General features: G+C 42.8%; 3 protein-coding genes and 2 pseudogenes across 10 annotated transcripts; 2 read left to right on the top strand and 3 right to left on the bottom strand.

The window, feature by feature from the left end:
- Positions 1-5,973: 5,973 nt before the first annotated feature.
- CUL1 (cullin 1) lies at positions 5,974-109,757 on the bottom strand. 4 transcript variants are annotated; one of them, XM_037990896.2, is made up of 22 exons: positions 109,254-109,757; positions 77,644-77,944; positions 52,916-53,090; positions 49,902-50,069; positions 47,727-47,777; positions 47,443-47,533; positions 46,587-46,750; positions 40,420-40,582; positions 39,415-39,545; positions 24,128-24,235; positions 23,941-24,047; positions 21,267-21,315; positions 20,754-20,885; positions 19,498-19,615; positions 18,343-18,419; positions 17,732-17,863; positions 15,363-15,455; positions 9,586-9,633; positions 9,424-9,506; positions 8,770-8,875; positions 8,065-8,178; positions 5,974-6,512 (listed from the first exon to the last, which is right to left on the bottom strand). In XM_037990896.2, the coding sequence occupies exons 2-22, from the start codon at positions 77,781-77,783 to the stop codon at positions 6,432-6,434; spliced, it is 2,331 nt and encodes a 776-aa protein (XP_037846824.1). In that variant the 5' UTR covers positions 77,784-77,944; positions 109,254-109,757; the 3' UTR covers positions 5,974-6,431. The 4 variants fall into 4 exon arrangements, with proteins under 4 accessions (XP_037846824.1, XP_037846822.1, XP_007981535.1 ...); XM_037990894.2 differs by lacking the exon at positions 109,254-109,757 and adding an exon at positions 108,754-108,858; XM_007983344.3 differs by lacking the exon at positions 109,254-109,757 and adding an exon at positions 108,487-108,594.
- Positions 13,026-13,887, top strand: LOC103227179 (signal recognition particle 14 kDa protein-like; annotated as a pseudogene).
- LOC103227175 (uncharacterized) lies at positions 107,741-208,244 on the top strand. Of its 5 annotated transcripts, none has more exons than XM_073009467.1 (8): positions 107,741-110,088; positions 152,795-152,948; positions 157,361-157,458; positions 158,060-158,190; positions 165,017-168,542; positions 170,129-170,331; positions 192,270-192,335; positions 199,020-199,123. In XM_073009467.1, exon 1 carries the CDS (start codon positions 108,201-108,203, stop codon positions 109,116-109,118), a length of 918 nt encoding a protein of 305 aa, XP_072865568.1. In that variant the 5' UTR covers positions 107,741-108,200; the 3' UTR covers positions 109,119-110,088; positions 152,795-152,948; positions 157,361-157,458; positions 158,060-158,190; positions 165,017-168,542; positions 170,129-170,331; positions 192,270-192,335; positions 199,020-199,123. The 5 variants fall into 5 exon arrangements, with proteins under 5 accessions (XP_072865568.1, XP_072865567.1, XP_072865566.1 ...); XM_073009466.1 differs by having other exon boundaries at positions 157,984-158,190; positions 168,429-168,542; XM_073009465.1 differs by having other exon boundaries at positions 157,984-158,190.
- C21H7orf33 (chromosome 21 C7orf33 homolog) lies at positions 199,391-223,760 on the bottom strand. The gene is given in 3 exon segments (XM_007983343.3): positions 199,391-199,465; positions 200,798-201,052; positions 223,511-223,760. Coding segments are annotated over 3 exon segments (534 nt in total). The 5' UTR covers positions 223,715-223,760.
- Positions 223,761-233,530: 9,770 nt separating this feature from the next.
- On the bottom strand, positions 233,531-234,750 carry LOC119621598 (large ribosomal subunit protein eL32-like; annotated as a pseudogene).
- Positions 234,751-239,121: the final 4,371 nt, after the last annotated feature.

Here is a 239,121-nt window from a genome sequence, read left to right as displayed (position 1 = left end):
AGATCAGGTCTCCATCACATCAGTGCACAGGCGCAGCAACTTGAGTCCTAAAGTTAATTTGCCACTTGATTTGGGATCGAGGAGACCCTCCCTGAGCCTCGTCCCATGGTTTCTTAATGACAGTGCTGATCTATTTTATGTCTAAATAACTATCTCCACTCTCACCCAGAAAATGGTACCATCCACTTAAGAGCTTGTTGCCCTCGATGCCCTCATGTTCCACTCTTGGCACTCAGCAGGACCCTGAGGCCAGTTACTTCATTATTTGGGTTAGGTCATTCTCTAGATGGCTCAATGGCCTTGTTTAGGCACAGGCGAAATGGAGCCCATCTGCTCATCATCACATGTAGGCCTGTTCATGAGACCCCAAAGATTACTTGGGCCCAAAAGTACCTGTTGACATGGCTCATTCCAGCCACAGCCCTCAACCCATCCTCAGAGGAACAGCTGGGAAATGGATCCTTGAGGCCTCCAGTGAGCACAATGTACCAGAGCCCCAAATGCATAGGAAAGACAAAGGGGCACGATGGAAAGCAGTAGTTTTTGAGCCCTGTCTGATGTATTCTTAATGCACAGCAAGCTTTTTGTACCATGATTTGAAATGTGCTTCTGTAAATGCCTCTTCAGTGACTTCCATGAACACAGATTTCTGAACAGAACTGCTTGACATAATAACCCATTTGATACAACCTAAGCTTGTCTGGCCTGTGGACGGCCGGTTGCATACAGCCCAACACAAATTCGTAAACTGTCTTAAAACATTGAGGTTTTTTGTGAATTTTTTTTTTTTTTTTTTTTAAAGACAGGGTATTTTGCTCTGTTACTACTGGAGTATAGTGGTGCAGTCTTGACTCACTGCAACCTCTGCCTCCCAGGTTCAAGCGATTCTCCTGCCTCAGCCTCCTGAATACCTGGGATTATAGGCACAGGCCACCCCACCCGTTTAATTTTTGTGTTTTTAGTAGAGGTGGGGTTTCGCCATGTTGGCCAGGCTGGTCTTGAACTCCCCCTAGTGATCTACCCACCTCGGCCTCCCAAAGTGCTGGGATTACAGGTGTGAGCTGCTCCGCCCAGCATGGCTTTTTTTTTTTTTTTTTTTTTTTTTTTTAAAGCTCATCAGCTACTTAATACAAGGCTTGACATATAGAATAGGCAGCATCTCACCCACAGACTAACTTCTGTTGGTTAGAGGCACCCAGAAGCTGTGCCAGGTTTTCATTAATGTCTGGTTCATCCCATCTCCAGTCTTCACTGTTTCATGCCGGGTCCTCACTTCCACTTCTACCCAGGGTGTTCAACTCTACCAAAGTCAAATCAAATGTCAACCCACACATTTAAGCTTGTAGATAGCTCATCAAGACTGGATCCAAGTGTAAACATTTTGAAAACCATATTCTGTTAAATAATTCTTAATGGAACTAGTTGAAATAATTGCCTATCTGCTCAGTCCCTTGATATAAACAATTCCAGTGAGGGCTACACATGGATACCTGGTATTAGAAGTGGTCCACACTCACCTGTTACGGCAAGGGCATTGTTGGGGCTGGGCCCTGGACAGGGTCATGAACTGGACAGATGAGCGATGAGGGTATAAAAAATGAACCTGGGCAGCCAAGTGACTGATTCCTACGAACAAGAAGTTGTCTTCATTAGAAGGGGGATTCAATTCAAATAGCTGAAGACCAGCAAGCATGTTTCCAGCTGGGCTGGTAATTCTAAATTTCAAAGGAAAATTAGGTACCAATATTCATCAAGGAGCGGCATCTTAAAATGCTGTCAGTAAAGATATGTTACATTACAGCAACTGTTGGTCCTGTAATCACTGTTTCTTACCCACTAGCTGGGGCCAATCTTCAGATTCCGGACTTGTGGTGTGCCTGGCCAGCAGTCTGAGTCTATACCCCATGCTTAACAGAGCCCAACCAGGAGACTTACCTTCCAGGCAGGCGCTGAGATCAAGGTCCTCCCGCGTTCCCTCAGGCTGCAGCAGCACATACTTAGCCTGTGCATCTGGTCTTAGTACACAGCCCAGCTCTGATTAAACCACAACGAATGTTTCTACAACCCAGGGGGTAAAATACTGATCTTATAAAATGAGTTAAAGTTGTCAGTAGATTAAACCTTTGTTGCTGTGATATTGTTTCCAACCTCTTTGGCCATGATTCCAAGATAATCAGCCTTGGTCTCAGGGGGTAACAACCACGCTGTGGAGACCCCCACTAGGATTTGGCAGCAAATAACAGCCCCAGGTTTTTGGTGTTCTAGAGAGAGGCTCCCCTATACTTCAAAAAAGGGTAAAAGAAAGAGTGACAATGTGAGCGCTCCGGGGCTAGATTAGTTCAGTGATACTGCGCTTGGTGGTTCTTTGTAAACCATTTTTCTTTTTTTGAGACGGAGTCTTGCTCTGTCACACAGGCTGGAGTGCAGTGGCACGATCTCAGCTCACTGCAACCTCTGCCTCTGAGGTTCAAGCGATCCCCCTGCCTCAGCCTCCCAAGTGGCTGGGACTACAGGCGCGCACTACCACAACTGGCTCATTTTTGTATTTGTAGTAGAGACAGGGTTTCACCACGTTGGCCAGGCTGGTCTCGAACTCCTGACCTCAAGTGATCCGCCTGCCCGGCCTCCCAAAGTGCTGGGATTACAGGCGTGAGCCACTGTGCCTGGCCACAATTTTCACAATTACAGCCAGTAACAAAAAGCCAATTGTGCACACACAAGTATTTTGTCCGAGAAGAGGGCTTGAGAACTGGGAGGAATGTGACCTTCCTCCTGGGTTCTAACCATGCTGCCCACGTGTAGGGACTGAACACCAGGGGGTTTCCAGAAGCCTGGGGCTCTGCCTCTGAGCGACTTATTAAGTTGTCCTGAAAAAGAATCCCTCAGAGAATGTCTCCCTTTCCATGTCTTACCAAGAGAAAAGGAGTCAACCTACACATAAGGGACATTTGGGCCTAAACACAGGTCTTGAATTGCCTTTTCTTTCACACCAGTCAACACGGTACACTTAGCCAGCGTGAAGGGGAGCAGGTAAAGGCCGGGAATCTGAAGGTGTGGGGTGAACTCCCGACTCGCCCATCTCTCAGCTCACCTTCACTTACCATGAGGAATTTCCACGGGACCAAGGTACTTACCCAAGTGCCTGCTTGATCCCGGAGGGACTGAAGAGACCAGCAAACTCATGACAATATTTCCTATCATTCACAGGACTGAAATGCACAAGCTCTTGAGGCAGGTCTGTGGTGTCCTTTGCAGCATGCTTTTCTCACAGGCACAACAATGGACTGGTCTGAGGAAAAGCAAGAGGTGAGCTTCACTCCCAGTGCGGCGCGACGGGGGCAGTTTCCGGGCTGTCCCGTGGAGGGAGGGGTGGAGTTCGGAACACCAGCTGCTTCCTGCCTGGCTTCTATACTGAGACTCTTCACTAGATTGTTTGAAAAAGGGGATATGCTAAAAAAAAAATAAATAAATAAAAAAAAGTGTGGAAACCATTAAGTGCTCAGTTGATTACCATTTTACTTTTTAACCTGTGTGACTTTTTCGTGACAGGGCTGCTTTGTTTTCCAGGCTGGAGTGCAGTGTTCTTGGCTCTCTGTAGCTTCAGCCTCCTGGGCTCAAGCGATCCTCCTGCCTCAGCCTTGTGAGTGGTTGGGACCACAAATGTGCGCCACCAAGCCTGGCTAATTTTTGTAGAGATGGAGGCTCCCTATGTTGCACAGGGCTGAGCTCTCTCCAAGTGCTGGGCTTACAGCCGTGAGCTATCTTGTGCCTTGCCCTCCGTAATACATATATATTGTTTCGAGACAGAGTCTCGCCCTGCTGCCCAGGCTGGAGTGCAGTGGCGCGATCTCAGCTCACTGCAACCTCCGCCTTCTGCGTTCAAGCGATTCTCCTGCTTCAGCCTCCCGAGTAGCTGGGATTACAGGCGCCCGCCACCACGCCCGGTTAATTTTTTGTATGTTTAGTAGAGACGGGGTTTCACCATGTTGGCAAGGCTGGTCCTGAACTCCTGACATTGTGATCCACCCACCTCAGCCTCCCAAATTGCTGGGATTACAGGCATAAGCCACCATGCCCAGCCCCTATGTAACTTTTTTAACTAACCCGTCAGGTGTCTGACTGTCGTGAGAAACCCGAGGAACTTGTACTTATTTTGTTAGCTATGTCTTCCCTCCACCTGGCTAACTTGCACTCGGGCACAGGTATGGTATACTAAGGATGTTCGAGATTTATCACTTGCAAAACCTGTGAGGTACCTGAAGCTTCTATGAGGAAAACAAAGTTACTGGGAGCAAAGCAGCATCCCTGACCCTGGCTGGGAAGTGACTGACCCGGCAAATGAGACAGAAGGAAGAAGCTACACTGAGGCGCAGGCAGGCGACATGTAGGGTTCCTGAAGGGACTGCTTCCAGGATGTGGTTACATCCGTGCCGGGAGGAGGGGTGGGGTGTGCATCCCCATGGCCCAGGACCTCCTCTCCTGGGGACACACTGGGGCAAACATTCCATTCTCAGGGAGGAGTAACTTCTTTTTCTTTGAGACAGAGTTTCGCTCTTGTTGCCCAGGCTGGAGTGCAGTGGCACGATCCTAGCTCACTACCACCTCCACCTCCTGGGTTCACACCATTTTCCTGCCTCAGCCTCCCGAGTAGCTGGGATTATAGGCACACACCACCATGCCCGGCTAATTTTTGTATTTTTAGTAGAGAGGGGGTTTCTCCATGTTGGTCAGGCTGGTCTCGAACTTCCGACCTCTGGTGATCTGCCTGCCTCGGCCTCCCAAAGTGGAATAACTCTTCTAACAGCTAAGAACATGGTCCAATTTGCCAGCATGTGCCTGAAAAGCAAGAGAACCTTGGCTCCCTGACGTAGTGCTGGCACAAGGGTGAGTCCAGGGAGCTTCACCAGTCAAAGCCAATGTTTTGATCTGTCAGCTACTCATAACCACCTGCTGCAACCAGAACAGAAGCGTGGACGAGCGCGCTCTGCCGTGTCCCGAGCCCACGACCGGAACAGAAGCGTGGACGAGCGCGCTCTGCCGTGTCCCGAGCCCACGACCGGAACAGAAGCGTGGACGAGCGCGCTCTGCCGTGTCCCGAGCCCACGACCGGAACAGAAGCGTGGACGAGCGCGCTCTGCCGTGTCCCGAGCCCACGACCGGAACAGAAGCGTGGACGAGCGCGCTCTGCCGTGTCCCGAGCCCACGACCGGAACAGAAGCGTGGACGAGCGGGCTCTGCCGTGTCCCGAGCCCACGACCGGAACAGAAGCGTGGACGAGCGCGCTCTGCCGTGTCCCGAGCCCACGACCGGAACAGAAGCGTGGACGAGCGGGCTCTGCCGTGTCCCGAGCCCACGACCGGAACAGAAGCCTGGATGAGTGGGCTCTGCCGTGTCCCGAGCCCACGACCGGAACAGAAGCCTGGATGAGTGGGCTCTGCCGTGTCCCGAGCCCACGACTGGAACAGAAGCGTGGACGAGCGGGCCCTGCCGTGTCCCGTGCCTGTGCTCTCCACGCCAACCCAAACTCAGGGAGGAGAGGCTGGTGGTGACCAGGGATCCTGGAGCCCGGCCACTCACCTTCAATCCTACCTCTTCTACTCACTAGAGGCATCTTCCCTCATCTGGCCTCAGTTTCCCCACCTGCAAAAAGGAGGATACTGTTTCACACATAGACTGTCAGGGTAACTCATTTAGTCCTTACAAATGTCAAAGCGAACCAATGTGTGGTCAGCGACTCTCACTGAATCCAGTGACACAGTGCATTCAAGTCGCCACAGAAGTCACAAAAATAAGCAGGATTTTTTTTTAAAGGATTACACCGGGGCTTAAAATTTTAAGATCTTAAAAAATTTTCAATCCAAAGAATACAGCCCTTTTAAACTACAGGAAGACACTAGGAATATAAATTTGCACAATCATTATATCTTTTATTTACATATAGAAATTAGTAAAACTTAAAACAAAACCAAATGCGACTTGTACAGAAATCCTTTAATTTTCTTTATTTTCACACATTAAAAAATGAAACACACTATACAAATGGTTTTCATAGCAGATTACATGTGGGTCCATTCACACTTGCTCTCAAAGTGCTGCCAACGTGACAAGTGCTGCCAAGGCGACAGCTGCGAATCGGGGAGCCCATGTATTGACGTAGATGCGGTAGCATGCAGCCCTCGGCATGGAGGGTCAGTCCCCGCTGTTCTTAAATTAGGGTAAATGGCGTTGGTGTCCGTATTTACAGACTTGAAATGTATCAATCCTGAGCAGTTCCGATGTAAATCCGAGACCAGCTGATGGGAGTCTTGGTCTCAGTTTTAAAAAGGGAGGTCCAATGGCGGCAGGCTGGCTGCTATGAACTTGAGTTGTTTTCATTCTTTCCAACATGAACTATTTGCCGCGGGTCACACAGTCAGACCCTTCCAGAAGGGTTAAGCCAAGTAACTGTAGGTGTCCTTTTCGCCATCAACTCGCTCCAAATATTCTTTCTCAATTAGAATGTCAATGCATTTCTGGGTGTTATTTTTAAAAAGGAAGAGGTAGTGAAAGAGAAGAAAAGCACGAATTATCATCAGAACAGAGAGAGGCTGCCCCCACCACAGATCTCCCCATGCGGAGCTCAGTGGGGAGCAGTGCCCCCTCCCCCCGGCCCCAGATCTCTTAGCATAGTTTCACTTCCTGGGCAGCTAAGCCGTTGTGCATAGAGTTCCTTTAATTTCCATTTCCTTGACACTTGCTGAGGGGGACTCCAAGTCCCTCCTACACCCGCCCTAGGAACTGGAGCCAGGTGCTCTGGGAGCCCCATGGGCCAGTCTCCCCTTTTCTACCACCAAAGTCTGCTTGCTTCTGAGGCAGGACTCAGTCTCACAAGAAGAGGCCATGAACAGGCAACAGGGGACGGTGGAGAACCCCCTGAACAGCCATGAACGAACTGGCACCTGTGCCAAATGTAACCCAGGAGGGACACTGGGCCTCCTGCCTGTTGGGGGAGTCACCTGTCAATGCCACCTGAGGCTCCCCACTGGCTATGCCTTGCCCAAGTGGTTTTGGAAAAGGAAAGTCCTGCTTCCCAATCAGAGATAAGCAAAATGTCAACAGTAGGCTACATAAAGGAAGGTATGTTCCCATAACAGAACACCCACAAGAGTCACAAAAACGATCCAGTGCTTCTCGATACCGCAACACAATGAATCTCCCAAAGATACCACTGAGAAAATTCTTACCAGGCACGGGAGTGTGTGTTCTAGAATCTGTCTATGTATCACACATAAGCAGGCAAAACTGCTTTATGGTGTCAGAAGACACGACAGTGATTTTCTATGGTGTCGGAAGACACGACAGTGATTTTCTGTGGTGTCGGGAGACAGGACAGTGATTTTCTGTGGTGTCGGGAGACAGGACAGTGATTTTCTGTGGTGTCGGGGAGACAGGACAGTGATTTTCTGTGGTGTCGGGAGACACGACAGTGATTTTCTGTGGTGTCGGGAGACAGGACAGTGATTTTCTGTGGTGTCGGGAGACAGGACAGTGATTTTCTGTGGTGTCGGGAGACAGGACAGTGATTTTCTGTGGTGTCGGGAGACAGGAGACAGTGATTTTCTGTGGTGTCGGGAGACAGGACAGTGCTTTTCTATGGTATCGGGAGACAGGACAGTGATTTTCTGTGGTGTCGGGAGACAGGACAGTGATTTTCTATGGTGTCGGAAGACAGGACAGTGATTTTCTATGGTGTCGGAAGACAGGACAGTGATTTTCTATGGCACCACAGGTATTCGCTGGGATGGGTGGGCTTCCGGGATGCTGGTCATGTTTTAATTCTTACCTGGGTGCTGGTTACACAGTGTATCGACTCTGAAAGTCATCAAGCTGCCACTTCATCATCTGTGCACTTCTTTGTATGTGTGTTTCAACAGCGTTACACTGAAGCTTGCTTTTATAGAAATCTACTACATACAAAGAAGCCAGCTCCCTCCTTCTTCATGCTACAGCAATCCATCCACTTTTTGCTACATCTTTTCTCTTCTAAATTAAGGAAGGAATGTGACTGCTATGTAAGTCCTGTACCTTGATCACAGGGACCCGAGGTTTGAACCTGGAGGACAGCTGAGTGAGGACCTCGCCAAGTAACTGCTGGTGTTTCAGAACCTTCCTCATCTTCATGATTCTCACGATGGCCGCCTATGCAACCAGATAAGGAAAAAGAGGTGCATTTAGAGCTGTAATAACTTAGTACTGACAGTTAAGGGCAAGCCGCACAGAGGCTGCCAATGCTGCGCACAGGATCACCATTTCCTAACAGGCAACAAGCGTCCTGCCGGTGAGACGGGAGAGGGAACCAATTCTACTCGCCTATGTTTCAACTCTAACGTGGCAAACATTACAATGTTTTGGTCTTTTGAGCAATGTTACCTCAATAATTTAACTCAACCACAAAGCATTAAAAAAAGGAGACAAAATTAAGTCTTCAAGGCCGCGGAAGCTGCCCATCCTCCCCACTGAAGCACTCGCCTTTCCCCTCGTTTCAGCTGGGCCTGCCACAATGTCTGCTTTCCAACATTTAGAGCAAGAGGACTGCCCTGTTTTGCCTGGTGACATAAAGGACTAATTCAGATAACAAGGCCCTGGCTCTCGGCCTTGCCACCTTCTGCCATCACAGAGCCATTCATCTGGCAATCACTCCTGAGTCACCCCTGCTCCCCGACGGCCCGTCCTTGCGAGCCATCCCTGCGTGAGGGACCGCACACCCGGCACAGGCATACAGGAAGTCACCTGAATCAGTAGTTTGCGGTCTTCCTCGATATTTTTGTGTGTGGTTTCTTGTTCCTGCTTCTGTTCGGTTTTCATTGGCACATTGATGTTAACCCTTAATTTCTTACTATCAAGAAAATGGAGGAAACCGATCACTATTATGTTAAAAGGTAGGCAATGAAAGCTGCTTTCTATTTGTCAACCTTTAAGAAGTGCCCTGCTTCCCCAGACACAGGGGAGTGTTGATTTCTGTGAGCTCTATGTGAAAACGCCTCTACCCAGCACTGGGCAGAGTCCGATCACAGCGTAGTTTCCTACTTGGCCATTAACAGGGACATCCACGTTACAGAAAATCCAGGTCCTTAATCTGCTCTCCCAAATTTTGTCAAGTGAAATAAAATCAAGCCACTTGGACATAAAGGTCCAAACTTTCCTGATGAACCATCTAAGGAGACTTATGTGCCAAATAAACAAAAAACCCAGCAGCTCAGAGTTGGAGAAACATCAGGCTTGCTGAATGGAATCGAAGGCCTACCTCACACTCCCAGCCTAGTGCCTGTCGCTTCATACTGAGTCCCCGTCTCCCTCGGTTCACAACAATACTGAGATCTGTGCTAGGGCTCCCGGGGGACGTGTCTATGGTCTAGGGCCATCTATTTATTAGATTTTTCTTACTTTTTATAACCAAGATATAATTTTATTAAGGTATCTGGCTTCAATTCCACTTCATCAACATTTGCATTTTCATCTTCCAAGACCTGTAAGAAAACAACTGTTACTACATAATCTCAGGAAAAGGCTTTCTTCTAGCATAAGACAGAAAGTGCACAAACCTACCAGTAACTTCGACTTTAATAAAATCTGTAGGACTTGCGCCAAAATGTCCTGCAATTAAAGAGAAAAAGAGGAAGTTAAAGGGACAATGCATTTTTCTTTGCAATAACCACCACAGGCAACCTCACGGTCCATTTTCCACTAAAAAAAAAAAAAAAAATCACCCAAAAAGAAGAATATGCTGGAAGGAAAAAAAGTTCGTACTTCTTAGAAGTTCGCTAAATTTACTGCTTCCTTCCACCCTGACTCCTAGAAGTGAAATCAACCCCTTTCTGGCCTTGACCACCCAATAATAAAAATGAACAATTCTGTTATACTTAAATCAGGTTGAGTAACCCTTATCTGAAATGCCTGGGACTAGAAATATTTGGATTTCGGGATACTGTACTGGATTTACGGATTCAGCAACCCTGATTGGAAAATCCGACATTTGAACTGCACCATGAGCACTTTTTTTTTTTTTTTGAGCATCATGTTGGTGCTCAAAAACGTTCGGATTCTGGAGCATTCTGGAATCTGGATTTTTGGATTAGGGATGTTGAACCTGTATTGGAAGCCACGCACAGTGAAATCTTGAGGAACCTCTTCACTTCTTAAGTGCCTGACAGCTCATCTTGGACACTGATCATCACAAAAGAAATATTAAAGAGCTGCTCAGCAGGACTGGAAATAATGTCCTGCTCATGAGAACGATGGGGCTCAGCGGCAGGCGACCTCGTCAGCTTGGCTTTGATGCACTCAAGCACGTTGTGTGGCCTCTCATCTGTGAACGCTGGGTGTGGTAAACGCTTCCCAGCCCTCCTTCAGCCTCACAGCTTTATGATCCCATGAAATCCAAGGGGACCAGCCTGAGGGCACTCACAGTCACACGGACTCTTACAACCCACGGAGAGTGGAGTCCTGGCATCATAATGGGTACCCATTCTGGTCTGAGGGTACGTGGTTAAAGCTGTCAAAGCGAGAGGCCTCTCTCTAGTCTAGTAACTGACCCAGAGCTGCACAGCAGCCATTCCAATACTGCCAGCTGCATCTAGAGTAGGGTGCGGGGGTGCCCACCTCCTGAGCCAGGTCTGATTGGACAACGTCTGCTGTAGGCAGAAAGGAGAGAGCAGCTGCAGCCTCCTGAAGGAGTTCTAACGCTGAGAACCAGTCCGGAGAGTGGCCGAGAATCCTGATCAGAAGAAGCCAAGCAAAGACTGGACAGTCACCCCTGTCAGCCCTGTCCTCAGGGCCCGTCTGCACAGCCCTCCCCACAGTCTAGGGGGCAACCCAGCCTCCAACCTACAAAGGCACAAACTCATTTTGTTATGAGAATTTGAAGATATATTTGGCAGTAATTTGAAGAATGACTACAAAATAGTCATTCAAAATGACTTTCCTAACTCAGTCCATAAGGCCAGTATTAGCCAGACACTAAAACCAAACGAACATCTTGAGAAAACAATAGAGCAATGTCCCTTATGAATATAAATGCAAAACTCAAGAAAACACTGGCAAGCTAAACCCAACAACATAGAAAAACGATTAGATACCATGACCAAGTGGGATTCACCCTAAAAACACCAGGGTAGTTCAACATCAGTGCAATACACCATGTTAACAGACAAAAAAAGCACAGTTACTTCGACAAAGTAGAAAAAGCATTTTGACAAACTACAACACTCTTTCATGATACAAAATTCAATAAACTAAGAATAAAAGGGAACCTCTTTAGTCTGATAACGGACATCTAGTAAAAACTCACAGCTAACACCGTCACTGTTTAACATCGCAGTTAAACAGTAAAAGACTAGAAGCTTTCCCAGTAAGGGCAGTAACAAGACAAGGATGCTTGTTCTTACCACGTCCATTCAACAGTGTACCACAAATTCCAGCCAGAAGAATCAGGCAAAAACAAAGACAAACAAACAAGAAATAAAAGGCAGCCAAATAGGAAAAGGAAGAAGCAAAACTGTATTTATAAGTATGGCTGTATATCAAAAAACTCTAAAGAATCCCCCCCAAAACTATTTGAGCTAATAAATTAGAGCCAATAAACCTTTAGCAATGTTATAGAATCAAAATATAATGAGTTGTATTTCTATACATTTGCAGTGAGCAATCAGAAAGTGCACCCGGCTGACATGGTAGCTCATGCCTGTGTAATCCCAGCACTTTGGAAGGCCAAGGTGAAAACGTCACGTGAGTCCAGGAGTTCAAGACCAATCTGGGCAACACAGTGAAACACCATCTCTACAAAAAATACAAAAATCAGCTGGGCATAGTGCCAGCTACTCCGGCAGCTGAGAAGAGAGGATCATTTGATACTGCAGTGAGCTGTGACTGCACTATTACACTCCATCCTGAGCAAGAGTGAGACCTGGTTTCAAAAAAAACCAGAAAAAAGTGAAATTAAGAAAACAATTCCACCAGGCGCGATAGCTCACGCCTGTAGTCCCAGCACTTTGGGAGACCGAGGCAGGCAGATCACCTGAGGTCAGGAGTTCGAGACCAGCCTGGCCAACATAGTGAAACCCTGTCTCTACTAAAAACACAAAAAATTAGCCAGGCATGGTGGCTTGTGCCTGTAATCCCAGCTACTTGGGAGGCTGAGGTGGGAGAATTGTTGGAACCCGGGAGGCGGAGGTTGCAGTGAGCCAAGATTGCACCACTGCACTCCAGCCTGGGAGACAGCGCAAGACTCTGTCTCAATTAAAAAACTAAAAACCAATTCCACTTACATTAGCATCAAAAATAATAAACTAGGAATAAATTGACAGTAATACAAGATGCATACACTGAAAACCATGAGACACAGTCGAAAGAAAAGACAACCTAAATAGATGAAAAGACATCCAATGTTCATGGAATGGGAGACTTAAAATACTGTTGAGATAGCAACACTTCCCAAAGCAATCTATAGATTCAGTGCAATCCTTATCCAAATCTCAACTGTACTTTTTGCAGAAATGGACAAGCTGATCTTGAAATTCATAAGGTAACATAAGGGACTCACAATAGCCAATATAATCTTGGGGTGAAAAAACAAAGTTAGGGGTCTCCATTTCAAGATTTACCACAAAACAATAGTAATCCAGATAGTGTGATACTGACATAGTATAGATATACAGATCACTGGAAAAGAATTGAGAACCCAGAAATGAAGCCATGTATACCTATGGCCAATTGACTTTTGACAAGTCTGTCAGCACCAAACAACGGGGAAAGAACAGTCCTTGGCCTCAGACTAGGCAATGATTCCTTAGAAATGACACCAAAATCACAAACAGCAAAAAGAAAAAATAGATAAAATAGGCTTCATTAAAATTAAAAATGTGGATATAAGAAAGAGAGTAAGAAGACAACCCACAGAACGGGAGAAAATGTTTACAAATTACGTATTTGATAAGGATCTAGTATACAGAATATTAAAAGAATTTTTAAGTCGAGCCAGCGTCGCCGTGATGGTGTTGTTGGACAGCGAGCAGTTCCTGACGGAGCTGACCAGACTTTTCCAGAAGTGCTGGACGCCGGGCAGCGTCTATATCACCTTGAAGAAGTATGACGGTCGAACCAAACCCATTCCAAAGAAAGGTACTGTGGAGGGCTTTGAGCCCGCAGACAACAAGTGTCTGTTAAGAGCTTCCGATGGGAAAAAGAAGATGAGCACTGTGGTGAGCTCCAGGGAAGTGAGTAAGTTTCAGATGGCTCATTCAAACCTACTGAGAGCTAACATGGATGGGCTGAAGAAGAGAGAAAAAAAGAACAAAACTAAGAAGACCCGAAGCAGCAGCAGCAGCAGCAGCAACAACAGCAGCAACAGCAGCAACAACAGCAGCAACAGCAGCACAGTAAAGGGCACAAATTTCCTGCTTTCACCAATTAACCACTGAATTGCTATTTTTTCCTTTTGGCCACATAGCTAAGTTTCTGGTTCCCCCACAGTAGGTGTTTTCACATAAGATTAGGGTCCTTTTGGAAAGAACAGTTGCAATGTTTATAGGGTAGTTGTGGTAAGAATCTAGTTTATTTTGCAGTTGGCTAATTGGTCTGTGTTGCATGGTTATATTCTCCTGGATTATAGATTAAAAGTCTCTGTAGACATCTCTGTGAAGAGCAAGCTATCATTAAACATGTCTATCAAAAAAAAAAAAAAAAGAATTTTTACAACTCAACAACAAAAAGACAAATAACCCAACTGAAAAACGGGCAAAGAATTTGATCAAACATTTCTCCAAAGAAGATATGCAAATGGCCAGTAAACACAAAAAAGATTCTAAACATCATTAGTCGTTAGAGAAATGCAAGTAAAAACCACAAGATACTACTTCATACCCCTGGGATGGCTATAATTTTTTTAAAAAAAGAAAATAACAAATGTCGGAGAGGATCTGGAGTAACTGAAAACTTCACACACTGTTGGTGAGAACATGAAATGGCACAGCCACTGTGGAACAGTCTGGCAGTTCCTAAAAAAATTCACAGTGATTACATGACTCAGCATTCTATACCTAGGCATACACCCAAGAAAACTGAACACATGTACTCACAGCGGCATTGTTCATCATTGGAAGCAATTCAAATGTACATCAACTGATGAACAAATAAAACGTGGTCCAGCCATACATTGGATTATTCGACCACAAAAAGAAATGAAGTACCAACACACGCTATAACATAGGCAAAACCCTGCAAACCGTATACACTAAGGGAAGGAAGACAGGCACAGAAAGTCATGTGTTATATGATTCCATTTATATGAAATGTCTGAAGCCCGCAAATTGATAGTAAATTAATGGTTGTCAGGGGCTGGGAGCTAGTCGGTAGTTACTGCTAATGGGTGCAGGCTTCTTTTCGGGATGATAAAACCTTCTGGAATTGGATAATGGTGGTAGTTCTATAAGCTTGTGAATATACTGAATACCACTGTGGACACTTTAAAATGACTTTTATGTTATGTGAAATTTTATCATCTGAAATATATCTCAATAAAAAATATGACTAGCAGGAAAAATAATACTAAGGTGGAAATTTAAGCTTAGTAAGAAAAGCCTAGCTGGAGAAACAGTTAAGAACTGGTTAAATGAACGAGGGAAATGCATGGATGAGGAGTATGTGTGTGTTACACCGAGTTTTATTTTTAAGAGACAGGGTCGGCCGGGCGCGGTGGCTCAAGCCTGTAATCCCAGCACTTTGGGAGGCCGAGACGGGTGGATCACGAGGTCAGGAGATCGAGACCATCCTGGCTAACACGGTGAAACCCCGTCTCTACTAAAAAATACAAAAAACTAGCCGGGCGACATGGCGGGCGCCTGTAGTCCCAGCTACTCGGGAGGCTGAGGCAGGAGAATGGCGTAAACCTGTGAGGTGGAGCCTGCAGTGAGCTGAGATCCCGCCACTGCACTCCAGCCTGGGCGACAGAGCAAGACTCCGTCTCAAAAAAAAAAAAAAAAAAAAAAAAAGAGAGACAGGGTCTCTGTCACCCAGGCTAGAGTACAGTGGCATGATCATAGCTCACTGCAGCCTCGACCTCCCAGGCTCAAGTGATCCTCCCACCTCAGCCTCCCAAGAAGCTGGGACTACAGGCATGTGCCACCATGCCTGGCTCAACACTGAGTTTTAAAATTAAGACTTTTATAATGCGCATTAAAATCCTGGAATAAGAACATATTCATATTCATGAGGCAAACATCTATTTCAAATTAAAGATGCCCATATCCTCTCCCTTATCTTTCCTAACAATATCCACGAGAACAAGGAAATGGCAACTCGATAGAACAAAGAGGCTGAGATGAGAATACCATTTTAATCTGAGTGCTGTCGGTCAGCTGCTGCACGGTATAGGCATCTTCCGTGTTGTACTGAAGCAGGATGGCCATCTGGAATGTAGATGCCTTTGAGGCCCCCCATAGAAAAGAAAAAGAAGGAAAACTTAAATGCATGGAAACACCTCCAAAAATATATAGCCTAAGTCTGAAGAACTTATTTATGAAACAAATTCTTTAAACAAGTACAAACAAAGTGCAGATCTATTTAAAAGGGAATATAAAACGTGGCAATGCCACCACAATGCAACATCTTCCCAAAGTCATTCATCTTCCATGTTTTCAAACATTAAAATAATTTGAAGTTTTTTCAAAAAATGTATTGTCTATGTGGATATATACTATAGATATGTATGTCCCCACTTGTTTATAGAGAAAATCACATATACACACACCTGGTATATGTGGACATGTTAAGCATCAATCTCCAAATCTGTTTTTGGCACATGAGCTAAGAAGTATTATCTTTTGGCACATTATTGATGTAAAACAACACAAATATCAAATTATATTTGGTTTTCTAATCTTAAGTACTTTACTATGAAAGTAGGAAAAAAGTAAGTAAAGTATGAAATGGCAAGTGCACTAAAGGTTTTCTTTTTTTGAGACAAAGTCTTGCTCTGTCACCCAGGCTGGAGTGCAGTGGCACAATCTCAGCTCACTGCAACCTCTGCCTCCCAGGTTCAAGGGATTCTCCTGCCTCGGCCTCCCGAGTAGCTGGGACTATAGGCGAGCACCACCACGCCCAGCTAATTTTTGTATTTTTAGTAGAGATGGGGTTTCACCATGCTGGCCAGACTAGTCTCGAATCCCTGACCTTGTGATCTGCCCGCCTCGGCCTCCCAAAGTGCTGGGATTACAGGCTGAGCCACCGTGCCCGGCCCTAAAGTATCCTCTAAAGACAGGTAGCACGCGTTGGTTCCTGATCGCTGAGCGTGTGCGAGCGAATGAATGCTCCCTGAAGACTCCTTCCTCTCTTCTCCCTCTTTTCTTGCATAATCGACAGCAACAAGTAATGACCCATGACTGTCAGCCACTGCTCGCCCAGGCAAGACCTCAGTCAATGAAAAGAGAAACAAACAAAAAAGGCCACAAGCCCGTTTCAGGGGGGCCCACAGACAACAGTGCTTCCAGGGCCTGGGACAGAGACACAAGGGAATGAGTGTGTTGCTAATGTCTTCTACTGGGCCCGCTCCTGGCTGCCTTAACATGGCAGACACACCCTAGGCAAAGCCTCCGCCTTGTCAAAAACTGGACACTGAAATTCCAGGTACTAGAGTCGAACACATGGATTCTTCTATGAATATTTGGGGATAAATGAAACAAAATTTCAATTATATAGTAAGAAACATTCAACTTGATAAAGACCTCTGGAGCCAGTGTAACAATACTATGCATTTGAACAATTTTAAGTTGGAGTAGATTTACGAAAAGTTTAAATTAATGAGCAGCTTGAGTCTGCAGAACAACCCATTCTGAAGTTTATTAATACTTAAACATAGACTTGCAGTTGTTCTCAGAAGTTTATTGGTGAAACCTTCTCAGAGACTAAAATATGCCATTACTTGTGAAGCCCACTCTGTACAAAAGTGGAAGTAGAAAGAGCCTGGACTTTTTTTTCTTTTTACTTTAAAAAATTTATAGAGATGGGATCTTGCCATGTTGTCCAGGCTTGTCTCAAACTCCTAGCCTCAAGCAATTCTCTGGCCTCAGCCTCCCAAAGTGTTAGGATTACCAGCATGAGCCACCACACCAGCTAAGCCTGAACTTTAAGAGAAAAGACTTTAACTGAAATTTTGGCTCAGCTACAGATAAGCTAGGATTCAGAGAAATTCACTTCAATTAACCCAAGCCTCAGTTTTCTCACCTGCAAAATGGAAATATTCTTAGTTACACAGTTATAAACTAGGTTGTACTCAATATCGTTGTAAGCACTGTTGTTAATGTGAAACTGCTTTGTCAAAGGTGGAGAGCTGTTATAATTAAATGCACGCAACTCCAGCGTTTTAAGCCACTACCTGAACACTTGATGTGTGTCCAGCAGGAGCCGTGCCAAACACTTACCAAATCCGTTAATTTTCACATCAATTCCCATGTATAAGCACTAACATCCCATTAATGGAGGAGAAAACTGAGGTTCACAATCATTAAATAACTTGTTCCCCAGCCAGAAAGAATTGGAGTTTGGCTCCTCTGATTCTTACAACTCCATGTTTTAAACCTGCCACTATTTCACCAGAAGCTGAATTCTAGATTCTGCTGCTGAGTCAGCTGCTAATGATCTCTATAATTTGCCTTACGTTCATTTAGAACAGAAGCATTTTAAGACACAAACGTGATCTTACCTGCAAAGTATATCTGTTTTTGAAGCAGTTAGTTACCAATTCTCCTTTAGACAACTGATATAACCACGTCAATTTTCGGCCACTGTGGCGGCTGGCGTAGAAAGCTGTGAATCGCTGATAACTACGTTCCAACTAGATAAAAGGACAGCATTATATGGAATACAGATCTCACCACGTCCTACAGGCAGTGTTTCTAAGCAAAGCACACTGTTCCAAGCTTACGGTACAAAGTCAGTGCTTATATAAAAGTAAAATACAAACGCCAGGTGTCTGCCTCTCTTGTAAAGCGCTTTAAGCACTGGAAGGTACGATCTTAAAAAAGGTTCATACTTCAAGACCAGCAGGTTTGTCAAGGTGTTCATTACACAACTAATTAGGTTCTAATTACAATAAAGAAACATGTCTGTAGAGTTGGCCAGCCAGCCCACCTTTAGACATCCAGACCTGCCCCACTGCACAGGGCTCTTCCCTGAGAGTTGCCCCCACGGTTCACTGTGACGCAGCCAGCCGGCAGGAAGGCCATCTGTAGGCCTATCCCCTTCCACAGTGAAGGCTGCCCCGCCCCACCCTCCACTTAGCACTAATGGGACGGCAGATAAACCCATCCTCACCTCTGACGGCAAGGCGAACGTACAAGACTGCTGGAAGGGCCAGGACCCGGAGCTCAGCACTTGAATGCTGAAGTCCACTGGGGGGCGGAAGAGAGGGGAGAGTGAACATTCTGGAATACATTAATTAGTTTATAAATTGAAAAATTCAATCATTTCAGATGAATGTGGATTGCTCTTTATTAAAAAGTACATTAAATAAAAATCCTGCTTGAATATAAAATTAAGAATTGAACATTTTATTCAATTAAAATTAGCAAAAAGTGCAAGAGCCAGATATTCTTTTCTTCCAAAGAGTGAGAGTCTTCATTTCGCTTCCACCTCGGAATTCTGCTGTCACATGCCTGCCCTGCTTCCCCTGCTTTCCTTTTCAGTCCTGAATCACTGAGTCCACTCAAGCCACGCCTGGGCTTGCCACGCCCGGCATCATCACAGCCCCAGACTCACGGAAACTCACAAGCAGGAGAAAACTGCTAACTTCAGTACAGTGTGTGTTTCAGTTATTACTGTGAAAAGACACACATGGTCTATAAATTATAACAGTCATTTCATCTTCACAGATAGTTAAAAAGCCCACTGGCAAAACTGTCCAGGTTTACAATGGAATTGTTATCCTGATTTGGGAAAAATAAAACACTCCATTTTTCACTTAAAAAGACAAAGATGATCAAAAGATGATATAAGCATAAATCTGCCATCCAACTACTATGCGAGGCCTTAAAATACCAGCCCAGCTGCCTCTCCTGGAGAACCGAATCACCTATATCTGCCTGTACTGATCCCTAATCCCAGTCTGAAGCCACAGGTCTTTAGCTTGACTGTTACCTATGCAGGCCAAGGGAACATTAAAATAAATGCTAGAATGGATTCAAGCTAAGGTTTACTACAAGTTAAAACCACGCCTGTGAGTCCCTCCCCAGATCCCAACAGGTGGTGACCTCGCCCCAGCACAGCTGACACCAGTTCAGGGGCTGTCATCTCCTAAGGTCACACGGGAGTTGGGGGAGGAGGGCTGGGCATTTGGGAAGAATCTCCTGATTCTTAGTTCTCGAATTTCTGACAAAGTCCCTCCCATCTTCACCCAATACTTTGTCATTTCTTCATTTGCTACAAAGAACTCTGCCCGTAAACACGACAGACAGACACGCGGATACTCACAGTCTAGGGGTTCAGAATTTGTCAAGTGCTTTTTGAACTGCTCGTTCAGATCTTTGCTCACGCCAATATCTTGAAACATGCGCTGAAGTTTAGAGGTGTACTCGAACCCGCAAGCTTGCTGAGAAGAACCCAGATGACTGTCTTATTAATTTGTACAAAAATATAAATGTATACAAGGGACTCTTAGAGAAATCAGAGTATACAATATATAATTATATGGAACTACTAGCAAAGCTAGTAACATTTTGCTATATTTTACAGTACAAATATGCATGGATTAATATTAATACACTGTCGAAAACCCCACAACTCTATGTTGCACAGTGAAGTCTTCGCACACACAATTCATACACAATTTATGAGCATCTAAGAGCAAGGTGTCCTGGCACTATGGTAGAATACAGTGATGAAATAATTGGTCTCTATCTCTTACCAGAAACTGAACTGTGTGCCCCCAAAATCCCTGTGTTGAAGCCCAAACCTCCAATGTGATGCTATGTGGAGGGATGAGGTCTTGAACGTGGGGCCTCACAACGGGACTGGTGTGCTTGTAAGAGACGCAGAGGAGCTCTGCACTGTCTCTGCCACGTGAGGCACCGCAAGAAGGTGGCTGCCTACACAGCAGGAAGAGGGCCCGCACCAGGAACCGAATCAGCAGGCACCCTGATCTCGGACTTGCAGCCTCCACAATTGTGAGAAACAATTTCTGCTGTTGAAACCACCTGGTCTATGGTATTCTCTCACGGCAGCCCACGCTGACAAAGATACCCACATAATTTCGGGTCACAGTAAAATATGCTCCAAGTCAGATAAGAGCAGTTGACAGTGCTGACACACAGGTGCGCAAAGGAGGTGGCGGAGGAAGAGCTGCTGACAGCAAAGTAACCAAGCCCAGAGCAAACAAAACCTCCACTCAGCTCCAGGCCAGCACAATGTGAATGCGCTCCAAGGCCAAAGGTGTGGGAGGCAGGAGAGGCCCCACAGATGGTGAGCTGAGCCCAGCCAGGCCTGGGTAGGATGGAAGCCCCACGGTCGGGGGGGGCGGGGGGGGCGGGGTTGGGGGGAAGGGGTCTGGAAGGCACTGGGGCCCAACAAGAGTAGAGCGATAGTCGTGGGAAGCTTTCAGAAGCGCAGCGGCAGAGCTTCTTGTACAAACCACTGCACAAACTCCTCTGCCTGCCTCATAACATGGACAGACTAAGAGCTGTTTTAATAATGACTCGGAAGCTGGGATTTTTCAGGAAGATGAAACTCACCTTTAACTTGGAGATCATGCTGGCTTCGGCATCGTCACTCGCGCTATTCTGATGGACGAGCCTCTTGGCGAGCATCTTCGCGTAGAACTTCTGAAATACGTCTTTGTCTTCTATGTACTTGAAGACAACCATCTGGCAAAGCCACCGAGACAACACACTTAACAAGCACACACACAAGCCCACAGTGCAGAGCCGACTGTCACCGGCCACAAGCCAGGAGCCAAGATGTGCCCTTGGCTTTGGGCAGGTCTGTACGCCAGCGTTTATGATGGCAACAACTCCACCCCAGAGTCCTGAAAGTTTTGTGAATCCCTTAATTCAGTGAGTTGGACTATTACTGAGAAAAGTCTGAATGCTAAAAGTAGTAACTCAATTTAGGAAGTAAAACCATAGATTCAAAATAAAATCAATGATTATTACTTTTTACATTTCACAGGCCCTCTATAAATAACATGACAAACAGCTTGTGAAATACACAGCTACTGGAAATGGATATGATCATGAAGCACTTACCACTTGATTGAGTGTGTCCTCTAGTTCTGCCTCCTCTGGGTTCTTGGAACTGAAAATTTAAAAAAGATACCATGTTTTAAAACATCAGTACATTTAAACAAGCACCACTCAGCCAGAAAGCAGGTTCAAGCATTCAAAAGCTCAGTTCTCATCAGATTAGTGCAGAGGAAGAGGGAAGGTTGACTTTCCTTACAAATTGGCAATCTCATACCATAACCTCATCATTGAAGAACAGATTATGAAATAGTCATTTAGAATATCCAATAGGAGGTGAAAACTCCTATAGGAGATATTTGTAATAGGTGAATAGATATATATAATATATATATATAATAGGTGATATTAGACCTATTAGATATTAGACCTAATAGAATATATATAATAGGTGAAAACCAATAGGAGATATTTATAAAACGTTTCCAAAAACATTCTGAAGAAGTTTGCCTTTAAGATAATCCACTTAAACTTCAGTAAAGGAAATTCACTTTACCAATTGCTTTCTAGTCCGCTGTAATTTAACTTTGGAGAAATAAAAAGGCACATAGATTCCCTTTCATGGCCCAGTCATTAAAGATAATGAAGGGGTTTAAATTCCTACTAAACTGCTGCCCTCTGTAGTTATATGTACAAGAGATGATTGTCCTTTGACAACTGATTCACTCTATGAACAAACAACAATTCAAAGGTGACTTAAAGGTAGATGAAGTTTTGTACAGGTCTTTTCTACAAGACCGCTTTAGAAACAACACCCCTGATTCATAGAAAATGAATTGGCCACCACAGAAACTCTGAAGACGTGTCTCCAACTGGAGAAGAGGTGTCTCCAACTTGAGAACAGTTGGTTCAGAAAACCCAGCCCTATTCTTGGCACTCTTGGGTCAGGGGTGTTCCTCTTCCCTTGGAGCAGTTTAACTTAGTGTCGTCTCCCTGACTCCACTCGCCGCACACACACTCGTTAAATAGATGCTGTGGAAATGTCTCTGCCATTCTGTCTGCATCAATGGCCTCACCCAGTAATCAGTAGACTTGACGAGGGACATTTATGAAAAGACAAGGGATAAAAAGGACACTAAGGCCAGGCACGGTGGCTCACACCTGTAATCCCAGCACTTTGGGAGGCTGAGGTGGGTGGATCACTTGAGGTCAGGAGTTGGAGACGAGCCTGGCCAACATGGTGAAACCCTGTCTCTACTGAAAAAAAAGAAAAAAAAAAATTTAGCTGGGTGTGGTGGCATGCCTATAGTCCCAGCTACTCAGGAGGCTAAGGCATGAGACTCGCTTGAACTCAGGAGGCAGAAGTTGCAGCGAGCCGAGATCATGCCACGGCATTCCAGCCTGGGTGACAGAGTGAGACGAAGTCTCAAAAAAAAAAAAAAAACACCAAAAACACCCATGATACTAAGTGTTCTGTCAAACAAACTGAAGACCCAGTAGAGTATCTCCATAGTCATAATATGCAGCCCCCCAGAATGAAACCAAGTCATAAGAGGCCTTCCAATTTAAAGCCCCTTCTCATTTCTGGAGAAGATCTGACTTGTTAAATTATACACTAAACCAGGAATAAATATTCCTGTTTATTGCAATAAACAGGAAAAAAAAAAAAAATCAAACACTCAGAGTTTCTCACTGGCCTTGGGTAAACTGGGTTAAGAGAAAGCTATTGACTTTCATCAAATGTTCTCCCATCATTTACCAGAAAGGCCACATAGTTTTTACACAGTTTTCTGTTAATGTAGTAAACTACATCAGACTTGGTACTGCTGGGTTATCCTGACGTTCCTAGAAAGCTATACTATGTTTTGAAGAATTATTATTTAGTTCACAGGTAAATTTGGCTTGTTAATATTTTACTTAAGATTTCTGCAACTCTACTCTCAAGTGACACTTGTTCGTAGTCTTTTCATTCTGGTATGTGCGGGTGTTCTCGGTCTTTTTTGTATTGGGGTTATGCTAGCCTTCAAGAGCTGTTTCAAATATAATTTATTAATATCAAAACCAGTATAATTTGGGAGTGGGGAAAACTATTGCAACAGAAAGTCAGAAGGAGATTGGCTTCCTTCATTAAAATCTTTAAAACGTACTGTTGTGATATTTGGAGTAGAGCATCTCTAAACTGAAAGAAACTTAAAGTGAAAGAGAAGCTGAGAGAAATCAGAACACACAAACAAAACAATCAGTGACAACTTCAAAACACAACGCAGAGAAAGCTATATATTATCTTGCTTCCAGATCTTAATACACATACACTGATTAGAAAACATATCAATTGAGAAATAAGATTCAAAAGTAAAGAATATGAAACAGCAACAGAAACTTATCTAACAAAAACAAATTTAAAACTACACAGAACAAAGGTAATCTTCGGCCATACCACCCTGAACTGAACATGCCCGATCTCGTCTGATCTCAGAAGCGAACAGGGTGGGGCCGGGTTAGTACTTGGATGGAGAATAACCAAAGTCCCACAATACACTGAGACACCTTCTGTTTTCAAAACAGCCAGTGGGAGGGAATGCGGATTTTCAACCGGAAAGACGATTACGTTCAAGCATTCTCTCATGAGGCACAAAATTTACAATTTAATGTATGTAAAACGTAATGTAAGTTTTAATTCCTCATATAAAAGCTGAGATTTTAAACAGGCAGACTAAGAAAACATAGGGTCATTTAATACCTTTTCTTCAACAAGGAGTCACAGTATCGAGCCAGCAACTCAGGGGATTTACTGGATGACTGGGCCATCTTGGTAACCGCATTGTTGTTTATGAAGCGACCACAAGCCTGTGTTACACAAAATACAGTTAGAGACAAACACCCCATCCACATATACTACAGGCAAGTCACAACCGTCACACACCTACCTTATCGAGAGCAGCCACAAAGCCAGCGTCATTGTTGAATGCAGACATTACCAGGGCATTGTATTTTTTATGAACATCAAGCACTGTTTGTACATACATTTTGGGGTCCTTAAATGGGGACAGAAATAGAAACAAAAGGTGGTTATTGGGGATTAAATTGTGTATTAATGTATACAATGCATGTACTAGTATATAAAATATTCTAAAAGCTATAGATACCTTTTCAAAGTTAAGAAATAAGATCAAGAAATACTTTTGGTGCCATCACTGAAACACATAGGACATTTTGTTTACATACATAAAAAACAATCTATTCTCCACACTCAAAACTAAATATTGATTTCGAGCTTGCATTAAAAACAGTGAAAACTCAAAGAGATCATGAAAACAGCATTTTCCAAGTGACAGTTCCGCTTTGCCAATTTCTCCTTGTTAAACAGTCTGGACTGTTTCAGCTGGAGAAGGCCTTTAGCTGCCGAGGTCGGTCATCAGCCCGGCTGGGCAGGCAACCGAGGGAAAGCGGGGCTCAGGGCCTCACCGCAGGACAGGAAGAGGGGCAGAGCACGGCGCAGGGGAGCAAAGGGGCCTCCCCGCAACAAGGAACAACATGGAAATGCAATGCGAAGGCTGGCCGCAGAGGCTGCTGTGGCCAAAGGAAGGCAGCGACAATGGAAGGCAAAGGAGACTGAGCTAAGTGCTAACAAGAAAAAGAGCGCTGCTGCTGGGCATGCAGTGGACGCCACCACCACCCTTTATGGGGCCGCGACAGCCCACGCTGGGAAGCAGGTGCTGTTTTCATCCCCATTCTACAGATGAGGAACTGTCTGTCACAGCTAAGCACACTGCCAGGAACTGGTGGCAGAGACAGGCTTGGCTCCGGGCTGTGCGGGAGCCAGGCTGGGAAGGTTGGTGGGAGGGAGCTCCGGACCACCCCTAGCCAAGCACAGACCCAGGAGCTGGGGCACCCCCGTGTTTCCACAACACCGATCTTTTAATCTGCAGGGCTCAGGTGCCAGAAATCAGCATTCCCAATTCTACCTAGTCTGCATTTTTTATAACATTTGATTAACTTGTTTTTAAAAAATAACGTCTAAAAGTAAGGATGAATGATTTTTCTGCAACAGGGTTACACTAGGAGTGTCCGAAGTTTTCTGTTAAAAAAAGCTCTATATAATAAATGCAAGGTTTTTATTATTATGAATATATTGTGATAAGTTCAATAAGATATAAATATGGTCTCCACCTGACATAAACATTTGATAAGAGAAAATATTAAAAGGGAACTTAATGCAAAATAATTGCCAAATAAAAATCACTTAATATTCAAAGGCAGTATTGCAGATATTTACTATTTTAAAATTACCATCTTAAAAGTGTTAAAACACACAGAGCGTTCACTGCACTTCCAGATAGCCTTGCTCTTTGTTTCATGGCTATCCCAGACGTAGGGAAACTTCTTCCACTTTGCCTGGATGGTCTTAATCTTCAGAGTGAACCAAAAGCACCTCCAAGTTGGGCCATATCTTATTTCATATAAGCTTGCTTCTTTTAAACAATGAAAATATTTTCTGCTTGACCTAATTGTGGTTTTGCCACTGAAACAGATATTGCTTCTGCCAATTCAGATTTTAGATCACTTTCAGATTTCACATCAAATTATTCCAGAACATTCAGATATACTTCTCTCTGCCTTCCTTCTGTTACAGTATTTACAAAGTGCTCCAGCCTACAGTGAGGATTCAAACACTGGAAAATGCTAGAAACGTTATTGGGTAGTTTTCGAATACGGTAACATGCAGGATCTCTTAACGAGTTAACAGCCCTACAAAGAACTGCATGTCAAAACTGCCAATTTAAGGACTCAGTTTGCTTCCAAAACTTGCTGTTTTTTTGGAAGACCACTCACAGGATTTATGTGTAGCACGTTATGTATATAAATATTAATACTTATTTTATTTGCAAGAATGACTTCACCCTTAGCAGCAGAGGGGCTACAGACCCACCTTACAAGGCCTTGCCCACCTGGCAGCCTGACCACTCAGCCTGCACGGCTTCCCTGCCACACGCCTTCACCCTCTTTCCCGAAAACGCCAGCCTCGACTTACTCCACGCTCTTGCTTGCGATCTGTCATTGGTGGACTCCTCTGAACCAGTGACATCTCTCTGTTGACTATAATGTTTCCAAATTATAATACTTTTCTGTATTTTCTCAAAACTTTTTGGCCATTTTTCGTCAGATTTGGAATTTGGAAAAATACCAATTTCCCAAGGAATGCCAGGAACAACTTCTCACATGGAAAGCCAAATCTCCAGGAGTAAAGAAGTCTTCAGACTCCAATTCCAAAATTCTTTCAACTACAGCAGTCTGGCTGGTGAGATGGGAGGACTTGCATGGAACCTACTAAGGGAAGTGTGTCAAAACACTGGCCTTGGCTGGGCTCAGTAGCTCATGCCTGTAATCCCAGCACTTTGGGAGGCCGAGGCGGGCAGATCATGAGGGTCAGGAGTTCTAGACCAGCCTGGCCAACATGGGGAAACCCCATCTCTACTAAAAATGCAAAAAAAATCAGCTGGGGGTGGTGGCGGGCACCTATAATGCCAGCTACTCGGGAGGCTGACGCAGGAGAATCGCTTGAACCCAGGAGACGGTGGTTGCAGTGAGCCGAGATTGCACCACTGCACTCCAGCCTGGGTGACAATGTGAGACTCTGTTTAAAAAAAAAAAAAAAAAAATCTGGCCTTGAAAATGTGAATTTAGCATTTGAGGTTCAGAGAAAAGCCATTTAGGAACTGGTCAAGGAGCAGACAAAGAACACACTAGAATAATATAAGGGAGAGAATTTTAAGGAAATAGAGAAAAGACGTCCAAAAGGTAAGTAGATTTAACATTCGGGAGGTAAACGATGAAGAGAGGTTACAAAACTGTAAGGAGAGAGATCAGCTGGATCAAATGGATGTTTTTTTTCAAGAAAACAAAGAACGAATGTTTGAGGTTTAAAAAAATAAGTAGTAATGGGTTTGACTCAGGACCCTCCATGTATTCACGGGAGCTTTTCACATGTAAGAAACAGGACATCTCCCAGGCTTGTCCCTCAGGGCTCATTCAACTGCTACATGATTGCAGTTGTTACACTGAGGACAGACACATTCACGTCTACACCAAACTTCCCCTAGGTGAGCCCACGTGGCCTGCCCTGGGTCATCATGGGATTCCCAAAGCCTTATGTTATCAATGGCCTGATCCGCTCCCCAGTCCTGCGTTCTCTGGAGCTCTTCTTGGCAAGTGCCACCACTCACCCAGCAGCTCAAGCCAGGGCCCCGGGACTCAGTTCCTGCTTTCCCATTCATGACTCCTGTGAATCAATCCACATAACCTGTCCATTTCTTTTCAACATTTTATTGCGGAAAAAATTCAAATATATTCACAATTAGAAAGAGCAGTAAAACTTACCCCATGTACTCATCATCCAGTTTTAACAACTGTCAAAACGCAAAACCTGTCAGTTACAAAGCCAGCATCTCTGCATCATTCTCTCCATTCCCCCCACGACCAGCCCAGTCTCCAGTGGGTCACTATCACTACCTGAACCATGACAACAAACCTAACTAACCTAACTGGCATACTTGTGTGTTAGTCAAGGTTCCCTAGAGGGACAGAACTAACAGGAGATAAATACATGGGAGTTTATTAAGTATTAACTTACACAATCACAAGGTCCTACAATAGGCTATCTGCAAGCTTAAGGAGAAAGGACAGCCAGTCCGAGTCCCAAAACTGAAGAACCTGGAGTCTGATGTTCAAGGGCAGGAAGCATCCAGCATAGGAGAAAGACGTAGGCTGGGAGGCTAGGCCAGTCTCACCTTTTCACGTTTTTCTGCCTGCCTTATATTCGCTGGCAGCTAATTAGATTGTACCCACGCAGACTGAGGGTAGGTCTGCCTTCCCCAGCCCACTGACTCAAATGTTAATGTCCTTTGGCAACACCCTCACAGACACGCCCAGGAACAACACTTTGCATCCTTCAATCCGATCAAGTTGACACTCAATATTAACCATCACAACTTGTAACAACTCTTCTTCCTTTTCACCCACTTTCTACATGGCAGCAAGCACATATATCCCGTCAATTCCATGACTGTATCACTCTCCACTGGTTTCCTTGAGACCTTAGGATTAAGCCAGTATCATCAACACGGCTTTCAAGGTCTCTCCTGGTCTGGCCAGCCCATGCTGCCTTCATGCTTACCTTCTACCTCAGGCCATACCTGGTTTCTTCGTTCTTAGAATGGGCTGTGTGTACGCCCACTGAGGGGCTTTGTTCTGTCTGGGATCCCCCTTTGCCCAGCTAGCTTTAATTCTTTTCTCCATCTCAAACACTTTTTTCAGGGACGCTTTCTCTGAATTTCCAAGATAGGCCGAGGCTGCCCTGTTAGATTACCCAAACCCCATCCCAACACTAATCACACCTGCCAATTCCTTGCTAATGGCCTTTCTTGCTGGGCACATCTCAGTGCTGCTCACTGGGGCCGTGTCTGCCTGCGACCACTGCCATACTTCTAAGTACCTAGTGAAGTGGCATTCATCAAATCATCTCCTAAATGGCTGAACCAGCAACATAATAATAATGATAACTGAATTACGAACTTTTATTCCATACATTTCCACTAAAAGGATAATTCTAAAAGCCAATTTCACGAAGAGAAAATACACGTTAAGAGTCTCACATAACTTTTTATCCTACTCTTTCTTAAAAAGGTAAACCAAATATGGCATACTGAGAGGTGTGAGGGCATCATCTCATGGAGAGTTGGTATATATTTACACACAATTTCTGGGGGTCAGTTGTGATCCTAAGTGATACTTTAACACTCAAAACACTTCCTAATAACCCAGCACCATTCAAGAATATTGCTAAAGAGGAATACTGGGGTGCTACAGGCTCGAGGGGAGCCTCCTTCACCATTTCGCGTACATAAACTGGTGCTCTCCAGGCTGAGGGGACAGATCTGACAGTCTGTGGAAAGCTGCTCTTGCCTACACTACCTCTGAGGGTACATTCAGCCTCCACATCTTTCATCCAGCAAAGGGCTAAAGAGAGCAGATCAATTACAAGAGCTTTAGGAGAGTTCCCTGAGGACAGGCAGTCGACAACAACGCTCAATCTCAGGACACCAGGACCTGGCTCGACACTGTCCAATCTTACCTCTAGATAATTTTTCCTTAAGAAGGGGAGAGAATTGAGGCCCCATTAAGTAACAAAAACATATCGTGCAGTTGTTTGGGGGCAGCGTCGTTTTTCCCATTAGCATCAGCACTTGGTCTTCAAGTAATATTATCTCCATGCAAAAACACAGAGAAGCAAAGGTTTCAGAAAAAAAACCACAGAGAGTTATGTGTGCAGATCATGTACTCAGACCATTATCTGGGAAGGTGCTCAGTGGTGTCCCCACCACCTGGCATGGTTCTGTGGTGTCCCCACCGCCTGGCATGTTTCTGTGGTGTCCACTGCCTGGCATGGTTCTGTAGTGTCCACCACCTGGCATGGTTCTGTGGTGTCCACCGCCTGGCATGGTTCTGTGGTCCCCACCGCCTGGCATGGTTCTGTGGTCCCCACCGCCTGGCATGGTTCTGTGGTGTTCAGCCCTGCCAGTCTGTGTGTGCTCAGGGGAAAACATTAATTTTGATATTAATAGGCAAAAAAATTTTAGATCTCAAAAATCATTTAGAAATAATCTTGCATTTTCTTAATAGGCCTTTTCTACTCTATCACCTAACCTCTTTCAATAAGCAGAAACCAACAGTTTTTCAGATGGAGCGTGGTCTAAAACTTAAAATACTGAGACAAAAACACTAACAATTTAGTAAGTACTCTTTTCTCATTCTTTTATTTATTTATTTATTTTTGGGACAGGGTCTCGTTCTGTCACCCAGGCTGGAGTGCAGTGGTGTGATCTTGGCTCACTGCAACCTCTGCCTCCCTGGTTCAAGCGACTCTTCTGCCTCAGCTTCCCAACTACCTGAGATTACAGGTGCATGCCATGACACCCAGCTAATTTTATTTTTAGTAGAGACAGGATTTCACCATGTTGGCCAGGCTGGTCTCAAACTCCTGACCTCAGGTGATCCACTCGACTGAGCCTCCCAAAATGTTGGGATTATAGGTGTCACCCACCGTGCCTGACCTTCATTATTTTCGTAGTGATGCCCTGGCAATGTTAAACAATGCCAGCAAGAAAATGCTCCTCCCCCAAAGCCTCTATTGGTCTAAATTCAAAAATGTTGCTGCAGTTGCTCCTGGATTTCAGTCATATACATGGAGCATTAGAATGAGCACATTTTAAGTCTTCCCTTTACTACACATCATATACTACATGAGAGTTAATTTGGAGAACTCCCCAACACATGCAGACTCAGCTAAAACATTATTTGAAGAGGGAGTTCCTCTGGGTTCCCCAGGACTCACAAGATTAATAACAAATCACTGGCTGACATCTACGGACTACTTCATCCAACAACAGCAGAATATACTTTCTTCTCAAATCCGTCCGCCTCAGCCTCCCAAAGTGCTGGGATTACAGGCGTGAGCCACCATGCCCAACCTTTTCTCATTATTTTAACTGGCCTACCTGCTGCTACTTTTTGCTTCAATCATTTGTATCTATCTTGGAATCATGGCTCTGCGCCTCAGACCATAATTTTTAAATTTTTAATGTCATTGTTGCCTTTGGATTCTGATCTACTATCTACACATTCCTGATCCCAGCACCGTCACTGTGTGGGTTTCATTTTGATTCTGGCCTTTGCTACGTCCCCTGGTTGTTCCCCTAGTCCTGGCTGACACTTACATTTTCCTTTAGTTCAAGGTGAGGCTGAAGTCCTTGTTTTCAGCCTTTTGGAATGTACTCTGTAAATGTGGAGGCTGTAAGTGGACCAGATTCAGGGGCTGAATGTTTACAGACGAAAATGTTAAACTTTGAAAGCAGAACTAAGACTTGCCAGGAAAGAGTGACTTCTCTGAAGAGAATGAAAAGATTCCCCAGGCAGAATGATGTTTCAGAAAGGAATAATTAAGTGAGTCCAGAAGCAGAAGTAGTGTATAGGAAGATGAGTAGCAGGGCTGCCTGACTCAGTGAGGATGGACAGGAAAGAGAAGTTCATGGGCAGGGTCTCTAATTGGCCTTGAACCAATCAAGGGTTACTTTAGTACTTATTTCAACTACAATTTAGTTGATGTGGGTATAAAGTCAAATTTGGGTAGGGACATGCATCCATAGTGGATTTGCTTGTGAAATGATTCAAGTCTTCCCTACAATTAAGAGAAAGGAGGGTGTATGTTGGATATAACAATGATAGCCTGGGCCAGGCGTGGTGGATCACACCTCTAATCCCGGCACTTTGGGAGGTCAAGGCGGGTGGATCAGCTGAGGTCGGGAGTTCGAGACCTGGCTGGCCAACATGGCGAAATCCTGTCTCTACTAAAAATACAAAAATTAGCCAGGCATGGTGGTATATGCCTATAATCCCAGCTACTCAGGAGACCGAGGCAGGAGAATCGCTTGAACCCGGGAGGCAGAGGTTGCAGTGAGCCGAGATCATGCCATTGCACTCCAGCCTGGGTGACGGAGTGAGATTCCATCTCAAAAAAAAAAAAAAAAAAAAAAAAAGCAAAGCCTGGTTATGTTAGACTCCAAAATGACAACTGTGTACATTTTCTTTTAGGGAAAATGATTATTCTCTTCATCCCATGGCAAGACAAAATAAATCCAAACCATCCTCATTTCTCTGAAGTTACGTACCTATGATTCACAAATTTAGCTACATGCCGTCTGAATCAGTGTATATGATCAGCATACATGCTATCTGAATCGATGTATATTATCAGCATATATCAGTTCTTTGTGTAATTAAATGTTCGACTTACTGTACAAAACTATGCTTCCTTTTGTCCCAAAGACACTTTCCCCTTTCCAACATCCACTGAATCAAAACCTGCACATTCCTTTTGTTTCTTAAAAAATGTTTTAATATAGAAAATTTTCAAACGTTCAAAATGAGAAAAGAATAGTAAAATCAACCCCCATAAACCCATTAGCCAGCTTTAAGGAATAGCTATGGCTCTAAGAGTCCAGGATTTTCTCATTTGACCCTCTTCCTACGAGTGTAAGCCAGTTTTATCGATGTGTATCCCATCTTCTTTGAGCAAACCAAGCCGGGATACACTCCAAATGTAAGGTTCTGTAGCTAATTTTATCAATGACTGGATAATTTTCTTCTCTTACCATCCACAGAATGTTTGCATCAAGACTCAGTTGTTTAATCATGCACTTAACTACAGAAGAGAAAGGGCATCTTGGATGTCCAACTAAACCCAAACTCAGATCTACCAGAAGTACCTGGTAGTACATTAGTCTGTTCACTGCGTCTACGTTCACAAATGACTGGGCTTTTATAATTCTAATTCGGCTTCCCAATCCAAATCACAGAACTTTTTCTGCTAAGGTGCTAGGATTTACCCCTTAGTCTTCCACTGAAAAATAACTTGCCAGAGCTACCTAATTTCTGCCTATCCAATTCTCTATCTGACGTGCTGCCTTTTCTAAGTGTTATACCATCAGCCCAATCCTGGAGCCAGCTACTGAGAGCAGCTTCTGAAAACTTCTCCTGTTTCAACACAGCAATTCTCTCAGAACGGCAAATAACTTTCACAACACTGCTCCTCAGTCAGTGTCTGCAGCTCAACACCCCAGTGTTAGAGCCAGCAGCCCTGCTGGGTGTTGAAGTATCTAACAGACCCATCTCTGTTGGGCCACACTGCAATACCTGTTAGGCTGAGGACACTAAATCAAGATATGGTTTCAAAGAGGTGCTTTTTTGTTGCTACTTCTGCCCTGAAGACCAAGAGTAAGGAAATATTCTCTTACAGCCTGATTTATGTTTATTTATAAAACTGTCTTTGTAGGGGAATACAGTAACATCCAGATTGCTGAGCAATTATGTGTTAAACATTCAAAATGGAATCAACTGTACAGTCAAGCATTAATTAACAAGAACTTACAAGCTTGCATTATTTGACCCTTCTCCTGAACTTTATTTTGGCATTATGCTATAAGTTGGTGGCATGGAAAATCATCAAATTACCCGAGGACTTGACATCCTATTTCCTTGTACGTGTACTGCTGATGCTGCTGTCCACGGCACTACCATGCTTTTTAGGATGAGCCACTGGAGAAAGTATCCTCAGCTCTGACCACCAAGAAAAATCATTCTGCGTTACTAGCTGATTGTACCCCACGGCGCTGGCTGTCTTTAGTGCCAAGCTCTCTGTACTGACTACATTGATTTCAGGGCAAATTATGACTAACTCTAACCAGAGTACTGGACTGCATTGCACACACTTTGAGAATTATATTAAGCTTTATTTTGTGTTTCATATCCTTATTTTGCTCCTCTCTGATTTATTTATCCTATTTTATTTCACGTATTGTGTAAGCGGCCCCAAGTCCTTTTCAGAGCAATGGGAAGTATAACTAAGATGTAAGTATACTGAAACCCTATTCTGGATACGGTGTCGTGCTAAGCTCTGAGGACACAAAACTGGATAGAGCCATCTCTGCTACAAGAGAGGGACATTCACACGGACATCTAAAGCATAAAGCAGTACACATGTCACATCAACAGTCCAATGTGCTATTATTTCGAGGGGGAGATGCTACCATTCCAATGTGATTGAGAAAACTTTTCAGCTGGGTGTTGAGAGATAAATAGGTATTTCACAGGTAGAAAAAAGGAGGACTGTGTCTAAGAAGAGAAGACAGAAAAACTAGGAAGGTAGAGTGAGGCAAATTTATGCAATGGTGAGCTCCAGCTGAGATGACACACGCAGCGGGGTCAAGAGTCGTGGAGCCGAGACGACAGCCCTGTAGCAGATGGCCTTCACCATTACCATCCACAGATCCTTGCTGGGTAAGAGGCTAGGCCCGAAACCGCAGAGCATAAAGCTGTAATGAGGCGTAAGCTTCGCTCTCAAGGGCTGTACAACCTATGGTGCAGTGACAGGAAGCACAGGAAGTTATAAACACATGTACACTTGTGATGAGAGTTTTACAAATAGGGTTTAGGATGGAAGAGCTAAGGTCAGCTCTTTCTAGAAGGGAGGATTTGAGCTGGCCTTAAAAGCAGGACTAAGACAAACAGAAGGTAAGAATGACTGTGTTACAAATAGAGACATTAGCCAGGGTTTCGGGGTGGGGGAATGATATTATAATAGTTTCACTGGAAGACGGGGTTCATGAAAATGTGGGCTAATTAGAGGATTTTGATTTAGTATAATATTATGATTTATATTATCACAAGGAAGGGCTTTATTCTGCTTTGTTTAAAACAGGATGAAAAGAACGCAGAGTAAAATTATAAACGTATTCAGTGGTATTTCTGAAAGAGGAAACTGCTAATTATCATGAGGGATGAATGGGAACGGGAGAGGTGTGGGGCCATTTGGGAAGAGAAGTGACAGACGAAGCCCAGATTAAGATGGTAGCCTTGGGACTGGAGAGAAAATGCACAGAACACAGTAAGAGCCAAGGGAGGAGGAATTCCCATGCTCCACTGACTCATCCCAGAAGACAGAGGAGGAGACAGCTCGCTATCGAGACAGGCCGGCTGCTTACTGCTTTGAGAAGGATTCTGAGGCCACATCCAGACCCTATGGGAAATTATACCCTATTAGATTACTAATGCTTACGATGAACAAAGCATGAGGGCGGAGTGACTCATGCATGCTACACAGCTGCCACCTCTGTGCTAAGGAATGGAGGAAGAGGTGAGTTTCAAATGGACATGCAAGGTAGGCACTAAACTAGGCAGATGAGGTCATGGAGATGTGACAAGGACAAAGGCAAGGCATTCTAATTCAGAATTCTTGACATCACGTCTACTACAGGAATGCCCTAAATGCTTGCTGAATAAATGAAACGATGATTTCAGTTTGATCTGCAAAATTTGTTTGCCCTTTGAGTTGAAACACCGACTACATCATGCAGCTAAAAATACTCCTCAATTTGGGATTATGTTTCAATAAACCCATCATATACTGAATGTGTGTGGTTTTTTTTTTTTTTTTTTGAGACAGAGTCTCACTCTGTTGCCCAGGCTGGAGTACAGCAGTGCAATCTTGGCTCACTGCAACCTCCGCTTCCCAGGTTCAAATGATTCTCCTGCCTCAGCCTCTGGAGTAGCTGGGATTACAGATGCCCACCACCACGCCCAGCTAATCTTTGTACTTTTAGCAGAGACGGGGTTTCGCCATGTTGGCCAGGCTGGTCTTGAACTCTTGACCTCAGGTGATCTGCCCGCCTTGGCCTCCCAAAATTCTGGGATTACAGGTGTGAGCCACTGCATCCGGACCTCAGTGTGTGACAATATTTTCAATGTATGATGAGTTTACTGAGAGTATCATAAATGCCTATTGCTTTTATGCCATTGTAAAGTCAAAAAACTCATTAAGGTGAGCCATTCTAAGTAGGAGACTGTAGTTGCTTTGGTCAACTAAGAAAAATTAAGAGCCTAGCACAGGGCCAGGCACACACAGTGGGCATTCAATTATTTGTAAAATGACCACAGGAAGGAATGGTCTCTGCTTTCAAGATGCTCCCCTTCAAGCCTCACTAAGTGGATGGGGGCCATCGCTTTCTATATTTTAATATAGATTATTTTTCGATACATTCCCAACCAGTTCCTGGGCCAGCAATCATGCATGGGGTCACCTGCCTATTAAACAAGCCATTTCTCCTATTCCTTGCTCAGCTTGAAACCAGTTTTAAATCCCATCCTTGAATATTTGTGTGCAAAGTTCCCAAAGTCCTCCTGGCGCCCCAGAGCAATGGGCTGATTGCCTCACATATCAGTTGAGCACAAATGCCCTTGATCATGAGGCTCTCTGAAGACTGGAGAGAACGCTTCCAAACAGAGCGGAATCCTGATGGACAGTCCCCACCCGCCGACGCCCAGGTTGGGAGGGCTCTCCCTTCAACTTCACTTCACTGAGGGCTGCCAGCTTTTAGGTGGCGAGAGGGAGATGCCATGAGGGAAACTCCCTGTGAGCTAGTTTTCCAGAAATAGCCTATAATTTTTAAATTGGTTGTAACATGGAAAAAAACAAAATGCCTTAAGAAAAATTCATAAGTAGGTTCTAAAACATCGAACACAAAAAATATTTGACTTACATGATAAACTGGAAACCTCTAAGAATTTCAGTCTAGGCCAGATATTAGCAGTAAAACCGGTTTTCTAACCAAATTAGTGGTATAAAAGGACCAGCCAGATAAGAAACTGTTTTTGGCCTCTCAAAGGAGTTTATTTCATCAATAACAGCTTCAGTGTAGCATATATAGGGTTCTAGTCCAGAGAAAGACACAGGACTGATATTACACTTTTTTGCACTTAAAAACATCAGTTACGTAGTGCCTTCTATGGCATTTAATATGCTAATTACAAATGATTCTCATACACTATGATTCAACTTAATTAGGCAAAAATTTTTAAACTTTAAAAATTGTGTTCTCAAGGTAATTAAATCCCACTTAAAATCATGTACAATAATTCTAACTTTTACTAACCTTCTTTTCTCCTGATTTTTCATAATCAGTGGGTTTTTGAAAATAATTATGGTTTGGGTTATAATCTGTCTTCTACATTTACCACATAAATGATAAAAATTAAAACCTATTTAAAAGTATTTGTTTTTTAGCAGCTGTGTTTCTTTCTTACAATAAGTAATCAAGCACCTACTGTGTGCCAGGCTATGGCCTAGGCACCCACGCTCTCTCTGAGCTTCAATTCTATGGGCTTTCCCAGAGATGGCGAATGGAGGTCGCAAGCGTGAGCCCAGAGCAGGGAAGGGCATGAGGAACCCACACACTAGTCAGACAACATTCCAACAGGAGGAGCCAATGGCAAGTTTACAAATAAGAATAAAAGTGGATTTTAGGAAACACTCCTTTTGCAGAAAATTGGAAAAGTATTTGCTTTCCTGAACATTTTACTTCATAAGCACAACGACTAAAAAACCCAGAGTTTCATGAGTTCAGTGTAGAAACAGTTCTTATGTAAACAATAAATAGAATCAGTAACTTACTAAAAAAACTAACATTTGACTTTTGCGAGTGAAGGTGGATGCAACATGGGTTTACTGAGCTATAACTCTTCTTCATGGGGGAAAACCTTGTTTTGGTTCTTAAATTCAGGTTAATAAGTGGCTTAGATTTAAGTAGTACAAGCATTGTTTAAAAGCTTGATTTCTCATAAAATGTAACTGCTGGTAAAGACAGTTTATTTGTGTTGTCATTGCTGACAGATGAAGCTTCCTCAAATAGAGAAATGATTTTACATAAAAGGTATATACTTTTGCTTTAACTGGTCAAGTTAGGTAAATGTCAGATTCAAGACTCCCACTGACAAAGTCAATTGGACAGCATTTATTCAGTGCCCAGAATATCAGGCAGCTGATTGTATCCAAGAAAGAAAACAATGGGACGTAAGAATCATAGTTGATTATTTCTCCAATTTAGAACCTTACTTTGGTTTGGAAAAGATGAACATTAGAATTAATATCCCATCTTTCCTATAAAATTGAAAACGTAATTTATAATGCCTTTTTTTTTTTTTTTTTCCTTTCTTCCTTTTAAAGGAGACAGGGTCTCACTACATTGCCTTGGCTGGTCCCGAACCCCTGGGCTCAAGTGACCCTCCTGCCTCAGGCTTCTGAGTAGCTGGGACTATAGGTACACACCACTACACCCAGCTATCATGTTTATTTTAAATCTAACTATATTTACATAGAACACGAGTTCCCTAAGGCCAATCTCATACCTAGTATATAGTAATTTACATGAAAAAAACAAAAACTGCTTCGTTAATCTTATCTGATGAAATAACAGACTTCCCACTTAATTCATTTCAAGGAAAGTCAAGTAATTTACTTGGCTCTGCTGCCCATATAGGTAAATTGAGTTCTGAATCAACAACTGAGAAGGCATCTTCTATTACTGAAAAAATGTCTTCACCAAATTGGCCCCTTCTGAATCACAGGGGGTGAGGGTGTGTGTGTGTGTGTGTGTGTGTGTGTGTGTGTGTGTGTGTGTGTGAGAGAATCAGGCCCTTAAAGGAACATTTAGCTTGGAAATAAAGTCATAAAAACTGAAGGGTAATTTTTAAATGAGTTTTTTAAATTAAAAAAAATTGTGTGTACTCAGAACATGCAGCAGTCATCACTGCTGAGCAATTAGTGCCCTGATTTAAGCACTTTACATGTTTTATTTATTCACAAATATCCTATGAGAGAGGCATTATCACTCTATTTTAAAAAAATAAAAATAAAATAAAATGACAGAGACAGAAGTAACTCGGCAAGGGTCAGCCAGCTGTCGATGGTGGAGCTGAGATGTGAGTGCAGGCAGCCTGGCCAGGCTCTGGAATCCCCACACGGTGAAGACACTGTATGTGCCGACACTGAGGCCTCCGTACGGAAGTTTTTACTAAAACCTAGAGATCTTTTTCACAAAATCCACGGCTAAGCCAGTTCCCTCCCATATTGTCAGCATAAAATTGTTTTTAAAAACCTAAAGGAAAGCTTTATTCTCAACCCTTTAATAATTCCTAGAGGCAACTGAGTGCCAGCAGCAACTCCAATATTAAACATGGAAAAGAAGCCTTCCAAAGATAACAGAAAAGGAAAGATTAAAAAAACACTATTTTTGATAATGCTATCAAAAATAATTAATCATTATGCACAATAAAGTCAGAACAAGAGAAGCCTTCTGCGTTCAGACGTAAGAACCAATGTGTTTTAGAAGCTTTTCTTCTCGGCCAGGTGTGATGACTCACGCCTGTAATCCCAGCACTTTGGGAGGCCAAGGCGGGCAAATCACCGGAGGTCTGCAGTTCGAGACCAGCCTGGCCAACATGGTGAAACCCCGTCTCTATTGAAAAAACAAAAAGTATCCAGGCAAGGTGGCGGCGCCTGTAGTCCCAGCTACTCGGGAGGCTGAGGCGGGAGAATGGTGTGAACCCAGGAGGTGGAGCTTGCAGTGAGCCGAGATGGTGCTTACTCCCGCCTGGGCGACAGAGCGAGACTCTGCCTCAAAGAAAAAAAATAAAGCCAAAGCAAGGTTCTCAGAGTTCTAATGAAAATGTTACCACTTAGATTTGGAAGTAGGGATGCATAACACATGCTTGCAGTTCATATGTGGAAATAATCAGCGTGACTGATTTTCAGTGAAATCTTACTTACATTTAAAGCGGCTTCTCCACACTTTTCAATGGCTGCAAGACCCTGATTATGAATGTGTGTCTCCAACAGTTTTTTCAATTCTCCTAGGCCATCCTGGATTCTAGATACAAGATTATACATGCGTCCCAAATCTGAAAGAGGAAGAAACCCCTTTTATGCACTGAAACAAACTTTGCGTACCCATTCTACTAATTATGTATTTATACTGAGATGAAAAATACTCTGCAATAACCATGTTTTTAGACTTTAATAACCAATAGCATTTAATTATAACCAAGTATTCTCTATTTGGTATATGTATATTTTGCTAAAAGTAACAATGAAATTATGCTAATGTAAGTTTATTTTTCTCCTTACTATGAGAAACCACTAACATAAGAATAAGCTATATATATATCAGAAACAACTCTAATGCTTCCTAAAATTCTCAAGATTGAAATAGTATTTATGCCTGACACATAACAGGCACTCAAATAGTTGTTTAAAAACAATGAATATATTTAAGGAGAATATGGATTTCTATCTCAACTATAAAAACAAATGAGTTAAGAAAAGGTCTCCCAAATTCTTCATTTAAGACATGTATATAGCATATGGTTACTTTGTGAGGACCACAGAAGAAAAACCCAAACTTCAACCTTTTATTGAGCTCCTAACATGCCCCAGGTAAAACATGGGAGTGGTTAAGGGAAATATAAGATGATGGTCTCCTCATTTTAGAGAATTTTCAAAGGAAGAACAGTCAAGAAAAAACTTAGGGTAGCATCATTTAATGCTAAAGTGTATGCAGCAAGTCATACTCTAAATACACTCTTCCCTCAAGTCAAACCAAAATGCTCTGCAGAAGTCTGAAATCGCTACATAACGACGTACAAACACATGCATCTTTTTAAAAATGACTGACATGGGCAAGTAACGCCATTGACTTGAGAGTCTAGAATCTCGAGCAGTATCAAAACAGCAGATAATAATAAATACCTACGTTTTATGAGTCTTGTGGCTCACCTTCATTTTTGTCAGCATCCAATAAATTCTGAAATTCTGTGTGGAAAATTTCCAAGTGTTTTTCAATGAGGACTTGTTCACATTTCCTTGCTAATTCATCTTGTGTGCTTTCATGAAGGTAAACCTGAACTCTTCGTTGTTCCTCAAGCAGACGAGCCTCTGCCTGCAGAAAATTAATTCAAGTGAATGGTTTTGATTCATTGGTAAAGAACTGTTACAATTCTTTAATATGTAAATTAAAGGAAATTAATAATGGCAAATTAAATTCACATGCCAGCTCTAATAAAATATGATTAAGAAAATAAGGGAGGGCTGGGCGTGATGGCTCACACCTGAAATCCCAGCATTTTGGGTAGCTGAGGCAGGAGGATTGCTTGAGGCCAGGTTTTTGAGACCAGCCTGGGCAACACAGTGCGACCCTGTCTCTAAAAAAAAAAAAAATTAGCCAGGTGTGGCATGCACCTGTAGTCCTTCCTAGCTACTCAGGAGGCTGAGGCAGGAGGATGGCTTGAGCCTAGGAGTTAAAGGATATAGTGAGCTCTGATTGTACTGCTGCATTTCAGCCTGGGCAACAAAGCAAGACTCTGTCTCTCAAAAAACAGAAAGAAAGAAAAAGGAAAAAGTTCTTTGATTTTACAGTAAACAACCATATTTAAACAGCCACTGATGTCTGCCATTTTCTCTGCAATATGTATTTCCATTTCAAACTTCCTTTTTTTTTTTTTTTTTTTTTTTTTTTTTGAGACGGAGTCTCGCTCTGTCGCCCAGGCTGGAGTGTAGTGGCCGGATCTCGGCTCACTGCAAGCTCCGCCTCCCGGGTTTACGCCATTCTCCTGCCTCAGCCTCCCGAGTAGCTGGGACTACAGACGCTCGCCACCTCGCCCGGCTAGTTTTTTTGTATTTTTTAGTAGAGACGGGGTTTCACCGGGTTAGCCAGGATGGTCTCGATCTCCTGACCTCGTGATCCGCCCGTCTCGGCCTCCCAAAGTGCTGGGATTACAGGCTTGAGCCACCGCGCCCGGCCCAAACTTCCTTTTTAAGTGCCCTAACAACATCATCATTATTAACAGTTCAAATGTCTTTACATCCATTTGAACCCTCAGACAGTGGTATTTTATCTTTTTGAGGTAATGTCTCTGCCACTCTAAGAAATGAATGCATCTTCTGTGCAGATATTAAGATGTGCTACTTTAGATTAAAAACTACTTGGAGCCAAGAGTCACACAAATATAAGCCCTGAAGTGATTACATGGAAATCATCATCAGAAATCAGACCTTTCAAAAATTTAAAGAGAAACTACTAAATTATCAAAGCAAGGAAGAAATTTCAATAAATTATTCAGGTGATCTGAATAAAGAGAATTATATTTTGAATTATAAAAATGCCAATACTCTCCAAAATGATTTTAAAAAATATATATATATTATTTTCAGAGACAGGATCTTGGCCCTGTCTCCCAGGCTGGAGTGTAGTGGCACAATGACAGCTCACTGCAGCTTCAAACTCCTGGGCTCAAGTGATCCTCCTGCCTCAGCCTCCTCTGTAGCTGGCACTACAGGTGCATGCTGCCACACCCGGCTAACTTTTTAATTTTTTCTAGAGACAAGGTCTCACTATGTTGCTCAGGCTGGTCTCAAACTCCTGGCTTCAAGCGATTCTCCTGCCTTGGCTTCCCAAAGTTCTGGGATTATAGGCTGTCCAGCTACTGTGCCTTGTCCAGATTTTCAAATTCAGTATAATTTTGGAGAAATCTGGAAAAATTCAACTGGTAATGAATCAATACTCAAGAGTCAAGAAAACATAAAATGAAAAAATGATTGGGTGGGACTTGTACTATCAAGAACTAATAATAATGGGACAATTGTTTAAACCACCTAAGTCAGAACCTTATTACACATTCTAAATAGCTAAATGTGAAAAATAAACTTGGAAAATATCTGTAGTATGTATCAAAAGGTCCATATTCTAAATATATAATGATCTCCAGCAAAGCAGTGAGTACCTCCAAACAAAAACATGAGGAAGACAACTCATAAGTGAAGAAATAGAAAAAAGCTTGAAGTTATTGCATTTCCAATAAGTTATTGTATGTTCAGTTAATGAAATATCATTACCCACTAAAACAAACACCAACTACTAATAACAAATCATTAGTGAACAAGATACAAAAAACCTATACCATGATTCCAATGTGGTTTATGTAATCAGCAACAGTGCCCCAGGCTTGTAGGTTTATGTTATTTATATTTTCCAAAAAGTCTACAGTTAATGTGTAATTTTGTTTTTCTGATTATAAAGCTATTTTAAAACAATAAACGCTGCTTCATATCTAATGTTCCACTAACACTGATAACTCAAGAACCTAAAGCTGGTGGAATATAGAACATGCAAACCAAACAGCACCACTTTTTCTGTTTTAAGTTAAAACTCTTTCTTGGAAGAACATAATCATCTCAGGCAGCAAAACATACTTTTACCCCTTCCCAGATGAAAGATTAGGCTTTGATGCCATTGCTGATTCATCCTCTGAGAGGCAAAGCTCTCCACCTCTTAGTCTACAGACCCTTCCTAAAGGGGCTGAGGGGTACGAAGAGTGAAGAGGTACCTAGGTGATTACAGAAACATTCATGGCCGAGAGGCCTCAACACTAGCTTATTTTATATATTGGCAAGGAAACCAAGGTTGTAGGTATTGTCATCAGGTTTCAGAAAGGACAGTCATTTAGGTTCTCTACTGATTCCAAGTCAAATAGGCTCCTGATCATCACTACACTTGGAAGACTATTGTATTAGAACACCAAGGTCAAATTCAAATGACTAAATAAAATATGCAATTAAAGATGGTCTTTATTAATTCAACTAGGATTTGTTCTCAGTAAAAATAAAAGGAAAATAAAAACCAAAAAAGACAAGCACATTAATGAAGTATGGTATTTTTGTTAAGTTTTAAAAAATTGACATTAGAAATCTAGTCATACAGAGATTCTGTAGCTCAGATCAGTCTCAATCGTATGAGACAGTCAAATCTTTCAGAAACACTAACATGGTTCACTCTTCAAAGCCATCCTTGGAAAGACAAGCCAAATATTCCAGATGTTTCCTCTAAAACACTCCTAATAGAGAAAAGTGAACACAAACCCGGGGAATCTGAACTGCTCTCAACAGGCCAGAATTTGCAGAGTACTTCTTGAAGGGTCATGTTTTATCTCAATGTTGTTCTATTTCCTGATAGAATGTTTGTTGTAATGTAAACATAATTGCTCCCTAAGTTATTAAGTAAGATTTGCCACCCTTTATCCTGTGGTTTTGCATCCTCCCAGGCATACACTGGAGGTTTTGTGGGATATATACTTGTAATACCAAATACATTAGCCTTGCTCTTTGCCACACACCATTCTAAGCACCTTTTAACAAATAAATACCTCATGTTAAAATTTGTAAATAATAAATTTCACTTAATCCTCACTATTACCTATGATTATTATTCACATTTTACAGATAAGGCAATTGAGGAACAGAAGCATTAAGGTCATCCCCCTGATAAATGGTAGGGTGGGGATTTAAAACTAGACTCCTAGCACAGTTTGAGATGCAAGGCTATGGGATGAAAACAGAATTACATGGTCAAATTCCAATCTTACGCTTATAGACTCCCTGCATTATCAACTTTCAGAATGTGATGGAAGTCGTGTTTGGTGTGACCCAGGTGCATTTGGGCCAAACCTTTAACTCCTCTAGAAATGAATCCCCTGTATGGGAACCAGGATGTAGGAAGCACACTGCTTCCCTGAAGGTAGGGCTCATGCTGGATTGGACGCATCCAGGCCATTGGAAATCCTTGCTCCTCAACTGTCTTTGGTGTCAGGCCTGGTTTTCAAAACAGATTTACCTGTTCTGGGAGTGCTTCCGTAGTTCTAGCCTGAAACACTGGTTTCCTTGCCCTACAGCACTACTACTTCATCAGTGTGGACAAAGGAGATGACCACAAACCTCTAATAAACCCATAAAAAGAACAGCCTCGCACCACTGTCATGGATGTGCATCTGGATAAGATGTCTTTAGGGACATCAAGTTTTGAAAGAATCACCACATACAGCAGAGTTTAATAAGAGAAGTGTTTAGGAAAACAACACTGTCATATTAAACAAGGAAATAACAAGCAATGCTAACATTCAAAATAGATTATGTTTCAAAAGTTCATTTGTTAGGCAGTTGTTTGAAACTCTGGGTGAGCTGGTTAGGTTCCAGATCAGCATACAGAAGTCAATTTGGCCCACCATTATACACAAGGAACCATTAATATTCGCAGTATAATACTCTGAATAGTTCCGTCTTTGTTAAATTTTGAGATAGCAGAAATTTGTCAAGGACTTTCAACTTCAAACTTCTAAGCCCATTTATAACCACTATCTCCTATAGGAAAACACATTCAGGTCACCACAAACAAACCAGACAGAACTTTCTCTATGAGGTTAGAGCGGAGCTGTAGCTTTTAATTGACTTTCTATCTCAGCTTATGGAAAAGAGATTCCGCAGTCCATTCATGCTCCAAGTGAACAGCGAATAAAGGGCAAGCAGGTGTCAGGCTTGCAAAGATCCAGACTCCTGGAGATCTCCTAGTATAAGGGTCCTCAAATGCTGGGCTGGGGGTCAGTATGGCTCTGTGGCCTGTTAGAAACTGGGCCGCACAACAGGTGACCAGCAGATGAGTGAGTATTACCACCTGAGCTCTGCCTCCTGTCAGATCAGGGGCAGCATTAGATTCTCATAGGAGCTCGAACCCTGTTGTGAACTGCGCATGTGAGGGATCTACGCTGCGCGCTCCTTTGATCTGAGGTGGAACAGTTTCATCCCCAAACCATCCCCCTTCTTCCCCCCACCGCCATCTATGATGCCAAAAGGGTTGGGGACCATTGTCCTAGTACAGCTAGGTCAAGGGTCAGCAAACCGTAGCCCATAGGCCAAATTCAGCCTGCCTGCCTTTTTCTGTAAATAAAGCTTTATTGGAACCTGGCCACATTCATTGGTGTACATATCCCACTGGCTGCTTTGTGCTGCAATGGCAGAGTTGAACAGCTGCAAAAGAGATCACATAGCTCACAAAGCCTAAAGTATTTCCTAGCTAGCCCTTTACAAGATAAGTTTGCTGACTCCAGACCTATGTCATTCCTTAGAGTCTAAATCCAGGATGTCTATATTTCTTTTTCTTTTCTTTTTTTTGAGACGGAGTCTCGCTCTGTCATCCAGGGCATTGGCACAATCTTGGCTCCTGAATAGCTGGGATTACAGGCATGCGCCACCACGCCCGGCTAAATTTTTTTGTATTTTTAGTAGAAACGGGGTTTTACCATGTTGGTCAGGCTGGTCTCAAACTCCTGACCTCAGGTGATCCACCTGCCTCAGCCTCCCAAAGTGCTGGGATTACAGGCGTGAGCCACCGCGCCCGGCCAGGATATCTATATTTCTAAGAAAGAGAACAAAGAGTAGTAATTCTACTAGATCTTTATTATCAGCGGGCCATGGTTACTCACATCTGTAATCCCAGTAATTTGGGAGGCCCAGGTGGCAGGATCACTTGAGCCCAAGAGTTTGAGACCAACCTGGGCAACCTAGCTCTACAAAAATAAAACAATTAGCTGAGTGTGGTGGCTCATGCCTCTAATCCCATTACTTCTGGAGGTTGAAGTGGGAGGATAGCCATCCTCTCATGTTAGAATTTAAATCCTGGTTTCAGAAGAACCTTTCCTCTAATATAATCCTGAAAGCTATGTAACAGATTCTTAGGGGTATTTTAGAAGCAAAAAAGGAGAAGCTTCAAGTTTGCAAATCTAAGAATATTTGTTTCTTAAAATTTTCTCATTGACGTGACTGTTATGCCCATTATATACAAATCCACATTCTAGGATAAACAGTTAAAAAAGTCATGTCATGTAGCTATTATGGTTATATCCTTAGAACAGCAAGGAGAACTCTTAGTCATGATTACCAAACTAATTTATAGAAGCTCCTTGGAGAATTCGGAGAAGCACTTGCACCTGACGAAGACACTATAGAAAAACAATGCCCAACAAATGACTTGTAAAGAAAGCTGTATATGCTAAAAAGAACTCACTTGAGTAGCAATGACTTTAACTTAAGTCTACTTAAAGTACTATATTTAAGCTTACCTTTTTCATATATTCAGTAACTGGGTTCTGCTGCAAGAATTCAGTACTCTCTCTGGTATAAAATCTCTCTGTGTCAGCCAAAAATTGAGATTCAAAGGATTCTTTATACACTGTTAACGTAGGGCCCTTTGCAAATGCATCATCTTCATTCAGCCCCAATTCCACTAGAAATGAATATGAGCTATATTTCAATTACCCTATTTTTTTGGTTATATTTCACAGAATATACTTAGGTGTAGCATTCAGTTTAAGTTATGTTTAAAAGGTAAATGTGAAATGGCAGGACATAAGTAACTCTTACTCACTAGTATTAAAGTACACTCTTTCAATAAAATAAAAAAGGAAAAAAATCCAAGATGTATAAATAGCAAGTAATTCTGACCCATGGCCAGGTATGCTTCAAAATTATGATGAAGTTCCTTTAGAGAACTTTTATATTTCCAAAAGCAATAAAAATAACTAATTTTAAATTTGCAAAGAAATACAATGCTACCCAAGTTTTTAAGACATTGTATTACTTTATCAGTTTCTCAATCTCAATTTTTCAAGCTGATATAGATTTCTGGTTATCATTGGGCTCACACTCTAACATGTCCAGTAATCCACTACGAGACCAGAAAAGAAAATAATTAAAATGTCTATTTCATCAAAATTTCCTTAAGGCACACGGATCAAACAGCTTTTAGGATGGATAAAAACAAAGTCACACTGACTTAAAAAGAAAGAGAAGTACCTTTGTAAATGCTAACAATGTCCTTTATAATATGAAAATATTTTAAAGTGAAATCTGTTAGAGCATTGTCATAATTGCCATTTGATGTGGAAACTTTGAATAAACTAAAGGGAAATTATTTACCGTAAGACTGTACAACTCCACTAATCAATCTTGTATTGATGGTTTCACCATTCCTTTCCTTTTCAATCAGCTTTAAAACAGCATTTGTTACCTTTAGAAAGGATGTAGAAAAATATTACACAGGTTATAGAATATGATATGTATTACTACATATCCCTTAAACATTCACAGTCATTAAAGAATGTAAGATGGGATAATCCAAAGGAGTGAGTAGACAAAAGCTAAGCAATGACACTGTGAAGGGATTTTAAAAGGAACACGCACACGCTCACACCAGTAGGTACCTGTTTATTCAGTGGCCTGAACAGACAGTCTCTCCAAGTCACCAATGCAAGCTGGAGAAAAAAAAGTACAAAATGTCTATACTTTTACTATGTTTTTCCAAGATTGAAGTCATAGGAAATAATCTAAATCTCAAATTACTTCATCAAAATTTCTAGATTACAAGTTGGTCAAAATCTGCCATCATGACGAAATCAGAAAGCCACTCTCTAGAGTCAACAACTTCAAGAGGTATCCAAGCACAGACATTCAGCTCAACTTCTTTATTTATATTTTCTTTAACTGTTGCTGAAAACAGTATAGGAAAAGTTTAAAAACTGTAATGATTTTTAGGAGTCTGTGATGTTACTGTAGGGTACACATTTAGGCCAAGCAGGTTTCCAAAAGGAAATGAACCAAGATCATCCTGATTCCTATACTAACAACTTTTGAGTCTCGAGAAAGCATTTATATGTGAAAAAGAAAAAAAATCCCATTAGCTATTCCACAATACACACATATTTCAAAAAGGCATGGTGTACACATTTTTGTCAGTTAAAAAAATAAACAAAATGTTAAAGGGGAAGCACAAAAGCCCCAAATCAAACAACTAAACCTAGAAAGTTTTGTTAGAACCAGATTAACTACATAGCAAAGTATCATTATGAAGCAATTAACAATTTTGGTATAGAAACTGGAGCTACACAAACAATAAAAACAAGTCATGCATCCGGGATACATTAAGCTTTTCTTTTTTTTTTTTTTTCCTTTAGACAGGATCTCACTCTGTCCAGTGGTACGATCATGGCTAACTGCACCCTCCACCTCCTGGGCCCAAGCGATCCTCCCACCTCAGCCTCATGTGTGGCTGGGACTATAGGTGCCTCACCATGCCTGGATACATTTTTTTGTAGGTCTCATTATGCTGCCCAGGCTGGTCTCCCGTCTCGGTCTCCTAACGTGCTAGGATTACAAGCATGAGCCACTGCAACCAGCATTATGTTTTTCTTTTAAATTTGTCAAAAGTGAAGCTACAAAGTATTGCTATTACAGCAACATTCTTGGATATGGTGATTAACTCCTTTATGTAGAATCTGACATTTTAACAAAACTAGTTTTAAAGGGCGTTGCCTGTGTTGATCTGACAGTCTATGAACAGACTGTTCTGGGTCCTCCCTTAATTGCTCTAGAACACTGGTCCTCAAACTGGAGCATGCATCAGAATTGTCTGGAGAGCTTGGTAAAACATTGCTGGGCCCCATCTCCAGAGTTTCTCTTTAAGTCTAGGATGAGGCCTGAGAATGTGCATTTCTAACAAGTCCCCAGGTGATGCTGACAGAGTAGGTTTGGGGACCTGATACGGTTTGGCTATGCCCCCACCCAAATCTCACCTTGAACTATAGCTCCCGTAATTCCCACATGTTGCGGGAGGCAGTCAGTGGGAGAGAACTGAATCATGGCGGTGGTTCCCCCACACTGTTGTCATGGTAGTGAATAAGTCTCACAAGATCTGATGGTTTTATAAGGGTTTCTGCTTTCGCTTGGCTCTCATTCTGTCTTGCCTGCCACCATGTAAGGTGTGCCTTCTGCCATGATTATGAGGCCTTCCCAGCCACATGGAACTGTTGAGCCCATTAAACTTTTCTTTATAAATTACCGAGTCTCAGGTAGTTTTTTTTTATCAGAAGTTATGAAAACAGACAAATATAGGACCATACTTTGAAAGCCAATGGACAAAAAAACCCCTTTTGTTGACTGAAGCAACATATATTAATGAGGGTGATTTAGTAATTAATTCAGGGTCCTCTCCCTGAAGCAGGGTTTCCCAGACTATAAAGCATGGGAGGGCTAATCCTCAGGGCTCGCCCTCAGGTATGGCACCTGATTTGCCTGGGACTGCCAGGACTCAGGACTTTCAGTGAGAAAACTCAGGCAGTTCCATGCAAATTGTGATGGTAGGGTCAGGTAATTAAAGAAGAAATTTTTAAAAAGCAAATGCAGAAATGGACAAATTGTATTTTAGAACTCCAATTTACCCATTCCTCTACTTTCTTGCTAAAAAATATTTAAGGGACATTTATTGATAAAACAATGAAAATTAGTTTACTACTCTGAAAAAAGCTTAATATTTGCCTAGATTCTCTTACTAAAAGACAATTTATCATTTAAAAAAAACACATTTAAAACAAAACTCTTACTGAATAGATTTCATATATTCCTTTTCGTCCTTCGTCACATTCACGGCGAACCCAATGTCTATTGAGGTAGGCACAAATTCCATTCAGTACTTTGCTTGAAAATCGATAATCTTCCCATTGTTGAGTGTAGAATTTCAGTACACTCTCATCCATCAAATCTTCTCCATCCTAAAAACAAGTTAACTAAAGCTTTAAGATGACTAATTTGTCAAATTATAAATTAAAAATAAAAGTGAATAACATCTACTGTATTAAAATACATTGATACACGTGATTTTAGATGGCTTCTTTAAATTATTCTGTATACAAAAACATGCTAATAAACTCACAAGAATATAGTAAAACAATTCTTTCATCTCAAATTAAACAGGAATATTTTTCATGGTATTAAATATCCACAAACACTCAAAAAAAGTACCCTGAACATTTGATATGCAGGTAATTCCTTTTTATTAAGAAATTTACCTCAAAATCATCTGTATTTTTAATATTTTGTTTAAAAAAAAAATTGGTCAGGTACAGCGGCTCACACCTGTAATCCCAGCACTTTGGGAGGCCGAGGTGGGCAGATCACTTGAGGTCAGGAGTTCAAGACCAGCCTGGCCAACATGGTGAAACCCTGTCTCTACTAAAAATACAAAAGGTAGCCGGCCGTGATGGTGCATGCCTGTAGTCCCAGCTATTCGGGAGGCTGAGGCAGGGGACTCGCTTGAACCCAGGAGACAGAAGCTGCAGTAAGCCAAGATGCTACCACTGCACTCTAGCCTGGGCAACAGAGCAAGACTCTGCCGCTCCCCCTCCCCCGCAAAAAAGAAATCAAGTCAACATGTCCTACTCAGCAATTCAGACAATGAGGCTAATACTATTCAATTTTTAAATGTATCTTCTTCCTTCTTAAAAACCATCAAAACACTTTTTTGTGGTAATCTGTAAAAATAATGTGAGTACGACAGTGTAACAATACTTCCTCTTTAACAAGCCCTCATAAAGAAAATGTGCATTTACCAAAATTATTTTTATCCAGATTTCCACAACTCGAGTCACGAATTTTTATTTGAAGGAGACTAACTTGAAATTTTTTCTTAGGGATTAACGGCATCTACAAAGTAAGCTTTACTCTTTAAAAACGTTAATGGCACTGTATGGCAGCACTGCCATTTAGGTGTGTGGAGCAGGGAAGCACGAAAGAGGAAGGTGGGGGCGGAAGGGCTGCAGGAAGGGCTGGGGCGAGCCCACTGGCTTCTCTGAGCCTCAGTGTCTTCAGTGAAAACTAAATGGCTACGACAGACTTGAAGCTCCACCTGTATAAGGTACACGAGTGACCGAACAAGCCATGTAAAAACCTGATCATCTCTTGACACACATAATTTTTTGTTCATTTAAATTTAAGTAATATGAAATGAACTTTAAAATGTAAAGCTAAGCTATTTTGGTTGATGGTACCTGACCTTTTTAAAATGCAAAAATATCACTGATGGCATGGTCATCAACATTACTACTTAGCACAATATGCTGTTTCTTACTTTAGTACTAAAGAATAATTAATTAGAACATTCACTTTACAATGTGTTATGAATAAAAAGAACAGTGGCTTCAGCAAGACCTTAGAAACACCATGTGAGGAAGATGAAAATAATACACTAGTCACAACTTGTGGCCAGCCAACTACATGCAGTCTGTTAGCATGATGTTTTAAAGTTTTCAATTAGCTTGTAAAAATAAATTAGGTAAAACAATTTTGCAGCATGCAGAAATTTCTGCACATTGTGTAAATCAAAAATATTTAAAATATTTAAAACAGAAGAGTTCCTGCAAATTTCCCTGGGTTAAGAGTATAGATGTCTTCACTCTGTGACGGTGTAGAACCAGATGAATGACCCACTTGCTCATCTTGTGGCTAGATACAAGGAGTCACACTGCCTTTGCTACAAAGGATGAAGACCAAGGAAGAAAAAGGCGGGAGATGAAAGGGAAAAGACTCCACCACTGCCCAATCAAAGGCTTGGAGTGGGAGGGACCTATGCTAGAAGGAAATGGATATTCACAGTGAAACTCATCCTAGTCACAAGCACAACTTCACAGCAGTTTTGAAATACACGTCATGGCCAGGCACTGTGGCTCACAGCTGTAATCCCAACACTTCGGGAGACGGAGGCAGGCGGACTGCTTGAGCCCACGAGTTGGAGACCAGCCTGGGCAACATAAAGAGACCCTGATTCTACAAAAGATTTAAAAATTAGCTGGGAGCTGGATATGGTGGTACATACCAGTAGTCCTAGCTACTCAGAAGGCTAAAGCGGGAGGACTGTTTAAGCCCAGGAGTTGGAGGCTGCAATGACCTATGATTGGACTACTGCACTCCAGCCTGGGTGACAGAACAAGACCCTGTCTTTAAAAAAAAAAAAAAAAAGGGAAAAGAAAAAAAAATACTTCACAACCATGTGTAAAGAACAAGATCACATTTGAAAAACACGGTTTCCAAGACTGAATAACCTTACAATTATTTATACACCTGACAGGGAACCCCACGTTGGGTTTACAGTAAATGCAGGTAATATGAATACGTATTTGCTTTAAATAAAAAAGTTCATCATTTCTAACAACCAAATCCAAAATGGTTGGTAACTTAAGGAAGGCACTATTACGCTAAAAGGTTATCAAAGCTTTCTAATTTTAAAAAACAGAATGAGCTGGACACAGTGGTAAGCATTTGCAGAGTCTCAGCTACTCAGGAAGCTGAAGTGGAAGGATCACTTGAGCCCAGGAGATCAAAAATCCAGCCTAGGCAACATAGTGAGATCTCAATCTCGAAAAAACAAAACCCAGAATATAGTTTATGATGATTTCATATTCACAGTAGGTAAAAGACTATGCAATAGCAAAACACTGTCACCCACATTAGTGTCTAAAACATAACAGATGACAGTGAAAGATTTAACAAGTTAGAACCACTATTTCACTCCTTTTTAAAATATCCTGTTATGAATACTCAGTATATATGTGAAACATCTTACCTTAAGAAGATTTGTCAAGTAATTCTTCAAAAATTCCTTAAGTCGTTTATATAATTCCAGGCCAACAAACTGAGCTCCTCCAGGTGTCTGCCCCTTTTTCGACTTAGAAGGAGGAACTCCAGCTCCTCGTGCTTGGTTTGACTGGTGAACACTAGTACAGTAGTTATAAACATGACTTGGAGAGAAGTTAAGGAAACCAACATATATCACAGACGTTAACAGTCATGTACATAAACATATTTTCTTATATTTCATTACCAATGCATTCCCAATATATCAACCAAAACCTGTTAAAAACTAGAGTGGAACAAAGATCCCATTCACACTATACATAAAGCTAAAAGGCAACAAGCCCCATTCACAAGGTTCTTGGTAGGCCTTGAGAGCAACACCGCCAAGGTGGAGAAGGGAACATTCCAGGAGGGAGGTTGCCAATAAAAAAATCTGGACCTTTTAGATTATCTAATGTGACTGACCTTGTGGAAAACTGTCCCAAAAGGAAAATGCAATCACTGACTCCTGGAAAAGCAAACAGCTAACAACAAGCACTGTCTATTATGATGCTCAGCTGTAACTTTTTCAAAGGGACACATTCTAAATACTGAAATAACATAAACTTTATTTTAAAATGACTTAGAGAGCCTAGTCCTTATATTACAATAGCCATAGACATCTAAAACTTATCAGTCAATGGCAGCAGTGTCCACACACTACTGAGAAATAAGAGATGTATAAACCACAGCAGACAGCTGATTGCGAAACAGCTGCACCTGCAGGGGGAGCGCAGAGAATGAGAAGATGGGGACAGGCAGGGCAGAGAACCACCATGTTCTGTTGTACCCTTTAAATACGACAAGCTTATCTGCACGTATTATTAATTGACTAAAATGAACGGAAAGATACTTATACTCAGATCAACAAAACAGAACAAAACAATATTCTGGTATAATTAAGAATTTACTATATAAAGATACTTCAAGACAGTGTGTAAAAGAGATCTAATAAATGGCATGAGGCAAGATATTTCTAAATATTCCATGTTATACTCCAAAATATACTACAAATGGATTAGAATTTTAAAAATATACAAGCTAAAACAGTAAAACCAAGGATATATATGTGAACACTTATCTGTTCTCAGATTGGAGTGGCCCTTTCTAAGTAAGGTCATACAAAAAAATGAATTCAGGCCAGGCGCGGTGGCTCATGTCTGTAATCCCAGCACTTTGGGAGGCCGAGATGGGGGGATCACGAGGTCGGGAGATCGAGACCATCCTGGCTAACATGGTGAAATCCTGTCCGTTTGGGGTCCCTGACTTCCCACAACATGTCTCTACTAAAAACACACACAAAAATTAGCCGGGCGTGGTGGCGGGCACCTGTAGTCCCAGCTACTCGGGAGGCTGAGGCAGGAGAATGGCGTGAACCCAGGAGGTGGAGGTTGCAGGAAGCCGAGATTGCGCCACTGCACTCCAGCCTGGGCGACAGAGCAACACTCTGTCTCAAAAAAACAAATAAACAAATTCAAAATTATAGATTAAGATGAAATACCTTAAACTAACTATCTTTAATAAATTAAGGTAATTTAAAGCAATAAAAAAAAAGAATCTCTAGGAACACATGAACAAAATATACCACAGAAAATCTAAAAGGTAAAATGAATACATACTAATGCCCCCAAACCTAATAAAATACTCAACCAATCTAGGCAGTAATCAAAGAACTGTATTTTAAAACAATGAAAAATTTTATTACCTATCTCAATTGTACAGAGAATCACAGATTACAATAAGCAACTACTGTATACTCATGACCCAGTTTTGACAGATCTTACTGCATTCCTATACTTGTCTCATATTCCACCTACAGGACCCCTCAACTTTTGAGAAAATAAAATATTACAGGTTATAAGTGAAGCACTATGTTCTCTTCTTTCATCCCACTCCTTCCTCTTACCCTAGCAACCACCACCATGTTTTGGTATATATCATTCCTATGTTTTTATATTTTGCTGGATAGATATATATCAAATATATTTCACATGTCCTACATTTTGTTTTGTTTTTCTGAGATGGAGTTTCACTCTTATTGCCCAGGCTGAAGTGCAATGGTGTGATCTTGGCTCACTACAACCTCCGCCTCCCGGGTTCAAGCGATTCTCCTGCCTCAGCCTCCCAAGTAGCTGGGATTACAGGCAGGCGCCACCGTGCCCGGCTAATTTTGTATGTTTAGTAGAGATGAGCTTTCTCCATGTAGGTCAGACTGGTCTCAAACTCCCAACCTCAGATGATCTGCACGCCTCAGCCTCCCAAAGTGCAGGCGTGAGCCACCGCGCCTGGCCATGTTCTACATTTTTAAATTACACAAATTATAACATGTACATTTGTTCTGTCATTTGTTTTTGATGGTATTTGACATAGCCACAGCTGTAATATACTGTGTAACACACATTTACAAAACTTTATCAACTCTCTTGGTGGTGGACCTTGATAATGGTCCCTTTGGCAGGTGCCTTTTTTGTGTGTATTTACAAAGCTGCAAAGAATAAAACTAGCAGGTCTCCTTGCATACATGTACAAGTTTCTTGGAGCACATAAATACTAAGTGACAAGAGACGTATATTCTTTCTTTCTTTTTCTTATTTTGAGACAGAGTCTCACTCTGTTGCCCAGGCTGGAGTGCAGTGATGCGATCTTGGCTCCCTGCAACCTCCTGGGTTCAAGCGATTCTCCTGCCTCAGCCTCCAGAGTAGCTGGGCCTACAGGCACCTGCCACCATTCCCAGCTAATTTTTGTATTTTTAGTAGAGACAGGGTTTCACTGTATTGGCCAGGCTGGTCTTGAACTCCTGACCTCAGGCAATCCACCTGCCTCAACCTCCCAAAGTTGCTAGGATTACAGATGTGAGCCACCTTGCCAGGCCCTTTTAAACAATTTTTGGTAGAGATGGGGTCTTGCTATTTTGCCCTGGTTGGTCCAAAACTCCTGAGCTCAAGCAATCCTCCTGCTTCGGCCTCCCAAAGTGGTAGGTTTAACTTTATTAAGAGTTGCCAACTTGGTGCTACAAAGCGGCTGTGCAGCACGCTGTAGTGCATGAGTTTTCATTGACTACAACCTTGGTCATGCATTCATACTGTGGTTTTTCATGGTTTTAATATCCATTTCCAGGGCACAGGCAGAGTTTTTTTTTTTTTTTTTTTTTTTTTTAAGAGACAGGACCTCACTATGTTGCCCAGGCTGGAGAGCAGTGGCTATTCACAGACATGATCATAGCATGCTACTGCCTCAAACTCTTGGTCTGAAGTGATATCCCACCTTAGCCTCTTGTGAAGCTGAAAATCCAGGCACATGCCACCACACTGGCTTGACTTAGCACAGTTCTTTTAAGGGCCTTAGGATTTTCAGAATGGTAAGTGAACACTCCTTTCAACAAAGTCACCGGCTACATTCACCCCTAAGAGAGTCAGCCTGTCCTCTGAAGCTTTGACACAAGCATTAACTTCTGTCTAGCTATGAAAGTACTAGGTGGCGTTGAATACTATGCAGCCATAAAAAAGGATGAGTTCAGGTCCTTCACAGGGACATGGATGAAGCTGGAAACCATCATTCTGAGCAAACTATCACAAGGAGAGAAAACCAAACACTGCATGTTCTCACTCATAGGTGGGAATTGAACAATGAGGACACTTGGACACAGGGCGGGGAACATCACACACCAGGGCCTGTCATGGGGTGGGGGGGCTGGGGGAGGGATAGCATTAGGAGAAATATCTAATGTAAATGGCGAGTTAATGGGTGCAGCAAACCAACATGGCACATGTATACCTATGTAACAAACCTGCACATTGTGCACATGTACCCTAGAACCTAAATTAAAACAACAACAACAACAAAAAAAGTCCTAGGTGGCATCTCCTTCCAATAGAAGGATGTGCAGTGGGAGTCGGGGCACCAGCAGGGCAGAAGGCCTTGGGGGTGCAGGCTGCGTGGGGACTGTGAGACTTACAGAGGGAACTGCTGCTGAATGTGTGACCCTCCTGGGGGCAAGAGGCCTCCAGAGTGTGCAGGATGTGAGAGGCTCTAGTTTCTGTGTCAAGAGGCCCAAGGAAAGCTTATCACCAGGCTGAGGCTACACAAAATTTTAAGACTCAAAATTTTAAGAATTGGCAGCATTTTGGGAGGCCGAGGCAGGCGGATCATGAGGCCAGGAGATCGAGACCATCCTGGCTAACATTGTGAAACCCCGTCTCTACTAAAAATACCAAAAAAAAAAAAAAAAAAAATTAGCCAGGCGTAGTGGCGGGTGCCTGTAGTCCCAGCTACTCGGGAGGCTGAGGCAGGAGAATGGCATGAACCTGGGAGACGGAGCTTGCAGTGAGGTGAGATTGCGTCACTGCACTCCAGCCTGGGCGACAGAGCGACACTCTGTCTCAAAATTAAATAAATAAATAAATAAATAAATAAATAAATAAATAATCTGTTACTTACTCAGCCACCTTCATCAGTGATCCTAGATTTCTGGCTAATTTGCTGTCCTCCATCGGCACTCGCTGCTTCACCTTGCACTACTGTTATAAAAGATGGCTTCTTTTCTTTAATCGCATGAACCAACCTCTGCTAGCTTCTAGCTTTCCTTCTGTAGCTTCCTCACTTCTCTCAGCCTTCACAGAATTGCAAAGAGTTAGGGCCTTGCTCTGAATTAGGCACTGGCTTAAGGGAACGCTGTGGCTGGTTTGATCTTCCATCCAGACCACTCCAACTTTCTCCTTATCAGCAATACGGCTGTTTCGCTTTCTTATCATTTGTGCTTTCACTGGAGCGGCGCTTTTAATTTCCTCCAAGAACTTTTCCTTTGCATGCACAATTTTGCTAACTGTTTAGCACAAGAGACCTAGCTTCTGGCCTGTCTCAGCTTTCAACATGCATTCCTCATTTAGCTTAATTGTTGCTAGCTTTTGATCTAAAGTAAGAGACATGCAACTCTTCCTTTTACTTGAACACTCCGAAGCCATTGTGGGGGTTATCAATTGGCCTCTATTCAATGTTGTTGTGTCTCAGGGAGTAGGGAGGCCAGAGAGAGAGGGGGAAACGGCCAGTCGGTGGAGCAGACACATGCATTTATGGATTAAGTTTGCTGTTTTAGATAGGTGCAGGGTGTGGCACTTCAAAGCCATTCTTTTTATCATTAATTTTGCCAGACACTTGTCTGTTAGTTTTTTTAAGAACTATTTTGGGTTTTAATAATTTTCATTACTGTATCTTTATTTCATTTCTATACCTTTTTACTTTCCTTTTTTTTTGAGATGGAGTCTTGCTCCATTGCCCAGGCTGCAGTGTGGTGGCGCAATCTCGGCTAATTGCAATATCTGTCTCCCGGGTTCAAGTGATTCTCCTGCCTTAGCCTCCTGAGTAATGGGGATTACAGGCATACACCACCACACTCGGCTAATTTTCATGTTTTCCATAGAGACGGGGCTTCTCTACATTGGTCAGGCTGGTCTCGAACTCCTGACCTCAGGTGATCTGCCCACCTGTGGCTCCCACAGTGTTGGGATTACAGGCATGAGCCACCACGCCTGGCCTACTTCTTTCCTTACATATGCTTTTTCTCTACAAATCCTTGTTTTGGTTAACCTTATAATTTTTTTAAAATAAGCATTTAAAATACTTATATAAAATGTTCATACTACATGGAAAGTATATGAAAAACTTATACTAGAGTTTCTTCTACATGCCACTTGGCTGCATCACATAAATCTTATGTGTATATATTTTCCTTGTCATTCAGTTATATTTTCTCTTTTCCACTGTTCTAAGAGTTAAACAGTTTAGATTTCCAAAATGTATTTTTTACCTTAAAAAAATTAATTTTATTTTAAAATTAAATTGCAGAAACATGAGAATGTTATCTTTTTGCTAGTTTCTTTAAAATGTGATGAGACTTGCTGCCAAGTATATAATTTCTGCTGGGCCAGAACAGCGTAGGCCATTATTTCACATGTGCCTAAAAAGAATGCCCACTTCTGTTGGATACAGGGACCCATTAGAGCTGGTCACTTCTATATTGTTTCTGATTTGTCTGTTTATTAATTACCAAGAAATTTTTAGTGAAATCTCCCAATAGTTTTATCAATTTATAATTCTCTAAAATATCTGTCATTTTTTGAGGCAGTGTTAACTAATATACATATTTGAAATTACATTCCTGGTAACCTGTATCTCTTGTCATTAGGAAGTAACCATGTCTATTCCTAACAATACTCCCTTAGAAACTTATGGTATCTGATATTATTATACCTATCTTTCAGTTAGAATTTTCCTTAAATGTCTTTGCTCTAGCCCTTTATTTTCAACCTTTGTTTCTGTGTTTTGGTGTGTCTACTGTAAACCACTGCAGCATAACTGACTTTTTTAAAAAACTGAGTCTAATATTATCTGATAGATGAGTTTGGTTTTAGGTAAACTGTTTTATACTGTTATTTGGATTAATTTCTACCATCCTATTTTGTATTATCTATTTTAACTCTTCTTCTACGTTTCTGGTTTTCCTTCCTTTCCCCTTCTACTGGAATGGTAGTTTACTTGTTCCCTTATAGCTCTTGTTTTATTTTGGAGTTACACATTCTCAAAATGGTTAATTACCTTAAAATATGACATGCCCACTTTGCCTTACAATAATTCTGAAAGATTCTATTACCTCTTCAAATATTTCTGGTCCCCTATTTTCTCCTAGCTCTTCTATTACGAGTATGTGAGATATTTTCATGTTACCTTCTATACCTCGGTTGAAAGTCTTCAATGATCTTCTATCACTTTATCTTTGTTCAAATTTTCTAATTTTTCCTGATCTGCCATCTAGTTAAGTGATTCTCTTTCAGTTGTGTCAGATTTACTGTTTAATTTTAATGGCTTCATTTTACGTTTACAGAATTTCTCTTTTAAAAACCTGTCTTGTTTTCCATAGTGTTTTGTTCCTTTATTCTAAAGACAGACTTTCCCCCACTCTCCTTACATCCAGAGCGCAGCTTAAATCCTTTACTAGTTGCTTTCCTGGGAGAGTACATCGATTATTATTTTTTTCAGTTCACCTATACACTAAAGGGTATTTAGGCTTCTGTCTTCCAGGTTTCCATGGAAACGTCAGCTCCCAGCCCCTCCCAGCCAGGCATAAGGCTTTGTTTCCTTTTCTGTGTGACCCTACGTGCCAGCCTACCTTGCTCAAATCCTTATGCTGCCACACAGAGGCTCACAATGGTTAGTGCCTTCATTTTGAGCTCTCTTCTCTTCTTCAGATGCCTGGGCATTCCCTCTGACTTCTGTGCAGAGCATGGCACTTTGCTGTATTTCACACAGCACCCAGTTTTGGGTACTTGGTGCCAGGATGTTTTAGGTTATTTAGTTCAGCGTGACTTCTGTTCCTTGGCAATCTATTGCTTTCCAGCTACTAAATTAACAAAGGTTTTTAAAAAAACAAACCCGACGACAGCTAAAGTGCAGGAAAATGGGAGCTTCCATGTGCTTGAGGTAAGAGTGTACACAATTACACCGTTTCTGAAGGAAAATCTGGAAATATTCAAAAGCCTTCAATAAGTGCATTCCTTTTGATACAGCAATTGTATTCATAAGCATTTATCACAGGCAAATCATCACGGAAGTGTACAAATACTTAGCTAGCAAACTATCACAGCATTGCTCCTAATAGCAAAAAACTTGTAACGAGGTATTTGTCAAATAAAGGGAATTAGTCAAACCCACTGCCAGATCCATCTGAAGACAGATAGAGTATGTAGTTTTTAACAATGTCGTGGAATAGATGGTGGTGAAAAAGACTGCAATATATTTATCAAATTTCAGCTAAGACATCAATCGTAACATGCATCATTAAGTATCACTAAGTAAAGAAAATGCTGCCAATTAGAATGCACTTTCATCACATGGAATTTTTACTTTTACTTACTAAAGAATCACCTGTTTTAGACTTAAACAGATTTATCCTAATATCCTTGCAAGTGGATAAAGAAAAGCTAAATAGATCGGCTAGGATATTGCCAAAATGTTTTTACACAGAATCCATTCTGAATCATTATGACTCTTACTAAGGGTGTCTGTGCTTTTCCAAATAACGTAGTCCTCTGAGCCACTAAGTGTGTTAGCACTTCTTAGTAGTAGTCCAAGACTAATTCCAGATTTTCTACTGATCTGCGCCCATCCACTTTCTAAGCCTGATCCTGAGCTTTCTTGACATCCAAAGGTTTGTTGTTTCAGGGCAGATTCTTGCAGGGGTCCTTAAATGATTTGCTGACGGAAACAACAAGGCTGCACTCAAGTGTGCACTGATGCAGTGATGATGACTAGGTCATCACTGATACCTGGCCAACTACTGTACTATGTGCACTGACTTTGCGATGCACTTGAATCAATGAATCAATGTAGCAGTTGCTTCTAGAGAGCAGGGCTACGGGTTTTAAGCTTGTGCCCACAGAATCCTTTCATTCTCACCAAGTGTTCTTTGTGGAGGAAAGCTCACTGCCCAGAACACTGCCCCTCCGCACCATTACTTCCTCCTCCAAGCCCACCCCTCAGAGACCTCACACACACACACAGGCAAGGGGCCTCACAAAACAGATTGAAAGGCACAATTTAAACAAAACCAACACCTCTTAAAAGCTGTTTTAAAGTTTCTACTCAGTTTAACACCACATTCATTTTCAAATTAGCCACTCCTCACCATTATCTAGTCAGGAATGGAAAGCATTAGATAATAGTGGTTAGGAGACTTCCTGCTTATGACAATTTAGGTTCAACTTATATCTAAATTGAAGAGATAAAACAAGCAAAATAGCTAAAGAACAAGCCAGAGCGTTATGATCCAACCCTCCCCACCCATAGTGGGAACCATCTTTTACTGTTTGTAGACTTAGCTCTTCATTTTTAGCTGGATATGTACATGTCTTTAAATCATATGCTTGTTTTGTTCTTTGACCAATCAACGTTTGCGTAAATTATGGATTTCCTGCAAATAGAGAACACATCTCCTTTCTACCCCCAACCTCCACTCCATCTTCATCCTAATAGCCACTGTAGAGCCTTTGGATCTTTCAATTACTTAAACCATGATTCCAATTTTAGTACCAAAGTACCTAACCACATTTCAGGCAAATAACGATAAACTCTGGAAAATATATTAAAACAATGGTCTTGAAGGCACCGGAGATCCACCAAAAGGAGGTGTATACTGAAAGGTGGCCTAGTGTCGGAAGAAGGGAACGGCATAGTCCAACATTGTTGATGTAAAAGAAACAGGAAAATGAGATCCACTCTCAAGACAAAAGACAATCAACAGACACCAGCTGGAGTAGGAGACAAAGACTCTAAAGCAACTATCATAGTTATAGTCAAAGATACAGAAAAATATGTTCATAATCAATGAAAATTGCAGCACAAAAACAGAAACCATGAAAAAGAACAAAATAAAAATTCTAGAACTGCAGTACCAGGAAATCTAGAATAAATTACTCATTGGATGGTCTTGATAACAAAATAAAGACAAGAGTCATGGGTTTGAAGACAGACCAACAAAAATGATCAACTCTTGAGAGGAAAAAAAAAAAAAAAGACTAAAACTGCTAGAAAACTAAAGGGGGAAAAATCTTGAAAGCAGACAGCGAAAAATAATGTAACACACAAAAAGAATTCAAATGACCAGTAACTTCTCATCAAAAACTACAAAGGTCAGGAGACAGGGCAATAACATCTTTAAGTGGTGAAAGAAAAAAAAAATGCTGAAAGAAAAAAAGAAATCAATGTAATTTGATAGCCAGTGAAAATATCCTTCAAAGATGAAGGCAAAATAATGCTATTTTCAGGTAAAATAAAACTAAGGGAATTCATAGTACAGACCTGTATTTTGGGTGGAAGCAAATTGACACTACAATAGACTCCTGCATCTTTAGGAAGGAATGAAGAGCAGTAGAAATAGTAAATATCTGGGTAAATATACTTTTCTTAATTCTTTAAAATACAAAGGATGGTTTAAAACAAAAATTTATAATATCGTCTTGTGGCTTTAAAAACATATGTAGAAGTAATATAAAGGAGAGGGATGGGCTAGTAAATGAAACTATACAACTACAATTCCTCTACATTTTGTATGATGTAATACAATCTTAACTCTAAGTAGAATGTTAAGAAAGAAAAATGTGTATTATATCCCTAGAGCAATCTCTTTATTCCTTCTTCCTTCTCTCTTATACACACACACACACACACACACACACACACACACACACACACACACACACTCTCTCTCTCTCTCTCTCTCTCTGCAGAGGTATAGCTAAACAACCAACAAATATATTAAAAAGGAACTATAAAAAAATTTCAAATAATCCTAAAGAAGGGTGAAAGCAAGAACAAAGAAAATTTTTAAGGGGAGAAAAAAACTAACAAAATGGTAGGCCTAAAATTAATCTATTAATAATTACAACAAATGTTAACGGGCTAAAACTACAATTAAAAGACAGAGACGGTCAGAAGGGGCAAAGCAGCAAGACCGTGCTATACGTTGACATGAGGGACACAATTTAAATATAAAAATACATGTAGGTTGAAAGCAAATGGATGGAAAAAGATTATCATGCAAACATTAAGCATAGGAAGAGGCTAAAGCAGCTATAACTATCAAGACAACAAATTACTACCAGCGATAAAAAGGGACACAATTCATAATAAACGTACTTAAAAGACATATTCGCAAATGTATTTTTGTCTAACAACAGAGTTGCAAAATACGTGAAAAAAAATTTGTTTTTTGAGATGGAGTTTTACTCTGTCACCTAGGCTGGAGTGCAGTGGTGCCATCTCGGGTCACTGCAACCTCCGCCTCCTGGGTTCAAGCAATTCTCCTGCCTCAGCCTCCAGAATAACTACAGCCACCCGCCACCATGACCAGCTAATTTTTGAATTTTTAGTAGAGCCAGGGTTTCATCATGTTGGCCAGGCTGGTCTTGAACTCCTGGCCTCAGGTGATCTGCCCGCCTTGGCCTTCCAAAGTGATGGGATTACAGGCGTGAGCCACCACACCCAGCCTAAAATATATGAAAATTTGACAGAATTAAAGGGTAAAGGAGACAATTTCACAATCACAGGATAAGATTCAACATTCCTGTCAGCAACCAGACCACAGGAAAAATATCAATCATGACTTGGATGATCTGTTAAGACTATCAATCACCTTAAGTCATAACTTAACGAGCAGGTGTAACATTCTACACCCAGTGGTATACTGGTAAATTGGCTCTCTGAGCGGGGAGAAAAAGAGAAAAGAAAAAACAAAAAGCCCTGATTCGTGGCCTTTGTAGATGTCTATTGTGTAAGGTTCCCCCCATGGCAGATGCAAACTACCAACAGGACAATATCACATACACAGGGAGCTGGGGAGAGATGGGCACAATCATCTCCTGCAAGCTGATCTGATCCAGCTCTAGCACATCACTGTCTACAGCCAACAGCTGCAGAACCCATATTCTTTAAGAGCACATGGTATGTTCACCAAGGTAGGATTTTTCTGGGCCATTAAACACGTTTCAATACATTTAAAAGGACTAAAATTATACAGCGTGTTCTCTGATCAAAATGGAATTATAATTAGGAAGTAGTAACAATAAGCTACCCGGGAAAATCCAGTACTTCTAAACAATATCTTTCTATATAATTCAAAGGTCAAAGAGTTTTGAACTAAATGATAATGAAGACATCAAAATTTGTGGAATGAGGCTAAAAATCCTTACAAGGAAATCTATACTTTCAAACACTTATATCAAAAAAGGTAGAAAGGGTTGGGCATGATGGCTGATGCCTGTAATCCCAGCACTTTGGGAGGCCGAGGCAGGTGGATCATTTGAGGTCAAGAATTTGAGACTAGCCTGGCCAACATGGTCAAACACCCAGTCTCTACTACAAAAATTAGCTGGGCGTGGTGGTGCATGTCTGTAATCCCAGCTACTCAGGAGGCTGAGGCAGGAGAATCACTTGAACCCGGGAGGCAGAGACTGCAGTGAGCCAAGAACGTGCCACTGCACCCCAGTCTGGGTGACAGACTCCATCTCAAAAAACAAACAAACAAACAAAAAACAGAAAAGGTAGAAAGATTTAAGAATTATTACAATGGCAATACTCCCTGACCTGGTTTGGCTGTGTCCCCACCCAAATAGCACCTTGAACTGTAATAATCCCCACGTGTCAAGGGCAAGGCAGAGATAACTGAATCATGAAAGCAGTTTCCCTGATAGTGTTCTCGTGGTAGTCAGTAAGTCTCACAGACTCTGACAGTTTTTATAAATGGGAGTTTCCCTGCATAAGAGCTCTTGCCTACCGCCATGTAAGACGTGCCTTTGCTTCTCCTTTGCCTTCTGCCATGATTGTGAAGCCTCCCCAGTCATGTGGAACTGTGAGTCCATTAAACCTCTTTCCTTTACAAACTACCCAGTCTCGGGTATGTCTTTATTAGCATCATGAGAACAGACAAATACACTGCCCAAATTGATCCACAGATTCAACGTAATCTCTATCAGAATCCCAGTTGGTTTCACTGTAGGAAGTAACAAGCTGATTCCAAAATTCATATGGAACTTCAAGAGACTCAGAAGAGCCAAAATAATCTTCAAAAAGAACAATGTTGGAGGACTCAAACATCACAATTTCAAAACTTACTACAAAATGACAGTAATAAACCCATGAGTCTGCGGACACCTGATTTTCAATAAGGGTGCACATTGAAACCACAATGAGATACTAATTCATTCCCTCTAGGATGACTAGAATCAAAAAGTCAGAAAATAATAAGTGTTGAGCTGGATGTGGTGGCTCATGCCTGCGATCCTAGAACTTTGGGAGGCCACGGTAGGAGAATCACTTGAGGCCAGGAGATTGAGATCAGCCTGGCCAACAATGATGAAACCCTGTCTCTATTACAAACACCAAAATTGCTGGGCATGGTGGTGCGCATCTGTGGTTCCAGCTACTTGGGAGGCTGAGGCAGGAGAATCGCTTGAACCTAAGAGGCAGAGGTTGCAGTGAGCTGAGATCTCGCCATGCACTCCAGCCTGAATGATAGCAAGACTCTGTCTCAAAATAAATAAATAAATAAATAAGTACAACACACAACAAGTGTTGGCCAGAATATGGAGAAACTGGAACCCTCATAACACTGCTGGTGGGAAAGTAAAATAATGCAGCCACTTTGGAAAATAATTTGGCAGTTCTGCAAATGGTTAAACACAGAGTTACCATCTGACCCAGAAATTACACTTGTAGGCATCTAAGAAAAATGAAAATATATGTCTACATAGAAACCTGTACACAAATATTTACAGCAGCACTATTCGTAATAGTAAGAGGTGGAAATAACCCAACTGTCCATCACCTGACGAATGAATAAACAAAATGTGGTATATCCACAGAATGGAATCTTATTTTATCATAAAAATGAAGTACTGACATATGCTACAACATGGATGAGTTTGAAAACATTATACTAAGTGGAAGAAAGCCAGTCACAAAAACCCCATGAATTAGTCTGCTTAGGCTGCCATAACAAAATACCACAGACTAGATGGCTTAAACAACAGGAATTTATTTTCTCACAGTTCTGGAGACTAGAGGTCCAAGCTCAAGGTACTGTCAGGGTTGGTTTCTGGTGAGGGCTCTCTTCCAGGGTTGCAGACGGTCGCCTTCTCACTGTGTCCTCACATGGCCTTTCCTCTGTGTATGTGGAGAGAGAGCTCTCTGGTGTCTCTTCCTCTTCTCATAAGGACACCAATCCTATCAGGGTACGGCCCCACCCTCATGATCTTATTTAACCTTAATTATTCCCCCAAAGAACCTTACCTCCAAATACCATCCAAATACACTGGGGGTTAGAGTTTCAAGATATGAATGGAGGAAGGGCACAATTAAGTCCATAACACCACATATCATATAGTTATATTTATACAAAATATTCAGAATAGGCGAATTTATAGAGGCAGAAAGTACATTAGCAGAAGGTTGGGGTAAGAAGGAAGCGACAACTAAAGGGCACAGCGTTTCTTTTTGAGATGATGAAAATCTTCTAAAATTGAATGTGACAGATGAACATTATCTGTGAATATACCAGAAACTAATGAAATGTACACTTTAAATGAGTGCATTGTATGCTATGTGAATTATATCTCAACAAAGCCATTAAGGCCAGGCACAGTGGCTCAGACCTGTAATTCCAGCACTTTGGGAGGCCAAGGTAGGTGGATTACTGGAGGTCAGGAGTTCAAGACCAGCCTGGCCAACATGGTGAAACCCCATCTCTACTAAAAATACAAAAAAATTTGCTGGGTGTGGTGGCATGCACCTGTAATCCCAGCTACTCAGGAGGCTGAGGCAGGAGAATCGCTTGAACCCGTGAGGTGGAGGTTGCAGTGAGCCAAGATCACGCCACTGCACTCCAGCCTGGGCAAACAGCAAAACTCTGTCTCAAAAAAAAAAAAAAAAAAGGCCATTAAAAAAATTCAATACCATTCAAATCAATCAACTTTTGGGGTAGAAATTGACAAGAAGTTGCCAGCCCATTGAGGAAAAGTCTTTTTCAACAAATGACACTGGAATAACTGGATATCCACACAGGGGAAATTTAACCTCAAGCCTTACTGCACACTATACAAAAGTTAACTCCAGGTGGATCACAGGTCTAACAGTAAATGCCCAAACCATAAAGTCTTATGAGGAAAACACAAAATATCTTTGAGATTGAGGCAAAGGTTTCTTATGTCACAGAGGCAATAACTGCAAAAAAAATAAAAAATAAAACCAATAAATTAGGTTTCCCCAAAATACACATTTGCTCACCCAAAGACACCATTAAGAAAATGATTAGCAAGCCTCAGACTTGAAGAAAATATTAGCAAAATATATCTGACAAAACACTGGTACCCTTGACGTATAAATAACTAAAACTAACAAAAAGCAAAATATCCCAAAAATGGAAAAAACAGGAGGCAAAAGACTTGGACACTTTACAAAAGATGACACATGAATGGTCAATGAGCATATAAAAAGGTGCTCAATGGACACGAAGTTTACATGGCAGCCCGAGAGGTGCCCCCAGTCTAGGGCACCTTCGCCTAAAGAACAGGATCAACTGTGCTTTGAATCCAGTCTGAGTCAGCAGAGGCAGGAGTGAAAGCAGATCTTATATAGCTCTGATGACACACAGTCTTAGCTTCATCGTATTTTTATCTCAGCTTTAAATCAACTGAACTATATGGAGGAATGTTATCAGAAATGGAACGAGCAGGCTCTTCATGTGATCAGAAGCTGCCTGAGGGAGACCTGTCCAGGGCACCAGCCCCTCCTCAGACGCCACTGGTATGAGACCTAAGGAAAAAGACCTCTTGGGATAATTCAAGTATATTATCTGGAAGGGGCGAATTCCCCATGTTCAAGGAGGGACTGTAAAACGGATGTATTCCTGAATTATCAGGTGTACCATTTTCCTGAAGAATGAGCCCTGAAGGGCGCCTGCGTGAAAGGACAGGGCCAGAGCCTCCCGGCTGCTCTCTATGGTGTGGGCTCCTGCTGCTCCCCCAACCCGCCGCCCCAACAATGCCACACTCACCACCTGTTGCCCCAACATGCACACAAATTAAGTGTTCATAAATCATTTACAAGAGTAGAAAAACAAACTATGACTAATCTTTAGGAGAAAAATGCTCAACTCTGAAGTTACTCTTAAAGGAAAAAAATTAAAACGGAGTATGAGGAAAAGTTAAATATAGGAATTAAGATGAAATAAGAAAAAGCAAAAACATCAGAGATAAAAAATTAAAAGTCTACAAGGCAATAAAAGTTTCATCCAGCAAACAACAGATTAGGTATTTTATACTAAGGCAGCCATAGACTCTAACAAACCCATACGTTTGACTTTTCAAACTCTGAGGTTCTTTGCTGAAGGTCCTCTGAGAGCTTCTTTGGCCAGAAAGCAAGTGAGAACGTAAGCAGGTATCTGGGGCCTCCTCCGCAGGCAGGTGGGGAAATGGTGTAACGTGGTACAGGGGTTTATGTCCAAGAGCCAAGCCTGGTTCAGCCTCCACATAGGTCCTACAACTCTTCTGTCGTCCGTGAAACGTTGTCTGCCAAGGTATGCTTCTGTACTGATGGGCAGCGGCAAGTCGCTGGGAAAGGGTCCTATTAGATGCAAAGCTTCACATCTCACCTTTCAGCAAGCAGACACCCTCTGGGCACCTGCCCAGTGCCAGGCACCATGTGGGTGACTTAGGCTTCACCAACAGACTGCCTTCCCGGAGTTCAGCATCTACTACTAATGTAATATAAAGTGAGCAGCAAGGTGACGGAGCCAGTGTTCTCAAATGTCTCTGCTACCCACAGCACCATGCCTTATTTCTGAAGTCAACACATCTGGGGAATCAATTCTTGACTTTTAGTTATTGCCAAACTCCAACCATTCTCCTTAGCTAAAAGAAAAGCGAATTCAATCAAAGAAGCAAAACTAAACAGAAGAGAACCATTTCCTACTACCACTTGTTTCCCAAATGCGACTTAAGAAGTGGAAATTTAAACAAGTAACTTCTATTAAAATCACATGGAAAGACTCTGCACTAAAAGTTTTATTAAAAATACAGTACTTCCTAGGCCGGGTGCGGTGGCTCACCCCTGTAATCCCAGCACTTTGGGAGGCCGAGGCGGATAGATCGTTTGAGGTCAGCAGCTCAAGACCAGCCTGGCTAGCATGAAACCCAGTCTCTACTACAAATACAAAAATTAGCCAGGCAAGGTGGTGCGCACCTGAGGCTGAGGTATGAGAACAGCTTGAACCCAGGAAGCGGAGGTTGCAGTCAGCCAAGATCACACCACTGCACTCCAGCCTGGGCAACAGAGTGAGACACCCTCTGAAAAATAAATAAATAAATACACACACACACACACACACACACACACACACACACACACACACACACACACACATAGTACTTCCTATCTTCACACATTAACGAGTTAACCTGTACCAAATGGCAAAACAGCAGGCTCACATACTATTTTGTATAATCCATCTGTAGTCATAAAAGAATAAAGTCCTGTCCAGTCTGTGGGTAGGTGCATTTCTGAAAAGAAATATCCCATACGAAGCAAATAAATGCACATCTAATAGCATACTTCAAAAGCAAAAACTAATTGCAATTGATTATAATGAACTAAAAACTGTGTTACATAATGTTCAAAGTACTCTGAGTATATATACCATGAATCAAACTTTGAAAAATAGCTGAAGAACATGCCACATTTATACTAACCCTGCCCTCAACCAAAAAAAAATATCACTTGTGACAAGTATGCAATCTCATAATTTCTACAGGGTCTTACTTTAAGACAGATACATAATTTCTCAATTCTAAGAGTAATTTTAATAGTACTAGGTCAGTAGTAAAAGGTAGTGAGAATTTTGCAAGCTAGGACTTAACATTTGCAAAAGGCAAACTAATAAACTGTACTTTAAAATGCATGCTCTATACTGAAAATCTAGAAGGCAAAGAAGAGCAATTGTTAAAAACTCACCTATAAGCCCACCATCTTATAAGGGACAGTTCCTTTCCATATGGTCTACATAAAGGTTTTCAAAAGCAGGAGTGTGTGCTGATGGTTCACAACTCACATACCACTTCACATCCTGCTTTCCCACAGCAACATATTACGAACATTACTCCATGTCAATAGTCTTCATTGCATTTTTAAATGCAGTTTATAGTTACATCAAATCCTTAATACTGAAGATTGAGGTTGTTTTCCATTGTTTCCTATTATTAAAATACGCTGAAGGGCCTTGCACATGCAATTCTGAATACAACTATTTCCTTAGGATAAAGGTTAAAAAAATAAACAAATTGCTGGGTCACAGTATATTTTTATGTCTCTAGAAATATATTTCCAGGCCAGGCTTGTGTGGTTCATGCTTGTAACCCCCCAACTTTGGGAGGCCAAGGTGGGAGGATTGCTTGAAGCCAGGAGTTCAAGACCAGCCTGGGCAATATAGCAAGACTCCATGTCTGCAAAAAATAAAAACTTAGGTGTGGGTGTGCGCCTGCAGTCCCAGCTACTCAGGAGGTTGAGACGGGGTGGGTGGTGGAATCACTTGAGTCCAGGAGTTGCAGGCTGCACTGAGCTATGATTGTGCCATTGTACTCCAGTCTAGGTGAAAGGGCAAGATGCTATCTCAAAACAAAAAAATGTATTTCTAAATTTCCCTCCAGAAAGATCATAGCAAACTAACATTTCTGCCTGCACTGTACAGCTTGGTCTCCTTGCCAACACTGGCTGTAATAGTCATTTCTTAACAATGTTTTTCAACATGATAGGTAAAAATAGGGTCTCACTCTGCTGCTCAGGCTGGAGTGCAGTGGTGTGATCATGACTCACTGCAGCCTCGACCTCCCAGGAGCAAGTGATTCTCCTGTCTCAGCATCCTAAGTAGTTGGGACTACAGGTATGCACCACCACACCTGGCTATTTGCTTTTTTTTTAGAGACAAGGTTTTGCTATGTTGCCCAGACTGGTCTCAAACTCCTGAGCTCAAGTGATCCACCTGCATTGGCCTCCCAAATTCTGGGAATTAAAGGTGTGAGCATGGCTGGCCTAATTCTTCATTTCTTTAACAGTTATAAGGTTGAACATTTTTCCATATGCTTACTATCTGCATTTTTTCTTTCTGTGAACCAGTATGTCCTTTTACAGACTTATGCTAAAACTATGGATAAACATGTATCTATACACACACAAGAGAAGGAAAGATTACATCTAAAAAATATGAAAACTTTCTATGTTTAGGTTCATTTGATGTAAGCCATGTTCATTAGGTGAGCAGAATCAGATTAATGTAAGACTCCTAAATGAAGAGTGCAAGATGAAAAGTGTCTAAACACATTTGTTGGGCTGGATGGTTATTCTAAAACAGACATGGATCATCATTAATCTACTTTGAAGACAATTTGTTACTCCTTCTGTTTGATCTGCTGTTCTTTGAAATTTTGGTTTTCTATAAAGGAGAGAATTTTGCAGTGAGCAGGTGAAGTAAGACGGCTGCCATCTGAGCCCTCCTCTGCAGCTGCAGCTCCTATGGAAGGGAAGGCGATGGTCAGAGTGTGGACCTGAAAAGAGTGATGGCGGCAGCCAAGACGGTACTGCTCAACTGGCAGGTGCAGAGCTGCAGCAGGGACCAGTGTGTCCTGGCACAGTGTCCCTGCAAAGCACAGCCGCAGGCTCCAAGGGCTCAGGAGATTGACTCGGGTGAAAAAGTGCCCCAACCCCCAGCAATCACGAATCTTATCATAAAACATCAAAATAGACGATTAAATGTGAATTCTGAAAGTGCTTATGTTATGACTTACTGAGAGCAACCAAGATCAATCTCATTCTCATTCTCAAATATGAATGAATGATTCTCAAATCAACCAATTTCATTCTTAAATATGAAAGAGATTCTTATGGTGCTAGTGGGGGAAAAGAAGACTGGAAAAAGTAGGCTAAGGAACAGAACAAACTGATTCAGGCCACAGCACTGTACAGGAAGACAAATAGAAACTTCAAAGTTTATGAGAATTTATTCAGGTAGAGAGAGAAAAAAAGAAAGACATCAACACGAAAGTTTAAACTGATGCCAAGAGAAGGTAAAATTATGAATCTGAGGTACGTGACCTGGAAACAAGACACAGGTAGGTCTGGGGCCCAGAACAATGAACAGAAACCTCCAACACATGACCTGACACCTGCACAAGCCAGGCCGGACCCTCATACTTCACCGCATCCCCTTAAATGCCTCTAGCCAGGACCCATGTTTGTCTTCCAACCTAAGCACAACACCTGAAATATAGTGGAGTCAATAAATTGAATAAGAAATGCCAATACCCATCTCAAATTCGAAAGGAAGGAAACCTGGTATTTACCCACCTGCATAGAATTTTATTCTGTGTATTTTATTGTAAAAGAAAAACAGGCCGGGTGCGGTGGCTCATACCTGTAATCTCAGCATTTTGGGAGGCCCAGGTGGGCGGATAGCTTGAGTCCAGGAGTTCGAGACCAGCCTGGGCAACATGGTGAGACAAAAAATTTTGTAGAGACGGGAAACCCTGTCTCTACAAAAAATACAAAAATTAGACAGATGTAGTGGTGTGCGCCTGTGGTCCCAGTTACTTGGAGGCTGAGGCGGGGTGATCACCTGACCCCAGCTTGAGGCTGTAATGAGCCATGAACTCATGAATGCACTCCAGCCTGGGTTGACAGAGTGAGACTCTGTCTCTGACACACACACACACACACACACACACACACACACACACAGTTGCTGCATGGTAACTATACACACGTAGGACATCACAGAAAACTAGAAGTGAATAGTTGGAAGCGCTTCACAGATAGACTCACAGTGGAGAGTGATGGCTCAAGGTTAAAACTTTAGGAGAAAAACCAAGTCTTTGAGAAACGGCTAAAAACCAAGTTAACTAAAGTAGATCTTTCTGTCTGCAGATGCTCTGGTCATTTTCTTTTCTGTCTTTTCTTATTTTTTTTATTTTTTTATTTTTTGGCTTTTCCAAAATTCCCTTCTTTCACCATTTTGAGTTGAAAAGTCAAGATAAATATTTATGCTGTAGAATAACCCACCTCCCTGCTACAGCAACCACAAATGTCACAGGTTCCTAAAGACTCCAAGAATATTTGTTTTACAGCAAGAAGCAGTTGCTTTTTCTAAAAAAACACTCAATTTTCTTCTCCAGGATACACAACGGGTAAAAATCTAGCTGTTAACTACCAACCAGTTAGGGGAAGGAAAAGAATCCCTCCTTTTTCTCTCAACCAGTTTTCCTTTCTAACCCACTTCCTTTGCCAACTGCTGATGAGGCATGTCGAATTTTGCAGAGTGATACTAGAACAGATGAGAGGCACTGCCAGCTCCTTCTTCCCCACTCCAAAGCACCTCCTGCCCTGAAATGCAACCTTTCACAACTGCATGTGTTACATGTCACAGTGAACAAGCCTTTAGGAGATTATTTTAAAATGACCAAATATACACCAGTAAGAGAAAACTTCTGAAAAACTGCTCTGTTATGCAACCTGGGGCTGGAATAATGGCAACATATACGCAATTCCAAAAAGTACTATGTGTAAATGGCTTAAAGTGAAGATGGCTCTACAAAAACATGACAGACAACTCAAAATTCTTTCAGTTCTCACAGTGATGCTGAAAAGATACGTGAAGAGTTAGGGGTAAAATCATATTTTACGATTTTCAGTAATTAATAAATGTAAGTATACACTCTATTGTTTCACTTCTATCCTAATATATTGAAGAGTTCATCAAAATACTTCACAACTTCTCAAAGAAAATATAGAAATGTAATACTCTGAGAAATGGGATCCATTCAAATATAGTAGCTGATGGCTACACAGAGGGTCTAAAGGCGATTCTAGATTCAGACTGCTGAGAATCTTAAGACTCGCCTCACCACCACTACCAGCTGCTATACAACTAGGTTCCTGAAGCTTATCCACAGAGGAAGGTGACTGCCACCAGCCCGCAGTGAGATAAGGCTTAATGAGGTGTGGATGGTTCGAAGCACAAAGCCTGACACACAGGACTCAAACTGTAGCCATTATTTCATAAAAATGTCCAGAGAATTAAAGAAAGATATTTTAGACTTGGTTTAGATTCTCCAATTTTTTGTAAATATATAGAGCTATTACTTTCTCAGACAAAACTGGAAAAAAAAAAACTACCCAATTTGAGTGGCAGTCCTGAAAAAAATTAAAGTTGCAGGTACCAGAACAACTACAAATTATACAAATTTAATAATTTATAGAATACAAGAATTCGGTAACTTCTGCTAGCATACAAAGTCTCACTGTCTTATGAGCAAAAATAACCCATCAGAAAAAGAACCAACCTGATTTAGTAAGAAAGAACACATTAAGAAATTCCCGGCTGGGCGCAGAGGCTCAAGCCTGTAATCTCAGCACTTTGGGAGGCCGAGATGGGCGGATCACGAGGTCAGAAGATCGAAACCATCCTGGCTAACACAGTGAAACCCCACCTCTACTAAAAAATACAAAAAAAAAAAAAACTAGCCGGGCGAGGTGGAGGGCGCCTGTAGTCCCAGCTACTCGGGAGGCTGAGGCAGGAGAATGGCAGGAACCCAAGAGGCGGAGCTTGCAGTGAGCTGAGATCGAGCCACTGCACTCCAGCCTGGGCAACAGAGCGAGACCCCGTCTCAAAAAAAAAAAAAAAAAAAAAAAGAGAAATTCCCAAGGCTGGGCGTGGTGGCTCATGCCTGTAATCCCAGCACTCTGGAAGGCCGAGGCAGGCGGAATGCTTGAGCACAGAAGTTCGAGACGAGCCTGGGTAACTTGGTGAGACAGTCTCTAGGGGGGAAAAAAAAAAATTTGCCGGGCATGGTGGTGTGTGCCTGTGGCCCCAAACACTTGAAGGCTGAGACGGGAGGATCGTTTGAGCCTGGGAGGCAGAGGGTGCAGTGAGCTGAGATCGTGCCACTGTACTTATAAGCCTGGGTGACAGAGCGAGACTCTGCCTCAAAAAAAAAAAAAAAAAAAAAGCATGACATAAGGCATATTAATTATATCTCAATAAGGTGGATTTTAAAAAGAAATTCTCCAGAGACAGATCAGCAGTGACACCTCCTTGGGCTCTGGAGCAGTGCTCTCCTGCTTTCTGTACATCAGAAATCCCACCCGTGTTTTGCCTCACCGGTGGAACCCCCACCCTTCAGCTTTCTTACAAGAATTAAGAAAATGCCATACCTAGCAAGCCAGATCGCTGCTGGGTGGCATAATAGCCTCTCAGTTGGCAAAGACTCTGTCTTCTTTAAAAGCACCCTACCCATCACAACACCCTAAAATCCCACTCCTGAGTATACACCCTGGAGACCAGAAGTCACAGAGCCACTCAAAAACTCTCACACAATGTTTACAGTGGTATTAGTAACAGTCAAAAGGTGGAAAAAACCCAAATGTCCATCACTGATCAAAGGGCAAACAAAATGTAGACTAGCTATACAATTGAGTCATAAAAAGGAACGACGTACACAGTGATACGTGCTACAAGGATGAAGCCTCCAAGCATGCTAGGTCAAAGAAGTCACATAGGCAGCCCACAGATCGTATGATTCCATTTATGCAAAATGTACAGAATGGGCAAATTCATAGAGACAAAGTAAATGATGGTTGCCAGCGCCTGGGGGGACGAGGGCATGAGGAGTGACTGCTATGGTACAAGGTATCGTTTTGGGGTGATTAAAATGTTCTAAAGTTAGATAGTGGTGATAGGTGCAAACCTATGTAAATATACTAAAAACCACTGCACTGTATACTTTTTAAAAGGTTGAATTTTATGGTACGTAATTACATCTCAATAAAGCTATTATTTTAAAAGTATTCTATATGTAAGTGTATATACATATATAAATATGCAAACACACAACACATTTTATGCTAATTCTGAGAGTGACATAGTTTTATATCTACTTAATTGTTTTTTAGGATTTTGAAGTATTAACATAGGTAAGAACATACTGGAATATCACAAAAACTAGTTTGATAGTAACTGATATATTCTAAAAATTTAAACCTGAAAGCTGTTGAGTCAGCAACTTTAAAGTCCTAGAAACAGTGGCAATCTGCTCTCTCCTGAGTAAGCTTAACTCTAATTTCAATGTCATATTGTACAGAATCAAGAAAACCTCCAAATTAGCTGGTGCACTTCCAACCACATGAATAGCGGCAGCTGCATCTCCTCCACCCTCATCACCTTTGTAGCACACAGCACAGTCCCCCATGCACATCATGGACCAAAAACAAAAGGAATAAAATTCTTTTTAGCTATTGTACTTTAAAAAATAGGGCCATAGCCTGGGCAACATAGCAAGACTCTGTCTCTATAAACGATAAAAAAAATTGGCCAGGTGCGGTGGCACGTGTCTGTGGTCCCAGCTACTCGGGAGGCTGAGATGGGAGGACTGGCTGAGCCCAGGCAGTTGAGGTTGCAGTGAGCTGTGATCACACCACTGCACTCCAGCCTCGGTGACAGAGCGAGACCTTGTCTCAAACACACACAAAAATAGGGCCATAACAGGAAAACTTGTGCTCGATGTTCTATCCCTATAGATCAGGTCAACGAAATTTTTCCTGTAAAAGGGCAGGTAGTAAATATTTTAGGCTTCATGGACAAAACTGTTCCTGACACAACTACTTAACTCTGTTCTCATAACACAAAGCCGTCATAGACAACATATAAACAAATGGACAGTAAAACGAACGATCTGCTGAGAACCTCAGGACCTTGCTTTGGACCAGAGTTGCCCAACGGAACCTTCTACAATGACAGAAATGTTTTATTTACTCAACACACAGCTAGTATGCCTAAGGAACTGAACCTTTAAAATATTTCAAATGTAAACAGCCACGTGTGCCCAGTGGTGACTGTACTGCCCAGCACTGCATTTGACTAAAAATGAACCAGTTCTACTCCGTTCAAAAACTTAAGGCTAAAAATGAACCCTGCGATTATTTTACATGATGAACTGGGAGGAGAAAACAACATGAAATTCTAATAATTCATAAGTCTTACTAGTAAATAATCAAAACTCTAAGCAAATCAACCTGCGCTAGGCAGGAGGATACGTGTAGAGCTCCATATATCTGGACTTGGCCATGCTCTGCCGCGTGTACACCTGCTGGATGCCGGCTCTGAGGTCGTCCCAGATCTGGTCCAGGCCAATCTGCTTCAGGCCGTGGGGGTTCTGGCTCCGGGTTGACGACATTGTGAGGGATGTTCTAAAGTCGTCCAGTGCAGCAATCCTTATTCAAAGTACAGCTAGTTCTCCATTAGATGAAAATATACAGTACCATTCCAAATTTATTCACAGCAGCTCAGAAAGGATGTCCTTTAAATGTAGAGAATGAAATCTCATTGCAGGCAAACCTGAGGAAGAAATAAAGAGAATGAGTGGATTGTCTCTGGGGTACTGTAACAGGGTAGGACACACTGACAGAAACACTCAGTCTGCAGGCGTTAGCAGGGCCCAGTCTAACCCAGAGACCATTTCTCTATGTGGAAACACATTCATGTTAATTATATGGTCTGTGTACAAAAATATGCTTATTTAGTTCAAAATCATTACGATATTAGCACTCAAGAGAAAAGCTGGATAAAAATTTGCACAAGCACAACTAACTCTGTTGCCTTTCTCTGCCTTCTAAAGTTATCAAAAAAATATATCATTTGACCTAGATGACAATTAGAAAGACAAACTCAAAGAAAAAAGGGCAAAGGATATGCTTAGGAAATTCCCAGGAACACAAACAGCTAATAAATAGGAAAAATCATTCAATCTCACGGGTTACCTAGGACTTTTAGTAACTTTTCTCTTCGAATTCAGCGAGAATGCAAATGTTGGTGAGGCTGAAAATGAAAGGAAATAAGCACTCCCTTTTTAAGGAGGGAATCTGGCAAGAATTATCAAGATTTAAAATGTACTCCGAATTCAGAGAGACCTGAGTTTGAAGCTCAGTGCCACACCTACTAGGTAGGTGCATGCAGTACTGGATGAATTTCTTAACCTCTCTAAGCTTTAATTTCCTAGTCTGCAAAATGGAGGCCAATTACTTTCCTCAAATGGATGTTGTAGAGTTTAAATAAGATAATATGTAGGAAAACACTTAACACAGAGTAAATGCTTAACACATGGTAGTGGCTACTATTTCTAAGTACACAAAGCTAATGCCAAATACAATATATAATGCTTCAGCATCTTAGACTCATAAGTAAAGTAACTTAGGTATTCAATATTGTATCAAACCACTACTTCTCAATGCATAACATCACAGACATAATTTAAGGACTACCTATGAGTATCACATCAAAACGTAAAGGTTTTAAACAGGTATTTCCAGTGCAAATGAAGAAACACTGAATTATTTTAACGGTTTCATAAAACAAATGTTATTGGGAAGTAAACGAGATCTGGAACAATGAGGCTAGGTTACTGAAGCCTGCGAACCTATGTCTGAGTTACCTTGTCAAGTAATTCAGCTCATCCTATATCCTCCATGGCATTGCAGAGCTCTGTGTGATCTAAGGCACATTTAGGGACCCTGTGAGGTCATGCTTAAGGAGTAAGTCTGAACCACTGAAACCTATTCTCTAACTAATTTATTTATATTCTGGGCTGTAATTATTTTATAAATCTACAACACCATTCCTGATCCTGAAAGTATTTTATGTCTTACATTCAAATTGGTATGTTCAAATGTGGAATATGAAAGTATCTAACACAAGGACTCCCTCAAGTTTTAAGAAACTGACAACTCAGCAACCACTCTGGAAATGTTTCCTGTGTGTAGTTTCCATGTGCTTTCCTTTCATCATCTACTTTGGGAGGGTCAATAGCACACTTAATAATAATAAGCATGTTTTGGACTGGTGGTGCCATCTGAGAGCATCAACTGTTTGGACCTACCCTACTTTCCCCATCACTTAATTTTTTCCTAAGGGGAAATAATCACTTAAATTCCCCAAACTCATAGTTCAGTTCATTCTATCTTGGATGATCTTTCTCATACCTCTCTAGATGCTCTTTTACTCCTTTTCCTTTTACTTGTCTTACAATTTCTATCAACAACTGAAAAAAAAAGTTCTACTCTGCCCCCCAAAATGCCTTTCTCCATCAGCCTTGTCCGTGTCAGTGAGTGGCAACACCACATGTATCCACAAGTCAGAAACCTGGGAATGAGTCTGATGCCACAGCCCTCACCTTTCACACTCAAGTGCTACGGACTTCACTTCAAATCCATTCGCTCATCTCCACTTCCTCCTCTAGTAATCATCGCCATCTCTTACCTGGGCCACTATTTTAATTGTCTAAACTAGATTGGAATACCTTGTGTCTGCTTGTATCATTCTTGACATGGCAGTCAGCTGTCTAAAATCCCTGTCATCCTAAGACGGTGTCATCCTAATTCTGAATAGGCTGTCACCCTAAGAGCAACAGGAAGCCAAGGCAGAGTTTGAAGAAGGGAAATCCTTAATATGGCACTATCAGATCCTTTTCTCTCTCTTTATTTGCCGCTTACAAAACCTCAACTCTCCCCCTCCCTCCCCTCAGGTTCAGCCGTACGGATGTCCCTTCCCTGGCCATGCCAGTCTCCTTTCCCCACCAGAGGATCTCTGCATCTGCTGCTGCTTCTGCCTAGACAGTTCTAGAAAGTTCCTCCCCTTCTTCAAGTTGACTTCCAGTCATACTTTCAAAGGAGCCTTACTAGGAAGTCCCAGAAGATGTTCAGGTTTGCCTTTAAATGGGATTTTCCCTTCTTAACACTTACTCCGGGCCATAATCCTGCACTGGTTTCTGTACTGTAACTCCCTCACTTCACTGGGGTGCAAGCCCCACAGGCTCGTGAGAACCTCATACGGAGCCTGGCATGCCACTCAATAAATATTTTACATAAATAAATGAAGGAATAAATTAGGGAATTGAAAAGCTATATGTCTTAAGAAGATTTAGGAATAAAATGCCAGTATCATCAAGCATCTGAACTTGCTCAAAATCCCTCTTTAGAATCTCTACAAAATTCTATCTCGTTTCTTCTAAACTTTTTCCTTCAAATATTGGATTTTAGGCTAAAATTTATGTCTTGTTTCATTTAGTCATGTTTTACATTATTTTGGTCATTGCAAATATATACATATCCCAACACAGTGTTTAAACAGGCTTATGAAAATTACAGAATTTTAGTGACTACTTAGTTTTAATGTTTAGTAGGAAGCTACCATATGTCAGGCACCGTCCTAGGCATTATTTACTCTTAACGGTAAACAGACATGGTCTACGCTCATAATGCTACACTGACGGAATAAAGCGTGCTTATTCATTTATTTATTTTTAAATAGGGGATCACTCTGTTGCTCAGTCTGGAGTGCAGTGGCGTGATCATGGCTCACTGCAGCCTCAACTCCCTGGGCTCAGGTGATCCTCCCACCTCAGCCTCTCAAATAGCTGGGACTACAGGTTAGGACAACCATGCCTGGCTAATTTTTATTATTTATTTTTAAAAATTTTTTTTGGTAGAGATGGGGTTTCGCCATGTTGCCCAGGCTGGTCTTGAACTCCTGAGCTCAAGCAATCCTCCTGCCTCAGCCTCCCAAAGTGCTGGGATTACAGGTGTGAGCCATGGGGCGCCCAGCCAAGTATACTTCTTTCTAAGATGCTGACACATAACTTTTGGTATATAACCTACTTGTAAATCAGAAACTTTATGTGCTATGCATTTGTGTACCAAAAGCATTTGTTCTTAAGAGCCAAATATAATCACTGGCAATTAGAGGTTAACCTTAATGATAGTTCTGACCCTTCCTCTTCAGTGGAAGAAACTAATTCAAAGAAGCAATCAAACTTGGCAAGCTCCTAATGCTACCAAGTAGCAGGACCACAAACTAATACACTGTAGTCTGAATTTTAGGTTCTTCCATTTTTAGGGTGTCGAAACAGTTAAACTACTGTAAGTCATAGGAAAAAACAACCAATTGCCTATTTGTTAAATGAGGAAACCTCAACATCTCCAATTAAAAGAGCTGATAGCTTTAAAGAGTTAGTAAGTCAGTCCTAATTGCATCAGCATTAAATCTACTCAAATATTTTGAAATTTAAGAAAGCCCACTTTTTTTTTTTTTTTTTTTTTAAAGCCTGACTTTTGAAAAACTAAGATAAACTCTGCAACGATCAGGACAATTTGAAAGATAAAGTCAAGATACCAGCAATCCTCTAGCAAAGTTAAAATATACCAAATAAAATGGTCAATGTGGATTTTTCATAACACCTCCATTCTGCTATCTCAGCATAAGCACATCAAATATGTTCTTTACATATTCTCTATCCTTTGTATACATTTCTGATTCCAATTATGAATCTTACTCTGTTAAAACTCTCTGATAATCTATGAGATCAAATACAACTTCTCATGTCACACTGTCAAGTTTACTTGCTGTACACTTTTTGTGTCCAGGTCTACGCACGGGAACTTTATGCCACATCACACCTCAGTTTATATTCCGAATATGCTGAAAAATTAGCAAAATCTTCTATTCCTGCCGCTATGTGATTTATTCTTCTCTATCCATTCCCTTTTCTCTAGTTGTTCCCACTGAGTATCTAAAATTCATGCATAGATGATGTGAGGTTTTCAAAAATTCATACTTAAGTGGGCAGGTTTAAAGAGGATGACCTAATCTTACATTTTTAATATCCCCCAAACAGCCTCACTTATGTACTTAAAATATTAATCACTAATACAGCAAAGAAACCTAAAACAAAGTCTACAAGGAAATGTTAGAAGTAAGCACATCACGAAAATGTCTAAAAGGACAGATAGGTCACACGCATGCTGGGAAGCAAGAGACCTGTGGGCAGGTCCCAGGCAGGGGTCTCTGGAGCAGATGCTGAGGCCTGGCTTGGGTGGAAGATGCTTCTTAGAGATGGGCACCCACGAGATGACAAGGAGGAAGCAGATGGGGCAGAGAAAAGATGAACTGTGATGTAGGCCCTACAAAGCCAGCATCAACCTGACAGAGAACTTTAACAACTGTTGTCAGAGGGTCGCACACGGGCTGCAGGTCAGGCCGTTAACCCCAACTGGGCTGAGAAGGGCGCAGCCCGGTCCAGGCAGCTCTGCAACTGAGACCCGATGGCGCTAACACCGGGAGTCAAGTCCTTCCTTGAAGGGGCATCTGGGTGAGTCACCTGTGTATCTACCAGCCTGCTCCAACGGATACAAGAGGCTCGGGTAATGAAGCTTTCCAGTTTAGAGGGGTAGGGGTGTGTGTGTGTGTGTGTGTGTGTGTGTATGTGTGTGTGTGTGTGTATGTGTGCGAGTGTGTGTGCGCGTGCATGTGCACGTGCTGAATGCCCATGCTTAATCTATTGATGCATCACTCAAGTGTCTGTCGAACTGAACTGATTGCTAAACTGCTGGGACAATAAAATAGAATACAGGAGCCCACAAAATACTTGCTTCTCTGTTAATGTTGAATTTTACTTTACAAACTATATATCCACCATCTTATAATCAGGCCATCAAAGAATATCACTCTTAAGCAGATTTCATAAAAGTCAGAGAGGTTCAAGTGATTTTTAGGTAAGGGGTAAAAATATTTTCCTCATAAATCACGTCTCATAGCTAGAAAACCTAGGAGGTCCCCAAACCTAAAGATAAGAAAAACAAACAAACAAAAAAAACCCAAAACATACTTAGGAAATCAGGTAGTTTTCAAAAGTACTCAGGTACAGGAGATCCTTGGCATCGCAGGAGTTACTAATTGTGATTATGAATGCCCACGAGTTTCGGGCATGTACCCTGCAGATGTGCCACCTCCTGACTTGGACACACAGGTGGCCGGTGAGTGAAGCAGGCCGACAGGGGGGACAGCCACAGGGCCCCTCACAGCTTCAGTGTTCTCTAGACGGCCAGCCCAAACCATGCTCACAAGCTCTCGCTAATCCCCAGAGAGGGATTATCATTTTCTTGACAGGAAACCAAGGCACAAGATGCAATTAGTCAAGGACAAGAAGCAATGGCAGAGCCAGCTGTGCCTCCACACACACTAGCTGCTGGCTCCCAGAGCCCGCATGAGCTTTTACCACAGACACACACGCGCGCAGACACACACGCACGCCACAGTTATACTTCACTTTCATCTAACCCTTGGAAAATAATGGAACACAACAGTCAAAATAAACAGGTCTAATAGGAGAAGGGCAGTCATATACTTAAGAACTTGTCTCACAGAAAAGACTGTTATTCCAAAGGAAGATGAAAGCCAACAGAATCAATATGAAACAAGCGCCCTAACAGTTCCAACTGTGAACTAATCAAACAGGCTGTTTCTCAAGATTAACGGTGCATAAGATTCCTTCATTGAGCAGAAGTGTGAACTAACTAAATGACCTGCAAAACTCCTGAAAAACATATCTTCTTTGATATTAGTAATTTCAGTTTCATCCATGCATACTGAAAGGGCTTTTGAAAAAGAGCACTTACAACAGTCTTCCACTAAACACTAATTGGAACATCAACTGAACTGAACATCAAGGGAATTGGGGAATTACTAGCTTTAGTGAAGCTAAATACTTTGTTTGCTGCAAGATTTCAGAGGTCTTGATAAGTGAACATGCCTTATGAATTTCCATCAGAAAAACAGTACAAAGCATCTTCCCTCAAACTTACTTGGCCATGAAATATTTTTTCCTGAACATATCTTGAGACCAGTAGTGTGTTTCAAGAAAACTCCAGTATTTCAAGGAACATGGCTTTAAAAAGAAAAAGAAAAAAAAAAAAAGATCTCTGCTGACCCCTACTGACTTCTAGCTCTTTGGGGATCAATCACACACTGGTTTGGCAACTTTTTTCACTTAAAACTGATATACCTCACTTCACTTAATGAAATATACCTCATTTTTTTGGTGGGTCATCTATTCTGTTATTCATCAATAATAATACCTAACAAAAAGCTTTCAAGTATTTGCTTTTTAACAAGTATAATACTGCAACAAGCAGCCTGATAAGTATTTACTTTTTGCTTGAGTGATTGATAAATACCTATATGTACCGATCTGACAAATATGATACTGACTATGATGCTGTCTACCAAGACAGGAAACATCAGAGAGGAACAGGTCGACAGGAGGGCAGTTGCCCTTGGACATGTGAACCTGAGGTCCTTGTCAATCACCCCAGGCAGCTGGACACACAGGGCCACAGCACAGAAGAGAAGGTGGCCCTAGACAGCTGATCTCTGGGGTCCACCACCTGATCCTGGGAACCACAGTTCCTCAGGGGAATACGGCAGAGAAACAGCCCAAACTGAGTCCCGAGTAACATTTAAAAACTGACTGGATGATGGAGAACCCATAGAGTTTGTAACTGCAAAGTCACAGCCAGAAACAAAGAGAAGAAACCCAAGCCTGGAAGCCAAGAGAAGAAAGCAGCGGTTACATAAAACTGTGACCTTCTAAATTCTTTCATCTCTCTTAACCCACCTCATGGGTTTGTGTAAGGATGAAATAAGCCAACACTGTTTCAAAAATGCTATTACTTTAGTAGAAATCTAACTGGAACGGGTGGGGAGGGACAAAAAGACAGAGGACCTTGAGCATGTGGGCTGTGAAGGAGTAAGAAAGCTGGAAAGGGCATGATGCCAACCAGGCTCACATGCCTCATCCTCTTCCTGTCTCTGGCTGGGAAGAGGGTTCTCACTCAAGGGGGACTGTGGGAGCGCCACAGTCCAGGTGAGAAGACTCACCAGGACCCCACCTGCAAATGACTGGAAGAAAACACAGCTCAAGGAAACGAGGCTGAAGCCTGGGGTGGCCTGCAACCACCTTTGATAATAGGTTTCAGGAGTGGAGAGGAAGGTTCTGGGCTGTGCCAAAGTGTCCAATTAATTTCTGAACTCTGGTGGTTAGCAGATGATCACTGCAGGGAGAGAAATGGCTAGTGCAGAGGAACTCCAGAGTCTTTCTCTGGGTCCACGGCTGTCAACCCACACAAGGAGGCGGCGGACCCCTGTCTGCAGCCTGCAGACCTGCAGGATGGCAGAGGACAGGAACAGCCACACCGGGAGAGGGCTTTAAGGAGTCTTGGTCTTTATGGAAGAGCAATGGGGTTGGAGCAGTGTGAGAAGCGGCTATGGAGGAATTTCGCATTCATGGATGAGGACTCGAGAGAGGTCCAGGAAGAACTGAGGTGGGTAAAGAAGTGAGGGGAGTGGAGTGGGGAGTCCCAATCAGAGGATGTAGCAGGCAGCTGAGGGTGTTCGTTAGTGCAGAAGACAGAAAGATGACTTGATGGCCTGTGTCAGTCTGTGACCACAGGGAGAGCCACTGGGGATTCAAACCTCCAGCATCAGGAGGCTTCTGCTTTGCAAGACTCAGCCATGGCCCCGAGGTTGGACAGGGCCAAGCGTTTCTTCAACACCTATCTAACCAATTACGCCTTATGTATCCTCCTAATCTATTACTCCTTTGACAACTCCTAAATACACAGTAGAGCAGAATATAACTTCTTAAAACTTTAAGAATTGTAAGCTTTTACTTGCAGCGTGGCACATAAGATATCAAACTGACAGTAAAACAATTTAGACTTAGAGACACTCGTATATGAATGCCAGAAAATACGCAAACACATGCCTTTGCTGCACTGTTTATAAGAGCAAACCAAACCAACCTGGAAACAACCCACATGTCCACCAACAGAATTCACAACTAGGCAGGACGGTCACACAACAGACCACACAAAATGAGCCAACTTCAGCTACAGGCTTCAACACAGGCGAATTTCAGGGGTCTTGAGTGAAAAAAAAAAAAAAAGTGACAAAGGAATATATATACAGTATATCATTTTTATATCTAAGATTAATTTTAAGAGAGTACTTCTATGAAAAGAGAGGTTAGCTCTCCCTGACACGAATGGAAGGCACCGTAGTGACCAACACACGCTTATCTGCTTAAAACAGTGGCTACTGTGGTTTCACTATACTTATGTTAAAAAAAATACTAGCTAGAGATATATATTTTTGAGATTGAAATGAGGCCGGGCGCGGTGGCTCAAGCCTGTAATCCCAGCACTTTGGGAGGCCGAGATGGGTGGATCACGAGGTCAGGAGATCGAGACCATCCTGGCTAACACGGTGAAACCCCATCTCTACTAAAAAATACAAAAAACTAGCCGGGCGAGGTGGTGGGCGCCTGTAGTCCCAGCTACTCGGGAGGCTGAGGCAGGAGAATGGTGTAAACCCGGGAGGCAGAGCTTGCAGTGAGCTGAGATCTGGCCACTGCACCCCAGCCTGGGCACAGAGCAAGACTCCGTCTCAAAAAAAAAAAAAAAAAAAAAAAGAAATGACATAATGGCTGGGATTTACTTTAAAATTTTGCAGAGAGAAAAAAAGCTGAGAGATAGGTACACTGCAGTTTCTACTTTCCATAATAAAAAAGTAACAAAAAACTCAGCAAACCTATATAACATAAGTAAAAATAGAAAAGCAAAAGCATTTAGGGTGAGGGGCAGGCAATTAAAACATTGTGGAACAATTTAGCAGGTGAAAGGATATTCTATGCCTCTCAGAACTGAGACTGGAAAGCTCAAGCTCAGAAATTTTTGAATTCCATAAGAAATTATTAAATTCTCTTTAAGTTTTAAATGAATGGAATGCCTGAAAAAGAAAGAGGCTAATACAGCCAACCTGAGTTTAAGTGTACAGCCAAGATTAGGTAAAACTGCCTAGGCAAGAAAACTGAAGCTTTAGGCTACATACACATGTTACAAAAAGCTCTGTTGAGGATTTTAATAATACACTTCTACAGTTTCAAGTTAATAATTTCAGGAGTAAAAAACCAGCAACAAGCCACCAGATCTGTGGTGGCACCTTCTACTTTGCCCAACCCTTGACGACAACTCCAACCTGTTCCTCACTCCAGCTCTTCCTCCTCCTTCCGCTGGATCTTCCAAAGGCCACAGACTCACATGTTCAACACTGAACTCCTCTCTCCCTGCCTTTCTTCCCAACTTAGTTGTCACAAGCCTCGGCTGCCCAGCTTGGAATCCTAGGAGTTTCTAAAGCACCACCCTCTCTTCTAACTGCCCAAGCATCTAATCCTATCTATTTTCCTCATGTTGCGTGCAATCTCACTTTTCCTCCCCATTCCTTCTACCAAGACTTTCAACTGAGGGTCATGCTTAGCCTCTCTGACTGGTCTCTCTCCCTTCAAACTCACTCCCCCTTCTGCATTTCCCATCAGCTTTGATTCCTCTCTATTCTTACCCCCGATGAAAAATCAGTTCTGTGAATTCTATCTCCTTCTTATCCTCCTTCTCTTTACACTCCCAACTGCCAGAGTCTAGGCATTATTACCTCCCATCTGGCTCACTAACTAAAGGGTCTTCACTGGTCTCATTCCCTCCGATCCATCCTCCATATTGCTGCCCCACAATTTCTAAAACACAAACAGGCACTCACTCTGTTAACTGAATGAACTGCAGGGACCTTTTTCTATACGCTACGTTTTATTTACCCACACCCATGGCACCTCCAGAATGTCCACTGAGTACAACTGTTCCATGTCAGCTTATTAACTATATAAAGAAAGAAAGAACTAATATTTACTGTGGGCTGCTATGCTAGACTCTGTGCAACAGCTTTAATGCTTTCACTGATTTACTCGTCACAGTAAATATATTCTCTGCATGCACAAGCTACATTTCACAAATGAGGAAGCCCAGGCTCAGAGGCGTTACCCATGCTGTTTCCTTAGAAGGCAGGAGTTTCTCATTCCACCTCCTTGAGAAGTGTGCTACCAAGAGTTACTCCTGCATCTGACATTACAACCTGGCCTCAAAAGGAAGCATGCAAAAAGACAGGTGAAAGCTTCATGATATGAATATGTAAAGACAGGTCCAAACTGCTGCCAACGAATAGGTCAGGGAAGAACTGGCAAATTCATGAGCTTGACTTTTACTTACATTTACACTCCCAAAGCTATTTAAAGCTCTACTTTGTTTGGATCTTCACTGGTTACTATTTTGAGTGTTATATTATTCTACATTTTTAAATCAAGACAAATTTTTAACTAAAGATGCCAGGACAGGGACTAATATCTCGTAAATACAGACCAAGAACTTGGGCATTCAGTGTTTGGACATCTACCAAGAAGGACATTTACTAATTAGATAAGACTACATGAGTTCGTTACTGAAATTCAAGGCTTGAAAAATTCGTACTTACTTAGAAGATTTATGCCATCCCTTTCTATATAAAACTATGGAAACTCTCAAATGATTAAAATTGACAAGCAGCATAAAAAAATTTCAATTAACAAACACCCTAATAGACAGCTTCCTAGAGACGGTAGCTAAATTTTATCTCTACTTACTTAAAGCCATTCTAAACCTTTAAGTTCACTGGCTCTAAAGTCAGAGAAATAAAATAAACACATACCCAAATAAGAAATGGGTTCTGCTTCTCAAACAACTAATTCCAAGTCAAATTCTCAAGACATGAATTTATCACATATGCTTGCATTGCCTTGTTCATGTTGTTACTCAAAGCTAATAATTAAACATCTGGGGCATTAAAAGTCCATGTTCACTCAACATAAATCTGTCACATGCTCCATTAATTCTACCAGATACCTACCCCCAAAAACAACAACAAAAAAAAATCAAACATCCACCCAAAGACTTGTACATGAATGTTCACAGCACTTTATAATAGCTCCAAAGTGGAACAACCCAAATGTCCACCAACAGGTAAAAGGATAAGCAAATTGTGAGGCAGCTACATAATAATGCCAAGCAGTCAGACTATTTGGCAAAAAAAAAGAAAAAATCAAGTACTGATGCAGCATGGATGAACCTCAAAAACATTAACACTAAGTGAATGCCAGATGCAAAAGACCACGTATCATATGACTCCATTTATTACATGAAATGTCCAGAATAGGCAAATCTATAGAGACGAAGTAGGTTAGTAGTTGCCCGGGGTTGGGAGGAGGGTAGGAATGGGGAATGCCGGCAAAGAGACACAAAGGATCTTTCCAGGGTGATGGAAATGTCCTAAACTTGCATTGTAGGGATGGCCACACAACTCTAACTTCACTAAATATCACTGAATTATACATTTTGAATGAGCAAATTTTATAGTATATGCATTCAACCTCAATAAAGCTGTTAAGAAAAGACAAAGAACAGACTTAAAGCACGCTAGCTGTAAATCTTATGGTTCAAATTCAGTTCCTTCACAGAAAGGAATGCATCTCTGCAAGACGACCAGGTTCTGTGTACACATGGGTCTTGGCATCAGCACTAAAAGCAGAATTACTGAGTATTCTACCAGAAAGTTAGCTTTAAGAAATGCTATGTAAGACATTACCAATAGAGGGATTTATACTCTCCTGCAATAATATATAAACAGGTGAAAACACAAACATCAAAGTTTTGCCTGCAGGTATTGGAAGAGATGTCATATGGCATGCATGATGTGCTGCCATATTAAAGATACAGACAAAAATGGCAATACGAGTTAATAAGGGAAAGAAGTCATTTGGAATCCTAGGAGTTTCTAAAGCACCACCCTCTCTTCTAACTGCCCAACCATCTAATCCTATCTATTTTCCTCATGTTGCGTGCAATCTCACTTTTCCTCCCCATTCCTTCTACCAAGACTTTCAACTGAGGGTCATGCTTAGCCTCTCTGACTGGTCTCTCTCCCTTCAAATTCAAAGAGAATCAGGAAGCCTTTACAGAATGTGTGCTTTGAGCGTTTCTCAGAGGATGAGCAGGATTTGAACAGCAGTAGAGGTACAGGGAAGCTGATATCCAAGGGAAGACAAGCATGAGGCAGAAAACCGATCACAGGAGCCCGGTGAAGGATTTGGGCAAGTCATGAGAGGTGGCGGCTGGGTCAGTGGGAAGAGGATGCAAGGCCTTTATTCCGTGAGGGTGACAGAGTTATGGAAGGTTTCGGAGAAGACAAGTGACACTGACAGAAAGACTCAACTTAGCCCAACAACAATGGAAAGAGAGAGGCCCAAGACACAGGCGACACAAAGCAGTCATCGTGGTGACTGGTCAGACCGGATGGGGTGACACAGGTAAGAAAGAATTCAGGACAACAAAGGCTCAAATTTATACTTTCAAACTTCCAACAATTTATTTCTGGATTCAAGAACTTGACAGACACCACTTTCAAAATTCAAAACAAGGCCAGGCATGGTGGCCTGCAATCCTAGCACTTTGGAAGGCTGAGTCAGGCAGATCACCTGAGGCAAGGAGTTCGAGACCAGCCTGGCCAACATGGTGAAACCCTCTCTCTACTAAAAATATAAAAATAAGTCAGGTGTGGTGGTGTGTGCCTGTAATTCCAGCTACCCGGGAGGCTGAGGCAGAATTGCTGGAACCCTGGAGGTGGAGGCTGCAGTGAGCAGAGATCGCCCCACTGCACTCCAGCCTGGGTGACAGAGCGAGACTCCATCTCAAAAAAAAAAAAAAAAAAAAAAAAGAAAAACAAAATTCAAAACAAGACAGCTATCGCTCAAGAAATGTTCCATGGTAAGAATAGGAATTTGCCAGATCTAATAACACGACAGATGCATTTACCCTTTGACCTAGCAATTCACTTCTAGGAATCTATTCCCAAAATGTGCTAGCCAAAACCACAAGAAGTGGTAAATTCAAGTTTTGTCACTGCAAAAGACTTGAAATCAACGTCAAATCCATCAGTAAGGGACAGGAAGACTAAGTTAGGACAATGAACACTGCGCAATGACAGGAACTGTTAAGAAAAAAAGAAAGGAGCTCCACATACGGATAAGAAAGTGAATTCTTAGCAGATACTTAACTGAAAACAGGCACCTTTTGTGTGTGATGGGAGTAAATACTAACGTGTAAGTGTAGATACATTTTTCTTTTCAAGAAGGAAAATTGGGAGGCTAACCTGAACACTAATAAAAATGGTTACCCACGGGGGAAGGAGAAAACAGTGTGGGAGACGGGCGGAAGTGAGACTACAGTGGGGTCCATGGGTAGATTTCAGGGGGCTTCACAATGTAAATGGACCAAAAAATGACATTTTTATTTTCACTAACATTTGATGGAAATTTGACAATTCCTTTGATTATGAATGCCGGCAACAGATGCAGTACTTTTAACTAAGTGTCCAACTTTGTCAGCAAGAAATCACAACGATTTTCATTATTCCATGCTAGACATTGCCAGTATCATTTATGCTCATCAACACCTTGAAATTATGGTGGTTACCTATGAAGTCTATAACTACTAGATCTTATATAGGAAGATGTCTGCATGTGTTAGCATGTGGAATTCTCAGGAATGGACATGTTTGCTACACTTTTGACACTTTTTATGATTAAAAAAAGCAAAAAAGTTGTACTATAAAAGCTAGAAACATCTTGGAGCCATATGTGGCCTACAGGATCTCAAGCAATTACAGCCTCTGTCTTAGGTAATCATCCAGCAACAATATAATTGTAAATAAATATGAACTCACAAGTACGAAATATCATGGCAGTTCTAGGTTACAGGATGATCATCCAGACATATAATGTATTTATATGAAATTCTTTATATCACTAAATTGAACACGCAGTTTAAAAATTCTCCTGCTGGCAAAACCCCAGGAGTAAAGGGAGTTAGAGAGGAAGAACTCTATATAAGAAAGTGAGGATTAACAGAAATAGATAAGTTACGAGAAGCAGCCTGAAACTAGAAAGAAGATGAAGAGCTTAATTTTAGATAAGTTGAATGTGATTTTTTTTTTAAAGGCTGGCAGTTTAAAAATTGTAGCCCAAAGGAAACCACACCTGAAGGAATAAATTTAGTAACTGAGAAAAAAGTAAAATTGTTGGCATCAGTGCAAACAACAGCGCAAAATCTTCAAAGTGTGAAGAACTTAATAGAGACGAGGACTAAAACTTTGTGCTTAAAGGATGTGGGCAAAGTAGTCCCTTGCCTCCCACCCCTCCCAAAAAAGGAGAGAGAATACTTGCAAGAGACAGAATATATAAGTAGGAGAAGCAGGAGGCCAGAAGGCAAGCCAAAGGAGGCTCATCCACGAAACTTCTAGCTCAACAGTGTTAAGGTTGAAGATAAATCAAGGAAAAGTTCTATTACGAAAAAGTCATTGACTGTGGTAACTGCCAGGAGACACGGCCTTCAAGAACATGGCTCTGAACGAGTAGAAAGCAATGAAACCTGGCTGCAGCCAAGCAGAAACGGAAATGACTTGCTCAAAACGACGGTGGGAAGAGGATGGTGGACTCTGTCACTAGCAGAAGTCACCAGATATCTGCCTCTCCCAACATCACTGTCACAAGAGGATCCTCAGGACTGACTCGGAGAACGCGATGACTTATTACCCCATTCACCATGATACAATGACGGGTAGGAGGGAGACATGAATTTTCCTTCTAAATTCTAAAGCCAGTATACAAGCATAATTACAACAAACTTGCAAATGAACAGACATGACAAACATCATGTCTTCCAAAACCACGTACCTTATTCAAAAATAAGGTACAACTTGGGAGGCTGAGGGAGGAGGAGGGCTTGGGCCCAGGAGTTCCAGGCTGCTGTGGACTGTGATCATGTGACCACATTCCATCCTGAGGGACACGGCAAGACCCTGTCTCACACACAAAAAACAAACAAAAAACCAAGTACAACTAATGATACTTACTTACAGCAGAAGTCTCACAATAGAACTTCTGTGCACGTCTCTCAGCTGGCTGCATGCCACCTTGGATTCAAAGTCTGGTATAAAGATGACCATGTTCTGCCCAGGTGTGTTCATGCTTTCCACTGCCCTCTAAAATGAGTCCCCATGGCAACCTCAACAAGATGACCTCCAATCAGATCACCACCAGATGGCAACAAGAAAATACCACACCAATCACTACAGAGAAGACAGACAGACTCCAAACCAGCCAGCACTGCTATTCAGATTCTCTTAGAAGGAACATTGGCTCCTTCTATAAGGCCAATTCTAATTCTGTTCATTCATTTTTAAGTTTTCCTTAAAAAATTAAGTACCAATGAGGGGGATGGGGAGACACTGGTCAAAGGTGCAAAGTTTCAGTTGGATAGGAGGAATAAGCTCAGGAGGTCCAGCACCCAGCATGGTGACTCCAGTTAATAATAATGTACTGTATTTTGAAAATTGAAAATTGCTTAAAAGCAAAACAAGAGAGAAAAAACTGCTTATAGTACATCTCAAAAGTTCTTACCACAAAAAAATGTTAAGTATGTGAGGTGATGGATATAATTAACTTGACATAATCATTTCATGATGTGTAGCATACATGTATCAAAACATCAGGTTGTATGCTTTATGTTTTATTTGTCAATTATACCTTAATAAAGCTGTGAGTGGGAATTAAACACCAAAATACCGACTTCTCAAAACTGCTATAAAGAATAAATTAGTAGAGCCTCAAAGTTTTACTAAATAGACATAGCAGCCTTCTCATTGTGATCAATCTATGTCCTTCTAATTATATAAATATACACACATGCAGCCAGGCGTGGTGGCTCACGCCTGTAATCCCACAATTTTGGGAGGCCAAGGTGGGTGGATCACCTGAGGTCAGGAGTTCAAGACCAGCCTGGCCAACATGGTGAAACCCTGTCTCTACTAAAAATACAAAAATTTGCCTGATGTGGTGGCGCACACCCGTAGTCACAGCTACTTGGGAGGCTGAGGCAGGAGAATCGCTTGAACCCGGGAGGTGGAGGTTGCAGTGAGCCGAGATCGCGCCACTGTACTCCAGCCTAGGTGACAGAATGAGACTCCATCTCAAAAAATATATATAAAATAAAATACACACACATGCTAATTCATTCCTTCAAATTTATAATTATGAGAATTCTCAGATATCATTAAGTAGAAGTACAGAATTTTCTTCTATGAACATCTTAGGAATTAGAAAACAATTTTTTTTCTCTTAGATACCTGAATAAGCAATAGAGGAGGGTCCTTTTAAATCCTAAAAAATCCACACTCAAGCACTAAATGCCTTAAATATTGCTCAATTCAGAAATGAATCTTAATTAAGTCAACATCTATATTCTTCCTATTTTACTACATGACTTCCAGGTAAGATGCCACAAGCCACACTGGTATAAATTGCTCCAGAAAACCTGAAAACTTACAGAAAATCACAATCACATTATATTTAACAGGTGTTATAAAGACTGCCCACTTTGTCCAAATAAACTAGTTTTAACTGCTGAGGACTGAATTTCAGGTCTTAGTTTCAGCACAATGGTTTTATTCAATTACCTTGATTAAATCATGCTTACTCAGCGGTCCAGATTGGTACTTGCCGTGTATTTTGTTTCCAAGTATTTTCATTCACTTTAAGACAAGAAAAAACAGTATTGCATTTGATCATGATCATCTACACCACACATGCTTTTCAAACTGAGGGCTGCGATTCATTATTGTGTAGATCACGAAACCAACTTAGTTAAAGGGAACTGGAACTTTTTTTAAAAATCAAATAGAAAAAAAAAAGCTCATAGAATGCAACAAGGTAAGTATTACTCAGTGCACTTTTTTTCCCAGTTATGTCTGTTTGGGTGCTGGGTTATCCCACAAAAAAAATTTTACTAAAGAAACAATTCAAGAGGCGCTGATCGACAGTACACAGTGACAAATTTCAAACAGCTAATACAGAAATGTGTGGGATGTCTGTGGAACTTCACAGCTCTGGCTCAACAAGTCACTGGCAATGTGGGCCTGGTCAGATTCCTTCACTTCTGTGCCCATATTTCATCATCTGTACTAGAAATAATACTGTAGTACCTGTTGTATAAGGTGGCTGTGAGGAATAAGTGAGTTATGAAAATAAAATGCTTAGCAGAGTCCGTGACACACAGTAAGCATTTGCTACTATTCATGTTAATACTACTAGAAAGGGTTTCTAATATCTATGAAATTCCTAAGATAGTATTTAAATGTTAAACCACCCATGCTTATTTTTGTCAAAATGAAGTAAATTAATGTTGCTTGAAAACTCCACCATACCTTTGATAACCGATGACACCAGAGGTGGCACTTCTCCAAAATTCCCACCAAAATGTAACTTTCAGCAGAGAGTGGAGGAGTCCTTTGGATCGGGGGACAGACCTGGGGATCCAGTCTAAGCTGCAACAGACTTAAATTTTCCTTGAAATATCACTCTATCTTAAAATTCACAGGAATCTTTCATTCTACCATGAAATACATGTGTAACAGAATATTTTAAAACACCAGCTTCACAGGGCTTCCTAGCTCTCTTGCTAGTGAATGAATGCGATGCCCTTGTATGAAATCCACTGACTTTGGAGAAGCTGCTACTGAAGAGCTTTCACTGCACATCAGCATCCAAAAAGTTTCTTTTCTGTCTTGGCACCACTATATTTTCAGAACCCAGTCTAACACAAATACAAAGACACAAACAGCAAGCCAATCTGCCCTCCTTTTAGAGGGCCTGTGGACAGTGGTGCTCCACGGAAGCATCCTCAGGCCACTGAGCGTGGAAGGCCAGATGTGCACCTCCTGGCGGGTCTTTCCCTCTCCCAGTGAGGCGTGCACACGAAGTCCACTTCTGTAAAAGGATGCCCTCAGTCAACCACAAATGCTATTAACTCCCATTGAGATGAACAGTCTCAACTCACAGTTCCCACAATCCTCTTCAACTAATTTCCGAATTTCCCTCATGTGTGGTGAACCGTCTGCCCTGCAGGTGAGTGTGGGGCCTTGAATAAGTATCTGCTCAATAAGCAGATTTTGGAAGCTAGTGTATCACTAAGTGCACATGAATCTGTTCATCAAGAACACACCCCTTTTCATTATTTTTCTTTCGACTAAAATAATTTAACCCTGAGTCGAAAATTCTGATCAGCAACTTTCCCTAGCTGAGCAAACTTTCAAATATACTTCCCATTTCACTACAACGGATTCGAAAGGAGAAACGGCGCTACCATGCTCTTTATTTGATTTAGGGCTTTTATGTCTTTTGTTTTAAAGACAATTTACCACTTTATCCACTCTCCTGAAGGAACTGGGCACAGTTAAGCGACACCTCTTTCAGGTAAGATGCTCCCGACACACGTCCCTGGTGGTCCCTGAACCACTCAAGGCTCACAGTGACTGATGTCACCCACCACACCTGTGGTTCCGCCTGTCAGATTTGCACCCCTACTCTCTGCACATATGTTCAATGCTGCATTTGCTAAAAAGCATCTTGTTGAAAATTTCCTTACTAGCTATTACAACATCAAGTACTAAGAACTTTTTAGTATCTTCCGAAATTATAGACACTGGGGAGAGAGTATGAGGAGAAACATAAATGCACAGGAGTGTACATTTAAATCAGTCAAGAATAAATTTGGAAAAACAGTTTCTCAATCATTTGAGTATGTCTTCTGAGCTCATAGAAATCTGCCACTCGGTGATAATCTTCAATAAGAGGCAGGGTTCTTTTGGGGAGGGGACTTTTTAAATTTTGCTTCCCACTCTGTCTCAAAACAATCTGGCCATATCTATAATAAAGGAAAAAATGTGGGCAGGGCGCAATGGCTCATGCCTGTAATCCCAGCACTTTGGGAGGCCAAGGTGGGCAGATCACCTGAGGTCAGGAGTTCAAGGCCAGCCTGACCAACATGGTGAAACCTGTCTCTACTAAAAAATGCAAAAAAAATTAGCCGCGCATGGTGTTGAGCACCTTTAATCCCAGCTACTCGGGAAGCTGAGGCAGGAGAATTGCTTGAAAACCAACTGGGAGGTGGGGGTTGCAGTGAGCTGAGATCACACCATTGTGTTCCAGCCTGGAAGACAAGAGCTAACATTAATTTAAACCCATATTTTTCTTATTTATTTTTCACTCTGTCACCCAGGCTGGAGTGAAATGGCACCATATTGGCTCACTGCAACATCTCCCTTAGGGCTCAAGCAATCCTCCCATCTCAGCCTCCCAAGTAGCTGGGACCACAGGTGTGGGCCACTACACCCAGCTAATCTTTTCATTTTTTGTACAGATGGGGTTTCGCTATGTTGCCCAGGCTGGTCTCGAACTCATGAGCTCAAGTGATCCAGCCGTCTTGGCCTCCTAAGTGCTGAGATTACAAGCCTGAGCCACTATGCCTGGCAAAACCCATACCTTAAATAGGCATACAGAAAATCCTGCATGTTAAGATTGCTACTGATTTCTGTCACCACCCTAGCTGTCGCTGGGATAGTACCATAGTCTTTACTGCCCAGCCTAAGTTTCATGTGGAAAGTCTCAACAACAGTCTGTCCATATTTTTTATTCCATACAATTTACATTAACTTTTGTATTTTCTCAAGCAAGTTTTTAAGCTTATACTTCAAGTAGCTTATTCTGAAAACCATAAATCTATGTTCCCAGTTGAAAATACAGTTAATATTTTTAAAAAGGTAAAGAACTAACACTAACAACACAAAATCCAGATTTTCCCCACAGTTTTGTTATCGTCAAGAACTCATATACAATAAACTTACTTTAGAGGACTTGAACCTCACAAACTTCAATTTTCTAAAATAAAATGTACATATCAAAACTGCAAATAAATAACCTTCTGAAAAATATAAATACAATGGAATAAAGAGATGCCCATTTTAGGACTATTTTTCTTTTTGCCACATCTCACACACACAGCACAGAGTATGTATGTGCGTATACGCACTTTAACCTGTACTCAACTGTCAGTAACACAAATCCTCCTCTGCATTTTTGGTGGGGAAGGTACTCTTTTTAATGTGAACCTGTAGTTTCATTCACTGCCGCCAAGAAAGGCATCAGAATGCTTTTTAGAATCACTTTTCCTATAACTATTAAGGGAATCACTACCCTAGTTACACACATACACGCTCACCTATATGTTTACCATAAAAAGCGACGTGGATACTCATCTTCCACAATATCCATATTTTTGATATAAAACTTTAGTGTAATATATGGTTTGCTGGTTATAATCAGTGAATTATTTAATCAGTTCTCCATAAGTTAGCCTTATCAATAGAAAAATTCCAACATTTATAATTTATTACGGCAAAACCTCAAAGTTAACAGAACTTCCACAAATTGGTTGCTTTGTTGAAATTCTGCTAAACGTTGTTACTAGAAATCACATTCCCAGTTTGACGAGCTGAGATAGAGAGAAATACCCAGAACCAATATCCAGCTACTTTCAAGTGAGAATGCAGCAGAGCCAGGTTTTTTTAAAAAGCATGTTAGCATGATACACATAGCTAGACTTTAAGGATTTTTTTTAAGCTTATGAAGATGAGATAGGATGGTTGTGGCGAAGGGGTGACAAAGACGAAGAACAGAGCCCACTCCATCAAGTGCTGGCAGCCTGATACCTGCCCTGGAGAGCCTCTGTAGTCAAGGAAGCCAGGCAAGTCCTGAACAAAGCAGCATCAGCAGCGCACTGCATCACCAGGCGTGAGGGCAGAATGAAGCTGGTGACGGCAGGGCCAAAGAGGAAGGTGTAAACACGGAGTGTTATGGGGGAGGAACTAGAAAGATTTGGTAGATCGCTGAATATGGACAAACAAAAGAAGTCAAGTCTGAAATCTGTGTCTGTGACATAACGCCAGAAACAGAGATGTCAGATAATGGCCTAGGGAGCAAAAGAGATCAGTTTGGGGCAAGTCAAGTTGGAAGAAAGGGCAGGTTAGTCAAATGAAAACGCCCTGAAGGCTATTAGCTGGACTGGAAGACTCTCAGCTGAAGTTGCTGAGAACTGCTTGGCCTGAACGAAACTGAGAAACCCCGAAGCAACAAAGACTAGAAGAGAGGATCAAGTTAAAGCTGTCTCCTGAATGCTCATGAAGAGTTAGAAAAGATAAGATGAACTAGAACAGCAAGTATTCTGCACAGAACCCTAACCTCAAGAGGTCACCCAGGAAAAAAGAATGGTAACCTGGTCCCCAAGTCTGGGAAATGGGCGACGTGGCCTCTCCTCAGAAGGGGCCACTCCGGAGAAGAAACCTGGTGATGTTTCCCAAACTCATCTAACGCAAGACATCCTGAGAACAGCGTTCACCCTCTGGAAACCATGAATTGGAAATGCAAGAGAACCAATCTAATGAATCAAGTACAAATCTAAGAGTGCCTTCAAGAGAAGTATTGAGACGCTTTTAAAACGCAGGAAGTTTTTAGATTTTTAAAGAAAAAATGTGAAACAACTTTGTAGTTAAACCATTACTTTACAGGTTTAAAAAGTGTTCTCCATGGACACAGGGAAGGGAACAACACTCACTGGGGCCTGTCGGGGAAGGTGTGAGGACCAACACCAGGGAAAAGAGCTAATGCATGCTGGGCTTAATACCTAGGTGATGGGCTGATCGGTGCAGCAAACCACCATGGCACACGTTTTCCTACGTAACAAACCTGCATGCCTGCACATGTACCCTGGAACTTAAAAAAAATAATTATTATTAAAAAAATAAAAAGTGTTCTCAACATATGACACCACCAATAACATGTAAATAACACAGGCTTTGATTTTGTTGTCTCCCATATGCCTTAACATTTTAATATAATTCCTCTCATAGTATTTAGGATTTAAACAAGGACTAGTGTGAAGCAAAAATTAATCCTAGACACTAAACTTATAACCATACTCATTAGGATCCTGGCCTCTATGGCACTTCCCACACTGTGCTACAAAGAACCACGAATATTTCCAGGTGCTTGTTTCAAGAGAAAAAAATGAACACGTCAATTCACTCCATATCAAATCTCTACTGTAAGGACCTAATTTTCCACATTCCATGATTTTAAAATCAGTATGTGTTCTACAAAACATGTAATATGGTAGGGGAGCTTTCTTCCTTCAAAGGAATTTTTTTTATTAAATTAGGAGTGTACCTTTTAATATATATGAATGTATATATGTATACCTATACACATATCCTATCGGATATATCTCCCTGTAACAGCAGCAAAGCACATTAAGATTTCAAAGGCCCTTCAGTATGCCGCTTGGCATTTCCTAAGTTTATTCACAGAGCTTCCCTCCCATTCCCATACCTTACATATCACAGAACACAGATAGCCAAATATTGGTCTAAATAAAAAAAAATCCTGAAAATGCAGTAACAAGTAGAGTGGTAACGCAGAGCTCCATTATAAAAATAACAGTGACCAAAACAAACAAAACCTTCATAATGTCAAAAGAGAGAACACATACGTTTCACCTGTAATGCCCCAGCTAAACTGCAGACATTAAACACCCACCCCGCCCCTGCAACACACAAACCCTGTGTACGGCAAAGTCCCCTATACACAGAACATGTAACAAAAGCACTACTGAAAAGCCAATTCCAGTATGTGTCTTCAGCATTCCTAACCCTTCTTCCCTTTGGGTGTTCTGAGTCCCTTGTTGGTAGGACCTACTCTACGCAGTGCCCAAGTAGCTTTTCATCAATTCATCAAATAGGAGACACTCTCATTTCAGTAGTCTCTACTTGACGATTGATGTAATATATTCCTATGCTGTGTGTCAAAGTACACCCTCAACCAGGACTGCATTAGACAGCCTTCTGTCCCATGTGAGGTATCTGCAAGCAGCAGAAGACTGAGGGCAAGCAGTCACAAAGCAAGCTCGGCACAGTCTTTGGCTCACACCAAGCACTGAACACAAGTTGCGTATCCCTTATCTGAAATGCTTGGGTCCAGAAGTCTTTTGAATTTCAGACTGTTTCATATTTTGGAATATTTGAGGTAGCTTGGGGATGGGATCCAAATCTAATTGGGGAATTCAGATGTTTCGTATACACCTTATACACACAGCCTGAAGGTAATTTTATTTTCCCCTCGGGGACGCTGAATAAACTGTTATGCACCTGCATGTTGACCGTGGCCCATCACGTGAGGTCAGGGGTGAAATGATCTACCTGTCACGTCATGTTGGTAATTAAGGAAGTTTTAGATTTTGGATGATTTAGGATTTTCAAATTAGGGATGCTCAACCTGGACTAAGGGTTATTATTGTATGTAAGATAAAACGGCAAGCAAACCTTTTAATATTTTAAATATTTAAGATGAGAGAAGTCAGAAGAATCAGTCTGGAATTTTCCTTCTCCACCATCCCCCCACACCAAAGTCTCCAAGTTCCTAAAGCTTGAAGTTTGGGGAGGGGGAAATGGCCTAGTCTCCATGTCTGTTCCCTGAATTCCCCTTGGGATCAAAGGGTCTGGTTTATCGACATCATCTAGAATTCCAAACCTTTCCTTCCAGTCTCACCGAAGTCTCCTTCCTGCCTTGAGAAAAGGGGGTCTGAGTTGTCTGCCTTTTTCCCCCATTCTGACTTTCGGATGCCTATCAGGCACACGTAACTATTTTAGTTAGCATTTAATTAATTTCGACATAGCAAAGGCACCCCCTCACAGTGTTAGGTGACACATTTCTGTACAACTATTTTCTCATAATCACAACAGTATTCCTAATTTGTATTATTTAGCACACATTTCTTAAAAAATTGATAGTAGCCTTTGAATTTTCCAAGCTACTGCACAAACTAGACCAAAATATTTTTTCTAATTTTTAGCAAATTATTATTCTTAAGCATAATGACATTAAGTTTAAACGTTAATTTAAAACGCATCTAGTATCACTAGGAGTTGTGAACTAAGCAAAAAAAGAAAGTTCAAACTATTATTAAAACAAAGAAACTTCCACACTGAAGACAATTCATTAGTACCTAATCTAGTGTTATAATAAACCATCAAAACATAAATCAGTTTCATGAGATTAGGACAGTTTCGTGGAGGGCATTAAATGAGGGGACTAAAGTATCTGAAGGATTAACATATGGGGAAATAAATGAGAAGATTAGTCCAGCAAAGGAGAACCTGACCGCTGGAAATACAGCCCAACAAAAGTCAGATATTTAACCCTGCACATCAACACACCTGGAAAGGGGCTGCCAGTACGGCAAACACTAAGTGATTTCAGCATTAAACTAAGCAGAAAAGTCTTCCTTGCAAGTAGCTCTCCTGCTTCTCCTGTTTTGGGATTTGATTTTATAAATTAATCCACTGTATTATAAACATACGTGCACTGTAGAAAGTTGGAGGAAAAAAATAAAAAAATTAAAAAAAACTAAAAATAACCTACTGCTAAGAGAAACTAAAAATAATTTCACTGCTCAGAGATAATCATTGTTAACATTTTGGTTTTCATCTTTTTAAAAAATGCATATACTCACACACCAAAATAAAGTTTAGATATTACTTACATATGTTGTTTTATGTTACATTTTATCACTAATACTGACTAAATGTTCGTTAAATTCAGTATTATGGAAAGTAAAAATTGATCTAAATGCCGAAATAATCATCCTTAACAGCAGCAAAAAAATGAAAACAAAAGCTTAAGAGGGTATTAGTTAAATAACAGCATACCCTGGACAGAATATTAATCTGTTAATCATTCTTTTGTATTTTCTTAGACTAAATTCTTAGAAATGGAATAGCTATTTCAAAGCACACACATATTTTACAAGCTTTTGTTACATATTTTGCTCTCCAAAAATCATATTAAATTACACTCTTTCTAGCAAGGTATGAGTGAGCTCATGTCTCCATATACTCACCATAAGTAGTTTATTTTTTAATCTATGCCAATTACAAAAAAACCCAACAGTATCTCACTGATTTGCATTTCTGGGAGTACAGATAGTGAAGCTGAAAGTTTTTTCATGTTTCCTACTCCTCTTTTTATAAATTACCAGTTTGCCCATTTTTTTCCACGGGGGTGGGGGCGAGGCCTCTTTTGTTGGTGGTGTTCACATGCCCTCTTTTTACAGTAAGGAAAGTAAATTTGCTTGTAAGTTACAATATTTTTCTGTTTGTCAGTCACCTTTTAATTCTGTTTATGGAATTTTAACACAGAGAAGTTTTATTATTCTAAAGTACTCAAATCTTTTCCTTTACAGTTCCTACGCTTGGTGTTATATCTAGGTCTTCTCCATCTTGAGATTGCCACGCTGTTAATTTTTTGGTTCTTAAATTTTTTCTTCAAAAAGTATTTTAAAAGCACCCAAGTTTACCCACCTAAAATGACAGCCATTTTTACTACTTTAAATATCCTCACGGCCGGACACGGTGGCTCATGCCTGTAATCCTAGCACTTTGGGAGGCTGAGGCGGGTGAATCATGAGGTCAGGAGTTCGAGATCAGCCTGGCCAACATGGTGAAACCCAGTCTCTACTAAAAATACAAAAGATTAGCTGGGCATAGTGGCAGGCACCTGTAATCCCAGCTACTCAGGAGGCTGAGGCAGGAGAATCGCTTGAATTTGGGAGGCGCAGGCTGCAGTGGGACGAGATCACGCCACTGCACTCCAGCGGGGCGACAGAGTGAGACTCTGTCTCAAAAAAAAAAAAAAAAAAAAAGAACAAAACTTCACTAATACATACACATTTTATACATATTTTAAATGGCTGCACCCATTTCATACAATCTATTTTCCAAAGTATTTTCTGACACAGACTTTTAAAAAAATTGCTGCTTGTTAGATTTAAACAGTCTTGAATGGTTTTACAAATTTTTGCAAGGCCAATGAGTCATAACATCACACCCAATTTAACAATAGCTCCAAAGTCCCAGAACTGTTCGTGTCTATGCTATCAGTGCCCAATTACTCTCCCACAATGTTACTAAAAGACCAGGAAGAATAAGCTCATTCTTGGTAGTGGATCACAGTTCTGCATAATGAATTCTGCCATAATGATCAGATATCAGTCCTTAAAGCATTTTCATTTTAATCTCTTCTAGTCTTCTTCCACCTTCATATAAACTAGTCAAACACTCTGGGAACATTTGGTTAAAAGCCTGAGCTCCGGAGTTACCCTGTCCCGTTTAACTCGGGCTTGACGACCTTCCTAGCCCTGACCTTCACCACTCAAAGTCTCAGCTCCTTCACCTATATTCTGTAAAGCAGGTTAAACCATAGTACCCACGCTTCAGAGGGCACTGGAAGGATGTACGTGAATGTTGACGCATGCAGTACGCTAGGCGCTGGGGACAGATGCATATCACAGTGTCCCTGTCCCAAAAGAGGTCAGTTTGGTGAGAGAAACCACCAAGTATAATCAAAAGGCTAAATACTGTGATCGCGACATAGGCAGGACAACATGGGAACCCAGGGAAGGCTCCTAACCCAGACCAGGACATCAGGGCCAGCTTTCCTGAGATGGTGATGTGTGTGCCGTCAGGTGATAGACAAGGCAGAGTCAGATTCAGAATGGAACTGCAATGGCGCTGAAGCATGGAGGAACACTAGGAAAAGCAGAACAGTGCTTACTTGGTCCAAGTTTCCCAAGGGAAAAAATTTAACTATCAAACTGAGGCTTCACAACCCTACTTTTCAAACACGAATACAATACTTGATGTTCTTTAAGACCGTTTTTTTCCAAAATCCTGTTAATGTTAAAAGTTGTAGCATTCCCACGGAATCCACAAACTTTCGGGGCCTAAGGAAATCAGCAGTGTCAATTAAAAACCATCTCATTTTACAAATGAGGAGATATAGGCCCTGCAAAGGAAAGCTTGGACTAGACTCCATGTCTTCTCTCCCAAGCAAGATATTCTACACCTAAGCAAAAATAAATGACTTAAATCTCTCTCTCCCTCACAGAATTTTTAGAAGTGAAACACTTCCATGAGTGAATAAAAAACTTAAGTTATTAAATGTTATAATAATTCTGTTTATAGTGTGTTTACTAAATGTTCATATTATAAACAGGAAACTTCCTACAAACAGGAAATTATGTCCTCAGTAGTCAACATAAGGCTTTTATCCAAATTGGATCTATTTTTCATTTAATGCTCATTTCTTCATTTGGAAGCAAAACACACACACACTGATAAACTACCAAATGTTTTTAAAAAGCAAGGCAAACTTAGAATTGGCTCTTAAAATGGTTAACATTCTTTTCTCCAGACACACCTAAAAGACAAGTTCAAAATGAAGCTCACAGTCCCCCAAAGACATTTATTCTAGAATGACTCAAGGTCATGGCTTTAGGACCTACGGAGGGCTGGAACAGCAAAACAAACAAAAAACCAAGTTCTTAAGTTTTTAAGGCCCTAATATTTTTAATTTGAAGAATGGCAAGCAACAACTCCTCAATTTAAAGTACATTCATTTTAATTTTCCATGCTGAAAGACAGACACAACGCCTCTGGGTATACTGGGAATGACATTCTGATGAAAGGCCCTCAGACACCCAGGGACGGTTCCTCCCACAGCAACTTCCTATCCCACTCCAGCACAACCAAGGGGCTTGCCTCATCTACAAGGAGGAGCCTTAATTACCAAACTGCTTCATTTCAAAGGCAAGGCTGGATACTCAGCCTGGGGGGAAAAACCTGATCGAGTTTCCAAAGCAGCACCAAACACAAAAAGTAAAAAAAATCCACACCTTAAAACTAGTTTTAAGGAGAAAAAACGTTAAAGCTTCACAACGTGTTTTCTTGGCACTTTCCTGGACTTCCATAGGTATAGAAAACCTGGGCAGATTTCTGTTAGGGCCCTGTACTAGGTACTGGGGTGTTGCGGGGGGAAGGGAAGTGGATTAGAGGGAACGGGGCGGGTAGAAAAGGAGGGATGAGAGAGACGATCAATTTTACTCGAGAAGTGTATAATAAAGCTTGCATTCTTAACCCCCTTAAGTGCAAAGACTGTGTTTTCTGTAGCCAAAAATCAAGGCATGTTTTCAAACGTTAAGTTTAAGTTAGAATTATTCCAGAAAACTAATTCATTCAAAAAAAAAAGCAACTGAGGCACCACCATAACCAAGTTCTGTTACTCTCGGGACGCAAAAACAAATAAGGAATATCCCCTGCGCTGGAGGAATTCACAATCGGAAGTGTATGGGAAATAAGGCTGTACTGTAGTTAATTACAGCCAGAAGATAACTTTCAGTAAGTGGCAAGAGTAATGAACTGCAATATCTAAGGAAACCATGCAGAATCAGCTCAGGCCTGCGCGTCTGTCTTCTGATGTGGTACACACATTAGGAGTGGGGGGTGGGGCTGCCTATAAGGACCTGAGCATGTGGCTCTCAGAGAGGGAGGCTTTTTATAAATTGGTGAAAAACCTAGCATATCTAAAGTTAGTTTGTTTTTTTGACAAAGCCGTTTTTAAAAGATAAAGTCAATGAGAAAAGAAGTTTAACGTATTTAGAAAGCAATTCAGCCATCCCTCTCAAGCTTAAGGAACACTCTCCTGAAACCTCCAAAAATGGGCATAATAGAGTTAAAGCGAGCCAGTCTTGTGTTTGCACGCTTTGGAATTTGAAATGCAGCGCAACTATTTCGACTCACCATGGAAAACAACAAATAGAACCTTCAAGTAAAACATTTTTCAATATCCAAAAACCTTCTTTAAACAAAGAAAAATCCCACCTCCAAACATTTTTTCCAAACACAATGACTGGTTTTACATTTTAAACATCATTACATATTTTACTACATAATACACTCTATAAGATTTCAGAAAATCGGGTACATTTTCGGGTGCACCATGAAATGAAGTGTTAAACTTAAAACTGCACACACTTCTGCGAGGCGTTAAGATATGCTTAGGTCCTAGAAGCTCAAAGCTTGAAGTAAAAAAGGAATCTAGTTCCTCTTCTGCGGCTTCGTTAAGTGCATTCCAAAAAGTGTGATCGTTTACTCCACTCAGAACTTTTGACGACTTTAATGCTACTACAAGAAAGAGCAATTACACAGGGCAAATAAATATTTAAGTAGACTGCAATTCAGTATTTGCGCACTTACCACTAACCCCTACTACGAACCAGAAGCAACCAAGAGTGACCCAATCGGAAAAGAGAATCCTCTTTTTGGCAAAGGCAGGCAGAGAGAAAACCTTAACTTTGGGGATTCATTTCAAGGAATGTCCACAAGCATTCCTCTCTTTCTTAATTATCTTATGTCTGCTCTACACAGTATTGCACGGGCGGCACAAACAGAGGTCTTTCAGATCTTAGGGGGGAAAAAAGCGCACTACCCCCGAGTCTGAGGACCCCAAGTCCCAGCAGCCTGGCGGGCACACGTTTACCCTCAGGGTCAGGGCGCGCGCTCCCGTTGGGGCCGGGGGCGCGCCGACGCCGCAGCGCAGGGCCCGGCCCGACTCGCGAGCGCTAGGCGGGCGCCGGGGAGCTCTGTCCGGTTCGGCCGCCGGGCTCGCATCCCTGCGCGCATGCCCTGGCCCATAGCCCCAGGAGAACGGGGCAAAAGGGCGACTGTTACCCAATAATAGCGCCCTGCACGTTCGCAACAATGCAGGCAGGGAACCCGAGAGCCGCGGGCAGGGAACCGGAAAGCGAGAGAGCCCGGCTCGGCGGCTGCTCCTGCGCGCGAGCCCAGGGCTCACAGGGGAGCACGCGTCGGCCGGAAAGCAGCGCTGGGGAGAAGCGTGGGCGCGAGGGGGCAAGGGCACGGGTCCCGGCGTCCCGCGGAGGTCGCCTCACGAGGCGAGGCGCGGACGCCCAAGCTGCCCCGGGCCACACGTCGACCCAGCTTCCGAGGGCCCAGCCCGGTCGCGGCGGGGAAAGGTGCCGGCGCCACCAGGCCGTCGCCTCCAGGCGCGATGAATCGGGCTTTTTCCCAGTGCGTAGTCCAGGCCTGGCCGCCCCGGCCCGTCCGGGGTGACTCAGGGCCCGGCCCCGCTCGCTCTCCTGCCGCCCTCGGCGTCCTCCGACCACGAGTCCCCCGGCCCGGCCGCCATTCCGCCCGGCCGCGTTTCGGCTGCTCAGGCCTCGCCAGGCGCCTGGGCTCGGCCGCCGCGGCCCGAGTCACTGCGACACCGCGGCTCGGGGCCGGGCCTGCGCCGCCGCCGCCACCTCCTCTCGGCCCCGGCGGCTGCCGACACTCACCCGCATCTCTGTGGTGCCCCAAAGGCTCCCGCGACGCCTCCGCCTGGTCGCTGGGCCTGGGCCCCGGCGAAAGCCCCGTCCCGCCAAGGTCTGGCTGCGTCCCTCAGCCACCGGGGCTGCCCCGCCTGGAGCTGCGTGCGACACGGCGCCCGCCTCCTCCTCCTCCCCTGCCCGCCCGGCCCTCCTCCTCCCGCCGCCGCCGCCTGCACCACGCAACCTCCGCCCTCTCGCCTTCCCTCCGCGGCTCCCCGCCCTCTTCGGCCTCACCGGCTCCGGCGACCGCGGGGGAGAAGCTGTTGGGGGAGGGCCGGAACGCACCGCCATCGGCGTCCGGGGCGGGGGAGCCGGGAAACCGTCGTCGCCATCGCCCCGCCAGCCCGAGGCGCGGGAGGGGCCCGGAAAGCTCCCGCCCGCCCGCCGCTGCCGGCGGCCCCGGGGGCGCCCCTTCCGCGGCCGAGGCCCCCGCTAGCGTGGGGAGCATCTACCTGCGAGCCCGCGGCCCCTGCCCCGGACACCCGAGCCATCCCCGACCCCGCGCGCCGGATTCTTCGCCAGGTTTTACGGCCTCCCTCGCCTTGGGGCCGCCGCGGAGGACCCCTTCCCGCCACTTCGGACCTCGCGAGCGGGGCTGAGCTGCTTGGGTCGGGGACACCACCAGCCTCTGGAGAAACGGCCTGAAGCACCCCGAAGGAGAGGGGGTCCCAGTCACCCCGCCCCTCCCCTGTGCGCACCGCCCCCCCCGGCTGGCCTCGAACCTGACTCCCCACCTTTGTCGACCGGGACTGGGGGATGCACCCTAGATCAGAAAGTCAGAGGTGGCCAGGTGGCCCTCCGAATCGGCGCAGACTTCCGAGGAACCTGCAGCCAATTCTCGATCCCCTTAACACCTGCAAGGCCTTAGGAATCGGCTCCAGAAAGCTCGAGCCTATCTGCGTGTCTCTTTTTAAAAATCACTTCTAAGATAAAACCTAACTAGGCTTTCCCTTTCAGACTTTCACTAACTCCTGTTTGGTAAATTTTGACATTCACTCTACCCTTCGTCTTTGTAAGGACAAATCAAGGCTTAGAAGGCTTTGATTACATACACGGATGGCATGAGTCGTGATATAAAGTAGTATTGTTTTCACGTGTAGTTCGAAGTCGTCTCATTTGAAATTAACTGTCATAATTGACTATTTGGAATATTGAACCTAGATCCTATCCGCTGCTGTGGTGACGGGTGGAGGAAGAGTGGTGGAACCCCCACATCTAGTGAGGGGTGGCTGATTAATACCACGGCTCACAGCATAACAGAGCGGCTCATTCCATGAACAACCCCGGGGGGATTTCGAACTCTATCATCTGGGCAAAAGATGTAATGAGCGGAACTTCCTGTTTTCTCCAAACGAAAACACTACACAGATTCCTGTACCACTCTGGGACAGAAATCCTCAGCCAGAGCAGAGGGCCGTCGCCAGAGTCCACACTGTTTCCTGCGTAACGTGGGTTTGTCTCTGAAGAAACATCCCACCGGTGTATGTGATCCCCTCTATTGAAATGTGGTCTTTTATCCACATCTGAGTCTCTCTAGAAGTAATGCATTTGTATGTACTTGTCACTCAGGTATGTAATCCCTTAATTTGTGCGGGATGTTGGGGTGTGAACAATTCTTGGTTTACATCCTACACTTTTGAATAACCTCGTCAAAACTTAGATGTATTTAACGCTTTTTTTTGTGTGAGCACATGGTAAGGTTGGAAATAAAAATGGAAGGTTTATCCCTGTGGCCCATGTTTTCCAGTGTACATATGCGGGTTTTAAAAAAAAAGTCCCAATTTCTTCCTTTTACTGGAAACTGCGTTTTTAGACAACAACTTAAGCTTCCTATTCCCTAACCAGTCTTCTCCAATCTTACCATTCAATATGGCCTCCTTTTCTGTGACTTCCTCCAGCTGAATAGAAGGGCTGAGTGGGTCAACCTTCCCTTTATTGTTTGTTTCCTCCACCCTCTGTTTTTCCTTAATAGCAGTATTTGGCCCACCCACACCACCCTCCCTCTTCTCACTGCCTCCATTCCTGGTTCTTAACTCCTTTCTATTCTTTACTCTCCACCTGCCTACACGATCATTTTTAGCAGCAAATTTATTCCATCGACTTCTATGTCCACTTAACATCCAGATTGCATTTACTTTGCGCAGATAACCTTGTCTCCTACCTCACAGGTCAAGGCCACCTGCTGCTCTTTTCTACTTTAAAACATCCTTCCTCCATCTTTTTCCCCTAGCTCAGCAAAACTGATGTCCCTCTTGGGTGACCCGAAGTTTGGAGGGATAATTAATTTGATAGATGTCAGAATCAAAGTTCAAAACAGTCTCAACTGTTTTGACTACATTAAGCCAGAAGCAATGAAATAAAATATAACTTTCAAATCTAGAACAGTATGATGTACTAGTTGGAAAAGCCCAAGTTTTAGATTTTAGCGAACCTTGGTTTGTATCTAGCTACTCAAATTTGAGTCATATCCAGTAACTCAAATTACTATCTTTTGCTCTAGTAAGGTCAACTGTTAATTTGAGATAAAAATACCTACTTCCTAAGAGTGTGAAGAGTAATTTCTTTGTAATTCCCACATAACGTGGAACATTCACCAACCATTAGTTCCCCTCCCTTCCTCATCTTCCACAAAGTGGTTGTCTCTGTTGCCATTCACAACACATTCTTTAGTTCTTATACACCTGGAAATAGACTCCAAATCCTAACCCATTCACCTTGTATCCCAGAGCTGTCACCATCCTAGAGAAATTCTTGGCCTTTTTTGGGTCAGTCATTATCATCATCATACTCATTTTTCAATGAGAAAACCTAAGGCTCAGAGATGTTAGGCAATTTGCTCCAAATCACTCAGCCTGAGCAGTGGCATAACCTGCCCCGGTGACTCCCAATTCTGTGTATATCCACTTCTTTACTAAGATATTCTCCCACACTTATGTTGATCCTTTGACCTTTTAAATGTTTTTCCTGGTTCTTATCTCTTCTGTATCCTTCCCCTTGTGTCATGACTGATGTCAGATGATTCCTTCTAAACTGATACCTTCATCATTATAATTTTGTCTTTTCAAGCTTCAGTGGTTCCATATTGTTTACAGTGTTCAATCCAAATTTGGACCTGGCACTTAAGGTTTACCAGATCTTGCCCTAACTTGCTTTTCCAAATTTATTTCCTGCCACTTCCCAGAAGGAACTCTCAATGCCATCCAGTCCTGTTGGTTGTACTCACTCGCCCACAGATGAGCTGTGAATCGCCATTTATGAGGGCCTGCTTCAGTTGTTCCCTTAACAGAGACCGTTCCCCACTTCTTTCCTCCGTCTCCAAATCATGCTCACTTTTCAAGATCCAGCTCACATCCCCTCCCAGGAAGCCCACCTTACACCTTCTACCCAAGCTTTGTGATCTCTCCCTGATTGCCTGCTCACATGTCCCTTTAAACTAGGTGGTCTGTGCCGTGGGGTGAGAGACAATTTCCTAACAGTCACCTGCCCCCTCAGCATTGTGCCCGAAGAACACTGAAGCAGATTCCAAGCAAATTTGCTTATTACTGAAATGAAAGCGTACAAGTGTTACTTGACTAACCATATGAACTACTATTTCTAAGACACAGGTAAATAACTACCCATCCAGTGCAAAGTGAATGAACAGGATGGTTCTCAAACCTGGCTTTGCTTTAGAATCACCTGGGGACTTTACTGATTCCGAGCGCTCCGCTCCGGATCTGAATCAAAAGTAGGTGGGAAGCAGCAGGGAGGGAACATGAAACTGCCAGAGTTTATATCCTGGCATCGCTACTTGTTATCTGGGGAACTTTAAGCAAGTTACTTAACCTCTCTGTGCCTCAGTTTCTTCATCTATGACATAGGGATGATAATAACAGTAGCTTGGCTGGGCGTGGTGGCTCATGCCTGTAATCCCAGCACTTTGGGAGGCCAAGGCATGTGGATCACTTGAGGTGACCAGCCTGGCCAACAAGGTGAAACCCTGTCTCTATTAAGAATACAAAAATCAGCCGAGCATGGTGGCATGCACCTGTAATCCCAGCTATTCAGGAGGCTGAGGCAAGAGAATCATTTGGACCCAGGAGACGGAGGTTGCAGTGAGCGGAGATTGTGTCACTGCACTCCAGCCTAGGGTGACAGAGTGAGACTCTGTCCCAAAAAATTAATAATATCTCATATGAGGTTGTTGTAAGTTAAATCCTTAATAAAACTTATGACGACAATGATAATTTTTCAATTAAACTTGTTTGTTTAATCCAAATCATGAAATACACATTACTTTTGATTCTTAAAAAAAAATTAGTTCTGCTTACAAAAGTAGTTACATATGTGCTATAACTATACAGAGTAATTCAACTAGATTAGTATCCAAAGGAAGCAGGAAAGAGATGAAATAATTGAATAATTTCTTCTACGTAGGGTTTTAAATTGTTTTTGAAGAAGCAGGTGTTTAAGACCCCTACTTTAATTTCTTTCTTTCTTCCTTTTTTTTTTTTTTTTTTTTTTGAGACTGGGTCTCACTTTGTCGCTGAGGCTGGAGTGCAGTGGCATGATCATGGCTCACTGCAGCCTCAACTTTTTGGACTCAGGTGATCCTCCCACCTCAGCCTCCCAAAGTGCTGGGATTACAGGCATTACTGTAACCTGGCCTAATCCCCTACTTTGGTTTCATTAGAAAGGATTTCATAGCTAATACTGGTCCATCAAATGCCAAATAAACAAAATTTTAATAGTAGAGGTAACTAGATATAAAATATCATACAGAAATTTACTTACCAAAGTCACAAACTGTCTGAAGGAGAAACATAGTATTGGTAGACCTCATCCTCTCAACTCTTGACTTACAAGTTGTGTATCTAAACAAATACATAAAGGCCTTGTTTTTAGTGCCTGGAATTCCACCAAAGATTCTTAAGTATCATTTCTTAAAGATGCAAATAGCCCTTGGAGGTAGGAGGGTTTGATAGTCATTCACACATTGGCATTTACTAGTTCAATCAGGTTGCTATTTTTTTTGTTTTTTTTTGAGACGGGTTTCACTCTGTTGCCCAGGCTGGAATGCGGTGACATGATCACAGCTCACTGCAGCCTTGACCTCCTGGACACAAACAATCCTCCCATCTCAGCCTCCCGAATAGCACCTGTCACCATCCCTGGCTAATTTAAAAAAAATTTTAAAACAATGGGATCTTGTTATGTTGCCCAGGCTGATCTTGAACTCCTGGGCTCAAGCAATCCTCCTGCCTCGACCTCCCAACGTGCTGGGATTACCATACTTCATCTGGCCAGGTCGCCTTCTTTTTAACACAGATCAGTAGCACCTAAACACAGAAAGTTTGGGGCAAATCAAGTTTTGGAAAAACACTGAGTGCCTCAGGGAAGGCTGAAGGCCTTAGGCCAGAGGTTCTGGGAGGAGGAGGCTTCATCTAAAGAAGAAAATGAAGAAAAGGAAAAGGAAGGATTTAACAATTTAACCTGTCTGATCTCAGATCTTGCATATTGCCAGTTCTAGGCCTCTTATTTTGGAATCCAGAAAATACTGGTGTAAGATAGTCATGAATTAAGCTTTTGAGTCTGACCTGGGAGACCTAAACACCATTGTAACATTGTATCAATTTGGATCAGATGAAATAGCCATGTGTTTTCCAATGATTCAACCTAGTTTCTATGAGATATTTTTCAGAGAAAAGTGTCCTAAAATATTGTCGTCTCCCTCCTCCTCCTCCTCCTCTTCTTCTTCTTCTTCATCTTCATCTTCTTCCTCTTCTTCCTCTTTCTTCTTCTTTCTTCTTTTTTTTTTTTTTTAAACAGAGTCTGTCTCTGTCACCCAGGCTGGAAGTGTGGTGGTCTGATCACAGCTCACTGCAGCCTTGACATCCCAGTCTCAAGTAATCCTCCCACCTCAGCCTCCTGTGTAGCTGGGACCACAGGTGTGTGCCACCATGCCCAGCTTTTCTTTTTTCTTTTTTTCCTGCAATGTTGCCCAGGTTACTTTTTTTCCTTTGTTGTTGTGTATTTCTGGGTGTGTGTGTGTGTGTGTGTGTGTGTGTGTTGTTTTTTTTTCTGAGACCGAGACTTGCTATTTTGCCCAGGCTGGTCTGGAACTCCTGGGCTCAAGTGACCCTCCCGCATTAGCCTGCTGAGTAGCGAGGACTACAATACACCCCTGAGCCCAGCCTAGAATTGCTTTTTCCAGGGAGTTTTCTATGACCCTTCATATCTCAACCCACCCCATGTCTACACCTGGATTAGTTGTCCTTCTTGTGTCATTCTTTTGTACCATGTAGTTATTATATTGCATTATAATTTTTCCCTTCTCTATCTCCTACTCCCTCACAGATTGTGAGCTCCTTGAATTCAGGTGCTGTGTCTTTTGTCACTACATCTACAACATTTAGTACAGTGCGTGACACATAGTATACTGAAAGTGATTAGAATCCAACTCATGCACTAATTGGGATTGTTTGTACTATGAAATTCAGTCATTCCACTTTTTCCTGCTCAAAGACCTTCCGTAATTCTCTGCTTCCTAAAAGAATCTCAAACACCTCATTCCTAATATTGAAGCATTCTCTACACTTTGGCTCCAATGGATTAGTCCCTCTGGTTTCTTATACATATCATACCAGATCCAAACTAGATTCCTATGAATGCCCGATTGGGCTCCATGCATTTCCTCATCCAACTATAACTTCCACAGAAATTGCTCTTCTCCAGTCACTGCTTACCCAAATATAACCCATCCTTCTGGGCCTACCTTAAATGCAGTCTCTTTAGTGAAACCTTTCCTGCTCTTCTACCCGATGTGAATTCCACTTCTCCCCTTGCACTGGCTAAGCTTCTTAAAGACATTCTTGAACAAGTTTGTATCCCTACAGGACTGTATTAAATTATGGAGGCTGGCAAGTCCAAAATCTGCAGGGTAGGTTGGCAAGCTGTACACTCACAGAAGAACCAATGTTGAAGTTCAAGTGTGAAGGCCATCAGGCTGGCAGAATTTCTTCTTGCTCAAGAAATATCAGTCTTTTGCTCTATTAAGGCCTTCAACCAATTTGATGAGGCCCACCCACATATGGATAGCAAGTTGCTTTATTCAAAGTCCACCAATGAGGCCAGGCATGGTGGCTCATGCCTGTAATCCCAGCACTTTGGGAGGCTGAGGTGGGTGGATCACTTGAGGTCAAGAGTTTGAGACCAGATTGGCCAACACGGTGAAACCCTGTCTCTACAAAAATACAAAAATAGCCAGGCATTGGAAGGCAGAGGTTGCAGTGAGTTGAGATGGTGCCATTGCACTCTAGCCTGGATGACAGAGTGAGACTCTTAGAAAGAAAAAACAAAAATAAATAAATAAATAAAACAAATAAATAAATAAAACAATGACTGTTAATCTCATCCAAAAAACACCTTCACAGAAACATCCAGAATAATGTTTGACCAAATATCCAGGCACCATGGTCCAACCAATTTGATGCACAAAATTAAACACCACAAGAACTAAGTGGGATGTCCTGGATGTAGCAAATGGCATTTTATTTCTTTAAAAAGTAATTTATACTTGGCCGGACACAGTGGCTCACACCTGTACTCTCAGCACTTTGGGAGGCTGAGGTGGGCAGATCACTTGAGTTAGGAGTTCAAGACCAACCTGGGCAACATGGTGAATCCCCATCTCTACTAAAAATACAAAAATTAGGCAGGTGTGGTGGCGGGCACCTGTAATTCCAGCTACTCGGGAGGCTGAGGCAGGAGAATCGCTTCAACCCGGAAGTCGGAGGTTACAGTGAGCCGAGATCACACCACTGCACTCCAGCCTGGGTAGATGGAGTGAGACTCTGTTTCAAAAAAAAAAGTAATTTATACTCATTGCCTCAAGTTTCCTACTTCCTAGTGACTCAGCCCATCTCTACCCACCTACTAAATTCAACAGTTCCTCTCCTGCATTTGATGTTTGTTCTACCTGCCCCTCCATCTGGAAACCACTCATCCTTTAACTCCCAAACTCCTGTGCCCTCATGGCTCTTCTAGCTGATCAATCTTTCTGCAGCTGGCTCTCTTCCACCCTCCTCTTAAATGTGGGTTCCTGAAGGTTCCATTCTTGGCCCCCTTTTCTTGCTATATCTTCTTCTTGTGTGATCTTGTCAGTTTCACTTGTCATCTGTGTCAAGTTATCATCTTCGACTTTATTCAGGGACACTTCAAGGTTTCATGGTGCTTGAAGTTTATATAATTTAACACAGGAGTACGTACTCTTTAAGAAAACGTCTGGCCGGGCGCGGTGGCTCAAGCCTGTAATCCCAGCACTTTGGGAGGCCAAGACAGGCGGATCACGAGGTCAGGAGATCGAGACCATCCTGGCTAACACAGTGAAACCCCGTCTCTACTAAAAAAATACAAAAAACTAGCTGGGCGCGGTGGCGGGCGCCTGTAGTCCCAGCTACTCGGGAGGCTGAGGCAGGAGAATGGCGTAAACCCGGGAGGCGGAGCTTGCAGTGAGCCGAGATCTGGCCACTGCACTCCAGCCTGGACGACAGAGTGAGACTCCGCCTCAAAAAAAAAAAAAAAAAAAAAAAGAAAACGTCTATGCTAGGATGGCTAGCAATAACTTAGTTACACATGGAACTCCCCTAAATGTATCCCATGAAGCCCAACCTATATGGTATCTCAAACTTATCTTGCCCCTAAACAGGCCCCCCCCAATGCCTAGAGGACTCCAGTGCCACCTGACCTGGCGGGAAGTGTGAAGAAGATGTTAGGGTGGAAAGAGGTAACAGTCTTAGTCTTAATCGCAGCAAAAATAACCTACTTTTGAAATTGTTACAAAAAAGAAACATGACAACATGAATGTATTGCTAAGGCCCTTGCCAGGTGCTTGAAAGACCCCGTGCCCGTGAGGAGAGCTGAAGCTAATGTTTGCTACCTTCAAGAGTATCTGGTCCATCTCTGTCTTCAGCCTGACCTCTCCCACACTTTAGGTCTGATTTTCTAGCTGCTTGCCAGACCCCTGTACTTGAACGTCCCTCATATTTCAAACCATTTGGCCTCAAATAAAGACCATTATTCCTTATTCTACCCTGACCCATCTCATATATTTTCCTTTGTTTTTCTGTCTCTGATATTGACATCATTGTTCCTGTGCTGTTATAAAGAGATACCTGAGACTGTGAAATTTATAAAGAAAAGAGGTTTAATTGACACACAGTTCTACCGACTGTATAGTACGCATGGCTGGCAGGCCTCAGGAAACTTGCAGTCATGGCAGGACTGCCCAGTTATTCAAGTTAGCAGCTCAGTTGTTTCCTGTTCTGCCCTGTCCCCGCTCCATATCCATTTGTTTATTAGATCCCATCGGGTTTGCACCTGTATTTGCTTTCATTTGGACTGCCGAAAGTCCTCCTCGCTGTCTCCCTGCCTCTGGTCTCCTCCAATTCATCCTCCACATAGCCATGAAGCTATTTTTCTAAAATATGGTAATGACTTTCTCAAGAAGCAGGACAGCATGGGCTCTGGAGCTAGCACTCAGGTTTAAATCTTGGCTGTACTGCTTACTTCCTGTTTGACTTTGGACAAGTTATTTAATCTATGACTCAGTTTCCTACTTATAAAATGGAAATACTGGCCGGGCACGGTGGCTCACACTGTAATCCCAGCACTTTGGGAGGCCAAGGCGGGCAGATTGCCTGAGCTCAGGAGTTCAAGACCAGCCTGAGCAACATGGTGAAAACTTGTCTCTACTAAAAATACAGAACAAAACAAAACTAGCTGGGCGTGGTGGCGGGGGCCTGTAATGGGAGGCTGAGGCACGAGAATTGTTTGAACCCTGGAGGCAGAGGTCGCGGTGAGCCAAGATCGCGCCACTGCACTCCAGCCTGGGTGACAGAGTGAGACTCTGTCTCAAAAAAACAAAACAAGACCAAAAAACAGGGAATAGTTCACACTTCACAGGAGATTTTAACAAATAAATTATAGCTTTTCTTGGTGTTGGATATTTGATACATAGAAAACATTAGTATGTTATTATCACTGTTAATATAGCTTTCCTATCAAAAATTTTTGATGGGACCAGGCACAGTGTCTCACGTGTGTAATCCCAGCACTTTGGGAGGCCCACGTGGGAGGACTGCCTGAAGTCAGGTGTTCGAGACCAGCCTGGCCAACATGGTGACACCCCGTTTCTTCGAAAAATACAAAAATTAGCTGGGTGTGGTGGCACACACATGTAATCCCAGCTACTCCAGAGGCTGAGGCAGGAGAATCGCTTGAACCCGGGAGGGAGGTGAAGGTTGCAGTGAGCCAAGATCGTGCCACTGCACTCCAGCCTGGGTGACAGAGAGATTCTCTCTCAAAAAAAACAAAACAAACTTTTGATGGTTTCACATACTGGAACAAGACATTCAATAATCATCTTCACATTGAGACCTCACTCCCTTTTCCCAGTGTCTGTTCTTGCCGCGTCTCTTCCTAGACCTTGTGCTGCAGACACTTGAAACTAGGCAGATGCTCCCCAGGCCATTTGGGTACTCCTGGTTTTCCTTTGTTGGAAATGTCCTCCTTCCTTTTTCTTTATCTGGAGAAATCTCAGTCATTCCCCAGGTCCCTGATCCAGTGTCATCTTCTCTCTGAAGTTTCCTCAGCCTCTTTGCCCTCACTGTATCCTGATGTTTCTTAATAAACACTGAGCAAAAGGCCTCTGACAAACTCCTCCTCCTGAACTTTCTTTTTTCAATTGCCAAAAATGGGTTTTAAGTGTTTGAGTCACGATTCTTGCGTGCATGCTCTCATGTAATACTTGTAAAGTGTATCTTGGATTATTCCAAGTTTTTATTGGCATAAATCAGAGAGAACGTTCTAGTCATGAATGATGAAGTGTGTTTTCCAGGTCATATTACATTCATGCCAGGAACACGGCATAGCCCATCAACACCATTTGTTAATATGATGTATTTTAAAGAACAATGATAGTATTTAGATAATGTTCATAGAGAATTTAAGAAATTCCAATGGCTTTAGAGCTTTGTTTTCTTGGTCTGTAGGGTCAGTTGCTTTTGACTTGATATTCACTCTGGGAATGGAAAAATGGAGCTAAAGGAGCTGGCAGGTTGATATCATCAATTAACAGATAATAACGAGAAAGATATTATACCGCCATTTTATGGGAAAAGGTACTTGTTTGCTAGTCTATGGGATGGCAAGGGAAGAGACCTCTTTAGAATTTGCCTAATTTCTCTGACCACTTTTAAAAAATAAAGGTGTTTTTGTTTTTTGTTTTTTCTTGAGACAGTGTCTCATTCTGTCACCCAGGCTGGAGTGCAGTGATGCAATCTCAGCTCACTGCAACCTCTGCCTTCCAGTTTAAGCAGTTCTCCTGCCTCAGCCTCCTGAGTAGCTGGGACTACAGGTACGCACTACCATGCCTGGCTAATTTTTGTGTTTTTAGTAGAGATGGGGTTTCACCATGTTGGCCAGGCTGGTCTTAAACTCCTGACCTCAGGAGATCTGCCCACCTTGGCCTCTCAAAGTCCTGCGATTACAGGCATGAGCCACTGTGCCTGACCTGGAAGAATATAAGTTTAATTTATAGTTGAAATCTGGATTAATTTGCAGTTGAAATCTGGCTAGTTCTGCTGACAGTAAGTTCAGAAATCAAGCTCTCACTGAACAATGAGAGCTGTATGTTATTTTTGCGATAATGTCCCAGAAACTTAGTCAGTGCTGTTAACCACAGCTCCTCTGGTTTTGGCTCCTCTGAGGACTCCATCAGCCTACAAGCCTGTTTCTGTGACCTTAACAGTTAATCAAGAGAGAAATACTAACATGAAAACAAGAATTTCAAAGATTCCTCTTGCATGACGGGGTCGGAGAGCAGGAGAGACAATGTAGGTGGGAGGCTGGCAACTCAATATTCAAGAGAAATACTCAAATTTTACTCCTGGTTGGGAAGCCAATCTATCTTCCCCATTCTTCTTCTTCTTCCTTTTTTTATCTTTTTAGATGGAGTCTCACTCTGTAACTGAGGCTGGAGTGCAGTGGTACAATCTCGGCTCACTGCAAGCTCCACCTCCCGGGTTCAAGTGATTCTCCTGCCTCAGCCTCCCGAGTAGCTGGGATTACAGGCGTGTGCCACCACGCTGGGCTAATTTTGGTATTTTTAGTAGAGACAGGGTTTCACCATGTTGCCCAGGATGATCTCGATCTCCTGACCTTGTAATCTGCCTGCCTCGGCCTCCCAAAGTGCTGGGATTACAGGCGTGACCCACCACGCCCGGCTCTCGATTCTTTTGTCAGTGATATTTCCTTTTATTTTTCCCTACCTCTTTCCTTCCGACAGCTCTAACCTTTTACTAAAGGATTAGAAATGGGTAAATATTCAGTAATCTAGTCCCTGGTTATGTTACGACAGCCAACTTAATTGCCTTTGAAAGAAAGGCTCCTTGGACAGTGCAAGGGCTCTTGTATTTTGGAGGTACCGGCAAGGCAACCTGGAAGAAACCGGTAACGGACAGAAATTTACTTGGAGCCACAGACAATTAAGACACTTAAGTTTTCCTGATAGAATAAGGTGAGTCGATGTAAAGAGTGAATATAAAACTCTAATGGTCAAAATACAGTGATTTTTTAAATCCCAGGGTACATACACGCTTGAAAAATAGTCAAGCATTTACCGAGATGTGTTTCCTGAGTAGGCACTTCATAAACTACTTGCTAACTGACCTACTTCTTGTTTTTCTTCCCTGCAGTGAGAAAAAAAGCTTTTTAGATTAGACAAGGGAAGGAAGGGTGGCTCTACCTTACACAGAGCAGGATATAATCCCATTGAATTTGTGCTACAGGTGAGCTTTTTCCAGCTCTGCCGTCAGTCTGAGGAAGACTGGGGGAAGAAGCAAGGGAGAGGCTCCCACGGGAAAAAGACTGACTCAGGTATCCCAGCCTGTGCCTGGACAGGTGGCAGAAGAGGGAAAGCGCAGGCTCAGAGGCAGTCCAGCCTTTTCTGTCCTGCTGCCTTCAGCCTCTTCCAAAGGAGTGGATGGGATCTTTCAGGACAGCCCCTGGCTAAACAATCTCATTCTTCTGAAAGCCCAGAGTACAAACCTGCCAGAGTTACCTGTGTCTCTTATTGTAATTATCATTTTGTACCTGCAAGCTATTTGGGAGCAGAGCTGTGTCCCCACACATTGTCCCCAGGAACCTTTCCAGGCTCACTTCCCATCCTGCCCTCTCTCACTCCTTTATCTGTACTGGCCTTTGCACCGCATACGTGTTCCTTACACTTTCCTTCCATGTAGCTTTTGCTGATTCTCCACTGGATGTGCTTCTTACTCCCGGGTTCGTCTATTGCAATCCTACTTCACTTTCAAATCCTACTTCAGTTCTCATCTCATGAGACTTTGCAGAGTCCTTGGGCTGAAATAAATCTCGTTCTCCTTTGTGTGCTCATGGTTGTTTGCTTGGGCATCTTTGATATACATGGCTTCTTGTCTGTATTTCCACTGTGCCAAACTCTAGACTCTGTCTTTTCATCCTGTTAATATGGTCTTCCGCAGAGTGAAAGGTTTTAGTTTTGACAATGTGCAATTCATCACTTTTTCTCTTTATGCATTGTGCTTTTGCTGTCAAGTCTGAGAACTCTTCACCCAGCTCTAGGTAGGTCCTGAAAGTTTTCTTCTATGTGTTAATGTTTTAGAGTTTTATGTTTTACATGTAACTGTGGGATCCATTTTGAGGTAGTTTCTGCATGACGTGTAAGGTTTAGGTCTAGCTTCATTTTTTTTTTTTTTTCCTATGGCTATCCAATTGCTCCAGCAATGTTTGCTGAAAAAACTCTCCTTCCATTGGATTCTTTTTGTAATTTTGTCAAAAAATAGTGGTACATAAGCCTGCGTGTGCTGGCTCATGCCTGTAATCCCAGCACTTTGGGAGGCAGGTGGATCACTTGAGGTCAGGAGTTTGAGACCAGCCTGATCAACATGGTGAAACCCCATCTCTCCCAAAAATACAAAAATTAGCTAGGTGTGGTGGCAGGCACCTGTAATCCCAGCTACTTGGGAGGCTGAGGCAGGAGAATAATTTGAACCCAGGAGGCAGAGGTTGCAGTGAGCTGAGATCATGCCACTGCACTCCAGCCTGGGCGACAGAGCAAGACTCTGTCTCAAAAAAAAAAGGTAAAAGTAGTGGAGCATATTTGTGGTCTTCTATTTCTGGGTTTGCTGTTCTATTCCATTGATTTATGTGTCTAGATTCCAGGTGCTTTGAGGACTAGACATATGCTTTCCTTTTTGCAGTGCCTTTGGTATATTGCCTTGCAAATAGTACCATCTAACTCAGTGGCTGGCATATAGTCAGTGTTCAATAAATTTTTGTTGAAAGAAAGATTCAATAACAAGTACCTTATAAATGTGAGTTAAATTATTGCTGAATTAATTCTTAAAATTTTTTTTTTTTTTTTTTTTTTTTTTTTTTTTTTTTGAGACGGAGTCTCGCTGTGTCGCCCAGGCTGGAGTGCAGTTGTGCGATCTCGGCTCACTGCAACCTCCACCTCCCAGGTTCAAGCGATTCTCCTGCCTCAGCCTCCCGAGTACCTGGGACTATAGGTGTGCGCCACCACGCCTGGCTAATTTTTGTATTTTTAGTAGAGATGGGGTTTCACCGTGTTGGCCAGGATGGTCTCATCTCCTGACCTCATGATCTGCCTGCCTTGGCCTCCCAAAGTGCTGGGATTGCAGGCTTGAGCCACCGCACCCTGCCAATTCTTAAAATTTTGAGAGTCAGACCTCTGTGTCCTTGTAGCCTCAGCCTGGTGATAAGCTTTCCTTGGGCCTCTTGATACAGGAACTAGAGCCTCTCACATCCTGCACACTCTGGAGGCCTCTTGCCCCCAGGAGGGTCACACATTCAGCAGCAGCTCCCTCTGTAAGTCTCACCGTCCCCACGCAGCCTGCACCCCCAAGGCCTTCTGGCCGGCTGGTGCCCCGACTCCCTCTGCACGTCCACACCTCCGGTTGTTGATCCCCACTGCCCTCTTGTGCTCTGGAGGGTGGCTTAGTGCTTGTGCAGCAACTCCAGACCAGCTCTGGCCTGGCAAAACCAGCGAACTCTGCTCTCCTGTAGGCCAAAGCACACCTTATCAGTGAGTGCCGAACTCCTTCAAGGTCTGTCCTTCCTTGGGGACTCTCCCTTGCCCTAGGGTAACAAATAGAGTCTGCTTCTGTCTTATAGTCAACCTTTAATTTTTTAAATTAAGAAATCATTTTAATTTTTAATTTTTTTTAGAGATGGAGTCTTGCTCTGTTGCCAAGGCTGCAGTACAGTGGCACGATCACGGCTCACTGCACTTTCGAACTCCTGGGCTCAAGTGATCCTCCCACCTCAGCCTCCCGAGTAGCTGGGATTATAGGTGTGCGCCACCATGCCTGGCTAATTATTTAAATTTTTGTAGAGACAGGGTCTTGCTACATTGCCCAGGCTGGTCTTGAACTCTGGGCATCAAGTGATCGTCTCTCCTCTCCTCAGCCTCCCAAAGCACTGGGGTTACAGGTGTGAGCCACTGTTCCTGGCCTCTTTCATAATAATTAATAACTCTTTATATTCAACTTCCTGTTTAACCTACCCTGTGGTTTCTTTTTTTATGCTGTTTTAATTCTTAATTTTTATAGGTACATAGTAGGTGTATATAGGGTCCGTAAGACATTTTGATACAGGCATGCAATACATAATAATCACATCAGGGTAAATGGAATATTCATCACCTCAAGCATTTACCCTTTCTTTGTGTTACAGACAATCCAATTATACTTTTTTAGTTATTTTATTTTATTGTTTGAGATGGAGTCTCTCTCTGTCGCCCAAGCTGGAATGCATTGGTGCAATCTCGGCTCACTGCAGCCTCCACCTCCCAGGTTCAAGCGATTCTCCTGCCTCAGCCTCCTGAGTGGCTGGGATTACAGGCGTGCATCACCACACCCGGCTAATTTTTGTATTTTGAGTAGAGATGGGGTTTCACCATGTTGGCCAGGCTGGTCTCGAATTCCTGACCTCAAGTGATCCGCCCACTTCGGCCTTCCAAAATGCTGGGATTACAGACATGAGCCACTGCGCCTGGCCCTTTTTTAGTTATTTTAAAATGTATAATAAATTATTGTTGTGCTATCAAATACTAGATCTTATTTGTTCTATCTAATTATATGTTTGTACCCATTAACCATTCCCCACTTCCTCTACCCTTACTACCCTTCCCAACCTCTAGTAGTCATTGCCCTAGTCTCTACCTCCACGAATTCAATTGTTTTAATTTTTAGCTCTCACAAATAAGTGAGAACATGCAAAGTCTATCTTTCTGTGCCTAGCTTATTTTACTTAACATAATGACCATCCACATTCCATTCATGTTGCAAATGACAGGCTCGCATTCTTTTTTGTGGCTGAATAGTACTCCATCATTTATATATACCACATTTGTTTTCTTTATCCATTTGTCTATTGATGGACAGATCAGTTGCTTCCAAATCTTGGCTATTGTGAATAGTGCTGCAATAAACATGGGAAGGAAGATATCTCTTCGATACACTGATTTCCTTTCTTTTGAGTATATACCTAGCAGTGGGATTGTTAGATCATATGGTAGCTCGATTTTTAGCTTTTTGAGGAAATTCCAAACTGTTCTCCATAGTGGTTGAACTAATTTACGTTCCCACCAACAGCATATGAGGGTTCCCTTTTCTCTACATCCTCACCAGGATTTATTGCCTGTCTTTTGGGTAAAAGATATTTTAATTAGGGTGAGATGATATCTCATTGTAGTTTTGATTTGCATTTCTCTGATAATCAGTTGTGTTGAGCACCTTTTAATTTACCTATCTGCCATTTGTATGTCTTCTTTTGAGAAATGTCTATTCAAATCTTTACCAGTTTTTAAATTGGATTATTAGATTTTTTTTTTATTGAGTTGTTTGAGTTTCTAATATGTTATCGTTATTGATCCCTTGTGAGGTAGTAGTTGGCAAATATTTTCTCTTATTCTGTGGGTTGTCCCTTCACTTTGTCGATTGGTTCCTTTGCTGTGCAGAAGCTTTTTAACTTGATGTGATCTCACTTGTCTATTTTTGCTTTGATTATCTGTGTTTATGGGGTATTACTCAAGAAATCCTTGCCCAGTCCAATGTCCTGGAGAGTTTCCCCAATGTTTTCTTTTAGTAATTTCATAGTTTGAAGTCTTAGATTTAAGTCTTTAATCCATTTTGGTTTGATGTTTATATATGGCAGGAGATAGGGTTCTAGTTTCATTCTTTTGAATATGGACATCCAGTTTTCCCTGCACCATTTATTGAAGAGTCTGCCCTGTCCCCCAAAGTATGTTCTTGGCACTTTTGTCAAAAATGAGTTCACTGTAGATGTTTGGATGTGTTTCTGGGTTATCTATGCTGCTCCATTGGTGTATGTGTCTGTTTTTATGCCAGTACCATGCTGTTTTGGTTACTATAGCTCTGTACTATAGTTGGAAGTCAGGTAATGTTATTCCTCTAGTTTTATTTTTTGCTCAGGATAGCTTCAGCTAGTCTGGGTCTTTTGTGATTCCATATAAATTTTAGGATTGTTGTTTTCTATTTCTGTGAAGAATGACATTGGTATTTGGATAGGGATTACATTGAATCTGTAGGTTGCTTTGGGTGGTATGAACATTTTAACAATATTGATTCTTCCAATCCATGAACACAGAATATCTTTCCATTTTTTTGTGTGTCCTCTTCAATTTCTTTCATCAATGTTATATAGTTTTCATTGTAGAGCTCTTTAACTTCTTTGGTAAAGTTAATGGCTAAGTATTTTATTTTATTTGTATCTATTGTAAATGGGATTACTTTGATCTCTTTTTCATATTATTCATTACTAGTATATAGAAATGCTAGTGATTTTTATGTTGATTTTGTATCCTTTAACTTTACTGAATTTGTTTACCACTTCCAATGGTTTTTTGGTGGAATCTTTAGTTTTTTTTTCCAAGTGTAAGATCTTATCATCTGCAAACAAGAATAATTTGACTTCTTCCTTTCTAATTTGAATACCCTTTATTTCCTTCTCTTGTCTGATTGCTCTAGCTAGGACTTCCAGTATTATGTTGAACAGGTGAAAATGGGCATCTTTGTCATCTTACAGATCTTAGAGGAAAAGCTTTCAGTATTTCCTCATTCAATATGATACTAGCTGTGGGTTTGTCTTATGTGGCTTTTATTGTGTTGAGTTATGTTCTTTCTTTCTATACCCAATTTTCTTTAGGGTTTTTGTCATGAAGGGATGTTGAATTTTACGAAATGCTTTTTCAGCATCAGTTGAAATGATCTTATGGTTTTTGTCCTTCATTCTATTGATGTGAGGTATCATATTGATTGATTTGCATATATAGAGTCATCCTTGCATCCCTGGGATAAGTCCCCCTTGGTCATGATGAATGATCTTTTTAATGTGTTGTTGAATTTGGTTTGCTAGCATTTTGTTAGGATTCTTGCATCAATATTCATTAGGAGCATTGGCCTGGAGTTTTCTTATTTTGATATGTCTTTGATTTTGGTATCAGGGTAATACTAGCCTTGTAGAATGACATTGGAAGTATTCTATCCCCCTCTATTTTTTTGGAATATTTTGAGTAGGATTGGTATTAGTTCTTTTTGAAATGTTTGATAAAATTCAGTAGTGAAGCCATCTGGTCCCGAGGTTTTCTTTGCTAGGAGACTTTTTATTATGGCTTTGATCTTGTTACTCATTATTAGTCTGTTCAGATTTTGCATTTCTTCATGGTTCAATCTTGGTGGTTGTACGTATCTAGAAATTTATTCATTTCTTCAAATGTGTTCAGTTTATTAGCATATAGTTGCTCACAATAGTCTCTAATGATGATTTCAATTTCTGTAGTACCAGTTGTAATGTCTCTTTTTTCCTCTCTGATTTTATTTATTTAGGTCTTCTCTTCTTTTTTCTTGGACAGCCTGGCTAAAGATTTGTTGATTTTGTTTATCTTTTCAAAAAACCAACTTTCATTTCATTGATCTTTTGTATTATTTTATTTCTGCTCTGACATTTATTATTTTTTTCTTCTACTAATTTGGGGTTTGGTTTGCTCTTGTTTTTCTAGTTCTTTTTCTATTTTCTTCTTTTTTTTTGAGAAAGAGTCTTGCTCTGTTGCCCAGGCTGGAGTGTAGTGGTGCTATCTCAGTTTACTGTGACCTCTGCCTCCCGGGGTCAAGCCATCCTCCCACCTCAGCCTCCTGAGTTGCTGAGATGGCAGGCATGTGCCACCATGTCTGGCTAACTTTTGTATTTTTAGTACAAATGGGGTTTTGCCTGTTGGCCGGGCTGGTCTTGAACTCCTGGCCTCAAGTGATCCTCCTGTATCAGCCTCCTAAAATGCTGGGATTACAGGCATGAGCCGCTGCACCCAGCCTCTAGTTATTTTAGATGTATTGTTAGCTTGTTTATTTAATATTCTACATTTAAGATGTAGGTGCTTGTTGCTATAAACCTTATTCTTAGTACTGCTTTTGCTATATCCCATAGGTTTTGGTATGTGTGTATCCATTTTCATTTGTTTCAAGAAATTTTTCTATTTCTTTCTTAATTTCTTAATTGAACCACTGGTCATTTAGGAACATATTGTTTTATTTCTATGTGTTTGTATAGTTTTCAAAATTCCTCTTGTTATTGATTTCTAGTTTTATTACATTGTATGTGGTTAGAGAAGATACTTGATATAATTTCAATCTTTTTGAATTTTTAAAGACTTGTTTTGTGGCCTCACATATGGTCTGTCCTTGAGAATGATCTATGTGCTGAGGAGAATGTGTATTCTGCAGCTGTTGGATGAAGTGTTCTGTAAATATCTGTTAGGATCATTTTGTCTGTACCATAGATTAAGTCTGATGTTTCTTTGTTGTTTTTCTCTCTGGAAGTCTCCAGCTATTATTGTATTGAAGTCTATCTCTTTAGCTTTAATAATATTTGCTTATATATGTGCGTGTTTGAGTGTTGGGTACATATATATTTATAATTATTACATCTTCTTGCTGATTTGACCCCTGTATCATTATATAGTGGCCTTCTTTGTCTCTTCTTATAATTTTTGTCTTGAAATCTATTTTGTCTGATATAGCTACTCGTGGTCTTTTTTGGTTTCCATTTGCATGGAATATCTTTTTCCATCTCTTTATTTTCAGTCTATGTGTCTTCATAGGTGAAGTGTGTTTCTTGTAGGCAACAGATTGTTAGATTTTGTTTTTTATCCATTCAGCCATTCTACGTCTTTTGATTAGACAGTTTAGTTCATTCACATTCAATTTTATTGATAAGTAAGAACGTTCTTCTGCCATTTTGTTGTTTGTTTTCTGGTCTTCTGTTCCTCTTTCCTTCCTTCCTGTTTCCTGTTAGTGAAGGTGATTTTCTCTGGTGGTATATATTAATTTTTTGGTTTTCAGTATTTGTGTATTGGTTGTATGTTTTTGATTTGAGGTTACCTTACCATGAAGCTTGCAAATAACATCTTATAACTTCTTATTTTAAACTGATGACAGCTTAACACTGATTTGCATGAACAAAAAAAACAAGCAAAGAGAAAACTAATAAAAACTCTAACTTTGCTCTCCTGCTTTTTGACTTTTTGTTGTTTCTATTTATATCTTGTTGTACTGTCTATGCCTTGGAAAGATGACTTAGTTATTATTTTTGATCAGTTCATATTTTAGTCTTTCTATTCAAGATATGAGTAGTTTACACACTGCAGTTACAGTGTTATAATATTCTGTGTTCTTCTGTGTATTTACTATTACCAATGAGTTTTGTACCTTCATATGATTTCTCATTGCTCATTAATGTCCTTTTCTTTCAGATTGAAAAACTTCCTTCAGCATTTCTTGGCTAGGCCTGGTGACTCATGCCTTTAATCCCAGCACTTTGGGAGACCGAGATGGGCAGATCATCTAAGGTCAGGAGTTTGAGACTAGCCTGGCCAACGTGGTGAAAGCCTGTCTCTACTACAAAAATTACTCAGGCATGGTGGCAGGCACTTGTAATCCCAACTACTCAGGAGGCTAAGGCAGGAGAATTGCCTGAACCTGGGGGACAGAGGTTGATCACGCCACTGCACTCCAGCCTGGGTGACAGAATGAGACTCAGTCTCAAAAAAAAAATCCCAATAAAACCCAAAAAACCAACCAACCAAACAAAAAACAACCAACCAACCAAACAAACAAATCCCACAACAACAAACAAACAAAAAACCCAAAAAACTTCCTTCAGCATTTCTTATAGGACAGGTCTGGTATTGCTGAAATTCCTCAGCTTTTGTTTCTCTGGGAAGGTATTTACTTCTCCTTCATGTTTGAAGGATATTTTCACTCAATATACTCTTCTAGGATGAAAATTTTATTTTTCAGCACTGTAAGTAAGTCAAGCCACTCTCTCCTGGCCTGTAATGTTCCACTGAGAAGTATGCTGCTGGCCATATGTATGTTATTTGTTGTTACTTGTTTCTTTTCTCTTGCTGCTTTTAGGTTCTTTCTTTCTTTCTTTCTTTCTTTCTTTCTTTCTTTCTTTCTTTCTTTCTTTCTTTCTTTCTTTCTTTTTCTTTCTTTCTTTTTCTTTCTTTCTTTTCTTTCTTTCTTTCTTTCTCTTTCTTTCTTTCTTTCTTTCTTTCTTTCTTTTCTTTCTTTCTCTTTTCTTTTCTTTTCTTTCTTTTTCTTCTCCTTCCTTCCTTCCTTCCTTCCTTTTTTTTTGAAGATGGTGTTTCACTCTTGTTGCTCAGACTGGAGTGCAATGGCATGATCTTGGCTCACTGCAACCTCTGCCTCCGGGTTCAAGCAATTCTCCTGCCTCAGCCTCCCAAGTAGCTAGAATTACAGGCACTTGGCACCACGTCCGGCTAATTTTTTGTATTTTTAGTAGAGACGGGATTTCATTATGTTGACCAGGCTGGTCTCAAACTCCTGACCTCAGATGATCCACCCACGTCGGCCTCCCAGAGTGCTGGGATTACAGGCATGAGCCACCACACCCGACCTCGGGTTCCTTTCTTTATCCTTGACCTTTGGGAGTTTAATTATTAAAGGCCTTGAGGTAGTCTTATTTGGGTTAAATCTTCTTGATGTTCTATAACCTTCTTATACTTAAATATTGAGATCTTTCTCTAGGTTTGAGAAGTTCTCTGATATTATCCCTTTGAATAAACTTTCTACCCCTATCTATCTACTCCCTCTTTAAGGCCAATAACTCTTAGGTTTGCTCTTTTGAAGTGATTTTCTATATCTTCTAGGCATGCTTCATTCTTTTTTCTTTTGACTTATTTGCAGTGTATTTTCTTTTCTTTTTTCTGTCTTTTTTTTTTTTTGGAGACAGATTTTCGCTCTTGTCCCCTAGGCTGGAGTGCAATGGCGTGATCAGTCTTGGCTCACTGCAACCTCTGCCTCCCAGGTTCAAGTGACTCTCCTGCCCCAGCCTCCCAAGTAGCTGGGATTACAGGCATGTGCCACCACGCCCAGCTCATTTTTTCGTATTTTTAGTAGAGACAGGGTTTCACCATGTCAGTCAGGCTGGTCTTGAACACCTGACATCAGGTGATCCACCTGCCTCAGCCTGCCAAAGTGCTGGGATTGCAGGCGTGAGCCACCCTGCCTGGCCCTAGACTGTGTATTTTCAAATAGCCTGTCTTCAAGCTCACTACCTCTTTCTTCTGCTTGATCAATTCTGCTGCTAGGAGACTCTGATGCATTCCTTATATGTCAATCGCATTTTTCAAGTCTAGAATTTCTGCTTGATTCTTTTGAATTATTTCAACCTCTTTGTTAAATTTATCAGATAGGATTCTGAATTTCTTCTTTGTGTTATCTTGAATCTCACTGAGTGTCCTCAAAATAGCTATTTTGAATTCTTTATATGAAAGGTCACATATATGTCTCTCCATGATTGGTCATTGGTGCCTTATTTAATTCATTTGGTGAGGTCATGTTTTCCTGGATGGTCTTAATTCTTGTGGATGTTCATCAGTGTCTGGGCATTTAAGAGTTAGGTATTTATTGTAGTCTTTGCAGTCTTGGCTTGTTTGTACCTGTCCTTCTCAGGAAGACCTTCTAGACATTTGAAGGGACTTGGGTATTATGATCTAAGTTTTTGGTTGCTGCAGCCATGTCTGCATTAGGGGTGACCCCAAGCCCAGTAACGCTGAGGCTTTTGCAGACTTGTAGAGGTACCTACCACCTTGGTGGTCTTGGGTAAGATCAGGAAAAATTCTCTGGATTACCAGGCAGAGACTCTTGTTCTCTTCCCTTACTTTATCCCAAACAAAGAGAGTCCCTCACTCTGTGCTGAGCTGCTGGAGGTGGCAGAGGGGTGACACAGTGCCCTTGTGGCCAGCCTAATGCAGATATGGCTGCAATGTTCAAAACCTAGAACTATGCTGGTTCAGACTGGGTCTCTCCCACGGTCTGCAGTATCCACTGCCTGGCTACCAACTATGCTTGCCCAAGGCTGTACGGCTCTACAATCAGTAGGTGGTGAAGCCAGCCAGGCTTGTGTCCTTCCCTTCAAGGTGGCAAGTTCCTCTCAGTCCTGGGTGAGTCCAGAGATGCCATCTTAGAGCCAGGGCCTGGCATCAGAAACAGGAATCGACTTGGTGTTCTATTCTGTGGCTGAGCTGGCACCAAAGAATAAGACAGAGTTCTTCCTACTCTTCCCTCCTCTTTACACGAGCAGAGGAGTCTCTCCTTATGGCCACCCCTGTCTGAGGCCTGTGGTGAGTACTGCCTGGCTACTATCAATTTTCATTCATTGTCCAAGGACTCTTCAGTCAGCCTTTGGGGACTGCTCTCAGGCATGGGACTCTCCCTTCAGGACAATGGTTTCCTCAAATGCCATCTAAAAGCTAAGGCCTGGAATTAGGGATCCCAAGAGCTCACTTGGTGCTCTACCCCATTGTGGCTGAGCTGGTACCTAAACTGCAAGAGAAAGTCCCCTTTAGTCTTCCCTCTCCTTTCTCAGGCATGAGGAGTCCCCATAGCCAGCAAAGCTGGGTGTATGCCGGATCACACCTGAAGTCAGCATATCTCTGAATCTCACCCTCACTGCTGATTATTTGAGACCCAGGAGCTCTTTGGTCAGCAATTGATGAATCCTGCCAGGACTGAGCAGGATTCTAGGTTTGGGAAGTTCTTTGATATTATGCCTTTGAATAAACCCCTATCTATCTCTCTACTTCCTTTTTAAGGCCAGTAACTGTTAGATTTGCTCTTCTGAGGTGATTCTTCAAGGCAGTGGGTTCCCTTGTGGTACAGGGTGTGTCTAGAAATGTCATCCAGGAGTTAGGACCTGGAATGGGGTCCTCAGGACTCTGCCCAGTGCCCTGTCCTGCCGAGCTGGTCTCCAAGTTGCAAGACAAAGTCTTCTTTACTCTTCCCCCTCCTCAAGCAGAAGGAAGGAGTCCCTCTCGGAGCTGTGAGTTGCGCTGCCTGGGGTTGCAGGAGGGGCAATGCCAAGCACTCCCTTGGCTTGTCCCAACTGGCGTCTTACTAGGTTGTATGCCCCCCAGGTCTACTGGCTCCAAGCCCAGCACAGCATGGGGACTTGTCCAGAAATTGCAGTTCTTGTGGCCTAGACTGCCTTTCAAGTTTATTTAGAACCCCAGAGCACTTTTGCCTACAGTGGTGGGACTTGACAGAACTCAGGTTCCAGCTGCTGGGATGTGCAATTCCCTTCTGGCTAGGGCTGGCCTAACTGCTCCCTCTGCGAGCACCAGCTGAGTTCAACCCTGTCTTGCTTTCTGCTGTACCGAGTTCCAATGCAAAGTACCACAATCGCTGTGCTCTCCCTCCCCCAAACACAGAATTGTGTCTCCATGCCGTGTGGCCACTGCCAGGGGGTGGGGAAGGAGTGATGTCAGCAATTCAAGGCTCTCTTTCCTACCCTCTTCAGTGCCTTTTTCAGGGCTGTGAAGTTCAAACCAGGTACTGTGATCACTCACCTGGTTTTTGGTTCTTATGAAGATGCTTTTTTTGTGTAGATAGTTGTTTGATTTGGTGTTCCTGTGGGGAGGATGATCAGTAAAGGTTTCTATTTGGCCATTTTGCTCCACTTCTTCTCCATTGTGTTGCTTCTGTCTCCTGAGTGGATGCAGAATGCTAGGCTTGGTTAGCCCCCACAGTTATCTGTTAGGGTCCCTGGGATATTCGGTCTCCTTTCGTCACCTATGCAGCAATGCCCCAGGCACATCTCTGAGAACTGTGATCGACATATTAGTATGAATTACATGATCCTGTTACAGTGGAAAGATCTAGGACTTTGGAATAAAAAACCCAGAGGGTTTTTCTGTCCCCTACTGTTGAGTGATATTTTCAACACTGTCGAGGCCATCTTAGTCAAGTCACTATCCACTGAGCCCTCAAAGGAGAATGATTGTCGTGATCCTACCTGACAGTTTTGATGTGCTGATCAAAATGAGATAATGCGTAGCAAATGTTTTGGACCAGTATTATGTTCCAAAAAAGAGTAACTACTTTTATTTAACCTTAAGACAAATTATGGAATGCAAGACCATGACTCCTCCTGATTACCTTTCAAATATTCAGAATAGTGGAGAATTTCTTCTGAAATCAAATGACAGAGGCCATCCCCTTGGCACAATGCTGGACCCAGGCACTAAGAAGACCTTAACATGTATACTCCCAAGAGCAGTAAAATAATAACTCTCTATTTTAAAAACAAGCAAAGGGAGGTTAAATATAATGGAATTATTATAGAAGAAAAACTGCTGTGTTCACATGATTTAATTAAGATTTCTAGCTGTTTAGATAGATGAAATAGTTAAGGATATAGGTGTGAGAAAGAACAGAGTTAAATCAAGTGTTTTTAGCCAAAACATTTGAGTATAGAATAATTATTGTAATAAAAGCATGATGTCAAATCAGATCTCAGCAAGCGATTTTTTGAAACTGATGATTCATATTAATGTCAAAGAAGAATGAAAACAAAGAAAGAAAGTTACAGAAAAGATTTCTCAAGAATTTCTGAGTTTCTGAGGCAACTTTAGCCCAGCTTTAAAGTTCCCAGGTTTTATATTTTACACAAATTTAATAGGCAGGATGTTCAAGTGCTAGTGAACAATGTAAAAAGAAACCCTCCAAATTGCAAATACCATCTGATATTCAATATTTTAGGATGATTTTAACAATCATTACATAAGGTATATTAAAAGTATTTTCAACAGGATTACTTGAAAATAGTACTTTGTTGAGAGATGATTTTTTTTTTTGAGATAGAGTTTTGCTCTTTTTACCCAGTATGAAGGAGTACAATGTACATTGGAGTACAATGGCGCAGTCTCGGCTCACTGCAACCTCCACCTCCCGGGTTCAAGCAACTCTCCTGCCTCAGCCTCCCAAGTAGCTGGCATTACAGGCATGTGCCACCACGCCTGGCTAATTTTGTATTTTTAGTAGGGATGGGGTTTCACCATGTTGGCCAGGCTGGTCTCAAACTCCTGACCTCAGGTGATCTGCCTGCCTCAGTCTCCCAAAGTGCTGGGATTACAGGCGTGAGCCACTGTGACCAGCCAAGAGATGAATTTTCTAAACCTATCAATTTTTTAAAATCATGATTTGTATTGACAAGAAAACTAAGAATGCTAAGAGTTTTGCTTATTTGTCTAGTTTTAATGACAGCAATGATGTGGGCTCTGCCAAAATCAGGTGTTATCATTTAAAAACATGATTTGTAGATGCAAACTTGTATAATATTGTATCTGCTGCATATCACTTCCATCTACCCAATGGAGACCTCAATCTTTGAATTACAGTAGTCCTTGGAATTAATGTTCTTTATGATGGCTTTAATACATATACACAGTATTTTTCTTTTTTAAGACAGGGTCTCACTCTGATGCCCAGGCTGGAGTGCGGTGGTGTGATCTTGGCTCACTGCAACCTCTGCCTCTTGGGCTCAAGAAGCAATCCTCCCCTCCCAAGTAGCCGGGACCATAAGCACATGGCACCATGCCCAGCTAATATTTTGTTCTTTTTTTTTTGGTACAGATGGGTTTTTGCCATGTTGCCGAGGCTGCACAGTATTTTTATATTCCTCCATTTAAGAGGTGGAACCAAATTCCTCTTACCTTGAAAGTACACTAGACTTAGTGACTTGCTTCAAATAAGCAGAATGAAATGGAAGCAGGGATGTGAGTCTTGGACACTTGGGAGAACATACTGCCAAAAGGCAGTATGGTTTCTTCTTTGCTCACTCTTCCTTGGATTTTTTTCTCCGAGGGAAGTTAGCTGCCATGTTGTGAGGAGGTCCCCATGTGGTGAGAAACCAAGGCCTACAGTCATGTGAGGGTGATAGATTCAGGAGGCAGATAAGGGAACCTGCACAGGATCTTGCCAGGGCATTCCCACAGCAGACTGGAGGCCCTCTTGCACTGGGGGAATGGGGCGGAGCCACCAGGAATTCATGGCTTATGCAGAGGGAGGAGCCTGGCCTCTCCAGCTCATGCATGGTGGCCTGGTATTCAGTCTGTAATGTGGCAGCCTGTTGGCAGGATCCCGTTTCTTTGCTGAGAGCTTTCTTTTCACCTAATAAATGTGCCCTCCTTAACCTTCGATGTTCCACATACCTAATTTTTCGTGGTTGTGAGACAAGAACCTGGATTTTAGCTGAACTAAGGAGCAAAAAATCCTGCATCAAGGGTGCCATATTAGAAGTGGATTCTTCAGCCCCAGTCAAGCCTTCAGATGACTATAGCCCCTGCCGACCTCCTGCCCAAAACTGTAAGAGAGACTCTGAGCCAAAACCACTCAGCTCAGCCATGTCCAAATTCCCAACCCACAGAAAACATGAGATTATAAATGTTTACTGCTTTAAGCCACCAAGTTTTAGGGTAATTTGTTACATAGCAATAGATAACTAATACAGTCTTGGAAGTAACAAATATCTTTTCTGTGTCCACCAGGAGAAGATCACCCAGGGTAAAGCACCTTTCCATTAATATGCTACTTGAATATCTGGCAGGACTGTAAAATTCATCAGACTTCTAATACCACATGGAACTGGGTCATGGCTGGAGGGAGGATTTGAGGCCAGCCAATCCAAGAAAGGCTCTCATCCTTTCCCCCAACTGCACTAGTTTCCTATGGCTACTGTAACAAATTACCATGTATGCAGTGGCTTTAGACAACACAACTGTATTATTTTACTGTTCTGGAGGTCAGAAGTCCGTACTCTATCTACAGGGCTATGATCTTTCTGGGAGCTTCATGGGAGAATCCATTTTCTTGTCTTTTCTAGCTTCTAGAGGCTGCCCACACTCCTTGGCTCCCTGCCCTACATCACTCTGACCTCTGCTTCCGGCATCACATCTTCTTTTACTCTCACCCTCCTGCCTCCCACTTAGAGGGATCTTTATGATTACTTGGGCCCACCCAGGCAATCTGGAATAATCTCGTCAAGAGTGAAGATCCTTAGCTTAATCACATTTGCAAAGTCCTTTTTGACATGTAAGATGACATATTCCCAGGTCCAGGGATCAGCCATGGACATCTCTGAGTGGCCACTTTTCTGCTACCATGCCTACTATTGCTCACAGTTCAAAATGCAGAGCCAACTGGCTCTGTGCTGCCTTCCATTTGCAGAGCAGCACCATGCCACCAACGCCTCTTTACTCTATCTGAGGGGCCTTCTGATTTCCTCTTTTCCCACATGCTCATCTTCTTGGGAGAGGGCCCTTCATACTTCCTTGTTTTAACTGAAACCCAAGTCTTGCCTAAGAACACTGCTTCCACTACAGTTCTCTGAGAGCTGAGTTTTCAAACTCCTATGCTGTACTGGCCACAGGACAGGAAGGGTTTCTGTATCATCCTAATTTTGGGTTGTTATTTCCAAGGCATTCATCTTTGCCCCTCATTCATGTCTTCTTCATTTAAGAATTATGCTACCTTCCTCGCTTACCACTGACATTTATTAACTGCATCTATTATTTTTTGCTTCTTTCCAAAACTCAACATTTCTCTTCATCCTGCTATTTTCCTAGGGGACTGCAGAGTGTATGAAGATGACTCGTCTTGTGCAGTGTCCTGAGCTTCTCTCAGCCTCAGCTCCAGTGACTTTACCTCTATGCTTATGATCATACTCTGAACCTTTCTTCATCATTGTCTAAAAGTCTTCCTCCTCTGAAAGTTTAAAAGGCAAGATTCCATCCTCTCATCACAACTTTCCTGTCTTTCCAGCCATCCCATTCCTCATTCCTTCAACACCCCATCACCACTAGCAATGACTCTAATACGTAATATGTTTGTAATAGTTTGAAAAATTATTCCCTCCTCAAAAAGGTTAGGCATAGAATGACCATATGATCTAGCAATTTCTCTTCTGGGTACCTACTCAAAAGAACTGAAAGCTGGGATCTGAACAAATACTTGTGCCTCCAAGAAGCAGCATAATTTACAACAGCCAACAGAAAAAGCAACCCAAGTGTCTGTCAACAGCTGAATGGATGAACAAAATGCAGCCCATCTATACAATGGAATATGAGTCAGCCTTACAAAGGAAGGAAATTCTGATGCGTGCTACAACATAGATGAGTCTTTAGGTTTAGGATATTATGTTAAATGAAATAAGCCAAATGCAAAAGGACAAATACAGTATGATTTCACTTATACAAGGTATCTAGAATAGTCAAATTCATAGACACAGAAAATAGAGGGCCAGGTGCCGTGGCTCACACCTCTAATCCCAGCGTTTTGGGAGACTGAGGCAGGCAGATCACTTGAGGTCGGGAGTTCAAGATCAGCCTGGCCAACATGATGAAACCCCGCCTCTACTAAAAATACAAAAATTATCCAGGTGTAGTGCTGTGCGCCTGTAATCCCAGCTACTCAGAAGGCTGAAGTGGGAGGATCGCTTGAAACTGGGAGGCGGAGGTTGCAATGAGTTGAGATGGTACCACTGCACTCCAGCCTGGGCAACAGAGTGAGACTCTGTCTAAAAACAAAACAAAAAAAGGAATAGAATGGTGGTTGCCAGGGGTTGGGGAAAGGGGGAGAATTGGGAGTTAGTATTTAATGAGTATGGAGTTTCAGTGTGGGAAGATGCAGCAGTTCTGGACATGGAGGGTGGCGATGGTTGAACAACAGTGTGAATGTGCTTAATGCCACTGAACTGTGTATCTCAAAATAACTGAAATGGTACATTTTATGTTACATAGTTTACCACAATAAAAAATTATCCCCATTTTCCAGGTGAGAAAATCAAGGCTCAGAGAGGCTAAATATCTTGCCCAAGATCCAATGAAGGTCATCTAATTTGCCAGTGTTTTCAAGTGAGGAAATCAAGGCTCAGAGAGGTTAAATATCTTGCCAAAGATCCGATGAAGGTCATCTACTTTGCCAGGGTCAGTGTTGGAGCTAGGATTTGGACCCGACAGTTTGACTCCAGAGCTCACACTCTTAATCACTATCCCATTAAGAATTACCAAAACTCTGACTCTCACTTGTTTCTCAGCGTATCACCACCTTTCCAGTCTGCCTCTGCCCCTTGGGATTCTTAAATACCTCCACACTTCCAGCTTTCCAGGCAAATGGGCTCCTATAGCCTGGGGTCAGGCCCAGGGCTTATAGGTGCAGGTGGTGGCTGTGGGCCGTGAACACTGAGATGGTGAAGGATCTGGGGGACTTGGCAGAGCATCATGGGCACCTGCCCTCCCTGTGTCTTTGGACTACTCTAGTTTCTGTTCTCCAGGGCAGCCTGTCCAAACTCTGCTACTCTTCTCAAAGCAGCCTTCCTCTCCTGCCACTTTTCTCTCAGTAGATGACCTTCTACTTCCTTGGGAAAACTGAAGCTTCCAGTCTTGCCCCAGACATGTCTGTCTCCTGTCCACTGATAATTCCTCCATCTGGGCTCCAGCTCTCATTCTCTTTCATCTTCCTGCAGCTCCCATTCCACCCACATCCCCATCTCTATTTTCTATGATCAACCTTTTGCTATCTGTTGTTTCTGCCTTTCCGTAAATGTGTGTAAACGTACCCCGTCTTAAAAACAAATAAACAAAGAGTCTGCCAGGCGCGATGACTCATGCCTGTAATCCCCAGCACTTTGGGCAGCCAAAGTAGGTGGATCATTTGAGGTCACGAGTTCGAGACCAGTCTGGCCAACATGGTGAAACTCCATCTCTACTAAAAATACAAAAGTTAGCTGGGCGTGGTGGTGCATTCCTGTAACACCAGCTACTTGGGAGGCTGAGGTAGGAGAATTGCTTGAACCTAGGAGGGAGAGTTTGAAGTGAGGCAAGATTGTGCCACTGCACTCCAGTGTGGGCGATGGAATGAGATGCTGTCTCAAAAAATAGTAATAATAATTATAAATAAACAAACAAATAAACAAAAAGTCAAAACCCCAAAAAGACAAATAGAAGAACCTACCTTGGCCCTGTGTTCTCCCTAGCTATCGTCTGCTTCAGAGCCACTGTCTCCCATGTACTCCTCAACCCTCCTGAGTTCAGTTTCTACCCCATCACTTCACTAAAACTGGTCTTGCTAATGTCCCCCCGAATAATGACATGACATGACATGACATAACATAACATATTTATATTAGTCAATTTTCACATTGCTATAAAGAAAAACCTGAGGCTGGGTAATTTATAAAGAGGTTTATTTGACTCACAGTTCCTCATGGCTGGGGAGGCCTCAGGAAACTTATAATCAATGTCAGAAGGGGAAGCAAGCACCTTCTTCACAAGGCAGCAGGAGAGAGCGAGCAAGCAAAGGGGGAAGCCCCTTATAAAACCATTAGATCTCACGAGAACTCCCTCACTGTCACGAGAACGGCATGAACAGCATGGGGGAAACCACACCCATGATCCTATCACCTCCTACCAGGTCCCTTCTACACACATGGATATTACAATTTGAGATGAGATTTGGGTGGGGACACAGAGCCAAATTATATCAATAACATAACATACATAACACACCATAACACGTAAACATAATATTTTAATTACCTGGAGGAGACTTCTCAGTTCAAACACTAGCTGATCTTTCTGAAGCCTTTCAGTTTCGCTTTGCCTCCTTCTTTAAATTCTTTCTTCCCTTCATCTTGGTAACACCATTCTTTCCCAAATCTCTATATCCTCCAACTGCTCCTTAATACTTAGTGTTTTCAGCTGGGCATGGTGGCCCACGCCTGTAATCTGAACACTTTGGGAGGCCGAGGCAGGCAGGTCACCTGAGGTCAGCTCGAGACCAGCCTAGCCAACATGGTGAAACCCCGTCTGTACTAAAAAATACAAAAAAATAGCAGGGCGAGGTGGCGGGCGCCTGTAGTCCCAGTTACTTGGGGGGCTGAGGCAGGAGAATGGCATAAACCCAGAAGGCGGAGCTTGCAGTGATCTGAGATCCGGCCACTGCACTCCAGCCTGGGCGACAGAGCGAGCCTCCGTCTCCAAAAAAACAAAAAACAAAAAACAAAATTAGCCAGGCGTGGTGGCACGTATCTGTAATCCCAGCTACTCAGGAGGCTGAGGCGGGAGAATTGCTTGAACCCGGGAGACAGAGGTGGCATTGAGCTGTGATCGCGCTGTTGCACTCCAGCCTGGGCGAAACTCCGTCTCAAAATAACAAAAACAGCAAAAACAACTTAGTGTTTTCCAGGATTGTCTCTTCTGTTTGCCCTCTTGTTGAGGGGCACCCAGCATGGCTTTACCTCACTACCTATGTGTGAATGAGTCTTGAATCTACTTTTTTTCCACTGGCTTCTCTTCCAACTTCCTACTCACATCTCTAAATGTCTTCTTGGAATCTCCACCCAGTTGTTCCCCAAGGGTTTCAAGCTGTCTTGCTTTGCCATCCTGATAAAAGAGCCAGCCAGCCACTTTCATTCCTTTGTAGCCTCATCTTTTTTTCCCTGGCTTTTAAATGTTGGTGTTTCTCAGAAGGCCTGGTCTTGGCTTTCGCTTTTCTCACCCTGTGTTCTTTCGATTACATGCAGATGACTCACAAACTTATATCATTAACCTAAGGACTTTTTCAAAGCTCTGAACCAGGAGTATCCCATCTTTTGGCTTCCCTGGGCCACAGTGGAAGAAGAATTGTCTTGAGTCATACATAAAATACACTAACAATAACAATAGCTGATGAGCTAAAAAAAAAAAAAAAAAAGAGAGAGAGAGAGAGAGCGAGAGAGAAAGAAATAATATCTCATAATGTTTTAAGAAAAGTTTACAAATTTGTGTTAGGCCACATTCAAAGCCGTCCTGGGCCACATGTGGCCTGTGGGCTGCAGATTGGACAAGCTTGCTCTAGACCATTGTACCAAGCAATTGCCTTGATTGTTCTTCTTAGGAATCTCAGAGGCTCCTAAACTCAGCAGACACAGAGGAGACTCATGATTTCATCCTACGAATCCTGTTCTTCAGAATTCATTATTTGAACCACTGGTTTTGCCATTCAGTCAGTCGCTTAACAACTCTTGTTCCCTCCCGTCTGTAAGATCACTTCATAGGAATTTATCAACCCATAAATTTTACCTTTAAGTATTGTTCACCTAAAAAAGACAGCTTTCTTGGAGTATAATTTAGGTGCAATAAAATTTAACAATTTTAAGTGTAAAGTTGAGTGAATTTTGACAAATGTACACAGCTACATAGCCACTACCACAGTCAAGATGTAGAATCTGGGCCAGGGGCGGTCGCTCACACCTGTAATCCCAGCACTTTGGGAGGCCAAGGTGGGTGGATCACTTGAGGTCAGGAGTTCGAGACCAGCCTGGCCAACATGGTGAAACCCTGTCTCTACTAAAAACACAAAAATTAGTCAGGCATGGTGGCACGCATCTGTAATCCCAGCTACCCAGGAGGCTGAGGCAGGAGAATCACTTGAACCCAGGAGGTGGAGGTTGCAGTGAGTTGAGAACGCGCCACTGCACTCCAGCCTGGGTGACAGAGCAAGACTCCATCTCGAAAAAAAAAATTGTGTGTGTATATATATATATATATAATCTTTCCATCTTTCCATCACTCCAAAAAGTTCCCCTGTGCCCCTTTTCAGTCATTCTTCTCCCCCGTCCCAGCTGCTTCTGGCAACTACTGACTTTTGTTTTTTTGGTTTTTTTTGGTAGAATTTCAAATAAACAGAATGGCATAGTATGTACCTTTCATGGCTGGCTTCTTTTACTTGGCATAATGCTTTTGAAATTCATGTTGTTGCACATGTCAGTCCGTTCCTTTTTATTGCTGAGTGGTATTCTATTGTGGAGATATACCACAGTTTGCTTATCTGTTCACTAGTTGGACATTTGGGTTTTCAGTCTGCGGCCATGATGAATAAAGCTAACCACAAGTCTTTGTGTGGACATACGTTTTCATTTCTCTTGAGTGCATCTTGTGAGTGGAATTGCTGGGTCTTATGATAAGAGTATGTGAAACTGCCAAACTGTTTTCCAAAGCAGTTGTACCATTCTACATTCCCATGGACAATGTGTGAGAGTCCAGCTGTTCTGTATCCTTACCAACACTTGCGGTCAGTCTTTTAAATGTTAGCATCCTGATAGTTGTGCCGTGGTATCTCATTATGGTTTTGGATAGCATTTCTCTAATGACAAATGGCATTGAACATCTATTCATCTGCTTATTTGCCATTTGTATATCTTCTGAGGAGAAGTGTCTGTTCAGATATCTTGCCTATTGTAAAAAATTGGTTTGTCTTTTTTCTATTGAGCTATAAAAGTTCTTATATATTCTGGATACAAGTATCAGATACTGTATGTTTTGCAAATATTTCCTGAGTGTACAGTTTGTATTTCATTTTCTTAAAAATGGCAATTGAAGAGAAAAAAATTGGAGTCCAATGTATCATTTTTTCCCGTTTTAATGAATTTATTTTACAAAAATACTCTTACAAAAATGCACACACACCACCATTATTTGTAGAAGAGAAAACTGAAATCTGGCCCTCACCCTCTACCACTGACTGTTGCATCTGCTCTGTTCCTGGAGATGAAGGACAGAGCAGGTTCAGCCCCCAACACCCCAGGGCTGGAATGTGAGCCTGGGCAGTGGCCTCGGAACCCACCTCTGGGCGTGTAAACCCTGGGCAGAGATTCAGAAGACTGAGCAAGAGGAGGTGGGCAGTCCGAAGTGGAGAAAGAAAAGCAAGTTGCAGAGCAGTGCACGTGGTATGAGAGCATTTTTACAGGAAACAAAGCTCTGTGTGCTGTGGCCAGGACTGGTTTCTGCAGTGACAGGCTTGGGAAAGGAGGCTGCTCCACGCAAACACTGCTTCTCTCTGGAGACCAGGCTGGGGCAGGAGAGGGCAGAAGAATTTCTGTTTATTTTGGATAGTCTTACATGACCTAAACTGTTTTTGGTTTTTTTTCCTACAAAGAGACTCTATCATTGTTATTTTTAATAGACAATTTTAAGAAAAGTTTTAGGTTCACAGAAAAATTGAGCAGAAAGTACAGTTTCCACATACTCCCTGCCCCTCAATACAGGCATAGCCTTCCCTATTATCAACATGTTTGTTACAATATCGACACATCATTATCACCCCAAGTCCATAGTTTACGTTAGGGTTCACTCTTGATGCTGTACATTCTGTGGGTTTGGACTAATATATAACAACACATATGCACCATTAGAGTATCAGACAGAGTAGCTCCACTGCCCTAAAAGTCCTCCATGCCACTCCGATTCATCTTCCCTGCCTGCTGGCCCCTGGCAGCCACTGGTCTTTGCAATCAGTTAGTGTAAGCCCTTCAATGTGCTTTTTCTTTTTAAAAATAACTTTGGCTATTCTAGACCTTCTGTCTTCCTTTATAAGTTTTAGAATCACCTTGCCACTTTCTCTAAGAAAGTCTGCTGGGGGCCAGGTGCAGTAGCTTGTGTCTGTAATTCCCAGTTACTCAAGAGACTGAGGTTGGAGGATCACTTGCGGCCAGGAGTTTAACACCAACCTGGCCAACATAGTGAGACCCCATCTCTAAAACAAAACCAAAAAAAAAAAATTGAGATTTCTTCTCCCTAATTATCTCTTGGATCTGTTTGTTTTCTCTCCATGTCTACCATGATCACCACCCTAATAGAGATCAAGATGAACAATAGTCCACTGACTGGTCCATCTACCTTCATTTTGGCCCCTCATCTGTCCTTCACCTGTAAATTGAAGTGGCATTTTCTTTTTTCTTTTTCTTTTTTTCTTTTAGATGGAGTTTCGCTCTGTCGCCCAGGCTGGAGTGCAGTGGCATGATCTAGGCTCACTGACACAGCCACCTCCCAGATTCAAGCATTCTCCTGCCTCAGCCTCCTGAGTAGCTGGGATTATAGGCACACACCAACATGCCCAGCTAGTTTTTTTTTTTTTTTTTTTTTTTTTTTATATTTTTAGTAGAGATGGGGTTTCACCATTTTGGCCAGGCTGGTCTCAAACTCCTGACCTCAGGTGATCCACCTGCCTTGGCCTCCCAAAGTGCTGGGATTACAGGCGTGAACCACCATGCCAGGCCTCTGAAGTAGTATTTTCAAAACATGTATCTGATCATGTACCTACTTCAAGGATGTCTCATTGTTCTTGTTAAATTAGTGAACAAGCATATCACACGGGTACTGATCCATCAGAACACATGCCAGCATCCTGGAGCAGCACTGAACAGCTCCTGCCCCCATATCATGCCAGATAGTACTCTTCTGCTTGCCAGATCTTGGGGAAGTCCAGACGGGGACTGGGCAGCTGGATTAGTGTGTGGAGTACCAGGAGGAACACTTGGGTAGCTCTGGGCAGCAGCTATTCACTCACTGGTAGGATGTGTGTGGTGTCTTAACAACAGGACGACCATGTTGGTGCAGATGGGCTGCCCCTTGAGCCTGCTTCCAAGGCCTTCTGTGGTCTGGCATCTGTCCGTCTCTCCTGCGTTATCTCCTGGCTTCCCTGCTCCAGCCACACTGGCTTTCTTTGAGTTCCTTGAAAATGCCACACTCCCACTATAGGGCCCTTGGACATTGTTTCCTTTGTGAATGTCTTTCTTCCCTCTTTCTCTTAGCTAACTCCTGCTCATCTTTCCCGTCTGACACCGATCCTCTGACACTAAGTCCTCAGGAAGCTCCCTTGACCCTCAAGGAGGTGAAATCCCGCAATGACAAACCTTCACGGCACCATGTTCTTCTCGCTAGCGATCGTCACAGGGGACGTATATACATATAGTTACGTGATTACTCAGTCAGTTCTCTCCTGTGAGCTCCGGGAGGTTGGGGATCTTCTCTCTTTTTGCTCACCATTGTGACCGGCTCATAGCAGGTAGCCAGTCAATACTTGTTGCATAAATAAATGGAAAACCAAACTCAGTACCTTTCCTGCTGTGCCCATTCTTTCTGAACTTCCCATTTTGGCTAATGGTGTCATCTATCTAGTTGACCTAGTGAGAGTCTTAGAAACCACTCTAGATTCTTCCTTCTTTTTTATTCCATTAAGATGGCCACAGATCCTGTCAGTTCTGCTTCTTAAATCTGTTACGGCTTTGGCTCAGGTTGGCGGCCTTTCTTGTCTGGACTAGAATAGCCTTGTCCAAACTTATCCCATTGTCTCCAGTTTTGCCCCTCGCCTATTTATTCTTCCTACTGCCTTAGGGGGATCCTTTGAACCTGATCAGGGTCAAATCCAAAGTCACTCATGATCTGATTCTCATTTACCGGTCCAAGGCCAGTCGTCTGCCACCTCTCACAGTACATTTCCTGTGCTCAGGTTCTTTTAGTGAGAATGGGAAACCCCGGATGCAGGGCCCAGGTTTCATTCATCTCTATTCTTAGAACCCAGGACCATGTCTAGCACAGAGAGGGCAAACAAACACATGTGGTATTGAATGGAAATTCGTAAGACTTATTTTTGTCTCTCCGTGCTGTTACCATGCAGTTCAAGGAACAGTGTTCATAAGGATGACTGCAAGTCATTAAGAAGTGGATTAAATTATATTTATAAACTGAATACAGGCCAGGCGCGGTGGCTCACGCTTGTAACCCCAGCACTTTGGGAGGCTGAGACGGGTGGATCACCTGAGATCAGGAGTTTGAGACCAGCCTGGCCAACATGGTAAAATCCTGTCTCTACTAAAAATACAAAAATTAGCCAGGTGTGGTGGCAGGCGCCTGTAATCCCAGCTACTCAGGAGACTGAGGCAGGAGAATCGCTTGAACCTGGGAGGTGGAGGTTGCAGTGAGCCGAGATGGTGCCACTGTACTCCAGCCTGGGCGACAGAGTGAGACTCCGTCTCACAAAAAACAAGCAAACAAAACAAACAAACAAAAAACTTAATACATTACATCCTGGAAAGCATTCAAATGAGAGTGATTAGGTTTTTAAGGTTTTGATTCTTAAAGGCATAGTAGTTTAATTGTTTTGGAAAGTTAGCTATGCTAAATCACATTCTGTAAGTCCTTGGGATATCAGGGCAATTTGACAATGGCTTAAAAATATTGTTTCTCTCTCGAGTCGGGGGGAGGGAGGTTTAGCATTTGTGAATTTGGCACAGTCTTTCTTAAATTCCACATTTACATCATTTTTCTGTTCCTCTATGTTATTGTTATATCACAAACTTGCAAACTTCTAATTACTTGTTTTTATTTGCTGCTCTGAAAGATTGTGTTTGGAATTAAAATTAAATTTAGGTATAATTTAAAGTGTGGCTAGAGAGGCCCAGAGGCAAAAATGTATGCAATTCAACATGAAACAGGAAGAAATGGTGCCGGCAGGTACCATGACAGACGCAGCCTATTTCAGGCACCAAATTTCCATCTGTGTAAGGCAGCTGGCCCAACAAGACTGAGAAATAAAAATCAAAAGGAGATGACTTCGGATATATGGTATAAATCTCCTTTTAAACTAGGAAACTCTAACCAAAAGCTGAACAGCATAATTTTATGAAGCTATTTTAGTGAGGGATAGGGGGGTGTCTATGGAACAGCTGTAGTAGAAAGGCTGAATAAGACACTATAATTATAGCATTTGAGACTCTATGACTTTTTCTAATGTGTGGTATGAACAATTAAGATGATTAAGTGATAATTGTCTCCATTTTCTTACCAGGAAAATGTCTTTGCCTCTAAAGGTAAGTAAAATGGTTGCCAACAGTTTCAGTGCCAACTTCCACATTCAACTTGGAAATTCGAATTAAGGTTCGACCTTAGGCTCTGTCCTAAGAAACAGGTGATCTCTCTTCCAACAGCCAACATAAGGCATTGGCTCAGTCAGGCCATGTAATTTAAAGTTGTCCTTTTTATAATTCTGTGAATTTATCAAGTTTGGTCAGCTTTCCTTTTGTGGATAATGGTACTAAGGGACTGATGAAGACAGGTGTTACTATAAAGTCTTAATGATAGTGAAATCTCACATATTGGCCCTGATTAATATAAAATTTGAGTTAATTTGGACAGAGTCTAACTTACTTCTTACCATTATATTGTCTTTGTAAAAAACATTTTAAAATTAAATTTGCATTATCAATAAGATTTCAGGCCGAGTGTGGTGGCTCACACCTGTAATCCCAGCACTTTGGGAGGCTGAGGCAGGCAGATCACCTGAGGTCAGGAGTTTGAGACCAGCCTGGCCAACATGGCGAAACCCCGTCTCTACTAAAAATACAAAAATTAGCTGGTGTAGTGGTGGGCACCTGTAATCCCAGCTACTCAGGAGGCTGAGGCAGGAGAATCGCTTGAACCTGGGAGGTGGAGGTTGCAGTGAGCTGAGATTGTGCTGGTGCACTCCAGCCTGGGTAACAGAGGAGACTCTGTCTCAAAAAAAAAATTAAAAAAAAGATTTCAAAATGATTAAACCATTTTTAGGCACTTTCAAGGATTTAGAAATATCATTTAAATGTAACTTACTATCCCACCATTGTCTTTTCATAAAACAAGTTCTGTTAGTAGGTAGTAATGTGTTACCCTACATCCAGTCTTTCATGTCAATACACTTTTTCACTGAGTACATTCTACGTGCTTAATACTATGTTCAGTATTGTTGGAGATAAAAATAAATACTGAGGAGCCAATAATGCATTTCACAGGATAAAACTTTCACCCACAAATATTTTTATAACAAAATAAGAGTATACAGTAATCCCTTGGTATCTTCAGTGGATGGGTTATAAGATCCCCAGGGATACGAAAAGCCATGGATACTGAAGTCCTTTATATAAAATTTTGTGATATTTGCATATAACCTGTGCATATCCTCCCATATACTTTAAATTACTTCTAGATTACTTATAATATGTAATACAATGTAAATGTCATGTAAATAGTTTTTATACTGTGCTTTTAAATTTGTTTTTTTTATTGTTTTATTATTATTACCATTTATTTTTTTCAAATATTTTTGATCTGAGGTTAGTTGAATCTGCCGGTACCAAACCCACAGATAACAGAGGACTGACTGTATAACCATAGGGTAACACATGTCATGATTAAGTATTACAAAAATTCAAGGCCAGGCGCAGTGGCTCACACCTGTAATCCCAGCACTTTGGGAGGCCGAGGCGGGTGGATCACCTGAGGTCAGGAGTTCGAGTCCAGCCTGGCTAACATGGAGAAACTCCATCTCCACTAAAAATACAAAAAATTAACCAGGTATGGTGGTGGGCTCCTGTAATCCCAGCTACTAGGGAGACTGAGGCAGGAGAATCACTTGAATCCAGGAGGCGGAGGTTGCAGTGAGCCGAGATCGCAACACTGCACTCCAACCTGGGTGACAGAGCCAGACTTTGTCTAAAAATAAGTAAGTAAATAAATAAATAAATAAAAATTACAGAAATTCAGAGGGGTAGAGATCAAGGACTCTGGGTTATTGAAGACAGGTTTGATAGAGGATGTTTGTCACATGGATAGAAAGGCAACTTCTGTTATTTCCAAAAAAATGACAGTCCAGACTTCCATCAGTTTACTAAGAACTTTGTGCATTTAATTTAAATGATTAATATTGACTTTTTTGGAGGCTGTGAGCGCAGTATACTGAGAAGCTCTTTTTTCCAGCTGTCCTCCACACTCACCCCCATCTCTGTGACTGTTCAGGGTCTCAGGTATGGTTGCTGGGGCTGTCCTGTACCAAACCACCAACCCTTAGGCCTGAGGTTGCAGAAGTACTTCCTCAAGAGCTGCTCCCTCTTGATACTGTGAGGGGTAAACACACATAAGGTCTTTGTGTCTCCTTAATTCTCAAAGTTTTTCTCTTGAAATACGTTTTGGGCAAGACAAAATTTTCTTTTGCATATCCTCACACTACAATAGGATTACTTTTCAACTTTCATGAAAATCATACCTCTCACTTATCAGAGACATCCATTCTCTTTGCCTACTCAGCATTGATTTTCCCTTTTTCTAACAACAGAAACCTCCTTTTGGAGCATTTGCCAGTAGTATGATAGATCTGCTCACACCAGCTCATAAAAGCCAATTGTTAAGATTTCAGGAATTTGGCCATACATAGTCATTATTTAACATTAAATTCTAAAAACTTCTCCTTTCTTTTTTTGAGACAAGTTCTCACTCTGTTGCTCAGACTGGAGTGCGGTGGTGCAATCATCGTTCGCTGCAGCTTCCGCTTCCTGGACTCAAGCAATCCTCCTGCCTCAGCCTCCCGAGTAGCTGGGACCACCGCTGCGCACCACCACACCCAGCTAGTTTTTAAATTTTTTTATAGAGACAGGGTCTTGTTTTGTTGCTCTGGCTGGTCTCCAACTCCTGGCCTCAAGTGATCGTCCTGCCTAGGCCTCTCAAAGTGTTGTGATTACAGGCGTCAGTTAGCCATCGTGCCTGGCTCATAAACTTGTGATTTAATAAATTATATTAAAAACAAAGGTAATACATACTCAAAAGTCATCACTTCCTGATTATTTTGCTACATTTTATTATTATGGACAATCTTGAGGCCATACATTTAGCTATATGGTAGAAATGTTACCTAATGGCTACTCCTGCACATCTCTTCCCAATCCAGTGCTCAGGGACCACATTGGTGGTGTGAAATCTGCCACGGTGACAGCATTTACACCATGACAATTAACATACATTACAGATGAGGACCTCACCCCCAACCCCAAAGCTGGTTGTTAAACATTCACCAGCATGCCACTGGGCATTCCCCACTGGACCCATTTCAGTTCGTGGGGTTCAAGTATTCTCACCACATGCTCCAACTCCACAAATGGGAACATGAACCCTTTGAGGTTGCTCAGTGAGTAGGATGTAAGTTTGTAGCTGGTGATAGACTATTTATTTATTTATTGTTTTGAGGCGCGGTCTCACTCTGTGGCCCAGGCGGGAGTGCAGTGAGGCGCGATCTCGACTCACTGCAACCTCTGTCTCCCGGGTTCAAGCAATTCTCCTGCCTCAGCCCCTTAGGTAGCTGGGATTACAGGCGTGTGCCACCATGCCCGGCTTTTTTTTTTTTTTTTGAGACTGAGTTTTTGCTCTTGTCGCCCAGGCTGGAGTGCAATGGCGCGATCTCGGCTCACTGCAACCTCTGCCTCCCAGGTTCAAGCAATTCTCCTGCCTCAGCTTCCAAGTAGCTGGGATTACAGGCATGCACCACCACGCCTGGCTAATTTTTGTATTTTTAGTAGAGACAGGGTTTCACTATGCTGGCCAGGCTGGTTTCTAACTTCCGACCTCAGGGGATCCGCCCGCCTGGGCCTCCCAAAGTGCTGGGATTACAGGCGTGAGCCACCATGCCTGGCAGAGTGATGATAGTCTTTTTGTCACCACAAGTAGAGACTTGTTGAGAAGGAAACTAACACAGAGGAAGTAATGTGGAAAGATGGAAATGTCTTCTTAATGATGTCATTTAACACCTGGACCTAACCTTGTCTGAAGCTATTATATCCTTAGACCTTCCAGCTATATGAATCAATCATTTGTACCCTATTTTTGGTCTGGGCCAATTTGAACTAAGTTACTACCACTTGAAACTAAGCAATTTTTCACAATAAAAACTTTTTTTTTTTTTTTTTGAGATGGAGTCTCGCTGTGTTGCCCAGGCTGGAGTACAGTGGCATGATCTCAGCTGACTGCAACCTCTGCCTCCCGGGTTCAAGCAATTCTCTTGTCTTACTCTTGCCTCAGCCTCCTGAGTAGCTGGGACTACAGGCATGCACCATCACGCCCAGCTAATTTTTGTATTTTTAGTAGAGATGGGGTTTCGACATGTTGGCCAAGCTGGTCTCGAACTCCTGACCTCAGGTGATCCACCCGCCTTGGTCTCCCAAAGTGCTGGGATTACAGGCATGAGCCACTGTGCCTGGCCAATAAAAACAGTTTTTAAAAATCACTTTAGGGTTGTTACTGAGCACTCAATTACAATAAGAGAATAGCAAAGCTGTGTTTGATAATGGGTGGGTGCTTGGGGTGATTGTAATCTAAGAGATTTTCCTGGCAGAGCCAAATTTATATATTAGCAAAATTACTGAATTTTTAGGTCTTTCTGATTACCTTGGGATAGCACGACCTTTGAACATTTAATCTGTTTATTGATAACCTTGCTTAGACTGTGGCTATCCTAATTTGCCCAACATGCTATGAGAGGAGGAAGTCCATGTTTTCTGGGAAACAGTCCCTGTGGTCCAAAATCCGTTACACACCTAGTCAAACTCAGTGTCACATTTCCTCAAAAAGTGAAAAAGCTCGACACTAAAAGAATACGCCTTAGGCAGGGTGTGGTGGCTCATGCTTGTAATCCCAGCACTTTGGAAAGCCGAGGTGGGTAGATCACCTGAAGTCAGGAATCTGAGACCAGCTGGCTCAACATGGCGAAACCCCGTCTCTACTAAAAATACCAAAAATTAGCCAGGTGTGGTGGCGGGTGCCTGTAATCCCAGCTACTTGAGAGGCTGAGGCAAGAGAATCACTTGAGCCTGGGAGGTGGAGGTTGTGGTGAGCTGAGATCACCCCAGTGTACTCCAGCCTGGGTGACAGTGAGAAATATGCCCAATTCATGGAAAGAGTCCTGGATTATAAATAAAAAATTTGTTTCCTAATCCAGATCTTTCCATAACTTTGGGCAAATATCTCACCTTTCTGAGCCCCAGTTTTATTTTCCAGAGAGTGAGGAGCTGAGGCTAAATGATTTCAAGGATATTTTCCACCATTCTAAATTCTATGATTCTACTCTAAACATTTATATTACATTTATTCTCAAATTATGGAACATTCCTCATCAAGTGAAAACAAAATATTTCATCAAATTGTCACATTTCCAGAAAGGCCCATAATTTCCCCTTTTTAATGTAATAGAGATCAGGCGACAGGAGTGAGTGACACCTGACTTTGCACTGGAGGAAGACAGAGAAGAAGAAGTCCTGCAGTGATGGTCGCTGTGGCGGAAGGCAGCCTTTGTGGAGTCCATGTGTTGACTTCTCGCTCTTGCATCACCAGCCTGTGATCACAGGTGCTAATTAAATTAATAAAAAGGCATTTTGTTAAGACATGTGCCCCACACCTGCTGTGTCACCAGGCACAGCTTTCTCGCCTGTTGTGATAGAACAGTTTTTACCAATCACCAATGAAGGCAAAAAGACAGTAACAGCAAGAAGGAAGAGTCACCCTATAGCCAACCTGACCTGATTCTCCCCTGACGAATGCCTATTAATTTGTCATGACACATTAGGAAAGCACACATTTTGAATTTGACATTCCCAGTTACGTAGGGCGTGACAACTTTAATAGTCATTATACTTCCCAGAAATAACATGCTGTCCTCACCCAATTAAGGATGAGGATGATAAACTGAGAAATTATAGCATGTAGAAACAAAACTTAAGACGCAAATGAGGGGCACACCCACCTCTCTATAATGACGCTTTTACGGAATGGTCTGGAGGTCACTTATTTGGAATTATTTTGAATAGCTCTGGTAACGTCTCTTTGACTTGAATGCAGATGCCATGTGTTTTTGTTTGAGGAAGATATATAAAAAAATATTTTTAGCTTACGCTACATTTTATGTTAAAAATGGATATAGCCCAACATATTAGGATTATATTTAGTTGTGAGAGATTTCAAATCCAAAATAAGAATTTATTTTCCTCCCATTTAGAAATCCTGGCAGAATGTCCAAGTCTAACATGGTGCTCCATGGTGTTGGGGACCAAGCAGTTCCCACCCCTTTTCTCTGCTGTGCATGACTGCTATTCTCAGGCTCATCTTATGGCTCACGATGAACTTTATTTTTTATTTTTTTGAGACAGAGTTTTACTCTTGTCACCCAGGCTGGAATGCAGTAGCACGATCTCAGCTCGCTGCAATCTTCACCTCCCAGGTTCGAGTGATTCTCCTGCCTCAGCCTCCTGAGTAACTGGGATTACAGGCTTCTGCCACCACATCCAGCTAATTTTTGTATTTTTAGTAGAGACAGGGTTCACTATGTTGGCCAGGCTGGTCTCGAACTCCTGACCTCAGGTTATCCGCCTGCCTCAGCTTCCCAAAGTGCTGGGATTACAGGCATGAGCCACCGCGCCTGGCCCGTAATTTCCACTTACATTTTATTGGTAATCTTTAGACACAAGACAGGACTTCAAGGAGGCTGGAAAAGTAAGTCCTGTCTTCTAGGCAGCCATGCACCTTGCTTAAAGTTGTGTGTTCTATTATTATAGAACAAGAATTGGCAATCGTTTTCCTGTAAAAAGGCCAGTTAGTAAATATTTCAGGCTTTGCGAGGCACATGGCCTCTGTCTCAACTATTTAACCCTGCGATGGCAGCCATATTTAACCATACGATAGCAGCCATAGACACTACACAGATGAATGCTCGTGGCTGTGTGTCTGTATGAGTGCTTTTTCACGCGGCTGATAAAGACAGATCCAAGACTGGGTAATTTATAAAGAAAAAGAGGTTGAATGGACTCACAGTTCCACATGGTTGGGGAGGCCGCACAATCATGGTGGAATGTGAAAGGCACATCTTACATGATGGCAGATGAGAGAATGAGAGCCAAGTGAAAGGGGTTTCCCCTTATAAAACCATCAGGTCTCATGAGACTTACCCACTACCATGAGAACAGTGTGGGGGAAAAAGCCCGTATGATTCAATTATCTCCCACCAGGTCCCTCCCACAACACACGGGAATTATGGGAGCTACAATTCAAGACGAGATGTGGTTGGGGACAAAGCCAAACCATATCAGTGTCAATAAAACTTTATTTACAAAAGCAGGTGGTGGGCTGGATTTGGCACACAGGCTGACCTCTGTTATAGAAAATGGGTAATAATAGAAAACAGAAAATAGAGATCTCTAGTAGCTTCTGCTATGCCAGGTAGTAGAAATATTAGTACTATTAACTCTGGTAAGTCCTTCCCTCCCCTCTTCCCCTTTAGTACAGTTGGTGGCAAGCAAGATTGCCAACAATTTATAAAAATCAGCGAGAGGGCAGAGGAGGACAAATTCATTTAAGGCTCTCTTTGAAAGACTAGTTAGCGAATTTCAATTATCCCTTTTGTTTATCATTCTGACTCTTACTTTGCTTAGGCAAAAACTTCTGTCATATTTCTGACCTTAGTAAGATAATGGCTATTTTCTGGACAACCACTGGGAAGTGCAAATTTCCATGGAGTAAGCAAGCTGACTGAAGGAAATACAGAGGAGAGGCTGAGAAAATTCCCTGGGGAATAATTATGGTTTTCCCCTCTTTTTGGCAGAGTGGGATAGGGCTGTGATCTTTAAGATCTTGTCTTTCTTCTTAGTGGACAGGGGAGAAAAGGTGCAGGATTGAGATAACCTACCTTGTTTTAACCTAAGTGACTCTCTCCTAGCAAAGAGAGCCGGATAGGCTCCATTTTAGTTTCTTCACTTGCACCCCTTTTATCCCCCTTAAGGGAATAACTAGTGCACGCTGACTCCACGCACATCCAGGAATGCACCTGCTGATAAGATACCAGCAGCTTCTGGGAATGGGCTAGGTGGAAGGTACCTAAAGCCCCTGCATTTATGTCTTACTGATAATTTAATCCCCTGCACCTGGAACTGTTTATTTTTTGTAACTGCTTCTATAACCAATTTTTTTTAACTTTTTGTCTATTCTTCTTCTGTAAAATTGCTTCAGTTAAACCCCCCTCTCCTGTTTAGACCATAGTATAAAAGAGAATCTAGCACCTTCTTCGGGGCCGATAGAATTTTGAGCGCTAGCTGCCTCTCGGTCGCCGGCTAATAAAGGACTCCATAATTTGTCTCAAAGTGTGGCATTTCTCTATAACTCGCTTGGTTACAACAGGATTACACTAGAGAGCTCCCCGTTAAGCAAAATAAACCCAAAAGAAGTTTGATAAACATTCATTGTGGAAATTTTACCTTTCATCAATTTTATTGAACTTATTTTAATGAATCCAATGATAACATGTGACTTAAGTCACATAGAGATACACAGGCCGGTCACAGTAGTTTGCTCCTATAATCCCAGTGCTTTGGGAGGCTGAGGTGGGTAGATTACCTGAGGTCAGGAGTTTGAGACCAGCCTGGCCAACATGGTGAAAACTGTCTCTACTAAAAATACAAAAATTATCTGGGCGTGGTGGCGTGCACCTGTAGTCCCAGCTACTCAGGAGGCTGAGGCAGGAAAATCACTTGAACCCGGGAGGCGGAGGTTGCCGTGAGCCAAGATCATAGCACTGCACTCCAGCCTGGGTGACAGAACAAGACTCCATCTCAAAAAAATAATTATAAACACACACACACACACACACACACACACACGCAGAATTAAGAGTCTTCCATGATCCATCCTCCCAGTCTCTCCCAGAATGTCCTAACAATCAAACTGTGTGCCAGGAAAAAGGGATTGTTAATAGTAACTTCTGTTGCTTCCAGAACTCTTAAAGTGAGATAAGCTGCTCTGCAAACTCCCTTCCTGGTTCCTTTTTCTTTTTCTTTTTTTTTTTTTTGGAGACTGAGTCTCGCTCTGTCGCCCAAGCTGGAGTGCAGTGGTGTGCTCTTGGCTCACTGCAACCTCTGCCTCCCAGGTTCAACCAATTCCCTGCCTCAGCCTCCCGAGTAGCTGGGATTGCAGGTGCTTGCCACCACAACTGACTAATTTTTGTATTTTTAGTGGAGAGGAGGTTTCACCATCTTGGTCAGGCTGGTCTTGAACTCCTGACCTCATGATCTACCTGCCTCGGCCGCCCAAAGTGCTGGGATTACAGGCGTGATCCACCATGCCCGGCCTCCTTTTTCTTAAGATCCACTTAAGATCTAGTTAGTAGGATATTAACTTGCAAGATCTTCCCTTTCCATAGTACTGACTACTGGTAAATCTACTTTTAGATTCTCCCAAACTTCTACGTTTGTGTTTGGTAGAAAAGATACTTTAATTAAACTGGTCAAACATTTTTACTACATGGATCCAAGACTGGAACAATAGTGGCTTTAGATTTCCACATTTATGAAAGGTGACTCAGAAAGTTAGCATGCAACAGTCAAGCTAAAGGAATCTGAGAGATAATTTAGTCCAAATTCCTTAGTTGACAGAGAGGAATTGAGGTACAGGGAAGGAAGGTGATGTGCTTTGGATTAATTAGCATGTCTAATTAATAATAAAATGTGGTAGAAACTCAGGTCTTCTAGTTTGCAGAAACACTTGAAAGCTCCACTCTGCCTCCTGAAGAGCTGGACTCAGCGGGAGGGCAGACCTTACAGGGAACAGGGAGTGGAGGGATGGCCGCCCATTGACAGTCGAGCGTTAGCAAGTGGGAGGAGATATCTGGCTTCTCCATTCCTTCTTTTTTTCTCTTTCTGGTTTTGCTAATTTATTTAAAAATTACATTTGTTCAAGTCAAATTAGCACTTGATACTCATTGTTGGATTTCTTTAGGTCATCCTGCTGCTCTCTCGGTTTCCCAGGGGTTGGTGCGTCTGCCTTGTGCTATGCATTTTCCCACGGCCTTGTTGGTTCCTTCCACAGAGGCAAATGTAAGTGCTTTTCCTTGCTTCCTGTGCTGTGTGCTGTAATCACTGTATCTCCTATTTTTGTAGTGGCATGGACATTCTATCGACACTGAATCCGGGTACTCCCTGGAGCACTTTCTATGCTTAGCAGAGCTATTTATTTTTATTTTTATTTTTTGAGACAGTCTTGCTCTGTTGCCCAGGCTGGAGTGCAGTGGCATGATCTTAGCTCACTGCAGCCTCTACCTCCAGACTTAGGTGACCCTCCCACCTCAGTTTCCTGAGTAACTGGGACCACAGGTGAACACCACCACACATGGCCAATATTTTTAAATTTTTTGTCGAGACAGCGTCTTGCCATGTTGCCCAGGTTAATCTTGAACTCAAGCGATCTGCCCACCTTGGCCTCTCAAATTGCTGGGATTACAAGTGTGAACCACATTGTTATTACATTATCTACCAAGGTGGCTGTCAAACCCCTGTGGAGAGTGCCTATTTTACTGATATACCATTCTGCTTTCATTTCACACATCACTTTCCCAAGAATAGCAGAGACAAGAGACATCTTTTCCAAAACTCCATCAAAATGACAGAGCCTTGGCATGGCCTTCCCCACCTCCTGCAGATTCTGTGTCACACAGCTCACGGTGGACAGTTTGCCGGCTCTTGGGCATGGCGAAAGAACGATCTTTGGAAGATCAGGGAAGCCCAGAAGTTCACAGAAAAGAAAGCTCTCAAATTCTTCTTGCAACAGTGGTAAGTAAGAATGGCCTTAGCTTCTTCTGAAAAGGCTGCATGTCCCCTGGGACAAGGACGAAGTGCAGTGTTTCGGGGAGACCTGTCCAGCTCAGGTGGAGAGCACACAGTGTAAGAAGCGCAAGATGCACCCCAGCAGGAATTCTGGGCCGTTTCAAGCATGCTGGGGTGTCTCCTGGTTTTTCAGGTGGTGTCAAGGAAGTAGCCCCAAATCTAGAGGGCATTTAATTTACTTTGGCTTAATATGAGTGTTTTTGGGAAGAAAGGAAAAGTATCACATTTAGGTCAAACAAAAAGGTTACTAACATTTGCTTTGGAGAAACGTTGGAGTTATTAAACATTAAAAATTCAAACAAATGTGTATGGCAGTGTAGTTTTGTAAGGGGCAGAAATACTTAGTACATCTATTAATTTCCGGGGTCGTTTTCATAAGTGGATAACATTTTTGTAGATGCATATGAACATATGGGTTTATATACACACACATATTCATATTATATATGTATAATATACACAGATAATACACACATCTATATACAAATAATATGAATATATTAGTATATTTTTATATGTATATGTGTATATGTATACACACATACAGTACATATGTAAATGTGTATTTGTTATTTATAAATGTATATATAATGCATGTATACATACATATGTATACTATGTCATACACATATATAAATATATATCATATATCAACATAATATATGTGTATTATAAAATATACGTATATAGTATACATCTTATACATATGTATATTTTATGTATGTATAATACATAGTATATATATAAAATAAATGTATTTCATGTACATATATTACATAGTATACATATGTATATAAAATACATGTGTATTTCATACATGTATATTATATAGTATACGTATGTATATATACATGCATTATAGCACATAATATGGAATATATGTGTATATATTTATACATGTATACATGTATATACATGTGTATATACACATACACACGTGTGTTCATATGCATCTACTAAAATTTTACTCATTTATGAAGATGACCCTGGAAATTGATACACATGTTGAAACTGAGTCTTTATATATACATATATACACATACATGCACACATACACATATAAACATACATATATACATACACATATACACTAATAGATTATATTGACATTGCTGCAAATCCTTCTTTCCCCATATATGATTATATTGCAAGATCCCTCTCTCTACATATGTGTATCTGTGTATGTTGTGTACTTTTCTCATTTGAATTATTTTTTTTCTTTGCCATCAGGAAATGTGGCAGGCAGGAAAGCGAAAAAAGAGAAGATAGAACAGGATTGGGTGACCAAAAGATGCCCAAACATTAATGTGAAAAGAATAAATGCTTAATCATAATAATTAGGGACATATGCCCTTTCTGAATCTCATCTGTTTTAGCTTAAGGAAAGAAATTTTTTAAATAACATTTTTAAATGAAGGAAAGCCTTTTTCTTACTTTCTAGAACCAACAAAGGCAACCTTATGTTGCAAGTCATTATAGCAAAAGCATTAGGAAGGAAAGACCATTTAAAGTGAGATCTGTCATTAATTTCCTAACTACTCGCTTGAATCTCATAAATAATTTTAAGTAGAAAGGGTTGTCAAATGTGATTAAGGTCATTATTTCAAGTTAAAGTAGCCCACAGGCTTTCTGATAGAAAAATCTTTCTATAGAGAGATGAACTAAGGTTTCTTCAAGGTTAGGAGTCCCTGGAGCCTATTCCATGAAGATATATTACAGTAGAGATGATCAAGTACACAGAAGTCATCTGAGAAGATTGTACAAGGTTTCTCAAGGTGAGAGGTCTCTGAACAAGAACAGATGATATTATTTTAAGAAGATTTGCTGGGCGTTCAGTTTCCAAAATGAATTGTAATATATGTTTTTCAACCTAAAAACCGACATCTGTGTTGGGAAAATAATAGCCTAGGCATCATTTAGTTCATTTAACAAATATTAACTGAGGCGGTACTCAGTGCGCCAGGCATGCTTCTAGCTTCTTGGGATGTGATGGGAACCAAATGAAGTCCCTGCTCTCAAATAGCTCAGACTCTTAGTGTGGAGACAGGCAATAAAAACAATTATAAAAGATAGCAGAGCTCCCATCCTGGCTAACATGGTGAAACCCCATCTCTACTAAAAATACAAAAAAAAAAAAAAAAATTAGCTGGGTGTGGTGGCAGGCGCCTGTAGTCCCAGCTACTCAGGAGGCTGAGGCAGGAGAATGGCGTGAACCCGGGAGGCGGAGCTTGCAGGGAGCCAAGATCACGCCACTGCACTCCGGCCTGGGCAACAACAACAAAAAAAGATAGCAGAGCTCATCATCTGCAGTGAGAAACACACAAAACAGACAATGACAAAGCCCAGTGGCAAATGTTATGGACAGGGAGAGGATGGGGCATTCTCCAAGTTGGAAGGCTAAATCTGTATTAGTCAGGGTTCTCTAGAGGGACAGAACTTATAGGACATATGAATATATGAAAGGGAGTTTCTTAAGGAGAATTGACTCACACGATCACAAGGTGAAGTCCCCCAATAAGTCATTTGCAAGCTGAGGAGCAAGGAAGCCAGTAGTGGCTCAGTCTCAGTCCCAAAACCTCAAAAGTAGGGAAGTGGACAGTGCAGCTTTCAATCTGTGGCCAAAGGCCTGAGAGCCCCTGGCAAGCCACTGGTGTGAGTCCAAGAGTCCAAAAGCTGAATAACCTGGAGACCAATGCTCAAGGGCAGGAAGCATCCAGCACGGAAGAAAGATGAAGGCCGGAAGACTCAACAAGTCAGGTTCTTCTACCTCCTTTCCACCTGCTTTTTCTAACTGCACTGGCAGCTGATTGGATAGTGCCCTGCCTCTACCAGTGGGGGAGGCAACACCCAGAAACACCCAGATACACTCAGAAATAGTACTTTGCATCCTTCAATCCAGTCAAGTTGACACTTAATATTAACCTTCACAAAAGCCTATCTTCCTCAAACAAGTGATATTTAGCTGAGACCTGAAGGATAAGCAGGGGTTGGCACAGCCCAGGTAGGTGAGAGATTGGGGTGAGGTAAAGAAAGGGTGTTCGCAGCGGAGTGGCCAGCACTGCAAAAACCCAGAGGTGAGAAGGCCCGGGTGAGAAGGAGCAAGTTGTGTCTTAGGAAATGGTTGTGTGGCTGCAAAAGGAATTGAGGAAAAATGACAGAAGATTGGCTTGGAAAGGCATGCAGAGGCCTGGTCATGCTGAATCTTGAAAGCTGTCATCAGAAATCTGAAATTTTGTTTTAAGGGCAATGGGCAGCCACTTTTAAGTTTCTAGTAGGGAAGTGACATGAACAAGTTTTGTTTAATAAAATCCTTTTGAGGGTAGTGTGAAGGCCAGATTGGAAGTGGAGCAGAGTCATAGACAGAAAGCCCCTCAGCAGACTGCATTGGCCAGCCGGGAAACAGACGAGGGGGTGGCTGCTACTAGTGGGTGACAGTGAGGACTATAAGGAGAGGTAACACCGATGATGTGCCAAGTACTCTTCTAAGTGCTTTCTTTCTTTTTTCTTTCTCTTTTTTTTTGGACAGAGTTTTGCTCTTGTTGCCCAGGCTGGAGTGCAATGGCACGATCTCAGCTCACTGCAACCTCCTTCTCCTGGGTTCAAGTGATTCTTCTGTCTCAGCTTCCCGACTAGCTGGGATTACAGGTGCCCGCCACCATGCCTGGCTGATTTTTGTGTTTTTAGTAGAGACGGGGTTTCACCATGTTAGCCAGGCTGGTCTTGAACTCCTGACCTCAGGTGATCCACCCGCCTTGACCTCCCAAAGTGCTGGGATTACAGGTGGGAGCCACCGTGCCTGGCCTTCTTCTAAGTGCTTTCTATGCATGAGCTCAGTTAGTTCTTATAGCATCCACACGAGGAAGGCTCTATTATCACCATGTACATCTTACAAATGGAGAAACGATAGAGAGGCTAAGTCGCTTGCATCACCAAGTAAGTAGATCTGGGATTTGTTTGTTTGTCTGTTTTTGAGCAGGGTCTCACTCTGTTGCCCAGGCTGGAGTGCAGTGGCATGAACATGGCTCACTGCAGCCTCAACCTCCTGGGCTCAAATGATCCTCCTACCTCAGCCTCTTGAGTAGCTGAGACTATAGGTACGTGCCACCATGCCAAGCTAATTTAGGTCTCGCTATGTTGCCCGGGCTGGTCTTGACCTTCTGGGCTCAAGCAGTCCTCCCACCTTGGCCTCCCAAAGTATTGAGGTTATAGGCGTGAGCCACTATGCCTGGTCAGATCTGGTCAGATTTGAAGCCCCGTTGTCTAACTGCAAGTTTAACCATTTCCCTACAGTTTTCTCTCTGGGGTAGGCTGATTTGAGGAAGATCTAGAGTTGACTTGAGAGCGTCCAGTGATTGACTCCATTTGGGAGCCATGAGGGTAGAAGGTGTTCAGGAGGATGACTGGGTGGGTGATGTTGCCTTTGACTGGGAGGGAAAAGAGGAGGATTTTGGTTTTTTTTTTGTTTTGTTTTGTTTTTTGGTAGGGGGACATGGAGATAAGGAGTCTAGTTTTAGGCATTGTTGAATTGGGGATGCCACGTGAAGATGTCCAGTAGACTTACAGATGTAGAACTCAGGACCCAGGCCAGGACTGGCAGGTATGGATTTGGGAGACCTCAATATGAATGTAATTGAAGCCAAGAAGTGGACGAAATTGCCTAGGGACAGTATTGGGGGTGATCAGAGAAGATACCAACACCAACGGACACCTTTAAGGAATGGATATTAGAAAATTAGCTTGAAAAAGAGGCTGACAATGTGGCTGGAGAAGTTTGAGAAAATCAGAGGAATGTGGAGTCACAGAAATCAGTAAGAGAATGTTTTCAAGAAGAGGACGACTGCTCCCAGCTCCTTGGGAGGCTGAGGTGGGAGAATTGTTTGAGCCCAAGAGATAGAGGCTGCAATGAGCTGTGTTCATGCCACTGTACTCCAGCCTGGGCGACAGAGCGAGACTCTGCCTCTAAATAAATAAATAAATAGAATAAGAAGAGGACCACTGAACAGGGTCAAATGCTGTCAGCAAGGTGAGGACCGACACGCCCACCATAGACAACAATGAGGTCCCAGGTGAGAGCAACTCTAGCTGACCAGAAGTACCCGCCAGACTGTGGTGGGAAATGGAGATGACGAGAGTGGATAACTCAAGAGGGGAGAAGTGAGGCGGCTGTGGGAAGAGAACAGCGGGGAACACAGGGCTGCGGAAGTGTGTTTGATTTTTAAAATAGGAACCATCTGTGTGCATCGACTCACGTCTGCAGATAAGCAAGTGCTTCAGAGGCAAAAGATGGAGCAGAGAGAGGGGCAATGCAAGGCAAGGGGTTTTGGGCAGGGACGGAATTCAGAGCGCGAGTGAAGGCCTCCCTCAGACTGCGAGGGGAAGCATGCTCCTTGTGAGTGTGGATGCAGATATACATGTAGGCTTGGTGGTGGGGATCTGAGTGTTTTCCCTTCAGAGGACTTCATCTTAGTAGGATTGAGTGAAAAGGGGGGATGGAGTGGGACCGGAAGTTTGAGGACAGTAGACAAATTTGTGAAATAACTAGAATGGAAACTCGGAGAGCACGGAGAGAGAAAGATTGATATAGATTGCTGGCAGCATTGAGGGCCCAGTCAAGTCTGGTAGTCATGAATTTCTAGTGGAACCAATCTGTGAGGTTGTCTGATATTCTCAAGCAGAGCCCAGCAGCCCGGGTGTACAGAAAGATCAGAGACCTTGGTTCGATCTGAGTTGAGGTGTTGCCAGGTGGCTGGGGAGGATGGACAATGAAAACAATGAAGCAAGAATGAGTTGAGGGTCTGCAAGAGAGTGGGTAAAGGGCAGGACATGGACTCTCAGCCAGATGGGGAAAATGGAGAGTGAGGAGAATACTTGCCTCACCTCTCTCACTGATTCTGTTACTTTGGGTAAACTGTCATACCTCTGGGCTTCAGTTTTTTCCCCACTAATAAGTGAAGTTGTTGGCTACATGATGGCTAATATCCTGCCCAGTTCTCAAATTCTGTGGTTCTGTTTTGCCAATGTGTAAGCACTCTCTGACCATGAATGGGAGACATCGCCAATCCCTTCTAACCACTAGGGCCAAACACCCCCCGTTATGCTGGAGAAGCAGATTCCATTGATGTTTCCAGATCATGGATACAACTCTCACTCTCATAAAAATATGCAAAATATCCAGCACTCTTCCTATAAACCCAGAATAAACATCCCATCGATATTGGTAATCTAACCCTGTTGTAAACTTCAAGTTTGAGTCATTACTTGATTCAATTCAATTCAACTTAAAGACACAGTCATTGAATGTATACTTTGCATAAGTTCCTGTGACAGCAGTTGTAGGGCATACAAAGACAAGAGAGCGACAGTCCTTGCTGTGTTGTCATCTAACAGGAAGGGCAAGACTGGTATATAAATAAATATGTTGGGGGAAAAAATCTTAGTATTCAACCCAGGTAACAAAGAACAATTTCTCTCTCTATTTATTTAACAACTTAATATCTGTTTTGAGCCCTACTTTTTACCAGGTTGGAATAAGCTCAGTTGGGGTCCTCACCATTTTTTGGGTCATGACTAATTCTAGGGGCTTACATAATCTGAAGCCATCAGGAGGGGGTGCTTTTTGGTCCTCAATGTCATCTGTCAGCACGATCTGCTGAGACATCGCTGCCCCTGTGGTTGTGTATTATGTGTTCGTGCAGGCAGTCATGGGGACACACTCATTCCCTCCGCAAGGTCCCTTCAGGACCTACCTTTTGATTCTCTCTGCTACTTCTAGGCCTTTCTGGGTTGCATGTAACCAGTGCGCCTCTTTGCAGCATGCATAAACACAGCACTCATCCATTTCCTTATGAAGTCTTGCTACCCCGCTAAGGTTCTCCCAGGGGTGCAGGAGAAAACGCTGCTTCTCTCAGGACCAGCGAGCATTTTAGCCCTCTGAGTCTCCTTCCGTCTTTCCTTCTTGCTTCTAACTCTGAGAATCCTCTGGTCCAGGAAGATTGGGCAGGTGAGATCTAGAATCTTACTATTACAAATAATGTTTGCTTCCAAATCTGTTGTCTGTGCTGTAGGGTATTTCTGTTACTAGGAAACTTCTTCTTCTCTCTTTTCTACTGTCTTACATCCTCCTAAGGCAATGAACACAAAGTGGACCAGCTGCTTGAATGTAGAAAAAAGCAAGGGGGAAAGAAGTAACGTGGGGGAAATCATGGAAGCGATTCCGTACAAGGCAGAAATAGGGTGTGTTATGAGATGAAAAAACATTGTACTCTGGGGCTTCAAAGTATATTAATAGGGCTCTTTGGTTGCACACGAAAGAAATGAATACTGGTTAACTCAAGTCAGAAAAAATAATGGGTTTATTGAAAGCCTTCTGGGTAACTCACTGAGTAGAAATAAGAGCTTAACAGATGCTTTGAGAATGACAGAAGCCAGGCAGCACTGAGGATTGCAGCAAGAAGAACGCAAGAGCCATCAAGGGTGCCACCATCAAATGACTCAGTTCCAACCACCTTCTGTCTGGTGTGTGCAAATCCCCAGAAGATCGGCTATGATTGGCTGAGCTTATTCACACTTGTGGCCAGGGGTTCTCTACCTGGAAGCTCCACCAGACCTAAAGTGGAGAGAAGTCTTACTCTCAAGGCAGGGGAAGGCAAAGGAATGTGAGGATGCAGGATGTCCTGCTCAAAAGGAATGGAAGAGAAAGTCCCATCCAGAAAGTAGGACAGCTTAGAGGACAGGGCATTTGTGAAGAACTTTGAAGGATGGGAAGGGTTCTGATGAACAGAGATATGAGATGGAGATAGGAAGGGAATGCATATTCCAAGCAGATAAATTTGGTAGGGTTGAAAATGTTCATTTGGAGGCATATGAAGAAATCTGAGGCTGGCTGCAGTGACTCAAGCCTATAATCCCAACACTTTGGGAGGCCAAGGTGGGCAGATCGTGAGGTCAGGAGTTCGAAACCAGCTTGGCTAACATGGTGAAACCCCATTTCTACTAAAAATACAAAAATTAGCTGGGCATGGTGGTGGGCACCTGTAATCCCAGCTACTTGGGAGGCTGAGGCAGAAGAATCATTTGAACCTGGGAGGTGGAGGTTGCAGTGAGCCGAGATCGTGCCATTGCACTCCAGCCTGGGCGACAGGACGAGACTCCATCTCACAAAAAGAAAAGAAAAAAAAAATCTGAGAAGGCTAGGCATGGTGGCTCGTGCCTATAATCCCAGCACTTTGGGAGGCCAAGGCGGGTAGATCACTTGAGGTCAGGAGTTCAGGACCAGCCTGGCCAACATGGTAAAACCCCGTCTCTATTAAAAATACAAAAATTATCCAGGCATGATGGCGGGTGCCTGTAATCCCAGCTACTCGGGAGGCTGGGGTGGGAGAATTACTTGAACCCAGGAGGTGGAGGTTGCAGTGAGCTGAGATCACGCCACTGCCATCCAGCCTGAGCAACAGAGTGAGACTTCATCTCAAAAAAGAAAGAAAGAAATCTGAATGAGGAATTGTTATGGGCCAAATTGTGTCTCTCCACCATTGCCCCACCAAATTCATGTGCTAAAGTTGTAGCTCCCAATTCTTCAGAATGAGATTGCATTGGGAGATGGGGTCCTTAAGGAGGTAATTAAGTTAAAATGAGGTCATTGGGGGTAGGCTATAATTCCATGTGACTGGTATCTTTCTAAGAAGAGGAAATTGGGACCCAGACAGATACAGAGGGAAGGCCAGGAAAACACACAGGGAGAAGACAGCCATCTGCAAGCCAAGGATGGAGGCCACAGAAGAAACCAACCCTGCAGACCCCTTGGTCTCAGCCTCCAGAAATGTGAGAAAATCCATTACTGTTGTTTTTAAGTCACCCAGTCTGTGGTACTGGCAGCCCCAGCAAATGAAGACAGACATCTTTTCTTATTTTGGATGCAATGGATACCCATGGAAACTTTTTAAAAGGGAGACTAGGTAGCTAGACTTACGATTTAGGAAAATGGGTCTAACAGTAGTCTCAGGGGTGGGTAGAGTCTGGAGGTGGAAGACCAGTTAGTAGACTACTGCAAAAGTCTTTAGAAAGTTATATGAGGCTGTTAGCTTGGATAGTAGTAATAAGGTTGAGAAGAGAGTAGGATTGTGGCAATGATTATAGAAATGGAATTTGAAGACTTGGTTGCAAATTGAATATTGGAGGAAAGGAGAGGAGAGAGTTAAAGATGTCTTCAATTTTTATGACCTGCTAACTAGGTGATATGGTTTGGCTGTGTCCCCACCCAAATCTCCACTTGAATTGTATCTCCCAGAATTCCCATGTGTTGTGGGAGGGACCCAGGGGGAGGTAAGTGAATCATGGGGGCCGGTCATATTTCCCATGCTATCCTCATGATAGTGAATAAGTCTCATGAGATTTGATGGGTTTATCAGGGGTTTCTGCTTTTGGTTCTTCCTCATTTTCTCTTGCTGCCGCCCTGTAAGAAGTGCCTTTCGCCTGCCGCCATGATTCTGAGGCCTCCCAAGTCATGTGGAACTGTAAATCCAATTAAACCTCTTTTTCTTCCCAGTTTTGGGTATGTCTTTATCAGTAGCATGAAAATGGACTAATCCACTGGGAGAATGGGGTAATAAAAGAAGGTTCTTTTGTTTGTTTGTTTGTTTGTAAGTTTTGAGACAGAACCCTGCTCTGTTGCCCAGGCTGGAGTGCAGTGGCACAATCATAGCTCACTGTAGCTTCGACCTCCTGGGCTCAAGCAATCCTCCTGCCTCAGCTTCCTGAGCAGCTGGGACTACAGATATGTACCACCACACCTAGATAATTTGTTAATTTTTTTTGTAGAGACAAGGTCTCACTATGTTGCTCAGGTTGGTCTTGAACTCCTGGGCTCAAGCGATCCTCCTGCCTCAGCCTCACAAAATGCTGGGATTACCAGTGTGAGCTACTATGCCTGGCCAAGGGGGCTCTTTTGATGACTGACAAAAAGGCAATCAAACTAGCTTATGAACAAATGGAATTGGTTACTGCTCTAATTGTGAGACCCAGGGTCTTGCGTCTGGCTTTGGACGCTCCTGGTCCTAGGCACTCAGGGGCTCTGCTTTGCTTCTCTTTGGGTGCCGTGCCTTCCCTCTGAAGCTTCCATGTGGTCAGGAAGACAGCCGCAGCATCTTCATAGTTCATGATCTAAGATGACTCCCTCTCGTCTCCAGATGCCAAATCCGACTTAGGGCAGGTGCTTACTCCTCGGCCCTATCACTGCGGACAGGAAGATGGGGTACCACTGCTGGTGAAGCTTTGGTTCGTGTTCCCTCCACTTAGGCCAGGTAGGAAATTTTGACAGTCTGGTAGATCTCCAGTGAAAACAGAAATGCAGGGCAGACAGAAACAGTTGACATTCACCCCATTGGGTTTGGATTTAGATATTTTATTAGGCTGGTGCAAAGGCTTTTTTTTTTTTTTTTTTTGAGACAGAGTCTTGTCCTGTTGCCCAGGCTGGAGTGCAATGGCCCAATCTCAGCTTACTGCAACCTCCACTTCCTGGGTTCAAGTGATTCTCCTGATAGTTACTTTTAATGGCAAAAACTGCAATTACTTTTGCACCAGCCTAATATTTTTGGACATGCCAATATCGAGTAAAGGATGGGGTGCAGGGAAGAAATGGTGAGAGTTCATTGATAATGTGGATTTTGAGCTCAAGAGAGAAAAGTTACCCGCAGAGAGGCTGTGTGACTAAAGCCATGGTAGTGAGTACATTTCCTGGAAAAGAGAATAGCCATGGGAAAGAGGTTTGAGGATGGACTGAACATTAGGGAATTTCTATATTTGGTAAAGAAAAAAGGAAGAAAATACAGGAGTAGTCAGAGAGGGGCAGGCCATCCAGAAAATAGAAATTGATGGAAGCCAGTGAAGGAGAAGGTTTCAAGAAGGATAGAATGTTGGTAGCTTTCAGAGGTGAGAACTGAGAAAAGACAGGGGATCATTAGGTACTTAGGAGATCACTGGTGACCTCCTTATGGCTTTGGGGGCAAGGCTCAGTGTCATTAAAAATGGTTACTTTTTTTAAAAAGACAAAACATTTTATTGCCATAAATTAATCCAGTAGGTATATCTGAGAAAGCACGCATCAGTTGGTTAGAGCAATAAGCGCCTCTACCACATTGCCAGATGTGATTTTCTAAGGGAAGTTGGCAATCTGAAGTTGGGAATGTTTATGTGAACTTCCCCACTCTTTCCATATTGGCAGCTAATTTAAAAACATAAAACCACTGTGTGAGTAAACAGGTTTGTGGGTTGGGCTGCCAGTTTATACCCTCAGCACTATATCTGAGGAATGGGGGCGGAAAAAAAAAAAGGCCAGGATGTGGAGAAGAGATAACATAAAGAGGCTCCACCTACGTTCAATCTGGCCAGAGGCCTGGGTGTCGAAATTGTTCCTGAGGACCTGAAAATCTGGACACCTCTAGTATGTCAGTACAGAGTGTGTGACTTTTAAAGCCATCAGTGGTCTGGATCTTAGTCTCCTCTTATCTTACATAAATCTGGAAAATTCTTTCATGATTGTTATTTATTCCTTTTTGTTTTATTTCTTTTATTATTATTTTCGTTATTCTTTCCTTCTATTTTGAGAACTTTGGTACTTTCCTTTTTGAGTGAAAAATACTATGGATTCTGGATTAAAATAGCACAGGAGAGGTTGAAATAAGGTTTTGTCAGTTTTGCAGATATGGTTATTGCTATGATATCTCATTCATTCAAGTGTTTATTTTTGCCTATGTACAAGACAATGTGTTATAACTAGCAAGGTGTAGGAAATGAGTAAGAACAACCTGTACCCACATTCTTGAGGCATATAATTAGGAACTGGAGAAAAAGGACCAACATAAATAGGTACAATCATTCATTCCTGCAGCTTCCTGACCATGATGTCTGCCATGTGCACATTCACGAAGTTATAGTTCAGTGCAGAGAAAGACATGTGTACAGATACTTTTGGTGTTATTCATGTGCTATAATAGAATGATCAAGAAACTTGGAGGAGCAGAAGAGAAAGCACCTCATTCTGCTTGCACAAGCTGAACACTTCAGGGAGGCTTCACGGAGGAGGTGTTTAAGGTAAGTCTTTAAGATGACTAGGGATTTGCACAGCAGATGAAGGGTGGCCAGGGTTTCTAAGAAGAAGGTGCAGCACCTACAAACTCAGAGGCGTAAAGGAACATCACACATTCAGGGTGTGATGGATGAGAAACCAAATGTGGGCAGTTCCTCAGGAGAGCTACAAGCCAGGCACTATGCGATTCTCATTTACATTCCAGTCCTGCTGTTCCATGTGAAATGAGTGAGGGCAGGTGGATGTCTTAGGCACACCAGGCATTCAGGTGCCTTATGTCCTTTACCCCTGAGTATTTTGTTGGTCTTCTACTGGAAAGAAACCATCCATGACATCCAGGCTTGGGGAAAGTACAGGAGCATCTACAGATTCCTTCAAAGTGTGTATTTCGCTTAACATATTTAAAGCCAGGAGACGGCCGGGTGCGGTGGCTCACGCCTGTAATTCCAGCACATTGGGGGGCCAAAGCAGTTGGATCGCTTGAGCCCAGAAGTTTGAGACCAGCCTGGGCAAAACAGTGACACCTCGTCTCTACAAAAAATACAAAAATTAACAGTGTGCTGATGTGTGCTTATAGTCCCAGCTACCTGGGAGACTGAGGTGGGAGGATCACTTGAGCTCAGGAGGTCAAGGCTGCAGTGAGCCGTGATTGCACCACTACATTCCAGCCTGGATGACAGAGTGAGGCCCTGTGTTAGAAAAAAATAAATTAAAAATAAAGCCAGGAGACCAGGTATTTTTACATGAGTGCTACTTGCTACCATAATCCACAGAAAAAGTGTCTAATATTAGTAAGGATTAGTAATTCTTTTTCATTAGAAGGTAGGGTATGTTTCAAATAGGCATTTCAGCCAGGTGCTGTGGCTTATGCCTGTAATTCCAGCATTTTGGGAGGCCGAGGCAGGTGGATCACCTGAGGTCAGGAGTTGAGATCAGCCTGGCCAACAAGGCAAAACCCAGTATTGTCTAAAAATACAAAAATGTGCTGGGTGTGGTGGTGGGTGCCTGTAATCCCAGCTACTCAGGAGGCTGAGGCAGGAGAATCATTGGAAATGGTGTTGGGGCTGGGGGGGCGGGTCACGGAGGTTGCAGTGAGCCAAGGTCATGCCACTGTACTCCAGCCTGGGTGAAAGAGGAATTTAATGGAGAGAGCTATTAGCTACTTACATTGAATTCTGTCATCCCTGTCATTATTTACTGAATATTTACAATACACATAACTAGCTATATGAGTTTGACTTTAAAGAGAAGAGAATGCTTTTAACATTTGATTCCTAGAAATCAGTACTGCTGCCTTAATTTATAATGAAAAAGAAAAATATCAATCAAAGGAAAGGTATATTTTCTTTTTTAGCAGAGCTGTGCAGGATAGTAACAGCCCAAGCGTAGAGTCTGGGCTCATAGCCTGAGGCATCCCACATGGGGCCTGGGGCCGCCTGCGAATGAACACCACACGCCTGAGGCCAGACCACACTCTTGTGCTTTATTTACACTTGTTAGTTCTCATGAACTATATCATAAATACATGTGGGTTTTCAGCCAATTTTTGGTAAGACACTTTGTGTTTCAGGGCATTTTATCTACAGAATTTGATTTAAACATTATCAGATATTTACACATTAAAAAAATTATATACAACACTAAGTAAAATGTAAAATACATCGAATTAATTCACTATCTTAGTTTAGAAATAGACTCGAACTGTTATGAATGTGAGTTGTCAGCTGCCAATGATAGGATGACCAACTCATTCTGGTTTTCGCACTGAAAGTCCCACGTCCCAGAACTCAAACCACAAGGTAATTCTGCCCATCAGAACTCAACAAGGAGCAGCTCAGGTTCAGATCCACATGCTGAGCTGTTTGTTACACTAGCTGTTAGAACTCAGTGTCTGACTGGAGCAGAAGTTCATGTAGCAAACAGATCACTTGGAAAAGTGAATCATCCATGGTCATGACAATTGATAAAATGTTGAGGTTGTACCGATCAGTTTGCCCGTGAGTAGCGGAGAATATGAGAAAGGCAGAAAAGGCAGGTAGGAAGGTATGCAAAAAAGACTGGAGGAGGAGCTTAGGAGGCTTGACGTGATAGTTCTAGAGCTTCCTCTGGAAATACCAACTGTTTGTGTATTTGTAAAAGACAAACAGGCCAGGCGCGGTGGCTCAAGCCTGTAATCCCAGCACTTTGGGAGGCCGAGACGGGTGGATCACGAGGTCCGGAGATCGAGACCATCCTGGCTAACACAGTGAAACCCCGTCTCTACTTAAAAATACAAAAAACTAGCCGGGCGTGGTGGCGGGCGCCTATAGTCCCAGCTACTTGGGAGCCTGAGGCAGGAGAATGGCGTAAACCCGGGAGGCGGAGCTTGCAGTGAGCTGAGATCACACCACTGCACTCCAGCCTGGGCAACAGAGCGAGACTCCGTCTCAAAAAAAAAAAAAAAAAAAAAAAAAAAAAAAAAAGACAAACAGAGCAGCCTGAAATAAAATGGTGAGATGGAAGTGTCTGATATTCTGATATCCCACCCTTCCTTATCCTCGTTATCTCTCTCCACACCTATGGTAAGGGACGATTCCAGTTAAAAATCCTCATGCATGACATTTTAACCTTTTTTCCTTCTTATGTACTGTATTAGTCAGTTGCTGTAAAGAAATACCTGAGACTGGGTAATTTATAAAAAAAGAGGTTTCATTGGCTCATGGTTCTGCAGACTGTACAGGAAGCATAGTGGCTTCTGGGGAGGCCTCAAGAAACTTACAATCATGGCAGAGGGTGAAGGGGAAGCAGGCACATCTTACATGGCAGATGCAGGAGCAAGAGAGAAAAGGGGGGCTAGGCATGGTGGCTCATGCGTGTAATCCCAGCACTTTGGGAGGCCGAAGCAGGCAGATTACTTGAAGTCAGGAGTTCGAGACCAGCCTGGCCAACATGGTGAAACCTCATCTCTACTAAAAATACAAAAATTAATCAGCCAGGCGTGGCAGTGCATACCTGTAGTCCCAGCTACTTGGGAGGCTGAGGCACAAGAATTGCTTGAACCCAGGAGGCACAGGCTGCAGTGAGCCAAGATTGCGCCACTGCACTCCAGCCTGGGCAACAGAGTGAGACTCTGTCTCGGAAAAAAAAAAAAAAAAAAAAAAAAGGGAGAGAAAAGGGGGAGGTGCTACATACTTTTAAACAACCAGATCTCGTGAGAACTTTATCACAAGAACAGCACTAGGGGAATGGTGCTAAGCCATTCATGAGAAACTGCCCCCATGACTCAATCACCTCCCACCAGGCCGCACCTTCAACATTGGGGATTACAATTCGACATGAGATTTGGGGGGGACCCAGATCCAAACCATATCATGTACTATGTCCTATTAAGTTTTTTCTTAACATTTTAAAATAAAATATTTCAAACATACAGAAAAGTGGACAGAATTTTATAATGAATGCCCATATACCCACCACTTAGACTATAAAACTAACATTTTAATATATGTACCTAATTTATCCCATATCTTCTATCTCTCCATCTATCAATCCATCTTATTTTTTGGATGCATTTCAAAGCAAGTAGCTTCAGCTCTAAACACTTGGACACGCATACCATTAACTAGAGTTTAGTTTTTTTGGTGGGTTTTTTTTTCTCTTGAGATAAAATTTATACACAATGAAATACACAGATCTTAAGTGTATTTTCCCATGAGTTTTGACAAATGTATTCATGTGTATAACCCAAACCCATATCAAGATACAGGACACTATCATCACACCAGAAAGTTCTCCTCATGCCTCTTCCCAGTTAATCCCTATCGGGATCACCATCCTCCACCTACTCCAGACAATTACTGTTCTCTGATTGTTTTCCACTACAAATTACTTTCATCTGTTCTAGAACTTTGCATAATCAGAACCAGAGAGTATGTACTCTTTGGGGTCTGTTTTCTTTGCTCAGCATGATGTCTGTGAGATTCATTCATGTTCATGGTTATATCGGTAGTATTTCTGGCCAGCATTCCATGGTATGGATGTATCATAATTTGTTCATTTTCCTTTTAATGGACATTTGGTCAGTTTGCAGTTTTTAAATATTATATATGAAGTTCCTATGGACATAGCTATACAAATATTTTAGTGTGAGGTTTTCATTTCTCTGGGGTAAATACCTAAGGAGTAGAATCCATAGCATTGTTTTAAATAGTTTAGCAGAGGCTTATTAGAAGGTGGCATCACGCCTCTACCTCTCCATCCATCTCTCCTTCCTATTACTCTTTTTTTTTTTTTTTTTTTTTTTTTTTTAGACAGAGTCTTGCTCTGTCACCCAGCCTGGAGTGCAGTGGCCCAATCTCAGCTCACTGCAACCTCCGCCTCCTGGGTTCAAGCAATTCTCTGCTTCAGCCTCCCGAGTAGCTGGGATTATAGGCTCCTGCCACCATGCCCGGCTAATTTTTTTTTTGTATTTTTAGTAGAGACGGGGTTTCACCATGTTGGCCAGGCTGGTCTTGAACTTCTGACCTCATGATCCACCTGTCTCAGCCTCCCAAAGTGCTGGGATTACAGGCGTGAGCCACCACACCTGGCCCCCTCTTCTTTTTTCTATAAGCCACTCATTTTCTTCCCTTTTGTCTCTCCTGACAGGGTATAATGTTTTGTTACTATTTTCTCACTGTCCTCAAAATTCTTCCAGAGAGAGGCAGCACGGTGTTGGTGAAAACGCCTTGACTGTTGGGCTACTTTCAAGATAAGCCTGTGCCGCTTTGTAGCAGGGTGAGTTATGTTACTTCGCTGGGCTCCAGGCTCCTTAACTGTTTGTTCATTCAAGAGGTTGGGGGAGATAACTCTGGAGTTCCCTTTCCAGCTCCATCACTCTGTAAATCTATGACCTCTTTTTCTAAGACACAAATCAGGCACAGAGAGATGAGATAAGAGGACAGAAAGATGAAGGTAGAGATGGAGAGGGCAAAAAAGAAAAACAAATAACTTTCTTCCTGCAACTTGGCCAAACAGTGACATGGTCTCTGGGGCCAGGTCAGTCCCCTCCCAAGGTCATCTTCCTTTCCTCACTCCTGGTTTCATGGTTAGGCACCCCGACTGGCCTTGCCTTGTCCTCTGCTGCTGTGTACCCCCATCTTCTCTGTTCCCCCAGTTAATATATATCAGTTTCATGTTCTGGATATGCTCATTGAGCCTCCAAAGAGAGCACTGTAAACCAATTTATGCCAGTGAACCAATAAGGAAACCAAGAGAGGTCCCTTCTTGCCAAGGTAAATATGTTCAATTTAATAAGGGCTTTGTAGATATAATGCACTCATTTTCATTGTATAACCTAGAGGAAGGACACTCATGTCAGGAGGTTTAGGTACAAGAAGTGAAGAAACATCATGGCGGGCTATATGAGGAGTCTCTTAAGTGCACGAGCTGCTGCATTTAAGATCTTCTTCATATGATACAGGTACCGAGACTATGAGAACTGAATTTTATTGTATTAAGTCTCAATTTAAAAATTGTATTCTGCTGCTCCCCAAAACAGCCTCATACTTATTGGAACACATATGCCAATTTTGGCTCAGAAAATGTGGTCTCTGTGCATGTTGATGGATATCATTTTCAGCACATGTGCTCTCTCAATACCTTGGGTATATCCTACCTTACAGTAATTAGCATATACGTCATTTCAGAAAGGAAAAGTTTCATCCTGGATTTAGGGAAAGGTTAAATGAGGAGAGAAACTACTAAAGAAAGAGGAAGAGAAACATTAAAAAAAAGAGAGAAGTAGTGTAGAGTGAAAAGGAGTGGGAAAAGATGGGCCAATGATGAACAGAAGATGAAGGAAAAAATGGGAAGAGTGCCACGAAAATGTAAAACCCTCAAAAAACACGATTTTATGGTAAAAAAAATTCATTCAAAATTTTGTCCCAAGCCAGAAGTAAGAGTAAAACGTAAACTTTGAGACATAGCGCCCCCTGGCATACCTAATTGCAACCTCATTGTCTTCAGATCTCTAGTGTATTTTGTTTTCTTTTTGTTTGTTTTTGCTTTTGAGATGGAGTCTCGCTCTGTTGCCCAGGCTAGAGTGCAATGGCATAATCTCGTCTCACTGCAACCTCTACCTCCTGGGTTCAAGCAATTCTCCTGCCTCAGCCTCCTAAGTAGCTGGGATTACAGGCATGTGCCACCATGCCTGGCTAATTTTGGTATTTTTAGTAGAGATGGGGTTTTGCCATGTTGGCCAGGCTGGTTCCAAACTCCTGACCTCAAGTGATTCACCTGCCTTAGCCTCCCAAAGTCCCAAAAATTACAGGCGTTAGCCACCGCCCCTGGCCTCTAATGTATTTTGATATACTCAAAATATACTCATATTTAACAACAAACCCAAATTAATTATAGTTCAGAAGGAACAGAGTTAGGCTTTCAATTCAAGCTGTAATCAATCATATTAGTGATTTTTTTTGTTTCTAATATATCAATTAAGCTCATTAGATTCCAGCTAATTAAGTTACAAAGATAAGGGACTCATATCATACCCTAAGGATGGAATGAGCTCTAGCTTTTAAATAATTATCTCTCTGAGGTTGAGGCTCTTCTGTTTCCTATGTTCTGCCAATAGATTGAGTTCAACAGTCATTTGCAGGCAAAGCAAAAGGCATTTAGAGAGTTCTAAGACTGTCCGTCCTCATCAGACACTGGGTATGAGCACTGTAACTTTGAGACTCAGGGCCATGCACCTGTGGGAGCTGGACCACACATATGCTTTGAAAAGAAGGCCAGCCACAGCTGAGAGCTATGCTATCCCCCTTATCACTGTCATCTGAAACCCTCTTCCAGCTAGGGAGGAGGACTGTAAGCTCCAGGTATATTTAGGAGCCACTTGATGTTTAACCCCTAAGAAGAAAGGCTTTGGAAGACAGAGCAAGCAAACAGAGATTCTAACTTTACAAGTTACCAAGTTTAAGATAAGGAGAAAGATCAAATAAATGAGGTCAGGGTCAAAATCCCTCAGAGCCAGGATTTGGGTATGAGGAGATGAAAAGGAAGAGAGGGCAGAACGTGCTGTTTTGAGGACCCAAACCAGCAAGGCTGGTGAACTGGGGTGGAGGGTGTGCACCTGCAGAGGTGGACTGAGGGAATCTTCAAGAGTTGGAAACATCTGCCCGTGTGGCCTTTCAAGTCAAACTTGGGTACAGAGATAACCACATCCCCTACTCTACTCTACCACAACTAATTAACAACTAACTAGCCCACTTCCTTGTTAAACCCTGAGAATGTCTACACAGAAATCTGCTTGAAGGGTTTTTTCTTTTCTTTTTTTTTTTTTCAGACGGAGTTTTGCTCTTGTTGCCCAGGCTGCAGGGCAATGGCGCGATCTCGGCTTACCACAGCTTCTGCCTCCTGGATTCAAGCAATTCTCTTGCCTCAGCCTCCCGAGTAGCTGGGATTACAGGTGCACGCCACCACACCTGGCTAATTTTTTGTATTTTTAGTAGAGATGGGATTTCACCATGTTGGTCAGGCTGGTCTCAAACTCCTAACCTCAGGTGATCTGCCTGCCTTGGCCTCCCAAAGTGCTGGGATTATAGGTGTGAGCCACTGTGCCTGGCCTTTTAAAAATTTTATTTATTTATTTATTTTTAATTCTTTAAAGAAAATAAACTTTCAGTTTTGTTTTTTTTTTTTTAGACGGAGTCTCACTCTGTTGCCCAGGCTGCAGTGCAGTGGTGTGATCTCAGCTCACTGTAAGCTCCGCCTCCCAGGTTCATGCCATTTTCCTGCCTCAGCCTCCCAAGTAGCTGGGCCTACAGGCACTCACCACTATGTCTGGTTAATTTTTTTTGTATTTTTAGTAGGGATGGGGTTTCACCCTGTTAGCCAGGATGATCTCGATTTCCTGACCTCATGATCTGCCTGCCTTGGCTCCCAAAGTGCTGGAATTAACAGGCGTGAGCTACCACACCTGGCCCGCTTTCAATTTTTAAAAGACTGATAGCTATAAGCCAGTCACACTTTTGCCATGGGCTGCCCTGAGAAGAGATAGCAATGTTGAGCAAGGCAGTTTCCTGTGGTTAAGAGCAATGCCCAATAAGGAACAGAGTTGGAAGACTTTATCAGCTTATATTTCAAGCAGCTAGAGGATAGATGCATGGGTCCTGCAGAGGGAACCTGGGTGAGCTCCACAGTGTCCACTACAGTCCACCCCTTGAGTGACTTGGCTCCATTTACTTCCTATACAGTAGGAAGTTTGTCTTACCTGGAAACAGCTTATCTAGGATTCTGGTTGGTCCGGTTCCCTGAAGAACTTACAAGGCAAGTGTTAGTGGGATGTACTAGAGTACCTGCTGCTATAGTTGACCTCAAGGCTGTAGCTGATACTCCTCCTTCCCCTCCTCTGCTACTCATTCTAGATTTCTCTTTCCCTTGAGTAGCATTCCTGCCATTCTATGAGGCTTGCCCAGTTAAGTAATTCTTATGCTCGCCCCTGAAATGTGTAAGCCTCTGGTTACCTTGCTTATCTCAGGCCATGTCTTCTCTGCTTGTCCATTTACGTTTAAAACATGGCATGGGTATGCCAAGAGCTGTTCCGGTGGATTACCTGAGTGCCAAACATATGGCACATGTATGCAGCAGCAGACCTACCTACCTACCTACTTTCTACTGATGCTCAGAGGCAAATTCCCCTGCTAATATGATGACTCCTTTCCTTGTCTGCTGGTCTCTTAGCACGAGGACTCTAAAGTGACCAGGCAGCAGCCATGGCTTAAAGTTCAGTGAAATTCTGAATGTGTCCCCAGGCAGAAGTGTTACCACCACTGGTATAGGTACTTCAAGATTCACAATGCTTAAATTTGTAGGGTAGGAAGCACAAATTCCTCAAGTGGGTGATTGGGGGTGATGGTAAGTGGGGCCACTCCTATTTTTGCCCCTTGGTTCCTAGAACCATGCATTCTACCTACCAAGACCACAGGAACATAGAATGCTTGTTGATTTAGGATATGTAGCACATCATGGAGGATGATGTCCCACCCTTGCAAGGTGTCATCTTCAAGCTGGTGCCCCAGCTTGAAGAAAGCATCCACTGCTTTCAGAGGCCATTAAACAGCCTCTTAAATGGCCATATCTTTAAGAGGCCATTCTATTGCTTTATCAGGCCAGTGGCTTCTAGGAGATGTGGTTTGTGAGAGACCAGTGGATCTCAGGTCATGTACCATGGCTACAGCCCCTTTGGTAAGTGGATCTCAGGTGATGTACCATCGCTACAGCTTCTTTGCTGTAAGGTAGGACCTTTGGTTCTACTTTGTCACGAGAGATTTCATTTCAGAATAGTAGTGCTTCCCTAAGCCATAGAGGACTGGAAAGAAAAATCCATGTCTGGAATTTGTGTCACCTAGGCAAGATGAATTTCTGTCTTTCCCAGGATAGCAGGGGTCTAATGTAGTCAACCTGCTATAAAGTGATTGGTCTCTTCAAAGGGTAGGGCCACATTGTGGCTGGCAGTTTGGACACTCAGCAGCAGCAGGAACTAAGTCAGCACTGGTGGATGGGGAGCCAGGCACGTACAGGATCCTACCCATCCAGATAAGAGTTGTCACTGTAGGAAAGCCATCATGGGGAGGCACAATGTTTGTGAGACTCATCTGTGTTGTTGGGTGTGTATCAGTAGTTTTTTCCATGTTATTGTTGCTGTGTTTTGTAGTATTCCACTCTATGACTGTATCATAGTTTGTCTGTTCATCTCTTGATGGACATTTAGGGTTTTCCCATTGTTTTGTCTATTAGGAACATTCATGTCCAAGTGTTTTAGTGGGGGTACATCTTGGGAATCTGTATTTTTTTTTTTTTTTTAAGACAGAGTCTCACTCTGTCACCAGGCTGGAGTGCAGTGGCGTGATCTTGGCTCACTGCAACCTCCATCTCCTGGGTTCAAGCGATTCTCCTACCTCAGCCTCCCCAAGTAGCTGGGACTACAGGCGCACACCACCATGAATGGCCAACTTTTGTATTTTTAGTAGAGATGGGGTTTCACCATATCGGCCAGGATGATCTCGATCTCTTGACCTTGTGATCCACCCGCCTCAGCCTCCCAGAGTTCTGGGATTATAGGCGTGAGCCACTGTGTCTGGCCAGGAATCTGTATTTTCAATGATTAATCTCAGGTGTTTCTTAAGCATACTCAAGCTTGAGAATTTGCTGTTAGTATGGCTCCTGACGTTTTCCGAGGGGATTGAGGAGATATGGTCTAATAGGCTGAGCCTGACTTGGCAGTCATATTTTGACGTGGACTTGGACTTTACTTTCACTCACTTCTAGTTTGTTCCTCAGACTGAGGACCTACCATGAAACCAGATTATAAGAGATAGGTGGTAGATTTGACTCTGAGTTTCTTGGTGATCAAGATGAAAAGCAGGTATATTTTGGTATGGAATTCTCATTGTCCTGGAGGGACAAACAAACAAACCATACCAGTGTCTTAGGAGAAACAAAGCAGGTCCCCAACCCTTAACTCTAAAGAAATTTTCTTCCTGACAGATGTGGCAAACACGTCCTCAAGAACATTCGTGTAGCAAATGCAGTTCTGGATGATTAGTGAGGTAAATGATAATTTGCAAAGGCTACCGTTTTAAAAATTAATCAGACCTGGGCAGGCATGGTGGCTCATGCCTGTAATCCCAGCACTTTGGGAGGCCAAGGTGGGTGGATCATGAGGTCAGGAGTTTGAGACCAGCCTGGCCAACATGGCGAAACCCCATCTCTACTAAAAATACAAAAATTAGCCAGGTGTGGTGGCAGTTGCCTGTAATCCCAGCTACTCGAGAGGCTGAGGCAGAAGAATTGCTTGAACCTAGGAGGTGGAGATTGCAGTGAGCCGAGATCATACCTCTGCACTCCAGCCTGGGTGACAGCAAGACTCCGTCTCAGAAAAAAAAAAAAAAATTAGTCAGACCTGAGTTTGAATCCCAGTGTAAATTGCTTTTACTGCTTGGGTAATCTCCAGCAAGTTATCCTTCCGCAACCTATATCATTCATTATTTAAACAATTATGTCAGTAATACATTGCCATCATAAATGGTTCTAGAAATATACGACTATAGGGTGAAATACAAACCTTTCCTCCTCCCACCCTTACCTTCCCCTGCTTCCCCCACGCCTCCCCCCCTTGCCTGAGGTAACCACGGTTAACAGTTGAGCTACATCCTTTCCAGCTTTTAGAGCATATTTTTGTTTACATGTACATATTATCATGAAAGTTGCTTCTTTTGCTGAACAGTATATCTTGGAGGTAAGTATGGATTTATCTAACTCATTTTTAATATGGCTTAATATCCCATAATGTGGATATGTTCTAATTTATTTAACCATATCCTCTTATGACTCAGATTTGTCACCCTTTCTTCCTTCCTTCTTTCCTATTCCTTTGCTAATACAGGGTTTTGCTTTCTTGCCGAGGCTGGAGTACAGTGGTGCCACCCTAGCTCACTGCAGCCTTGAACTTCTGGACTCAAGCAATCCTTTGGCCTCAGCTTCGCAGGGACCACAGGCGTGAGCCACTGTACCCAGCAGGAAACCTTTCTTTAGGATAGATTCTAAAGAATGAATTGGGTCAGAGGATATGCATGTTTTAAATTCAGATTGATACTGCCAACCTGCCCTTTCAAATAACTTTTTAAATGTATATTTGGGCAAGTTATTTAATTTCTGTGACCCTTTGTTTCCTCAAGTATGCAAATTCAATGTGGTCACATCTACTGCATGGGATTGGTGAGATGATTAAATGAGAAAAACAGTGTAACAACACTGCTTGGAATGTGGGTGTTCCTTTCTTTCTTTCTTTTTTTTTTTTTTTTGAGATGGAGTTTCGCTCTTGTCACCCTGGCTGGAGTGCAGTGGCGCAATCTCAGCTCACTGCAACCTCCGCCTCCAGGGTTCAAGCGATTCTCCTGCATCAGCCCCTGAGTAGCTGGGATTACAGGCGCCCAGCACCATGCCCAGCTAATTTTTTGTATTTTTGTTAGATACGGGGTTTCGCCATGTTGGCCAGGCTGGTCTCGAACCCCTGACCTCAGGTCATCCACCTTTCTCGGCCTCCCAAAGTGCTGGGATAACAGGCGTGAGCCACTGTGCCCAGCCAGAACGTGGGTGGTTCTTATCATCCTTACGCCTTAGAATCAGATAGAAGAAATCTATTTTCCTATAACGTTTAGTCTATTTGTTTGTGGAGATTGAGGAAGGTCACAGCTCTCCTTGTGGGATGTCTTCATACTAAGTATGTTTCAGAGGCTAAACATTTTTGGAGATTACTAAACAAAATGATCCAACGCATAGAAGGTAGCCAAAAAGATGGTGGTGTGACTTTTATTGTTAGGCTAGGGGTTCACTTAACAAGCCTGTGTAAGGGTCACATGACTCTCTTGGCAAATACAATTTGATTTAACTTCCTATTAGCTAATGAATAGGGCCCAGGCATTTTTACAACAAAAGTTAGATGTGAATATGTAATAAATTGATATAATAAAAATTATTTTTGTCTAATAATAATGCCAATTATTTCTGTTCACTAGAGAAAAAAACCCTAAAGATGATAGTTTATTGCTGTGTAGAACACTGATGAGTTTTAGTATTTAATAATTTTATTCTAGCTTTCTTCTCTTTGATAGAAAATATGTACATTCGTTTCTTGTATCTGCCTTTGAATCATTTTGACATTCTGTTTGTTCCCTCATTAACGAGCTAAAAATAACCTTGACATACGCTCTTCTGTATACGTGTTGTTTAACATTTGGAAAATTCTACTTTTCACAGTACTCAAGATCAGACCATGCTACTGCTTCCACTCCCTGCAGATGGTCATATTTTTGAGGCCTTCATTCATTTAATTGTCTTTTTTGTGTTGTCTCTAAATTCTCCATGGCTCTGGACAGTAATTAAACATAAAGGAGAGGAGTTCTCCGCCGGCTCTGCGTCACTCCTTCAGTTCTCAGCTTAGATTTCCTCTCCTTTGGAAACTTTCATCGTCCTTCTATCTTAACACCCCATGATTTCCCCCTTGCAATGTACTTATTACACGGTATTGAAATCGCTTCTTTCCTCTTGCTCTGTGAATTTCTTGAGAGCACAGTCTACATTTTGTTTAACTTTTTATCCCCAGCTTTCAGCACAGCGGCTGGCTATAAGTACTCAATAAATATTTTGAATGAATACATTATGGGCTAAATGTAACATCAATCTTATTGTGTGTGTTCAAGGGTGCTAAATAATAGTCACATGTAATTTATTGTTCTAACAATAGCAACGGCAATCTTTACCTTGTGTGCTCCTTGTAGACCTTCCTTTTGGGGATTGTAGTGGTGGTGCATTTTTGCACAACCAAGTCTTCATCTTATATTAGTTGTTTTGGTCCCTTCCATAATATTTTCAGAATACTGCTCCTTTAAGACTGCTGAAAGCCTGCGGGTGGAGGAAGAGGTCCTGCCACTGAACAAAGTGTCTGTGTAGATTTAGCTACACCCATTTGATGTGCTTCTTAGTCTCGTTTAACTTGCCTATTCATATATCCCTGTCTCATTTGTTCTTAGATTTGTCACAAAGGCTCTGGTTTTTGGCCTGTCCTGGTTTGAACTTGGTGTATCTGGCTCTTGACTCATTTTCTGACCTCAGGCCATCCTTAAATCTGCTTTTCTACTTTGTACCAGGCTTTGGCATCTCCAAGTACCTGACCTCAGCTCAACCTGTCTTGGGTTTTCTTCTCCTCCCTGACATTGACAACCCAGCCCTCCTAGGCACAGAGAGATGGAGCTGAGTGTGGTTTTCCTGAAATAAAGCTTGCATTATGAGAGGGAATAAACAGGTACAAAGTGTTTTAGAAGGGAGCATTTTAACTTCATGTAGGCATTGTTTTCATAATAATTTTCTTTTGTTTCTCCTTTTGTTATGAAACATGCATTTTGCCAATATTAAATGGAATATTCCAGAAGTAAGAAAAAAATAGTAAAATCTTGGTTGCCTCTCAGTAAAATAAAGCTCTATGTTTAGTTTCTTTTCCAACTTCCTGTACAAAAAAGGGAAAACTTTAGATTTTGGGGGAAATTTGGAGCTAGCCTGTTGGTACTGTTGAGCTTAGTATATCTATAACTATATATTATTTTCATGTATTATTCCATAATATCTTAACAAATACTTTATACAGATATTTTCATAAATTACAGCAATCCTGGCTTTAGACGATTGAAAAATGGCCATTTTTAAACAATTAAAGCTAATTTCTAGCTTTTTATGAGTGTGGTATCAAGCACAGTAGTTTCTTAGAAAGTCTCCAGGGAATGCATTTTGCAAAATAAAAATCAGCTAATGACCTGGGAAAGCCTCTTCACGCTTGTTTACAACTTTTTAAAAGTGGTTCTTTTCAAACGTCAGGGTTTTTTTTTCAGTCACTCGATGAAAAATTATAGAAACTGTCACATCCAGTCAATTGGTTGCTGTGATTCCAAAAGATTTAGACAAAGTGAAGAAAGCTTACCCACCGGAGGGCATGTGATGTCACTGGCATGTGACGAGATGTGCATATTTGTGGTGGACCGGGTGCTTGATGTGAGAAGTGCTGGCAACGAGAAGTCAGCCTGGCCCAAATAACCACAAAAAAACCAGATTTCAGACAGGCCGTTTTACAGTTTCCCGCTTGTTCTTCTGCCAACTTCCAGCCACTTCTTTCTCTAGCACTGATCAAACAAAACAAACGATCATTCTGGAAATGTTCTGAAAATATAGGTCACTTGTTTCTTTTTGTTATCTTTAATCTGCTGTGTATCGACTTACCTTTCCACACTGATCCACTCAATTTACGTTTAAATAAAGCTTTCAAATTAACTGCATAATAAAAAAAAATAAGCTAATTAGAGGGATGAAGGCTGTTAAAAATGTCTTGTCTTTTCTTCATTGCGATAAAGATCGAGGTGACCAACTTTTTTTTTTTTGGAAACGGAGTCTCACTTTGTCACCCAGCAGGCTGGAGTGCAGTGGTGCCACTTCGGCTCACTACAATCTCACCTCCCAGGTTGAAGTGATTCTCCTGCCTCAGCCTCCTGAGTAGCTGGGATTACAGGCTGCGCACCACCACGCCAGGCTAATTTTTGTTTGTTTGTTTGTTTGTTTGTTTGTTTGTTTTGGTAGAGACAGGGTTTCACTGTGTTGGCCAGGCTTGGGGGTGACCAGCTTTTACAAACAGCCTGTAAAATGTTTTTCATTTTAGCCACAGCCAGTTCTGATATTTTCCTGAAACCGCTCAATATGTAGCACACCTGCCATACATTTTTTTAACTTGATTTTTATTAGAAAATTCTGATTCGCATTCACTAGAATAAAAAAGAATCTGGAGAGAGTGTTTCAGTCTTCTTTCTTATTGATTTATTTCTCTCCCACGTGGCTGTATTTTCACAGCGGCACCATCTGTCAATTAAGCAACAGCTCTGCATAAGCAGTAAAACCAGAGGGCGTGCCTTGCCACAGGGGACGAGCTTGTTTGTTGAGGGACACGGGCTTTTGGAGAAGTAGCTTCTCATTCAGCCCTCAGGCTTTTGTGGGGAGTGCATTTTAAAACTCTGCAGACCGAGATGGAGAGCTGGAGTTACAAAATGACAGTGTTTTGAGGATTCGGTCCAGAATCTTTCTCTAGGATATTTCTAACAATTTATTTCCTTTATTATTTGAAAAACAGAGTTTTCTTCTAGTCAACAATAATGCGTAATGCACTTAAAACATTTGTCGAGAAGGTAGAGCTCATGTTAAGTTCTTACCACAATAAAATATTTTAATAAAACGGTTTTAATTAAATTATTTTAAAATTTACTTTATCAAATATTGAATATACTCAAAATACCCTCTAATAAACAATATTGGAATAGATAACTTTATCCCTGATCATTTCACACTTATGTGGGAATATTCATAAAATAAATGTCTAGCAGTGGGACTGCTGGAACAAATGTACATGCATTATAATTTTGATAGACGCTGCTAAATTGCCACAGGCATTTGACCAATTTACATTGCCACCAACAATGTGTGAGAGGGTCTGTTTTTGATGGCCTTAGTGACGAGATATGTTACCAAGCTCTTAGATTTTTGCCAATTTGATAGGTGAAAGCGATGTTTCAGTGTAGTTTAACTGGCATTCATATTTTATGAGGCTGAATATCTTTTTTTTTTTTTGAGATGGAGTCTTACTCCGTCGCCCAGGCTGGAGTGCAGTGATGCAATCACGGCTCACTGCAGCCTCCGCCTCCTGGGTTCAAGCAATTCTCCTGCCTCAGCCTCCTGAGTAGCTGGGATTACAGGCACCTGCCTCCATGGCCGGCAAATTTTTGTATTTTTAGTAGAGATGGGGTTTCACCATGTTGGCTAGGATGCTCTTGATCTCCTAAGCTTGTGATCCACTTGTCTCAGCCTCCCAAAGTGCTGGGATTACAGGCGTGGGCCACCGCGCCCGGCCGAGGTTGAATATCTTTTATATGTTTTAGAGCCGTTTGTATTTTGTTTTTCGTAAACCGTTCATTCCTACCTATACTTTGCCAACTTTTTTATTGGGTTGTTGATTTTTAAAAAATCATTTTGTAGCTGCTCATTGTATGTTAGTGAGCTTAACCCTTGGCCTGGGAAATAGAAAATGTACTCCATTCATATACCCCTGACAAGATAGAGGAGAAAACAAACGCAGTTTCTCCTACTATGCTCTCACACCACAGATCACTTCTGACACAAGATGTGGAGACTGATTTGAGTGAGAATAAAACTCTGGTCTTGCACACAGCTGGCTCTGTGTGAATTACTCTTTCTCTTTGGTAATTCCCCTGTCTTGAGAAATTGGCTCTGTCTAGGCAGTGGACAAGGTGAACCTGTTGGGCGGTTACACAGGAACCTCCATGTGTTTGGCCATCTGGAAGCTCTATCAACTTTTTTTTTTTCTTTTTAAAAAATTCTTTTACTTTCTCCTCTTTTGGGATTTTACGGAAACTTCATTACATAGGCATGATTGATTAAGTCATTGGCCACTAGTGACCAACGTAACCTCTAGCCCCTCTTAGGAGGTGGGAGGTGGGGCTGGAAAGTCTGAACAAGGGGAGGAGGATAAAAATGCCAGGTGTTGCAGCACATGAAGTCACAAAAGATGTGCACAGAACCAGTTGTGAGATAAAGGTCAGGGAGTTTCAGAACCAAATCTGTGAATGTCGGGTTTGTTCAAATGCTGATGTTACGAGCATACATGATAGCTTCAGTGAGCTCTGCAGGGCTGGAGTATCTGCGAATGCCACATTTAACAGGACTGGAGAGAGGCTGGGTGCACACAACTCAAGGGGTGCTGAGGGCTGGTCAGACCCAACGAAGTGGGTGGATGTCGTGATCAGTGGTTTAATATCAGGAATATGTGTGTAGTTCAAGGAAGTGGTTGAAATCAGGCAGGCAGAAATCTGAAGGTTAATCAAGAGAGGCAGCAGGTCGAAGGTCAGATAACAGTCAGGAGCCAGGGACTTTCCAGGAACTAAAGGGCCAGGCCAGATGAGGCAAGGCAGTAAGTCAGCAGGAAGGTGAGTGAACAGCTAGCAGACTGGACCACACAACAGAGTGAGAACCAGACAAGGAGACTGGACAACGCCCAGCTGAACGCTAAATTGACTCTTGGTCATCCCAGCCAGGAAGCCGCTACTGACATTTCTTACTAGAGCAGAAGCTAACTATTGTGGCAGTGGGGTTTCACGGGAGACAGCAAAAAGATGAAGTGCTGGTGCTTGAGTCAAAGGGCAGCTGGAAGGGCGGATGCTGATCACAGCCCATTCTTCTCTCTCCTGGCATGCGCAGTTTCTGTTTCTCTAAGGGAGATCCCAGGGCTAAGTGAGTTTGGTTTTGTTCCTGGGTGCCACTGGTGGCTCCAAGGAATGTCTTCCTTTTCTTAAGAGGTGTCAAGAATCTTCATCTGGGGAAATAGTACCCCAAGCTGATTTGGTTTGAAAAAGAATATGGGCCAGGTGCAGTGGCTCACGCCTGTAATCCCAGCACTTTGGGAGGCTGAGGCGGGCGGATCACGAGGTCAGGAGATTGAGACCATCCTGGCTAACACAGTGAAACCCCGTCTCTACTAAAAATACAAAAAATTAGCCAGGCGTGGTGGCGGGCGCCTGTAGTCCCAGCTACTCGGGAGGCTGAGGCAGGAGAATGGCGGGAACCCGGGAGGCGGAGCTTGCAGTGAGCCAAGATTGCGCCACTGCACTCCAGCCTGGGCGACGGAGCGAGACTCCGTCTCAAGGAAAAAAAAAAAAAAAAGAAAAGAAAAGAAAAAGAATATGGACAGAGTCTTGGATTACTCATTTACTAAGTTTTTTTATTTTGAAAATTTTCAAACCTACAGAAAAGCTTCAAGAATGGTAGAACAAACTTCTACAGAAACGTCAACAGATACTTAACCAAAAATACGTCCTATTTGTCCAAACCTCTTGCCAGATTGTAATATCAGAGGAACTGGAGAATCCCGAAATCTAGGACTCAGGGAAATCATTAATGGCAGATTCTGAGAAAAAGAAGCTTTTGCTGGGTTCAGGGGATAGAATAGGAGCTGCTGCTACTGCTGCCTTTTTTTTTTTTTTTCTCACTCTGTCACCCAGGCTGGAGTGCAGTGGCAAGATCTCAGCTCACTGCAACCTCTGCCCTCCGAGTTCAAGCGATTCTCCTGCCTCAGCCTCCCACGTAACTGGGATTACAGGCGCCTGCCACCACGCCCAGCTAATTTTTTGTATTTTTAGTAGAGACGGGTTTTCACCCTCTTGACCAGGCTGAGTCTTGAACTCCTGACCTTGTGATCCACCCCCCTCGGCCTCCCAAAGTGCTGGGATTATAGGCACGAGCCACCACGCCTGGCCAGGAGCTGCTTCTTATATTGCAGGATGTAGGTTTCCAGGATGCTGGGGGTCCAAGAAGGGCTTCAGGAAAACAGGCGCATGGGTTTCCTGAGGCTTTAGGAGATGGAGTAGACAGGTGTTCTCAAGTTCATGATACAGAAGGAGTAGACTTTACAGACATCCAGGGGCCAGGGGCCCCAGAAGGGATGAGTCTTTTCTTTTTCTTTCTTTTTCTTTCTTTTTTTTTTTTTTTTGAGACAGAGTCTCACTCTGTCACCCAGGCTGGAGTGCAATGGCGTGATCTTGGCTCACTGCAGCCTCTGCCTCCCAGGTTCCCAGCGAATCTCCTGCCCCAGCCCTCCGAGTAATTGGGATTACAGGCCTGTGCCACCAAGCCCAGCTAATTCTTGTATTTTTAGTAGAGATGGGGTTTCACCATGTTGGCCAGGATGGTCTCAAACTCCTGACCTCAGGTGATCGCCTGCTGCGGCCCCTCAAAGTGCTGGGATTATAGGCATGAGTCATTGCGCCTGGCTGGGATGAGTCTTTTCAACCAAAAGGAGTGATTTTCAGAGATCAGATACACGTCTGGTAGAGGAGAGTGCAGCCGAATGTAGGAATGTGGGTCCTCAATCTTCCTAGCAATGTTCCTTTAATGACTTGTAGAAGCCTCCAAACCCACAATTCCCCCTTTGCAGCAGATGACTTTGCGTCCTACTTCATAGAGAAAATAAACGCTATTAAAGAGACACTATTAGAGCAGTCTAAACAAAACTGCATTTACAGGCAGCTAAAATGGGAGAAGCATGCCTTTTCCTCTGTAAGGGTTTAGTTCCATGCCGTCGACCTCACTGGGGAGACTGCTCCATATATGATCCATTTCTCCTCCTCTTTCTTTTTTCTTTCTTTCTCTTTCCCTCTCTCTCTCTCTTTCTCCTTTCCTTTCCTTTCCTTTCCTTTCCTTTCCTTTCCTTTCCTTTCTTTTCTTTCTTTCTTTTTTCTCTCTCTCTCTCTTTCTCTTTCTCTCTTTCTTTCTTTCTTGACAGGGTCTCACTCCCAATGCCCAGGCTGGAGTGCGTTGGTGCAGTCTTGGCTTACTGCAGCCTCAATCTTTTGTGCTCAAGAGATCCTCCCATCTCAGCTTCCGAAGTAGCTGGGTTATAGGCGCCCACAACCACGCCTGGATAATTTTTGCATTTTTACTACAGGGGGTTTCACCATATTGCCCAGGTTGGTCTCAAACTCCCGAGCTCAAGTAATCTGCCCCCCTTGGTCTCCCAAAGTGCTGGGATTACAGGTGTGAGCCAGTGTGCCCAGCCTCCTCCTGTATCTTTCATCTCTACCTCTTCGCCTTATTGACTTGAGGGATTAAATATGCTAATTTTTTCTATCCTAAAAAATTTTTTCCCATCGTACCCCCTGCAGGTAGAAGTTTCAACAACAGTAAAAACCTTAGACATCTGCATTCTCAGAGATCCCGAAAGTCTACATCTAGGAACTTATTGAAAGGAAATCAGCATTGTAGATACTTTAAAGATCTGAAATACAATGATGTTCTTTGGTGATATGGTTTGGCTGTGTCCCCACCAAAATCTCATCTTGAATTGTAGTTCCCATAATCCCCACGTGTTGTGGGAGGGACTAGGTGAGATAACTGAATCATGAGATCGGCTTCCCCCATCCTGCTCTCACGATAGTGAGTTCTGATGATATGTGATGGTTTTATAAGGGGTTTTTACCCCTTTTGCTCGGCACTTCTCCTTCCTGCCACCATGTGAAGGACGTGTTTGTTTCCCCTTCCACCACAATTGTAAGTTTCCTGAGGCCTTCCCAGCCCTGCTGAACTGTGAGTCAATTAAACCTCTTTCCTTTATAGATTACTCAGTCTTGCGTATGTCTTTATAAGCAGTGTGAGAATGGGCTAACACAATAGGAAATAACACAAATGTCCAATGAATGTGGATTGACTAAATAATGGTGCACCCATACAGCTGAATACAATGCAGCCACTAAATAGTATGTTTCAAAGGAATGGCATGGAAGTAAGCTGACATCTTGTTAAGTGAAAAGCTAGTTATTAAACAGTTTGCAGTAGGTCAGACATTGTGGCTCACATCTGTAATCCCAGCACTTTGGGAGGCCGAGGAGGGTGGGTCATTCTGAGGTCGGGAGTTTGAGACCAGCCTGGCCAACATGGTGAAACCCCATCTCTACTAAAAATACAAAACTTAGCTGGGCATGCTGGTGTGCGCCTGTAATCCTAGCCACCCTGAAGGCTGAGGCTGGAGGATCGCTTGAGCCTGGGAGGCGGAGGTTGCAGTGAGCCGAGATCACGCCCTTGCACTCCAGCCTGGGTGACAGAGTGAGACTCTGTCTCAAAAACTACCACCACAACAAAAACCAGTTTGACTCCATATTCTAGGACATAAGGACACACATAAAAAATAGTTTACTAATTTAGGGTTGGTGAGTATGGTTAGAATTAAAAAAAAAAAAAATTCTGTTTGGTTGCTTGAGTCCCACCCACTGTAGTAGCAGGAAACCCAGCCTTTCTGTATTGTGGTCCCTGGTATCCTTTCCTTCTTCCTCCCTCCTCCCTTCTTTTTCCTTTCTCTCCTTGCATGGATTGACCAAGAGCCTTGAGCTTGCCTGGGTTCAAATCCCACATTCTAGCTGTGCGTGACCCTAAGCTCGTTTTTGGGCTCCTCATCTGTAAAATAGGACCTCTCTTTTAGGACTGTTGTCCTAGAAGATTAATGAAATAATACATGTAAGAACTTAGGACAGTGCCTGCAACATAGCTATCTCTGGAAGTTGTTGTTGTTATTATTATTACATAATGCTATCACTGTTGATGTGGTTTGTCTCTGTGTCCCCACCCAAACCTCACCTCTAATTGTAATCCCCACATGTTGAGGGAGGGCCCTGTAATTCCCATGTGTTGAGGGAGGGAGGTGACTGGATCTTGGGGACGATTCCCCCATGCTGTTCTCATGATAGTGAGTTCTCATGAGAGCTGACTGTTTTAAAGTGTGGCACTTCCTCTTTTTTGCATGCCCTCTCTCTCCTGTCACCTTGTGAAGATGATGCCTGCTTCCCCTTCCGCCATAACTGTAAGCTTCCTGAGGCCTCCCCTGCCGTGTGGAACTGTGAGTCAATTAAACTTCTTTCCTTTATAAATTACCCAGTCTTGGGGATTTCTTTGTAGCAGTGTGAGAACAGACTAATACAATTGTTATCAGCTGAATTGTCTCCCCAAAATTCATATACTGAAGTCCTGACCGCTGGTACGTCAGAATGCAACTGTATGTGGAGATACGGCCTTCAAAAAGGTAATTAAGTTAACGTGAGGTCAGATGAGTAGACCCTAATCCAATGGGACTGGTGTCTTCATACGAAGAAGAGATTAGGGCACAGACATGCACAGAGGGACGACCATGTGAGGACGCAGGGAGAACGGCCATCTACAAGCCAAAGGGCCTCACAAGGCTCTGCCCATGCCTTGGTCTCTGATTTCTATCCTTCAGAACTGCGAGGATATGTGCCTCTGTTGGTTAAGCCCCTCCCCCAACACCCGTCTGTGGTAACTTGCTAGGCCACCCTCGCCGACAAACACAATATTATCACAGAGTAAAGAAGCGGCCAAACTGCATTTCAAACTGGCAGGATTCTCCCTCCTGCACACTCAAGATGACGGTTTCCAAATAATTTGAGGTCAGGAGTTCGAGACCAGCCTGGCCGACATGGTCAAACCCCGTTTCTACTAAAAATACAAAATTAGCGGGGCACGGTGGTGCACGCCTGTAATCTCAGCTACCCGAGAGGCTGAGGCAGGAGAATTGCTTGAACCCGGGAGGCAGAGTTGCAGCCAAGATCACGCCATTGCACTCCAGCCTGGGCGACAAGAGCAAAATGGCGTCTCAAAAAAAAAAAAAAAGAGAAAAGAAAGACAAAAACAAAAACAAAAAACACAAAAAACCCGTCGTCGGAACATAAATGAAGATACAGTAGTTCTTAGTTTGGTGGGATCGTGGGCAAACTTCAGGAACATTACCTTGACTTTTGATTTAATCTCATTATGCTCTATTTTCAGTGAACTCTTTTTAAAGAGTACCCTGGGCTGATGTATGGCCAGCTAGTTTTTCAGGCTCCTGCCCTGTACCTGTAGACACGCAGATTGCTGTTGCAAGGGTGATCTGTGCCGTTTCTTGCTACTTCCTCATCCCTTCCACTTTCATTTACTTTTTAAAAAAATTAGGCCGGGCATGGTGGCTCATGCCTGTAATTCCCAGCACTTTGGGAGGTCGAGGCGGGTGGATCACCTGAGGTCAGGAGTTTGAGACCAGCCTGGCCAACATAGTGAAACCTCGTCTGTACTAAAAATACAAAAATTAGCTGGACATGGTGGCGGGTGCCTGTAATCCTAGCTACTCAGGAGGCTAAGGCACGAGAATTGCTTGAACCTGGGAGGCAGGGGTTGCAGTGAGCTGAGATCATGTCACTGCACTCCAGCCTGGGTGACAGAGTGAGACTTTGTCTCAAAAAAAAAAAAAAAACAAAAATTAATTTTTTTTTTTCTTTAGAGACAGTATTTCACTGTGTTGCAGAGGCTGGACTCAAAGTCCTGGGCTCAAGTGATCCTCCTGCCTCAGCCTCCCGAGTAGCTAGGATTAACACACACAAGCCAACATGCTTGGCCATTTACTTTTTAAAAAACTAATTTATTAGGCCAGGCACGGTAGCTCACACCTCTAATTCCAGCACTTTGAGAAGCCGAAGCAGGCTGATCACCTGAGGTCAGGAGTTCGAGATCAGCCTGGCCAACATGGTGAAACCCCATCTCTACTAAAAATACAAAAAATAGCTGGGCGTGGTGGTGGGTGCCTGTAATCTCAGCTACTCAGGAGGGTGAGGCAGGAGAATCATTTGAATCCAGGAGGCGGAGGTTGCAGTGAGCCGAGATCGCACCATCACACTCCAGCCTGGGTGACAGAGTGGGACTCTGTCTCAAAAAAAAAAAAAAAAAAAAAATCACTAATATATTTTTACTGAGGTGATAGTCACAACATTAAATCAACCATTTGTAAGTGAACAATTCAGTGGCATTTGGCACATTCACAGTGTTGTCCAATCACCACATCTGTCTAGTTCCAAACATTTTTATCACCCTAAAAGGAAACCCTGTATCCATTAAGCAGTTACTCCCCATTCCTTCCTCCCCTCAGCCCCGGGCAACCATCCATCTGCATTCTGTCTCTTTGAATTTACTGACTCTGTGTGTTTTATATAAATGGAATCATACAATGTGTGACCTTTGGTGACAGGCTTCCTTCACTCAGGATAATGTTTCGAGTTTCAGGTGCACTGGACCATGTACTACTACTTCATTCCTTTTCATGGCCAAATAATATTCTATCACATGGATATGCCATGTTTTGTTCATCATTCATCAGGTGATGGACATTTGGGTTGTTTCTACCATCTGGCTGTAGTGAATAATGCTGCTATGAATATGCATGTACAAGTATTTGTTTTAATTCCTGCTTTCAATTCTTTTGAGTTTATACCTACAAGTGGAATTGCTAGGTCATGTGATAATTCTATGTATTTACTTATTATTATTTTTTGACACAGAGTCCTGCTCTGTCACCCAGGCAGGAGTGCAGTGGCACAATCTCAGCTCACTGAAACCTCCGCCTCCCAGGTACAAGTGATTCTCCTGTCCCAGCCTCCCGAGTAGCTGGGATTACAGGTACACACCACCATGCCTGGCTAATTTTTGTATTTTTAGTAGAGACGGGGTTTCACCATGTTGACCAAGCTGGTCTCGAACTCCTGACCTCAGGTGATCTGCCCATCTTGGCTTCCCAAAGTGCTGGGATTACAGGCATGAGCCACTGCGCCCGGCCTGTATTTACTTATTTCTTTTTAAACTTAGGAATGCTTATTAACTTTTTCTTTTTCATTTTCTTTTGTGTTTGTCTTTTCCACTTTTAGTGAGGTATAATTGCCCCCAAAAATTATATATGGTGTCCTGTGAGATGTTTTGATCTATGTGTACACTGTGAAATAATTATCATAATCAAGCTAATTAGAAATCCGTCTCCTTTTGGAATTCACTTTCATTGAAGAAGTAATACATACTGGTGTGAATAATTCGAATAGAAGAAAATGTAATATGGGAAAAGGAAATCTGTCTCCCACTTTGATCTCCACCTTGTTGAGAAGTAACCACTGGTTCCAGGGTTAACAGTTTCCTTCCATACAGTTAGTTTGTCTGTCTTTCTCTTTCTTTCTTTCTCTTTCTTTCTTTCTTTCTTTCTTCTTCCTTTCTTTCCTCTCTCTCTTTCTCTCTCTCTCTCTCTTTTTTTCTTTCTTTCTTTCTTTTTTTTTTTTTGAGATGGAGATTTGCTTTTGTCTTCCAGGCTGGAGTACAATAGCACTCCACATCTTGGCTCACTGCAACCTCTGCCTCCCAGGTTCAAGCGATTCTCCTGCCTCAGCCTCCCAAGTGCCTGGGATTACAGGCATGTGCCACCACGCCCGGCTAATTTTTGTGTTTTTAGTAGAGATGGGGTTTCACCATGTTGGTCAGGCTGGTGTCGAACTCCTGACCTCCAGTGATCTGCCTGCCTCGGCCTCCCAAAGTGCTGGGATTACAGGCGTGACCCCCTGGACCTGGCCCTTCCATACATTTTCTATGTGCATAAAATCTCTATCACCCTTCCGTGTTGTATATAACTTGGAGCAATGGTGTTCGCTGATGTGCAATCTATTTCTTTTGAGCACAGTTTAATCTGTGGGCGGTCTGCAGCTAGAAGGAGCAGGCCCCAAGCAGCAAGGGTGGTGAATTGCTGGTGCTGTGTCAGTTTCTTCTCTCTTCTCTCCCTCACCTGTGTGTTGGTCTGGGCGTGATGGCAGCTTGCCCTGCTCTCTGCACAGCCCTGCCCTGAACACCAGCTCAGGTGCCTCTCCATCTTGCCCTCTGGCTCTAAGGCAGCTGGTTCAGGAATATGTCTTTATGCTGTGGAATGCCAGGACCCCAACAGCACTCTGTTCATCTATAAGTCCCCAAACACAGTGTTCTTTTGGACATACTTTGAAGTTGAAGAGCTAACAAGTAAGTTAGAGCGGTCATTTATGGTTAGAAAAGCTATCTTTCCCCAAGAATTTCAAGGATTTTACCAACATATCTAGTGACTTGTTCACTCTTTGAGGACAGGTCTGTGTTTTATGTGTATCTCCTGGACGGTACTTTGAACCATAATGGATGATCAGCCCATGTCTGTTGCATGACTACAGTGATTTTTTTTTTTTTTTTGAGATGGAGTCTCGCTCTGTTGCCCAGGCTGGAGTGTAGCGGTGCCATCTCTGCTCACAGCAACTTCTGCCTCCCAGGTTCAAGCAATTCTCCAGCCTCAGCCTCCCGAGTAGCTGAGGGAGAAATCCCAAGTAATCCCACCCACAGATTAAACTGTACTCAAAAGAAGTAGATTGCACATCAGCGAACACCATTGCTCCAAGTTATGTACAACAGGGAAGGGTGATAGAGATTTTATGCGCATAGAAAATGTATGGAAGGGCCAGGCCCAGGGGGTCACGCCTGTAATCCCAGCACTTTGGGATTACAGGCACATGCCACCATGCCCAGGTAATTTTTGTAATTTTTTTAGTAGAGACAGGGTTTCACCATATTGCTCAAGCTGGGACGACAATGATTTTTACTTTGAAAACAAAATACTTCTTGAGGACACCTTTGGGGATCAGCCTTTCAGCAGCTGGGCAGGTCTCCTTTCTGCTCTCCCAACACTCACATAATTGCCGTCAACCCTAGAGAAGCGCTTCTGCCCAGATGCACACCCTTGGTGCCCTGTCCCCTGGGCTGCCCTGGGGCTCTGCTTGCACTCCCAAGCAGGGCCTGCTCAAAGAACGAACTGCAAAATGTGGGGCTTAACACAACAGAAATATGGTCTCTGAGAGTCCTGGAGGCCAGAAGTACAAAACCAAGGCATCAGCAGAAGCTGGTTCTCCCTGAAGCTCCGGGGGAGGCTCAGTCCTGGCCTGCTCCGAGAGTCTGATGGTTGGTTAGCAGCAACCCTTGGTTATTTGGCTCGAAGATAAATGACTCCAATTCTGTCTCTGTTGCAATGTGGCTGTCTTTTCTCTGTGCATCTCTTTGTGTGCAGATTTCCCTCTTATAAGGACAGCAGCCACATTGGACTAAGGGCGCACCCTAATGATATCATTTTATTTATTTATTTTTTTGAGACAGAGTCGCACTCTGTCACCCAGGCTGGAGTGCAGTGGCATGATCTCCGCTCACTGCAACCTCCATCCCCCGGGTTCAAGCAATTCTCCTGCCTCAGCCTCCCGAGTAGCTAGGATTACAGGCATGCACCACCAAACCTGGCTAATATTTGTATTTTTAGTAGAGACAGGGTTTTACCATGTTGATCAGACTGGTCTCGAACTCCTGACCTCAGGTAATTTGCTCACCTCGGCCTCCCAAAGTACTGGGATTACAGGTGTGAGCCACTGTGCCTGGCCAATGATCTCGTTTTAACTCCCTATTTCCAAATAAGGTCACATTCACAGGTACAGGGATTAGGACTTCAACGTATCTTTTTGGGGGATGCAAGTCAACTTGTAACACCCCAAAGGCTCTTTAAGGTCTAGAGAACTCTGCCTCCCCTGAGGGGGCTGACCAGGTATCCCTGGGGCCGAGGGGTGAAAGGCCACCGGGCCTCAGTTCCCTAGAACAGAGCTGGGCACTGTTGTCACCTGGACCAAGCCCATGGGCCTGTCCTCTCTTAGTTGTTCTTTCACAGCGATGGCCCTGCTGGCCCTCCCCTTTCTGGCTCACTCCTCTCTGGCCCTCCCAGGCAGCCCTCAGGAACCTCTCTAGGCCCAAGACTTGGGGTTGGCCTGGCCAGGGCAGAGGAGCAAGCACACCAGAGCGGGTCATCTTTCCAGAACACACTTCAAGCACAATGGCTTTTTAATATCTAAAACCTCGAGTCTGAGTTCCTCTGCTGACCTCAAGGCACCTGCTCTTTCCACTTGCCCCACTGCTCCTCCCTGTGCCAGCCCCTTCTGGTCTCATCAGGGCCTTTCCCTCTGGGTTCGAAGAGATTAGGGTCCATCTTGCCTTATTTGTTAAATGCTCTTCTCTCCTTCTTTCTGGCTTTGCAAACCATACCTATCTTACGAAGCCCAGTTCTAGACCCCTCCTTGTAAAGCAGACTTTCTTTTTGAGAGGAGCTTTGCAGGTTCACAGCAAAATCAAGCAGCAAGTACCTTCCTCAGGTGCTTAAACACTGATCATCCTGTCCGACATGCCTCCTTACCGAACATATGATTTTCATTTGTTTAAACTGGGACATTAAAAAAACATAAAAGGCTGCTGGGCGTGGTTGCTCACGCCTGTATTCCCAGCACTTTGGGAGGCTGAGGCAGGCAGATCACCTGAGGTCAGAAGTTCGAGACTAGCCTGGCTAACATGGTGAAACCCCATCTCCACTAAAAATACAAAAATTAGCTGAATGTGGTGACAGGCACCTGTAATCCCAGCTACTCGGGAGGCTGAGGCAGGAGAATCGCTTGAACCCAGGAGGCAGAGGTTGCAGGAAGCCGAGATCGCACCATTGCTCTCCAGCCTGGGCGACAAGAGTGAAACTCCGTCTAGAAAAAATGTCAGAAAACATAAAAGAATTAACTGAGAAGAATGAAATCCACACAATGAGATAAGTTGCATGGCAAGTTTTACTGAATGCATGTTTTACTTAGACATACCAGATATTACAAATAATGTCATAAATGACTGTGTGTTTCAGGTGTAAATTCTAGAGTCTCATCACTGGGAGCACACAGCAGGCAATGGTCATGAAAACATCTCTATCCAGGTCCTCTGGGGATCGTCCTCTCCCTTTAGAGCCTGGTGGCTTGTCACTCCGTGGTCCTCTCCTGGGCGCCACACCAGTGCACAAATGCTGCACAGATTCCTGCGGGTGCACATGGAACCTGGGCTCACGATCAAAGAGAATTCTCAGCCTGTCTACCAGTGTTCAAAGTTCAGACTTCAGACTACCAAGTTTTCATCAACTGTTATTTCCATAACTCCCGCTATTTCTCTTTTTTTCTTGCAAGAAGAGACTTCACAATCTACACAAATTTAGAGGTGTGACTCTTCAATTCTGCAAAATTCTTAACTCCTGCCAGTTCTGGAAATCCTTGTGGTCTCAGCAGAATTCTGGAGCTTTCTTACTTCATGCCCACGTACCTACATGTGGACTACAAGGACTTCTGTTATCTCAGGCTGATTTACCTTTTCCCTAGATCATCAATAGCACAGCTTAAAACACTGTCTCAGCCTGGCATGGTGGCTCATGCCTGTAATCCCAGCACTTCGAGAGGCCAAGGTGGGTGGATTGCTTGAGCCCAGGAGTTTGAGACCAGCCTGGGCAACATGGCAAAACACCAAAATATAAAAATTAGCCAGTCTCATAACCTGGTCTCAAAATAAATAAATAGATAAAAATTTAAAAAAGTATTTTAAAAAATCACTATCTCTACCAGTTCCCACCAGTTCCCAACAAAATCAATTTCACCTACTTCATCTTCCTGTTTATTAATGCTCAACCTATTTGATTTGCTTAGAACTGTAGCATTTTCCATGCAAGTTTTCATTTATGTCAAAGATTTAAAGTGATACAGGCAACAATAATTTTAGAGAAATCTCATTGCTTTATTACTACTAACAGTATTTAAAATTTTTAGGCTCAAGTTTAAAAATCCTTACTATTGATGGATTACTTTTTAAGTTAGGAGTTCCTTTAGAGATACTGTGGTTTGAGGCACTGATTTCATGGAACTTTATGTGCTGAGTGGTTATACAGGCTCATGTAGGACTGAAGCCCTAGCTTCCTGTAGAGACCCCGTCTGCAACTACAATGCCAGCTCCGAAATGGCATTTGCATGAACAATTTCCATACAGGATTCCCTTTAGTGAGCTCTTATTTTGTTAAAGTTGCCTTATGTTCTCTTAATAACATTAGTTATCATTAATATAATGGAGAAGGTGCTTTCAGAGCATCTTGGTAAGGGGTGTTTTCTTTTATCCTAACATAAACCACTTTGGCAAAAAAGCATGGGAACAAATCAGTTTCATGCTGGATATTCAGAGAATATGAAACATCCAGGCATGCAAGAATGCAACAATCTGGCCGGGCGCGGTGGCTCACGCCTGTAATCCCAGCACTTCGGGAGGCCGAGGTGGGCAGATCACGAGGTCAGGAGATCGAGACCATCCTGGCTAACACGGTGAAACCCCGTTTCTACTAAAAATACAAAAAAATAGCTGGGCGTGGTGGTGGGCACCTGTAGTCCCAGCTACTCGGGAAGCTGAGGCAGGAGAATATGGCATGAACCTGGGAGGTGGAGCTTGCAGTGAGCCGAGATCGCACCACTGCACTCCAGCCTGGGCGACAGAGCAAGACCCCGTCTCAAAAAAAAAGAATGTAACAATCCCTCCAAGTCTTCATTTTCATGGAAGTTTCAGAGCATCTCATGGGTTTCCTTAAACTTGCGGGTGCTAAGACCCTTCAGAGCTTACATTTAGGTATGAACTTGTCACTCTCCTCCCAGGCTTATAAGAGAGAGTTAGCAGAGCAAGGTAATTGGAAGACAAGGTGCTGACAACTGGATCTCAGGACAAGCCCATCCTGGTGCCTGGCCTGATTCTAACTGATCTCTGGGCATCTGTGGGGCCTGGAGAAAGAAAATGGCACAGGGCACCGGATTTGGTGGGAGCTGACACAGGAGCAATAAATTCCATTCCCCTGTTCATGTTTTGGTGTGGGGTTGGCTTCTGGAAAAAACAAACAAACAAACAAACAAAGTGGGTTAAAAGGTGGAAAGATGGTGATCAATAAGCTACTAATTTGTTCTCACATTTATTCTGAGGCTACTAAGTAGCTGTCAGACACATGAAATAGCCTAAAGATTATAGACAAAGATATTTTGGAAATTTTGGCAACATACGCTTTTAGAATTAGTTGGTTCCATAATTTTAAAACACATCATTTTAATTTTTATTAGCTTTATTGAGCTATCATTCACATGTAATACACGAATTCAAGGTTTACAGTGGTTTTCAGTATATTCAAGGAAATGTGCACCCAATACCACCGTCAGTTTTAGAACTTTGTCATTATCCCCCAGAGAAATCCTGTACCCACTAGCGGTCACTCCCTATTTCTCCCTAAGTTTCCCCAGGCAACCACTAATCTACGTTCTACCTCTATGGATTTGCCAATCTGGACATTTCATATAAATAGAATCATACATGTAGTATTTTGTGACTGAATTCTTTCACTCAGCATGATGTTTTCAAGGTCCGACTATGTTGTAGCATGAATCAACCTCATTCCTTTTAATTGCCCAGTAATAGTTCATCATATGGGTAGACCATGAATTATTTATCTATTCATCATTTGGTGGACATTTGGGTTGTTTCCATTTTTTGAGTAATATGAATAATGCTGCTGTGAATATATTTGTGTACAGAGCTTTCATGTGGACACCTATTTTCACTTTTTTGAGTATATACCTAGAAGTAGAATTGCTGGGTCATTATGTTAAGTGAAATCAATCAGGTGCAGAAAGATAAGTATCACATATTCCCCTTATACGTGGAAGCTAAAAAGAAAATTTGAGCCCCTGGAAATAGAGAGTAGAACACTGAGTCTTAGGGCCTGGGAAGAGTGGTGAGGAGGAGACTATGGGGAGAGGTTGGTTAATGAATACGAAATGACAGCTAGATAGGAGAAATGAGTTCTGGTGTTCTGCAGCACCGTAGGGTGAAGACGGTTAACTGTAATTTATTGTATATTCTCAACAGACTAGAAGAGAGGGTTTTGAATGTTTATGGCACAAAGAAATGATAAATATTTCAGGTGATAATATGCTGATTACCATGATTTGATCATTATACATTGTATACATGTATGGAAATATCATTCTGTATCACATAAATATTATGTGCCAACTAAAAGTAAAAGGGAAAATATCTAGTAACTGTTTAATATTTTGAGGAAGTGTCAAAGTGGCTGGCACCATCCTGTATTTCCACTGGCAATGGATGAGGGTGTCAATTTCTCCACATCCTCGCCAGCCAGCACTTGTTATTACTTGCCTTTTTAGTTATAGCCATCCTAGTGGGGATGAAGTGGTTTTAATTCTGGCTTTGATTTGCATATCTCAAATTGCTAATGATGTTGAGTATCTCTTCATGTACACACTGGCTATTTGTAATCTTTTCTGGAGACATGTCTATTCATATTCTTTGCCCATCAAAAACATTGTGTTATTTATTGAGTTTTAAGAATTCTATATTTTGGATATAAGTCCCTTATCAGATATGATTTGCAAATATTTTCTCCCATTCTGCAGGTTGCTTTACACTTTCTCGATGATACATTTTGTAGCAAAAAGATTTTAATTTTGATGAAGTCCAATTTATCTATTTTTTCATTTGTCATTTGTATAGTTCCAACATTTTGAAAGAAATATCTAGCTCTTCAAGGTAGAGGTGAAAGAGTTTCAACTTATAGATCTGATGGGAAGTTCATTATTAATGCCACACTTAGAAGATGAGGAAATAAGATACTTAGAAGCAAGAAATAAGAAAACAGCAATGGAAATTAAAACAAAAAATTACTGGCTAACTTCAGTTGACTACAAAGATCTCTGTCAGTCATGGTCCAGGCCGGAAGCAGGTGGAATATTCAGACGGGCTGACTGGGGAGAACTTAATCAAGGGCTTTTTCTATAGAGGTATTGATAGTGCAAGGAAACCAGGCATTACGATGAAGCCCCTAGGACTGGCAATGCTTCAAGGTTGCTATCCCAGTGTGGTGAACAGGGAGGGAGCAGGTACTGAAAGCTAGTGAAGTGGGAGAGTTCCCTGATTCCCCCTGCAGCACATGGAACAAGGGTGTGGCTCACCTGCTTGGTTGCCCTGCAGCTCAAACCCCTAGGGGAGCATGTAGACTGGCAGGTGCAGAGGACTGGATGAATGCTTTGGGCTCTCGGCCCCATAGCAGTGTCTTGGGATGGGTGTCTGCAACTCCCAGGCAGGCACATGTAACCCAAGCTCTTTCGGATTTGCCATCTGCAGATGGCTTGTGTGCCAATCAGCTCAATGAACCCTCTGCCTTATTGCAAGAGCAGAGGGCCAGTGTGACAGCCTCTGTATCCTGAGCTCTGGCCCAGTGTCTCAGAAGAATCGGATCACACATGGGCTCCAATGATGAGTGCAAGTTTTTACTGAGTAGTGGAGGCGATGCTCAGTGAGATGGATGGGGAGCCAGAAGGTGTAGGGGTGAGGGAAGTAATCTTTCCCTGGAGTCAGGCTGCCCAGCAGCTGGACCCTTCTCTAACCACCCCGGCCGACCTTCCCTCAGCATCCGGACGTCCCTCTTTTTTTCCTCTGCTGCATCGTTCTGCTGTCACTGGTCTGCTGGTCTCGACATTCAGCTGCTTGTGTGCATACCCACTAAGGTCTCGGGTTTATATGGGTACAGGATAGGGGGGTTGGTTGGCCCGAGTGGTCTTGGAAAATGCAACATTCGGGCATGAAAACAGGAGTGCCTGTTCTCACTTAGGTGTGCGGCGCAGGCTTGAGGGTGGAGCCCTCACCAGGGACCTGGCCCTTCTCTACCCAGCACTTCCCTGCCCAACTCCCATGTCACTAGTTATAGGGAAGGGCTGTTTGGAGAAAGCCACGGCTTTTGCTAGAGGAATATGGCTGCTGCCCATCTATAGTCTGGCAAGGAGGACGCTGGAGGAATCATACCTCCAACTCTCTTTCTTCTCACTCTGTCATCTCCTGCCCATGCCCTCTTAGCCGAACCCAACTCACACCAGGAAAAAGGTGGCCTAGTTGATACAGTCCACAAGGCCAGACTCTGGGGCCACAGAACAAGGCGGAGAAGAATGAGGGGTGGATTGTGGAGCAGAAGGAGAACATCCAGTGAAGCCACTAGGTGGTGAGTCAGACACTTTGTCCTTTTGGTGGGGGAGGAATTTACACTGAAGATAATTCCCTCATCTTGTTTTTTAACTAGCCCCGCCCCATTGCTGTCCCTTTACCCAGAAATACTTGTCCCTCATACTACGTAAAATGTGATCTCTCACAAGGCTCGGCTCAGAAGCCACCTTCTTCCTGCTGCCATTCCTCAAAATTTGCTCAGAAGTGATCTCCCTCCTCGGCAGTTGTATTAGTCAGGGTTCCCCAGAGCAACAGAACTAATAGGATATATATATAATATTACATGAAGGGGAGTTTATTAAGTAATAACTCACATGTTCACAAGGCTCCACAATAGGCTGTCTGGAAGCTGAGGAGCAAGGAGAGCCAGTCCGAGTCCCAAAACTGAAGAATTCAGAGTCTGATGTTCAAGGGCAGGAAGCATCGAGCATGGGAGAAAGATGTAGGCTGGGAGGCTAGGCCAGTCTAGTCTTTTCACATTTTTCTGCCTGCTCTATATTCGAGCTGTGCTGGCAGCTGATTAGATGGTGCCCACCCAGATTAAGGGTGGGTCTGCCTTCCCCAGGCCACGGACTCAAATGTCCATCTCCTTTGGCAACACCCTCACCTACACACCCAGGATCAATACTTTGCATCTTTCAATCCGATCAAGTTGACAGACTTAACCATCACAGAAGTCTTCCTTGTCGATCAAACTGCCCACAAAGTGATTCTACCTTTTATTGTTATTTACAGATACCCCATATGACTCTCACTGTGCAATAAAGTCCAGACGGAACCGTTTTTATTTATCTTTGTACCTCTTGCAGAACCTGCACAGTTTCCTGATGTTACACAGTGCCTCAGCTCAGATTGATGAAAGAATGGATTTGGGATCAGCCATTACTGAGTCTTCTTGGAATCTGCTAGTTGGAAGGGTCCTCAGATTTACTTCCAGTTTTACCTTAGCTATTTCAAGTTCCTACTCAGCAAAGCCTCTCCCTCCAGGTGGGGGACACTGTTGGTAGCCCACTCAGCATTTCTCCTTCTTCCTCGAACACAGCCCTGACTTTTTTCCAGCCTCCACCCTCCACTAAGTGGCCAAGTACCAGAGGGAAAGCTTATCCTAGGCTGAAATAATGTCAGGATAATATGTTCCCTTTTGTCAAGAATTGGTTTAGAAATGGAAATGTGACCAAGTTGTGGCTGCAGAGCCTCGAGGAGAGATTTGCTTGTGATTTCCAAGGAAGTCCTTCCTCCCTCCTTAGAAAGTGCAGTTGTTATTGGCAGCCACTTGACACCTAGGAGGAGAGCCAATTTCAAGATGAAGATGTCAAATATAGATTGTGGGCTGGGATTTGAAAATCTAGGATGTTGCTAACATCATTGAGGGTAACCTAAAGTCTGCTTTATCTCTGAAATTCTCTTTTTATGAAAAAGTATATTTCCTTTTTGGAAAGACCTTTGAGTTGGGGTTTCTGTTACTCCGTATCTGAAAGGAGGCCCATACACCCTGCCATTGTTTTCCTCTTCAACTCTGCTGATATAGAAGCCAATATATAATTGAAGAGTTCTATGAATGTTTAGACTAGCTCTGTGCCCAGGAATGTAAGAATGGTTTGTAACAGAGACCCTGGCAAGCCTGAAACATTATATCTCATTTTACTAGCAGCTAGTACTCTGGGGAATGGGAGTTAGTAGTGTATTTATTCTAGAATCTTGTTGATGTGCTGCCTCTTGTCCCTTACATTGGGCCTGATTATTTTTTTTTCAGAATAGTGTCTGTAAAATGTGAAAGGTATTTTCTATTCCACACACATGAAAACCCCTTTGCTTCCTCAAGGTAAGAATGGGCCTTTAGCTCTGATCCCAGGGTAGATCAGCAACAATATTTGCCAAAACAAAGCCATGTTTCCCAAAGAGGCCTTTCCACCCAGCACTCTTAGCAGGACCTGATGCTTCACACTAGGGAGGCAATAGGGCTGTTTATACAGCAAATGGACAAGCCATATTCACAGTGAGATTTGTTTTGCCTTTCCTTGCAATTTGTTTATTTCCTGAGACGGAGTCTTGCCCTGTCACCCAGGCTGGAGTGTAGAGGTGCGATCGTGGCTCACTGCAATGTCCACCTCCCAGGTGTTCAAGCGATTCTCCTGCCTCAGCCTCCCTGAGTAGCTGGGACTACAGGGACGTACCACCACGCCTGGCTAATTATTGCATTTTTAGTAGAGACGGGGTTTCTCTATGTTGGCCAGGCTGGTCTCGAACTCCTGACCTCAGGTATCTACCTGACTTGGCCTCCGAAAATGCTGGAATTACAGGCATGAGCCACTGAGCCACCGCAATTTAGATGGGAAGTCAAGCCAGCTCTTAAGTAAAGTCCATGCTGAGTGATTACTGGAGTCACTTCGGCAGGCAAGGGGAGTGGGCCTATTATTATTATTATTATTTTGAGATGGAGTCTCACTGTGTCGCCTGGGCTGGAGTGCAGTGGCGTGATCTCAGCTCACTGCAACCTCCGTCTCCCAGGTTCAAACGATTCTCCTGCCTCAGCTTCCCGAGTAGCTGGGACCACAGGCGCGCACCACCATGCCCAGCTAATATTTTTGTATTTTTAGTGGAGACGAGGTTTCACCATGTTGGCCAGGATGGTCTTGACATCTTAACCTCGTGATCCCCCTGCCTCGGCCTCCCAATAGTGCTGGGATTACAGGCGTGAGCCACCGCCACAGCCCGGGGCTCATTATTGGCAGAATTTCTGGTGACCTAATTAGCGATTTCCAAGTACTTGTCTTTCTGGGTTGAAGGATCTCATTTTCCTCCATCTATTTCTTTAAGTAGGAATGGACAAAGCCTTGTAATTGGCGTTTGAGAGGGAGTGAGGTAATACGCTGGAAGTAAAGGCAGGGATTGAGGGCCATTTTATTGGGCGCCTGTGGCTGAAGAATTGAAAAAAAAAAAATCAATTAGGAAAGGGAGAAAACTAGGGGTTTGGAGCCAGGAAAGAAGGAAGAAAAATGTATTAAGAGGAAGAAAGAATATAGCAATACGAAAGAGAGTTAAGTGTCAGGCTCACCTGGGTATGATTAAAGAAACATATTTAACATTAAAGAAATATATTTAAACCCGTTACCACAAATAAACATATTTGTGGTAACAGACAAAAAATACATTTATTGGTGGTTCCTAAGTGAAAATATCCTGCAGGACTTTTTTCAAGGTTGGTCAAAAAAACTCAAAGAAAAAGATTTTTCGAGTCATGTTTTTCTAAAGGCTGTGGTCTTCTGATCAATCAGATAAGAAGCATTTATTGCCTAAAATCAAGTAGGAAGGATCTGTTCTGTTTCTGAAGTCCTATAGTTGCATAAAACTGACCTCCTAAGCAATTCTTCCTTGTCTCTTTTTAACCAATAAATCTACATTCTAGATTGAAATTGACCATTGCTTCCAGACATGTGTGGGAGTCCAGAATATGCCACTCCAAAAGAAGGATTGTTGAGCTGAAGACCATTAAGAAGAAACAGATGCAGAAAAGCTCGCTGCCCTGCATTTGCTTAAATACAGGACAGAGATTTACAAAGATAAAAGGCATCCTGCCCCTGTCTCTTACCGGGGAGAACAAAGGTTAACCACTGAAGACAGTTTTAGACCATTATCTGCCAGGAGTTGGAGCCAGAGGAATCTACCTGAACATGCATTACCAACTCGCCTTTATCTGCCAGTTACTTGCTTCCCTGCTGACAAGCCCCCTCTAGAGACCCAAAGTCCTTTTCCTTTGTCCTGTCACTTCTCTAAAAATCACTATTCTTTGTTGAAGATGCTACACAAGCTGGAGTTCAAAGCTACTTCTTTGAGAACTACTCCTTCCCTGGGTGTCTGCCGTGTAGATGTGAAATATACATGTAAATAAACTTGTTTTCTCTTGTTAATCTTTTTTTTTCTTTTTTCTTTTTAATGGGGTCTATTCCTACTAAGAACCTTATGAAGTGGCCAGACACAGTGGTTCACGCCTGTCATCCCACCACTTTGGGAGGCCAAGGCAGATGGATCACCTGAGGTCAGGAGTTCGAGACCAGCCCGGGCAACATGACGATATCCTGTCTCTACTAAAAATATAAAAATTAGCTGGCATGGTGCCTGTAATCCCAGCTCCTTGGGAGGCTGAGGCAGGAGAATCACTTGAACCTGGGAGGTGGAGTTTGCAGTGATGCAGTGAGCTGAGATCATGCCACTATATTCCAGCCTGGGCAACAGAGCAAGACTGTTTTGTTGTTGTTGTTGTTGTTGTTGTTGTTGTTTTGTTTTTTAAAAAGACCTATGAGGATTGAGGAAACAATTATTTTTCTTCCCCTACACATGATTTTGTGCCTGCTGCACAATTTTTTTTTGTTTGTAATATCAATGTTTCTCAAAGTGGTCTGTGAGCTACCAACTTCAGAATCACCTGGGATGCTTGTTAAAAAGTATATGTTGTAGGCTCCACACCAGCTGCAATGGTCCAGCATCTCCAGAGACGAGGTATTTTTAACAGTATCTTAGATTTTATTAAATTCTAATGTTGAGAAACAGTGGTCTAGATTTTAAGACAAGATCCATGTCATTTATTTTTGTTCCCTTCTGATGCCTAGCACATAGAAGGCACTTGATAAATATTTTTTGGAGAGATGAATCTAAGAAAAGTGAAACTGTCTAAAAACTTGCTCTGAATTTCTGTACTGTCCTGTCCCTACCTATCTGCAGAGTGAGCCTTACCTGTCTGTTCACAATCTTCTGCATGTTGGGATTTGTGGTGGTGACAGTGGGTGCAGCAATGTGAAAGGCATTAGCAGCGTGTCTTGCCCAGATGATTCCTGCAGGAGGAACATGGCTGGGCTTCCATCTGTGTAAGCCTCGTTCTCAGGCCATTCTGTTCATCCTATAAACTACCCGGATCATTTCAAGAAATTACTTTTCTATTAGTTCACCAGTGTAGTCAGGATCTGGCCAAGAGACAGTATACGCACAAGTTATTTGAACAGTAAGAACTTCATATAAAAAGTGTTAACTCGGTAAAAATGTGTTCATTATAAAGTTATAACAGGATAAAAAGAGAACTCTAAGGTCTCATAGACGTAGCAACTGCAGCTTCCACTCCCATGGTTAAAGAAACAATAAGAAAGGGGAACAAGTAGGAGCTTAGAGGTGGGGCACCTGGAGCTCAAACTCAGACCTTCAAGGTGGGAGCTCTGCACTGGTTCTGGTGAATATGAGATGGGCCATATGAGGTCGGGTCTGCAAGGGCTGGAAAAACTGCAAATTGCAAACTACATTCAGAAGCTTCTGCAGAAAGGAAGTGCTGCTGCCAGGGTGAAGAAGCATTGCTAGGGTGATACAGTGAGCAGACAGGAGGAAACTCATCCTTTCCTTCTCCTCTAGCCTTGCAGTCTCCCTTTCGCTCCCTTTATTGCCAAAGGCCAACCTGGGTCCAGCTGGCAAAGCAAAACTCAGTTGTAGCTGCCCCGACATCACAAAGCTGAGCATAGAAGGGAGGAGGTGGAGCTGAGACATCCATGGCTTAATGATGGGCACAGCCAGGTAGCTCACTATTGCTCACTGTCTTGGATGCTTTTATTCCACTATTCTCCTCTGAACACCTTGTAATTTGGTCTTAATTCCTGAGATGATTTCGTCTTTTCTTTCGGTTTCTTTTCTGATCTAAATAAATTGTTTTACATCTCCTTTTTGTCTGTTTCTGTTAGGAGTTTTTGTTTGTTTGTTTTTGAGACAGGGTCTCACTTTGTCACCCAGGCTGGAGCACAGTGGTGCCATCTTGGCTCACTGCAGCCTTGACCTCCTGGGTTCAAGCAATTCTCCTGCCTCAGCCCCCACAAGTAGCTGTGACTACAGGTGTGCGCCACCATGCCTGGCTAATTTTTGTATTTTTAGTAGAAATGGGGTTTCAACTTGTTGGCCAGGCTGGTCTTGAACTCCTGACCTCAGGTGATCCACCCAACTTGGCCTCCCAAAGAGCTGAGAGTACAGGCGTGAGCCACCATGCTCAGCCTCTATTAGGAGGTTTTTAATTCATGGTATTTTATTTTTTGTATGTGTGTATATACATTGCTGCTAGTTTAATTATATTTAATTCATGTTGAAGCATGTGCTATATAGTTTTTCTCTGCCTTATTTTGGAAATATTTTTATTGGTGGAAAAATTTGGATTCTTCCTGTTTTCTTCTTGTAGTAACTTCCTATGGTGGTTGCCTGCCTTCTTCTGTTCATTTTAAAGTGTCTTGGAATTATTTTTAAAATTTCAATAGGTTTTTGGGGAACAGGCAGTGTTGGTTACATGAATAAGTTCTTAAGTGGTGATTTCTGATATTTTGCTGCACCCATCACCTGAGCAGGGTACATTGTACCCAATGTGTAGTCTTATATTCCTCACCCGCTTCCCACCCTTTCCCTTGAGTCCCCAAAGTCCATTGTATCATTATGCCTTTGCACCCTCATAGTTTAGCTCCCACTTGTAAGTGAGAACATAGGCTGTTTGGTTTTTCCATTCCTGAGTTACTTCACTTAGAATAATGATCCTTAGGCCAGGCGTGGTGGCTCATGCCTGTAATCCCAGCATTGTGGGAGGCCGAGGTGGGCAGATCACTTGAGGTCAGGAGTTGGAGACCAGCCTGGCCAACATGGTAAAACCCATCTCTACTAAAAATACAAAAATTAGCTGGGTGTGCTGGCAGGCGCCTATAATTCTAGCTACTTGGGAGGCTGAGGCAGGAGAATTGCTTGACCCTGGGAGGTGGATGTTGCAGTGAGCTGAGATTGCGCCCACTCCAGTCTGGGCAACAGAGCGAGACTCAATCTCAAAAAAAGAAGAAGAAGAAGAAAAAGAATAACGGTCCCTAATTCCATCCAGGTTGTTGTGAATGTCATTATTTCATTCCTTTTTATGGCTGAGTAGTATTCCATGGGATACATACATCACAATTTCTTTATCAAATCATTGATGGGCATTGGGTTTGGTTCCATATTTATGCAACTGGGAATTGTGCTGTTATAAACGTGTGTGTGCAAGTATCTTTTTCACATAGTGACTTCTTTTCTTCTGCCAATAACTACCATCAAATGGTAGTTCTGTAAAGTGTCTTGAATTTTTCTTCATCAGTCACTAACACCTGTGTCTGTGGAGTGAGTGAGAGATTTGAATGACTGATGAGGTTTCTTAGTTTAAGGATGCTCTCTCCCGTTGGTACAGTGAAGTACAGGTTCTTTAACAAATGACTTATTTTCTGGTGCCTGGGAAGGTCAGTGTATTTCTAGTTTTATGACTTCTTTGTTTCTGTGGGATCCATAATTTCCACTGCTTGATTTTCTCTTTTCACTCCAACAGATGCCTCCTCTTCCAAATTCTCACTCAGAAGTGGTGCCTTCCTAATGCTGCCTCCTGAATCCTGTACACTCACCAGTACCTTTCTTCCTTTTGATTCTTTTTTTTTTTTTTTTTTAAGATAGAGTCTCACTCTGTTGCCCAGGCTGGAGTACAGTGGCATGATCTCAGCTCATTGCAGCCTCTGCCTCCCAGGTTCAAGCGATTTTTGGCCAATGTTTGTATTTTTAGTGGGGATGGGGTTTCACCATGTTGACCAGGCTGGTCTCGAACTCCTGGCCTCCCAAAGTGCTGGGATTACAGGCATGAGCCACTGAGCCTGGCCTCCTTTTGATTCTTTAGTAGCCAGATCAGCGTGATCTCAGAGCTCTTCTGAAACTTCCCCTATCCTGAGCAAGACCCTTTCATTCTGGGTGTGATGTTTTATCTGTGTTCTGCCACCACTAGGAACCTGACTTCCCTCTTCTCATTTCTGTGTGTTCTCATCTGACTCTGCTTCAGTGTGGGCTCTGGGGTTGGGTCTGCCGGTGTTGTACCTTTATTTCCTCTCTTGCACGTAGATTGACATTTGTGGCGTTCTCTTTGTGATGATGTCGACATGCCTTTTTGGATAGTTTCATTTGCTTTTCTTGTTGATCTTTATGCCTTTTGGAGAATAAATGGAGAATTTCAGACTTAAGAAGTAGCCATTATCCTATAGGAATCTAGAAAGGATGACTCTTTTAAAAATATATTACTTTTCTAACTGTGGCTGGTAGATAGACATGTAATTGAGTTCACATACTTATTTTGTATCCAACAGCCTTGATAAATGTTAAAATTAATACAACAGTTTATCTTTAGATTATTTGGGGAATTTTTAGGCAGACAATTACATCATCAGTGAATAAAGGCAGTTTTGTTTTTTCTTTTCCAATTCCTAAAACTCTTGTTTCTTTTTCTTGCCTTACTGCCCTGACCAGGATTTTTGGTACAATTGTGAATAAAAATGTTGATAGCAGGAATCCTTGACTTTTATTTTTTATTTTTTGAGATGAAGTCTTATTCTGTTGCCTAGACTGAAGTGCAGTGGCATGATCTTGGCTCACTGTAACCTCTACCTCCTGGGTTCAAGCAGTTCTCATGTTTCAGCCTCCCGAGTAGCTGGGATTACAGAGCTGCACCACCACGCCTGGCTAGTTTTTGTATTTTTAGTAGAGATGGGGCTTCACTATGTTGGCTAGGCTGGTCTCAAACTCCTGACGTCAAGTGGCTAGTTTTTGTATTTTTAGTAGAGATGGGGCTTCGCTATGTTGGCTAGGCTGGTCTCAAACTCCTGATGTCAAGTGATCCACCCGCGTTGGCCTCCCAGAGTGGCTAGGTTTACAGGTCTGAGCCACCGCGACCCACCCTTAACTTATTATTATCAATCCTAGAGATAATGCCTTCAACATTTTCGGATTAAATATAATGGTTGCTGTAGATGCCCTTTATCTTATTTTCACATTTTAAAAGAAGAATTTAATGGCGAATGAATACTGAATTTTATGAAGCTTTTTCTGTAAAAACTGAGAAAAATCATATAATTTTAATCTCAGTCAGATAAACTGACAAAGAGAGATTCATACAGATTTTCCAATGCTAAACCACTCTAGCATTCTAGAGATAAATTCAATTTGGGCCGGGTGCTGTGACTCACGTCTGTAATCCCAGTGCTTTGGCGGGCTGAGGCAGGAGGATCACTTGAGGCCAGGAGTTTGAGACCAGATTTGGGTAACATAGTGAGACCCTGTCTCTACAAAAAATAAAAAAATCAGCTGAGCATGGGAGTGTGTGCCTGGAGTCGCAGCTACTCAGGAGACTGAGGTGGGAGGATTACTTGAGCCCAGGAGTTCGAGATGATAGTGAGCTATGATTGCAACACTGCACTCTAGCCTAGGCAATAGAGCAAGACCCTGTTTCTAAAACAAAACAAAACAAAAACCCCACAAAAACAAACAAACAAAAAATATGTTCTCTAACCATGTTGCAATAAAATTAAAAACTAATAACAAATAACAAGTGGGTTGTTTAAAAAGGCCCATCTGAGGTGGCTCATGCCTGTAATCCCAGCACTTTGGGAGGCCGAGGCAGGCGGATTGCTTGAGACCAGGAGTTCGAGACTAGCATGAGAAACATGGTGAGACCCTGTCTCTACAAAAAACACAAAAATTTAGACGGGTGTGGTGGTGCATGCCTGAAGTCCCAGCTACTTGGGAGGCTGAGGTAGGAGTATGGCTTGAGCCCGGGAGGTGGAGGCTGCAGTGAGCCGAGATTGTGCCACTGCACTTCAGCCTGGGCAACAGAGTGAGACTGTCTCAAAAAAAATTTTTTAAAAATGTAAAATGCTCACCTATTTGGAAAATAAATAACATGCTACTAAAGAATCATAAATTTTAAAAGGATTTAAAAATCATAAAAATACAAAATATGTAGAACTAAGCAATAATGAAAACACTTTCTTTTAAAATTGGTGGGAAGCCACCAAAATAGTATTTAGCAAAAAACTGTTCACTCAAAATAAATTAGGCAACAAGAAAGGTTAAATCAAATGAACTCAAAGAATGATCTTAAAGAAGTCAATAAAATGGAGAAAGCAGAAATATAAAGACGAATCAAGCCCAAACCTGGTCCTTTGAAAGATTAATACGATAGAACCCTGGCAAAACAGATCAAGAAAACACACACAAAAAGATGAATATAGGCAAAATAAAAAATTGAAATGGGGAAATGAATATAGGTGCTTAACAGATTTTTATCTTAACGGGTACCGAGAACAACAAAACACTGAGAACTTGAAAACCTCATTGACAGTAATAAATTCCCAGTATTGCCCTTATATCCTGACAAGAGGGGCCCCTGCTCTGGGCTTAATTTATTTCATTTCATTTTTTATTTTTGTTTTTTGAGACTGAGTTTTGCTCTGTCGCCCAGGCTGCAGTACAATAGCGTGATCTCGGCTCACTGCAACCTCCGCCTCCGAGGTTCAAGTGATTCTCCTGCCTCAGCCTCCCAAGTAGCTGCGATTACAGGCACCTGCCACCATGGCTAGCAAATTTTTTGTATTTTTAGTAGAGATAGGGTTTCACCATGTTGGCCAGGCTGGTCTCGAACTGCCCACCTGATCTCAAGTGATCTGCCCACCTTGGCCTCCCAAATTGCTGGGATTACAGGCGTGAGCCACTGCGCCCAGCTCTGGGTCTATTTTAGAGGCTCAGTTCTGACCCTCCTCTGATTCTACCCATCCCCAAATGGCCAAAGGTACCCAGAGACAAGAGGATGTGCCCACTGGAGCCTGTTATTCTACCACAAAACTGCGGGTCAGGGGCTGTGAAGTCCTCTAAGCAGCTCTGAGTTCATTTCCAGGGATCGAGGAGGCTCTTTCCTACACGCAGCCTGTCCTCCCCAAGTGGCCGAGGGGTGGCTGTTGATGGGAGTGTAGATGGAGTTTGGATGCATAAGCTGCGTGTCTATAGACACACACAGGAGGTCCCTGAGGTGCAGGGCAGAGCTGGAGATGGGAAGAGAGTAGTCATGCTGCAGGTCAAGGGCCAGCTCTCCACAGCCACCCACATTCCAGGGTGGACTTTAAGAAATCTGAGAATTCTAGGCTGAGGGCGGTGGCTCACATCTGTAATCCCAGCACTGTGGGAGGCCAAGGCGGGTGGATCACGGGGTCAGGAATTCAAGACCAGCCTGACCAACATGGCAAAACCCTGTCTCTACTAAAAATACAAAAATTAGCAGGGTATGGTGGTGCACACCTGTAATTCCAGCTACTTGAGAGGCTGGAGGCAGGAGAATTGCTTGAACCCAGGAGGTGGAGGTTGCAGTGGGCCGAGACTGAGCCATTGCACTCCAGCCTGGGTGATAGAGCGAGACTCTGTCTCAAAAAAAAAAAAAAAAAGAAAAAAAAATTCTAAATTTGGCCTCCCAGCAATTTGGGAGGCCAAGGTGGGCAGATCACTTGAGATCAAGACCAGCCTGGCCAACATGGTGAGAATTCTAAATTTGAACCTGGCCTTCCAGGTTGTTATAAAAGCATTTTTGTCAAGGTAGGAGGATAGAAGATATTTAACAGTTTATTCACCTGACTTCAAACTTTTTAATATTTAGACATATCGTTCAGGGGTTTCATTTGTGTTCTTGTCTCAGGCCCTGTAATGTTTGAGGTAGACCCATTTAAGATTTCAGATTTATAGGAATTAACACCATGATATTAGGTACTAAGCTGTGGGAGCAGTTTGCCACAATTTAGAAAGTAGATCATTCTGCATCTGGCTCAATAATTTCATTCCTGGCCAGGGGCGGTGGCTCACACCTGTAATCCCAGCACTTTGGGAGGCCTAGGTGGGTGGATCACTTGAGGTCAGGAGTTCGAGACCAGCCTGGCCAATATGGTGAAACCCATCTCTACTAAAAATACAAAAATTAGCCCGGCATGGTGGTGGGCGCCTGTAATCCCAGCTAATTGGGAGGCTGAGGCAGGAGAATCACTTGAACCTCGGAGACAGAGGCTGCAGTGAGCCAAGATCATGCCATTGCACTCTAGCTTGGGCAACAAGAGCAAGACTCTGTCTCAAAAATAAAAAATAAATAAAAATAAAAATTAAATAAATAAATAATTTCATTCCTGGATATATTCTCTCTCTCTATATATATATGAATATATATATATATACAATGCACCTATATCTCTATATAAGTGAACCTATATTTTCTCTCTCTCTGTGTATACATATATATATCTGTGTGTGTGTATATATGTATGTGTGTGTGTATATATATATATACACATACAGAGAGAGAGAGAAAAAATAGGCTCACTTATTTGCAGAGTGTCAGTTCTGCTATAAGAAGGAAGAACTTGCACCAGAATGTTGTAAATTAACTTTATTATGCAACACAACATCAAGTTTAGCTGATGTTTGTTTCATAGTAACATTTTCTTGATTAAGGAAGCAGGGCATTGATTTACTAGAAACAAACAGTTCTCAGACCATATTTTGAGTAGCACTGTCCCAGAGAAAGTTTTGCTTCAGTGCCAGAGTTGTCATGTACCAGGATGTTTCTGTTAGTATTGTTTATAATCTAATTGTTGGCAATTGTGGCAACAATCTGGGAGCAACCTAAGTGTCCATCAACAAAGGAACAGAAAACCAGACTGTGGGATGTTTATAGAATGGCACACAAACCAGCAACGAAATTGAGGGAACTGAACATTTCAATACGGATGCGTTTCATAAGCCTCATATAAAGGGTGGGGGCAGGAGAGGAGGAAGGCAGATTGCAAAATAATCTGTGTACAATACGAAGCTGAAAACATGCAAAAATCCACTGTGCTGTTTAAGAATACATATATAAGTAGAGTATAAGAAATGCAAGGGAAGGGAATGGCCCACAATGAATTCAGAATAATGGTTACTTTTTGGGAAGGGAGATTGGGAAGGACGAGGCTGGTATGCCGGATAGTAGCATGAAGATCTTGTTATGTTATTTGATGACTTTTGTTTAAAAAATGTTTTTGGGCCGGGTGCAGTGGCTCACACCTGTATTCCCAGCACTTTGGGAGGCCAAGGTGGGTGGATTACCTGAGGTCAGGAGTTTGAGACTAGCCTGGCCAATATGGTAAAACCCCATCACTATTAAAAATACAAAAATTAGCCAGGCATGGTGGCAGGTGCCTGTAATCCCAGCTACTCGGGAGGCTGAAGCAGGAGAATTACTTGAACCTGGGAGTCACAGGTTGCAGTGAGCCGAGATCATGCCATTGCCCTCCAGCCTGGGTGACAGAGTGAAACTCCATCTCAAAAAAATAAATAAAAATAAATAAAAATATTTTAAATACATTTTGAAAATATTTTAATTATAATTTTTGGTTAAATATATACATATATGTACGTATTATATGCATGTGTGTGCGTGTATATATATGTATCCAAATGAGTTAAAAACTTAGGTCCGCACAAAATATCCACACAGATGTTGGTAGCTGTTGTATTCATAATTGGCTCAAACTTGGAAGCATCCAAGATATCCTCCAGTAGGTAAATGAAAAAATAAACTGTGGTACACCCAGACAATGGAATATTATTCAGCACCAAAAGGAAATGGGCTATCAAGTCATGGAAAGGCCTGAAGGAAGCTTAAGTGCGTATTGCTAAGTGAAAGAGGCCAATCTGAAACGGCCACGGATTGTAAGATTCCAACTATATGACATTCCGGAAAGGACAAAACTATGGAGACAGTAAAAAGATCAGTGGTTGCCAGCCGGGCGCGGTGGCTCATGCCTGTAATCCCAGCACTTTGGGAGGCCAAGGCAGGCAGATTACGAGTCAGGAGATCAAGACCATCCTGTCTAATGTGGTGAAACCCTGTCTCTACTAAAAATACAAAAAATTAGCCAGGCATGGTGGCGGGTGCCTATAGTCCCAGCTCTTCGGGAGGCTGAGGCAGGAGAATGGCGTGAGCCCGGGAGGCGGAGCTTGTAGTGAGCCGAGATCGCACCACTGAACTCCAGCCTGGGCGACAGAGTGAGACTCCGTCTCGGAAAAAAAAAAAAAGATCAGTGGTTGCCAAGGAGTAGAGTGGGGGAGGAAGGAAGTGGGAAAGGAGGGAGGGAGGAACAGATGGAACACATAGGATTTTTAGGGCAGTTGACATGGTTTAGTTGTGTCCCCACCCAAATCTCAAATTGAATTGTACTCCCATAATCCCCAAGTGTTGTGGGAGGAACCCGGTGGGAGATAACTGAATCATGGGGTCGGTTTCCCCATACTGTTCTCATGCTAGTGAGTAAGTCTCACGAGATCTGAGGGTTTTATCAGGGGTTTCTGCTTTTGCATCTTTCTCATTCTCTATTTGCCTGCTGCCATCCATATAAGACGTGACTTGCTCCTCCTTGCCTTCTGCCATGATTATGAGGCTTCCCTAGCCATGTGGAACTGTAAGTCCAATTAAACTTCTTTCTTTTGTAAATTGCCCAGTCTCGGGTATCAGCAGTGTGAGAACAGACTAATACAGCAGTGAATGAGACTGTAACGGTAGATGCATGACCTTATGTATTTGTCCAAACCACTGTAATCTAAACTATGGACTTCGGGTGATAATACGTCAATGTCGGTTCATCAGTTGTAAAAAATCTACTACTCTGGTGGGGGAGGTTGATAGGGAGGGAGGTTGTGCATGTCTGAGGGCAAGAGGTATCAGAAGTCTCTATTTTCTGCTCAGTTTTACTGTGAACCTAAAATAGCTCTAAAAATATAAAGTTTATTATATAAAAACATATTTTTAAGTCCACGTTTCTGTGAAGACAGTTCTTTTTTTAAACTCAAACTCTGCATCAACTGCAGAATAGAGATTATAACTGAAATGTTTAATGTTAACCTAAAATCTATTTGAAAAAAAATTTTAATTGCACACAACCTGTTGTAATTTTGTAGTTACTCACTTTCTTGCCAGTATTCTCAGTAATCTGTGATCATGATTAAACATTGGTTAATGTGATAAATTTAATGGTTATGACCTGGGTAAGCCACAGCATCCTCTCGTAAAATGAAGTCCAATCAGCTTTAAGGTCAAGGTAAAATAGGAATAGCTTAGGTTAAAAGAAGCAAGCCAGTCAGGCACAGTGGCTCATGCCTGTAATCCCAGCACTTTGGGAGGCCAAGGCAGGAGGATTGCCCAAGCCCAGGAGTTTGAGACCAGCCTGGGGAACATAGCAAGACCCTGTCTCTAAATATATAATATATATATATATATCATATATATAAAATAATACATATATATATATAAGACAATTAGCTGGGCTTGGTGGTGTGCACCTGCAGTCTCAGCTACTCAGGAGGCTGAAGCAGGAGGATCGATCGCTTGAACCCAGGAGGTCAAGGTGCAGTGAGACGTGAATGTGCCACTGCACCCCAGCCTGTCTCAAAAAATACAAAACAAACAAACAAAAGAAAACCTGACCTGGTGAATATTCAGAAACTATTAAGTGAAAAGCTGGTGCTCACTGTTAGGTGGTCAGGACTTTCTGCTTCTTAAGAGTCCCTAATGATTCCCAGGGCCAAGCATGCTCAGATGGGGACGCTGTCTTGAGGCTCACTGTTATCTCATGTAAGCAGGAGTGGCTGGGAGTGCAGGCTGCAGGCTGCACTTGCTGCTGCGTTCCTGAACCATAACATTAACACAGACGTTGTCCTTCTTTTGAATAGAAGACAAATGATCCACAGTGGCACCATGCCAAACCTCACTCTGTAAGGATATATTGGACTGAAATATATTGAATATATTCCCAAATTCAAATATATTGAATTTCATCCTATTTTCCCTAAACCATTTGGTTTCACATTTCCCTAAACCATTTGGTTGGATTATATCTCCCTACAAACTGTCACCCTCCTTCTGCCAAGCAAATGATATGATAACTGTTCTGCATTTTACTTGGATGTCATCTTAGTACCCTTACTGGTAAGTTGGTATCATCTTTCCTCTTACTTCTTGCATTAGGCTGTTCTTTGCATTGCTGTAAATACCTAAGGCTGGGTAATTTATAAAGAAAAGAGGTTGGCCGGGCGTGGTGGCTCACGCCTGTAATCCCAGCGCTTTGGGAAGCCGAGGCAGGCAGATCATGAGGTCAGGAGATTAAGACCATCCTGGCTAACATGGTGAAACCCCGTCTCTACTAAAAAATACAAAAAATTAGCCTGCGTGGTGGCGGGCACCTGTAGTCCCAGCTGCTTGAGAGGCTGAGGCAGGAGAATGGCATGAACCCAGGAGGCGGAGCTTGCAGCGAGCTGAATCGTGCCACTGCACTCTAGCCTGGGCGACAGAGCGAAGACTGCCTCAAAAAAAAAAAAAAAAAAAAAGAAAAGAGGTTTAATTGACTCACGGTTCTGCAGGCTGTACAGGAAGCAGGCATCTGCCTGGCTTCTGGGGAGGCCTCAGGGAGCTTTAACTTATGGCGGAAGGCAAAGTAGGAGCAAGCACATCAAACAGCAAGAGTGAGAGCAAGAAAGCGAGAGAAGATGCCGCACACTTAAACAACCTGATCTCGTGAGAACTCACTTACTATCGCAAGGACAGCACCAAGGGGATGGCGCTAAACCATTCACGACCAGTCCACCCCGTGATCCAATCACCTCTCCTCAGGCCCCCTCTCCAACACTGGGGATCACATTCCAACATGACCCTGAGCAGGGCAAATATTCAACCATGTCACTTCTTTTCCAGCAGGCATCTCTCTGGGCTCTGACCCTTTCCTGTCAATCCCAGCTGGGAGTCTCCGTTTTTACAGTCCCCTCTAAACAGGCTCTTTCCCCCAACCCTAGTTTCATGCTCAGCCTTTCCTAAATGCATTAAACATCTAGTCAGAGGAAAAGCATTTTTAACTTCAAATTAACATTTAAAATAAAAAACAACTTTAAAGCATGTTTTTATGAAGGCAATATAGATTCTCTAAAGAAATTCAGGCCAGTTGTGGTGGCTCACGCCTGTAATCCCAGCACTTTGGGAGGCCGAGGCAAGCAGATCATTTGAGGTCAGGAGTTCGAGATCAGCCTGGCCAACATGGTGAAACCCTGACTCTACTAAAAAGACAAAAAAATTAGCCGGGAGTGGTGGCAGGCGCCTGTAATTCCCGCTACTTGGGAGGTTAAGGCAGGAGAATCACTTGAATCTGGGAGGCGGAGGTTGCAGTGAGCCAGGATGAGCCATTGCACTCCAGACTGGGTAACAAGAGTGAGATTCCATCTCAAAATAAATAAATAAATAACAAAAATAAAGAAATTCAGAACGTTTGAGCTCTGGAAAAATAATATGTAACCCATAGTGCCATCCATAGACAACCGCTTTGAGACTTTGCTGTATCTTTCAGTGTTCTTTAAATCATATCAGTCAGGCATGTTAGCTCATGCCTGTAATCCCAGGACTTTGGGAGGTGAGGTGGGCAGATCACTTGAGGTCAGGAGTTTAAGACCAGCCTGATAAACATGATGAAACCCTGTCTCTACTAAAAATACACAAATTACCAGGGCATGGTGGTGCGTGCCTGTAATCCCAGCAGCCTGGGAGGGTGGGGCAGGAGAATCATTAGAACTCAGGAGGTGGAGGTTGTAGTGAGCTGAGATCACGCCATTGCACTTCAGCCTGGGTTACAAGAGCGAAACTCCATCTCAAAATAAATTAAAAAAAAAAAAAAAAAAGATTTAAATCATATCTACCCGGCCGGGCACAGTGGCTCCCACATGAAATCCCAGCACTTTGGGAGGTCGAGGCGGGCAGGTCACCTGAGATCAGGAGTTTGAGACCAGCCTGGCCAACATGGTGAAACTCTGTCTCTACTAAAAATACAAAAATTAGCTGGGCAGGGTGGCGTGCATCTGTAATCCCAGCTACTTGGGAGGCTGAGACAGGAGAATCACTTGAACCCAGTTGGCAGAGGTTGCAGTGAGCCAAGATCACACCACTGTACTCCAGCCTGGGCAACACAGCTGGACTCCATCTCAGAAAAAAAAAAAACAACTCCTATCTACCCTATATGCTCCACTCATCCACTTGTGGTGTCCTTTAAAAGGAACGTTTAGGCAGTGATAATCTTTCCTCACCTTCTTTTAAGCACATATACGTCATTGATTATCTTTATATTCATCATTCAGAGACTAATTGTATTGGTTAACATCCAAGTACTCCTGGCTGAGGAGGTATTTTCTTCTTTTTACTCTTCTAATGCTAAATGGGCTTTCCCTGACATGGGCTGTCTGCAGCTGACCTTAGCAGCAGGCAGACACGACCCCTTTGCCGACCCTGCAGTTCATGCAGCTGTTCTCAGGGAAAGGTCACGAAATCCTCTCTGCCCTCGAGTGACCAGCCAGAAGATACTCTGAGCCTGTGGCATGTGTCAGTTTGGGGCACTGTGCCACAATGAGGGTGTGGGCAAATGGGAAGAAGCCAGGAACTGCAACATGGGAGAAAACAAATTAGGGCTGGAGAACTAGGTGGGGACACCTGTGGCTGGTCCCCATCAAACTGAACACCCAAAACTGGAGATAAATACAAAGTGGGAGCTCATACTTTATCCAAAAATGCCTGCCTAGCGGGAGGCAGGGGCTTGGGTGTCAGGAGGTGTCAAAGATCAAAGACAGGCAAAGCGTTAAAGATCCAGGTCTTGCTGGGCATGGTGGTACTTCAGGAGGCTGAAGTGGGAGGATCGTTTGAGGACAGGAGTTCGAGACGAGCCTGGGCAACATGACAAGACCCCATTTCTACAAAAAATAAAAAAAAATTAGCCAAACGTGATGGCACATGGTTGTAGTCCTAGCCACTTGGGAGGCTGCTCTGGGAGGATCACTTGAAGCCAGGAGGTTTATGCTGCAGCAAGCTATGATATTACACTGCACTCCAGCCTGGGTGACAGAGCAAGATACTATCTCTAAAACAACAACAACAACAACAACAACAAATCCTGGTCTTTAAAGCAAGAGAAGAGGCAAGAATCTAGGCAAGGAGAAGGGAACAGGTGCAAAGCTTATGCCAAAGGGCGACCAAGATAGAGGCTTCCTGTGGACCCATCTCCAGGGCAAGACATAGTCTGAGAACAAGCCTATTCCTTCTACTACACTGTGTGAAAATATATAGTTTTTACGTTGCAATTTTTCAAGTCAACATGACTCAGGCTAAACACAAGAATACTCAATGGAGTGTTTTGTGAGGATTCTTTTCCCTAAGAAGATTCCAGGCCTCCTTTGGGGCAGTGAATTAATCGCTGTCTCTCTCTTTACTTAAATGTCCTTAAGCCCGGTTCAGTAACGCATACTAGAGAGTCAAAAACATTCGTGGATTGAGTGAATGAATTCTCAAGAGACACTGACTAAAAGAGCAGATGATTCATCTTAGAATCATTAACTTACCTTATGTCTTCCCGTGGCATATGACAAGTTAAATTGACCTGGACCACCCCTAAAGTGGACCCAAACAGTGACTGCCCTCCCACTCAGGCGAAGGTCACTCCGGCGCCTTGCCCCACTGGGCAGAAGGGCGTCACATTCACATTCGGGGCCTGGAAGTCCCCAGGGACACTCTTCAAGGCTGAGGCTTTGAACTTCCACTTGCATTTTGGCAAAGGTAATTACCTTTTCCTGAATGCTGTCAAGGAGAGCGACACTTCACCACCAATATCTAAGATCAAGTCGCATGGATCCCCAGGGTCAGTAGGAGGATTCAGACATGGGCTGGGTGCCTCTCTCCTGACCACTGGATTGGTGTCACCACAAATAAGGTCACAGCTAAGTAGAAAATGCCTGAGGCAAACTGGGGGTGAAAGAGGGACCACCGGGCAGTGTGACAGGCAGCCCCTTCTGCCAGCTCATTATCCCCACCTGCTCCTGTCGTGGCATAGTAGAATCCTAATGCGAGTTTACGGAGAGTCAGCTGGAGCTTGTCCTCCATGTAATTCAGATCACGTTGCCTGCAGCTCTTAGGTACTCAAATAAACAGAAGGACTAATATTACTACTGAAAATGTAATTAAGGGCATTCATTGTAAAGTAATAATGATTACCTCACCCTCACCATATGGCCAGAACTGATTAACACCTAGAAGAAATGATCTAAAACCTCTACAATCAGAATGAATGTCTCAGGTCATAATGAAAAACATTTTGTGTGTGGGGAGTTGGGGGTGAGGGAAGAAAAAGTGGTTGGGAGTTTACTAAACCAAGAGGCACAAACAAAATAGGATAACATCCTGAAAAATCTCATTCAGATTAGACAAGTTGTGTTTTTAGTGTAGAACCCATATCACAAATGCAAAAATATTATAAGATTTACACATTGGAATTGTCACTTAATTGGATGATTTTTTTCTCCGTTGTTTCTTTTCTAATGATGAGGAATTGATGGAGGAGTCTCCATTGAGGCTGGCAGTTTCTTAAAACCACCAGGGAAGGGCTTAGCCCCCTGATTGAAAATCTTTGTATCGTAAATTACTGGTTAAAATGCTATTTGTTGTCAGGAGTATCATGGAGTGTGATTTAATCTCTTTAGATTAAAGTGGTAGAAATGTTAGCATTTCTGGGTAGTACCAAACAGGTTAGCATTACAAACGATGCCTAGAAAGATACGGACCCATTTGGAAGACAGGGTTGCTGTAAAAGCCAGTTTGCAGGTGCACCGTGGGGGGTGACAGGATGCCCTGGGCTGTTCTTGATTAGTGTGTGTGCCCTAGGGCCATATGGTGAAGCATAAGGAAGCAAAATTTGGGATATTTTTCCACCAGAATCCTGAAGGTTACTCTGTGTACTGCTGGGGAAAGCTTAATGGGCTCAACACCACCCTTGGGGGAAGGCAACAGTGGAATCTCTTTTGTCTGCAAATACTTCCTTGGGTGGTGGATCATGATTCCCTGAGGCAGGATTCCTGCAGCAGAGCTGGAGGGGCCGGAGGGGCTGGTGGGGCTTGTGGGGTTGGAGGGGCTGGTGAGGATGGACGAGCTGGTGGGGCTGGTGAGTCTAGAGGCGCTGGAGTTCCAAGAACTTGGCCTGGAATCTTGAACCTGCAGCCATACATTAGGACTCCAGCTTTGCCTTTTTACTTCTCTGTCTTTGACCCCTAGAGAAATAAACAAACCTCATAACATTATTTCCTCGACTGCCTCTTAAAAGTCAAAATCTTAAGTTAGGGACACCTCACATTTTGGTCAAGACCAGTGGCCCTAGGTAAGAGTAAATCAGAGAATTCCCAAGGTAGAAGAAAGTATTCCTAGACAATGAATCCCCTGGATTTGGGCTGAGGAGTGAGACAGCTGGTCACCCTGGGGGTGAACAGAGCCAAACGCATACGCCTCATTGTTGTTTTAATAACCCAAGTTGGATTCAGGGAGTACCTGTGCAATTCTGTGATTAGCACATCTGCAGTGAGATTTCCCCATGTTGTAGCTGAGAGGTGGGCTGCTGAGACGACCCCTTAGGGAAGAGTGGAAAACTCTGCCTCTAGAACAGAGATCCGGCTTTCTCTTCCACTGCTTGATCTGAGCTCAGGGATTCTGTGCCCCTCTCTCTCCGGACAGGTTTTACACCAGATGATCTTCTAATTGCGCCTAATCAGCAAGTCCCCAACTGGGGACATTATCAATTTCAAACCTTGGTCAGTCATGAAGCCCCACTGGAGGACTTCATCCTGAAATCCACGAACAAAGAAAGAGATCCCGCAACGCTGTCATCTAAAATGCCTTAAAATGCCAGTGCTGCGACAGATGGCCCTGCTCGGTGTAAGTGACAATGCCCCCAGCAGGCCATTGATTCTGTTTGTGAAATTTAAATATCTGAACAATGACTGACGGTGCTAGAGAGAAGTGTAACTTCAATCCCCGCCCTGACTCCAACCCCCACCAGGTTTCAGCATATCTCAGTAGTCCTAGTAAAAATAGGTCAGTAAACAGCCTTATTTATGGCGAATGCTTGGGGTGCCTAGGTCATTGAGCCATGAACACTCATGGAACTGAGGTGTGGCTGGGGATGGGGGTTGGAAATAACTCTTTAAGCAGAAAACAGTGTATTCCACGTGCACAGAATACAGAAGGAACTGAGTTGGCAGCGATCGAGACAGTTCATGGGAGGAACTCAGAGAGGAAAATCAATGCTTTCTCTCTGTGAGAAAGTTTTGAATATTTTTCCCTTTAAGAAAAGTGAAAACTGTAGTTCAATTTTAAGGAATGCGATCATTATAAAAACCTGGACTCTTTCTAATTACCAAGTTTTGTTTATGAAAGCAAGAGTTTGAGATTTTCCTTTAAGATAGAGTGGGGAAAACCAGGATTATATTAAGCTTTGTTTATCAACAGTTCATAACAATGTGTGTTTCTGCATGCTTTTCCCTTACTCTGAAATAGGTTTTACTTTGCTTAAATTAGTAATTAGTAAATCTTAATGCTTTATTGGTTTAATAATACATGTATTAAAAGCAGTTTATTTTCACAGAAAAAGCCCAATTATTTGGTATTGTAAGACACAAAAGAGAAATGCCGTAATTCCCACTGGGGGCTGTGGATACTGGACCCCACGACCAGGTGCCAGAGTTCACGTGGTGTTCAAAATCCAAATTATAAGCATAGTGCCAAGGACTCTCAGGACGACTTCTGCAAAACTAAGCCTTCGGAAAAGGGATGGAACAACAGAATGAGCGCCAGCATGGCTTGTATGGTTGGTGGTGCTTTGGGCATGAAAAACCTCTAACTGTGACACAGCTGGAGGCTTCCAACGTCAGCTCTAAGTATATGCACAAAGTCAGAGTCTCATAGCTGAGCTATTAAAAATAAAATCAACACCAAGATATACCTGAGAGTGACTCTTTTTATCACTTCCTTTTATCATCAATTACACATGCCTTTGATCTTTGTCTTGTGTGAAAGTCTACTATAAAAATGTTTATCGTCACTATGTCTATACTGATGAATTTAAAGGGTCTAGAAAATAATTTCACAAACAAGGTTTTGGCAGCCCTCCAGGCATTAGCACCTGGCTTAGAAACACCCATGTGCAAATGCAAAGCTCCAAAAGCGACTTTTGACCCTTTCCTTCTGTGTTGATTGTTGTATGGATGGCAGTGGCAAGGTGGAAAGGCACATGGGCTCTGCAACATTAGGGTTAAAACCCTCCGTGGGATTAGACTGCCCCAAGCAGCCCAGTGTCTATTCTGGGCTCTGGTCTGTAGGCCTCCTGGGGGCTGACAACAGCTGCCTTCAGGCTGTCAGGGTGGGGTCCTTCAAGGAGCAACTGAACAGCTGCTGCTCTCCATCTTTCTCTTGCCCATCCTGGGAGAGCTTCTTCCCCTCCCCCTGTCCCTTCCATTCTGAAGAGACCATTCTCCTAACGGCGGGCTTCCTGCTTCCTCCTTCAGCATTGGATGCGTCTGTCTCTGCCAGAGCAGTAACAGCCCCTGCCTGGAGTATTTGTATTGTAATTTAAAAAACTGATATCTACTGTTTCTTGAGCTCTCTGATGCTAAGTGCTTCAGATGAATTATCCCTCCAAACCATCTCACGCTCACAATTCCAGATCAATAAGTTATGGGCTGATCTTACAGTTACTGGACAGGGGTCCAGATCCAGACCCCAAGAGAGGGTTCTTGGATCTCGTGCAAGAAAGAATTCAGGGCGAGTTCATAAAGTGAAAGCAAGTTTATTAAGTAAAGGAATAAAAGAATGGCTACTCCACAGACAGAGCAGCCTCGAAGGCTGCTAGTTGCCCATCTTTGCGGTTATTTCTTGATTACATGCTAAACCAGGGGAGAATTATTCGTGCCTCCCCCTTTGAGATCATATAGGGTAACTTCCTGATGTTGCCATGGCATTTGTAAACTGTCATGGCACTGGTGGGAGTGTAGCAGTAAGGATGACCAGAGGTTACTCTTGTGACCATCTGGGTTTTGGCCAGCTTCTTTCCTGCAACCTGTTTTATCAGCAAGGTCCTTATCACCTGTATCTTGTGCCAACCTCCTATCTCATCCTGTAACATAGAATGTCGTGGGTCTCAGCCTCATTTTATCCAGCTCCTATTCAAGATGGAGTTGCTCTGGTTCAAACGCCTCTGACATTAGGGTGATATGGCTTCTTTTTCATGTAGCTCTTTACAGGAGATATAGAGAAGTCTCCAGGACTATAGGAAAGACACATAAGCCCAACCTTCATCTGGAGAAAAGGAACTGGGTTTGGCCAGGCTAAACGCCACGTGGCCTGAAGTCTTGATGTCCCATTCATGATGTTATTCCGGACTGAATAAGCCAGGTGCTGGGAAGTATGATACGTGCTGAACTACTGTGTTTTGATGTGAATGTCTTGTTGAAATCCTATGGCCAGAGGGCACTGTTGGCAGGAATTGGGAATTTTTCCCAGAGGGAGTGGATATTCCCACCATCAAAGATCTTGAGGAGATCAAATAATCCCAGGACAGGGAATGAGGCCTGGGGAAGTGGCCCTTGGCGTGGGAGAGGGCATGGAGAAACTGCCCTTTCTCCGGGCCTCGTGAGCGAGTAGGGACCCTGTTGAATGGTCCGTGCCTTACAAATTCTGAAAGCAGTCCTATCTAGAATTCAATTTGAAAGAATTTCTGTATTGCAATTCTTTCCTATTATTCTCAAGAGTAGTGGACATTTGTTTTTGCCCTCCTGATGTTCAACTCACCCTTTTTTGGTAACAGCACCTTCACTTTTCCTGGGGGAGATTGGATTCCCCACTCGTCCCATGGGTTTCAGACACCGCTGGCCCAAGTGATGCAGAGCTGACCAATGAGAGTACTGTGCACCGCTGGCCATGGTGATTGGTTCATGGCTGAGCATGTGACCCCAACTGGGCCAATCAGAGCCAGGCTTAGGTCTTGCTAGGACTATCAGGGAGAGTCATCCTCTTACCTCTGGAAGGAATAAGCCTAGAGCTTCCGGGGGCAACCACTTGGAGGATAAAGTTCACAGAGCAAAACAGAGCCAAGAAAGAGCTTGAATCCTGAAGACAGGCAGCCATGACTTCAGACTGAAGACCAGAGCCTCTGAATCCAGCCATGCCCAAACTAAGAACATGCCTGTACTTTTGCAGCTTTGTGAACCAAAGAACTCTCTCTTTTTGGCTGAAGTCAGTTTTGATTGGGGTTTCTGTCATTTTCTTCTAAAGATATCTTATTAAATGTATAAGCCAGGTCTCATCTGTCACCGTGGGAGGTTCAGGAAGGGTCCTTGCCCATGCTTGACTAAAGCGCACTGTGTGAGAACAGCAGCAGCTTGAGAAGCTGATGCAGACCCTACAGGAAGTCATCTTCGGCGGGGAAGTGGACAGCGGCAGTCCGAGGCCTCGTCCTACCAAAGGCTGCAAGCTTCCCCCTGGACAGATGTGTGGAACATGTCACTGTACTTGTAGATCCTCAGAAATACCTGGGAAAGGCACCTAGTTAAGAGACTCTGGATGTCATAATAATTTGGGCATTAAAAGCTAATGTTTATACCCATGTTCACATCAGCATTATCGACAATAACCAAAAAGTAGAAGCAATGCAAGTGTTCACACACAGATGAATAAATAGACAAAATGTGTTCTATCCATACAATGGGATATTGTTCAGCTTTAAAAATGAAGGAAATTCTACCACATGTTATGACATGGATGAATTTTTAGGACGTTATGCTAAATGAAATAAGCCAACCACAAAAAAACCCCACAAAATATTTCATGATTGTACTTATAAGAGGTATGTAGAGTAGTCAAAGTCAGAAAGTAGAACAGTGGTTACCAGGGGCTGGTGGAAGGGGAAACGAGGAATTCTTGTTTAATGGGTGCAGAGTTTCAGTTTTGCAAGAGTTCTGAAGAGGGATGGTGGTGATGTTTGCACAACAATGTGGTTCTACCGAAAACGATTGCACTGTACACATGGAAATGAGAAAGATGGTACATTTTGTGTATGTACACTTTACCGCAGTTTTTTTTCTAAAGCGAATGTTATCTCATTCTCATTGTATTTCAGGCAGTGAGGCCAGTCAACGCTTGGATTACACAGCTACATGTTTTACATCGTGCCGGGGAGGAACAGACAGAGCTGACTGGGATGAGAAGGCTGAAAATAGGTTCTAGGTTTCTTCAAGGAGTTTCAGATTGGAGACAGGTCCTGAATCAGTAACAAATATTATAGGAACAGTCCCTAAATTTAATTTAGGATACATACAAGATCTAGAAGTTCATTCTTTTCTTTCTTCCCTCCCTCCCTTCCTATTCTTTCTCTTCCTTCCTTCCTTCCTTCCTTCCTTCCTTCCTTCCTTCCTTCCTTCCTTCCTTCCTTCCTTCCTTCCTTCCTTCCTTCCTCTCTCTCTCTCTCTTTCTGTTTCTTTCTTTTGACAGGGTGTCTCTCTGTTGCCCAGGTTGGAGTGCGGTCATGCCATATCATAGCTCACTGCTACTTCAACCTCCTAGGCTCAAGCAATCCTCCCACTTCAGCCTCCTGAGTAGCTAGAATTGCAAGCATATGCCACTACATCTGTTTTTTTTTTTTTTTTTTTGGTAGAGATAGAGTCTCACTGTTTTGCCCAGGCTGGTCTGAAACTCCTGGGCTCAAGTGATCCTCCTGCCTTGGCCTCCCAAAGTGCTGAAATTACAGTTGTAAGCCACTGCACCCAGCCCTTTCTGAGAAAATTTAATACACTTAGAGGTGAGATCTAGCCATGTTGGAGCTACAGTCTTAGTTTTTGTTTTTGATTGTTCCACTGTGAATCTGGATCACCTGTAGAATGATCGCAGTGGAGAGGTAGAGGAACTGGTGAGCCCCTGTGTCATGGTGGGGTAGGTAAGAGTGCTTCAGGAGTAATGAGATCCTTGCTGTAGGGAAAAATGTAGGAAAGATCTGGGGTTCTTGGTGTTCCTTTCATCCTTTATTTCTTACTTTCCTTGCTCCAGGCACCTTTTATCCTCTGCATAAAAATTGCATTAAAAATAATTTTCAGCCTTTAATCCCAGCACTTTGGGAGGCTAAGGTGGGTGGATCACTTGAGGTCAGGAGTTTAGGACCAGCCCAGCCAACGTGGCAAAACCCTGTCTCTACTAAAAGTACAAAAATTAGCTGGGCATGGTGGCGCTCACCTGTAGTCCCAACTCTCTGGAAGGCTGAGGCAGGAGAATCGCTTGAACCCAGGAGGCGAAGGTTACAGAGAGCTAAGATCATGCCACTGCACTCCAGCCTGGGCGACCAGAGCAAGACTCTGTCTCAAAAAAGTAAATGAAGCTGGGCGCGGTGGCTCATGCCTGTAATCCCAGCACTTTGGGAGGCCGAGGCAGGTGGATCATGAGGTCAGGAGATCTAGACCATCCTGGCTAACATGGTGAAATCCCATCTCTACTAAAAATACAAAAAATTAGCCAGGCATGGTGGCACACACCTGTAGTCCCAGCTATTTGGGAGGCTGAGGCAGGAGAATGGCGTGAACCCGGGAGGCGGACGTTGCAGTGAGCCGAGATCACGCCACTGCACTCCATCCCGCCTGGGCGACAGAGTGAGACTCCATCTTAAAATAAAATAAAATAAAATAAAAATAATTTTCAAATGCTTCCCTTTGAAGTACAGAGGCCCGAAGTGGATAAGCCCTGCTGACCTTGAACACAAGAGGCAGCATGCCAGGACCCCGCGTGAAGAGGCCTTTCTCGCAGGGTGAAAATCACGCTTACCAGCCTGAGCCCCAGCGGCTTCAGCAAGATGAACTTAGTACTGTGGAGAGAAGAGTGATGCAGAAGGAAAGAGGAAGGGAGATAAGGCCTCAGGGACTTCCAGGTACCTATCTCAGGAAGGCAGGCTTTCCATATGCTCGAAATATTCCTAGCAGGACCTGTAACGATTGTATTTTGTACCACTCTCCAGTTGGGTTAGTAACTGTGTATGTTCCATGTGTGACTGTGTACTCTTTCAGGTGGTATGAGGCATCATGGCAGAATGACGTGTATATATTTCATTCCTCTTCATTAAAACAGTGATTCATCGGGTGATGGGTGCACCAAAGTCTCACAAATCACCCCTAAAGGACTTAATCATGTAACCAAGCACTGCCTGGTCCCCAATAATCTTTGGAAATAAAAGATTAAAAAATAAATTAAAAAAATGTAAAAACTAAAATTCATCTCAAAAAACAAACAAACAAAAATGAACAGTGATTAAAAATGGTCAGGCTGGGCGCAATGGCTCATGCCTGTAATCCCAGCACTTTGGGAGGCCGAGGCAGGCAGTTCACGAGGTCAAGAGATCAAGACCATCCTGGCCAACATGGTGAAACCCTGTCTCTACTAAAATACAAAAAAAATTAGCCAGGCGTGGTGGCGGGCACCTGTAGTCCCAGCTACTCGGGAAGCTGAGGCAGGAGAATTGCTTGAACCTGGGAGACAGAGGTTGCAGTGAGCTGAGATCACACCACTGCACTCCTGCCTGGCAACAGAAGAAGACTCCATCTCAAAAAAAAGGTGGTCAATGAGATGAAGAAAAAGATAAAAAAGCAAGGGGCGGGGGATAGGGACTGATGAAGGAGTTCGTTTTCTGCCGGTATGCACCAGACTGCATTTCAGGAGGTTACACCATAAAGTTTCATCCACAAGATGAAGTGAAACCCAGGGACTTTTAAAAGTCCACATTTATTTTAACACATAGGTCATTTAGGGGAAAGGAATTGAGTTTCAAGAAGTTGAAACTTACGGGATTACTTAAAACCTTGTTGATGGAAATAGAGCTAGAAAAACTCCATTGACTTGTCAAATCAATGATGTCCATTCAGTGGGTTTCATCTCAATAGTTTCTGTGGAGCATTTTGTTAAACATCCTGAGGAGCGATGCCCCCAATGATCTGGAAATTCTTTGATTCTGAATTTTCAATCAATTAACCTCCTTAAAATCATTTCCCCAGGAAGATATTTTTTAAAAAGTAGAGAGATGATGTGATGTTTAAAACCAAGTGTCAACTTGACTGGATTGAGGGATACAAAGTATTGATCCTGGGTGTGTCTGTGAGTGTGTTGCCAGAAGAGATTAATATTTGAGTCAGTGGGCTGGGAAAGGCAGACCTTAATCTGGTGGCACAATCTCATCAGTTTCCAGCTAATATAAAGCAGGCAGAAAAACGTGAAAAGGAGAGACTGGCCCAGCCTCCCAGCCCACATCTTTCTCCCATGCTGATGCTTCCTGCCCTCGAACATCGGACTCCAAGTTCTTCAGTTTTGGGACTCGGACTGTCTCTGCTTCCTCCTCAGCTTGCAGCCTATTGTGGGACCTTGCGATCATGTAAGTTAATAATAAACTCCTATATATATGTATAGCCTATTAGTTGTATCCTATTAGTTCTGTCCTTTTAAGAGAATCCTGACTAATACAGATGATGAAGAAATTAATTCACATTTTAAGGTGTGTTTATTTGTTATTATTTTATCTTATTTTATTTTTAGAGATGGGATCTCACTCTATCACCCACGGTGGAGTGCAGTGGCAGAATCATAGCTCACTGCAGCCTCCAAACTCCTGGGCTCCAGCAATCCTCATGCCTCAGCCTCCTGGGTAGCTAGGACTACGGGCGTGTGCCAGCATACTTGGCTAAATGTTTGGCAGTCTTAATGGTTTTATTTAAACATAAATAAAGTGTGCACATGAGCTGTGCATTCATTTTGTTTGCTGCACAGCCTGGCATTGGGGTTGGTGACTCTGAGGGCAGCTGGGTCGCTCTTTCCATATGGCTTTGCGGTACTTGGAGGAAACACTGTGAGCCATCTCCGCACAGGGAGGTTTGTTGCACATTAGCGGCACTTCCAGCTCCTTGACATTGTGGACCAGGAACTTCCAGAAGCCACTGGGTGGCATGTGCTTTGTTATTTTTGTTCCCATAACCAGTGTTGGGCATCAATATCTGGCCCTTGAATCTTCTCCAAACCCTATTGTCAATACTTCTGGGTTTCTACCAGTTGCACTTAATTTTGACATATCGATCTGACCGGTGCAAGATGAACTTCTTGGTCCTCTTTTTGACAATCTTGGGCTTCATGAAGGGTCTGAGGTCAGCCATCATGTCAAGCAGATGGTTGTCACCTCTGTAGGCAGCATGGAGGAAGAGAGACTGGCTAACTTTTTAATTTTTATTTTTGTAGAAATGGGGGGTCTCACTATGTTGCCCAGGTTAGTCTTGAACTCCTGGCCTCAAGTGATCCTTCTACCTCACTGTCCCAAAGTGCTGGGATTACAGGTGTGAGTCACACTGCATTCAGTTTAGGTGCGTTTATATAGGTGTGGTAATAATCTGTAATCTTGAGTTCTTTGAGTATTCTCTGGTATTTAGACAATCATTGCAACATGTAAGCAAATTTGATCTACTAAATTTACTATTATGATTTATGAAAATCACTTAAAAGAGTGCGGAGTTTTTGCCTTCTGCGGCAGATGCTGTCATTGCTCTTGGATCCTTTTTCCATTTCAGATGTATTAATTCCAGTGATTTTCTCTCTGACACCCAGCAAGTACCTGCATAGGGTGGGTAGTTACTTCTGAGTGGGCCCCAGAGCAAGAGAGGACTTAGCAGCAGGTCCAAGCTGTGGAACAAATGACCCTGCTACTGGGGCCGTATGGCTCGGCAGATCCCCAATGCTAGAGGAATCCACGCTTGATAAAGACACCGTCTCTTGGCAAACCCCATTAAGAGCGTGTCAGTGTAGACTCCAAAATTCTGAACAAGGCCATGCCACCTGGGGAGGAGAACTATACATCCTTGGAAAAAGCTCTTCTTATGCTGTTGGGCACTGGTATGGTTGGGCTCTGTGTCCCCACCCAGATCTCACCTTGAATTGTGATCATCCACCCCCACATGTTATGGGAGGAGCCTGGTGGGAGGTAATGGAATCATGGGAACGGGTTTTTCCCATGCTGTTCTCATGATGGTGAATAAGCCTCACGAGATCTGATGGTTTTATAAAGGGGAGTTTCCCTGCACAAAATCTCTTGCCTGCCTCATTGAAGACATCCTTTGCTCTTCCTTCATCTTCCGCCATGATCGTGAGGCCTCCCCAGCCATGTGGAACTGTGAGTGCATTAAACCTCTTTCCTTTGTAAATTACCCAGTCTCAGGTCTGTCTTTATTAGCAGCGTGAAAACGAGCTAATACAGGCACGAAGGATATTTTGACTATGGATATCAACCGACATATGACCAGAGCGCCTATCACAAGTTGGCTGCTGTGGTGCTGTCAGGTCTACCAAGTCATAAAGTGGCGTGAGCACAGAGTGGTCTGGGATAAGGTGAAAGTGCTGCATCCAGGATGGAATCTGAGCATGGCTGGGGCAGAAGTAAGTTACACAAAGAGGTGGTCCAGACCCCATGTCATTCAGTGCCCTTGCATTCATTCTTCTCCCAAGCTTCTATCCATGGCCCTGTGGGGTGCTCCCTATTACCAACTGATGGAGGAAACAATCTGGGCCTGGTTTGTGGAAGGTTGGACTCCTACTGCAGGACTGCCTGACTCAGAAGTGGCCCTGAAGTTTGTGGTGAGCGCAAACCCTCTCCACAGAGCTGCCGCTTCACGTGGAGAAAAGTGGCCCAGGTAAGGATACACTTGGCTTCCTGAGCCGTGGCTAAGGCTTGCCTGCTTTGTCAGGACCCTGGAAGAAGTGGTCTGCGAAGGAGTTTGGGAAAGAGGCCGGCAGGTGGACCTGGGGAGTCACCCAGTGTGTGAGACTTTTGGTATTATCATCGAGGCCCAGCCAGGAACATCCACTTCAGAGGAGTCAATGGATAAGCAGATGGACAGCACGACTCACCTTGATGTCAGCCAGCTGCTGTCCTCGGCCAGCCCAGTGTTCACACCATGGGTTGACCAGGGCAATAACTTTGGTGGGAGAGGTAGAGGTTGTGAATGTGCCTGACAGAATTGGATCACTAAGGCTAATTGGACTCCTACTCTGCCTGTCAGCAGCGGACACTAATACTGGGCTCCATGACATGGTACAACCTCTTTTTTTTTTTTTTTTGAGATGGAGTCTCCTTTTGTTTCCCAGGCTGGAGTGCAGTGGCGTGATCTCGGCTCACTGCAACCTCCACCTTCTGGGTTCAGGCAATTCTGCCTCAGCCTCCCAAGTAGCTGGGATTACAGGTGCCCGCCACCACACCCGGCTAATTTTTGTATTTTTAGTAGAGACAGGGTTTCACCATATCAGCCAGGCTGGTCTCAGATTCCTGACCTCAGGTGATCTGCCCACCTCAGTCTCCCAAAGTGCTGGGATTACAGGTGTGAGCCGCCGTGCCTAGCCAACATGGTACGATCTCTTGAGACCACTTAGGCAGTTGGTGGCAAGTTGATTATACTAGAGACTTTTCACCCTAGAAATATGTGGCATGATTTCTTTGTGATCAGAATTGGTATGGCTTCCGGATATGGATTTAAATTTTCTGCCACTGCTCTCTAAGGGCACACAAAATACCCAATTTATTGATAGGAGATCTTGCAAAACGCTACCTTACATGAAGGAGCTCACTTTATAGCTAAGTAGGTGCAACAGTGGACACATGACCAAGGGATCCACTGGCTACACCCCTCTCATGTCACGAGTCTTTCTCAGACTGCCTCTCCCCTATCAGCCAGTCTTCATCCTCCCATGCTCCTGACCACCCAGCCAAGTCCATGTATTTTCGTATCCTGTCCTTGGGGCACATTTCCCTTCATGCTGAGTGAAAGGTCTGCACACTGAAAGGCTTTTCCCTCGCCACCCCTTCTCAAGGTCACTTTTGAGTTGGGTTCTAGCACTGTGGCAGCCCATTTTTAGCCAAACCATCCTTGAGCCAGGTCCAGCTCTTGACCTGGAAGAATATTGGAGTGTCCTTTTAAAAGCATATCTTAGGAGGGCTGGTTAGTTCAGTTGGTTAGAGCAGGGTGCTAATAAAAGCATATCTTTTTTCTTTTTTTTCGGAGACAGGGTCTCCCTCTGTTGTCCAGGCCTGAGTACAGTGGTGTGGTTGTAGCTCAATGCAGTTGCGAACTCCTGGGCTCAAGTGATCCTCCCGCCTCAGCCTCCTGAGAAGCTTGGTCTACAGACACATGCCACTGCGCTGGCGAATTTTTAATTTTTTTCAAAAGTAGAGGCCAGGTACGGTGGCTCACGCCTGTAATCCCAGCACTTTGGGAGGCTGAGGCGGTGGATTGCCTGAGGTCAGGAGTTCGAGACCAGACTGGCCAACATGGTAAAACCCCATCTCTACTAAAAATACAAAAATAAGTCAGGCATGGTGACAGGCACCTGTCACCCCAGGTACTCGGGAGGCTGAGGCAGGAGAATCTCTTGAACTCGGGAGGCGGAGGTTGCAGTGAGCTGAGATTGTGCCATTGCACTCCAGCCTGGGTGACAAGAGTGAAACTCCATCTCAAAAAACAGAACAAAAATAGAACCCACCAGGGCACATCTTACTGCTCTGCACTTATAACTGTAAATAGACAATTATAGCAACTACAGTGTGACAAGGGGGTGACAACTAGGGGTGCAGGCTCCTCAGAGATGACCCATCAGACAAATACTGGCCTAGAATGAGGGAAATTTAGAATGGAGAGTAGAGGAGAAAGAAGAAAATCAGTTACAGTCTGAGGACCAACCAGTAGGAACTTGTTCCACTCATCTTTCTCTTCAAAGCCTTGTCTTCTAGAAATTGTAACTAGCCACTGTCGCAGAGGATTACCTTGACAGGCACAAATGGATCTGGCAGGTGTAACGGGTGGGCAGTACTCTCCCCATGACCCTTGTGACCTTGTACCATTTTTGGGCACACTAGTTCCAGAGGGTTTTCTCTCCCAGCAGGAAGGACCCACATCTATTTGTTGGAGGGCTGCCCTCCAGCGGCCACAGCTGGAAATGCCTGATAATTTATTAGTATATTCCCTCGGGGCCGCCCTTGGCCAATAGTTGATGGCTACTGGGGTATAAATTCTCTGCTCTTTTGCTGCTAATTAGGACAGTTCTCAAGTGTGACCTATGTTGTCTCCAGAGCTCTCTCGGATTGAGTTGAAGGTACTCTATATGCGACTTTGACATTGTTACCCTTACTTGACCTCCTCGCCTTCCTATCCCTAATTCTCGATTCCTCTACCATTTTTTCCTAATTACTTTTACATGAATGATTACTATTATTATTATTATTTTGAGATGGAGTCTGGCTCTGTTTCCCAGGCCGGAGTGCAGTGGTGTGATAGCTCGCTGCGATCTCCGCCTTCCGAGTTCAAGTGATTCTCCAATCTCCGCTTTCCAGGTCCAAGCGATTCTCCTGCCTCAGTATCCCCAGTAGCTGGGATTACACCAGGCCCGGCTAATTTTTGTATTTTTAATAGAGACGGGGTTTCAGCATGTTGGCCAGGCTAATCTCAAACTCCTGACTTCAAGTGATCCGCCTGCCTCGGCCTCCCAAAGTGCTGGGATTATAGGCGTGAGCCACCACGCCCAGCCCACTTTTACATGAATGCTTGTCTGGACACTTTCAATAGGGAATACAATATGCTTTCCACCGTACCTAACGCTGTGGGCGCCAACTGGTCAGGTCATTTGGTCTCCTCCTGGCAGTGGACAGCAGGCAATGAGGGAGTCAGTATGATGACAGATGACAAGTAGTCATGAGAAGACAGGCTTATGGCTACCTGATGGGGGCGGAGAACTTAAGCTAAGACGTTTTCTTAGGTGTTTGAAGTGAGAGAACCAGATGTGTTAATTTTGTAATCAGAGTTTAAGTGTCTAAGGGAATTTAATTTTCTAAGTCATGTTAAACATTTAAAGATGATTTGGTCAGGTAAGAGTTCATCGAAATATTAATAAAGGGACAAATACAAGTGGCTATTCTTTTTCATATAAAATTTGTTAGATTTATAAATAAAATAGCAAGATTTAGAAATAGAGCTTAAAGTTTTAAAATAAATTACGTTTCTAATTCATAACTAATACAGTTGACTTGAAGAAAACAAATATTTTTAGAAATTGCTTTTCAGGTTGGAGAGTCCTTTTCGAGCAG

This window comes from Chlorocebus sabaeus, chromosome 21 (genome assembly GCF_047675955.1).
Source record: "Chlorocebus sabaeus isolate Y175 chromosome 21, mChlSab1.0.hap1, whole genome shotgun sequence".
NCBI classification, from domain to species: Eukaryota; Metazoa; Chordata; class Mammalia; order Primates; family Cercopithecidae; genus Chlorocebus; species Chlorocebus sabaeus.
Note: the sequence above shows the minus strand (reverse complement) of the source record. Positions and strands in the feature narration are given on the sequence as shown.

What these genes read in the sequence shown, in the direction of transcription:
- CUL1 (XM_037990896.2), bottom strand. Translation starts at nt 77,783, where the DNA reads ATGTCGTCAACCCGGAGCCAGAACCCCCACGGCCTGAAGCAGATTGGC. An exon ending in AGATATATGGAGCTCTACAC is followed by an intron (nt 53,091 to 77,643) that starts GTATCCTCCTGC and finishes CTTCTCTCCAAG; the next exon opens with TCATGTTTATAACTACTGTA. An exon ending in CTCGGGTCCCTGTGATCAAG is followed by an intron (nt 6,513 to 8,064) that starts GTACAGGACTTA and finishes AATAACACCCAG; the next exon opens with AAATGCATTGACATTCTAAT.
- LOC103227175 (XM_073009468.1), top strand. Translation starts at nt 108,201, where the DNA reads ATGAATCGGGCTTTTTCCCAGTGCGTAGTCCAGGCCTGGCCGCCCCGG.